We start from the raw sequence: 242,988 nt of genomic DNA, 5'->3' as shown, positions 1-242,988 counted from the left end.
ATTTCTCCTCTCCCAATCCTCTCAAATTCTTTCCCCTTCCCCTCCCACCCAAATCTACCCCCTTTCTTTCTCTTTTTAATCCTACCCGAAGTGTCAACTATAAAAAGCTACAATTGATATTTCAATAGTGAACATTTTCAATTTCCATAGCTACATTTACTTTATCTGCAATTAATCTCACATGGGACAGGAAATACTGATTGACGGGTGGAGTTATCTGTTTGCTCGGGGACAAAGTTGTTTACCTAATGACTATGAATCTGATACTTTGTTTATATGTTTGTTTTGTCATCATCCAGGATGCTGTTTACATATATGTTATGCTCCCGGATGCCCAAAGCCTGTCCGTCTCCAACCTTCCCATTCGCCTCGGGGGTAGGAAAGACTTTTTTCTGTTCAGTTACTCATTAATGCCTCTTGTACTTCCCTGTCATTAAAGAGAATATGGTGAGCAAGTCTTGACTGTAATTTATGCAGAGATCTGGCTATCCTGGAGTTTAGCCTCCCCTTAGCTTCAGTATTCGCCACAGGGTTGAGTGATTACAATGGTCCCAGATGCCAATGATTCCTTGGGAGACCCGTAACTCTCTGCAGCTGACCTGGGGTGGGGCTTCCTTTAAGCACATGTTGTCCTCCATTCTATAGGACAAGCCCATTTTAATCCTTTCAGTCTCTCTGGCACAAAGCCTGCCCAAGCATGGTGCCATCTGCAAATGGAATGCATAGCTTTCACGAACGGAGCACATGCTTTTGGGAGGGGTCAGGGTTTTGTTTAATTCTTACCATACCGGACTACAACTCCATTCCTTTCTCTCCCATTCAAGATAAGAGTATGCTGGAATATGAATGAGAAAAGATTAATGGTAAATTTGAGTGGGCTCTTAATCACATTAAAAAAAAACCAAGATAGTTCACTTGCCAATTTGGGAGTCTTATTATTAAAATATTACTTAAGAATCCACTATTGAGTTGGGAGTCACTGTGCTAACTGGCTGCCTCTGGCAAGGTTAACACAAAGTCATTGTGACTTGCTGGGTTTCCAGTAAAAACACTCTGTTTCAAACGAAGCCCCACTGGCACCACACCTACTCAGTGTCTACCTCAAACTGGACTCTGTTTGAAGGTTAGGCCTCAAAATAGGTACCTTTATTAAAGTATTGTTTTCAAGAGAGCACACAAATTAATTAATATCACTGTGATATTTTTATGCAAGTGTCGCATTACGTCTTGATCCACCTCACTGCAAGAAGAAATTTAATAAAGAAGATAGGGCAGGTCCTTATCCAACCTGACGTATCTTAAAGAGAAGAGGTGTGAACATAAAGAGATAGCAGGGTTAAAGCCTGCAGAGAAAGGACCACTGGAGACATAGATAAGGAAGTTTAACAAGCCACTGTCTGACTCTGTTTCCACCTCGATCTTAGCCTAACCCAAAAGCGTAAGAAAATTAATTTCTTCTCTTTATTTTTTTTCTTTTTTTCTTTTTTTTAATTTATTTATTTATTAAAGATTTCTGTCTCTTCCCCGCCACCGCCTCCCACCTCCCTCCCCCTCCCCCAGTTAAGTCCCCCCCCCCTCAGCCCGAAAAGCAATCAGGGGGGCTGGAGAGATGGCTCAGAGGTTAAGATCTTCCAGAGGTCCTGAGTTCAATTCCCAGCAACCACATGATGGCTCCAAACCATCTGAAAAGAGATCTGGCACCCTCCTCTGGCGTGTGGGTATGAGGCAGAAAGTTGTATACATAATAAATAAATCTTAAAAAAAAAAAAGCAATCAGGGCTCCCCGCCCCGTGGGAAGTCATGGCGGACAATGAGGACTACTGAGAACTCAAGAAAAATGGCAATGGGTTTCTGATCCTACTGCACGCGCTGGCTTTGTGGGAGCCTAGGTGGTTTGGATGCTCAACTTACTAGACCTGGATGGAGGTGGGGGTTCCTAGGATTTCTCCTCTTTAAAGCTACTCAGACTACTGATACTTTGTTATGGCAGCCCCAGCTAACTAATACAAAATTCAAAGGTCAATACAAGCTTAAGATTCGATAACATTTTTCAAGGGAAAATGTAAAGGCCCTTTTACTTATTCTCAGAGTCTGATAGCCAAGGGAAGGAGGGGAAAGCGGGCTGCATAGGATCAGAATGGTAACCTGGTGGAAGACAGGGAAAGCAGGCCTCTTCATTCCTGTCCAGCAGAGTCACCGTCCACCTGAGGGGACAGGACTCCTGGTCTTTGGTAATAAAGGTGAAGATTAGTGAGATGACCATAGCCTATGTCTTCGCTGACCTAAATGTGGCCCTGCGTATCTCCTCACTCTATATTTCAAAACTCGAATCACACCAAACCGAAGGATGCTTCTGGGTTTGGACACAGGGCCCTTAAAGAGGCAATTACGGTAGTGAGGTCTGAGGGCGGGCTTCAGTTTAATGCCTGGTAGCCTTTAAAAGATGGGGACTGAGTATAAAAACACATACAGAGGAGGAACTGTAAAAACAGAGAAGGAAGATGGCCAGCAACAAGTCAGAGGCAGAGATCTTGGCACCTTTGGCTTCCAGAACCGCGAGAAAGCAAGTGTCTGCTATCTCAATCACCTAGTTTCATTGTGAGGTTTGTTTTGTTTTACATTTCTGCCCAGGGCTGCAAAGGTCCTCTGTGCTCTGTCATTTGTTCCCAACCCCTAGACTGAGGTATTCATGGTAGTGTTGGAAAATTAAGGTTCCTTGTCTGGCTCAGACTTACCACTGTTCCTCATTGTCTTTATGGGGCGTGGATGACGGCCTAGAAGTAAGAAGTCAGACTTACCACTGCTGTTGATGGTGAATGACTGCCTAGATGGAAGAAGTGTTTTTCTTTAGAAGTACAATACACAAGGCTGGAAGAATTGCTAGCAAGTGTGACCTGTCTGGGTCCACAGTGCAAAGTAGACCATAACAAAATTAAGGCCAGCATTTGGCTGCAGACACAACAAACCAGAACTTATTTCGGGTATGGACGGAAGAGAAATGCTGCCATTTGTGGGACTGTTCAGAGGTATGACTTAGCTTGTGATGAGAGGACCCAGGAGGTAGGAATAGGGAGATGTCTTCTAGAGATATACACTGTAGAAAGGGGTGCTCTGCTTGGCCATGGGATAAACCATATGTGAGAGCTCTAAGTAACGGGGAGAAATAGTGGGTGTCTAAGAACTAGTTATGTAAAGATAGGCTGCTTGTCTGAGTAGCTACTGAGTGTCTCACAGTGGTCTCCTTAAGTCTAGGTTGGTATGGGGATTTTGATAGACACGTGGCTGGTTTCTTCCCTGAAGACCCTTGTTTGTTTGACACAGGATCTCACTGTGTAGCCTGCCTCTGTCTCGATTGTTGGGATTAAAGGTGTGCACCACCATGGCCTGCACTTCCTTGGGGATTCTAACGAGGACTGTGTACAGTCTCAGTAAGATACCTCACTCAGGACAGGAATGATGTTACTGTAGAAATGGTAAGACATAAAAAGCCATCAGAATGGTGATGACATCTGAGTGGCAACCAAAGGAGAAAACGGGTCAGAGAGGTGGCTGGTCAGGTAAAAGTGTTTTCCTTGGGAGTCTGACACTTAAGCAATTCCCAGAATCCACTCATGCGAGGAAGCCAGAGGCAGGGGCACACCTCTGCAACCAGAGCATCCCTAACAGAGAGATGAGAGATAGTGACAGAAGACCGAGCAGCTCTTGGCCCGCAGCCTGGAAGACACAGCAGGGTGGAAGCGGCAGTAGAGACCCTACCTTCACAAGGTGGAATGGAAAAACAGGCTGCTAAAGTTGTCCCGTGACCCCCACATGAGTTCTATGGCCTGTGTTTGCCTGTATTCACACACACTCTCTCTAATTGGTTAAGAGCACTTCCTGCTCTTGCAGGAGCCCTAAAGGTTGCCACTTAGAACTGTTTATAATTCTAGTTCCTGAGGATCTCACTCTGTTTTCTGGTTTTAGTGAGCATGCTCACACTTATGGCACACACACAGACACACACACACATACGGGTGGGGCATGAACATGCATACACATAATTAAATTTTTTTTAAAAAAAAAAGCTTAAATTTTAAATAAAAACAGGTATGCCCTTTCTTGGCACAATCGGGAGTTAATCACTTCCTCTGAGAACATCTTGACCAGGAATGTAAGTGGGATGAAATTCAGTCATGTGAAAGGAGACTACTAGCTCAAGAATTTCTGTTTTTATGGGCTATTATTTATTTTATTTATTTTTCTTTTGAGACAGGGTTTCTCTGTGCAGCCCTGGCTGTCCTGAAACTCACTCTGCTCACTTTGTATTCTGTAGACCAAGCTGTCTTTGAACTCAGAGATCCTCTGAGTTCTGGGATTAAAAATATGACCCACCACTACCTGGTTTTATCATTACAATTTTAAAATTGCCTGCTCAATAAAAGACAACTGCCCCCTCTTGTTAAAACAATCTCCTTCATTGCTGGTGGGAGTGCAAGCTGGTACACCCCTTTGGATATCAGTGTGGTGATTTTTCAGAAAATTACGAAACAACCTTCGTCATGACCCAGCAATAGCACTTTTGGGTATATATCCAAAGAAGGCTCAATCGTGCCGCAGGGACATGTGCTCAACTATGTTCATAGCAGCATTGTATGTCATAGCCAGAACCTGGAAACAACGTAAATTCCCATCGACCAAAGAATGATTAAGGAAAATGTGGTACATTTACACAATGGAGTAATACACAGCAGAGAATAAATAACGACATCTTGAAATTTGCAGGCAAATGGATGGAGCTAGAAAACATCATTTTGAGTGAGGTAACCCAGACCCAGAAAGACAATCACTCATAAGTGGTTTTTAAACATAAAGCAAAGAAAACTAGCCTACAAATCATAATTCCAGAGAACCTAGGCAACAGTGAGGACATTAGGAGAGACATACATAGATCTAATCTACATGGGAAGTAGAAAGTAGAAAAAGACAAGATCTCCTGAGTAAATTGGGAGCATGGGGACCTTGGGACAGGGTAGAAGAGGAGCGGAGAGGAAGGAAGGGGAGCATAGAAAATTGTAGAGTTCAATAAAAATCAATATATACACATATATGTATATATAAAACAAACTCCTTCCTCTTTGCCTGGAACGTATGGGTCTATAAACTGTGCTTTGAGTTCTGAAGGGCTCAGTCTGATGCCCCAGTGTCACCAGCATAAAGATGTTTAATTTTGGACAAAATGTTTCAAACGTTCACTTTTCAGCAAGATGTCAAGAGATTTGGACCTGGATCTGTTCTCTCCCTGTCTCCTAGGAGTTCAGGTGCATCCCTTGTTCATGCAAATAGGAGTCATGATGATAGATAGGTAAGCCTTGTTTATCGTAGGGATTGTTGCTCCCCCCACCCCAGGGTCCAACTTCCAGTCACCCTCTTGTTCTCAGGTTTCTTAGTTCACCAGCCTCCATTTCCTAACTCTCAGAAGCCAGGAATAGGATGCTGAGTGTGTGTGCGTGCGTGTGTGTATGTGTGTCAGAAGCCATTCTTAGATGATGTTCCTCAGGTGTAGTTTTTTTTTTCTTTTGTTGTTGTTGTTTTGAAGCAGGGTCCCTGTTGGCTTAGCGTGAACCTGTCTCTCGCTCCTTCTGAGAGAGATAATAGCGTGACTGACATCTCACTGTAGCTTCCCGGAAGGGAACTCAGGTCCCTATGTTTGTATAGTTAGTACTCTGCCGTCTGAGCTCTCTCCCTATCCTTTCCTTGACTTTTGTAGGAAGCGAATGCTATAAATAATAAAAGCAAATATTGCATAGCAAATATTTGTTGTTACTTGTTAAGGACATTCAAAGGACATTCAGGACGAAAGAAAATTATAGGTAGAGCTGGACAGATGGTATTTAGACGAGCTGGTAGATCAATGCTGACTTCTCAGAAAGGAAGGGGGACACGTCCTCCCACCACAGTAAAAGGGTTTCCCTGCTGTGAAAGAGCAGGGGTTCTAATTTGCTTTCTATTGCTGTGATTTAAAAAAAAAAGACCAAAAGCAACTTGAGGATAAGGTTTATTTAGTTTACACATCTGAGCACAGTCAATCATGAAGGGAAGTCAGAGCAGGAACTCAAGTCGGGAACCTGAAGTAGGGGCTGAGGCAGAGGCCACAGTGGAAGCTGCTTACCGGTTTACTCCTCATGGCTTGCTTGGCCTGCTTTCTTATACAACCCAGGATGGCCTGCCCAGGGCTGGCACCATCAATAATCAGAATGTGTCTCCACAGACTTGCCTACAGGCTAACCTAATGGGAGTGTTTTTCTCAATTTAGGTTCTTCCCAGATGGCCACAACTCACTTCAGGTTATTAAAAAGCACATTAGGTAAGGGGAAACATAGAGGCCTCGGGGCCAGAAACTCACCGGCATTATCCCCTGTCCTTTCACTAGCCTAGGGAGTGCTGGTCTTTGAGTCTGATGCCGCATCCGGTCAGAATGGGTGGATATCTGGATGGTTCTAGGTCATTCTAGCACTGGACAGTTTATGTTTAATCTAGGAGAAATCTAGGCAGTTCTTGTCTGTGATTTAGGGCAGATACAAAAAAGAACAAGTTCAGGACAAAGTCCTTCGAGATAGAGGAGGAAAAGAGCCGTAGCTCAAGATTTTTTCCAGCTCAACTTTCAGCTCTTCTCCATGTTAGATTTTTACCTCACTGACTCCTCCAATCCTGGATGCCTACCTATCCCTTTCTCGGAAACCGCCCAAATCTAACAAAAATGCAACAGCAATTAAAATACACCCCCCCCCCCCCCCCCCGCACACACACTCCAAACATAAGGAAAACAGGTCGTTCTGCGTCCTAGGTCTCGCGCCCTTTTCTGGAGCATTAACGACAAAAATTCCAGGTTGCTGCGGGGTGGAGGTTGCCCTTCTGCAAAGAAATCTTATTGCTAATGTTGCGGTCTCCCGCCACCTTTCCAAACAGAGCAAATGAACTGCGGATAAAAATGCAGCTCAGCAGAAGCTCTTCAATCACATTCCAGGGAGGCCTGCGGGGGTCGGGTGACTCAAGCTCACGGGGACGAGCCGGGAGCGCTCCCGACTTTCCTGGAACCCAAACGTCCTAGGATTCACCTTCCCCGCCACTGCCGGTCTCTCTCCCGGACCCAGATCAGCCCTCCCTTGGTTCCCGGAGCCCAGGGGGACCGCGGGGTCCACAGCCCCTCACTGGTGCCCAGGACACCGCACCTGTGTGCTCCTGGCCCCGGTCGCCTCCCGTTGCGCACGGGCGCAGCTCCCCGGGGCTCCGCTAGGGGTCTCTCTCGGGTGGCGAGCCGGGTGGGCGGGATCAGCTGACTCTCCCGGCTGCGAGCCCCGCCGCCGCGCTCCAGCTCTGTCAGTTTCCTCGGCGGCGGGAGGCGAGAGCACCTAGAGCACAGCGAGCGCGGGGGCTCTCGGAGACGGCGGCGGCGACGCGGACCCAGCCAGGGCGCGGCGGATCTCCCATTCGGACACAGAGCACACGGTGCCCCAAGCCGGATCACGATGCTGCCCAGCTTGGCACTGCTCCTGCTGGCCGCCTGGACGGTTCGGGCGCTGGAGGTGGGTGCCGCGCCTTGGGAAAGAGACGGGGGAGGCGGGCGCCGGGAGAATCTGATCCTTCTCACCCCGGAGCTTGACTCGGGAGAGGCGGGGGACAGTCACGGCTATCCCGCTCTCCGCCGCCCCCGCCTGCGGGTGCCTTGCGCATCGGCGACTCTGGCCCAGCCCTACCCGGGGACGCGCTACCCGACCGGTGGAGTGGGAGTGGGTGAGGCGCGGGGCTCCCCATATCCGCGCCAGCCCCGGTGAGGGTGAGGGGCCGAGCCCGAGCTCAGACCCTGACTCCTCCCTGCCTCGGGAGCCGGTCTCGGGGATGCGAGAGACACCCAGTTAGTGGGGGGAAGGGGACACGTGTGGAAAACTGAAAGTGCAGAGTCTCTGAATCCGGTACCCCACGAGGAAATCGCCACCCTTCCCCTTCCCTGGAGTCCTGGGGTGGAATGGGGGCAGCTCTGGACGCCGGGGTGCTCCTGGCTTTCCTTTCCTTCCCACCCCCGCCCGACTTCGCTGCGAAGCTGAGCTTTGCTCCTGGCGGCCGCGGGCGGAGGCTGTGCCTGCGCAGCGACCCTCTCCGGAGCGGCGCGGGGTCGCGCACCGCCACCGTCCTCAGGCAAACTTTGTGCATTTCCGTCTCTCCCTTTTGTGTTAAGTTGCAAGTGATGGGAGGGCTCGGAGAGCTGCGGCCACCAGGCACCGTCCTTCAGACTGGACGTCCCGGCCTCTCCGTTGCGCCTCCAGTTTCTCTTAGAGACCGAGAAGGTCCCCGGGAACAAAAGCCGCGACACCCCGCCCTCGCCGTCCAGGACGCGGTGGAGGAGCCCTGGTAGTTTGTGCGCCACCGCGGCTCCCTTCCCCGTGCTGCGCGTCTGTCCCTGAGGGCCTGGGGGTTGCTACTGGGGCCCGCGGTCTCCCACCCCCGCATCACCACCGCCTAGTGCCAATCCTGTGCGGGGCTGCAAAGTCCTCGCAGAGAGAGGGAGAAAAAGAGAGACCAGAGTGAGGCGTGTGTCTGGAAAGGGCAGTGCCGGGTGGTGGGGAGGCTGGGGCTCCCTGTGCATCAAAGGAGGCGTTTGTCTGATTAAGGTGCGGCCTCCTCAGGGCAGTTCTGGGGACTCTAGCTTAGTCACCCCGGAGGGTGCAGGATGCTGGGGAGGGTCCTCAGGGTCTTTTTTGAAAAGGGTACAGATAAAAGGCTTGAGTAGAGTGAAGATTAAGACGGAGAAGATGGCGCCTCTGCAGTGCAGCAAAGAAAAGCTGTGTGGAGGCTGCAGCCTGTGAAATCCACCCACCACTAGGTGTATAACAAGTCTTCCCCATTCATCCAACTCTCCAACATCCAGCAAAAGGGCTGTTTTTCTTTTTATCCAAAGATGCCTAGAAGTTGTTTGCGTGGCAGCTGGTTGTATTTCGCATCGTTTGTTCCCTTTTCAGCATCTGTGCATTTGCAATGTCCCTTCCCCACCAGACTCACCCTTTCCCCCACCTCATAGTAATTTTCCAAAATAGCAATTTCCGGATGAGTGCTTTCCTGTAATTCCGTGGGGACTGCCCAGGCTATCACACTAGGACGGTTTTTATTTATTTATTTATTTTTAGTCCTTAATTTGCAAGGTCATTGAACTTCCCCCCCCCCCTAATTTTTTTTTCCCCACAAGTGGCCCCAGGATCTGGAAATCACCTCAGGTTGGTTAAAACAGGTTTTTTAGGAGTCTTAAGAATTTAGTGTTCCATTTTTTTAAAGAAAATTCTGATTTCTCTGATGACCTAAAATTTTAATTGTATTATCGTTCAGTTTTTCAAATTATCTTACTATATAAAGACACAATTAAGTAATTAAAAGCATAACTGTAATTTTTGAAGCTCATGTTAAAACTTAAATATTTATTTTTCTTGAGCATTTTTTAAAACTTGTGTAAAGAGAGTCAGGATGTAGGCCAAGAAGAAGAGAATTTTTTTTTGGCTTATGCAATTGCATATCCATTTTCTGCCAACCATTTGGAGATTATCCTGTGGTTATTGTCACCTTTAAAGGGTGAATGTGAGAATCACATCAGTACCTTTTGTGAATCATTGGAAGGATAGGTAATTCACACTAATGAGGCGTGACAGGGCCTTGCGCAGCTCCGCATCCACTGAAGCCTCCGAAGGACGACTTGGCTGCCTTTTGTAAATCACAGAAAATAGATCTGCTGCAGGTGGCTCTGAAATAGAATCAAAGTGAACCAGGGCCGTGATGATGGAGCCTCCTCCTCCCGGGAACCCTCTGTCCCTGGTTTGACATCTTTTCCTGGTCACGCGATTAAGAAACTGTGACGGACACACACCCTTGTTTGCTTGCGTGTTCAGCTCTGTTCTCCTGGAAGTTTTGTTTTCTTGTGTGGAGCTGATAACTACCCACTCGCCTTGGTCGTGGTGGTTTCTTCAGTCCGGAGACCTGCTGAGTAGTGCCACGCTGAGGTGGAAGCCTGCACCCACAGCAGTGAGGCTGAGATTTTGATAGGCCTCCACCAGGAGTCAGCGGCTCCTGCTTGTCAGTGGGAAGCCATGATTACTGACTAGCTATAAACTCTTCTGTCACCCCAAGCGATAGCATCCCCCATGACACTGGCAAGACCCTTAGTACTGCAGACTGTTAGAAGACGGAACTGAAGAAATGAAGAGCTGTACACAAGATGAGACTGATTCAAAATAAACAGGGGAAAAATGGCATCAGTCGGCTCCCGATTTGAAGGAAGGGAAGTGAGCTTTGTGGTTAAGGGTCTCTCTTACTGCTAGAGGGCTTCCGTTTTAAGTTTACTGTTTCTGGCACATCAACCTTGTGCATTTATTTGATAATGAGGATTATTATCTGTAATCCTTCACACAGAAGTGAATCAAGAAGTGCTTAATAAAATAATGTACATTACTTCTGCAAAAACTGTGTTTTAAGATTTCCTTTGCATCTTTCATTAATAAATTTCTTTTATACTCTCTGTCCTTTATGTCAGGCTATGCAAAATGGACCTGCACGAATACACTTTAAATCTCAAGTTTCCAGAATGTAACGTTAATTTGACTGTTTATGCTTTGTTACTCACCTCCACTGGGTGCTGAAGTATGTAGGGCGAATAAAACATGCCCATAATTATGAAATAGGAATGTTATATGCAAAAAAAAAAAGAAAAGAAAAAGAAAGTACAAATTAAGGGGGGGGGAGTACCCAGTAAGTGGTGTACTGAGAGTGTGGTACAGGATGAATACCTATAGCTAAAAAGATTATAGGGGTGATAGAATTGGATAGTCCTGGGGCATTTCCTCATTTCCTGCTTAAGTTCCCAGCCAGGTTTGTGGCCCAGGCCTGGGGAAGGAAGGTTAAGTATTCGCGTGGCCGTATTTGTTCACATATAAACACCAGCGTGTGTGCAGGGCCTTTGTCTTATCTGTGTTCTTTGAGCTTGCTCCAGAGCCAGGCACAGATAAGGCTTTGCATAATGAAAGAAAGAACAAGTGTGGAATTCAGTTCGATTCACCGTCTTATCTGTTCATTAGGGGAAATTTTATTGTTTTATTTTTAGGCCAAATCCTGTCTCAGCTCTGACCATCTTTTATATAAACCCCAACTGTCTTTTTCTTCACGGAGCTTCCGTTCTTCTGGGGAGACGGAAAATAAACAGAAGCTGTGACAGCTATAGGTTGGACTCTGGAGCTGGGTGGAGAATCAGAAACAAGGAGGGAGGTCATGGCTAAAAGCAGACCAAGACCTCAGCACCATGCTAATCAGTCCAGTAAATGATCACAGGGCACCTCCCTCTGCAGCAACGAGGAGCAGCAAAGGACGAATCAACTTCTTAAAGAGGCTTCTATAAGAAATATGGTTTTGTTAACCATGACTTCCCAACCTTGTTTGCATGGCAGACCCATGGAGGTTTTCATGTTTTGTTTGCTTTTGGTTTTTTGTTTCTTTGTTTTTCTGTGTTTGTGCCTGTGTTGGGGTCAAATTTGGAGACTTAAGCAAGATGGACAAGTACTCTACCACTGAACTACATCCCACCCCGAGGAATCACGAATAAAACAAAACAATAAACAAGAACTCAAGAGTGTTGCCAGGGTTCTACCTGCTGCATCAAATAGAAATCCCTGAGGGAAAAAATCCATTAAGGAAAAAAAAAGGAAAGGAAAGAAAATCTCTGGGCAATTTTAAAATAGAAGCGGGGATTTGGGGACCAGTTGCAGATGGACCATTTTGAACCACGTTCAGGATTCATTAGGCTGTTCTGCAAACAAAGATGCCAAGTAATGCCATGGAGGCCAGGGTGTGCAAGAAGCAGGGAGAAGGGCAGAGGAAGCCCAGGGCATGTTTCCATCCTGTTCCTCTCTCCTCAGAGCTGTTAACATCTTGACGTTACCTACGTAGCCAAGACTACGGTCACATCCCACTCCCTGGTCTAGATGACCTTGTGGTCCAGGAGGGTGCGTGCGCCACATAGCACACACCTGCATTTGTGAGGGCCTGGCCAGCAGCCAGTGCTCTGTTTTCAGTTCCCAAACCCTAACCTGATTTAGGGCTTTGGTTTTCATTCTGTTGTTTTTCGTTTACTTGACGGTGACATCTTTTCCTTTTCATAGTGGGATCCTAGACACAAACGGTGGAATGAGGATTGATAATAAATACTGCCTTTTGCAAGCGCTCGTGAACACTGTAACCTTGTTTTGTGTCCCACTCTCACGAGTGGGCGGGAGCGGGATGGTAGGCTGGCAAGGCTAAGGGAGGGAATGAGCATGCTCCCTGAATGAGAAGCAAGTGTAAGCAATTACCTGTATTGTATTTCAGACTCTGTGGAGACGCTCCTGGAGGGGAATGTTACATGGCTCTTTCCTTAGTTTAACATGGATTGCTTTGGGAAGAGACTATTTATCATGAAAAAAAAAAAAAAACCCCAATGTTCAGTAAATTTTTTTCTTCAGATTGTTTCATCTAGTAGGTGTGACTGACAGCACCTTTGAGATCAGAATTCACCCAATGCTGGACTAGAATGTCTGCTGTAGTAACTTATTTTAAAACAGATCTTTAAAAAATTATTTGTTTGTTTAATTTGCTTATTTTGCTACTAGTTTTTGAAGAAGCGATATGTCATGGAATACAGAAGAGGTTACAGAGAACTTGGGTTCATAGACATTTAGTCCTAGCTGCAGTACTGGGCAAAGAAGATAATTTATTTAGATTTATTTTGCTTGGTTACTTTTTTATTTTTTGAGATGGGGATCTGTGCTGGCTGGTTTCTGTGGATTTGACACAAACTAGAGTTATCTGGGAAGGCTGTCCCTCCATTGAGAATTGTCTCTATCAGATTGGCCAGGAGGCAAGTCTGTGGTGGGGCACTTTCTTGATTTATGATTGATGTGGGAGGGCCCAGCCAACCACGGGTGGTGCCGCTCCTGAGCGCCAAGGTAGTCCTTGGGTGAATGCAAACTGTGGAGCGGGAGCTACTGTACAGCGCTTCTCCATAGCCTCTGTTTTGGTTCCACCTCCCGGTTCCTACTCGAGCTCCTGTTCTTGGCTGCCCTTGATGATGGGTGGTCATGTGTGTGATGTCGTAAACTCTTTCTTCTGCAAGTTGCTTTTGGTCATAGTTTTATCACAGCAACAGAATCCAAGTTAGGGTGGGTTCCACTGTGTTGCTGAAACTGACCTAGAACTCCTTGCTTCCAGTGATCCTCCTGCCTCAGCCTCCTGGGTGGCTAGACTACAGATTCGTACGACTGTGCCTCTGTGTTGCTATTCTTTGAAGAGGTGTACAATAGAGATTGAGCTAGAATTAGTGTATATCATAAAATAAGAAAGCAGAGAGTGCTTTAAAATTTTGTTTGTATTATCATTTTAAAATTGTGTGTGTGTGTATGTGTGTGGACTATGTGCACACGAGTGCAGTTACCTATGGAGACTACAGACCTTGAATCTCTCTGGGGTTACAGGTGGGTGTGAGCCAACTGAAACTCAGGTCTTATGGAAGAACAGAAATACTCTTAACCCCTGACCCATCACTCTAGGACCCCAAGAATAGAAGATTTTTTTTTTTAAAGCCTATCTCTTCTGTGGAAAGAACTGGAGTGAACATTTGGAATTGTGATGTCGGATGGATGCTAGCTAGTCGTGGTGAACCATGGAGTGTTTCCCAGATGCATAGGAAGGGTAACACTTCACATCTCTTTCTGTTGCTGCAACACAATACCTCAGGCATTGTGTTTCCTCAAAAGAGGAAAGGTTACCTTGGCTTGCAGTTTGGGAGGTTTCAGTCCATGATTGACTGACAACATACGTCTGGGCCTGTCGTGAGGCAACAGACGATGTCTGAGAATGAGTGATGGACCCAGGCTGCTCCTGTCATGCTGGTCTGCTTGGAAACAAACAGGAAAAGAGACCAGCATCCTAAGGTCCTCTCCAAGGGTATGTCTCCAGTGATCTAAACATTTCCGAGAAGTTCCCGCGCCTCTTAAATGTCCCACTACCTCATGGCAGTGGCCCTCTGAAGACTAAGCTTTTAGCCCTGGCTTTGGGCCATATTTATGATTGAAACTATAGCACATGTGGCTCCGGAGACCAAATGGGAGCCAGGTTGCTTGAGCATTCTGGGGCCTGTCTCCCTGAGATATTGGCTATGGTTAAATTGCTGTGCTTTTGTAAATGTGAGTAGTAGTTATTTATCATTGCTGAGGGTTAAATTGTTTCATGTTTAATATGCTTAAGTGGATAAATTAATGTATGTTAATATGTAGCTTGATGTACCATCATAACTAAGTATTGCTGCTTTTATTGAATGGTAGAAAATGAATATATTTTTCTCATCCATAGTTACAGGAAGCTAAAATAATCTTCGTGGTATTTTACTTATTAGAGCAATTAACTTACTTGTTGTCTAATTAAGCATAAGAGGAAGCTGGTAGTTAGTTCGCTACAAGATTCAATGAGTTTACCCAGGTGTGGCACATGCCTGTAATCCCAGCTCTGAGGAGACAGTGAGAGAATGAGAGAGAAGGACAGGTCCAAGCCAGCTTGGGCTACATGGCAAGACTGTGTCAAAAAATTAAAAAAAAAAGATTCTACAATGAAACAGCATAGGTAAAAGTTTTTTAAACGCCTGTTATAAAATATCATTTATTACATATGTGATTTTATATCTCGGTTGGATTTTTAAAAATATTAGAATAATTCATGTTATGCTAATTGAAGAATTTAAGCAGTACAGAATTGTGCTGGGTTTATAAAAATGGAAAATGCTCATTTTTAATGCTGTGTATGCTAGCATCTTTCTACGTGTTTAATATTGAGTCAGTTATGCACTGGCTTGATTATTAATGCAGTTATTAACTGGACGTCTTTGGGTGTGTGAAGAGCTGTGGACAGGCTTAGCTTAGTCTTCAGCTAAATCTTCTCTATAACAATGAATAATCAGGCTTTGTCATCAGAGCAGAAGTAGAAGATTCAAGTGCCAGCCAAAGAAAGTTGGTCCTAGCATGGACAGCTCAATCAGCCTTCATCCAAGACAGGACACGAAGACAGCCTTCCTGTCAGGAAAAGCCAACTCAAATGAGTTTATATAACTGTTACATTAGGGCTATCACGTCCTTAAAAATTAACTATAATCTGTGACTCAGAAACACACGTTGAAATATCAGCAGCTTTGCCCATGTGCTGCCAGTTCCGCTCTCTGTCAAAATTAGTCTAATGATATTTGAAACTTTTAGTACCTAAATCTGAGGGTTCTGTGGTTAGATTGTGTGTGCCAACAACAAGGAAGGAGCAAAAAGCAAAGGCCTTAGGAGTCCAGATGAGTTCTTATTGGCCAGCCATGTATTTAGTATTTGGATAGAGGTTGGTTCTAGCTGGAACTACGGAATCCACATCTACTTCTCGCCTTACTTAGAGTGGTTACAGGGAGAAAGGAGAGAAGGTCTCAGAACCTTGGGTGGAGGGTCAGTGAACACATATAAGAAATGAGTAAATGTAACACATTAGAAATGGTTTTGTAGACCGTGAATCCTGAGCTGAGTACAGCAATGGACATGGAACGGAACTTGAATCTCCTTCTTTTCAGATGGTCTGTTTTTTTCTTCTCTAGTTCAAAAGATATTTCAGATTAAAAATTTAACTCTGCAACTATGAAAAATTACTTTTTTGTAATTTCATGGTTATGAAATTGTTCTTTGTCTGGTTCTTTTACTCGGAGAATCAAATTTGTCCTGTGCTCTCAGCTTCTAGAGAGACACATACTGTCTTTATCTTCACTGGAAACAGTGAAACAGCGAGGCTTTCTAACTGATAGTGATAAATGACTCTTCAGCCTTAGAGGACACTTAGGAGAGTAAGAGATCCGTCAGAGAAAGTCATTTGTGTTAAGTGAAGAAATGTTTTATTGCTCTTGTTGCTTTGCTAGATTTCTAAGCTTTAATGACAGTCATAGATCTTAACCCCATGGAGACATTTCGCAAGACAATAAACATGTGACACTTAATCTTACCCTGGAGGTATATTTGTGTGTTTAAGATCCGCCCTTTCATCCTTTGTTACCAAAAGCTCATTTGTCCAGGTTTGCTTTGTTTGCAAGCCTACTTTTTAAAAATTAATTAAAATTAGAATTAATGTTTCATTAGTACACATTCCTAGATGACTGAAAATTATTATTAAAGACATTATTGCAATGTGCATATTCATTGTGCACAGGACTGTGCCACATGAGGACATTTCCACATTTCATACATGTGCTACATGTGATTATATTCTCCCCTCCGCTCCCTTCCCCTCTCTTCCCCTCCTGTGCCCTCCGCTCCTTCCTCCCAGTTCCCTTTTCCCTTTAGCTTCCTTGGTCCCCCCCTAGGCAGTTTCACTTCCTCTTTCGCACTTGTTTTTAACACAGCCAGAAGCTCTGGGAACTGCATAGCAGGAGAAAGCATACAAAATTCTTCTTGCTGAAACTGGCCTAATTAACAGTATGATAGTTATTTCTACTTTCCTCTATTTTCTTGCAAACAGTATAATTTCATTCCTTATGACTGAAAAAAAAAACTCCATTGTGCATGTATACTACATTTTCCTTACCCATTCCTCTGTTGGACCCTGGGTTGGTTCTGTCGCTTAGTTATTGAGACCATTTCTACAATAAACATTAATATGTCTGCATATATGTAATTGGTATTTTACAGTAACATTAGTGAAGCAGTATAAATTTATTTTTGTTTTTGTTCTCTGTGCTTGGGATTGAACCCAGGGCGTTGTGTATACTAGGTAGGTATTCTACCACTGAGCCATAGCCCTAGTCTGACAGTTCGTTTTTAAAAGACTGATGGTTACCAGGAGATGTGACCAGGCGGCATGGCACACACCTTTAATCCCAGCACTCAGGAGTCAGAGGCAGATGGATCTCTGTGAGTTCGAGGCCAGCCTGATCTACAGATCAAGTTCCCAGACAGCCAGGGCTACACAGAGAAACCTTGTTTAGAAAAACCAAATATAAAAGAAAAAGAAAGAAAGAAAAGATTGCTGGTTAAGGTTAGAACCCAGGTCTCGTCATGGCGGCTTCACAGCTGTGTGCCTCCTTGTTCCTCTTTCCCACTGGATTTCATTCTGAAGACAAAGTAGAATGGTGTTAGCGTTCAGGACTTGGTCCTTAATTCTTACCTGTCATTGGATGAAGTTTCAAAGAACAATTACTTTTGTTTTAAAAAACAAATACATTCCTTACATCGTGTAGTATAATTGATAGGCAAAGGTGATCAGGGTAGATAAACATAATTTCTCTGCAGTGTTTAAGTCATTCAATAAAGTCCTCATCTTCTTTTCTGAAATCTCAGCATTTTGGAGACTGAAACTAGTTTCCCAAATGAAAAGCCCCATTTTATAGCAGATATTCCCCAGCCTGATGTTTGGCGTGTCTAGAGCAGGTATAGTATTGCCTTTCCAGTGTATTAGCTTGAGATAAAATGTTCTCCAGACTCTCCACAGAAATGTCCAAATCTGAAGATTAATTTTTGAGAATATTTCATTCTCAGATACTTGCATATTAAATTATGTAACTCCATTGAAAATTAAAATCCAGTTTTTGTAGAGAAGCTTCTGACTAAGCTTTCCTGCCCCGTATATTAGTTACTTTTCTGTTTTTGCGATAAAATAATGGGACAAAAGCTATTTAAGGCAGAACCTTCCTCTCCCATTCTGGATATTAAACCCAGGGTCTCATGTGTGCCAGGAAAGTGTTCCCCAAACCGTTATATCCCCAGCCATGAAGGAAGGTTTTATTTGACTCATGGGTTTAGGGTACATATCCCCATGAACAGGAAGTCACGGTGGCAGGGATACGAAACCGATAGTCACGTTATATCCATAGTGAGGAAGCGGAGAGATAAATGCTGGTGCTCAGCTTTTTTCTTTTCACGCACGCTGCCATGGCAACCACGTAATGGTACCACCCACATTCAGGATGGGTCTCCCTTCGCCTTTTAAACTCTCTGGAAGCACACTCCACAGAGACACCTAGAGTCAAACTTCCTGGTGATTCTAAATCCAGTCAAGTAGACCATCCTGTTCAGAGAGCCTTGATGCACGTGGGTTTGTTGAGAAAAGAAAAATGCATTCTTTCATTGTCCAACAGGAAGCAGCAAGCGGTGTACAGGAGGCTAGAGGTTTAGTTGGGAAAGATGAGGAGGAGAACTCTACCCGGAGATGTGTTGTGGGTTAATATTCTAGGTAGATTGTTTTGAGTGTGTCTGGCAAGATCACGACCCTGAGGTAAGCTGAGGTATCTGAACTGTCCTTCATTGTAATGTGGAGGAATGACTTCGAGCTGGGGTCTGCTCTGAGGCAATTAAATATTACAAATGAAAGTGGGGACTAGGGGAATATTAATATTGATCGTGCTCATACTGCTTTCTGTAATTGATTGTTAACACCAATGCCTTACATCCAGTACTACTAAATAGCTGATACATACCTTCGAGGAGTACTGTAGAAATTCTGCAGTGCAGCGATGAAGGATTGCCTGGTGAGGTGCGTGGTAGATGGGCCAGTAGGTGAAGTGATTTCTGCTCCAGAGGGAACTGCGTTCAGATGCCTAGAATCCGTGTAAAAGCGAGGCACACGGCACGTTTGTTTCTGTTACTCCTGTGCTGGGAAGGTGGAGACGGGAGGGTCCTGGTGATGTACTTGCCAGCCAGTCCAGCAGAAACGTAAGCTCCGGGGTCAGTGAGTGACTCTTTCAAAAACCAAGGTGGGCAGGCAGTTCTGGAAGAAGTTGACCTCTACGCAAGCATCCAGACAGGTCTAGTGCAGGCTCTCACTCCACACGGCTATATGCATTCTCATAAAAAAAGAGTAGATGTATACAAGTTTGATCCTGTATAATAGAGGCAGTTTCTCTTTATGTTTTAAAGATTATGAGCATGGATACTTTTCTAAAATTTCTATAAACGTCAGTAACTTAACAATATCATTCGTTCACGGCTCTTCAAGCCATGTAGCTGGGCTCTTGCCACCGAAGAAACACCCTCACCCCTTGAATTGAGGCAAGATTTTGCTCTGTTGGTTTGGTTGGCCTCAAACTCACCAGGTGGGTTTGTATACTCCATTCTCTTGCCTTGGCCTCTTGAATCCTGAGTAAAAGGTTTCTATACCCCAATATTAAGCCTCTCCACTGACGGAGCCAATCAAACAGAGCCAAATTAAGAATTAACAAGTCCAGGTTTAATCTGAGCAAGGCATTCCCGGATGACCCCAGGGGAAGAAGAAAAACCCACAGAGAACCACGTGGTAGATTGGGGGGCCTTGTCTTAAATAACTTGTGGGCGTGGTCTCGGGCATCTCCAGGGGAGGAGCCACTGATGGTGGCCTTTCTCCGGGGTGGAGTTTGGAAATTCTAAACTGGGGTTACTTACAGGCTTGTGCCACCAATCTTACAAAGTATTCATCAGTCTTCTGCTTTATTATGATATTATCGGTTGAAAGTTCTTAGAAATGATTTTGAGTAAGGTTTAGAAAGAAAATGCTATATACTGTATACTGAAATTACATTATGTGACCATCAAAGTGAAAATTACTTTGTCAGCGTTTACTTTGGTGACATTTATTTTCTCGTGTTTGCCATTTGTCGCCTAATAACTCCTAACTCAACAAGATGATTCAACATTGTGTGGATTCTGTTACTTGTATTTTCTAAAGAAATTGTACAAATTATACTTTCCTTGGCCAGGCAGTGGTGCCACACACCTTTAATCCTAGCATTCAGAGGTAGGTTGACCTCTGGGTTCAAGGCCAGCCTGGTCTACAGAGGGAGTTTCAGGACAGCCAGGACCTCACAGAGAAACCTGTCTTTAAAAGAGAAAAAGAAAGGGGTGGGGAATCAGGAAGGGGTGGGGAATCAGAAAAGAAGTTGTACTTTCTAAAGGCTAAAAGCCATTGCTACTTAATTCAATTAAGTTGACAAGCATTGGAAATTTAATTGAGGTCATTATGATTAACCTTGTATCTTTTTCCTGATTGTTCAATATTTTTATAAAATGTTTTTTTTTAATAATTTATGTCAAGTGTTAAATCCTTTTGCACCAAAGGTTTCAGGAGATTTAAGTTTGCTAAAAGTAAACTGAACCTTTTTTTTTTTCTTGTCAGAGTCTCACTGTATAGTTCTGTTTGTCCTGAAACTCACCCTATAGAACAGGCTGGTCACAAACTCACAGAGATCTGCCTGTCTCTGCCACCTGAGTGCTAGGATTAAAGACACATGTTATAATGCCCAGCTAAATAAGAACTCTTGATGTGGAAGTGGCTTACATTTTGCTGTTAGTTGAAGAACTATGAAGGGCCCTACTTGCAAGAGTGGTATTATTCAGTGAAGGATGAGAAGAAGGAATCCCTGAGGGAAGCCAGAATAATTTGACTATGGTTCAAACAGTGGAAGAGAAGCCTGCTGGCTGAAGATGGCCCACCACTGAGTAATTTATCAGCATGGCTGTCAGAGCTGCCCAGGACCAAGATAATGAAGGATGAAGCACCCTAGAGGGTATACTGGAACTTACCTACTTTTCAGACGCTCTTCTCTTGTTTAGTACATGTTTATTAGTGCTTGGAGAATTTTATGCACGAATACAGTGGTTTTTCTTTTTGATCATAGTCACCACCCATTCCTCACCTAACTCCTCCCAGATCCATTCCCTTTTCTTCCCACCCCTACAAATGTTTTGTTGTCCCTATACTCACGGCTGTGGGGTCATCCACTAGAATGTGATCCACCTGCCAGCGGCCACACCCTTAAAGAAAACTGACTCTCCCTCTTTCAGAAGCCATGAACTGGCAATAATTCCTCAGCTTGGAGTGAGTCCCTTCCCCTCCCTATTCATACTGGAATGTTGACTGGCTTGATCATATGCAGTTCTTTCACAGACAACCACACCTGCTATCTGTTAAGGTTGCAGTAGTCTTGCCATGTTTAGAAAACAGTTTTACCCTGATCCTTCATCCTTCATGACCATTGGCTCTTAAAACCCTTACCCTCTCCCTCCCCTTCCGTAAAGGTCCATGAGCTTTGGGGTGAGAGAGTGTGATAAAGATGTTCTATTTGTGGCCAAGCACTGTATTGGGATTTTAATAAAGAATGGAGATCAGAGTCCCCCTGTTTCATCATATTTCTGTTGGAATGTTTCACTTTTGTGAGCTGGGCTTAGGCTCAACTTTTCTGCTTGTGAACTTCTGAGGGTCATGTTGTAAGGACACAGATGGGAAGAATTGTTGAATGTGTTTCTCCTGTGTGTAGGGTTCTAGTTGTATTTATTGATTTCATAAATAGCTGATGAAATGTGGAAACATCAGTATCAATCTCTTTTCTGGAGAAGAAGAGACATTTGATAAAATATTTTAAGGGTTAATTATCGTATGTTAAATTATTTATAATTTTGAAGTAACCTGGCATGTTGACTTATTACTCATTGGCTCACTTATATCAGTTTGGACACATATTACCTAGTCCCAAGTCCCTGATTCTGTTGTCAGCAAAGGAGTTCAGGTAAATGCTGGAGTTTTAATGGGATATTTGGGTTTGGAGGTCACATGTTCTATACCTGCTCCAAATTTCTTAGGGACTTTGAGCATCATTTTAGTGATGCGACATCAACAGAAAGCAATGATCTTTTTATTACTAATTTGCTACTCAATACTTTTCCTTCCTTGCTTACATTTAAAAAAAAGAAATTGTTCATCCATGGACATGTACAAGATGGCTTGTGTTTCAGCAAGAGTCCTCACTGAAATCTCTGTGGTGCTGTATATGGAGAAGTAACATTATGTACCTTATTAACCTTGTTAACTCCACAGTCTAATGGAGAAGAAAGAAGTAGCCATATTATGTCAAAGGTTGCAATAAAAGGATATATAATGTCCTCACAGAGATCCCAAGACCCTTTTGAGAGGATTTCAAGGGTAAATGGAGCAAAGTGGGGTTCCCAGAGATGAAGAACAGCAAGGGGGCAAAAATTCCAAAGGAGAAACCATGGATATGTGGATGAAGAAACAGTTGGAGATTTAGGGTTTGGGGGACCTTTGAATTTGAACTTAATTTTCTGAACAACAGTGTACTTTTAATAGTTTTAAAACAGAATTGGCTACTGAAGACTACTATTCAGCTAGGTTTAGGAGCTCTAATGAAACATCTTGTCAATATCTTCTTAAGGTTGACCAGATTATGGCACCTAGCTGCAAGGGAGTCTGGTAAATCTGTTTTATTAGCTGAGCACACTACAGACACTACATTATTATTATTATTATTATTATTATTATTATTATTGAGGCAGGCTCTCTCTATGTAGTCTTGGCTGCCCGGAAACTCACCATGTAGACCAATCTGGCCTTGAACTCATAGAAATCCTCTTGCCTCTGCCTCCTACGTGCTAGAATTAAAAGTGTGCACCACCATCCTCAGCAGGCTTTATTCTTAAGGACAGGGGAGTCAAATATTTGGCAACAGGCTAATATTCTGCAATGTGGATAAAATATAGTATTGTTAAGGGAGTACAGGATACTGAGAAGACTAATAAATGTTCTCAGCACAGATTCTCCATGAGCAGTTAGTGGGGAGTTTTGGAATTTTCTCCCACTTTCCTTATCTGCTAGGTAATCACATCCAAAACCTTTGTGGAATGATGGAAGAGGAGGTGGAGAATGTTTTTCATTTGTACATGAACTCACCCAAGAGTGGGGCTGGCTGAATGCCGAGCATGTTTAGGTTCCTGGGGGATGCTTCCAACTAATATATTGTTTAAAAAAATGTAATTTCAGTAGTTCTCAGAAGAAATGGCAATGTGTTTTCCTTTCCCTGTTGGTAAACTGTCATTCATTTCATCTAAAGACTTAGTCATTGTTAAACATTTCTTTGAGAGGAGTAGCAGTAAAATAAGCTTTGAGGGGTTTGAGAAAGGAGCACAGCATTCAGAGCCTCGGCTGAACCAGATCTGCCCATCTTGTTAAACCACTTCTCTGCCACTACAGAGTTCTTTACATCTGCTGATACTTAACCTCTCTTACCCAGAGTGGGAAGATTTATGGACGAGGAGAAAAGGGACTTGAATGTATGTCTTGCATCTGTAGAAATGGGCCACCAGTTTAACATCCATTTGAATTGCATATCTACTTTCTAACCGTCTCAATCATTTCAGCTATTTGGTTTTTGTGTATGGGAGGGTTGAGACAGGGTTTCTCTGTGTAGCCCTGACTGTTCTGGAACTCGCTCTGTAGACCAGGCTGTCTTTGAACTCAGAGATCCACCTGCCTCTGCCTCCCAAGTGCTGGAATTAAAGGTGTGCACTGCTACCACCAGGCTTCATTTCAGTTATTCAAAAAGTAGCCAGATGAAGACAGGTACCTAGAAACTGGGGATGAAGTTGTCGGGAAAACCTAGAGTTTTAAGCACACTTGACATAACCGTCAGCATCAGGGAGTGCATGGAGGGTCTGCCATAAGCATTTGGTGTGCAGGTAAAAGTTTTCTTTAGAATATCTCAATGGTTTGAAATACTGCACTTGGTTCTGTATTAAGTAAACATCTAACTTAGTTCGTTGAAAGCTTGTCTTGTATTTTTTAAGTTGTCTGGAGTTTGTGGTTCTCTTCCGTGCAGATGAAAGCTGAAGGAACCTGTGTAAAGGTCCATTTAGGGCTCTTTTTAGGGTTTGTAGTTGATGACTGAGATCTGTCCTAGAGTCATGATGTGACATTTTTATTTTATTTGTTTATTTATTTTGTTATTATTATTATACGGGTTCTCTGTTGTAGTCCTGTCTGTCCTGGAACTCAGTTTGTAGATCAGGCTGGCTTTGAACTCAGAGATCTGTCTGCCTCTGCCTCCAGAGTGCTGGGGTTAAAGTCTTAGGACACTACTGCCCAGCTTTGCCATTAATTTTAGACATAGAGATGTAAGCTTTTGATTTGTTGCCTGTGTGCAAAATAGGAAAGCAGAAGCATGACTTTCAAACAACTCTTATTACAGATAGTATGGAAATAGAAGCTCCCAGTCCACCATGAGTAGCCAGGGATGGCATTGTTCCATGCCAGCACTCCCCTGGAGTCATCTTATCTCAACAGTTCTCTGGCCTGGACCTGACTCCTAGTTTGAACTGTCCAACAAATCTATCATAGAACTATTAAATCCACTTTGAAATTTCAAATAGCCGCATAAAAATGTAAAAGAGGATAGAGGTCAGTGGTAGAGTGCATTGCGATTCTATCACGAATACAGATTAATAATAGATGATAGATAGGTAGATAATAAATAGATGATCGATAGACAATATAGATAGACAGATAGATAGCTAGAGATAGATAGATAGATAGATAGAGATAGATAGATAGAAGATAGATAGATAGATAGATAGATAGATAGATAGATAGATAGATAGATAATTTTTTCCCTGTCAGGAAATCCAAAATATTCTTTCACCATGTGGCCCATAAGTCTAATTATGAAATACCTTGCATTTTAAATATCATGTCTTTAAAGTTTTATCCATTGTACATATTTTAATTCAGATCAGTCAAGTAGTTTCCATATTGGACAGTGGAGCCTATAAGACTGACCATTCCTGCTGCCTTGCCAAAGAGCTTCATTGGAGAAGGTGGAATCCATCAACCATCCCTTAGCCCTTTCATTTTTCAGATGAAGAAGACCAGATACAGGGATGCTGCATTACTTAGAGTCACGTGACTATCTCCACCAGGAGCCCTCTTGTCGGACTTTGTTCTCTTTCATCACTCTTCCCTTTTTTAGGTCTGAAAATAGACGCTAAAAAGAAACCCCACACTAGCTCAGAATTGAGTATAATAGAGGAGTATTTATTTAGGGGTAGACTCACAGATCACAGTCCTTCACTCGAACGGGAAACAGCAACTGAATCCCACAGCTGGAAGAGAGACCACATTCATGCTTTACATTGGCATTTATAGTGTAAGAGGCCACACCCAAGTGGGCGGGTAACTTAAAGGCTACTGACTGAAGGATTTCCTACAGCATAGGTCTATATTGTTGCATTCCTTAATCCATTAGGGATGCTAGATTGTTGCTTTTGGTTAAATAGTGAGCCAGGTGTCTCAAGAACATTTGGTGTACTCAGATAAAGGCACCATTTAGTTTGGAGGAAACTGTTTTGAGCAAGGTAGGTAGAATTTTGGTTGAAATGTCAGCTGCCTACTTACAGGAAGGGAGATACGCTGTTAGCATGTGAAATTTAATATATATTTGGGTGTGTAAACACACACTGATGAATTGTATTTAACTTTGTTTTTGGAAATGTCAGGGTTAAGGTTTCATATGTATAGCATATATAAATAAATATAAATACATAAATATATATATATAATTCCTTCTGTTGGAAGGGGGGTGTGTGAATGCGTGCATGCATGCCTGTGATCGTACTCTTCTTACTCAGTTATACTTAAAGTATGATGCTTTTCCACAGTTTAAGTGCTGTGCAGTTCTGGCATGTAAAGTATTTCCAGAATGTAAGCCAATGTGGAAACTTACTGGCTTGGTATGGCAGGTCCAGGAAGGGGAGGCACAGTGTAATTCTGCGGAGTGCTCCTCCTTGCAAACTATTTGTTCTTTGGTGTGAAAACATGCTTGACGGGTGAACTTTCACAGCTGGGAGGTGCTTTTTCATCTTTCCTAAACCATTTATCAGCGTGGGTGTTGGAGATTGTGCAAGAGAGCCTTGAAGAGAGTTTACATTTATTCATGTGACTTAGTTCAGGGATCATAGAGATTTAGAGTTAGAAGCTTTTCTGTTTGTGTGTTGGGACTAATTCTCTTCCTCCATGGCCAGGATTTACCCGCAAAGGAATTTCCGACCTTTAAACATGTTTAGTTTATGTGTTTGCTTTATTTCCTGGTGCAAGTCATTAGATCTTGCCTGTGGTGATTTATGTGGCTAGACTTAGAAGTTTCACGGCTTGTAGCAATCAGACAAAAACACAGTGATATGACTGAGTCTGTAATTCTAGCCAACGGCAGGAGGTTCAGGGCAAACAGGAAAAGAAAAAGAATAGAGGGTCTTCCATTTTCTTTGGTAGTTGCACATGAATTTTAAATTCTTAAAAAAAATCTACAGTTTTAAAACAGCTTTTCGTACTGAGTGTTAGCAATTAGAACAAAAGTTTTGAACCATAAGATGTTTGTGGGAGTCATTTTGAATTATTTTTAAGTTGTATTTTGAGTTAAAAGAATACCGATCCCTTGCAGGGGGGTGGGGCACAGGCCTCTCACCTTCTTCAGAGGATGAGACAGAAGGATTGAGAGCCCTGAAGTCTGCTTCAGCTATAGAGTGGGAAGGCTAACAAGGGCAACTCGGTGACATGGGTCTCAAATCAGCAGTGAAGAGAAGGGGTCTGGGTATACAGCTGAAAGGCAGAGATTTGTCTAGCATCTGTGATACTCTATTTTGTTGGACCTTCTTTTCTGTCGCCAGACCCAGTCACGACATGGAGACATATTTAATTATGAAAGTTTGTCCTTCAGCTCAGGCTTGTCCTCAACTAGCTCTTATAATTCAAATTTCTACTCGTCCAAGTCCTGCCACGTGGCTCGGTTACCTCTGCTCTGTACCTTATGCCCGACTTTCAGAGTCTCACTGACTTTTCTCTGCCTCTCTTCTTCCCAGAATCCTCTTTGTCCCTAGAAGTCCCGCTTAACCTCTTCCTGTGTAGCTATTGGCCTTTCAGCTCTTTATTAAACCAATCACAACAACTTGTCTTCACACAGTGTGCAAATGTTACACAACAGCTCTCTGTTTAAAATCTCCAATATTAAGGGAGAATAAAAACATAACTGTAAGTTCGCTGTGGGAAAGTAAAAAGTACATAAAAGCATGTGTTCTATCCACGAATGCTTTTTTTACATCATATTTAAAAGCATTTTTGCAATTATACTATAAATTACTTCATATTTGGTTTGTCATTTTTATCATTAAATCTCAGCCGTTGTAAATTCTTTGTAATTAGAAAATTTAATGAATACATTAATTTGTTTAAAGAAACTGGAGCTATTCACTTGTGCATTTTTTGTTGTTATTGTTAATTTAATATTTGATGGAGTAGTAACGTAGGAAAGGTCTTCATGTACTAAGTACCTGGTGATACTCTGATTATTATTTATTGATCTAAATTGCTGCTGTGTTCACCCTTTAGCTATAATATAGTACTGAAGGAAAATGAGATGAGCAGACATCATAAAGACTAAGAGGAACAATAAAAAGAAAACAACCCGACCTGCCGACAGAAACAAGCAGTCCCATCCAATGGTGCTATAAGCACTTGTCTAGATAGAAGTGTAGCAAGGTTTTAGGCTTGGCAGGCAGAAATAGCTGGGAATTCACTATAGACATTAGTGAAATTGCAGTTTCAGTTTACTAGAGCCATTCAGTGGGAACATAATTGGGCTGTATGATTTCACAAATGTAAATAGAACATCCTCTTTCCCATGTCCTTGCTGCTAATGTCTCTCCTGATATTATGTGAGCAAAGAGAAAGTCATATATATTAGTTTTCAGACGCTCCCAAAGGTAAAGACTCTTTAGCCACAAAAGAGAACTATATTTTTCTTTAAATTCAACAATGATGTCAAATTCTATTTTCTTGGGCCATGGTGCAGGATCTGAAGCCCACTTAGTTAGATCCACATAAGATTTTAACCACTGTCTGCCTGCCCAGTGAACCAGTTTTAATACTGCTGTACTGTGTATTATATAGGCTTAGGAGCCAAGAGTCTTGTGTTTGTTTACTTATTTAGACCCCAGCTCCATGGTCACTTTTAAAAAGAAGGTAATAGTGAATAAATATGGGTACGCCTCGTAAGTTAATAAATCCAAATTTCCACACCATCAAAATAGCAGGAATTGTAATTTTAAGATTACTACAGTGTAACATGCGAAGTCATTTGTTGAACCCCAACTCCACGCTAAGAACTCAGATCCAGCCGTGAAAAATGAAAAGGAAGAAGCAAAATGCCTGATCTCAGAGCTTCTGCCCTATTGGGTAGATAGGAAGCCAAGCACACCGATCAATGCATTCCTGTGCCACTGGGGATCAGGTTGTGAAGAAGAAGGTTAATAGGCAAGTGAGGGACTAAAGAGACCATCAGAGGCACTGAGAGTGTGAATGCCAAGGCAGACTGGGCACTTTGCTAAGGATTGTTTTGACCTAAGGCAGCTGAGAAATAGCAGACAGTTGAAGCTTTTGTCCACTCCCTTTCTGCTTAGATGTAGACCAGTTTCCCTCTGTCATGGCCTCTGCTCTATCAGGAAGATGCTTATTACTGAGTCCATTGGACATGGCACTGACCTTAGTCTATATAGGCAAACCCTTGGTTCCCTCTACCTTTTTTCTTTCTCACAAGCAGCTGTTCTTAGCAGCCCCGTGTCTCATCACATCTTCACTATAGGTTGTTACTAAATGGTACCTAAGCTCTGTGGGGCTTTTACTTCTTTCCTGTAGAGTTCGCCCTCCCTCATGTAAAAATATAAACATTTCCATCAAATAAAATCAGTGTATCCTGCTAATTTGCCTTTTGACAGTTCAATTTCCAGAGCTACAAACTAGAATCGTAGAAGAGGGAGTGGTTCCTTCCCACCTTTCTCCTGCAGTTATTCAAGGGAGAGGGGACAGCAAATGCAGCCTCTGAGATGAAACCTTGCTGGGACAGATATCCACTAATTGTGTGTATGTAACTTTTTGTTGATGGTTGACATCGATGAAGTACTTACAAATACCAGTAGGATTCTCTGAGTTCCTGAATGCTTACATCGGAAGGATTTTTTGACAGCTGCCATAGTCAGACATTGAAAAAGGCTCTTAGTCTGTGCAACGATTCGTCCTTCCCTTTGCATTTCAAATTTAGGATAGCAAAAAAACAAAACAAAACAAAACACTGTTGAACTGTTTTGTAGGTTTTTTTTCAGATTTGAGTCTCTGGGGGAAGGAGAAATGAAAGAATTCACATTATAAACTTGGAGATCTGCCATGTCATGGTATGATCTGTTAGTTTGGAATAAATTCCTTATTGTACATGTGAAAATACTGTGTAAAGAAGCCCCTTGCCTGTGACAATAATGATAATAATTAGTAGCATATAGCACCGTCTAGAAGTCAGGTGTTCTCATAAGTAATTATGTGTGTTTCATGTAATCTCTAGCTGATGGGGAGCTTAAATTGGACATTAGCAATCTGTCCTCAGTGCCTTCTGAACCACATCTCTGTCCTTCCTGTGTGCAAAAGGCTGCTGGGTGGAACTAGCTAGTGTTTCCTGTTTGGCCAGACGTGCTGAGGAAGCCAGCCTTGGGGCGGGATGGACTGATAAGAAGGCAGGCAGGCAGCGAGTTGGCTAAACTATCAGTCAGTTCTTGGATGCTCTGGATCCTTGCTGTCACAGGAAGGAGTGCTGAGGACTGATGCCTGGCTTCGGTGTCTTTGCCTCTTCTGCCACTTCTTTCACAATCACTTAAGTCAGGTCTCAACCTCTGTGGTTGCTACCTTTTGCGATGGGGGGATAGAATGACCCTTTTACAGGGGTTTCCTAAGACAGTCAGAAAATACAGGTATTTACATTATGAAACGGAACAGTAGCAAAATTGCAGTTATGAAGGAGCAACAAAATAATTTTATAGTTGATGGTCACCACACCATTAAGAACTGTATTGAAGGGTCAAAGCATTAGGGAGGTTGAAAACCACTGTTCCAAGTCCTTCCCTTTATCTCAACCCCAACTAAGGTAGCCCTCAGTAGATATTGGGCTAATCCAGTAATCAAGTTCAAGGCTTTGGCTCACCGCTCTTGCAGCGTACTGGAAATGTAGCCTAAGAAGAATGATTTACTTTCTTAAACTTAACTTTTCATATCTACCAAGTATTTGTAGATCGTGTGGTTGGGAGAAATCCTGAATTAAGAGCAAAGATAACACAATGGAGGATGCGGAGTGCAGGGGGAAGTGGCTCTTCTTTCTATTACGGTCTCTTTGTAACATCTCTTTCCTGACCCTTCTGAACAGACCTGGCTGTCCAGGCAGCTGCTGGTTCTGTGCTCACAAATACAGAGGCTGAGGAAGAGCCCATCTGCCCAAGACTCTTTTTATGTTTCAACTACTATCACGTAGCTGGAAGGCTTCCACTTTTAAATCAGGAACCATCCAAATTCCCTTGAAAGGTGACTTACTTGTATTTGTCATTGACTTTATCTGTGGCCAAGCTGTTAGGGTTTTGAAGGAAGCCTCCTTTCCTTGCTTACTCATCTCTCTGTTCCTGATCTTCTTGACCCCTCCAAAACCCAATTAGAAAGGAATCCAAAGAATGCGGGTCAGGATGAGGACCACTTTGCTGCCCTTCCTTGGATTCTCAGCAGTTGGCCAGGCACCAGTGACAGTCTTGGTGGCTCAGCCAGCTAGAGATAGCCACAGAATTCCAGGCTGCTTGCTTTCAAAGGTCTCTCCTAACCCCTTTGAAAACAAAGGATTGTTATCACATATCAAAGCAGGCTGGGATGATTGAGAGATCTTTCTGATAGGTCTGTGGCTCCTAGTTCCTACTGAGAGGCTTGCAGAAATGGGCCCTGTTCCTGCTTCAGGTAGCATGGACTTCTGCTCCCAGGACCTGTTCTGTGAGCCTTGGCTGCATTTAAGTGCCCATACCAGTTCTAGGTCGCTCATTTATTTCTTTGCCCTAGCCCCTAAACAGCAGATACACTAGAAGACCATCATGTTCTTCTGGTGCTTTCGGGTGACTTTTATATTCATTAATTTACAGAAGCGGAGCACAGCAGCAGAGGTCTCTGTGTTTCGGGAGAGGTGTTTTGTTGGTTTTCAGGTTGTGAGTGTTAACTCTAGTTGGGTTCAGTGTTTTCCAGACACCCCAGACTGCGGGAGGGTTTTGATGTTTAGATTCTGGAGGAATAAGCTTTCTCCCCTCTCCATTGCTTTGCCCTGACCCTGCATGTGTCGGGCCTATCAAATGTTGGGCTGTCTGATCCTGTTACACCCACATCCTGTTGCTGCATCCAAGTGCTTTGAGGCTGTATTAACACAGATTAATTGAACAGTTGGCCTGTGAAAACAGATGCCCTCCACTGCTTATTTCTAATAAATTGTCAAGCCATTTAAAAGACTTCCCTTGGAGAAGGTACATCTCTCTGGGAAGCTGTAGTCCGATAAAGCAAAAGTGGAATGCTTCTGTCCCAAATTAGTGTGCTATATTTAAAGCCGGTGGCCTCAGCCTAGTCGGGACATGATCCTTCTCTGTTTAATGGGCCTGCCGTCTCTTCCTCTGAATTTTATAGTGAGGTTGGTTATATTTTCTGAATTCCAACCAGAAAGCTATGAAAAGAAACTGGCCATGATAAGATTTTAGTCTTCAACTATTTTACATTTTCCTTCCAAATGGAAATTATAACTGACTTTGAATTATGAGGTTGAGTTTGCTATTTCCTGAACCAAAAACTCAAGTTTCAGTAACATTTTGGTTATGGGGCATTGTAATGAAATAACTGTTTGCTTAAGATGAAGATATTTGCCCAGTGGCATACTGAATTAAAGCAAACTGAGAATGGCATAGATAATGTAATATGAAGCAAGGGAAGCATTCTCTCTAACTAACACAGATGTGCATAATACAGAGAATCCAGGTATTGATCCGATGCTGTTCATAGTTTGACAAAGGCAGAGCAAACACTATTTCAAAATCCAATTCAAGTAAAATTGGATTCCGTGGGACTACATTGCTTGCCCTTCCATGGCAGTGAAAAATGCGGTTGAGGTTGGAATCTAGGCTGTTACTTAAAGGAAGTGAAAGGAGCCAGACACAGAGGTGAGCACTGCATGACCTCCCACATGGATTCTGAGCACCTGAACTTGAGATGTTGGGCACTAGGCACCAGTGAATGCGGAAACTGGGAGATGTTTGTCAAAGGGTAGGAGTTTACAGTGAGGTGTGGGTAAATCTTAGAGCAGTCATGTGTAGCGTTGGCCCTATAGTTAATAGTAAGACGTAACTTCACACACATACACAGAACAATGTGTGTGGTGATAGATAAATTCATTAATTGATTGTGTTAATCACTTAAAATTTTATATATGTATATCAAAACACACACACATATATATGTATGTGTATATATTGTGCATGTTAAATAAAATAAATTTTATTTTCTGGGCATGGTAATTTGATCTCCACAAACTAAGCATTAGTAATCCCAGCGTTTGGGAGATAGAATTCAGTGTTATCCTCAGCTTCAGCACAAGCTTGAAGCTGGTCAGGGATACCTGAGGCCCTGTCTCAAAGCAAAACAACGCAACAACAAAAATGAAAGGGTGCTTATTTTCTTCTTTATCTCAACACAGAGATGCAGGCTTTCTGATTAGGTACAACTTCTCCCAGCTTAATTTGTATCTAACTAACAAATAAGAATTTGTTTGTTTGCTTGCTTATTTCTTTGTTTTAAGACTGCTCCTCTAGCTCTGACTGGCCTGGAAATCTGTCTGTGAATGTCTGTAGATTAGAGTGGCCTTCAGCTCGCAAAGGTCTCAGCTCTGCCTCTTGAATGTCAGGAATAATGGCAGGAGCCATCGTGCCAAGTTTGTGGGAATGAAAACCCAGGTTTTATGCATGTTAGGCAAGCACTCTACTGTGAGAGAAACCAAGGCAGGAATTAGACGCCGGAACTGAAGCAGAGGCCATCGAGGAGCACTGAGATACTGCTTGGCTTGATCCAAGCTTAGGTTCAGCTATCTTTCCTAGGCAGCATTCTACCGACTGGACAACATGACTTCATCTCCAGCCCCTAACGTTTAACACCTGAAAGTTACTATTATTTTTTTACTATATGGTTCTACTATGTAGCCCAGGGTAACCTACACTCGGTGTTCTCCTGCGTCAGCATCCCAAGTACTGGAATTGTAGGCCTGTGCCGTGTCTGGCAAAAATTTATTATTTCTGAGGGCATCTTCATTATGTACCTTTTTTTGTTTAAACATTAAATATTCTATTTTAAAACCTATTCCTCGAATAGATTTTAACATACATTTATAGAAACTATTCTCTGATTCATTTGCATCATGAATCAGAGGTTATAGAATGTAATATAATAAAGGTTTTTTCCTAAAGTTTTGAGGTAGGATTTGATCCAGCGTCTCATGCATTGCTCCGCATATGTCCTACCCTTAAGCTACACTTACAGACTTCTAAAGCTGTACTTGATCTTGAGTTAAGATTTTGTAATGTCTTATAACTCACTATAGCTTCCTGATCTTTAAAAAAATTTTTTTTGTCAAAATCTGGTATTTGACTCATTTGTTTCACCTATCCCTGAATTTCAGGTAGGATTTGGTTTAAGTAATTTCTAACGTGATGCTATTTAATTTTGATAGGGCAGCGTCTAATGGTATTGAAATGGCCAAGCAGAGAAGTGGATGCAGGCTTGAGCTCATGCTGCACCGTCTGTTAGGTCCTGCAGTCAGCCAGCAGGGACGTTATAGCAGAGCGCATAGAGGGGTCCATATGTACATCCCGGGATGTACGTGGAGGCGGTGCATATTCTTAAGTTCTTCCGTTCTGACTTGGGGCTGTGACATTTCACCTGTCCAAGATGGGTGGTCCTGGGTCAGGAAAAGCTTAGTGGTATTTTTCAAGCCCTTTAGAAATTAGACCTTGTCACCTAGAGACACTAAACAGTCATTGTAAATGTTTGCAGAAGTTCTGTTTGCTTATTCTATCCTTGTGACAGAGCATTTATTGTTCCCAGATTGCATATGTAGAAATACCTACATCACACATATATATCTTGCATGACCTACATCATGCATGCAACCATAAAAAGGTATCATGCCCCTTTCTAGTGTTTTCTTCAGCTCCAGAAAAGCAATTTGTTGCCTTTCTGTATTACTGAAAGCTTTATTTGTAAAACTCTTGATGAGATGACTGTTTATGTTATTTCTTTTTGCAAACCCACCTTGCACTTCATTTGTAAAATGGAATGGGGAAGTCCCTAACTTGTAGGATTACAATAAGAATATTGTGTGTATGTACTCCAGTAAGTATTTATCATTACCACTGCCGCTGTAAACCAGCATTGGTGATTGGCTCCTATCATCTTTGTTTGCCAGAATGTTCTCAATGGTTCTGTTGATGCTTACATCCATGTTCATGAGTGACAGTATGTAACTTTCTTAACTCTCTGTCTTCAGTATCAGTATTTATCCCAAAGTAAAAGAAGCCAATTGCCACCAATTCCTCAATGCAGAGCTCAAAGTAGGGTTGTAAGAAAACTAAAAGAAGACCAAGGTGCACCCTTCCTTCAGCTTTTTTGCCTTCTTTACAGTATAACTATGACCCACTAGTATGGAAAAAAATAGTAAAATATATCCTCAAACTGCTAATATTAATTATAGAACAATCAGTAATATTGGGGTTGCATTGTAGTGTGGACAAGCCCCCAAAGCTCTTATAATGGCTAATGACGTGTAATTTCTTCCAGTTTGAACAACACCTTGTCTCTCTCTTTTATAGCATTGGGTTTACATCTCATCCTGGCATCCCTGCCCTTTGTGTTTATTAGATACTACTCATGATCATGCGGTACTGGTTGCCATTCTGCCAGGCAAAATAGATTGCAGAACTTAATGGGAAGTCTGGGAATTGACAGCAGCATCCTTCTTTAAAAAAAAAAGAAACAAGCCAACAAACAGCTTATACTTTTTAATTTGTTGAGTTAGCTATCACTGACTTTCTAATTTCCTAATGGATTACTTACACGCCGCTAATTCTGATCCAGGTTCTAGAGCCCTGTTATCTGTTGGAATCTGAATTTTTCTCTTGACTCCATTTGCATTGTCAGAAGTCTAGTGTGGAAGAAACAAGATCTATGCCCTACATGGATCCAGGCCAACCATGCTTCTCCCCACATCCGGATACCAGAATTTGCACTGATTTTCTGTACCCAGTACAAAGCTCCTGAGGCTGTGGCTGCCCCATGGTTGGCTCACAGGTTTGCACAGCAAATGAGTGTAGCCTGGCATGGCCTTGCTGGACCTGCTGGAAGATGGGTAGTTCTGTCTGGCTGACAGTGAACTCGCTCACCCCAGGCTGGAAGCTCTGGCTTGGGTCAGACTCTGGTCAGTACAGCAATAGTTTGTTGATCTCAGGGAACATTCCACAGCTGCTGATGTAATTCAAAATGACTGGAGCCAACTCTTCTGGACCAGTTAGAAGGACTTGCTGGGAACAGTTAGAGGACTGGTACTTCTGTCAGCTGTGTGAATTCTGTGACATTGATGTCTTTCAGCTCCTCGGTGCTCGGGAAAACTCTGTTCTTAGATGTTACTATCACTCCTTTTTGCAAAAGCATGTGGATTATAAAACCAAAGGAGAATTTGAGGTGTGGTGGCGCACCCCCATTTACTAGCATTTGGGAAGTGGGGGCAGAAGGATCGGTAGTTAAAGACAAGTCTCAGCTGTCTCCGCTCCAGGCCAGGCTCCATGAAAGTGTCTCCAAAACCCACACAGTAATATCAACAAGAGTCGGGATGGAATTTATAAACGACTTGGCTACTATTCCATTTGGTGATCTAGTCAACGTGATTCTAACAGCACTCATGATTCCTTCTGCCTGAATGTTTTCTGTATTTTTCCCTCCTAAGCTGCGGCTCACACCAGAACCTTGTGTATGCTCCCCAAGTAGTGCTACACCAGTGAGGTCTCTCCCAGTACTGAAATTTCTTTTTAATGAGCAGTTTCTCATAAAATGGATATTGAGGTGGGTTTCTTGTTTTTGTTTTTAAATGTGATTTCAGGAGCAGATAATTTCAGGAGCAGACTGGCCATAGTATGAATGTATTAGTTTTCATAGTCTGGATGTGGGCCAAGACCCACAGTTGATTCTGATGCAAACGCGAAACCAAGGATTTCTGTTTCAAACTTACCTAAGTACTCAGAATGTGTTGACCAGATTTTAGGTGCTGGAAGAAGCCCTTTTATTCTTTGTTCTCTTGGATTTTTTTGTTTGTTTTTTTCCTCCAGTTATTTGATAAGATGCTTATAAAGCAAAGAAAACCAGCCCACAAATCACAATCCCAGAGAACTTAGACAACAATAAGGACACTAAGAGAGACATCAATAGATCTAATCTACATGGGAAGTAGAAAAAGACAAGATCTCCTGAGTACATTGGGAGCATGGGGACCTTGGGGGAGGGTTGAACAGGAGGGGAGAGGCAGGGAGGGGAGCAGATAAAAATGTAGAGCTCAATAAAAATCAATAAAAAAGGAAAAAAAGATGCTTATAATTGAGATTGAGGGATGTGCTCACGACGAAACTATTGAAGGTCAAAGGGTGAAGCCTTTATTTTTATGTCCTTTTGTTTTGGGTTCCAGTGTAGTCTCTGTTCTTCTGTGTCAACAGACTACCCCACTCTTTCCCCATCGCGCCGCAGCGTTTCCTGAAACCCCAGTAGTTCAATACTCACTGCCTTTCCTGGCTTATTAAATGTATAACAAACCTTTAAAGTCAGGGTATTAAGTTATATGGTTAAAACACAAGCCAGGAAAGATTGCCTCTGTATAAAATTACAAACACTTTGCCAAGAAAGTAGGCAATGATGTTGGGGATGGTCACCCTTTTTCCTTTTGACCAAACTGGGACCCTTCACTACAGTGTGTTTGCTTAAGTCTGCTGGCTGTGTTTACAGTTGGTGGGTCCTGAGTAATAGACAGTGGGGTATTGCAAACACTAAAAACTATGCACTTACAGAATATAGTCAGAATATAGCATTTGCCCTTTCAATCTATTGGGTTAAACATATTTTTGGAAAAAAGCCTACATGTGCACTGAACATTTTTTTTTGGGTGGGTGTCATTATCTCCTAAATAATATAGTGTAGCAACTATAACATTAAAATGGCAGTAAGTATCCTATATAGTATCAAGAGGATTTAAAGTACACAGGAAATCCTACCAGCATGCACCCCAACAACCGGCAAAGTTCTCATTGTCATTGAACTTCAGTCATTTTATTTGTTTTGTTTTGGTTTATTTGTTTGTTTTTGGTTTGGTTTTTTGAGACAGGGTTTCTCTGTAGCTTAGGAGCCTGTCCTGGTACTCAATCTGTAGACCAGTCTGTTCTCAAGTTCACAGATATCTGTCTGCCTCTGCCTCCTGAGTGCTGGGATTAAAGGTGTACACCAGTACTGAAAGACAAATATAATATGTACTCACTCACGTGGCTTTCAGACATAAAGCAAAGAAAAGCCAGCCTACAATTCATAATCTAGAGGAACTGGTTCCTGCTCCAGGACTCAATTTTTGAGGTGTAGAGAATGATTGTCTTAGTTACTTTTCTCTTTGCTGTGACCTAACAAGACACCGCTTCCAGAAGGAAAGGTTTAGTTTGGCTGGTGGTTCAGGACATAGAATCTGCCGCCATGGGGAAGGCATGGTGGCAGGAGCCTTTTGCATTGGGAGCTTGGTCACATCTGAGAGGATCAGGAAGTAGAGAGAGTAGTGCTTTTGTGGTCTTCCCCTCAGTTAATCCTCCCTGGAAGAACCCTTTAGAGAAAGCATGCCCTATTTAATGCCACAGGTACTTCTCAATACCATCAAGATGGCAGAATTCGCCAGCACGGTAGTGTTCTGTAATTACTTTATAATTCTGGTATTTTTAAAAATCCTATAGCATGTACATCTGTGCATAGTTTATATGACTTGCTATATTTCTAAAAAGATTATTTTTTTTAAATATACATACAGTTTCAAGTGCCCAGGCATGGTGGTCACCCCTGTCACCCCAGTACCTAGAAAGAAGAGGCAGGAGGATCAGGAGTTCAGCGTCATCTCTGCTGCATAGTTGGTTACAGAGCATTCTGGGGGAGTAGCCTAGAGTAGCCTAGCTACATGAAATGGTTTTAAACCCAAGCCAAATATGAAATTTCAAACATAAGCCATCCAGTGTCAACAACCTTATAGATGGTGCTGCCTTGTGGCAACGGTTTCTGTGAAGTTTTGTTCTGTTATTGGTTTGTGGATACTTCTGCCTGTAGGTTACCAAAAGGTTTCTAATTGCAGAACATTGTAATTAGACCAACAGAGACAAGAAAGAGACCAGTAGATATCAATATACATTTGTTACTACTTTAGACAATCTCTACACAGGGCATTAAACACTTATGAATTTCTCATATCCCTTAGAGCCACAGAAACACCTATCAGATAACTGCAGCTTAGGGCGTCCGAGTTTCCTGGGGAAACCGTTTGTTTATGGGACAAATATGTATTTGCTTTCATCAGAAAGATCACTGGGGTAGCCATGACTCAGATCCATTAAGTGAAGAGACAGAAATAGGATTTGCAAGTCTTTTGTGTCTCTGGGATGGCGACCAGAGAGTTTTATGTTATTACTTGGTAGGTCCTTTTTTAAAACCCCAAGTTATAAATATTGAATTTTAGAAACACACTGTCATGGCTTCAGAAAAATAGAAACGATCTGGAATTCCCAGATGAGGTGGTGGCTCCTGCAGCTCTTCCTGATTTGGTGTTGACTTTCTGCTCTTCCCGGTGTCCTGACCTCCAATGCTTGATTTAAACACGTATTTATTAGTGTCACATGTGTGAGAGCATGTCGTGGCTCGGCTGTGGTTGTCTCCTTCCACTGTGGGGTCCTGGGCAGAACTCAGGTTCAGAAGGGAATGCACATTGTCAGGTTTGTTGGTAAGTACTCTTACTTGAGTCTTCCTGGCTGTAAATTAGAATTCTTCGTAGTCAAAATATAAGGGGGTGACGTTTCATTTAATTTAAAAAGTCTATGTGTTTTTTCAAAAGCAAAATATAAGATTGGATAAAATGCCCATTATAAAATAAATTTAAAAACCCTGTTTGCTTTCTTTGAAACCTTGATTGGCTTTCCTTAAATTCTAGGACATGAAAAACAAACAAACAACAATAAAAATAAAAACCCAAGGTTTCCCAGAACACACTTTGAAAACCAGTGTTCCAAGGCCCCGAGTCTGTGCTGACTTTGGAATACCATTTTTCATAAACCCAGATCTGAAGATGAAAAGATAAACAGACTTGCCTTGGAGTTAGGGCCAAGGCTTACCCATAGCTTTACATCCAGGTTTGTGTTTTTAGAAAGCCACCGAGCCAGCCAGGCATGGTGACACATGATTTTATTCCAGATCTCTGTTGAGTTCAAGGCCAGTCTGGTCTACAAATCAAGTTCCAGAAGAGCTAAGAATGTCACTCAGAGAAAGCCTGTCTTGAAAAGTCAAAAGAAAAAGAGAAAAAGAAGGAAAGCCACCAAGTCTACCTTGGGTCCAGTGTCTTAGATTAGATAAGGAAGTAATCAGTGGTCATTATCACTTGCCTTCTGGAGAAGAGAGCAGGCATTAGATGGACTGTGGTAAATGACCAGCTATTAAAAAAAATAAAATTAGTGTAGATACTAAAGATGAATGATAGAGATCAGACGCTCACAACATCAGATTTCAACTTTTCTTAGGAGTAAAACACTTACTGAGAATGGCATGACTTGTTTAAACATAAAATCGCTTTCTCTAGAGCCTTGTGGCTTTAGAATGGAGCTTAGTGATAGCATAGTTCTTGCTCGCTTAGCTTTCTATTATATCTGTGTCTGAGACGACTGTCCTGTTCCCTTTGGACCCGCGGCAAGGCAATGCAGCATGACAGGAGCACACTGGGAGTGGAAGCTCATTGACCTCATGGCTACGATTCGGAAGAAAAGAGCAAAAGACTGGGGTCCACGTGTTTCTAGCAAAGGCACACTCCCAGTGATAGAACACCTGCAAGGGAAGTGTCACCAATGCGGAACTCTTTCTCAGGAGTAAATCCAGGTTTCCCCACCAATAGACTTCTGGCTTTATTTTAGGGCCTAGATTGTGCACTTCTGATTTGGTAAAACTGCAGAAATTCAAGGAGGAAGCAAAATGGGGTTCCTATACTTTCCAAGTCTTCCAGCCAAGACTTGCATTTACCCTCTGATGGAGGATTCACCCTCTAGACAAACAAAGATATTTACATTTTAAGAATGAAGTTACTACCATATCTGAGTATGATGAATTTTCTCTCTCTCTCTCTCTCTCTCTCTCTCTCTCTCTCTCTCTCTCTCTCTCTCTCTCTCTCACACACACACACACACACACATCTTTGTACATGGCAAAGAAAATGGCAAAATGAAAACTTGGTTTACAAAATCCAAGAAGCGTGTCATTAGATTAGGGCTGGGGATAGTATAATTAGCACAGTGACGAATTGCTTGACTACCAATGCTTTCAGTTTACCCCCAGCACTGGGGGAAGGGGGAGGAGCATAAAAGCAATTAGACTGCTTTGGCATTGTGCAAAGGGGAAAATTATGGAGCTGGAGAGATGGCTTAGCAGTTTCGATCATCAGATCACTTATTGCACAGTCATGAGGCCTAGAGTTTGGATGCCAGCATCCATTTTACAGCCCAGGCGTATGCCCCATAGCTGTGACTCCAGTTCCCTGGAGTCAGAGACAGAGAGAATCACTGAACATTCTGGCTTACCCCCTAGCAGATAAAAATGTCCCAAATTCAGGGAGGGAGCCTCTGTCAAAAGGCACAGAGTGGTAAAGGAGGACAGAAGACACACACCACACACACACTTGCACTCACACACACCACACACACACACACACCACACACACACACCACACACACCACACACACACACACCACACACCACACACACACACCACACACACACACCAAACATACACACACCACACACACATACACCACACACACACACCACACACCACACACACACACCACACACACACACCACACACACACACATACACCACACACACACACCACACACACACACCACACACCACACACACACACCACACACACACACCACACACACACATACACCACACACACACACCACACACACACACCACACACACACACCACACACCACACACACACACCACACACACACCACACACACACACCACACACCACACACACACACACACCACACACACACACCACACACACACCACACACACACACCACACACACACACCACACACACACACCACACACACACACCACACACACCACACACACCACACACACACCACACACACACCACACACACACACCACACACACTCCACACACACACCACACACACACACCACACACACCACACACACACACCACACACCACACACACACACCACACACACACACCACACACACACCAAACATACACACACCACACACATACACCACACACACACACCACACACCACACACACACACACCACACACACACCACACACACACACAACACACACACACACACCACACACACTTGCACTCACACACAAACATGCACACACATACAAAGAAAGAAATCTTCTAAAAACTTAAGAGAGAAACTGCTGTACTTGATGCTTGGGGCAGAGGAATCACACCTGCCTGTGCTTAGATTCTGCCTTTAAAAGAGGGTGAGATGGCTCAGTGAGTAAAGGGGATTTCCTCGAGACCCTATGGCTGATGATCAGAGATCAGTCCCTGGGATTGATGTATACCTGTATGGGGGAAAAAAGAGCTAATTCCTAAAAATTCTCCTCTGATCTCCACGTGTGTCTTAGCATGCTCTGAACATGTGCACATACACACATGCGCGTGAATACACGTATACACACAGAATAAGTAAACAAATAAAATGTAATCTAACATTTCCACTAAAATATTCCTTTCAATTTTGTTTGCATGTTTTGGCATGGTTCAAGCATCGCTAGTTAGGAAATGGTTTAAAATTAATTTTCGTTTGAGTGGCACTTGAATGCCTCTAAACTGTGGAGGTCTTAAGGCATGCATATATATGTCTGGCTTTTAAACATAAACTTCCTGGCAGTTTGGTGAGACTTTGAATACGAACTAGGAAGCCTCTCTCGGTAATCGTGTTGCTCAGTTTCACATTCATGATAAACTGTGATTCCGAGGTTGTCTAATCTTGGGTTTATCCTTGGCTTGCTAAGCAATTATGCACAGAGATTAATTCTAACAAGAGTTATCTCTCACTGTCTAGTTCTTGGAGTGTGAGAGCAAGACTTTAAAAACATTTGGGAGATGAGCTTTGTCGCATGTTCAAGGAGATTTGATGGAATGTTAAGATTCAATGATTTTTTAATAATATTCTCATTGAATACAGGGTGATAAATTTTTACTTTGAGTCTATGTGAATTTTTAGACATGTAGGTTTTATGAAATTGTCTTGACTCTGAGAAAAATGATTGTTATAGTTTTGGAGGAATCTTTGTAAATCTTTGGTTTAAAATGAAGCTTGAATTCTGACTTACTCACAATAGATCTGAATCATAAGCCAATATCATTACCCCTGTTCTGGAAGAAAGCCACTAAAACAAGTGGCTGTGTTCCCCTGGAGTCATGCTTAGAAACTTATTATGAAAAGCAAATTATCTTTTAAAAGAAAATATTTATGCTTTCTGTTATAATGGGGCCTGAAAGTCTGCAGAGAAAAGACCGCAACGATAGATGGGTATTGAGAACACTCTGCTTCATAAAGTCGCCCTTCCTAATATACCTGTTTGAAGCACAATGTTTCATCTCCTGCTTGAATGCTAATTTACAATCAAAGTTTTCTGAATTGCACTATTTTCCCTTCATGTACATGTATGTGATGTGTGTGTGTGTGTGTGTGTGTGTGCGCGTGCACATGCGCACTCCTGAGAACGAGTGTGTTCTCATACAGGAGTTCACATTGATGCAGGGAATCTCCCTTACCCACTCTTCCACCTTATTCTTTGAAGCAGGGCCTCTCAGTCAATCCCAGATCTTCCTGATAAGCTGTACTTTATCCAGAGTGATCTGGGGATTTCCCCATCTCTACCCACTCAGGTTGGAATTCCAGGTGGGCAGCCACGCCTCTTGGGCATTTGGGTGGGTGCTGAGTATCTGAGCTTTATTGCTCTTTTGTGGGGGCTTTTGATGTTTCATGTTCACTATTATTATTATTAATTTTTTTGCATGTTGCTGAGATGATGCCTCTTAGAATAGGTTAAAAAAATCGAAAACTGAATCATTGCCTGGGAGCTGGCAAAGACTGATCCCCAAATTGTGCAAGGTGACTTGGGGTGCGAAAATTCTTGAAGCAGTCTCAAGACAAATACCAAACCACATCTAAGCAAGGAGCAAGGGTGATGATCAGGGGAGTGGTAGTGATGATGTGGAGAAAAGCATTGCCAACCTCACAACTGTGCTAGGTGGAAAAGCTGGAAGGTGACGCACAGCTGCTCCACAGAAAGCCGTTGATCCTCACTTACCCAGAAGATGGGGCATAGGTTTTCTAAGTCCAGAGAGCAGCAAGCAGCTCTCTTCAGCTAACTGTCAGTCATGAGCAGACAAGTTTTATACCCTAAGCCCTCCTGGAGGGTCAAGTTTAGAGTGTGATTCTTTTGCCTGGCCAATTCTTCAGATTGGATGTGTTCACCCTCTAGAACTCCGACAGTTGCCTCTTAACTGCTAAACACCAATACCTCAGCAGTTCCCATGAAACAGAAAATAAAACAAGAAGTTGACGTAAATGTGTAACAAAAGCAGAGACAGGAGACACTGCTTCTCTGTCTGGTGCTTCCTCGCCTTTGAGAAATTCTTGCAGTGTGACTCCAACAGCAGAGAGGAGTCAGTGGGTTAGAGAAAGCAGGTTATTCTTCACATGCTCAAAGTCAAGATCACAAGCACATGAAATTCCAGGCCTGGGACAAGAAGGGAGATTCAGTATGTGTTATCTATGTATTACTTAGTCAGCCAGATCCTACTGGATGGGGAAAACTTTCTCTTGGTCGTCAGGATTGGGCTTTCTCTTATTCTAATGGTTAATTAGCTAATAGAGCCCCAAATCTGTGTAACAAGACTGTATCCCTAATCTGTCACTGATTAGTCTGCTCGCTTGTCCCCTGACTAATCGTACATAACGAGTAATCAGCACCCTGAGAAGCAATCTGGGTCTGGCGCTACACAAACAATTACGCCGGTGTTAGCAACAAGATTGGAGCTACTGTGGTAATAAAAATTCAAAGTATAATCCTGGTAGGTTCTCTTCTTAGGCTTCTAATAATTTGCAACTGCCAGGCTCTTAAATCTTTCCTTTGACGTTGTTTCAGCAATAATTCCAGTGAACTTTGAGTGTAGATTAGATTGAACCAGGAAGACCATACCCACCTGCTTGCTGTTCTTTATACCAGCCCACCATTGGGGTCCCTGCACAAACATTTAAGATTAGAGATAAGCACTAAAGGAGGCATCTTTTCTGAGTCACCACAGATATTTTTCTTAGAAGTGATTTTAAGACTCAGTTCAAAGAACTATATTAGCATAATTTAATGTTTTTTTTTCCTTCAAACAAAGTTGAAATAAACCTAGTGTTTATGTGCTCTTTAGGTAAGAGGACTCTGTAGTTGTAGAGCTGTGGAGAATACTGCCCAAAATTAGGCAGGAAGTATAATTGCATAGCAGGCCTGTGGTAAAGAAGCAGTGGGAAGCCTTTATGCGTGAGGAAGAACTGTTACTTAGTTTAAAAAAGACTATTTTGTGCATACAGATTATCTAATCCGTTATAATGAGACATGTGTTTGTTTGTTTGTTTTTCTTTCGAGACAAGGTTTCTCCATGTAACAGTCCTGACTCTCCTGAAACCAGGCACCCTCCAACTCACTGAGTTCCCCCTGCGTCTGCCTCCCAAGTGCTTGGGATTAAAGGTGTGAGCCGCCACTGCCTGGCAAGACCTTCTTCCCTTCCTTTATAGATTTTTGTCTTGAAAGAACATTTTGCAGAAACGCCCAAGGTAGAGATTTAAGGCTGCACTTAAATCAAAGCTCAAGCATGTGGCGTTGCTAATAATCCCCTTTTCCCTTCAAATTAAGTTTTCTTTGGTGTCCCTTAAATGTCACGTGCCAGGCATAATTTTTTAGGGTGACATACATTTCATCTTGATCAGATTCCTTTTTATCTGTCCCTGTTGGCAAGATGAATCCTTCATCACGTAGCTTGTTATATCAAAGTTTTGAGATTCCAGACCTGGCCATCATTTGATCTCATAGTCATTATCGATCATTGTTATATTGCTAATGCTTCTCTTTTAGCAGAATTATGGGATCCTTAAGATGACTCGAATTCAATGACAATTTCAACTAACTGGCTTTTCAGTTCAGAGGGCTTGTTACGATTGGGGATTTTTTTTCTATTTTGCCGTTCGTTTTGTTCCGTGGTGCTTAGTTACACACACCGTAAGAGGTGTTTTCTTATTTCCATAATGATTTCAGTACAGCTGTGTTTTTGACAAGAGTTCAGTTGTCAGTTTTCCCTTAATAGAAGGAGCCAGCATATTTGAATGTGTGGCTGAGTCCATTGCTTTTCCCTCTGATGTCTTTAAGAAAGAAAGCAGTTGATAGAATCATCGTGAGCTGTAAAACTGTTACACTCTGCTGGTAAGTAGTGGCACGCCTTGGGTAAATAGTGAAGTATTTTATTTCACAGTTCCTTCCACCGCTTTATTGATAACATAAATTTATATTGCATCAGGATAGGTGTACTCAAAGGAGGAGGGACCATGATTTCGTTTTAGTACTGAATCTCCATTTAAAGGATGATTATAGCTGTTGAAGCAGGACCCCCTCCCCCCAACTCCAGTTTTGTTGTTTTCTGTGGTGGTGAGGAGGAAGCAAGGGAGGGCTGTTAGTAAAAATAAGAATTGCTAAATCAGAACGAAGTCTCTGTGTGGGCATTTAAGTTCACAAGCTTGTGCTGTCTAGACCTTGACGACTATAGAAAAAAGAAGTTAAGTTTTAGCATACTGTTGGCCAAACAGGTAAGTCATTTCTGGATACATATCTCAATAGTGTGGAAAAGTTTAATGAAATAGGAATACCTAGAACAGATCTTCTTGAGAGTTCCCAGTTTTATAAAACTCAGAACTGTTACCAGACATGAGAGAAGACATCATGCTGGACTTGGTGGTCATACCTATAAGGCCAGCACCCAGGAGTCTGGGGCAGGAGTATCGGTAGTTCAGTGCCAACTTGGGCTGTATACCGAGACTCTGTCTTAAAAGTTAAAAAAAGATTGTTTTGGTGTGTTGCTATAGTGTGCTCCAAGACACACTTGCTGTGCCAAGCTTTTCTCTTTTTCTCTCCTTTCACCTCCCCTTCCTTCTCCTCCCTCTCTATTTGCTCTCTTCTTCTCTTCCCGCTTCTCCTCCCCTCTTCCATTCCTCTCTTCTTCTCTTTTTTTCCCAAAGGGTCTTATTGTGTAGTCCAGATTGACCTTGAATTTATCCTCTTGCTTTTCTCAGCCCTGTAGTCCAGTGCTGGGATTACAGGAATACTTGACTATGCTCAGAGTCATCCATTTTCTCTATAAAATTTCTCTTCCTTGCTTTTTCCTCTTCATTTCCTTCTTTCCCTTTGGGAAGCCTGTATCCCACTCTCCTGGGGATCACACCTAGGCCTTGTACTTACAGTCCAAGCAACTGAAGAGCAGCTCATTCCCCTCCTCCTCTCCTTCCCTCTCCTCCTCCTATTCCTCCTCCCTGTATTTTTTATTCTATTTTGTTTTGGTGGTTCTGGCGATAGAGCCCAGGACTTCACACACAATAAATAAGTGTTCCACCATTGAGTGTGGCTCTCACCCTTCATCAAAGAAGTTTCTCCTTTTAACAGAGACCATTACAGAAAACCCACAGTTGGTTAAAAAGCAGTGAGCAACCGACCACAGGGTGTCCAGCTTCAGTGGATACATCCACAACACAATCCCTACACCTAAGGCTCAGGGAACATCTTTGAGCAGTTGGTGGAAAGATTACAAGAGCCAGAGGACCAGGAAGTCTGGTGTGAGACTGTGTCTCCTAGACATAACAGAGAAACTATACCTAAATGTTAGTGGTATGGCCACCTGAACAAGGACATCCCCACTAGACTTGCTAAGGTAGAAGGGAGAGCTCTCATGGAGGTCCCACCCCTAGACAAAGAACTGCAGGCAACCGAGGGATGCTGAGAACAGGAGACGTAGTCTTCCCCAGGGATGACCCCCTTAATTCGTAATCTCTTGTCTGTCTTTTGAGAATCAGTGCCATGTAACTCCATAAAACCCTAAGAAACTCTGTGATCTTAAAACAAGGACATTTCCTTCACATGTATTTTCACAAGTTTTGGCTCAGTGTCTTCTGTGACTGTGTGAGACCCCACCTACAGCAATCTTTTCGCTCCATTCAACAACAGTGTGTATTCTGTGTTTTTGACCAGATAGAGAGGTGCTCTGTCTGGTCGTAGGAGTATCGCTTATCCGTCTTTCGCACTGTCCTGCTTTCTAGGTAGAAGTTTAGCCAGCTGGCCTTGGTATGAGGTTCGCCACATTACATGGTACCCATTAACATGGTATTATTCATCACATAGTAAGATTACATCATCTTTTTACTTAGCTGCTGCAAGACATATGTAACAGGCAAGACTGCTTTGTAAAGCGTGCGGAAGCCTGCTCTTTATAAAAGAAGCGTGTCGTTCGGGAGTCAGGCTGACCTCTTCCACGGTGTGAAAATGAGGGGTAATTTGTATTCTCTGCTATGAAATCAGAAGCAACGAGTGCTCTATATTGCGGATACAAAGCACTAATTTGTTCCTCCCTCAGGAGTGCACTTGAGCAGACGCTGGTATCCAGGGCTCTGTTTTCTCTTCTTGGTCCCCCTTGGCTCATCATCTTCACCTAGTGTCATTTTAGTACCCTTTGCAAATGTGATTTTGGAACCCCGGGATGGGTTTAAATTGTGTGCATCTCGCATCAGTCATCCTTGTTTGTAAAATGAAAGCAACTCTTTTGGAGAGGAGGGCAGAGTCTTTCCTATATAGCCCAACCCATCTCAAACTCACCAGTCCCTCTGCCCCTCAACCTTTTAAAAAATTCAGCTAGGCGGTGTTGGCACGGACCTTTCAGCACTTGGAAAGCAAGCAGAGTTCTTTGAGTTTGTGAGTTCGAGGCCAGCCTAGTCTACCAGGAGAGTTCCAGGACAGACAAGGCTATACAGAGAACCCCTGTCTCTGACAAAAGCAAAACAAAACCAAACAAAAAACCCGAAACAAACAAATGAAAGTCAAACAACACTGTACTGTTTGAGTACAGATAACCACCTACTGATAGATTTAGTAATTTGCTTGTAATGAGTTTATAATAAAAATTGCCCATGAGAGAAGTTCTTTATAAGAAACAACTTTATTTTATTATTATTTTGAGTCGTGGTATATAGCCTTGAATCCACGCCCTCCTGCCTCAGTTTCGAAATTACAGAAATGGCTGGCCCTTGTGCCCCGCCCTAAGATAAACCAAGAAAGTCTTAACAGCTTGAACTGTCGGCCGTCACCCTGTTTGGAATCGGTACGTCACTGAGAACAAGCTGTCGAGAGTGGAGCTTCGTCAGCCGTGTATCAGCCACCAGAGTTCACGTTGCCTTCAAGGGAGTGAGCTAAGAGTTTGCAGATGGTTTGAAATGCCACGCAGACTTGGTGAGTCAGCTCTGCCACATCACATTCGCAGCTCTGTGGCTGCGAGTGAGGACACATGAGCGGCAGTGTCCTCAGTAGTTTGTCTCCTAGAGACAACTTGGCAGGCAGACATCTTGCAGATAAATGAGGAAAGATTGTCTATTTCAAGTGGCATAAGACATTCCTTAAAGCAGTGTGTCATATCTGTTCCTACAGTCAGCATTTTCTTTGGAGCAGAAAATTTCTTCTCAGGCTACCCGAGTGCATGGCAGACATCTTTGGAAGCATAGCACTCGGGAGATAGCAAGCAAGCGCTGCGCATTCAGGAGAGCAATGTCTACAAATAGGTCAGGAAGTTTCTTGTGCCTCCATGCATTTCTTTTCCTTCTTCCTGTTGGATACCAGCTGGGAAAATCGGTAACTTAGGAAAATGCTTACTATTCGTTTCATATGTATTACTGAATTTTAATTTTTCATAATCTATAAGGTTAGGTTTTGATAAATATTTAGAGGGAAAGGAAGTACATCAAAAGGCTCTCTCCTCAATGATAAGCAATGCTAGATTCAGAATATGATCTTTCCTCTTTTTTAAATTTTTTTATTTTATTTTATTGAACTATACATTTTTCTCTGCTCTCCTCCCTTCTACCATCTCCCATGGTCCCCTTTCTCTCAATATTCTCAGGAGATCTTGTCATTTTCTACTTTCCATGTAGCTTAGATCTATGTATGTCTCTCTTAGGGTCCTCATTGTTGTCTAGGTTCTCTGGGATTGTGAATTGTAGGCTGATTTTCTTGGCTTTATGTTTAAAAGCCACTTATGAGTGAGTAGGTGATATTTGTCTTTAGTGAGGTGACCTTTCCTCTTGATACAAACATGCTCATACCTTCCGTGAGTGTTCTTTCATCCATTTTCTACAGCGACCCCAAACTCCAAGGCTTCTAGATATGGGCAGTGATGGTGTAGACCTGACTGAAGATGCAAGGCTGGAGAAGTTTCTGAAAACCTTTTTTTAATTCATAAATTTTCATGAGACCTTTACATTATGTAATCTATTGCATATCATTGTTATCTCAGAACAGTTAATGCATTATTCAAAAAGATTCCAGTGGCTTAAGCTTCTCTGACTTTATCTAAGGCACTTAAGAAACATTTCGCTATTAAAAAGTCTTCACTGACAGAGAGAAGATTCCAATTGGCTGTGTTGATCTTGGAATCAGGAAGGACCACAGGATGTGATCCTGCTTCTGGCTGAATTTGCTCAGAAGCAGAGAGCAGCCCATTGCGTACACTTGTGTAGGTTGGATAAAATTGCATAATATAGGCGTTTATTACTGTATCTGACTTAATGATGAACCAATGTTTACTTATCAGAGGGACCTTGTTCCTTCCTTGCCCGACCCCCAAGAGCAATGACTCCAATTTGCAACCCTGGAGCACACTTATTATTGGTATCAGAGAAGTTATTGCCAAATCCTTTCCCACCGTCAACACCACTGTAGAGCCACGAGACCTGTGGTTAGGTCTCAAACCAAGAACAGTGGCTGAGGTGCCTATTCAACAGATCAAAGCAGACCTGGCTACCAGGTTCTCCCAGCATGCCTCAGTCCCTACCTGTTACAGACTACGTCCAGCAAACCCTGCCCTGTACCCTGAACTCTCCAGCCCAGGAGCTGAGCTGCCCTTCCTCTGAGGCTCTTCCCTATGTAATTTAGCCATTTGGCTATACCCAGCCCTTTTTTTTTTTTTGGCTTCTTGGTCTTTCCTCTTCCCTCTCCCTTACCTCTCCTCCTCACATGGCCCAACTCACGGATCATGTTCACTCTGGAAGCTCCCAGGTATCTCCGGCCACGCTCTCCCTCAAATCTGCAGTAAGCATTCTCCTCCACCTTACTTAGGATCAGTTATGTTCTTTTTTCCCCCATTTATCTATAATATAATTCGATTTTAGAGAACAAGGGGCCTACTTATCCTCTTACACTCATGAGCTCTCCCCTCTTCATTTTTTTTTGGGGGGGGGCAGTAGCTTCAGGTGTATTTTTGTTCAGGTACATTGTGTGTCTTGATTTAGTACAAATTCAAGGCTGCCTACCTGCAGGCCCCGGGATATCTCTCTCAACTCCTTCCCTACTCACCTGTGCTTTTCTGCTCCCTTCCTTGGACTTAGAAAAACACCACACGTCTCCTCCTCCAGCCCCACCTCTCCTGTGGTATGACCACTGATCCACCATTGTCAAAGTTGGCTTTATTATTTCAGCACCTTCTGTTAGCAACTTGAGCCACAGGTGCTTCTTTTTACCCTTGTGTTGTAAAGAGACCTACGTGGATCTCCCCACGGTCCTCATCCATAGGTATGTTTAGTGCCTGGGAAATGCGTATATGATCCGAAGGCACCATGCTAGAACTTTCCAGAAACTTAGCATAGGACCAAGACAACTCTGGAAGTGGCAAGGCCTTGATAGCCATCAGCGCACACTGCCTGGCTTGTCTGCCAGTGTTAGTCTCCAGATCATCCTCCAAGTGTGCGTTTTGGTAACTTGCAGTGTTGGGTTACTTGTTGACATCTCTGAGGATCGCCTTGTGTTGACGGAGGCTTTTTAGCTGCAGGAACTCAAACAGAACAAAGGAGCTGACTGCACACTTTACTCATGAATTACGTCTGCCCGTAATGTTTGTACGATCTTCCGGAGTCCAGTGGGACAGTCTGATTTTAAAAATCCTACGTGAATTGCAAGCTGATGCTCCTCTCCAGGGTGCACTTCCAGAGAATCAGGAAGTGAACGGAGCCCCATGGCTCGGAAATCCCCTTGCCTTTTGAGCTGTTGCTTTTAGAATATTCTATGACAAGCCTGAGGTCAGGACTAGTTCAGCTGCAACTGACGTGTGCACGCTGGTAATGGCAGCGGATTACATGGTCTCCCCTGCTGCCACTAGAAAAATCCTAGAGATACCTAAGTTTGAATTTATTTTCTATTGTTCCATGCCTTTGTCAATACTGACCATTTTTTGCATTCTAGTTTATTACATTATTATTTTTTCACACCAGACGGTCTTTAGCTCTTGTATTTATTGTGCAAGGGAAGCAGGCATACTGTAGAGAATGAGGAAGTTTTCACAGACCGTGAAGTCATTTTTATCATGTTTATATTATGTAAACAAAAGCCTTTGCTTTGCATTTACAGCATTTAACTGGATGCTCACTGTCAGTTAAGACCATGGGCACAGCCTCTGCTTTTATTGCTATCAACTAAAAATTGCTACCATAACACGAAGTAAAAAGTCTTGTTACATTCCTCTCAGAATTACATTTTCTCCCTTGGTATTGTGGTTCTGAAAGCCTTTATTGCAAAGAGAATGACAATCTGACAGAGTTTTTTTGTAAGACTGAGGGCACTAGAAAGGGAGGGTGACAGTGCCCAACTCCAGGTTCTTTAAGGAGGGTTGTCTCCCCCGTGCTTACCAAGCAGATATCCTGAAGCAGGAGCCTTTGAGTATTCTTTATCTTGGCTTGCCCTAAGGGAGATAAGTTAGCAGAATGCTCTAGCAACAGCGAGCAGGAATGCCATTTAAAGCTATCGTGAATTTTCCCATCAACTCAGCATTCTCTCTGAATTTCTCTTGTGTTCCTGCTACACCAAAAGTCCTAGTGATAAAAATCCAGGGAGATGAGAGTTATGAGCACACAGGAAAGGTAGAGAGGTAAATGTTATGAAAGCTTGGACAGAAATAAATCAACAAAAATAATGTAAATATCCATTCTGCTTATGAAAAAGAATGCCTCATGTTCTCATCCTGAAATATTTTCCATGGCTTTGGTAAAAAATAGAAAGGTGATGTCTGGAGGCCACGGATTGTTTGATGCTGTTTGTTCAAAGACGCACAGATCCCCTCTTGTCCTGACCTAGTTGACCATTGGTCCCTTCACGCCTTTACACAGAATGTGCTTACGTGTGTTTCTCTGTGCATGCCTGAAGAGGTCACAGAGCAAAGGTCACTGTGGATCTCTGTGTCTCAGTGAGTTCGTGGAATAAATCATTGCTCTTCCTCACTGGCATGCCACACGCGTTCCAGCATATGCTGCTTTCACATAGTGGACAGTGGTCACAGCGGCATGTTTGCTGAAGGACTTTGCATGCCACTTCTCACAGGTAGTACCGGACTCTATGTTCACACAGCTCCATGTAAAGTACGAGTAGAAATACAGTCTACTTAATAAACATTGCTTCCCCGTTTGAAGGATTTCCTTCTGAGTATATATTGGGTGGAACAAATATGCAACTAAAAAAAATACTTCTTTAGCCAAATTGTGTCTTTGCTGAAGTCCAAAAGAAAGAGGATAAAAGGAGGACTGCATAATTATCAGAGCTAAAACTTCACAACATTTGATTGATATCTCCCTATAAGCTCCAATGCTTGCATTTAGAACCATATTGCCTCGACTTAGATTTTTCATTTTCATAGTATGGCTCATGCACCATTGCTGATCGTAAGTCATGTCATGCATTACATATAGGATGTTTATAGCAGTTCTTCCTTAGAAGGGTGCTCCTCGATGCCTTGGGGAGTTGAGATTTTCATGGTCCAAGGGATGGTGTGGATGAAGTAAGATCAGTGAGAGACAGGATATACTTCGATATCACGGACAAGGTTAGTTTCTGTGTTCCCTGCTTTCCAGTGGCTTCCTCTGTCTTAGTAAGCCACCTTACTTGTGATTAGTGCTTATGCAGTCAGTGAAGACATAGGGAGCAGAGCTGCAATGCAGTCCTAGCACTGCAAGGGAACAAAGGTCTTTACTTACTTTACTGGGCACAGTGTGGTCCATAGTCTTATAAAAAAGATGGCAGGGAGAAAACCTGTAGGTAAGTTTGCTGAACAAGTTTCTGCTGTTGTTCATCTTTAAGCAAAAACTAATTTATAAGTGAGGTGCGGAGGGTTAGTGGTGATATTTTGACTTTTAGTCATGACACTCGTTCCTCTGGGTTTTGTGGAGCAGAAATAGAGGTTCCTCAGCAGCAAGTGTCTTAAAATGTCAGGGTGGGGGTAAGGGTAAGGAGGAGGGTTCATATGTTTTTTTTTTCTTACAAGGTTTGACTTTTGGAGATATGCCAACTTCATCCATCCTGTATAGTTCAGTCTGTTTTGAAGTACTGAGGGATGGTTATCCATCTGTTTCAGTGACTCATATTTTCATATCAGCTACTTTCATTTTCTTTAGATCTCCTGAAAAATAAAGTGTTTGCCTCCAAGGTCCCTGTATTAGGTTTCAATCATTTTGACAAATTCCCCAAGAGAATATACTTCAAAGGAGGATAAGGTTTATTTTGGGTCTTGGATCTGGTGCTTTAGGGCTCAGTTGACACAGTCCATCATGGGGATAGGGAAGGACAGACGCTGGATGAGGTCTGGTGTTCCGATGTCTCTTTTCCCTTTCAAAGGCACACTGAATGACCTGACTTGCTAGTTCTGAAAGGTTCCCCTATTTCCTGGCAGTGGCATCAACTGGCAGCCACACCTTCCACAAGGGCGTTTTAGGAACACCCCAGACCCAAACTCTGGCAGTTACTTCCTCTCACTAATGTTTTCCTGAATGTGAATGACAAAGATTGCTGGGGGTTTTCTGAGCCTCTCTGCTGTGGATTCTCAGAGTGTTAGCTGTTTGTCTTGAACTCTCAAAATCCTAACAAATCTGCCTTAAACTATTTCAAAGAATTATTCAGCTAGCTGTGGTGGCTACACACCTTTAATTAGAGCACTCTGAAAGTAGAAGCAGCCAGATCTTTGTAGGCCTGATCTACATAGACATCTGGGGCTATGCGAAAAGACCCTGTCTCAAACAAAACAAAACAGAGTTATTCAAATGAGAACACAAGGATACAAGGGTCCTTAAATCTTTTTTTTGTTGTTGTTGTTTTGTTTTGTTTTGAGACGCGGTTTCTCTGTAGCTTTGGAGCTAGCTCTGGTAGTCCAGGTTGGCCTTGAAGTTGCAAAAATCTGCCTGTCTCTGCCTCCCGACCTTAAATCATTTTGGGAACACTTGTGCCGTTTGAAATAAGATAGCATCTTAGTTGTTTCTATGACAAGTGTGCCGTGCCATGTTAGTATCTCTTGCGACAATAATGATGTACAGTCCCAGCACACCCCAAAATTTAGCTTCTGTGTTCAGACAGTTCTGGAAAGAGTTCACTCCAACAGCATCAGATTCTCAGCAGCTGGGAGGTAGACCAAGAAGAACTGAAGTTCAAGGTCATTCTCAGCTAGTCAGGTCTGTGGGACTACTTGAAGTTGTCTCAGAAAAGCAAGGAAACAAATAAAACAGCAACAAACTCCAATCCTGGTTCCGTAGCTCAGGGGCAGAGAGCTTGTCAAGAATGCACTTGGCAATGCAGAACAAAATATGTAAAAATCCAAGGCATTTTAAAAATACATTGGTGAAAATATGAAGTACGCAGTTAGAGCAGGTTGAGGAATATCAACTATAGGCCTCCAATCTTATCTGATAGCATTATTGGGCCTTCCATAGGTGAAGAATAGGGTTTTTATTACTCAGGTTGCTAGGTCAGATATAGAAGTGAGCGAGGTCCTGCTCTTTAGCAGGGCTAAAGATAGCCTAAAGGAAATTGCCATCAGGCTATTGGATCAACAGCATTGCAAACTGAACATTGTCATTGGGCTTCATCAGTGTTATGTCTGTGCAGAGGGCTTCTCTGAGGGAATTATTCTTTATAGCAAGTATAGTTATCTGCTTAAAGAAATAAGGACTAAATAGGCATTCACTGGGTTAAAAACTGATTTTGAACCTAATTCTCTGGTTACCACACAGACACTTCTGTTTTAAAAATTACAATTTTTAATCCGTTTATATTATGCGTAAGCAGCTGGGCCACCAGCCTCTCTGAGGCCTATGTATAATGCAAGCTTTCCGGCACTGGTTGTTAATCTCCTGGGTGTTGAATAACCGACGTTTCTATTGATGGACCTCTTGATTTCCTACTGCGTGCCAACGGGGAGCATGCTTCACTAGCCTTGAGAAGAGATGGAGTTTGGGGCCAAGTTGAGAACCCCCGTGCTCAGCAACACTCGAAGAGCTCGGTTTCCACAGAGTCTTTGAAAGCCTTCTAAGAGCTATACCGTGTAATTTGAAGCTATGTCAGGAAGGAACTCCAAAGGAATGACAAGTTTCCAGGAGTGAAAAATACATACATTAATTCTTTGAAAGGATTTTTTTTTCTTTCTCTCTCTACTCACTTTTGTGACAGATCCTTTCTAGGCTGGAACTCTAGTTCAGAAACAGTTACACTGGTTCACTTTTCTGTATGGGTTTAGGTGGCAATTCTGTCCTTTCTCGCCACACATCCATACATGGGCACACCAGGGCAAAGCCCTGTTTTAATATGAGAGTCAGGCTGATCATGCCAAAGGAGCTCTTGACAGACAACAGTCAGCCCCTTTTTCTGCCTCTGGAGCTCGGGCTATGGGTGAAATCTTAGCCTTTTCCTGCTCGAGTTGGCATGAATGATTTATACAGATGCTTTCCCTTCTGTGATTCTAATTTAAATTCCAGTTTTATGTCAGCATAACGTGAGCAACTACAGATGTTCTCTGTGGACGTCACTGCCAAGGAGACCCTCCCTCCCTGGTTCTTTTCCTTTGGTTGACGAATGAAAATTTGCTCATGATTATTGATCTTTAAAGGGAGTTCACCAGCAAATTTCCTAGACTGTGATTATGGAAATAATTTCTTTACGCTTGAAAATGGAGAATGTTTTCGGTGTTGAATTTAAAAGTAACTCAAGAGTGTAGACTTTTTTGTGTTTGTGGAATGTAATTGAACTGTGCTCAGGTGATGAGCACACCACAGTTCTTCCAGGAAAACCAAGGATGGGATAGAAATAGAATCTGTCCTGTTTATTTTAAGAATCCCACCCAAAGAAAAAAGTACCAATACTTCACCAGATGAGCGTTATTCCGGCCAGAGAAACGGCTGCTCGGATGTAGAAACCAGATGGTCTTCATTAGCCAGAAAGCTTAAAAGGGCATAAATCCACAGACTCAGCCAAGCTATGGATCCGGACCCTGCCTTGCCAAGCTGGACGTTTTAGCCAGGGAAACAGAGGGCTCCTTGTTTCAGCCCCTCTTAGCTGGGACCCGGGTGAAGAATGCTGCCAGACCTGCTCTTTAAGGAATTTTCATCTTGATAATGAGGAGGAGAGAGAGAAAGTTCTTGGAGAAAAGGAACACCCCGTTTGAAGGACAGACAGAGAATGGGTTCCAGAAGCAGCCTCTGTGTTTCATTGTAAATTGTAGCGATTGTCCGTGTGGGCTTCCACTTTCACCCCTGCAGATTGGTCCACATTGAGTCTGTATGTTTATCTTTATTTCAGCAGTGCCTATTTAAGGCCAACTTGTAGCTACAGTGCTGTTAGGAGAGACCATTGCATTTCATTGCTCTCTGTGTTGTGGCTTGGGAGGAGGGGACCAACCAAACAAACAAACAAACAAAAAAACCCTTTTTTTCCCCCTGATAGCAAAGGTTTGTTTCCAGAAAGTTTGGCAGTGTAGCATCTACGCTGGTCTAGCTCAGAGTTCTGGAAATGGCCTCTTGCTTTTGAAACCATGGATTAACCCACTGTTGCAGCTGGTTGTTTTGTTCATTGGCACTGAACACAGTTTTCTCATGGGAAAGTATTTCCTGTTTCAGGATGCCAGCGCCAAGCTATACAGGCGACAAGGAGTATTTTCATATTTCACCTCCCGAAAATGCACAAATCGTGAGGGACCGCCTATGTATAGGGTTCTCATCTTTAGTGTTGTCATGCGTTTCTGAAAAAGTAACTTGATGGTTAAGAAGAAGCTGTTCTTCCTCTGGTCACGGTCCTCATTTACTAAGTTGTGTCTGTTTGTTTTCTATGCAGGGAGATAGTTTTAGAAGGGAGTAGTTATCTTCCAGTTGTCTTTGAGAGCACGAATCTGACAGTGGTTATTCTAGGATGTGAAGGCTTCCATTTCATGGATGTGCGTACTACCAGCTCTTAAGAAGGACATGGCAAGGGATTCATTAGGTTTCTTTCTAGAGGTTTTGTTGAGGAAAAACGGTTTGAGTAAACCTGTCTGGACTGGTGAGGGACAGCAAGGTATTATGTTCTGTGTGGCCCCCTTATCAGATGGTGCTGCTTTCCTCTTGGCTGGTGCTGAGGCTGTATTGCTTTTAGCAACCATCCTGTTGACAGATGCAGACGAGGATGCCCTGCGTTGTCTTGTGTTAATTAACAGGGCCAAGGATGTGTTGCTTCAAACCCGGGCTTTGTAGGTGGGCTACAGGAAGGACCGAGAGGCTTCTGGTTCAATCTGTGTGTTTGATCTAATTGTTCCAGTCATTATACCACAGCTGTTGATTTGGAAAATAATTTTCCATGACAAACGTGGTATTTTGTTTTAAGTAAACATTTATGAAAGGTAGCAAGATGTTATATAAAGCAATTTTTTTATATATATAAATAGAAAGCAGTTCCCAGAGCAGTAATTTACTGTCATTTTGGAGGAACTAGAGTTTAAATTGAACTGAGCCCTGTGCTGGCTCAACTTTACGGAAATATGGTTGAAGTGTTTTCTGCATATTTGCTTTTACAGTGAATAATTGTATCAGTTGCTTTTCTTGTTGCTGAGGCAGTAGGGCTGGCCAAAACAGCCGAAGGAATGAAGAGTTGTCTTGACTCTGCATGAGGGGACCATCCATCATGGTGAGGAAGTCCTGGCAGAAGGAGAACACGCAGTAAGGAAAAAGGGAGAGATGAATGCTGGAGTCAGTGCATTTTCTCCTTTTCATTCTGCCTGTGATCGCAGTCCAGAGGATGGTGCTGTCGTTGTTCAGGGTGGGTCTTCACTTTTTAAAACTGTGTGGGAAAGCACTCAAAGACACACCCTGAGGTACGTCTCCATAGAGATTCTAAGTCCAGTTGAGTTGATGATGAAGATTAACCACTACAATATTAAATTCCTTTGGGTAGAAAACCTGAAAAGAGCAAAAGCATCCATTTTCTATTCTGTATTATACAAGCAGATGACATTAAAATAACTCTAAAGGTAAGAGGAAGGATGACATAGAGAAGTGTGGAAGTTAGAAAAGGAAATTCAGGAACCAAGTTTAAGAAAATGAAGCAGAATTTATTAGATAGACTTAATTTTAAAAAGTAAGACCAGGTAACATGAGCAATTGTCCCATTTTTGACAAGGAATTGACACTAGATTTAGCTGCTAGGTCTGCATAATACAAGCCCTATCACCAGGTCGTCATGGATGGGGTATGATGGGAGTGCTCCTGAGGCCCAGCACCTCTCTGTTGAAATATTGGTAACTGATGGATTACAAGAGAAGGGGAGATGAGAAGATAGTCATTGTTAGTATCAGTGACTGAGCCCAACAGGCTAACATGGATCATTCCGAATCCATGGCTATACTGATACCCCTGGTTACTTAAAAATCAATGGGGAATAAAGCAAAAAGACACACATGTGGAGAAAGGACGTATGTAGTGGAAGGGGCATGGTGGAAGTGCGAGGGAGATAAGAGAGGGTGTGTCTTAGGGTTTCTATTGCTGGGAAGAGACACTGTGACCACAGCAACTCTTATAAAGAAAGGTATTCAATTGGGGCTGGCTTACAGTTCAGAGACTTAGTCCATTATCATCATGGTAGGAAGCTTGGTGGCATGCAAGCAGACATGATGCTGGCAAGGAGCCAAGAGTTCTGCAACTGATTTGGCAGGAAGAGAGAGTGACACTGGGACCTGGCTTGAGCATTTGAAATCTCAAAACTCACCCCCAGTGACACACTTCTTCCAACAAGGCCACACCTACTCCAATGAGGCTACACCTCCTAATAATGCCAGTCCCTGGTAACCAAGCATTCAAGTCTATGAGCCGATGGAACTATTCCTATTCAAGCTACCACAGGGTTGAGAGAAAACAGAACACATCACATACATGTGTAAAAGTGTCAGAGAACAAATTTAGTCAATTAAAAAATAAACAACATAAAAAAAAAACCCAACCAAACGAAAATAAAAACAAAACATAACCCAATCTGGAAACCCTTCTTCCAGGACATGCTAGGATGCTTTTATTATCTGACTGTCTGGCCCTGCTTAAGGCTTTGATCCCCGGTGTACAGCATCTGGTAGTGTTGTTCTTTTGTAATTCTGCATCTTCTGAAACGTGAAGGCCTCAAAGAGAAAAGAGAAAAAGAATGCTTAGGTGGAGGCACACGCCTTCAATCCCAGCATTCGGGCGGCAGAGACAGGTAGACTTCTGTGAGTTCAAAGTCAGACTGGTCTACAGAGCAAGTTCTAGGACAGGCTTCAGAGCTGCAGAGAAACCCTGTCTCGAAGAAAATCAAAAAACCGAAAACAAAAACAAAGAAAAAAAAAGAATATCTTAAGCTGTGGATGGAAGTGGAGAATAGGGACTCAGAAAAGAGGTGGTTGGAGAAGAACTGGGATAATTCACCATGACAGAAGTCAAAGACATACTTCTAAGACAAAAGAGTTCACCGTTGGTAAACAAGGCCAGTAGGGATGGGTGCTAAGGAAAGCCTCCTCCTCATATGTTTCTCAGATGGGAGTTATACGTAACCTTTGAGATCAGTCAGCTCAGGGATGAGAATGTAAACTGATAACAGGGGTTAGGACACTAGTGATTGGACCAGCAAGATGGGTCAGCAGGCAAAGGCACCACGACGTCTGATGGCCTGAGTTTGACTACCCACATGGTGGAAGGAGAAATCACATGCAGGTTGTTCTTTAACACATGTACCAGGGCAATGGCCCCCACACCCCTTATCCTCCCATAACATAAAATAAATTTAAAGAAGCAAGTGGAAGTGTTTAAATCAAAAGTTAAGCAGACGGATGGTGGAGGGGCTGGATCGGGCCTACTGTCTCCTTTGTAAATGCAGGTATTCGTGAGAAAAGACTCTGCCCATCCCTTTGTGTGTCGTTTAAAGCTGTTTCTGACCTATAGCAATAAGGTTGTAGAGTCACCAAAGAGGCCGGCCCATGAGCCTTATGTATTCACTGTCTGGCCCTTTCAGGAAGCTCTCTGACCCCCTGCTCTAGAGGGCAATAATGTGAAGGGAGGTGAGGAAGGGTTTTGTTTCTCATTTGCTGTATTTGGTAAAGGAGCTCAGAGGTTGCTAGTGGTGAGCTGGAGAAAGGCAGAACGCCTTAGTGTTTCTTGCTGTGTGACAGGTCACCTCAAACTTAATTGCTTAAAGCAACAAGAAGTTACCATTTCCGTTTCTGTGAGTGAGGGACTTAGGGGCACTTTCTAGGTGGTTCTGGCTCTGGGTCGGTCTCTCTTGAAGCTGCATTTCTCTTGGCTGCAGCCAGACAGTGTCATTGTGGTGTGGACTATTTCCAGGCTTGCTGGTGTGGCTCTGAAGGAGTTCTGAGCTTCCTACTGCTGCCCAACAATGAGTGAACCTTGTTCTGGATGGCACACATCACCATTTCTGGCACTCTTTGTTTGTTGCATAGACAAATTGTAACTAACGCACTGTGAGAAGGGATGGACTGCATGTGGTCATGATTACCAGGAAGTGGGGAGTAGAGGATCATGAGGACTTTCTTGGGCTCTAATGGTCACTGGAGAGAACTTGTTTACATTTTCTTTGAAGGAAGAAGGATGGCTCCTGCATTTGCATCCACTGAGGTGGCTCATCACCTAACCTGGGATAGCCAAAAGCTTGTGAGGAAATAGAGGCACAGGAGATCCCGAAATTGAGGACCAGATTCTTTTGATAAAATATTCACCAACTTTGATGAATTAAATGTTCTATAACTTCTCTTTAGTTAGGGATAAGATGCTGAGGCCCACTAAGAGTGGACAGAATAAAGCACAGTGAGGAACACAATGAGGTTTGCATTGAACACTTCATCCTTTGACCCCCCAAACCCTGCCCCTGCCCCAACCTCCACTCCATGGCTTCACCCACAGGTGTCTGGTTCTGATTCCACGTTCTTTAACTCTCTTGCCATATTATTACCCCATCTGCTTATTTCAGTAAATTGGCAAAATTCATGATTTGCTCTATAAGATCCAGGCATTGAATTTCCTTATAATCCCTCAGGAGGATAAGGACAAGAACGTTCTGTGTTGGGCATGACTCTGCATCTGGGGGAGAATGGGCCTTCCAGCTTCCTGGCGGTGGTGAGAGATGATGAGGTTCCTGTGGAAGAGTCGAGGGGTTGCAGCTGCTCTGTGGATGGTCTGACTTTGTGGCATTAGCTGCTGTTTGAAGGACCTAAACACCCGGGGCTTGAGACACAGATTCGTGTAGCCCGCTCACCATAGCCCTTCCTTCCAGGAGTTCAGCCCAGAGTCCCCTCATTTGCTGTTGTTTTGTTAAAGACACGAATCCTCTGTTGTGGGCAGACAAGACGCCTGATAAGCAAATGCTTGGTCCCTGTCACATCTGTGGATAGAAATGTCTTCAACTGAAATCTCTCCATCCAGGCAGTTTGACTTTTTTTTTTCTTTTCTTTTCTCTTTCTCTTCCCTCACTAGTTTTTGGGATTAACTCAGGAATCACCCAGGAAGGGGCTGTGGGAGTGGCTGCTGGGGGAAGTCGAGTCTATCTGGGGTGCAGCTCAGTTTCCTCATCAGGGCTCTCACTGGAGAGGAATTACATTGGTTCTTCTTTTGATTCTTTAGTTTCTAGTAATTCTTTTTCTGGATTTAGTTTTCATCTTTGGCAGACCTTTTGGATGGGGTAGGACAGATTTCAGCGCTCCAATTTTCCCATAATAAATTTTATTTTTTTTCCCCTAACTAGGCAGGATGGTACAGTTGTGTTTCTAGCAATGAAGGCTGAAGGCCCAAAAGATCAGATGATAGGAACGGTCTGAGCTCATAGTAAATTCCGTCTACTCTTCATCTAAGGAAGTTGGGGCGGGGGAGGACCGCCTGTGAACAGAAGGGCTCTAATACAGAAAGCACACTTTTCAAAGTCTTCTGAAATGGCAGATTGCCTGTAGCGGTCAAAGCCAAAGCCTGTTCCAAATTTGCTAGGGCAGATGCTCTGCTGAGCTCTGGATGAGATGTTGTTTACTTGCTTCGTGGTAGGGGCCATAGGGCATGAGCAGTCTGTCCTAGTGAGCCAAGACAGGGCTGGGACTGTAGCGCAGTTGGTAAAGTGCTTAGATGGGCTATGATTTACATCCTACTCCCAAAGCTAAGTTAAAGAAGAAAAAAAATAGCCAGGTATGAGCCCTTGTAATCCCGGTGCTGGAATGGCTGAGACAGGCAAATTCCTGGGGTTTTCTGAACGGCCAGAGCAGCCTGCTTAGCCAGGTTTCAACCAACGAGAGATCCTGTCTCAAAGACAGGTGGATGGTGCCCGAAATATAATGTCTGAGGTTGGCCTCTGTCTTGCACTCACATATGCATGCATAGGCTGGTATACACACACACACACACACATGCGCATACACACACTTGCACACATACATGCACACACACTACTGGAGGAAAGTAATAAGAGTGACAAACAAGGACTGCCCTGGGGAAACCTGGTGGGATGGTCTGTGCATTGTTACATTCCCGAATGGTTGATTCTCCAGTGTAATCTTCTAATTAAAAACTCAGGTACAAGCTGGGCATGGTGGGCGGCACATGCCTGTAATCTTAGCACTCAGGAGGCAGAGGCAGGTGGGTCTCTGAGTTTGGGGCCAGCCTGGTCTACAGAGTGAGTTACAAGACATAGAGAGACCCTGTCTCAAAACAAGCGAAAACGCCCTTGGATACAGCCATTTGCTCAGCAGTGAGGCACACTGTTAACACCTTGTTGTCAGGGCTGAGAAGGGGCACATAGTGTCATCTCCAGGCCTGGTCATCAAGGAGGAACTGACCCCATTCTGTGTGAGTAACTGCGGATTATGAGAATGTGAATTCTTCCACAGTGATTATATTTATTTTAGAAACCCGTCTTTATTATTAGGACCTTTCAAGAGATATCACACAATTTTCTGTGGGGGAAAAAAAATGAAAGGATTGTTTGAATGAACTAGGAATTATTTATTCTTTTAGGTGCCCACTGATGGCAATGCCGGGCTGCTGGCAGAACCCCAGATCGCCATGTTCTGCGGCAAACTCAACATGCACATGAATGTGCAGAACGGAAAGTGGGAGTCAGATCCATCAGGGACCAAAACATGCATCGGCACCAAGGAGGGCATCCTACAGTACTGCCAAGAGGTAAGGCCCGTACGGTAGACACTTGTTCTTGTTGGGTCACATGCATTCATTAAAAATATTAATTCTGATATTTTATATTTATGTTTTCTCCTGTAGTAAAAATCTTGGTTCCTAATGATCCACTATATAATTAATATGTTTATTTACTTTACCTACCCTACAGTTTTTACAATTAGAAATTATGCTGTTATGATCAATAAACTGGGTAAAATTTAAGTTTTCTTAGTGTAATGTGTTCTACTGTGGCTATGCAATTAGGGAAGCATTTTGATTAAAAATGCTATAAATAATTTTTTTCTGTTCAAACACTTTGATATATTTTAGTTTATTTATAACTGTTGATTTTTTTCTTTCTTTTTTGATTTATTTTTATTTTATGTTCATTGGTGTTTTGCCATGGATCCCTTGGAACTGGAGTTACAGACAGTTGTGAACTGCCATGTGGGTGCTGGGAATTGAACCAGGGTCTTCTGGAAGAGCAATCAGTGCTCTTAACCACTGAGCCATCTCTCCAGCCCCCTGTTGATATTTTCTAATTTTTCTCGCTTAATATTGTGTCTTTGAAATAAACATTCAAACTGATACTAAAAATTATACTAAAAGATCACCTCTACTTTATCTCTTGTTGATACTCTTTTTTAAAATAATAATTTTATTTCATGTATATAGATGTTTTGCCTATGTCATATTTATGCACCACATCTGAGGCTGGTACCTCAGAAGGCATCAGAATAGGCTGTCGTATTTCTTGGAACTGGAGTTACCTAAGTACAGTTGTGAATTGCTGTATGGGGACTGGCAGCAGAGACTGAGGTTTTCGTATCTGAAATGCTTGGGCTAAGAGTGTTTTGGATTTCATAGGATTTGAAATATTTGGATGTTCACAATGAGTTGCTTTGTGAATGAGCCCCAAGTGAATACAAGATTCTCACCTCTTTCCTGTGTGCATTACACACAGCCCAAAGGTTGTTAGATATGTAGTAATTGCAATGTTCCTCCATTTGTGCTGCAGATCAGATGGAAATCTTCTGAAATAAATTCAGAGCAGTTCTCAAGAACTGTGTCCGCTTTTGGAACGTTTCAGATTTCATACGTTTGGACTAGAGATGTTCAGTTCCCACTCACTTTTCCTTTTCCACTAGCTGTGTTGAAATAATCAACAGTTGTCTACCCCCTCGTCCTACTTACTGTGTGTGTGCTCTACAGCCTTAGAAGTTCTCCCTCTGTCTAGCTACCTCTCTGAACCCTTTAACTGTCTATCCCAGCTCCCAAAGTGCAAGCAACTATTATTGATGGTGGAAGTCACAAAATAATCCCACACTAGTTCAGAATTATGAATAATAATGGGTTATTTATTTAGGGGAGACTTACAGATCACTGTCCTTGATAACAGTTCTCTGTCCGAATGGGGGACAGAACAGAGTCTAGCAGCCAGAAGTGAGAGCTTTATAGCTGCATTTATAGTATAAGAGGCCACGCCCAAATGAGCTGGTATCTTAAAGTCTATTGGCTGAAGGAGCAGGAGTGTTGCAAGGAACCACTTGTTCATCCCAGCCGCCCAGAACCAAAATAATCACACAGAAACTGTATTAATTAAATCATTGCTTGGCCCATTCGCTCTAGCTTCTTATTGGCTAACTCTTACATCTCAATTTAGCCCATTTCTATTAATCTGTGCATCACCATGAGGTCGTGGCCTACCAGCAAAATTTCAGCACGTCTGTCTCTGGTGAATCCTGACGCTGCCCTTCTTTCTCCCAGCATTCAGTTCAGTCCTCCCCACCTACCTAAGCTCTGCCTTATCAACAGGCCAAGGCAGTTTCTTTATTCATTAATGGTATCACAGCACACAGAGGGGACCACCACATCAAAGGAGCTCCCACAGCATACTATTCCAATAGATTTTTAAGAAAGGCTGAGAGGCACACTCAGTTCATGTTGTAGACTTCTGTCCTTTTCTGGTGAGTGGCTGCTGGTACCTGTGAATCATCATGGACACCCAGATTTGCTCAAATAACCACATGTTATTAAACCTTTGACATTAGAGAGTTCAGTGATGCCTGGGTAGCTTTGTTTTCTGTTTTTGTCTGTGGTTTGTGCAATGCTGGGCCAGAGTCCTTCTTCCCACTCCAGACTGCCTGCTTATGGGCAGCCATGGGAGAGAAGAGACACAGGGTAGAGCACATGGGCCTTATTTTGTCTCGTTCATTTGCTTTTTCTCACCATCTTCAGTCCATTGGGTAAGAAGCAGCTCAACTGTGACGTGTTTTGAGTCATTTTTAATGAATCTGGTTTGAATTCTATAATAACGAAAAGTCTCTGAGTCTTAATTTTTGAAGAAGAGTGAAGCCTGGGTTTGAATTTCAGACAAACCTACATATAGAAAACTCCAAATACCTTGTCCCCCAGTCCATGGGATGGAGTCTCCAATCCCCAGGCTTTATCTGTGTGGTGGCACCAACTAAATGTGCAGCTGGAACACTTGAGATGTGGCCAGTCAGATGTGTGCTGCCAAGAGAAATGCCACATTTCAGAAATTTAACATTAATAGAGACCTAAAATATTTTGAAATGACTACATTGTAGGTACCTATTAAGGATGTCATAAGGATGGTACAATGAAATTAAATAGGATTAAAGATGAATTCACCCCTTTCTTTTTCTTTTTTTTTTTCATAAGATGAGAAGGAAATTTGAATGTAAACTGACAATTTGTATATAGTGCTCTTGCCTTGTCTCATGCCAGAGTGAGGGGCTGTGATCAGTTCATGATCCTGTCATCCAGGAAAGAAGAGGCAAGAAGAGTCGAGGAGTCCCAACAGATTGTCCCTCATAAATTTCCTTGGAGGTTTGACTCAGATTTCTCTGAAGCCTTTGAATCACAGCGTTCAAACCGGCTGTGGTGGCTCACTGATGTAATCCCTACACCTGTAAGGCTGAACCTTAGCTATACAGTGAGATCTTGTCTCAAAAGAACAAAGGAGGGGGATAGAGAGGTGGCTTAGCACTTTAGTGCACTTGCTGCTCTTTCAGAAGACGCGGGTTCAATTCCAGGCACCCACGTGGTGGTTCAGAACCATGGATACCTTCAGTTCCGGGAGACCCGATACCCTTCTGTTTACTGCATGAGCGGCAGGCAAACATGTGGTACACATACATATATGCAGACAAAACATACGTATGCTGTAGAATAAGTAATGTAAAAAGAATCTTTAAAAGAAACAAAATATTTTTACTAAAATATTTTAATGCATGGAGATGAGGTAAGAACCAATAATTCTGCCTTCCTCTCTGAAACACCCACCTTTGGATGCCAAGGGTGCCCTCCACATAGACTCTCTTCTTAAGAGGGCCATGACCCATGGCCTTAGTGCTCTAAAGACTGGCAGGGCAGAGGTGATGATGTCATCACCTGCAACCCCTCTTTATTTCTTGTTAACAAAGCACCCACCTCTGGGCCAAGTGTTTGTCCCTTTTACCCACTTAGTGACGCCTCTGGCAAGGAGCCTGGGGAATAGACTTAGGGGAACTGCAGCATTTAAGGGGAGAAAGAGAAAGCTATGAAGTGGCCAGAGACAGGCTAAGAACTAGCATGGTGAGACCGCGAGTATGGTCAAAACAGAGTGATTGAAATATAATAAATAAGGTCCATTTGTGCCTGTTATTGAAGGGAGAGGAGTGTAAGCTTTTAGAAGTCGTCCAGGTTCACTTGAGTCAACGTCTTAGCATGCATGTTTCACTTGCATGACCATGAATAGGAATCATGCGGCATAATTTCCATGCGACAGGAAATTGGTGCTACACTGTCTGAGTATCAGTGTCTGTGCCCATAGGACTATACAGTCACCATTCAGCATCAAGTCAGTCACAGAAATGTATTCCCCCCAAATCAAATCATCTTTCTCCCGCTACTTTAGGACCTGGACTGCGCATCTCTCTGCTTTTCCCTGTCAGAATACCTCCTTTTACTAGGCGGGCTTGCTGTCTTTCCTTCTGTTCTTCCTTATTTTTTCAGAATATTTGTCTTCACAAATATAAGAATATCACTGATAGTAGGGACAGGTCGAATTGCAGTAATTGCTGCAAGAATGGCGTGAATAAGTGGTGAAGATAAATGTGTAGCTCAAGAAAAGACCTAGGCAGAGAGCTTGAGGTGAACCAAGGCAAAGGAAAATATTTTTGCTTCTGTTTTCGTTGTTACTGTTGTTCCATTTACCTTGTTTGTTTGCTTTCTTTTTAATGAGGGCAACTTGGGCCAAAGGAAGCTGAAGCAAAATCATAGGAAGAGTTGCTCTCCATCCTAAAACTCAGGTGACTGCATAGGAGGAGGCTGAGTATTGCATTATACACAGCTGTGCGTCCCAGTACTTGGGAGGCTAAGGCAAGAGGATTACAAGTTAGAGGCCAGACTACATGGTGGGATTCTGTGTCCAAGGAGGGAGGAGGGTTTGCCAGAAGAACCAAAGGTAAAATGAGACTCCCATTAGTTGAGTCCGGAGAGTTTTGGAAACTGCAAAGAATGGTCTCTAAGAAAGGGTTAACGACGTAGTTTCTATTGCTCAGTGACAGATCCTACTGAACAGCTTATGGATGTGGAGAGGGTTTTGTCTCGCCCAGGGGAAAAGCCCTGCAGTGACGGCACTTCCAAAGCGAAGGAGGCAGGACTGAGGACCGAGACCTAGAATTTACCGAGTCCTATTTCTCCTGTTAATGCTGTTCTTTGTCCTGCATTTACTCCTTTTTCTGTGCTAAAAATGGGCACCCCTTGGGGCTTAGGAAGGTGGAAAGCTGGCAGCCATGATTCTGGGAATGACATCCCAAATTTGTTTTGCTGTTATCCATTGTAATTCTAGGGAGGAGGGGTTCTCAGTGGCTTCATGTTGACCACACAGGAACTTGGCACCTGCACCGGGGTACTTACTCATGTGGCTGTGTGGTCTGGCAGCCCACAAGGCCTGGAAGAGTGGCTGCTAACAGTAGACAGAGGAATACACAGGGCCAAGCAGAATGACCACCATGACCCTGTGTACAGAGGGTACAGACTTGGGCAGTTGTTTTGGCTGGAGTGCTGGCTGGGATCCACCCTGGGTCTTGACTTTAAGTAGCACTGGGAAGAAGGAGCGTGGGTGGAGATAATCGCTCATGACTTTTATTGGAGTTAGACATTGCCGACAAGATTCCTTGTTGGTGTTTTAGGGTCTCCCTGACATTCCCCACATTGTAGCTCCCCTGTTATTTGTAATGAATAGCTTTCATTTATAGATCTGAATTTTTGTATGTGTTGCTAGAACACATTTCTTTTGCCTTTATTCCTCCTTTAACTCCACGTTTATATTTTAAATGGCATTGATTGATTTGTTGCTTGAAATGAGAAGGCAAATAATAGTCTTAACAATTTCCTACATCCTCTGCTTACCATTTTGTTAAATTATAATATTTTTGTAAGTTATAATCTTAAGGTCTGTTCTGTTGCAATAATTCCCGTGCCATAGGTTCTTTTCAAATGGACTTGTTTACAGCCAATCTTTTCACCAACACTAATTCTTATACTTATTAGGTCATTACCATTATCATTATTTGGATTGCCTTTGCCTTAATTAGTCATTGCCAATGAGTTTGCTTAGTATTATAAAATTGGTCTTTTATTGGCATCCATCATTGACAGATTTCTTTAAGATATTATGGAAAGGCCTGGGGAGATGGCTTAAAAAGTAAATTGCTTGCAAAATTCTACCCCCAGAACTCAATGTAGAAAAGCTAAGTGTGAAGTAAAAATGGAATCCATTTTTGGAGAGACTGAGACAGGCAGCTAGTCAGCCATCTTTCTTGGAGTGTTCGAGGCTACTGAGAAACCCTATCTCAAGGGGAAAAAAATAATAGCTGTATGGCACCTGATGATCCATACCCAAAGCTGTCCTTTGGCCATCACCCACACATGGACACATGTGTATATGCAAACACACACATACACACACACGCTCACAAACCGTCCCTACTCATTACCAATAACATGGCTAAATATTTAATGGTATTTTTCTCCTAATAATGGTGAATTTATTTTATGTATGTACTGCAATCTCTGTGACTAAAGTTCAGATGTTTTAGAAGCAGTCTGCTGAGTCAGGGAGGCAGCTGTTAGCAATTTGAGCTTAGGGTAGACAGGAGGAGCTGGACTCATGACTCTGAGACCTCGTTTTGACCTTTTGCTAACCAAATCAAATTTCCTACTAAATATATTTTTGCTTTTGCTTTATAAAGATGCATTTAACCATTGAGTAGTGCTTAGCACAGTGTAGTGTTTTAATATTGATTCTTTGATGGGTGTCTAAGGTTTTCTATTGCTGGGAAGAGACACCATGACCAAGGCAACTCTTTAAAGGAAAACACCTTTTTACCTATATATTCCCTTCTGTTCCCAAGTATGGTAGTTAGCAGTTTTTCTTCTACACAGACAATGTTGAAGTACAAGGCCCTCCTTCACTTTTAGTTATGCTTTCTATTAATTCCATGTAGATTTTTCCTTTATTCCGGATCAAATATGTATTGAACACTCTTAACCAGATAAATGGTTCTGTGTTGCCATAGTTCATAGGCAAGGCCAACCTTCTTGGATAGGGTTTGGAGATGAGTTGTTCAGAAATGAGTAGCTAGCGTTGATGACATCAGGAGGGTGGAGTCCTGTGGATGGTATTGATACCCTTATAGAAAGAAAGACCAGAGAGCCAGATCTCTTGACTTGCTCATACAAAGAAGACCTGTGAAAATGCAGTGAGAAAACAGAAAAAAAATAGCCCTCAGTAGCACCCATTATAGCTTGGTCTTGTCACCTTCCAGAACTGTGTGTGACAAAATATGTTTCCAATGTTTAAGTTGCCCTGGGTGTGGTATTTTGCTGTAGCACTTCGACCAGGACCCCATTATGCTTCCTGTAGGCACAGGTACTAGAGCCCCATGGTGCTGCAGAGAGTGACATTTTGAGAGGTCATGGTTCATAAAACCTTTTATCTGGCAACCTGAAGCATGCTGGTCATCATTTCATAATGCTTATGGATGACTTTTGCTCACAGGAGACTGGAGTGGGATGGGCAGAAGCATCCTTGTCTATCCTGAGGGAGCCTCCTCCACAACAGTGGCGCCTGTGGCTCCCTTCCAAGGAGCCATTTCTTTCCACTGTTAACAGTTTTAAAGTTTTTAGACAAGAGTCTGGGGAATGTGCAGCTTTGGCCTCATTTTCTTTAGTCAATGAAGATGCAAGCACTATGATAGACCTGCAGCAGTAGAGAGGAAAATACAGTGTAACTTTCAATGCTCGGGTTAGCCACAAGAACAAATGATCATAGTAGACCTGCAGTTATCTTCTGGGACTTTTCTCTGGTCTATACTAGAAGCAAAGAGCACTGAATTTATGGAAAAACAAACAAAAAACAGAACCAACAACTTGACTGTAACCTCATAAATCACTTATAATTAGTTTAACTACGTAAGAATAGCCATTTGCCCTTATAGGCTATTGGAGAGATTTGGCTGAAGAAATGTCTAAATATCAAGCCTCAGAGAAACAAGTCTTATGTATTTTCTATTTGTGGCTCCTACACATTTCAGAGTTACATGGAATCATGTCTGTCTATGTCCTAACAGTGGAAGCGGTGTCTAGAGGAGCAAAGGGAACTGAGTGTGTGAGAATTTACGAATCAAAGTGCGTGTACAGTCAATGTGCACATTTAGAAATATAAAACCCTTAAAAATAAAAGAGATCAAACCTTGGGGGTGTTATCCCCTTGAAAAACATTAAAGCTTAAGAACAACAACAACAACAAAGAAACTTGCTAGGTTTCATTGCCCTCCTTTGTGGTGAAGTGAGATTTTTGGAAAACATTGTTTCATTTACCCCACAGGCTTCAGCGTGTGAGAAGGAAAGGAGAAAAAGGGCTTCAGTTCTTCAACTGAAGACTTTATTCTTTCCCATTCAGTCCAGGCAAACTTGGCCGTGTGACCAAAGACCAGCAAGGATAGGATTTTGTGTCAACTCTTGCCTTTCCTGGCTGACAAGGAGTGCGAATACACACAGTTCCATCAGATTGGGAAGGAAATCTAAAAAATGCAGATGGTGGGATATAGCATAGAGAGTCATGATGGGGGGTTGTGGAGACTCGGGGTCTAAATTTCAGCTTAGCGGGAGCCATGGGGTGTGTTAGGACAATACTTTCTGGTGGGATTTTTCAGTAAAATAATGTGTTCTCACTGGTAGTCTGACTGGGAAGAGAATTCAAATCACAAATGAAGGTGGGAAAATCGGTGTGGAAGGTCATTCATTCTCTGTGCTCTGTTAGAGGCCCCGTGGTACAGTACAGGAGGAACGTGATTCAGGGCAATCTGGGAACAATGTCTGTCCTGTCTTAAGAGTGTGTCCTTACTTCATAACTGGGGCAGACAGGTGGTATAAAAGCCATTTGTTGAGAGTTACATTAGAAATCATATATGGCCTCAATCTTACTCTGCCCCACTCTGGTCCCCAGCATGCAGAATTCTTGCTAGACAGGACTTTCTGGAGGTACTGTTGGCTCTGGGACCATCCACTTGGAACCAGCCTCTGGAGGCTGCTGAGGATGGGAAAAGTGTGGATGGATGCGAATGACTTTGCTTATCACCTCTACTATTAGATTATAGGCACATGGGCACGTTTTCTCATGTTCCTAAGTAAGTTCTTTTCCACTGCTAATGATTGTCTGTGATTTCTTTAACCTTGTTCCTCTAAATGAATGGTTGTTTTGTCTGTGATTAACAGACAACAAATATACCACTGAGTGCAGGAACAAAAACTTGAACTGGGTGTGGAGGTGCACATCTTTATCTCAAACATCAGGGAGGCAGAGGCAGGTGGATCTCTAGGACTTCAAGACCATCCTGGTCTACAAAGCCAGTTCCAGGACAGCCAGGGCTGTTATACAGCAAGCAAACAAACCAAAAAGCTTGATGTGTGAATTTAACACAGCTATCTCCGTTCCCTAACTTTCTATTCTAGAATTTATTATATAACCAAATATGGGCTTCCGAGGAAGGGTTATTTCTCTCTTAGTTCTTCTGTAATATAAAAAAAAATTGTTGAAAGACTAAACAGATTGCTCTTATATTTCTTGTCAATCTCACATCTTTTAGGGTTGTCCTACTTGGCTTTCTGCTGCTGTGATAAACAGCAGGGCCCAAAGCAACTTGGCAAGTAAAAGATTTATTTCAGTGTACAGTTCACACTCCATCAGTGAGAGAAACCAAGGCAGGAATTAGACGCAGGAACTGAAGCAGAGGCCATCGAGGGGCACTGATACTGCTTGGCTTATGTCCAGCTATCTTTCCTATGCAGCCCAGGCCCACCTGCCTAGGGATGATACTGCCCACAGTGCCCAGGGTCCTCCTGTATCGGCTGACAATGAAGACAATGGCCACAGACATGTCCCCTCAGCCAGTGTGATGGAGACACATTTCAGTGGAAGTTCCCTCTCCTCGAGTTCTTACCAGCTGACTATGGCAGGAGTGTACCTGTAGCTTTGGTCTTCCAGCTTTGCCAGCTCAAAACTGACCCCAAATCATAAGCACACAATCATTATAGTGTTGCTATTTAAAAGATCTAAGAATTCATATTAAGTGAAACAGTTTTTGAATAGGCAGATCATACTTTCTGTATATGAGTTATGGGTATGTGTTGTTCATGTAGTGGTCTGTTTAGATTCAAGGATTGCTTGGTACTTAGGGCTAAAAGAGATGAGGTCTATCTAAATAGTGTAAGATAAGAAATATAGCAAGAATGTGTATGTCTTTGTTTGCCTTCTGTTGCTGTGTTAAAACACTGAACGGATCCAACTATGGGAAGAAAAGATTTATTTCATGTTACATTTCCAGGTCACACTCCGTTACCGAGGGAACTCAGAGCAGGAACTCCAACAGAACCTGAAGCAGAAACCATGGAGTATCACTGCTTACTGGCCTGATCCCCTTGGCTACTGCTCAGTCACCTTTCTATACAACCCAGGACCTCCTGCCCAAGGGTTGCACCACCCACATCAACCAGCCATCAAGACGGTTCCCCAGAGGAACAAAGGGCAGTCAGATCTGGACAATCCCTCCACTAAATCTCCCTCCTCCCTCATGACTCTCGGTTGCGTCCAGTTGACAATAAGAACTAACAGAGAGAAAACCAATGTATGAACTAGGCAACGTGCGCACAGCTACCGTTTGTACACATCTATTTTTGTGTCCTGCCTTGCGTCCTTGGCGTCCCCTATTTGCTTTTCCTTTGAGCCCTTTGGAAATGCAATAGCATGTCAGCCAAGCAAAGCTCCTTCACATTTCCCAGCACCAAGTGTGACTGTGGGGCTATAACAACATGTTAATATGCAGTGTCAGAAGCAGAGTTGGGTCAGATTGTTGGGAATCGCACTCTCGCCCAGCAGCATTTTGCCTCCCGCCTCTTGTAAGGCATCCTTGTGAAAACACAGCCCCGCTCTCCTCCCCGACATTGCAGAAGTGTTTCATCAGCTGCGTGTTGCCTCTCAGCACCTCATTAAGTCGCAAGCAGAGACAACTTTTTTCAGCTCCCATTTCTCTTTCTCAACTAAATGAGATGTTCTGTTTTCTGTATCCCCTCTCATTAGCAGAATTGATGTGGGAAACAATTTAGGATGCAATTTTTCATCAGGTTTCAGCAACTTTAAAGTGTGTCACTTAAATCGAGAAACAGGAGTGTGTTCTCTTGCACACACTCTGTCTTGGCTTATGTACCGAAGTTCATGCAGCTGAAAATATACTATTAATATGCTCACTGCGTGCTTAGAAAAGACACTGGCGTTAGCTGTTAATGCCTGGTTTCCTCCTCTGTGAAGTGAGGCAATTGCTCCTGAGAACTGGGTGACGTGCTGCCCAGGAAGTGTTTGCTGCGCTGTCTGGCATTAGGAAAACCCTCTGTTATTGTATATTTTTGTTTTCTTCTTGAATATATGCTTTCAGAAGTTGAATTGGTTTATTTCACACATTATGTCATGATTAGGCCACCTCTGGATCTTTTCCTAGAAGGGTTTTGTTTTATATAAATGAGATAGCGACAGCTCCAGGGACAATATTAGTTATGTAAGTCACCAAGGGTGTGCTTGCTCCTGCTGTTTACTGACCTGTAGACAAAAATGTCCTGAAGCACCACAGATTAGATGCAGGCTTCTAGTATATATGCTTAAAGTACCACATAGTTCTAACATGAAAACAAAATAGAAATGTCCTTTAAGATATTACTGCTGTGAACAAAAACACTCTTTCGTCAGCCATATGTTGTTTGTGTGAGTCTATTTTGCCCCAAGTTTCTGTTAGAAGTATTTGCTACTACCTCTCTTTAGAAGAACAATATTGGAGGTTATTTTTCTCAGAAAGCTCATAATCCAGTAACTGTTTATAGTAGTGCTTGTAAGATATAGGCGTGTGATGCCCAAAGGGAGCCTAATGCGTATAGAATGTTTCTGTCGTGAATAGTATCAGACTTTAACCAGAAATAACGTTAAATATTTGTCAGACATTTAGTGTGCTGTCATAGTGTGTGTGTCGGAGTGGGGGGGGTGTCTCAAACTTCAACCCTTAGCTCCTGCCTTCAAGGAGCAAGCAAGCGCGCGCACACACACACACATATATTCCGTCAGGATAGATGTCCATGTGGCCAGTTGTCAGTCCCTGAGTGAGAGCAATCATCAATCATGGGATGAAGTGGTCTGATTGTGGAAACAAAAGGATTCAAGGAGGGACACTAGAGGAACCAGCAAATGAAGTTGGCTGTTCCCTTAGTTTCTCTTCAACTATAAGGACCATGAAGCTGATTTTTATTATATTTTCAAGAGAGATACTGAAAAGTGGTATTTCTTTGAATCTGAATGTACTTGCTGTACGTTTCAGAGGCTTGGAGCTCAACTGCTCTGAGTCTCTCGCTCTGCGGCAGCGTTTCTCTCTGCACCTAGTCCTGTTTTACTTCCCTGGATCAACATTATCATCTGGATGCCTAGCCTTGCCTTTGCATGTTTTGCCCTGGCTTATCCTAATGCCCGACCAAGTATCCTTGTCACCAGTGAGAGCCTGTATATATTCAGAACTCTTGAGCAAGAGAATGAAGTTATATTTTGCTTTGGTCTGGCACCAGGTAGCTAGAGACAGAGCTATTATGGAGGTAAAATGGGGATTGCTAAATGCCCTCCACCATGTGGCTGAGAATCATTGTACTTGAAACACAGTGTATTTTTACAGTGACTGACCCGTAGCTGAGGACCAGTAGGAATTGGGTATAGCTGACTTTTTAAGTAGCTGACACAGGTTTAGCTTTGGCCTTGCTTTAGGCATCTGCAAATATGGTATTTCAAAGACTTGTATTTAAACATTTACAAATTTTTCTTTTCTTTTATGTGTGTGGATGTTTTATCTGCATGATAGGTGTGTACACCACATGCATGCTATGACCCCGAGTCAGAAGAGGGCATTGGATCCCCCAGAACTCTAGGTAGATTCCAGCCACCGCGATGATACTGGGAATCAAACCTGGGTCTTCTGCAAGATACAAGTGCTCTTAACTGATGAGACATCTTTCCACCCCCCCCCCCCAAGTCCCCTATTTTAATCAAGAAAGCAGCTTCACACACAAAATACTATAGAAAAGAAAGGAGTGAGACTACAGTTTGTTCATGCCCCTTCTACTGTCATTCTGGTAGAACATCATCAGTGACAGTTGTCCCACTAACAATGCATGTTTTGCATGTAAAGTACATGCAAATTACACAAAATACTCGGAAATTAAGGACTGACCCCCAAAGTTATTCTCCAACTTCTGCACATGTGACATAGCAAGCATGAGTCAGCATTGACTTACAATTGCACGTGCACACACACACATGCACGCACACACACATGCATGCACACACTCACGAGACCCATGGCATTCTTACCTCCTTTATTAAAACTTACTGTGCCACAAGAAAATATTAAATATTGAGCTGTTCCTGTGCTCAAATATTGATGAAAAGTTAGAAACTTATTTTACAAGGTCATTTATGTATTGTAATTCTTTTAATTTTTTTTAATTTTGTTTTGTGTTTTGAGACAAGGTCTCTCTCTCTCTGTATCCCTGGTTGCCCAGAAGCTCACTAGCCTCAAACTCACAGAGACCCTCCCAAGTGCTGAGACATAAGGCATGCATCAGCATGTGCACCATTTAACTTTTAATTCTTGACTAAGACTATGATCTCATACATAATCATAAAAATGCATTATTGTCTCTGTAGACTTCTATTGGAACTACTTAAATAAGCATTCAGACTTTAGTTTTGTAGCTTTTAAAAATGTAGGTGTTTCATTTTGTGTGTGTGTGGGGGGGTTTGCTTTGTCGGGGTTTGCTCCTTTGTCATCAGATTACCTGATTTGTCGTTCAGTACTTCAAAAGAAAATCTGCTCCTTTATTTTTTTCCCCTTTAAACAAACTTCCTGGTGTTTATAACAACAAAATATTTTTCTCTTAGGCCATTGGAAATGAATAATTCTTCATCTGTGTGTAGTGACCATGTCAGGTTGACGTGACTGTGGCCATGCTATTCATTAAGGAAATAGACAGACTACACGGGTTATGCAGCAGTTCAGATTTGATGATCTCCACATCTTCCTGCATATGTACACTGCCGTCAGTAAGATGGAGGGAAGTGGAGAAGCCCAGAGAGTCACACACCTGTCCTAGATTTTGTGGATGGAATTGGAAATTAATTGTTTGGCTGATCACCATTCGAAGCTCTGGTAGTCTCAAGGGAGAGCCACGCGTTCACGGTTTTAGTTTGTCAGTTTGCAATTCTTCCTGCTTAGACACCGGGAGTTGAATAATTTACTGGTCTACTGCACCAGATATTATTCCAGGAATCTGACGATGGCTTGTGAACAGTGGAAGCAAGGAGGCCCCTTCTCTTCCCCGTCAGTTTGTAAACATAATTTGTTGGTTTAAATGGAAACGAAGGAAATGTGGTGTGACTGTCTATTATAGGGACTTACAGAAAACTGACGTCTGAGAAGCTTCGTGGTAGGGTGGCATTTATGAAGTGCCAGCTGGAATCCTTTAGAAAAATGCAGTAACTCACACTTTACTGCACAGAAAGTCACGTCCCCCAGGGCGAACTCTCATGCCATCGAGTTTATGACTCAGGAGTGCTGTTCGTATGTGGTCTAATAACCAAAGAAAGGTGGGAGAATTATATTTCTGTACACAAAGCTACTTGTCTTTCATTATACGGAATAAAGCTGTGGGGCTGTAAAATTTTTAGTGGCATTTTCAAGGAGAGCCTTGTGGGCGCCTTGAAATGCATGTACCGAAGTGTCAAAGATACTTAAGCGCAAAATAAGATGAAGCAAAGATAGCTGTGCCCTCTGAAGCTAAACTGCTGGTTGTGTTTGAAGAATCCAGTGCGGGGCTCTGACTTACAAGTGACAGTCTCTTATTTTTATTTTCTATTGTTTGCGCATGCACGTGGATGTGTGTGGGTGAACAGGCACTACCGTGTGTGTGTGTGTGTGTGTGTGTGTGTGTGTGTGTGTGTGTTCACGCACGTGCAGAAGATTGGACTCAGGCCAGCAGGTGCCTTTATCCACTGAATAATCTCATAGGTCCTGACTTATGCATTAGTGTGTGTTCTCCTCACATAACCTCCACCATTAAATTTAGTCCACATGATTACTCTCACCAATGCCTTTTAAAATGAAGTATACAGTTTTATACTGTACATATTTACATATTTACCAAAAGAAAAAGCAAAACAAGACAAACAACAAAATAGAAAGGAAGGCGGAGAGATGCTCAGGATTCCTGCCTCGTCAACACACCTCACGGTACAGCTGTGATAAGGCATGAGCCTGTGTGGGCATGCCCTTGTCACGCACACTTTGTAGCTTGTATTAGGGCTTGCTCTTGGTGTTGTTCCCTCTGAGTTTGGACAGGTGAAATGGCAGTAGTTTCTATGTGCTCTGTCTTCTTCTCCTGAGACCTGAAGCGCCACTTTCTTCTGTGTGCATATGTGAGATTGCGTGCAACTGACATTTGTCAGGTATGTGTGTACAGGGTTATATGCAAGTGGGAAGGACAATTTTGAGTTTCTGTCTGTTCTTCAAGAGTCATGCACTTTTTATTTTTGTAAGATTTATCTTATTTTATGCTTAAGAATGTCTTGTCTATTTATGTCCACCATGTATGTGTCTGGTGCACACAGAGGTCCCAAGAGGGTGTTGGATCCCATGAAACTGGAGTTAAGGATAGTGGTTAGTCACCCTGTGGGTGCTATAGTCAAACTCAGTTTCTCTGCGAGAACAGCTGCTCTAACCCTCAGCCATCTCTCCAGCCCTATCGCCTTGTGTCATGAGACAGGGTCTCTCACTGACTTGGAACTCACAAATTAGGCAAGGTCAGCTGGTCAGGGAGTCCCCAACTCCCCAATTACAACTGCTCCCACAACCTAGGTTCTGAGGATTCACTCAGGTCCTCACGCTGTGTTGCAAGGGCCTTACCCGAACACTAACCTCTCTGCTGCCCTGCCGAGTTGCCTTTTAAGAACTGTCATGTGATGGAAATCATAACAGTATGTATTGGGGGGCACTAAATAATATTTTCTTGTCTAGAATGTAGTTTTTAGATTATTTATCCATTTTCACCATTTCTCAAAGTTTTTTGTTTTGTTTTTGTTCTTGTTTTTTTTAAATACATATTAAAGTAAGGTGATCAAGATATAAGTAATATTGTTTTATACTATTTTTCAATTGTTTTTTTTAAGATTTATTTATTATATATACAGTGTTCTGCCTGCATGTGTGCCTACAGGCCAGAAGAGGGCACCAGATCTCATTACAGATGGTTGTGAGCCACTATGTGGTTGCTGGGAATTGAACTCCAGGCCCTCATGGAAGAACAGTTGGTACTCTTAACTGCTGAGCCTGCTCTCCAGCCCCCTTTTAATTGTGTTTTTCAAGGCAGGATTTCTCTGTAAAACAGCACTGGCTGTCCTAGAATTTGCTCTATATACCTCAAATTTTGTAGTCTCAGACTCAGAGATCCACCTGCCTTTGCCTCCCCAGTACTGGGATTAAAGGTGTATGCCTCCACATCCCAGATGTTTTATAGTATTTTGAGAGGATAATAATCAATGAAAAAAAAACACAACGAACAAGATGTCAGCATTTTAAAATAAAGTCAAGGTCACTCTGATAATCATAAACAGAATACTCCGTATCCATAACACACAGGTGGACATGATCCTCTTGCCGAGGAACCTGGTTCTCACCAGTTCTCAGCATTGTACCCATCAACCGGGGCTGTGTCCTCCTTCATTTCCACTTCCAAGATGCTCATCCCGGTACACCCATAACTCACTTCACCTATGAACTCCTGTGCTTTCAGCCAGCCTAGACCACCATTCTCCTGAGTTGGAGTTGTCCCTGCGCCCACTAATCCCACGGCACACAGCCTCAGTCTTGGGAGTCTTCTGCTCCTGGCTTTCTGTCATCCACTATAACAATTCTTTCGTACGTTATAAGTGATTTTGAGGACTCAGTAATTCCTCCAGTACTCCAGTTTCTCACACCCATGATTCTCATTCCCTCCGTGACCTTGACTTCCTTTCTAATCATCTACTCCCTCTGATGGCCATATTTATATTCTTTGCAATTACTGGTAATTGAGAGTCTTCATTTTAATTCTCACACTCTCCCAAGGACTGCTTCTTCCTGGCTCAGTTTCTCTGATATGTCTACAGCAAACTCTTTAGCTCATTTCTGGATTCCAATTCCATTGTCTTACAATCTTTTGTCTGTGTCTAATTCCCTTCACGTCCTCACCTTCGCCTCTACATTCACAGCCTCCAGTTGGTGCCATCTGCTTCTTTAATGCCTTTAGTCAGCTACGTCTATTGTTATTTATCTTGCAAATCTGCTCACTTTAGAGGCACATTTTATGTTACTATTTTCTTTCAAATCTCCACTCATTATTATTACATAGAAGTGGTCTGATATTTTGCAAATACATTTTAGTTGATTGAGTTTGACATTTCATTCCAAGTGCTCAGCGAACGGCGTGATTTACGAAGAACAGCCATCAGCGAGCAAGATAAGTAGTTTGTGACTGAAGAAGGCGCATTCTTGAGTGCCATACTTCAAATGGCCCTCTTGAAGGCTTTCTTAGTAAAATATTTTTATGTAAACTACTTTAAGAACAGAAGCTGATGTTTGTATGGAAACTGACTACCTTCCGTGCTCTGGGTATAAAATACTTGACAGGTAGAGTGGGTTGAAATTCAGTTAAGATGATATCCTCAAGTGTATCAATAGCTGTTTTCCTTTAAAACGCTACAAGCCATGGTCTTCAATAATCTGTTTATCTTGCATAGAGAATGACCTCATGCTTCCAAGAGTCTCCACTCCTCCATGTTTCTACTTTGTCTCCTTTGGACACATGGGCAGTTTAAATACAAAGCACTAGGCACTGCCAGTCAGCCCTTTTTTCCTTACACTGATGCTCTTGTTTGGCTAGAGCCGAGCAGAGCAACTTGGCTCTCAGGGGATAACGGGACCTTTTAATGGCAGTAGAGGTCCAGCAGGCCCGTGCGCTTACCAGGCTTTGCTGCGAGTAATGGTTTCCCCTTCTCTTGTGCTCCGTAGGTCTACCCTGAACTGCAGATCACAAACGTGGTGGAAGCCAACCAGCCAGTGACCATCCAGAACTGGTGCAAGCGAGGCCGCAAGCAGTGCAAGACCCACACCCACATCGTGATTCCCTACCGCTGCTTAGGTGAGCCAGCCAGCCGTTCCCACAACTGGTGTTGATAGGTGATATTCTATATGGTCATGTGCATATATGATGCCTTTAGCATGCTGTCACCAACGTATCTGTGCATTTCACATCTGTAGATTCATCCGAACATGGGCGGAAAATAACTGAGAAACACATGCTGAACAATACTGTATCTATATTTACGTATCATTTATATTGCATGCGATATTATAAGTAAGGAGAGGTTTATTTGTTGCTTTATTATTTATTGTGGTGCTTGAGAATAAATGTAGGACTTTATATAGGCTATAGGCGAGGCACGCATTATACCACATTGTATCACAAACCTGGGAGAGGTAGTTTGAAGTATAAAAGAGGTTGTATGTAGGTTATGGGTAAATACTGTGTCATTTCCTATGAGACTCGGAGTTTTATTGTCCACAACGCCCACATCTACTGAGTGAGAAACATCTGGTGGTGGAGTCATAGAGTCTCACAAGCTGTTCTGTTCCCATTTTTGCTGTCCAGTTTCACCAGTGGCAGGCCTGGTGTATTTCTTCCCAGGATTTGACAGAAGAAAGAAAGTGAAGTTCCCCCTCTCACTAATTCCTCAGAAAGCCCTTTCCTCGAGCACCCTTTGTTTCTGAAGTTGCAAATGGTCATGAAATGTGTTTGATTGTTTTGTTGTCTACTTACTCGTATCAAACTGGAGGGAACGGCGTGGTCACAAAGGAAGGCTCATAATCTTGCACTAACTCCAAATTTTACTTTCATTTTTGTCTTGTCAAAAAGAGCCATCCTTGTCTTTTGGGAGTGCTGCCTTAAGTTCATTTTCTATCTTATGCCTCTTCTTAGCTGCCATTTTATGGGAACAAGCCTGGTAGTGGTAGCCCTATTTGATTTGACAAATTCCATAAACGTTTCCCATTGTTATTAATTAGTAAGAAGGCTGTAAATAAGGATGTAGAAAGTATAGACAAATATTGATAACTTTTTATAAAGCCTAAAAGGAATCTCTGATAGATATAAGGCAGTGGGTTTGAGCCCAGACACTTTAGCAACAAGGGCTCCAGACCAAACTTTGCAGATAAAGCTCACTAGAGATTCTAGAGACATGCACAGATAGCATTTGTTGAGCAGTGGATCCCACAAGAGCATCCTGCAGGCTGGTGGGATGACTGTGTGGGTAGGAGAGATGCTCTTCTAAGTTCAGTTCCTAGTACCCAAGTCAGGTCAGGGAAGCACAGTGCTTGTTAAGCTCTAGCCTTGCAGCCTTCAAGGGCCCTTTCACTCATAGTCACATCCTCCCCCCATATATATAGGGTGTGTGTGTGTGTGTGTGTGTGTGTGTGTGTGTGTGTGTATGAACATGCTGATTTCTATTTATTTGTGCATGTAGTTTGAGAAACCAACAGAAAACACGGGAGTGGGGCATTAGAATGAAGATCTCACCTGCATTTCAGATCCAGTGAATAAATAAGGAGGGCAGCGTTGACCATATTCTTAGCCTAATAATGGTCTGTGCATTTTCTTCCTCTTCCTTCTTCTTTTAATGCCTTCTAAGGCCCTAAGCTCTTTACTGTATGGTTAATAAATAGAGAATTAATACGAGAATATAAAGTGAATAAGGTTCAGATACTAATCTGAACTAAATCCAGACCTCATGCTGTAGAGCTTCCACAAGAAGCCCGATTTTATACCATGAACACACAGGGACCACATTGATAAAACTTGTTATATCGCTTAGGGGAACAGTCTCACTAATTTGCCTCTGACACTGGTTTCACCTAGCAAACACCAGTTAGTAATGATGGTGTCCTGTCCTCAGCTCTTACCCCTAACTGTTCTAGAACCATTTCACTTGGTGAGAGTTATAGAGATGGACAGGACAGACAGGGGAAAAGGAAAATGGCGAAGTGACTCTCAGTCGTGCGAGAGACCCTGTGAAAAACTGAGGAAGATTGAATTCCCTTTTGCCTCTGTGACCAGATTTCTCTTTTATCTTTTGAATAGAGTCTGAACTCCTTTGATGTTGAAGTACATAATTCAGGGAGGCAGGCCGCTTGGGACATGCTCAGGAAATTTCCCAGGTCTGGCTCAGCATCTGATATGGAATGAACACTCTGACACTAACCGTTTCTGACTGCTAATAGACTAGATAATCATTAGATATTCCCAGCAGGCATCTGGCTTGTTTGAATCTTTTATTGTGTTTCTCATCTTATAAGTCCCCGGCCTTTTCCCACTGGACCTGAAATAGACTGTTAGTTGACAGGCAAAGCACACCTGTTTCTTGCTTTGCCAGTAAGTTTAGATTAGAATTAAGAGATATGACATCGTCTATTTCTTGGGCAGTCGCAAATTTTCTAGATGTCTCAAATGTAAGTGCTACAGAAGGCATAAAAATATTGCTAATGTGTGTATGCATGGTATGTCTTCAATTTGGAGAAAAAGAATTAAAGACAGTACATGACTCCTGTACATATTGTTTGCATGAATATTGTAAATGGTAACTTTTTTAACCTTCATTTCTCCAAGTCTTTCCTTCCTTTTCCCCTGACTTCTTGACTTCCCCTTCATCTCTCTGTCATATCCTTAGTAACTGCATAGGGCAGCCACTGGAATTGTTATTCTGTGAGGTCCTCCTACACATGGGAGAATGTCAGTCACCAGAGAGGTTAGATGTTTTGATATAAGTCACACAGCTGCAGTGTATTAAGATCAGGACCAGAGCCCACCATTTCTTCATTCATCATCAGTATTCTTTGTGATTTATTTAAAAAAAAAGTATTAGAATAACTATCCACTTGCTATATAAATTCAAATCATGTAAGAAAGGTTGTGAGTTTGAAACAATAAATGTTAAAATTCTACAATAGTATTGTGTTGATAAAGGCAGCAACGCTGACCTTTGGTACTGTATAAATTGGAGCGGTAAAGTCTTCTGATAATGAAAGAGGTAATCAGTGGCTTTTTTTTCTTTAAAATTTGCTCCTGAAACAAAGAATTATTGTTTAATCTCAATCTAAGAACTCTCTGAAACCTCTAACTGTATCCAAATATATACTTTAGACAAAGGAGAGATTTACTAAAGTTTATTCCCACAAAGATGTGACCTAGAAGCAAGAGTAAGATTGTCTTATGCATTGCTGTGTTGAAATTCAAAACATTCAAAACAAATCTTGAGAAGAATGCCTGTCATTCCTGGCATGCAGCCTCCTGACCTCTGTCTCCTATGAAGGACCCAGCAGGGCACTAGCTGAGTTCTCCCTGCACCCTGTGTTTGCCTTGGAGACTTGCTCTGCAGTATCTTCTATTGCTTATGGGATGGGGAAGTGCATTATGTTGCCTTTGGCACTTTTCTCCCATGGCATGGATGGCTACCCTTGGGAGCGTGCTGGCCTTCTCATTTCACTTTTTGTTTGTGATACTTCTAGAACCAGAGTATAGGATCTGACTTGATCGTGCAAACATCTTATCATGTACCATTTGGAGCTGAAAGCCGTCATCTCAGCACTCAGGGAGGTGGTGGGTTTCCTGTCAAACCCTTTCCATGTGAATGACTTCTCTCTTCGTGGTATGGTGGATCCACATTGAAGCTGGCTAGCAGTGGCACAATATGTTGTCTAAGATAAACCACTGTTGATTCCACAGAGTCAGAACATCGTTCATAGTGTAATCTAGAAGAGAAATTAGAAGTTGGGGAGCTAGAATGTGACCTGCCAGTATGCCTCTGTTGCTAAGAGATACCCCAAATGTGTAGGTAGTCATGACCTTGCTCAGAATGAGAAGTTAAGAGGTTTTAGTCTCTAAATTTTGAACTTTATAGCTTTAACATTTTAGGACAAATCTGCCTTGCTTTCTAGGAGTCTGCTTCTTTGAATGACTCTATAGCCTTCTTGGTCTTTTTTAGGTTAAGAAATATGTATTTGGTTACCTGACAGATAACGGTCCTGTAGCTCTTCTGTTGAACTTACGCTGAATAAATTTTGTTGTTGTTGTTTTTTAAGCACATCAGCCAATGGTAAAATATTTAAGAACATTAAATACATGTCACCAAAGTGTGAAAGTAGGCAAGAGGATGGAAGGACATTTGTTTTAGACCTTGTGGATCCTGTAAATGCCCAGAAATCCAAACGTGGGAATCTAGAGACTTCACATATTTCAGTTTTAATAAATACGATGAGTTAGGTCTGCATGCCCTCCTGAGAGATCTACAGAGTACTCATTCACACACAACCTTTTACCTGTTTTAAAGCTAAGATTTCTAACAAGACTACTGAAATTGAATTAGCAAAGATATTATACTTGATATTAGACTGATAAATACTGTTGGCTAGGGTAGAGGGCTGGTATTTTAGGCTTTTAAAATAATTATCCAAAAATAGTATTAAGAATACAAGAAATGACAAGATGATAACAGTGAGTCTAAAACCCAATTAAAAGGCGTTTTAATAACAGTATCAGTGGGCACTGTGGTCAAGCATGGTGGTGCATGTCTTTAACCCCAGAACTCAGGAAGGAGAGGCAGGCAGATTTCTGTGAGGTCTATGTCAATCTCGCCTAAATGATTAGTTCCAGGACAGCTAGGGCTACAAAGTGAGACACTGTCTTGGAGGGAGGAAAAATAAAGAATGCTGTGACAGGTTCAAATATAGGTGCTGGGCACAGAAAGCTCTCGATACTTTTCTGCAGATTTTGGCATGGCGGCCACCCAGTGGCTCATTAAGGGATCTGTTGGTTTTTTTTTTACACACCCCTTGGTGAATTTCAGCTCTTCCTGGAGATGTGTCCCAAGGGAGCCCCTTCTCCCTGGCCCTTCTTCACTCTTCCTGTCAGTGAGCCTTCAGCTTTGGCTTTGATCACTAACGGAGAAAAAGTCCCAGAGCAGCAGCTGTGCAGCATCCTGGAGAGCAGCAAGTGCAGATTGCAGGAGAGAGGGACGGCCCAGACACGGGACGCTTGAGGGAGGGATGACCCTGACTACCTGCTGCAGAGTCCCCACCTGGCCTAGTGCGCTTGTGGGATCCTCTCACAGTTATAGTACGGGAGAAAGCATAGAAAATGAAGCAAATTTTAAAGTATAGGCTTGCATTAGTTTTAGCAGAAGAAGCACAAAACATTGAAAAGAAAACCAACAAAAGTTATTTTATGAAATACCAGATATCAGTGTGCACCAGTTTTGTCTACTGTGTTGTTGGTTAGGTTGCTATCAGCTGACAAGGAGAAGGCTCTTGGTGTAGCTCAGTGCATGGTTGTTTGGCCCCATTGTTTTGGGCCTTGTGGTGAGGTAACACATCATGATGGGATTACACTCACCTCATGGCCAGAAATAAAAACAATAATGGAAGAGGAGGAAGTTGGAGCCTGGTGTCACAGCTCTCTCTGAGGGCAAACCCACCAATAACCTCCCCTCTCCTCCAGCCTCCCTCTCTCAAGAACTCTACCACCTCTTTAGTTCTTGTCTCTTTGGGGAGACCGCGAAGACGTGAGCGTCACTGTCTGTTTTGGTGCTGGTACCATCCAAGGCTGTGCTGGTAGTGATGTCGGGGAGTAGGCAAGGCATTAAGACTAAGTGTGGTATCATCTCTCACAGCGGGGAGACCTAAGGTGGAGAGAGAGTTCACAAAAGGAGGCATGTATCCAAGTCACCATCACTTCTTCCTTTGCACGCCTACCGATCCCTTTTCTCACCCAGCCTGCCTCTGCATGTATGTCTTCTTCCTCTGGGCGCTCAGTGGGTTTCCTAGGGTTGCTCACAAGAGCATGGATAAGGGCTTGATTGCAGGAGCCTTACCAGTGGCCACGTCTCACCTTCCGATTTTAATAGCAAACAACTAAGAGGTAGCTATGTGTCAGGAACGTATTACATCAGTGAGTCTGAGAGTCTGCTTAGGGAAAAGAATAATTGTAGAGCTATATTAGGAATAAACACTTCATGGTGCAGAAGATTAACAATGCTTTCTTGCGATGCTTTTGCATTTGGAGATAATTGGTTTCTGTGTGAAATGTAAGCTCTGTGGTGATTGGGTCTTTTGTTCGTTCACTGAAAAACCCCCCAGAGCTTAGAATATGTCATAGCGCTTAGTTCCCACTTGTCAGGATGTGTTGAAAGAATGAATTGAAGACTTAAGTGAATGCTGGGGAAGGTAGAAAGGGAACAGGAGTCTCCTGAAAGGCAAAAGACATGGAGCCGGGGTTTCTCCTGCCAAACACTTCCTAAGGTGACAGCAGGCGCCATTTGCCTTATGTCATCTGTGCCAATCAACATGGAGAGCGTATTTGGTATTAGCGTGATTGCAGTCAGCATGCTAGGAAGTCCCCTATGTTGTGCCAGCTGAATGACTGGAGCTAGCTCACCCTTGTTTTCATAAAGACCTTTGCCCTTCTGACTGTGTGATTTCCTTTATTAGCAATATCTAGGCTTCTCATGTTTTCTTTGTTCTTCGGAGAACCCCCGGCCCTCACTTCAGTGTCCTGATTCTATGTATCTCTTGAGCATCCATTCTTGCTCTCTTTATCACAGTTCTGCCTCCCCATGTGGTGGTTCCGTGATCCCCCACACAGTCAGGCATCATCAGAGTCCGTCTCCTCAGCCCCAGTTATCTGTGGACATCTCTGAGCACATTTCTGTCCTTGTTCTGCCCAGGGCCGTCAAATTCTGTTGGCTGTGGCCTGCTTCCCATGTCCTTGTCTTGCTGTTCCTTTTGTGCATTCTTTCTTTCCCTGTTTTCCATCTCAGGCTCGTGTTTTTTGTCCACTTCAGAAATCCTAAATACTGATGTGTTTTGCCAGCACCTCTTCCTGGCTGTTCTTTGTAGACAGCACACAAGCTCCCCAGGGAATTCCATCCATGCAGTGCATTCCCTAAAGCTGTCCTGAGTTATTATGTCCAAGGCCTAGTTTCTTGGGGGAAAACTCTCAGATTCTGTGTGACCCCTGGAGTACTGGTTCATAGGTTAATTTGAAATTTCAGTAAAGGTATATATTAATACATGGTGGGTAGCAGATAATATAACTCAGGATCGACTACTTGCCTGCCATGAATGAGGTCCAGGGTTCAAGCTCTGGCATTTTCAAACAAAATAGCACCAATATGATGAATTTGATATTCTTAGATTAAACATCGTGTTTAAAGCAGTATGCTATCTTTATCAGTTAATTTATTGCTGAATGCTAGTTGGAATGATTAAAATCTGTCACAGGCAAAAGAGTAGAGTTATTATCAGCCTCCTGAAGAATTTATATGTATGATGAGTGTGTGAGTGTGTGTGTGTGTGTGTGTGTGTGTGTGTGTGTGAGAGAGAGAGAGAGAGAGAGAGAGAGAGAGAGAGAGAGAGAGAGAGAGAGATTTGTGTATGTACATGCCCCAACCTTGGTTCCTTTCCTTTATCAAAGTCTCCTGGACTCTCGGTTCCTTGCATAAGAACTAATTAGATCTCTGTAAACTAGGAGTCCTGTTGTCAATAGCAAGCTTGCATGTGCTGATTTTTAAGTGGTGCCGTGCAGTTAAGCATATTTCTAAATTTTGAATCCTAAAAAGCATTTTGGATAATTCAATTTAAATATAAGATTTGTTGCCAAGTATCTCTTTAAAATATAGGTGTGGTCCCTATTTTAGAATTACATTATTCTGTAAGGAGAACTTAGGGTTATACTAAAACTAATAACTAGGGACCAGCAGTGTGCTTCAGTGGATAGAGGTGCCTTGCACACACAGCCTGGGAAAGCTAAGCTCAATGCCCAGATCCTGGAGAGAAAACATTTAAGAGTCCTAGCTGGGAAGAAGAGAGTTAAGTCATCTGCATGCACAGTGCCAGAAGGCTGCCTACTGTAGGAATGCCAACTAGAATTGCCTAATGAGTCAAGAATTATAAATGCTTAAAATTCAGGAAAACACACATATGACCTATTATTTATTGTTGTAGTTGAATGTTCTGGTGACATGGGACTTGTTATCAAAGATACCCTTTGTACTCACTTGGCTTTTCAGACATCAGATCTGCTTTCCCAAAGAGATGGGCTCCTGTGTAATGCTTGTACCGTACAAGTTTCCAGGGACCTATGTACATAGACATCCCCCTGCCCTAGAAACTGAGGAGCTCTGGCTAGGAGAGAGCTAATTAGTTAGAATATTACTCCGGGATGAAGATGTGTAGTCTGTCATGTGACATGAGTCAGGTCAAGAGGAGGAAGTGACCTTTGGCTTCGATTTCCTTCCTGGTGAGTGACCTTAAGGACCATTTCATGTAACTTATGGTGCTTTACGCTTAGGTCACGGAGCTCTTAGAGTAGGCTAACAGGAATGTTGTTGGAAGGTCCGCCTCGCTCACACTTTTCTTAGATGCTGCTAGCTATTCGTAGTTTCCCTCAACATTTTTCCAAAACCACAACATTTTGGAATAAAAAAAACAACTCAAATCCTAAGGACAACTTTCTTGGAATGTGAGTTTTAACTACTGTTATCATTTTAAAGGAAAGTCAGAAATCATACTATTTGAAGGGGTACCCCCTTTAGTTGTAAGTCTTAATTATATAGTGTCCTCCTTTCTAAATGTTTACCATAAAACGAGAAATTTCAAATCTTCAAACTCCCTGCCTGTGTCTTCCTACTTTGAGAAACGATTTAAGGACATTTAAAGGCTTGGTGTCTGCTTACCCAGAATGCTCTTCAAATTATCTGCTCCCTGGAGAGGTAAACCAAAGTTAGTCTTTTCGTGTGACTTCCATTTGTTGACCTGGAAGACTGGGGTAATGAAATGGACTTTGGCACTGTTCCGCTGCTTTCTGGTTGAGTACCCAGCCTGGAAAGGAAGGCGTGGCTGACCATGTCCAAAGGGGAGCACGGATGGAGTGGGCCGCATGCGCGCACCTTCACGTGATGCCTCGCTTCTGCTGATGCTGATGAGAGTTCTAAACTGCCGCATCCATCAGTGTGTCGCAGCTGGTTATGATGCATATTTAAATGATTTTGCATATTCAAATCATTTTGCATCCAAACAACTGTATTCATTCTCTGCCTGGTGAGTAAAAACTGAGTGACACTTGAGCTCCCTCTGAAAGGAACAGACATTTTCATTATCAAATTCAGTCAAGCGGAAAGCGGCAAAAGGAGCAGGAGTCTATTTCTGTCTTTGATTGAACTTGTGGTGATAAAAGATTATTAGGTTGAAGAAGGGCCTCATTTCGTGTTGCTAGGTGACACAACATTTCAGCCCACTAGGAAATAGTCTTTCTTAGTCAGGTGTTGAGTTCAAAGCCAACCAGAAGTCTCAAATGATCCATATCCCTTTAACTCATTACAGATAATTATCCATATCCCTTTATTTCACTATAGATACCTCTGGGGCCTTTGAAGAGAGCGAAGTTCTAGTTATATATTAATATTCTATATCCTCTTTATTCTTAAAAGTCATTATTTATCACTTGATAAAGCTTCCCTTCTGGCTTTATGTTCTATTAGCAGAGATTCCCCATCCTGCTTAGATTATAATTGCATCAGCAGGTGTAGACATATAACTCACTTATCATCATAAAACACCGCATTAGGGAAGTGGATCGGAATCCTCCATGGGGATTTGCTGCTAAAGCATAGTTAGGGATCTACCTTTTGAAGCCTTAATATAATTATTTCTTGCCCAGCCTTCCTTTGTAGAAGTCCAGAAATTCAATTATTTGAGCTCTGATGATAAACTCCAGAGAATTGATTTACAATAATGAACCTAAGCCTTGTTTACAAATCTGAGTGGCATTTCAAAGACCAGACTGTCACAGTAGCAAAAAGAGGTTTCCATTTATCTGGGGGTGTATCCCCTTTGAAAGGATAAAGGGTAATTTCTAAAAGATATTTTTCTAAAGAACTTGATACACCATGATAGCCTGCTGTATTTTTAATCCTATTAGTGACTGTGTTGCACGTCCTTAGGTATGTTGCTGGTGTGACAGCGAGTCCTGATTCTCTTTTCTGCACTTCAGCGGGGCTCTAAAAGCTGTCTGCAGTGTTCCGGTGCCCAGTTAAATGCTGTGTCAGCTTCAAGTGGTGTGGCCTCATTTCTTCGTAGTTCTTTTGTTAAGTACTGTGACTTTCTTTCTTTCATTTCTGTAAGATATTGATCCAATGAGAAATGGGTCATTGTTCTTTGTGTACAGTCATGAGATTTGAAAAGTTGGTTGGACAACCAGGTTCTAAAGTACGTTTCAGAAGAGCAATGACCTCCATGTAGACGGGCGGGTCTAGCAGTGACTAGAACTGCCCAGTGAAAGGTCAGCCTTGGAAGAGTAAGTAGGGAAGGTTGTTGAATCCTTAAGAATGGCCAATATACCTGAGTGACAATGGAAGAGAAACACAGAACAGAAGACAGCCTTTCGGTAATTAGAACTATTAAAAGATGGGGAAGTGGGAGAGAAAGAAAAAGCCTAAGGTAGAAAATAGAAAACCAGCGCTCGCTGCACAGAGGAGGCAGGTGGAGAAGACAGAAAATAAGGAAGACAATGGTGGGGTAGTAGTCAGGGATTTGTTGTTGACCTTGAAAGAACCGCTGTTGATTGCAGCCTGCAGGCTCTGGGCCAGGTGGAAAGGGATGGGAAGAGTGAGGCAGGGACTGCAGAGTGGTGGGCCAGAGCCCAGCAGCAGCTCCCTGCTCCAAGTGCCTCTTTCAGTCTTGATTATAGCCTGCCTCACACAGGGGTTTCCGAATATGGCATATGGAAGAGCATGCTGTGCGCACTTACTTCCTGGTGTGCTTTAAGGATTTGCTAATGACTCGTGGTTGTCTTGCCTCCCTGTACCTCAGTCTGGTTGGCCTTCTGTGAGTCATTACATGGTTTTTGTTGTTGTTTTTGTTTTTTCTTTTTAAAGAACCACATATAACTCTAATTAACTACATCTTTAAAAAATCTATGTGGTTTTGAAATTTTTTTAATGAGGTAGAGAAAAGGAAAGTGTTGGAGGAAGAAAGCAAACAGGGAAGATGTTTGTGTTTGCAAGAAACAGCATGATTTAGCAGGGTGTCCCTGCAGTGTCTGCTTTGCAGCTCCTAGGAGACGAGACCGAATTTAACCAAGGAGGCTGAGGCCTGAAGGAAGCTGTTATTTGGTTCCCACATCTGAATTAGTCACATATCCATACATACAAAGTATAGCAGCAGAACTGTCGAAAATGCAGTGGGGAAGGAGGGCCGTTTGCTGACAAATACGGCTTAGGTAGTAACAAAAGGAATCCTGGAGGTGGGCCTCTCAGTGCCTAAAATGTACAGTATGCTCACATCCTGAGTAAAACGGAGCAGTGCGTGTATTCTCATCCGCTAGCCCGAGCCTTGGGCTTTTCATGTTCTCTCATAACCTCTGCCTGTCCTCATTTAACTCACTGGACATTGGGAGAAATTCCTAGTCTCTAAAACGTGATGCAAAGTCTGCTGTGCTTACTGCTGGCCACCACACATGGTTACACAGCATGAAGACATAGCTAGTCCAGAGAGCTCTGCAGGTGTAAAGGGACACCATGTGTGGAAGAGTGGAGTGATGGGAAAATACAGCATGCTTTGAGAATTGCCTTTGCAATGATTACACACTGAAAAGCCAATATAGGCTGTACCAGGGTAAATAAAGTATGTTACTAAAGTCAGTTTAATGTCTATACATCCTTACATATGTATGTGTATATTTTACAGAAACTATATATTGCTCTTTTAAATGTGGCTGAGACCACACATGTGGCCTACTTTATATTTCTGTTGGACCAGGATGCATAGACTCTCGATGCGTCACTGCCAGCACTATGCCTCGTTTCCCGTATCCTCTATGGACACAGCTCCAGGGCAGCTTGGCATTCATTGGGGCTCAGGAATATTCACTATTCCCTTAAAATTGCGTCAGATTATGCTAAGTTTCGATTTTTATTCTCATTCCTCTTTGGACTCCTCTGACCAGTAAGCATTTTTATAGTGTCGTTGTCATTATAGATTGAGCATTCTTATCATAAAATCTGAATTACAAATGCTTCATAATTGGAAAGTTCTTAAACGCCCCTGTTTTGTAATAAAAAGAAAATCCTACTCTGTGAAAAATTGTTTCATGCAAAAAATTATGAAAGGTTTTGTGGAAGGGTCAGCATGGTGTCATCTATAAACCCAGATCTTTGGAGGTCGATATAGGAGGGGTAAGCATTCAAGGACAGCTGGGGGCTATATAGCAAGATACTGAAAAAAAGGTAGTATGAAATTACTGGTAGACCATGTGTATAATATATATATATATATGTGAAATATAAATTTATTTTATATTTGAGTCTCATTCACAAGATTATATCGTAAATTTGAATAAATTCCAAAATCCAAAATTGAAACAAAACATTTTTGAGAAGAAAAACAGAGTTTTTATATAGAACTCACCAGATCCCTCTGGTTGTCTACAAATCTAAAAACTTCTTTTTTAAGATCTATTTTATTTTTAATTATGTGGATATGTGCATGTGTGATAGAGATACCCATGGAGTTTAACAGAACGCACCGGATAACCTGGAGCAGAAGTTATAGATGGTTGCGAGCCACTCAGCCTAGGTATTCAGAACCTACACTTGATCCTCTGCAAGAATAATGTGTTCTCTTAACCACCGACTCATAGCTCCAGCCCCTTGAACTTTTGGAATTCAAAAATTTAAAATGAGGTGCTGGCAAGACGGCTCAGTAGGTAAAAACACTTGCTGTGCTAGCCTGAGGACCCTCGGTGGGGAAGACAACCAACGCCTCAAAGCCGCCCTTTGACCTTACACATGCTCCTCAACACACAAAGATTTGATATAGCAGAGGTGCATGCTTCATTTTTAAACAAAAGTTGATATTATTACACCTAACGAAAGACCCATGATTGACAAAATCAAGAATGTGTCTAACGGTTAATGCTGTCCAAATAATAATGATGAAGATGATGAAGATGATGATGATGATGATGATGATGATGATAAAAAGGCTGCAGAAAATACCACACATCAGTAGCTTAAGTTACTCAACTTTCTTGGTAAGGAAACTCGGTACTGGGAAATAATCTTTTGGCTGAAAGTTTGGATCCATCATTGAGCCTCATCAGGCACGGGAGTCCTCATTTTTGAAAGGGAATTGAATTCTGGGACCAATCAACTTAACTTCCTAAGACGAAGTTAAATTTGGACAGCAAAGATTATCTTTTATTGTTCACAATATGGATTTTTTTTAAAATTCTTGGAATCTTTTAAAAGACTCTAAATAGTGCATGCTACATACATACAAATTACTTTGCTAAGAAAACTAGCCAAGTTCTATACGTTAGGTGTCAGAAGAATGTATTGTAGCATCTACTCTTTCCAGCTGTAGTAATTCCATACATGCTTTTTGAAGGTCTATAACATTAATGAGGGTGCAAATGACTTTGAACTTTTTTCATATTTGACTTTTTTTAGTTTTGATGCGATATTATTAACTGAAATTCACTGTGTTTACATTTGACTTGCTCTTGTCCAGTGTTCCTTTTCTGTCCTAGGATCCCATCCAGGAAAGCATTTCTCACTGATATAGCAGATCCCTTAGCACCCTCTTCGCTGTCAGTCTCTCGACAACGTTGATAGTTTGGCCAACTGTAATATGGAGGATGTCATTACTCTGGAAGTTTCTCTTGCCTAGATGGAAGAGCACAGAAATAAAGAATCTTATACATCATAAAAGAGCACATGTTACTTCCTGGTACATCACTTCTGATGTAGCCACTTGGCTGAGATAGTGAATCCGGATTCACCCACAGGATTGTCCCGTTCCCCCTTTGAGGAGAGTGCCCTATTAAAGAAAGTCATTACACACAGCCTGTGATTATGATTGAGAACTGGCACTACTTTTCCTCCAATAGACTTTATATGTGTAAATTATCTGCAGTTCTTCTGCATAGGAGATTGTTTTTTCCCGTTGTTTTATCAGTTAGGCTTATGAATGTACCTATTATGTGTTGATATGTAATTCTGTCCTACAGTGTGTGTATGTATGTGTATCTCACATATAAGTCTTATATTATGTATGTATGCTCAAATCCTTCCAAATTTAGCTGATGGGAGTTGGCTCCCGTACTCATTTGATATACTCTACCTTTAAAAGCTTTGTGATTATGACAAGATGCTGCTTATGTTTTTGCCCAGCTCTTAGAATCAACCATTTCCTCAGAGTCCTATTTCTTTTTATAAGAGAATAATATAAAAATCCAGTATCTAGCTTTTATGTACTCATTGCTATGGACATGTCTGCTTCAGTCTCAGTAGAGTAAAGAAATCCACTCGGCCCTCTTCGTGCTTGTATTATGTACTCTTGTAGATATTTCTGGAGCTCTCTGTATTTCTGTTAGCTGCCGTAGGAGCTCACTCTGATGATCCAAATCTACTCTGCTACCAAGTGGGCCATGTTCTACCCCCTGCTCTTGTCTGTAAACTCTCATCCTGCTGTGAGATTCTGGCTTCCATCTTCCTTTGTCTCCGTCACTCACTTCAGAAGGCTCTGATAACAGTATCAGGATTGCTTACCTATGTGGACCATTTTAAAAACCACAAAACTCTTAGCCAATTTTGTATGTTAAATTTTTTAAATGTCTTTTTTATTATTTCGAAACCAGTATTGTTAATAGAGAGGTACAGTTATTCTCCTTCTTTTGAACACTCATCCCACCGTTTATTTATGTGTTCACAGGTGAGTGTATGTTTGCATGTGGTGTGCTTGTGAGGCTCAACTCTATCCACTTGACTAGGTTTGAAAGATGTAAATGAAACTTTCAGTGTTCACTTCTTTTGTGTTTAGCCTATCTTGAACCCTCCGCTTAGTTTGTGCCATCTGCAAGGAGTTCTCTAAAGAAACCCATCTGCCAGCTATTATTGTCATAGTTGCAGTGACATGTTGCTTGACAGCATTGCAGAGCTGTGTAATTTACTCACGTGTTCTTCTTGAGAACCCAGAAGTGACCCCCAGTATGAAACAAAACTCCGACACGTGCAAAGTGGGTGGAGAAGCATTTTGACCACTTGTGAACGTGTCCTAGCCATCCAAATGCCTCCCAGAACATTTGTTTCCCAGCCTGTTGTCAGCATGCAAATGTTATAGGCTGTCGGTACATCTAAAGTGGTAAAACAGCAAAAGTTTTCCAAGTAAATATGAGTAAACATCTCTTGGGTCTGTAGTTATCGTTTTGATATACACACACACACATATGTAGTAGCGTAAGGTAAAGAGTACCTGAGTCTGGGTTGGTTCTTTGTTTATTTGGAGGACAAATGAACAACATCCGGTGCTCCTCATCATTTTCAGCGTGAAGCATCTTCTAGTTTCCCCATCAGGATTAGACTTTGTTTCTACCAGATTCTGTAAATTTGACCTTCAATCTCCCATGGCCATACCCTGAGACATGGTTACTTCTCACATAGATAACTGCAACAACCCCAGCCTGGTCCTCTGCTTCCCAACCTTGACCTTTGAAACAAATAGTCGTGAAAACCATCCCAGGCTTCTTCCTGTGTTTCTCAAGAGTGCCGATCAGTTCTGTACTTGAAAGCCTTGTGGTCTGCCCTCACCCACCCGTGATCTCTCGCGATATATTCCTCTCTGAGAATTCTCCCCCTCTTGCTTTTGTCTGAGTCCCAACAGCATGCATTTGCTATAGTCTTCCGTACCCCTTGCTCTGTGGCTGGAATGTTTTCTGTCTGACTTACGATGTTTTCTTTTTTCTTCTCTCACTTTCTCCAACCTATGCTCGTGTCCTGTTTATTCTCACAACCTGGTAACATTCTACATCTTGTCCCAAAGATTAGTCTGTATTCTCAGAGAAGTGTGAAGAACTTGCCGTGATGAGCTAAGTCTGGAGTGCACTGAAGCATCTTGGGTGGGGAGAGGTGTTTGAAGATACCTGGACTTCTCATTAGGACCACTGTGAGACTTGGGGTTCCTTGCTCTTGTCTGGGACTCTGATTCTGTTGCCTGGTACTGCTATTTATCATAGCATAAGTGATATTCAAGTGTGCAGCAGCATCTGTGAGGCTGCTGCAGGATAGTGGTAATATGATAAATGTGAGTTCCCTTGCCCACAGTTGGTGCATGAGTCTCAGTAAGCGGTAAGGAGCCTGTTGCTGTTTTTATCACAACAGCTACTACTAATACGAGAGGCATGGTTAGGCCATGGTTACTGGGGGAAGGGCACTAGTAATTCATGAAGCATCTTTGCTCTGGATAGTCGGTTGAATGCTTCAGGAAAATTAGATCATTGCTTTCTCCCAGCTCTGCTGTTTCCCGCACGTGTGACCTGGTTGGTTGCAGGTTTTCTCTTGCCTCCTTTTCCCAGAAAACTAAAAATGTGACTGTTGTAGCTGCCTCATTTGCAAGGCTCTGAAGCCAGTGGGAGAAGCTGCGCTTGACATCCTGAGGGATGTTCCGGAATGTCACTCAGACTTACTGAGACTCTCGCCTCACCTCGCTGGTGAGATGGGCTCATACACATGAGAGAGGGGCTTTCTTGTTTTCAGTTACCCTACCGCCAGTCCCCCAACTCCACCCCCTTTAAGATAATCTCCAGCCTTTGAGAGAAGGACAGAGGCTACATGTCTTGCAGAAATCCATTGACTTTCAGACCTTCTTGGGTTTTTTTCATTCCTGTGATTCTGGCCCCTTAGCCTACTCTTCAGAATTCATACAAGTTTGTTTGCATGCAGGCATGTTTGTCTGTGTGTCCGTGCACATGTACATATGTAGAGATCAGGGGACAACCTTGGCTGTCATTTCTCAGATGCTCGCCACCTTTCCTTCTGGAATAGGGCTTCTCATGGTTGGAGTTCTCTAAGCAGGCTAGGTTTGCTGGCCAGCAAGCCCCAAGGGTCTCTATGCCCCTCCCCCAGCACTGAGATTACAACTACATGCTACAATACCCAGCTCTTTTTTCAAAATGGATCCTGGAGGTCAAACTCATAAACTCGTACTTGAAAGCCAAACACTCTACCAACTGAGGTATCATTCCAGTCAAAATTTTTTGTTTTGTTTTTTTTTTTCTAGTCTGAGATCTTTGTGCCCCAGAGAATCGATTTATGACAGCTTTCCCTCTGAAATCAGTTTCTTCAAAAAATCATTCTGACCCTCAAAAATGGCCTCAGTTTTAAGAACTTTTACTCTGTCGTCTCACACGGTTTCTCCTCTTGTTTTTCCCTGTGGAGTGAGCTGGTGGGGTCTTCCCAGGTTTCCGGTAATGGCTGATTGTATTCGTGGTGCTGTCTCATTCCTGGAATCACGTGTTTTTGTAAAGGCACAGCGTAATAGCTGGACATGCATTCCTGCTTTTGAACCTCACAGGACTGGAGAGTCTGCTTCTCACCCATTTAACATCCCGTCCCACCTTTTCCTTCCTCAAAAAATTGTACATTCTTCTGTGTCAGGGCGCCTTTGTGCTTAGTTGAAATACTTTCAGATTCCCTTACTGCTTAATTTAGCCGGCTAATAGTGAAGAAAAACAAACAAACATGGGCTCTGTTGGTGGGGGTCTGTCTGGAGGAAGGGTCTTTCTCCCTAGTAACGTCTCCCTAGTAACGTCTCCCTAGTAACATCGGGAAGCTTCATGACAGGAAACCTCCGCTCCTTGGCCCATTCAGGAACATGGGCATGAGGTCATAGTTCCATGAATCATCTGTCTCGTGACCACGGAACATGAGAACGTTGTCTAACAGTGGCAGTCCAGAAAGGTTGAACCTCGTGGTGTCATCCAGTCCCTCTCTGTCCAAGCCGCTGTCCAACATGTTCCAGTCAAGGGGGACTGCACGCCCAGCCAGTTTATTTGGCCTCCTAGATAATTTTAGCCTCATTTTTTGTTTTTATTGCCAGATTAGCCATAGTGCAGATCATAATATTTAAGTATTTCACAGACACAGAATAAATCATTTTTTTAAAAAATAAAAGCCAAGGGAAATTAGCCAGATAAACCACTGTGACCAGAGTTTAAATGAGTCAAAACGTCTCTCGGAGAATGAAGAAAAGGGACACCTGAATTTTCAGCTCAGTTCTACGGCCTGTTGGCTCTGTGAATGAGCCACTTGACTGGACTTCTTCCCACCAATCTGCAAAATGAGGTAATTTAGGCTAGACATTTGTTCTCACAGACCACCAAAGAGCCAGCGGGCAGAAGCTGCAGGGTCCCTATTGAATTCGGCATCTTTGCTTACTTGCCAAGACTTCAGCCAAGCAGCCAAGTCCACATTTTATTTACTTACAAAAAAAAAAAAAAACCTCTCTCCACTGAAATTTCCATGTGTGTTTGAAATATGAAATTTTAATTTTTTTCCACATAAAAAGTTTGTGTGGCTACCGATAAACATGGCCAGTGTATACTGAAGAACTTTCCATTTAGAGTAAATGGTGTGTAGCTTCCTAGAAAATACGAGCACAACCTCTCATGTTTCTTCCTTTCTTTTGAGCATTGTACTCCTTCCTATTAAGAAATATTTGCTGTTGAAGGATAAATCCACATAAGCAGGGTTATTATTATATATGGACGACCCAGGTTATGTTTATAGATTAAAAATCAATAGGCTTTAATTTTTCATATAGCTCTAAGTTCACATCAAAACAGATTCTGTCCTAGCATAGATTTCTTTTTAATTAATTCCTAATAAGGTTGCATAAAGACTTCAGTCTTCTCAATTCTTTCTTAAACTCTTAAGTTTTTATGATTTATTTTCGTTTTTAATTATGTGTGTATGTATGTCCCAGTGTGAATACCTACCTGCACATGAATGCAGATAGCCACAGAGGTGAGAGATGTTAGATCACACTGGGGCTGGAATTGCAGCATGGGCCCTAGGACCCGAACTCAACATCATTGTATCCTCTTTGCCACGCCATCTCTCCAGTCTCCCTCAAACTTTGGGAGAGATTTTTCTAATTTCACCTTTTCACCTTTCTGATGAGGAGCATCCTAATATGCTTTTCCAACCCTCAGAGGAAGATAAGAAGTGCTGCCCATGGCTAAATTTCATTTTAATGATAGGGCAAAATGAGCTTTCCCTTTTGCCCTTTGTCCTGATGAGGGCTTCTTAAGTAACTAATATTATTCCTTTGCTAAAGCAATTTCCTTTAGCTATAGGCAATATCTGCAGCTTATAGTCATCTTTGCAATATGAAGTAAAATATTTGCAAATTAAAGATTCTGGTATCCTTTAAAAATAGAAAGAACAGTTGTTGGAATATAATTAATGCAGCGACTGCCCTGTGGACAGGCACTGCATGTTACTGAGGTAAGGATCCTTCAGTGACGAGTTCAGCATTGTAATCTAGCCCTGGACAGGTGCAAACAGATTAGTTTGACTTGGTTGCCTGGCACCAGTGTTTCATTTAGGCCATGATCCAGAGCATCCTGTATTTGTTTTTTGATCCTCTCACAAATGGATTCGATTTTAGTAATCTTAGGCTGACCATCGTTCCAATAATTACTTATGAAACAGAAAAACGTGACTTGTGAACAGCGGTAAATACGACTGACCCATGCTAACTAAGGAGAATGGGCCGGTAGTCACTTCTGGCCTTCTGTAGCCTTGTCTTGAAAGGCCTCAATCATTAGGGGTTCTTCCTCGCATACAGGATTAGTTACTTGACCTTAGATGCCCTGAGTAGTTAATTCACCCTGGGAAGGTGTGCTCATTTAAGAAAAGACTGTCCTTATTTGAATTCTCTTACTCTTCAGAGTTGATTTATTACTGTTGTTATTTGTTTTATTTTTATATCACTCTACATAAATGAGTGCATCGCTGTCTCTTTCCTTATAGTTTGTATCTGTTTAACTCTGGAACTAAAAGGCAACCTCCTGAGGTGCTCATTGCCTTGGGCAGGTTACTTGGCAGAGGTTTCTCACATAGAAAGTGGGTTTATAGGAGATGACATCATAGCTCTGTGGAGTGAGATGCATGACTGATGCAGTTGCCTTTTTTCTTTTTTCTTTTTTCTGGCAGGAAGTTTTGAAGTCCCCTTACCATTCACCCATTCATCCATCCATCCTCCCACCCACCACCCACCTGCCCATCCATCCACCCATCTGCCCATCCATCCATTTTTCCACCCACCCACCCACCCACCCATCCATCCACTCACCCACCCATCAGTCCATCCATCCATCCATCCATTCACCCATCCATCCATCCACCCATCCATCCATCCTCCCACCCACCTGCCCATCCATCCACCCATCTGCCCATCCATCCATCCTTCCACCCACCCACCCATCCATCCACTCACCCACCCACCCATCCATCCATCCATCCATCCATCCACTCAACCATCCATCCATCCATCCATCCATCCATCCATCCATCCATCCATCCATCCATCCATCCAGTATGAGCATGTTTGCCAGAACTGCATCAGGGATAGGGATGTAATAATAGGTGATGCTCAATGTTACTCATCAACTTGACAGAATCTAGAATCACCTGTGAGACTGGCCTCTGAGCATACCTGTGTTTGATTATCTTGAACATGTTAACTGGGCTGGAACAACTCATCCACTGTGGTAGGCACCATTTCCTGGCCAGGATTCTGGACTGCCTAAGTGGAAAGGGGGAGCTGAGAAGCAGGTTGTGTTCATCATCTTTGCTTCCTGATTGTGAATATAAAAGAACAGAAGTTTCAGGCTCCTACTGCCTTTATTTCCCCACCATGATGGGCTGCACCCTTGAACCATGAGCTGGAATAAGCCCTTTCTCCCTTAGGTTGTTTGTCAGAGTATTTTATTACATCAGAAGAACTCAGATAATAAATTAGATACTGTCTATACTTTGGGAAATTTCTCTTCATTCTGCAATGGCATACTTTGCTCGCCTATCTGGATTCATCTTTAATGTTATTTCTACCTGAACACCCAGTTTGGTTCTTTCACTATGATGGCCCAGTGCTTGCTTCATTTTAGTACAGAATTTAACTTCTTCAGCAGACATTCATTATCGATTGTGTGCTAATTTTAATTTTATTCTTAAGTGTGAGGATACCACAGTGAATACAATCAAGAGAAATTAGTTTCTCGGCTTATGTGTTATTTCCCACTGTCTGTCTTTCACCCTCACGAGTACAGGAGTGTATGAGGGACATTATGTAACACTTCTAGATCTGCAGTGCCAGTCAGGTCCAGGAACATTTCACCTGAAATAGAAAGTTCAAAGGAAACAGATTCCAGGATTTAAATGACTTGATTTGTCCCATGTGTTTTATATAAGCACATATTTCATACCCGTGTATGTACACATTGCTTGGGGCTTAACATTTAAAAGTGCTATTGTCTCTAATAGTTGGAAAGCAGTTGAGAGTTTTCAGAATACAGGAATAGATAAATACTGTTGAAATTGAAATTTTCCGTTGTTGTATTTTCCTCCTTGCTGACAGTGAATGTCTGTGATTAGTTATGCACCTTTTATATGAAGGAAGAGACTGAGATTAATTAAAGGAGATGGCACTGGGAATAAGTAGGGGATTTGTAGCCATCAAATTCTTATGCTTATGGACAGCAAGGTCCTGGTGGCAAAGAAGTTGGTTGTTGACTCGCCATTCTAAATGTCTTGAGGTCTGGTTGGGGGCATTTTAGGCACTGAACATGGGGTAAGTCTATGACCTCTGTCTGTCCTTTGTGGCTCTGTGCTGAGATGCACACAGAGTGACACGGAGTGGCTCTTCTCTCTTTCAGTTGGTGAGTTTGTGAGCGACGCTCTTCTGGTTCCCGACAAGTGCAAGTTCCTACACCAGGAGCGGATGGACGTTTGTGAGACCCATCTACACTGGCACACCGTCGCCAAAGAGGTACTCGCCCGTGACTGCCTTCCTATAGAGAGATCTTGGGTGCATACAAACACCTCTTAGGAGCTGTTCAAGGCAGTGAGTTCTCTATAGCAGCCACATTCAAGTGTTTTGAAAATCGAGTTTACTCTCTAGAGTAGTTTTGTTTGTAAGGCCACAAAAAAGGAACTCCAGAGAGCTGCTGTGTCCCTTGTCCCTGCACATAGTTGGCCCCTCTGTCCTCAAACAGTTCTAGTGATCAAAACAAGTGCCAGTTAGTTATGTTTGGGCCACATCTTACAAATGAACATAAAACTGTCATCTTCAGTAGGTATAATTTTAAGATGGACATCGTTTTCCATTTATTTTCTGTTGTTTTGTTGTTTTTCCATGTGGTTTCTATAATTTAGTTAGCTATTTGTGACTTCTGTGGTAGAACAAAGAAGCCGCATGTCCAACACCACATCAAAGTTCACATTTTAAAGTAATATCCTCCAGGTTTGTCTCCACCAAGCTACCTCGCCACCTTCCTCTCCACAGTGGATGACTCTGTGGCAACATGCTTAGCCCATTGCTAACCCCTGCTTTTGGCTAAATCGATGAAAGATTAAAGACAATAGAAAGCAGTGGCACCTTATGGAATTATCACCCTCAAAACTGCACTTCCTTTTAATATAATTATAATGTTTTTTTCCCCTCAGTGGTTGTGTCAGGATGGTGGCGTGAGTGTTCTAGAACTAGGGTCTCAGGAGTTCACCACTAGGGTCAGTTTTGCATCCCTGTTTCTTCCTAGGAAGGCTGGACATTTTATCCCAGATATGGTGGCTCTAGGGGGTGCCACCACTGATCCAGAGGAGTCAGAGACCAGCAGTGTGCTAGCTACCCTACACTTAACAGGGCAGGCTCCAACCCCACAAGCCTTCTTTTCTTTTTCTCTACCAGGGATTGAATCCAATGTCTTGTCCATGCTGAGCTATAATCCCTCTTTGAGCTGTCTCCCAGGCCTTGTTTCTACTTTCTATTTTGTCATACAAAGTAGAGTCTTGCTAAGTGACTCAGTTTGTCCTCTAACTCACCCTATAGTTCAACAAAGCTTTGAACTTGCCATAGCTTTCCAAGTAGCCAGAATTACAGGTCTGTACCACCAGGTCTGGCTCCCCAGAAAATTATTTGGTCCAGGATGTCAAATCTGTTGAGCTTCAAGAATGAAAGAAACAATAAAAAGATTTTACATTATTTTTGCTTTTCATAAAATAGTGTGCTCTGATTCACCATAAAACAAACTTTCTTTGCATAAAAATGATTTTGAAAGTTGAAGAGCCAGCTGAGCTTAAAGCAGACCACTTAATTTGATATCCAGCTTCCCAATTAATAAGCCCCTTTGCATTTTTTCCTGAGTTTTCAAAGGAAAAATGCTTTGTTACTAATAAACAACAGACTGTTGACTCCTGTGAGGTTAAAATACATTTATAATATTTTACACTTTCTGTAAGCATGTTAAATTATTAATCTTTTCTCTGTCACTGGGAGAGAGTTTCTCAGTTTTCTCTTAGCGTAGATTTGTGCAAAATTAACAGATCCCAGAGAATCAAAAAGATACCGAGGAGGAAATCCCTCGGTGTTGTGAGTTCTGATGTCTTCGTGGCTGTGGAGGACACTCGCTTCCCTTGTGGGACTTTGGGAAATGAGCCAAGAAACAGATTATCCAGACTAAGGTGGAGCTGAGTGGAAGCAATCTGCATCTGGGGTGGAGGTGGGAATGGGTAGGAGATGGAGAAGACACCTTCAGCTCCGGAGAAGTCATCCTAGCCCAAGGCCCTGCTGTGTTCCTATGTCAGCCTTCTGGATCAGTTCTCTTCAACCTTTATTTTGTAAACATCAAAATCATTTTAAAAGATTCTTAGGTATATTTATTTTATGTACATGAGTGTTTTATATGCATCAGGTATGTGCCTGGTGCCCAGAGGCCACAGAGTCAGTAGAGGCTATTAGATCTCTTGTGCCTGGAGGTAAGGATGGTTGGGAACCATCGTATGGGTTCTGGGGATCGAACAGGGCTCCACTGCAAGAGCAACAAGCCTAACCACTAAGCCACCTCTTCAGCCCAAATATCAAGAATGACAATATAAAGATAGAGCACCAAGCAGCGCATGCTGAAGACCGGGTTGGAAATGACTTCAGACAGCAGGTCGCCCTTGCCTTGTGAAACCGGTTCTGAATATGTCTGACATGATTGTCCCGGCTGGGGCTGTGGTGTGCACATCTCTGGACCCTCACTGTCTCCTCCTCCCCTTTGTTAGACGTGCAGCGAGAAGAGCACCAACTTGCATGACTATGGCATGCTGCTGCCCTGCGGCATCGACAAGTTCCGAGGCGTGGAGTTTGTGTGCTGCCCGTTGGCCGAGGAAAGCGACAACGTCGACTCCGCTGACGCAGAAGAAGACGACTCTGACGTCTGGTGGGGTGGAGCAGACACTGACTACACAGATGGCGGGTAAGGTGGCTTTTGTCTGGCTGACAGAGAGGCTGAACCAGCTCCTGTTACAGTCTTTGGATACTGTGAATGATCTTTCTGTTTCATGCTGAAAAGATCCCTTCTCACATCTGCTGTATTTGCATCTAACCCTGAAGTGATGCAGTGATTATTGCACCATATTTGATGTTAGTGTTATTGATGAGTTATCATGAAGTAATTTAACTGCTATATATTACTGTCAAGAGTACTGATCAAACCCCACTAACAGCCACTTGCTGGGAGTTCTACCAGGAAGTTCGTAGGTAGGATATCAGAGCTATGATTTTTGGGCTCTCAGTTGGAAATACTTTTAAGCACTCCTCCAGGGCTTTTGTCAGTCATGTATATGTGATGTTTCTAACATTTTACTAATATGAAAGAACTCACATACACCAAGAACCCTGTCTTTTCTATTAGTAAGATGAGGCTTCATTTATTGCCAGTTGCCCGAGCTTGTCAGGACTTTTATGTCTGTTACAGTCCCTTGTGTTCTTTCTTTTCACTTACCTCCATCCATCTATCTATTTCTGAGACAGGGTAGCAACGACATTGAGAGCTGTGTAACTCTGACTGGCCTAGACTTGCTATGTAGAATAAGTTGGCCTAGAACTCACAGAGATCTGCCTCCTGAGAGTTGAAATGAAAGGCTTTCACTACTACACCTGGCACTGAAAAAATTACATTTGATTTATATTTTCATAGAGCCAAGGAAACTGAAAATAGATTTTTAAGATACTTCTTAGTGATAAGAGTTCAAACATTACGTATAAGTGTTGAACAAATTCTAATTGGTATTACTAATAAAAACCCAGAGTCAGATACAGAGATTAACGCTAAAGATCAGAGAAGCAGAGTGGCCAGCCACTAGAGAGTTCTTTTTACTGTACTAATGCTCAGACCAAAGGGGAGATCCTGTTTACAGACTGCATCTCCCAACTACATCTGTCTTTACCTCAGACTGCACTGAGCTTCTATCTCCTTCTGCCTTATTTTCCTCTCTCTGCCCAGCCATATCACTCTGTCTCCACCTCCCTACTGCCGGGATTAAAGGCGTATGATCCCAAGTGCTGGCATCACCTTTGTGTGAACTCTGTTTCTCTTTTAGACACAGTCATCTTGTATAGCCCAGGGTGACCTTGAACTAACAGAGACCCATCTACTTCCATACCCCTAATCCTGGGATTAAAGGTGTGTGCCACCACTCCCCTGCCTCCTTAACTCTGCACTCTGATCTTCAGCCAAGCTTTATTTGTTAAAACGTAAACAAAATATCACTATGTATAAGCTTTCTGTTTCCTAGGCAAGAAGTCTTAGGGAAGCAGAATTTGCTTCTAAGATATTTTGCCATTGAGAGTTAGGGGTTCTCCATGATAGATGCTCCCTCCCCCCCCCCCCCCCCCCGTGCCTCTGTTCCATGTGTCACAGTGGAACGGGCATGGGTTCACCTTAGTTATCTCTTTTTCTAGAAATGAGGTGGCCTAGTTCTCATTCGTGAGCCCATTCCTGTCCTTTGTGAGCCACATCTAGATTTGAAAGTTTCAGAGGCTTTGGGAACAAATCCTGTCCCTAGGTCTCTGGCCACAGAGTACCAATACAGTCAGCATTCAAAAAGGAAACTGACTGTGGACTGAGAAAACATGTAGCGTGGCATTGAAACCTGGAAACTTCCATCACTGGGGTTAAAAGGTCTAAGATACTAGATATGTATTTGTAAAAATGTTGATGATCTGGTATTGATGTCACAGGGCTCGCTCTCTCTCTCTCTCTCTCTCTCTCTCCCTCCCTCCCTCCCTCTCTCGCTCCCTCCCTCCCTCCCTCCCTCCCTCTCTCTCTCTCTCTCTCCCCCCCCCCCATGTTTGTGTGTGTGTGTTTGTATAAGTACAGTCTAGAGGTCAATATTGGACGTATTCCTCAAATATCCTCCACCTTATTTTTTTAGGCTTGGATACTGGGGAACCAAACTCGGGCTCTCATGAGTGTGTGGCAAGCGCTTCACCCCAGCCCCAAGGGGTACTTTTAAATTTTAAAATGATTATTTTTACTTTCTTGAGAGCTACCAGCCTTTGCCAAGCTTCTTCCCTGTGTAAGACATTTCTATGTATTTTGTAAATCCTCTTTTTTATTGGATCTGGTTTTCCACGAGCCTTGATCTTTTCATCCCACACCTTTTCTGACACCGTGGCAGCCATGCCTGGTGATACTGTAGGAAGCCGCTGAATCTTGCTGCTGGAAATTAATCCAGCCAGATGGCTTTGTGTCCTGACCCAAGTCTCTTGTTTATTCGTGACGTTCACTGAGTAACTGTACCTTCTTGATATCCATCTCTGGTTCTGTGACTCCTTTCTATTCTCACAGCAAACACCAAACTATGAGATGTTTGTTTTTCTCCTTCGAATGTGCTGTTTGAATCCTATGCTAGACTCCTGGAAAAGGTATACAGTATGTTATCCAGACCAGAGAGAGCACTCAGACCTCAGTCATGACTTGAAGGGAACAGGCACACTGGGTCACATGGTCACCCTGTCATCACCGTCCACTTGAAATGCTAGCTGTCTCCTCCCAAGTCATCATTATTTGTGTTCTCTTTCAGGTCCCCACCTCCCTCATCCCTTAGAAACAATGCATCTTTAGTGTTTCCAACTATTACTGTGATCTTACATCTAAAATACTCACCAGCAGCAAGTTGCAATCCATTGTCCTCCCTCCCTCCCTCTCTACCTCCCTCCCTCTCTTGCTCCCTCCCTCCCTCTCTTGCTCCCTCCCTCCCTCCCTCCCTTCCTTCCCCCCACTCTGGTCTTCCTAATCAGAACAGATTGAGCAGATAACCATTTATATATACTCCATACATCCTAGTCTTACTGATACCTTCACATTTTCTAAGCATACTTTGGTCAGTCCTCAAGACCAGGGAAGACTATAATTCTTCTTGTAATTGCTTCTCAGTTTCCCAAGCTATCAAGTCATGTAACTGTAGTCATTTCCATTTCTTATTCATGCTGTAACATCAGCTGAGACCTTCATGTTTCTAGCAGATGTACCTAATTCTCCCAATTTGGGGCCAGGTCATCTTCCACATGACAGTTCATCCAAGCCAACCCCACCCACCGTGGTCCCTAACGTCACCTTTTTTCCTTCCTGTACTGTTGACACTTTCATAGCGAACCACTGCGGATTTCTAAAACAAGGTACCTGGTTTTGGTTGACACTCAGTATGTGTTAATTAAGCAGATGAGTAAGTCTCCACTGCTGCCTAAATATCTCTTGTTCCTTCTCCTAGCCTTGTCCTTGTCTCTGCCCTTTTAATTGTATTCTGCCTAGATTCCTAATCCCGGCCTCCTTCCTTCTCTTGACCTTTTAGTCTCGGTGACTCTGCTTCCTTTACCGATAAACCTGCTATTTCTTGAACCGTGATTCTTGATTTAGTTCCTCCTTTCAACCCTAGTATATTGGGAACAGAGCAATAACTAGCAATTTGGTACTGCACCATCCTTCTGGACTGGCCAGTTGTTTTTCCATTTTGTGTTATTGGGTCTTTGTTATCATAATTGGAGAGAGTTCATGAATGATGATAATTCTTTGATGCCCAAATAAGAAAACGTTTAACACATATGATAATATAGATTAAGATCCATCATGTGTTGTGGATGTCTGAAATGTTCCAGTGGGCTTGTATGATCGCTACAAAATGAAACTAGTTTTTCTCAATTTTATTTTTCTCCAAGAAAGAGTAAAAGTCTGAGGTGCTATTTCTTCTTACAGTTAGTTAGAACTGCTCAAAAAGAAACTCAGAAGCTAAAATGTCCCCAGTGATAGGACTCCAAGTGTTAACAACCCGCCCTACTTCCTGGGAGCCTGTATTTATGTGACTTGGCATCCAGAAACACCTGGCATAATTTTGTACACATTAGATACTCAGCAAATATTTGAGTAGAAGTGGACTGGCCTTGACATCAAATACATACACGGTTGTAGTCATAATAGTCAAAGGTCAGTCTATATACTCAAACTAATTGGTTAAAAAACCAAACGGAGGAGCATCATTTTAGATAGGCAATAATTACAAGAAATTGCATCAGAAATCTCTAAAGCAAGAAATGGTATTGGAAGAATTCTGAAACCAAAGGCAACTAAATGGTTTCTCAGTGACCTTTAATGTGGTGCCTACACAAATATCTTATTACTTCAGAAAGTGAGATAAAATTGTAGTTACAAATGAAAAAAAAAACTACTCTTCTAGGCCCTTGGATAAAAGTCAATCTGTGTTTGTTTTGTGTTATGTTTTTGGCAGTACCAACCATTGTACCTAAGGCCTTATACTTGGCAAAGAACACTTTACCACTGAAATACAGCGTTTGCCCTTTTTGCTGTTACGTGTTTCTAATTTCCTTTTGAGACAGAGTCTCCCTTTGTAGTTTGGGTAAGCCTTCAGCTTTCTGTCCTCTTGCATCAGCTTCCGGGTCACCTAGGATTATAGGGATGTGCCACCACACTGGCCCCTAATGTCCGTTCTCAGACTTTTTCATTTGAATCAGTCAGTCCTTTTTGCCTCTAATTGGCAAGTTGAAGCTCTTTAAGAAAAGAAGGAAGAGAAGTAGGAGGAGAAGAAAGAAAGAAAGGAAGACAGGAAGACGAAAGAAAGAAAGAAAGAAAGAAAGAAAGAAAGAAAGAAAGGAAAAGAAAAGAAAGGAAAGAAAGAAAAAAGGCTGAGGCAAATATCTCATATTCATGAGACTACCAGGTGTTAGCAAGCTTTCTGTCTGTGATTTAAGAAACGAATAGACAGCTAAGAGCAGTAACTCCCCACAAGAAATGATTCCCCCCAAGGGGCCTTTGGAAATACTGACAGTCATTTTTCATTGTCACAGATGATGAGAGTGAGTTAGGAATGTCACTTTCATCAGGGTGGGCTAGAGATGAGGATGCTGCCAAACATCGCACGGTCTATAAGACAGCCCTATGATAACGTGGACTGTGCTGGTGTTACAGAATCCCAGTTGTGCGGCTGGAGAGATGCTCAAAGGCTGAGAGCACTGGTTGCTCTTGCAGAGGACCTAGGTTTAGTACCCAGCACCCACATGCTGGCAAACAACCATCTGTCACTCCAGTTTCAGGGGATCTCCCACCCTCTTCTTGCCTCCATGAGCGCTACATGCACCTGCTGCACAGACATACATGCAAGCAAAACACCTGTATACATAAAATAAAGATATATAGCTCTAAATTTTAAGGAAGCAGTCTAGTGATAAGGCGAGTAGGCCTGCTTTTCGTCCCACCCAGCTCCCGCATGGCTAGCTTAGCTCCGGGAAATAATAACACAGGAACTGTATTCATTTAAACACTGTCTGGCCCATTATATCTAGCCTCTTCTTGGCTAACTCTCACATCTTAATTAACCCATTTCTAATAATCTGTATATCACCACATGACTGTGGCTTACCGGGATGAGTCTAACCTCGTCCGTCTCGGAGAGGAGAGCCATGGCGTCTGCCTCATTGCCTTCAACCGAGCATCCTGTTCTGTCTACTCTGCCTACCTAATTTTCTGCCCTATCAAAAAGCCAAGACAGTTTCTTTATTTAACCAATGAAATCAACACAAAACAGAAGACCCTCCTACATCAAAACAGTTTTGCCAAGAGACATGGTTCATGCCTACAGTGCCAGCACTTGGGAGGCAAAGACAGAATCAGTTTCATTATGGCCCCTGTATAACAAGAACCTCTCAGAGGATTAACAACCACATAGTTTTATAGAAAGTATAGTTCAAAAATACATGGTTTGGAGTTTTTCAAAAATTTCTATCCAATCAAGCAGGAAATGTCATGACTTCTATCTTCAGTAAGGATACTGAAACATTCCCAGCCTTATCTGACACCCAGCTATCCTAAGAATTTATGTCTTCTTCTGTTGTCTGAGTTTTCTGTCCTGCCTGGTTCCCACAGCCATTAAGTCCCAAATAAATCACACAGAGGTCTATATTAGTTATAAACTGATTGGCCCATTAGCTCAAGTTTCTTATTAACTCTTATAACTTATATTAGCCCATTATTCTTGTCTATGCTAGCCACGTGGCTCGGTACCTTATTCAGCAAGGCAGTCACATCTTGCTTCTTCTGTGGCTGGGTAACGATTGCAGACTAGGACTTCCTTCTTCCCAGAATTCTTCTGTTCGACCTGCCTCTACTTCCTGTCTGGTTGTCCTGCCTATACTTCCTGCCTGACTACTGGCCAATCATCGTTTATTTAAAATATATTGACAGAATACAGACCATTGTCTCACACCATTTTTTAGGTTACCACTTTCTGTCTTTAAAATTAGATGAGAAAGGAACTCAGGACCACGAGGGGTGCACCCACACACTGAGAGAATGGGGATGTTCTATCGGGAACTCACCAAGGCCAGCTGGCCTGGGTCTGAAAAAGCATGGGATAAATCCGGACTGGCTGAACATAGAGGACAATGAGGAATACTGAGAACTCAAGAACAATCGCAGAGGGTTTTTGATCCTACTGCACGTACTGGCTTTGGGGGAGCCTAGGCAGTTTGGATGCTCACCTTAGGAGACCTGGATAGAGGTGGGCGGTCCTTGGGCTTCCCACAGGTCAGGGAACCCTGATTGCTCTTCGAGCAGATTAGGGAGGGTGACTTGATCAGGGGAGGGGGAGGGAAATGGGAGGCGGTTGCGGGGAGGAGGCAGAAATCCTTAATAAAAAATAAAAAAAATAAAATAAAATAAAATAAAATAAAATTAGATGAGAGAGAAAGAGAGATGGATAAGTTTTATTTGGCCATATATCTTCTCCCTTGTATCAATGGAGTTAAAATTCTTAAAATAATCTTGTTCGATTTCTGCCTGGCATTTTAAGAAAATGCTACTGCACGCTCAAGGGAGAAGAAAACACTAGTGATGTTAGATGGACACCAAGGAAATCACACAAAAGATAAATTAAAGCCTTAAATCTCTGTCAGTGGATGAGTCAAGAAAAAATGGACTTGAAGAAACAGCACGTGGCTTTGAGAAGCAACTGTCACAGGGCTGGCTTGGCAGCTTTGGGCGCTGCTGGGCTGTCTGGCTCTTGTTGAATAAAGGAACTAATTTGAAAATGATGAATAGGAGAATAGCCGAGACTTGTGCTTCTCCCTTGAGGACACTGGCTGCCACTACCAAGGTCTTATTAGAAATGCTGAGTTTCTGTATTTATTAGACTTGGACCGCATAGACATCAAGAAGAAAAACAAATTGCTTTAATAGCTCTAAGCAGATTACAGCCGTGAGGCCAAGCCAGTGGGGTTTGTTTTGGTTTCTGAGCAGGTGATGGCAGAAAAGAGCGCCTTTGCTGGCCATGACTTGGCTGCTGCTATCTGAGGTGACTCTGGCAGGGGACAGGGCTTACTGAGCCCTGGCTCTCACTGCCCAGTAATAGGAAATCATCAAATGACACCCACCACACAGCTGTAAGTGTTATTTGAAGGACTCGGTTGCTCATGGATGGAGATTTTTAAGACAGTGAGCCATGCTCAGATAATCAGGCAAGAGTAAGAGTATACAGATCCTTATTATTTTGGCTGGATTCAAGGTACTAGTACCTATAAGTACTAATCTCTCTCTTTCTCTTCTCTCTCTCTCTCTCTCTCTCTCTCTCTCTCTCTCTCTCTCTCTCTCTCTGTCTGTCTGTCTTTCAAGACATCATTTCTTTGTGTAGACTCGGCTGTCTGTAGATCAGGCTCCTCAAACTCACAAATCCTCCTGCCTCTGCTTCCTGAGTACTGGCACAAAAGGTGCTCATCTCTACTGCCCAACATTCTAATTTCTTGTTGAAATTGGCATCAAGTTTCAATAATGTCCTCTTTAGTCTAAAACCCCTTGTTCATATGGAATTTATCACTGTATCATGTAAAAGTCATTTTTAAAATTTGATTTACATATTAAATTGTCATGTCCAAAGATGTTTGTCCTCACAGAACTATGTGGCATGAGCTAGTGCCGATAACCTTCCATAAGAAACTCAGCAAAGTGTAAACCCGTGTTTTTCTGTAGAAGGAAGTCAGTCATTAAGAAAATAACCTAGGTAGGTTTGAAACCATACCCTATCTCTCACCATGTTTATGAGGTAACATTTCCTGTGGACCAGGATTTAAATGTGAAATTAAAGACGATGAATTTGCCCTGCTAGCTGAAGCCAGGACTTATGTAAGTTCAAGTAGCTGAGGACAGAGAACTCCAGTTAGCAAGCAAGACTCTGAGACAGGGACCCACAAGTAGTCCAATTGTAGAGAATAGGAGACTGGAGTGTGCAGCCCTCAATGACCTCTGTGTCACAGGCACAGGGATCATCACAGAAAGTGTAAGAGCTCAAGGTTGCAAACGGCTATTACCAAAAAAAAAAAAAAATTTAAAGGGGGTTCAGTTTAGTTTTGTTTGATATGATAGCTGCACCCATGAGCCCATACCAGCTATGATGAGAAGCACAAGACCTGCGTAAGACCAAGCCAGTCAAAACTCTAATGTGGCCAGTGAAGAGGCTCAGGAAACCTCACCCCTAGTTGAGGAGCTATTGGCAGTCGATGGCTTCATGGGCAGGATGTGTCAGGTCTCTTCAGGGGTGTTGTCTAGGGTAGGCTGTCTATGAAGCAGTGGTTGGTTCTGTGCCTAGGCACATACCAGCAGCCCCACACCAATAGACTGCCTGGTTAAACTATAAATAATGAGTACATGAAATCGGGACGTAGCTGTGGAGCTGGGGAGACATGAGAGGAGGTGAAGGGGTGAGATGGGATGAATGTCACCAAACAGTGTTGTAAACATGGATGAAATTCTCAAAGGTTAAATTAAAAAATACATTTCAAAAACCACACTTGAACCCTGGCTTGTCCAGTTGAGCCTGTTTACTCTGACGTGGGAAATGTTAGAAAATATGCATCACGGTGTTTGCTTTTTGCTCTCCTGACTAGGGAAGGAACCTATATATAATGTTCAGGCTGGATGTAGAAGAGCGGCAAAGCACTGTGGGGCTGGGAATGTCCTAGTCTGAGCTATCAACCAACCCCACCTCACGCTGTCACATACAAAAGCACTCCTTAGGGCTCGGTGCCAGTGTTCCATCTCTGCTAGATAATTATGGTTATTATAGCATGTTTTCTTTTCAGTTGAATATTATATAATACAGCTATTATAACTGATAGGGATCGATAAAGACATCTTGGGCCTTTTTTTATTAGATGGGATTGAGAACATTTTAAAGTAGCTGTTGGAAGTAAGCAAGTAATGGTATCCTTGGTTATATGCCTGTTTTATGTTTTAAATATGCAAGAATTATTTTAAATATGCAAAAAATGTAGAATATATGATTCCTCATGACTGGAAATTAATCTGTTAGTGTGTAGTTGACATTGATTCTCTTGGATATTTTAAATAGAGACTTAATGGCTGTTGAAACTTTCAATTGCCACATTTCAAAACCTTTCGTTTTAGATCTCAGTTATGCCTTTCAGAAATACAGAAGAATTATAAGTAAGAGAAGATTAAGCTTTTAATCTTCTGCCCCCTGGAATATGCTGTTCATTTGCTTCCCATTGTATAACTTTTGATATGCTAAGCAGCCTCCAGCAGGATTTTATAGCTACAGTTATCAGAAAAACTGGAGCCAAGGAGTTGTACAAATAGTGGTAGTGAAGTGCTTTGGCTTTATAAAAATGTGTCTACAAGGTATTCCAGGACAGCGGCATCTCACTGACATGGCATTTCTAGGTACTTAGCCCCCCCCCCCCCCCCCCAGACTCCAGCCTCATGTAAAGCCCATGCAGATGCTGGAACTCCCTTAGCAACACGGAACTTAGAGCTTGTGTAACAGGGTAGCCTAACTTCCTTCTCAACAGTATCTTTTCTAAGCAATGCCATGGGAAATTGACTCTATGAGCATCTCAAATACACATTCATGACATCTGTGGGCTTCGATTTGACCCTTAAATTGAATGTTTTTGCTCTGTCATCAGCATGAGTGACAGGTATTTCTCAGACTCTTTATTTTTCTATTAAGAACCAGTACCTGCACAGACAGGCCTGGACATGTGTGGGCTCAGGAACGCAAACATTCGTAGCAGCTTCTCATCACAAACCACCTGAAGCTTGAAAGACAGTTGAAATCCTCTGTTTCTTAGAAATCCCTTTCCATGTGTGACTTGCCTAACCTTATTTTTTCCGGCCTGCTTTTCTTGTGCACTCTTTACTCAAGACTTTGGGGTCTTTCTGTTTATTGATTTATAACTATGACCACCACTGTTTGTTTTCAATTGTCCATTGAGTTTCTGTTCCCTGGTCACCTTTTTTAGATTACTGTAAATTTTCTTTTCTTTTCTATCTCTTTCATAACTTTGAATATCAGTTAAGTCCAATCGTTCAAGACTTACCTCTCCAGCCCAGGCTACCTGATTATTTTATACATCAGTGAACTCTAATGTGTACAGGTGCTGGTCTTGGCTGCTCCTACTTCCCACTAAGGTAACTTCTTGAAGTTACATTTTGGGGTCTCTGCAATGTTCCTTCTGCAAATTCTGCCACGTTTACCTTCACCTACTCTGTCCATCCTTTCCAATACAATCTGAGTACCTTAAAAATAAAGTACCTTAGAAAAATAAACACAACTGTAGTACCCTTCTATAATGTCCTCTGCCATTAGCTTTCTCCTATACATTCATCCTATACATCCACCACACAAACTTGAAGCTTATATCCTCTATGGAACAGCAGCAGTGTAGAGCATACGTGTACGTAAGCCTGGCGTAGAACTCTCCAAGGTGCGCTGGTAGCTTTCCAGCATACTAAGAAACTGACATTCAGGGAGAATACATTGAAGCCTTGCTTGGAGTGATGAAGGTGACGATGAGGGATACCAGTCATAGGGCTTCATAGAACCTATGATTTGTGTGTGTGTGTGTGTGTGTGTGTGTGTGTGTGTGTGTGTGTGTGTGTTGTGTGTATGCAGGTGCATGCATATGCATGTGAAAGCTGGAGAAAAATCTCTGCTGTCTGTAGTAATAAGGGGCAGCGGCGGGGCTACGTCCCCAAAACCCCAGCCGCCTGCCCGGCTAGCTTATGCCCGAAATAATTACACAGACACTGTATTCATTTAAACACTGCTTTGGCCCATTTCTATCTAGCCTCTTCTAGGCTAATTCTCACATATTAATTTAGCCCATTTCTAATCATCTGTATAACACCGGTCTTACCGGGAAGATTCTAGTTCAGAGCTTCATCGCGTGTGTCTGCCCAGGAGCCTGGAGCATGGCGTCTCTCTCTGAAGGTGTCTGCTCTGGAGAGAAGAGCTGTCGAGTCTGACCTCACTTCCTCTTCCTCCCGGCATTCTGTTCTGTCTACTCCTCCCACCTATCTTCTAACCAATGAAATGGGCCCAGGCAGTTCCTTTATTGCTTAGCCAATGAAATCAACAGATTGATATATGACACTCCCACATCAGCTGTCGTTGCTCAAGTGCTCTCTACCTTGTTTTTTATCTTCCACTGGCTTAGAGCTCTCCAATAAGCTAAGCTGCACAGTCAGTGAGCCCCAGAGATCCTCTTTTTTTTCTTTTTTGTTTTTATTGAGCTATGTCTTTTTCTCCGTTCCCTTCCCTTCCTCCCTGCTCCGCTTGTGCCCTCTCCCATGATCCTCATTTTCTCGGCTTACTCAGGAGATCTTGGTTTTTTCCTACTTGCCATGTAGATTAGACCCATGTGTGTCTCTCTTAGGATCCTCTTTGTCGTCCAGGTTCCCAGAGATCCACTTATCCCAGCCTTCCCACTCTGGGATTACAAGTCTGGACCACCATTCTCAGTATATATGCGTGAGTGCATGCATGCATACTTACGTACATACATACATACATACAAACAAACATACATAAAAAAGAGCTCTCTAGGGGCTTGGCTGCTTTGCTTTTCTGATCTTCACATTGAACCCCAATATCTGTGTTTGGGATTTTATTATTCATGCTACACATGTATGTATATTATGAGGGGGAGGGAGGAGAGAAGGCGGTTTTGGGGGTTAAGTTCAGGTTCTTATGTTTGTAGGGCAGCCCCTTCACTGACTGCTGTGCCCCAGCACACTGGTCTCTGTTCTTTCCACGTTTTCACATTGACCAGCTCCTTCACCCGGTTATCACCCCAGGCTTCTCCACACCCTACTGACTCAGTGTCACGGGAGCCAGTTTAGAAAGCTCTTGCAGCCTGGAAGAGACACATCTCTCTGCCTATAATACCCTTCCCCTCACCCAGGAGCATGGATAGTTTATTTCTGTCTTGGATATCAGCTCCTTTTCTTTCCCTACAAAAATGAAACCAATCAACCCCTTTAGAGGAAGCCATTTTGACTATTTCAGTCTTGGCATCCTGTCTTCTGTGTCCTGACACTGACCTCGTGTTTTGGCGTTTGATTTGCTCCTTGTATCTTTCTTCTCCAATGGAATATTCACTGTGAGGAGGGGGAGCTTGCTCTCCTTGTCCCTTTGGGGACCTCATATCTGGCTGAGTTCTAACAAATAGTATCCGCCCATATTCTTATGTTCTCCATTACCTATGGTGTTGGCTTCCATGAGCCAAAAACATTAGCTAGAACTTTCTAAAAATAAGCTTCGTAGACTCTTCAGCTGCATGCTGTTTTGAGTAGCACGGTGACATTTTGTGCCATCTGCTCCTTTCCGCTCAGGACACGGTCCACACTGTGTGTGTTACCTGCCTGTTAGTAGCCGTCTCAGCTAGCGCATTGAAAGCTCTGATATTAGAGTGACTTTTAAGTATTTTGCTTAATAATAGTTGTAAAGGATAGACCTCGTGCTGACAGCTTTGTTTTGTTTTGTTTGGGTCAAGAGAAGCCATAAAACATCAGCTCACATCATCACAAAACGTACTGTAGAGTAGCATACTGAGAGCAAGGGACCAGATTCAGTCACTTTTATTATAAGGCACTCTTCTAATTGCTTTATTGTAGTTATTGTTAATTTCTTGCTATGTCTGATTTATAGAAGTAAGCTTTACAATAGGCATGTATGAAGGGGGTTACCATCTCACAATCCGTATGGAGTTCAGCACTGTCTACAGTCTCAGGACATCTCCTCACACACAGTACTGTTTAAAATCGTGTTCCCAATTAAACTCTTGAGTAAAATCTAGATAACAACATCTCGGAATTTCTCTCCTACATCTCTCATTGGCGCCAGTCTTGAAATACACTTGTGGGGTGATCAGGGAAGGAAGCAAGATCTGTAGGGATTGGACTTTGGAAAGCTAGTTAGTGTTTCTGCTCTAGGTGATAATGTAAGTGGGCCCTGTTAACAATACACAAAGTGAATGGCCATCTGGTCCATTATCTGTGGTGTTTCAGGAATTGTAACATTCTGCCTTTTTTTTATTTTTATTATTTTTTGGCACAGTGCTGTTTATTTAAGGGTCATAAGAAGGTGATTTCTTATAGACTGTGGTCCAAATTTCTGGCCCATTATTCCTAGCTGTCTGTTGGATTTCTTCCAACAGTATCTCTCAGCCTCTCAAACCCATCATGATCAAAGTTGAGCCCGTTAACTTCTGCTTCTTACCACCCGTTCTTCCTGCTACATCCTGTTGCCATTAGTAACCATCTCTACCCCATGTCTCCATCTTGAAGCATCAGATTCGTCTTCCCACTATCCCCCTCCATCCAGATGGCCACCAGTTCTGTTATTTTCTGGAACCTCTCAGCCTCCTTGGCTGTGCTTCCCCAGAGCTTTCTCGACATGGCACGTGACACTCAGTCACCTGCGTGGCCTCCACGCTTCTGCCAGCTCATGTGTGTTGATGTATGACCAGCCTTCCACACTTTCCCTTTTGTTTGTTAGGAGCTGCATCCTTGTGGATTCACATCCAGAGTCTTCAGCCTTTAAAATAGAGTTCTCCCTAGGACAGCCATTGCCTGCCTTCTGCTCTCTGATGATGCTCGTTCCTGCTCTCCATCATACGGAGCTATTGGCAGTTTCTGCAGGCCCTGCATCTGTTAACCTTTGTCTGCTGTGCCCTTTGCCGTGTGTTCCCCATCCTTGTAGCCTCCCCTTCATTCACTGCTTCCCGGTTTATTATGAGACTGCACTTCCGTCTTCGTTGCTCAGACCTTGTCTGTCTCATGTACACACACACACACACACACACACACACACACAGACACACACACACACACACAATTAACACAACATTTATGACAATGTTTTATACACGCTTTCTTGTCTATCTATGTATAACTATGACTCTGTTGATCAGGAGTTGCAAACCTGCTAAATATAGTACCCTCCTCATGCTGTATTAGATTTTCTTTCTGTATCGATAAACCTTAAGGCAAACATTACATATGTGAAACACAAATGATACCTTTATTTGTACTATTTTCAAGATCTAATAGCATTAAAAGTAAAAATAATTGTGTCCTCAATAAACTTAAGCTGTAGCCTCAATAGTAAAAGGTATAGTGCTTAGCTCTTCCTGCTCAGTTTCTGTTTAGGGCATCCCTGAAAGTCATTAGCATTATCATTTAATTGCAAAGAGGCACAGACTGAGAACCAATAGGTATGCCCAGATCTATAATTTTGCAAGTCTGTGCATATAAATTAACAACGTTTGATTTATGCATTACACAGTAAGGATGAACAATAACTGATGATAAATTAGAACCATTATGTCAAGTTGCAACAATAAAAGCTATACAAAATGTATAAATTATTTCTCTCAGGAACTTTGCATTAAATATTTTAAGGCCATGGCTGACCAAGAGTAACTGAAGCCATGTCTAATCGGGGGTTTCTGGGTAATCGGTGTCATATTCCTTTGTGAAAGAACAAAGCATTCATGAAAGCAGCTGTTGTCAGAGATTGAGCCTAAACCTCAATACGTGGCCACACTGAACACGTCGCCCTTGACTCTCTACATTTGCTGGATTGTTTAAGGAGTGCTGGTGTCCAGTGTTCTGACTCAGTTTTTCAGACACTTCTTGAGAAGATGCTTGTCAGGGGAAGAAACTGGGTTTGTTGGCAAAGGAAAAGCAATTGCAATAGAAAAGCGATTTTCACATCTAGAACACGCTCTCCTCAGTTTTCTGTCGACCCAAGGCTTTCATGTTACAGTCGTAATGGACTCATTCATTTTATCCTTAGTATATATACAATTTGAAATACTCCTTTACTCACTGCAAGCCCTCGGAGCCGAAACGCAGTGGAGTGTGTGGTTGGTAAACCCTGCAGAGCCCTGCCGTCGCATTTCCCCTTACTTTTCTGGGGATGAGCCAAGCAGACACATCTGTTCGTCCCTGAGAAGCTGGCTGGAGAGCGTAGGTGTGACAGATACTACAGGTGTTTACACTTTACTGTAAAAGGGGGCGCAGGTCCCTATGGTCACTGCCCCTGTAAAACGATGTGGTTTTCATAGAAGCAGGCAGCTTTCCTTTCTCCTTCCCAAGCTCCTCCCAAAGAGAAAGAGATTTCACTCATTTCCTGCATTAAGACAATCCTGGAAGGTTAAGTAACCATTTAGCTCACCATCACCTGCAGCTTTATATTTTTTCTCCTGTATGTAGACAGTGGTAGCGGGAACTGGGCACATTTTCTGAAATGCCTGTTTCATAGTGTCTTCTCCAGCTGTCTATATTCAAAACTTGTCTCATGACTGGGACCAAATACCTATCACCTTCTGGGAACCAAGCATTCAAATGCATGAGTTTATGGGGCACACTTCACACTCAGACCGCAGCACCACTTTGAAAAGTCCAAACGCTCACCCCCAGTGCTTACCCCAGTGTGTTCCAGATAGCTTTCCTGATTCCGTTTTCCCCTTTACACTCAGCGTCTTGTAATGAGACAGTATGCCGTCTTTTCTTTGGCTCCTTAGTCTTTCTTTGTCCATAGGATGTATGTACCAGCAGAGCAGAGAAATTCTCTGGTTTGTTTCTTGCAGTCTCCCCAGAGAGTGGAGGATACCCTGACACCCAGTATGAACTCCGTTGACCCAACTGGTAGAGATCACGTGTTCCCTACCCTCCAAGGCCTATCCACAGTCACTTTTCCTGACCAATACCGGGGTCTTTAGGAATTTGCTCACTCAGGGTTTTCTGGCACAGCCTCTAATGAACTAGCATTTTGTTTTCTCACATCAAGAATTTAAAATGAGTCTAGGACTTTTTATCACCTCAGGTGCGTCTCCTTATCCCACATGGCTCATAAAGCTGTCCAGACAATACATTTTTTTAATATATGGCTTGTCTTGCTTCCAAGATAGTCTCGGAAAAAAAGTACTTTAGCCTTTTAACTGTAATATTCATCCAGATTTAGAAGCCTTGCCAAAATATCATTCTACCATGATTTTTATGATAGTGAACTGTTTTAAAGAAAAGTTCAGTCAAGAGCATACTAAATATGTCAGAACATCTCTAAACCCACTTCTCTACGGAACCCTCTGACACCATCTCACCCGCAAAATGAATAGAGAATTTTCAGTACCATCAGGTACCAAGTTTATGAATTTGTCTGACTCCTCAAACCATCTTTTATGGTTTATTTTTCTATAATACATCCTACCGAAAATCACTTTTTTTTCCCAAAATTACTTTATTATTTTGTGGTGCTATTTTTGCCTGCATGTATGCCTGTGCATCACACTCATGCTAGGTGGTGACAGAGGCCAGAGGAGAGTGCTGGATCCCAAGAACTGGAGTTATACATGGTTGTGAGCGTGGGTGCTAGGAATTAAATATGGCCCTCTTGACGAATAGCAATGCTCTTAAATGCTGAGACATCTCTCCTGTCCCGCCAAAGTTATTTCAACTCGCAGGTCTCAGAGCATTTATTTTTTAATATCATGGTACAAGCTACTGAAGAATCTGAGCCTATTTTTCTGTAGGCTTTGGTTTGCCTTCTAATGCTCTAGATATGTTAGTTAAATTGTTTCTGTATTGTAGACAGTCATCTTACCTTGGGTACTGAGATAGCTGAGGAAAGACACAGTTCTACACCAATGCTGCTAATGGAATCCTACCCACCTCCATCCCATGAGTAAGAATCTGTGATGGGAAACTAAACCATCGTTTGAGCAACTTAAACAAATCTACGAACTTGGTATCTGATGGTGACCAAACACCTCTCATGTAGTCAGATCTCATTCTTCTGGGTGTCCTCGCTATTCATAATCATCACCATGATAGTGATTTGACATGCTCACAGATCCTAGCGTCATTGTCTGTCCCTTTGGCTATCAGCCCATGGGCTTCCCTCACTTTTGAGAGATGTAGCTGCCGCTAGCACCCCATTCAGTATCCAGCCTTTCAACTTTCACTCTTGTTCTACTCCACCTAGCCTCCAGAGACATGATTAAGAAAGAGAGGATGTGGGATAAAGTGAACACTCCGCCATTGCTGGCGGGTGGGAGTGCAAACTGGTCCAGCCACTTTGGATATCAGTATGGCAATTTCTCAGAAAATTAATAAACAACCTACTTCAAGACCCAGCAATACCACGTTGGGGTGTATAAGCCAAAGGATGCTCAACCGTACCACAAAGACTTGTGCTCAACTACGTTCATAGTAGCATTATTTGTAATAGCCAGAGCCTGAAAACAACCTAAATGCCCCTTGACCAAAGAATGGATAAAGAAGATGTGGTACATTCACACAATGGAGTACTACACAGCAGAAAAAAATGATGATGTCTTGAAATTTGAGGGCAAATGGATGGATCTAGAAAACAGCATATTGAGTGAGGTAACCCAGACCAAGAAAGGCAAATATAATATGTACTCACTCATAAGTGACTTTTAGACATAAAGTAAAGAAAAACCAGCCTACAATTCACAATCCCAGAGAATTCAGATAACAAAGAGGCACCGACAAGCAAGCCCAACACAAGCAAGCAGAACGATTCACTCAGATTTCTATTTTTTTTCCTTTTCTTTTTTTCTTTGCCTATTCTCTCTCGACCTGTTAGTTAATTTAAATGCAGGTGTGTCAATCTTACTGATTTTTTTCAAAGAACCAGTTCTTTGCTTCGTTCAGTATTTTTTTCTGTTTTATTTTCTCTTTATTGTTTATATTGAGCTATATATTTTTCTCCACTCCCCTCCCTTCTTTCCCACTCCTCTCCCACTCTCTCCCATGATCCCCACGCTCTCAATTTACTCAGGAGATCTTGTCTTTTTCTACTTCCCATGTAGATTAAATCCATGTATGTCTCTCTTAGGGTCCTACGGTGCTCTCTTCACTCACTGCTCCTCATCTGGCTCTTGGTTTCTTTCCTGAACCTGCAAGACTTCACTTTTGCGTGCCTGCCTTAACCGTCCCTACCCAACTTGCTCCTTCCTTTCTGTCCTCCACTCAGTATGCAGTAATCTCTTCACCATGCATAGCCATTTCGTCAGCAATGTTATTTGCCTTTTACCAAGGAGAAAATACTATGCAGGCACATAAGAAAACAAGACAGTGCAAAGCCCTGCTTTCTTGGAAAAAGCCATGGTTTCTATCTTCCCTTTCTGTTAAACCTCAGTGTCCCTGTGAGCGTTTGTCGTGATCATACTTATTTGCGTATTATTTCTGATTGCATAATTAATGCATATCCCAGTCTGAACCCTACTGCTCAGAGGCCTCTGGTTTGTACAAGTCACTTTCTCCTTGGAATCTCTGAAGCTTATGTGATGCGGGTCCCCATTAGTACCGACTGGCTCACCCAGAATACCAGAGTAGGCATCACTAAGTATGCAGTGACGACGACAACGCAATCCAATTTCCATCCAAGCTTGGGGCCAGCGGCTCACACTTAATTGCCTGAGTCATGCAGCTTTGGTGTCTCGGTCTTGATATTTGTCATCTTCTTAAAGTGGAAGCCCTGAAGTCGGGCCTCCAGCTGGGTTTGTGGACCTTCCCCAACAAGGAATACTTTAGCTGCAAATGTCAAATGTCTTTGGAATCGGTGTAGGGATGAATAGTTTGGAGTCTTTCCGCTGAGCTGTGCTTGCCCAGCGGTGCACCTTTATTAATCTAATGCTGTCAATGCATAGCTGGTCTTCCCGGGTGTGAACAGAAAGTAAGAAGTAAAAGGCACACTAGCAAGGACACTTGGGTTACCCTTTCATCTGGATGTGGCTTCTCCATGAAGTTGAAGCGTGTGCCCTTGCTTCTGGCTGTTGAGAAGTGTGAATGCCGCAAGGCCTTCAAGCGGCCTGGGATGTAGCAATGTGGACTAATGTGCTATTTGGTTTATCCTCTCTTGTCAAGGGAGGAGAAGAGTTAGAATGACCTGGGGTACTTTACACAGTATCTGCTACAGCAGTTTTTATGCCTTTCTCCTGAGAGCATTCACCAGATTTTAAGAAAACTTCTATCTGAAAAATTGATGTTCCTTGCTCGTTACTGTGTGTTACCAAAGCAGCTAGGTACACTAGTTTCCCATATCTACAGGAGGTACAGCCCAAAGAGTTTTATCATCACACAGACCTCACATAATAACTACTAATCTCTGTATATACAGTGTTTATTGCTGTCCTTACATACCTGTGATTAAAGTGGACTGTCTATGCATGTGCAGAAAGGGATAATTAGCAGTCATAAAATGGGATTATAGAAGTAGTATACTAAGAATTACTTAAAGTTTATGATTTTTTTTCTGGAATTTTTATTTAAAAGTTTAGATTATATTTGTTCTGGTAGCTCATAAGTGAAGCCATGGTATTGTAGAGTAAAATAGGAAACACAGTCTATTTCTACAGCATCAAAAGAAGCTTTTTCTGTTCACAGATCTGAATTAATGAAGTAATCAGTGTAGAGAACGATTTGTTTGGCTCATTCGGGCTAGCTAGGTGAGGCCATGACAAAAAAAGCTATAGACTGGAATGAGGTGGAAACCATAACCCTGTTTTTTGCTTCTTTTTCTTTTAAGTATATTTATCATGCTGGCTGCTTGGGATAGGGTATATGTTTGCAAATCTGAAGGCTCTGAAGATTGCAGTTTTGCTACTAATGTTTCTTACCCCAGACCAACCCACAAGTATTTACACTAAGAAAAGTGGCTGTTTCTTTAGGAGAATCCACTTGCAGCCTTTTGCACACTCTGAACAGGGGTGTGCACAAAGGACACACAACACAGTTCGACAGCTTGCTGAATTTAAAAAACTGAACACGACCATGTAGCTAGCCCCCAAACCGGAACACCCACATTTGCCAGCCTGTCCTCTCCTGAACACCCAACTGTGCAGTTCCTGCTCTTATGTTTGCCTGCTTTCATTGTTTATATAAATGAACAGGACATGGTGCTTCATATCAGTAATCCCAGCACTTGGGAGACTGAGACAGAAGGATCGTGCTGAGAGCAAGAGCAGTTCAGGCTACAGACTGAAACCTTCTCTCAAACAATATAAACAATAAGTACAGAAATAGACTCAGTGTGACCTTTTGTGTTTAGCATCTAATGGCCTTTTGGAATGGGGGTGCTCCTGGCGTTGTCTTCCTTGGCCTGTCCCATGTTGAATATTTCCTGGGGACCACAGAAAGCAAGCTTCCTTTCTTCCATATTTCTTCACATTCTCTGAAAGTAGCAGTGATGATCTCAGATGCTGCTTTCTTTTTTAATAAACTGACTTACCCATTTAGGGAAGTATCTATCCAGAGGAAAAGAAAGCATTTGTTTATCTTGGCTTGTTTTCTTTTGTTACTGTTGCGAAGTTTATTTGTTTGTTGCTTTTTTTCTCTTTACTCCTGACCTGGATGCTGGGAAACTCCCAGAGATCTTTGCACTTTTATCTCCCCCAACTCCATCCCCACACACATCAGCATGCATAGGTCTAAGCCCTGTCTTTTCAGTCTTGCTCCCCTGGCCTTCTGATCTGTCCCAGCATTCTCACTGCTATAGTAGGGGTTTGACAGTAGATCACATTGTCATAACTATGGAGAACACCATATCTCTCTGCCATTTCCTTTCCCTAGCTCCTGTGATAGGAAGTAAAGACAAAAACCATGAGACAATAAATAAAACGTGTACAAGTCTTTCATTCATTTACCTTTTATAAGATACTTTAGAGTAGCGCTGGGTTCACAGCAGAATTGGGCAGGATGTACCAAGACATTCAATTACCCTTTACTTCAGGTCTCCAAACCCCCATCAGTATGTCCCAGCAAAGCACATGCTCACCGTGATGTGTGGCCCCCATTATTCTCTCGTGCAGAATAACTTCACAGAGAAAACAAGCCTCTCTCCTGCGGGAGCCTCAGCCCTGCAACCGCTGATCCTTTTGCTGTCTCTGTCCTTTTGTCATGTATGGAATGTCAAAAGCCCATTTCAGAGAATGCAAACGGTAAAATACTTCTCATGACTTTCCTAAGAAGGCAAGGAAGCAGGAATGGGAGCTGGCATGCGAATCATGCTGCATAAGGAGACTGACTCACAAGCATCACACACAATTGTGATCAAGTTCAGCGCTGTCGGATGCCGAGAGTCACCTTTGTGATAGCGTTTATCCTCCACCAGAGTACATTCTTGAGTGCTGGGAACATTGCATCATCACCGACTTATTTCCTCCTTGTCATGTCCTTTTCACCTTCTCACTGCATTCAGATACCCTTAGGATGGCCATGAGTCTTAGTTTCCTTCATCCTTAGTGTTTAAAATCCAGAAAAGACATCTGCTATATGTAAGTTGATGGCCTACATAGCTGGGGAACATGTTGTCAATATTCTACCATCTTAGTGACTGATCGTCTTTCTGTGCGTGTTTCTTGCCTGGTTTGCAACAAAATCGCTCAGCTTCACGTTTGCACAGACTTCCCCCTCCTCTTGTTTTCTGTTGCTATGCTCGGCTTTACAAAGTGCCCTTGCCTTTCTTACATCACAGAACGACTGCCTGGCATTTCTGCTGGTGGCAGGAAAGCATTTGACCGCCTTTTGAGTGCTTTCCTGATAGTCTAAAAGCTACAATTAGAAGTTGTAAGAATGGCATGTTTGGGATTCTTGGAGAAGATGCAGCATCGTTAGAACACAGTTGTGTGTTTCTGCTTTAAATAGTGTCCAAATAGATAATTGAATTCATGGACATCTAAATTTAATTCCAGAAATCAAAGCTATGGTAATAAGAACTGGACCTGAGCTCTCTTAGGGCAAGTAATTTAATTTCTCAGCCGGTTGAACTATTATGCATCTGAGTTCTTTGTTATTATGACAGTAAATTGCACAGACAGATGCAGGGACGGGTGATGGGCATGTAATTCCTTCTTTCTCCCAGCTAGATGCACACCAGAATGCAGATCATTTGAAACCGCTCTCCCTACAGCTGAGGCTTCTGCTTGGAGCTTTAAAAGCAGCATTTAAGTACTAATGCAGGGTGCAAAGACACTTTAGGGAGTCCAGGGTCAGGTTTTCTTCACCCTACCTGACAGCCCAGGACTGACCAGATCCTAAACCATACACTTGAACACTGTTAAAACAGTTGTGGGGCAAGCTGATGGGTATTTCATGGTTTGACGAGAATCCTGGCCTGCTTTTAACTTTTCTCGCTGCCTTCACGTTTGAATTACTACTGACGGTGGAGAACCAAAGAAAACTGACTGATTTGGTTGCATAAAGAGGATCCAGACACAGTGAGCTATCTGATGTGCAGGAAGGAGCCGAGCACCCTGGCTCCCTAGGAGAACAACCTTGAGATTAAATGAAAGGATGTGCCCCAGATAAAATCTAGGCCAGCTTTAGGTTTAATTTTGAAATGTGGTCTCAAGTAGTAGATATGTTTACAGAAATTTTTATGCAAGCCATCAAGGTATCAGTTAATTCTCTGCATTTATATCTAAGCAGATGGAGGCTTATGCCATCTGATTATCCGTGCCAGTGTCTTATCTTTGTTTTCTCACCTATTTCTTCATGGGCTTAATGAAAATTTGATAATCCATGGTAATGTTCTGCCCTGTCAACATGTTATGCATTAACACTTGACTAAGTTATTCTGCTTGACTATTTCCTCTTCATGTTTTAGCAAAATGCTTCTGAATATATTGTCCTTTCATTATATCCCCCAGAGTTAGGGGAAATTGTCCCCTTGAGAAGCCACACATATTTTTATAGAACTTTTTTAAAGTTCTGCATCCTGTGCCTTTACCTAAGGGCCTCACATGCATCATTCATTATGCAACCTATACAGGAAAATCCCTGGATCGTAGAGGAATTCATAGTATTCCCTCCATGCTATGGTCTTCACTTTGCATCCCCTTTCCTTTTCAGCAAAATGTTTCTGTGCTATGCTGTCAGACACTGAATTTGAAAGTCTTCCAACTTTCTGGAAGCATCCTAAACCACACATGGACCATCCCAGTCTCCAGTTCAGATGGAATCTGATGGTCTATGACACGGGAGCCTCACTCCCCTAGCCTTTAACCACTGAGCCATCACTGCAACCCTAACACTGTCATTACGCTTCATCGTGGCACAGCTAATACAATCTTCCAGATTCCCATTGCTTTTCCCATCTACAAGCTCCTTCTTGCTGGCCAGAATCAACCTCAGGGTGATAATCCCCATGCGCTGTTTGTCACTGGGGGCATTTCCATGGGTGTGACCGCTCTTCCTCCCATCTGTGTGGCGCTCTCATTTGACAAAACTGTGCCCAAGAGTCTCAGTCACAGACATTTATCTTATGTTGACTTTGTGATCTGATCCAGTGTATCTCTCTCTCCTTCCCCACCAGGCAGTACAGGATAGGCTTCTCCTTGCCTTTATCTTGCTCTTTAGCCAGGCTTACACTGGCAGCAAGATGCTTTCCACAAGGATTCCTCAACAGCCTTTTAAATTGTGTCCTAGACACGTCGTTTAGCAATTCTGCCTTGCTGCTTACTACCTACCATTTGTGCATCTCTATATAGATGTCTGCATCCGTATCCTCTCTCCACGAGCTACATGACTTTGTCTTTCCCATGATGTCATAGAGCTAGAGTCATGGTCATCCTCTTTTTGTAGCCATTAAACTAAGAAGACCTCTGTGCACCTGTGAACGTTTTGTATACCTCAGCGAGATTCCTACTTAACCTGCTTTCAACCTTCTCTCTCAATCTCTCTCTCTCTCTCTCTCTCTCTCTCTCTCTCTCTCTCTCTCTCTCTCTCTCTCTCTCTCTCTCTCTCTGTCTCTCTCTCTCTCTCTCTCTCTCTCTCTCTCTCTCTCTCTCTCTGTGTGTGTGTGGGGGGTTCCAATTCTGTGCTCCCTCACAAATGACCAAAGTTCCTTGATTTTTCTTTGCTTTCCTAAACGTCATTTGGCTGAGTATTCCACGGCTATTTTTATTTGTTCTTCCAGTGAAGATAAAGTGGTAGAAGTAGCAGAGGAGGAGGAAGTGGCTGACGTTGAGGAAGAAGAAGCTGATGATGATGAGGATGTGGAGGATGGGGATGAGGTGGAGGAGGAGGCTGAGGAGCCCTACGAAGAGGCCACAGAGAGAACCACCAGCATCGCCACCACTACCACCACTACCACCGAGTCCGTGGAAGAGGTCGTCCGAGGTAATCCTCTATTAGATTTTTACTTTTAAATGCCCTGGGATAAAAGAAAGCAAACTGGGAGAAAACTGATTTCCATCAACACAACACCCTTCCCTTTTCTACCCCCTGCCCTCATTTCCCTCCCTGGAGTCACAAGGCTTCTTGTACTTGTTTTTTTATTGGTGTTGGTTTGGTTTTTTTTGGTCTAACAATTAGTTCAGCAATCAGTTTAAATGAACACAAATTTTGTTTGCACAGTGTCTCCTATGCCTTCTGTGTGCTGTTTAAGGAATCTTTTAGGCTGTTTTATAAGAGCCCACTTAGCCAGAAGTCAATAAAATTGACAAGTACTGAGTCCTCCCCTGGTGGTGGGTGTTCAATGTTCAGCCTTGCTGTGCCTCTTTGACCCCTGAGATTCGACTAGAGTTTGGGTCATGCACTGTGCTGGGCTTATAGACAATTTCAATAAATTTTGTGTGAATGCCTTTCATTAGATTTTACTAAATCTAATTTTTAATATGATTTGATAAGAGTCAGTTTATTTCATGCTGTGAAATTCAACAACCATCCAACAACCAAATGTTATGCCAACTAATGTGTTTTGGGGTTGAGATGTTTAATAACTGTGCATTGAGGTCCCTCCACACACACAGTAAAAGCTGCCTCTAGAACTAGATTTAATGAATATGGGTTGACTTAATTTCAGTATAATGCAAATGATATTAACTTTCATCCATAAATTCCCTAACAATGTAAGATTTCCTTTCTGTTGGTTAAAAAGTATGATTATAGCTCATTAGAATTTAATATGGGACACTGTCCAACTCAAGTCCACTGTTAATTATTATTGCTAGTTGCTTGCTCCTTTTTCTGCATTTTTAAGAATGCTATTGAGGTCTGATTTATATATCATAAGATGAACTAATTTTTAATATGTAACTCAGTGACTTTAATAAATTTACTCAATTATTTAGTGTCATCATAGTCTAGCCTAAGGACATTTCAGCAGCCCCACGAGATATCTCCTGCCCACTCAAAGAGCTGGTTCTCACTTATAGCCCCAAGCAGCAGCTACTCTACTTTGGTCTCCATGGAGTTTCTCTTTTCTGAATATTCCTTTCTTCTTTTTTTTTAAATTGCTTTTATTGCGCTGTACATTTTTCTCGGCTCTCCTCCCTTCCTGAGTATTTAATGTCAGCAAGGTTGTATGTGTATAGCATTATAACTGACTTGTGTCACTTAACAGTGTTTTGGGAGTTTGTGTTTTTAACTTGGAGCTGTTGTTAAGTGATGATTCTGCATTGAACACTGTGCCTCCAAGGATCTAATGACAGCATTCAGTGTTGTATGGGACAGGAACAAGCAGGTCCAGGTACATGGCACAACTTGATCATTCCCTACCTAGGGCAGCTTCCTATTTATTTTAGCTTGTGAGAGAATGTGCAGGTAGAGCTACCCTTGATCAGAATGAACTGCTCTTTCTATGCCCAAGACTTCTTTTCCCACAAAATTTTTCAAATGTCTCTTGTGACCAAGACTGACAGATATGGCCTGATGAATTTCATAGCCCCAATTTTTTCAGCAAGGGAAAGGTAGTTTTTGTTTGTTTGTTTGTTTGTTTGGTTGGTTGGTTGGTTGGTTGGTTTGGTCTGGGCCCCTCCACTTAGGGTTCTTTTCTTGACTGCACACTGCAGTGGCTGTTAATGCTGCCCTGGGACTGAGGTATTAGAGGCAGAGAGTGCTCGTTTGCACCTGCTCCTTTTGTAGGTCTGACAGGAACAGGTGATGAGCACACACAGGCTCACGATGGTCATGAGTGCTAAGATTCAGGAGGAAATCAGAGTCAAGGAAACACAAAATCATCTAATCTATGAGAAATATCAACATTCAGATTGCTTCAGGCATCAGAACGAGCTTCCAGATTGACCAGCGAAGGTTCTTAAAGCAGATGGCATTTAGACTAGGGCCAGAAGGGTGGGTATGCGGAATGTCTCCTGGTAAATTTTGATATAGGGCATGTAACAGTCAGTAGAAAATATCAAAACCGAAATGATGCTTTGGTGGAAGGTGAAGGGCATGTTTGGGAGACAGAACTAGTAGACATCCTGTATAAGAGAATTTGAGAAATTTGGATTGGGACCAAAATGTACATGCATTCAATGACAGATTGGCAAGTAAGGGTGCTGAGAGTAACGGGATTTGGTGAGATTGTGCTGCTGTGAATCACAGGGAAACAAGGACTGGTGAGTTCAGGCTCCTATTCTAACCAAGATGAACTATCTTGTGATAATGTGATTTTATTACCTTCAGAGTCATGTCATTTTCCAGTTTTTCTTTGTCATTTTAAGTGATGTTTCATGTAATATGCAATTTCAGGTATTCAGACAGAACATACAAAGACATGCACACCATGGAATTTTTTATCCAGAAAGTCAAAGGCAATTAAGACTTCACAAAGAAATCTCTAGTTTAGATGTTTATAGAACAAATCCAAAGCAAACACTAGCTTTAAAGAGAGGCAGGGACTGGGGAATGGCAGGCGTAGAAGGTAGAGCACTTGCTGCAAAGCTAGGAGGACCTGAGTTCAGATCCTCAGAGGCATATAAAAGTCAGGCATGATTTCAGGAGCTGCAACCCAGAGCTGTGGAGGACAGAGACAAGAGGATTGCTGGGGTTGTTGGGAGATGTTCAGCGAAAGAGCCTGTGTCAAGAAAATAAGGCAGAAAGGGTTAAAGCAGGACATCTAACATTCTACCCTGGGCATACAAACGTGCGCGCGCACACACACACACACCATCCTATAAATTGGTTTTTTATGTGAATTTGTTTATTCTATGTACGATTTACCAAAGATGTAAGTTGAGGCAAATCTTTCTGGGATAGGGGCTTAAAGGAAACAGGCCATGGTGTAGTTTTATCTGTTAATGATGTAGATGTGTTTGGTGGCATAGGGTATCCGCTAATGATGTAGAATTTTTGAATGTGAGACCAAAGGGGACAAACTGTCCATGTACAATCCTAGTATAGAAAGTGACTCTGATTCTTTCCCTACTGGGAACTGCAGCAATAGCACAGCTGACAACACACTTTGTCAAACTCTTCCTACAAAGCCTGCTTCTGTAGCCTGAAAATAAACACTACAGTGGAAAGATTAGTATGGCAATCTCATTTTCAGTGTTAATGTTTCGGCCTTGGAAGGAAACAAATGTGATTTACAGCCATCTCTAGAGAGAAAATCGTGTCATCATCCGCAGCCTCTAACGGCCAACGTGAGTCCTTGCTGTGTTTCCTAAGGGCTAGGTAGGGGTTTGCATTCCCCATCAGCACTTGAGAGGAATAAACAGAGGGCAGAAAATAGAAGCTATTTGTATACGCTCATAAAATTTTCAACCCCATTGTCTCTTCTGCATGACTGATTTCAGAGAGAAGGAATTCTTCAGAGGTGAGCAAGTTACTACAGAGTCCATCCGGCTTTGAAGCTTTGCTAATTAAGAAAATGTTGGATATTAATCTAATGGATCAAGTTGTTACCAGTTAAGTAAAGGAATAGTCTGCTTAGATACTTCTTAGTTTTCAGCTCATAAGCCCAAGATGTCAGGACTTTCGTCACCTCTGAAATGTGGGTTTTGTGGTAACTGCCATAACCTTCGATTTAACCTACCCAATTTTGCCTGTCCAGAGAAACTTTATAGTTTACCTTATGTGTATTTATCTAGCTAATATTCTTTGTGCCTCTGCTGCCAGCTGCAGTCTTTGCCCTGTAGAAAGCACAGCAGGGCTAGCACAGACCTGCTTCCGCCTGCTGGCAGGCAGTGCCGGAGCCAGGTTGGAGTTCTTCATTGCAGATATAAGTTTTCTGGTTCACCATTGCTTTTGCCTTTTAAGGCTTGAATCCTGCCCTTAAAGCCTTATAGCCATGGTGTGCAGCAGAAGAGTTACATCCCTGCTCCAGGTCAAGACAATTAAAGTCTTAGGAAAAATTTTAAAAATATGTAAATCATATAACCAGGATGTGATGAAGCCAGAATTTGGGCCTCATGAGGTAGGCTATTTTTGTTTGATTGAGTCCAAGTGATATTTTTACTTTTCTTTCTAAATGAATGGTATTCTATTTAAGTTGCAACCTTCATAAATGCTTGTTGTTTTGGTTTTTTTTTTTGCTATGGAAATGGATGCATCTTTTATTTCCACTCCAAACATTTCTGAAATTTTTTTATCTTTAAATGATAACAATGACCAGAGATCAGCTAATAACAGATGATTAAGAATACTATATCCGAGGGACCACAAATAATGTTACCTATTTTTTAAGCAGAGGTTTTTCTGAGAGACACTCAGCCCCATTTATTTAAATATTGTCTCTGGCTGCGTTTATGCTATAAAATCAAAGACTAGGAGTTGGATAGTTGCAAAGGAGATTATATTGTCTGGAAAGACCAAGACATGTAATGTCTGGCCTTTTCAGAAACTGTTTCTTAGCCTCTGATATTGTCCATTAAAACAATTCTCTAAGGCTTTTATTTTCCAGATACTACTTACTACTATCAAGCTGATTTAGCGCTCTGTGTGTGTGTGTGTGTGTGTGTTGTGTATATGTGTACACACGTGCTAATACATATTTGTGAAGATGTATATGTAGGTCCACATTCATACTCTCACACACACAGATATCAATAGAAGCTATGAAGCAACTCAAGTGTTGTTCCTCAGGTCCCTAACATCTTTCTTTTTGCTGCCTTTTGGTGGGAGGCAGGATCTTTCGCTGGCCTTGAACTCATCAACCAGAGTAGACTAAATGGCCAATACATCCCAGGGACCCACCTGTCTGTCTCCCCAAGGTTGGGATTGTGAATAGTACCACCTTGCCTGCCTTTTTTAAAATATAAGTATTGAACTCAGGTCATGTTTACATAGCAAACCATTTATAGAGTGAGCAATCACCGCAGCCCCAACTATAGTGTTTACAGGAGACATTTATCATTTTATGGCCTTGGGCCAGTTGAGTAACCTGCTTTTTACCTGTCTGATGTAAATACCAAAGCTACCTTGCACATTCACTCTGAGAATGACCTTACGTGATCTATACTAAGTGCTTAACATAGTACCTTAGGAGGACTCCCTCTTTGTTGTCTAAGTACGGTTGCTCAGATTTGAGTCCTACCTAGCCCTACAGCCTGTGAACTGCAAACCCAACATGAAGCAAGTAGTCTTTAATTCTCAGTGTGTCTCTCCATAAAGTTGGGGTTAATAATACCTGTCTAATATTTAGCTACTTGTAAGACGTGAGTGAGGAAATCCCTGAGAAGCACTGAGCACAGTTGTTATAGACAGTAGTAGGTCCTCAGCTTTGAGTCTGGTCACTGTGGTTGCAGTCCTGATTCCAACCCCCTAATCTATTTGGAACATTAGACAGCTAATGTTTACTGCCAGTTAGAAGTGTTAAAGGTAAACCAACAGATTGACGTTTTGATTACGGCGTGATACATCTATGAGCTGTTGGTTCAACAGAGCTGGTGTTTATAGACTGCATTCTGTTACCATTAAAATACGCATGAACTCGGTTTCTTGCTTAAAATAGTTTCTTTGTGTGAATACATTCCACATATCAAAACATTTGCAATTAAATTTTATATCTTTCAGAAAACTGAACAAGATGGTACTGAATGTTACCACATTTCAAGATAAGAATTTTTATTCCTTTCAGACATTTTATGCCTCATGGAAGGAAAGAAAATTCTTTAGTAAGGGGACAGAGAGAGACACAGATACAGGTGACGTTTTAAACACTTGTGTTTGTGAAACCAAAACCTGCCATCTGAGCACTGGCTAATTTACATTAGCTGACTGACCTCATGAACAGTTTCTGATCTTCTGATAGCATTCACTAAGGAGCACCATTGATTGACTAAATACATCCCCCAATACTGATGAGGCACCTCTACAGCAACACATATTCAGAGGGACATCTCACAGCAATCCTGGGTACAACATTGCTCACTAGGGGCACAGGGATATGAGCAACGGTAGCTCGGGTCCTTCCATCCAGACCTGCAGTGTTTAAGAGTGAATCTGTTCACCCTGTGTGGAAAAGGACATCGGCAGCCTGGAGGAAAGGAAATGCCTGGGAATTTTCACCCAAGGCCCAGTGAAGACGTGGTTATAAAGAGAGAGGAACTGACCATCTGATAGACGTTGCATCTAACAAGCATGTTTGTTAGCTTGTCTCTCCCATCTCCACTGTTACCTCTCTGTAAAAGCATGGCATGAGGAAGCCTGGAACTCACTAGTGGAATTCTTACTTTGCTCATGTTCATGTTCACAGCAAGCCAAGTTTACTGTTTCCCCAGAGTCTGTAAAAACCTAATATGACAGACAACGCTCTGAGGTGTGCTTGGGAATAGGAAAAAAGGACAGCAATGCCTCCTTTGGGAGCAAGGCACGGGCTTTTACATCTCTGCTTCAACTAAGGCAAAGAGAACGCACTCACTCACATATGGAGGCCAAAGTGCAGCATCCCTTTAATGTCGGGAGAACTAGCATCAGCACTGACCATATACGTGACAGATGGCAGCATGTTATATTGTGCTCTGTTACATAGCAGTCATTGATTCTGACACACTCCGTACATGCTTTGTTGTGTGATGTATATAAGTGTTCCGTGTAGCTTAACTGTCCTAATCGGGAAACCCCACTGCAGCAATGAAGGTTCTTTAAAAGGTTGTGAAGTGGAGGCTTACGGAGACAGAGAAATAGTATATACATATGTACTGGTTTGTTTTTAATAAGAACTTCGTTGGCATCTAATTTTCTATCTTCGAAGTTCGTAATTCACAAAGTTTAGTAAATTCACAAAGATGAAAATGTTGTGCATTCAGGATCAAAAACACTGATGACAGTTTATGCTAGAGAGGATGTGGGGTAAGGGAAGCACTCCTCCATTGCTGGTGGGAGTGCAAACTTGTATAGATGCTTTGGACATCAGTATGGGGATTTCTTAGAAAATTAGGCAGCAATCTACCCCAATACCACTTTGGGGTATATACCCAAAGGATGCTCAATCGTTCCACAGGACATGTGCTCAACTGTGTTCGTAGCAACATTATTTGTCATAGCCAGAACCTGGAAATAACTTAAATTTCCCTTGGCCAAAGAATAGATAAGGAAAATGTGGTACATTTGTACAATGGAGTTTTACTCAACGATAAAAAGTAATGACATCTTGAAATCTGTAGGCAAATGGATGGAGCTAGAAAACAACATATTGAGTGAGGCAACCCAGACCCAGAAAGACAAATATAATATGTACTCACTCATAAGTGGCTTTTAGACATAGAGCAAAGAAAAACGAGCCTAAAAATCAAAACGCCGGAGAACCTAGACAACAAATGGGTCCTAAGAGAGACATACATGGATCTAATCTTCATGGGAAGCAGAAAATGACAAGATGTCCTGAGATTGGGAGCATGGGGGTCACAGGAGAGGGGAGGGAGAAAAATATATAGCTCAATAAAAACAATTTTTTAAAAAAGAAAATGTTGTGCCTTAAACACAATTATAAATCTACTTAACATCTGGTAATTTTTTAAAAATCAGTTTGTTAAGATACAGTGCAACAAATTTGAAAGCAGTTAACAAAACTATGTATATATTTCTCCTTTTCACTTCATTAATAAGTGCAAGAGTATATTGGCTCAGGTAACAAAGCTATGTTGTTTAATGGAAATATTTAGTTCCCTTAATAACAACTGTCCAGAACTCCAAAAATACAGGGTAGATTGCAGACTAAATGCCTGCTTCCGTTGGCCTTGAACCGCCTTGCCCCTCTGAAGGTTCTTCTGTGCCTGTTAGGCACCAGCATAGCTTGTCTGTCCTGTTGTGATTCTCTTAGGAGATGAGATGAGTGAGAATTCCAGAAGGGATGAAGTTGAGTAAGTCTCTGTTTCACATGTTCACAAGTTCCCAGGCTTTCCAGACAGCAACCTGCATGTTAGAAAATTTCAGACTTGTGATGTAAAATGAGTAAGGAAATTGGTCTCGGGCAGAGGAGACATGACAGGTAGAATGTGATAATCTTGTAATGGTAAAACTGTAACCTCATAAGAACCTGTTGGTTTTCTTCTACTACTGTGTCTTATTGAATAACTTTTGAGATGGAATGGGAAAAAGGAACGTTTTGAGTTCCTTTAAAATATTTTGTTTACTTTTATGTACATGTATGTTACCTGCATGCATGTCTATACACCACATGGGTGGAGGACAGAAAGGATGGATGGAACTGGAGTGTAGACAGTTGTGAGCAGCCATGCCGGTGCTGGGAACCAAACCTGGGTCCTCCTTCTTTCTGCAAGAGCAGCAAGTGCCTTTCACTGCTGAGCCATCTCTCCAGCCCCTTACTTTGAGGTCTTGATGTTTCATGATGTCAAGCCAAGGGAGGTCTCACTGGCCATTTTTCATGCTTCCTTTCTTTCTGGAAATTTCCTAACCTTCGCTACCCAGGATGTCAAAGATATTGGTGGCTGCTTCACAATAGCCTTGATGGCCTAAGTGACTCATCTGCCACACAAAACTCGCTGTTTGGTTCAGGGGACTCTTTGCTCTGGAGGACGGTTCTGTGCATCATAGGATGTCTAGCAGCGCCTCTGGCTTCTTCCCGTGTGATGCTTAGGACTCTCCCCCCTCACCAACACTGTGCACATGCACAAGAACATGAGAGTGTGCATGTGTGCATGCATGTACACACACAGTAATTAGTTGATTTCTAAAAGTTTAATTACGTGATTACTAAAATGAGCCGTTCTCCATCTCATCCGGATGTCATCTCTTAGTTCAGTGTTTTGCACATGGTAGGTTGCCAGTGAACATATTTTATAGCATAAAAATAAGCAAGAGACATCATAAATATGACTAAGTCACTCTTTAATAGTAAGATAAAATAAATATTAGATAAGATGTATAATTCAGTCCAGTAACATAATGAGGGACAGGAAACTATAAGAAGCATTAACTTAAAATATGGCATACACTCTGAGCATGGTGTGTGTGTGTGTGTGTACTTGGGGAGGGGGGGTTGTGGGTATGGGTGTGTGCTGAAACAGAGCCTCATTGTTTGGCCTTAAACTTGATCTCTCCGTGTCTCAGTTCCATGTGCTAGAATTACTGGCCTGTCCCATGCCTGCTACTGATACATGCTACCACGTAGACTGTGAAGTGTGGAGGAAACTCTTCGTGGTTTCAGTGTTTCCTCTTCCACAAGAATCCATTGCCCTTAATATACTGTGGTAAAAAGCCAGCCTTGCTTATCGTCTAGACTTTAACTGGGAATGATTCTGTTCTCAGCTTGAGCCTGCGGGTTCTCTTCTGTTGGAGCCCTTGGCAAGAAGCCAGCTACTGTGGAGAGGTGGCCATGCCCTGTCTTCCTCAGACAGTGTCCTATTTCCAGACCCCAACTCACTGGAAACATTCTTTTGTTCTCAAGGGCATTGGTGCCATCTAGAATTTCTTCCCAGAAAAGTGCTGGGGGGGGGGGTATGTTCTACATTTAGTTTAGTTATTATTTGATTTTTATTGGTTTTCATCATTATTTTCAAAATAAAAATAAAAACTTTGATGAGTTATGGGAAGATGGTCCCTAGAATTCACATTTTGGAGAAGCGACATTTTCATAGATTTAAATATAAGAGAATTGTTTTCTCAATATTTGCTTTAAGGCAGAAGTGTTGACTATTTTGATGTTGCTTAAAAACAACTGATTGCTTAGAGTGGGATATGTTGATAATTAGTTAAAATAGTTTGTCCATATTTCTATATTTTCTTAATTCTAAAAATCTAATGTATGTTGTAGTAATAGGGGCGGCGGGGCTGCGTCCCCAAACACCCCAGCCGCCTGCCCTGCCCGGCTAGCTTTACCCGAAAAAATTACACGGAAACTGTATTCTTTTAAACACTGCTTTGGCCCATTCCTATCTAGCCTCTTCTAGGCTAATTCTCACATATTAATTTAGCCCATTTCTAATCATCTGTGTAGCGCCCCTAGGTGCGCTTACCGGGAAGATTTTAGCCTAAGTCCATCCTGGGTCAGAGCTTCATAGCGTGCGTCTTCCCTGGAGCAGGTAGCATGGCGTCTCTCTGAAGGCGTCTGCTCTGGAGAGGAGAGCTGCGGAGTCTGACCTCACTTTCTCTTCCTCCCAGCATTCTGTTCTGTTTACTCCACGGCGGCTGGGGTGTTTGGGGACGCAGCCCCGCCGCCCCTATTACTACAGTATGTTTTATCTTTCATTTTCACATATGTGAATTTCTTTTAATAAACCAACCTTTTTAAAATTTGTACCAAATCCTCCACTCTGATGCTTTTAGGATGTGACAGTACATTGTATCATTAATATAACACATGCAGATACATTTAAATAAATTAGCTGGGCATGGTGGCTCATACCTGTAATCTTGGTATTTGGGAGGCTGAGACAGGAGGATCATGGGGTTTCATGCCGACCTAAGCTATATGGTGAGACCCTGCCTCTCAGAACACAGGCAAGAAAACCACACCCTCCCACATTCACCTCATGGCCGCATGGTGCTTATCAAACCTTGCTGCTCACCTGAGTCGCCTCTGGCTGTCCTGGAACCTACCCATCTGGGGAGGGGCATGGCTGGTCATGGATCTTGCACTGAAGAAGCCCTGGCACCATTTTCTGCCTGCTGTGCTTTGAGGATTTTGGTACGGAGGCCATAAATAAGAGACTAACGGGGAGGATTTCCTTGTCTACTGACTTTCCATTTGTGCTCTGTTTTTTGGTTTGTTTTTTTTGTTTGTTTGTTTGTTTGTTTTTTCTCTGTGTGGCACAGTCAATCCTTACTAGACTGTGAAAGGTGATTATTACAGGATTGGGGAATTTGGGGAATCCTAACCAGTGCAGCTTGACATACCAGTGATGGGATATTTTTACAAAGGAAATAACCAAATGATATGATTTAGTTTTTTACAGACAATTTTTTAGCAAGTCCCTCATTCAAATTCTCCACAACACAAAGCATACCTCATTCTTACCTTGTTCTAACTTTGAGTTTGTTGATACCGTGCTGCACGTCAAGCAGGAAACAGAAACCAAGGTTGCGGAAACACCATAGTGAGAGCCTTGCTCTCAGTGCTTCCTCACAGAGCCAGCTCAGGAGCGCTGTCTAGAGGTCATTTTCCATGTCCTTCTCCTTCAGGTGACGCTTTATAAGAAACCTTCCCGCACAGGAAGGTGTGGAGTGGGGTCAGGTATAATTACAATGACAGAAAGCTGAGCATTTAAGTACAAAGCAGAACCAATTGAGGATACCTGCTACATTGGTTCTCAACCTGTGGGTCGTGACTGCTCTGGGGATCCAGCAACCCTTTCATAGGCCCAATGCCCTCAGAAAACACGGAGATTTAAATTACTGATAATTTAATTCATAACAGTAGCAAAATTACAGTTACAAAGAGCAACGAAAACAGTCTTAATTGTTGGGTGTCACCACAGCATGAGGAACTGTGTTGAAGGATGGCCACATTAGGAAGGTTGAGAGCCACTGCCCTAGAGACTTCTGTCACAGATCAGCACCCATCTTCCTCCTGAGTCTGTGGCTTCAGTAAGGTTCACAGCTGCCTTGTTGATATTTCCCCCTGTATTTGGAGCATGAGACTTGGCATAAAGCTTCAGCTCCAGCTTACTGTCCTAATTTGCATGATTATATTTAGTACAATATGATTACTAGATAATAAATATTTGATCATTTATTTCCTAATAGAGTAATCATCTTGTTTTTATGACTACTTGTTAAAACAGCACATGATGAATGAAATTTCTCTTAGAAGTATGTGATTTTAGCGTTGGAAAAGAATGTTGTTGTGTTTTGTTTTGTTTTTGTTTCTCTATTCTTCCTGCTGCTTGTAGCTTAGCACTTGCTGTATAGACTAGACTACCCTTCAGTTTATCAATATCTTCCTGCATCTGTCTTCCAGAAACTGTGATTGACAGATGTGCACCACCATACTGGATCATGGCTGTTTTAAATGTCACTAAAGCTAGCCTTTTCCATTATTGATGGATTGAATGTAGATCGCAAAATGAAATTTATGTGTAATATTGAAGGTCAACACACTTAGTGCTGCTGATTTCAATGTCTTTGCCTTTCTTTTCATTGTATTTCCCTGTGAAGTGAGACAGGTAGTTAGAGAAGTAGAAACATGGACGACGGTGCTAAGCATGGTGACACAGATCTGTAATCTCAGCCCTCAACAGGAAGAAGACAGGCCCACAACAGGGCTACCAGGGCTACTAGGGAGAGCCTGCCTCTTGACAGGAATTTGTCGAGATTGCTGGGGGAGACAAAGCGAAAGATAGAAAACCCATCCTGAAAATACTTACTCTAACTAAAAATGATGTTAAAGACCTAGAAGCAGAGAACACTGATGACCGCTCTTCCCAACTCCCACATGTGGGCATGCCATCCAGAAGCTGCGGTCACTTACTTGATGAGCATCTCCTCCAACTAATTTTCCTTTTATTATGTAGAGTCCCAGTCTGATTTGGGGATGCTAGAGCCAAATGATGGGGGTTGTGTCATGAAGATGCCAGCTAGTTTTTGTCCTCTGCCAAAATTCCATACAGAAACCATTTCAGACAGACTTGGGGGCTGTGGGCTTTCAGAGCACCGAATGGGGCCTCTCACATGATGTGACGCTGATTGGATGCTTCTGGAATCAGGTGCATCCTTGTGAAACTGTAGGAAGATCAGCATCACTTTAGATGCTTGTTTAGATGCTTGTATTTCCCCCACCCCACCCCCAATAGAGTCATGTCTGAGGTTCTCTAGAGGCTTGCCTGCTCTTTAGAGGGCTTTGTCCTTAGTTGATTACAGTGTGATGATTGACACAGGAGGTCTGGATGTGGGCGGGGCGTCTTCTGGGTTACAATGTCCAGATGCATAGTATCTCCAACAACCAACTGAGCAGGACATAGAGTAATAGTAATTGAAGGTAGGTAAAGTAAGGATTTAAAAGCTAGTCTCCATGAGGTAGGAGTGGACTCAAGGGCATACTCGCCTCCAGGTCTCTGGGAGTTTTTTTTAATAGAAACAAAAAGCAGAGTTTCCCTTTGGCTGCTATAGATGATTTGTTTTGTTTTCTGTTTGTTTGAAGAACATTGTGTAATCTTGGAGTGTTCCAGGGTAATCCAAGGATGGCCTTTTTTGGTAGCTGGGACCCAGAGATTATCTTCTTAGGACTCACTGGCTTCCTCATGCTGACCGTTTCTAACCTAGAGGCTATGGGTTTTACACTTCTTTATCTTTTAGAACGGTATTTTCTCTTTGGGCAAGTTAGTAAACGCAAGTATAAACAAGATATATGTATATGAATGGTCAGCTAGCAAGACTGGGGAGCAACCCCCAAAAGAAATGGGGCTATTGTTCTACTTCTAGCAAAAGCAGATAATATGAAATGTCTATAGAGTTCTAGCTTCTAATCGTGATCAGCTTTTAAAATGCACCAGAATGGATTACTGTATTTTAAGTCAATGGGGATTATGGAACTGATTTGGGGGACGGTGGCAAGACAGGTAAGGTGTGTTTTAATGTAACAATGTGTGGTATATGTTGATATGTTTGAATATGTTTGCTGTGTTACTGTTTAGAACATTACTGGCTAAGGATAATATAAAAATACACAAAGAAAAATTTTCTTAGAATTACCATGATTGACTGACTGTCATTCACTGTCGCAAATGTTACTTAATGTTTTCACCTTTAATCAGTGGGCAGACTGGAAACATTAAAAATAGTTGTAATTAATTATACATGAGTCTAGATGAGCATTTACTGAGGAAACCAGTCAGAAGCTGGTGAGAACGTAAGCTTTGCCATCACAGCCCAAACAATCCTTTCACCTCAAAGTTGACTCGAAGTGATTTTTTTCAACAATTTTTTTATGTGCAGATACCTTTTATCTTTAAATCCAAGAAAAAGATCCTTTCACTTCTAGCCAAAACAATCCTCTAGCTGCTATTACATCCTACACATTAAGCCATCCGAGAATATCTTGTTTTGTGTGAGAGGTGACTCTGAAGAGTCTGGGTAGGTGATTAAATTCCTCAGTGAAGATTTAGTAGGTGCTGCCAACAACTACCCCAGGTTACCACTGGGCAGGTCAGTGCTTCACATGAGTAAGTATATACGTGAACAGCCAGAAGGTGCCGTTTCATGCTAAATGTGGTTCCCCACATCTCCTCTGATTAGAGGTGTGCTCTGAACAAGCCGAGACCGGGCCATGCCGTGCAATGATCTCCCGCTGGTACTTTGATGTCACTGAAGGGAAGTGCGCCCCGTTCTTTTACGGCGGATGTGGCGGCAACAGGAACAACTTTGACACGGAGGAGTACTGCATGGCGGTGTGTGGCAGCGTCTGTAAGTGGACCCTTCCTCCAGCCTGGCCACCTTGCGTCTTTCTCGCCACTGGCTCTGCTCTGTGTACCAGATTGATTTCCCCCCTTTTTCTTGGGAATGGGCCTGTCGCTACCACTAACCACATTCCTGTCAACTTCTCTAATGACCGGAAGTCTCCACGTATGTTCAGTCACGAGCGCATCTCTCCATCTATTTCTAATAAAGCATGGCCTTGGATGTATTCTTTTATAGTTGTGGCAGATTATTCTTGCAACCCATGGGGACGTCCGACCGCTTCTCTTTCCAAAAGGGCTAGAGTGGCTTTTGTCTTCCTCAGTCCTTCCTGCAAATTCATACTGTCTGTCTATCTACCTATGTGTTCATGTTTCTGCATGTGCACATGTGCGAATTGTCTCTCACTGGAAGCTGGCTTATGAAGCTTCGACTGCCTTAACAAGATTGCCATTGTGAATTCCTTTGTTATTTCATGGCTTGTTTTGTTTTGGTTTTTTATTTTGTTAAAGAAATTTGACTGAATTGAACTCATATTTGACTGAATTGAACTCATGCAGTCTTAGGTGCTGTCTTAGGGTTTTATTGCTGTGAAGAAACACTTATAAAGGAAAACATTTAATTGGGACTGGCTTATAGTTCAAAGGTTCAGGCCATCGTCATCCTAGCACAAAGCATGGTGGCATGTAGGCAGACATGGTGCTGGAGAGTAGCTAAGAGCTCTACATTCGGAGACAGCATGAAGAGGCTGACTTGAGCCTCTGAAACCTCAAAGCCCACCCCCTCGTGACACACTTCCTCCAACAAAGCCACACCTTCTAATAGTGCCAATCCCTATGGGTCTGTGGGGGACATTTTCATTCAAACTGACACAGACTCCCATGTTGTTCCCAGAACACATATATTTGTCAACTTTTTTTTTTTTTTAATCTCTCCCCACCACCTTAGAAATAGGTAGAAAAGGGCTAAGGGTATGGATCAGTTAGTAAAAGTGCATGTCGTTCAGGTATGGAGGACCTGAATTCAAGTCCCCAGAATGCACTTAACCCAAATACATAACCTGTGCCTCCATAATGTGAGTATTCCTAAAGAGAGATGGGAGGCAGAAACAGGAGAATCACCTGAATCCTAGGACCGGCTAGCCTGGGCTACACAGTTGAAATGGACTGTCTGAAACTAGGTGGAAAGTGTTTGCTGGCCCTGAGTGTGACCTCCGGCTGCCACATGGGATCCAGGGCATGCAGGCCCACACACGAATGCACATGTGCATACAAAAGGATAATGCTAGCCGCTTTCAATGGCATGAGGCTGAGGGAAGCAAGCTGCAGGTCTCTCTGGAGCATCTACCTTTCTTTACTGTGGGGAACAAGTATATGGAGTCATGATGATGTCAGTGCAAGATAAAATACTTCCCCAGAGGGCTGGTCCTTAAGAAGTCATGTGTCAGACACATGGCATATCTGCTTTTGTTAATAACTTTTAGGTAAAGTCCTCATTGATATTCTTGGCCACAAGTTAGAAATATTAATTATTAATCAGAAATATTAGTTTTTCAATGTTCTTAGTAATTGTGCCTTTCTCTTTTGAGAGATTCTTGCGTTCTATTCCTAAATTTATAGGGAAGTGATCCCTGCATAGGAATACCTGGGAAACTTCTTAACAATTTTCCAACCAGATCATAAAATCAAGCAAAACAACCAAAGGTGTCCTCCACTAAGACCTTAAACCATGAAGTAGCTGATCAGGTTGGGACCTGGAGAGTGCTTGTTGGTCTCCTAGGAGATGAGGCCATTTCAGTCCTCTGTGGAAACAAGTGTACTGATTGGATGAGCGCAGATACCCCTAGCTCAAGATGCCCACCCTCATTTTCACCTAGAGGTTAACTGGGCTACATAATATGGAATACAATGAGGGATTCTGTGGCCTGGAGCCTTTGGAATAAAGGGCCTTTGTTGCTATGGTCTAAATTAGATGCTAGGTAAGGATTTCCTGGCAAATTTCTCAAGTTTTTCCCCTTTCCCTAGGGTTGCTTTAATTTCTGGAATACCATAACTTGGCAATGAGGAAGTTTGATTTACATTATTAGCAGAGATGAATGCACCTCAAGATTTGTACACATTTTCTTGCCCATCCTAATGGAAACTTCCCTTTATGCCCTTTCCATTTGATCACTCTGAGCAGGGAGGAAAACATTACATATCTTCACCAGGGTTGGTGGGGGATCCATACACTTTACTCAACAATGTATAAAACCTCAATGCTGCCAATAGGGTTTTTATTACAGAGGGACAGTAGTTCTGACGTAATTATTACAGAACTGGACTACAAAGTATCAAGAAAGCAAAGACAGAGCTGGGAATGCACTTACCTAGCAGGTACCAGATTATGGTGGCACAAGTCTGTGCATCCTCAGGATGCAGAGGCAGGAAAGTCTCTAGGTTTGCTGGGCAGCCAGTCTAGCTAGCCAGTGACCTGCTTGTTCATTGAAAACCTTTGTCTCAAACAATGGTGAACAATGATCGAGGAAGATACCTCTGGTCTCCATACCTGTGCATGCGTACGCTAGCACTCATGTATGCGTACACACAGACGTTACAAACACATACACTACACACATGAATAAAAAGTCATAAAGGAGGAAAGAGAACAAAGGGGTTGAAGGCCAGTCATGTGGGCAGATAGTCATGCATGGAGAATGAAGCTTCATCACATAGCCTAGCCAGGTTTCTTGTAAACAGGTGAAGTTGGAGGAGCCCCTGTGAGGAAGGTGTTGAAGGGCATTGAGGATTCCTGGTGGCAAGGAGGGAGAAGAGAGTCAAAAGTCCTCCAGAAGATTTTCTGATGTCCTAACAGTGGCAGAACGTGCCACGGTTGCAGTACTAACCTTTCCTGGGGACAAATCGCATCTGTGTGTGTTCTTTGGTTCCCTGCTTAGGTCTTATTTTTTGGTTGAATGATTTTTCCCCCATTTCTTAAATTTAGTTCTTGATGCATCATATGAGTGTGTTTGTGCCTCATTCCCGTGTTTCTGTTTTTGTTTTTAGTTATGTTCTCTTGTTTTCTCCTTAGCAACCCAAAGTTTACTCAAGACTACCCGTGAACAGCTTCCCCAAGATCCTGTTAAACGTATGTTGCTGTTGACTTGGGGGAGGGACAAGGGAAGGAGTGTGTTGCATGGCTGGCTGTGACCTTCACTCTCACCACCTCTTTGCATGGACTTTGTGATTCTCGACCAGGTGCCCTTTAATGGACACTATCTCTTCCCGTTGCCTTGCTCGTCGTTTCACCAGTTTTACCAGGCAACTTCAGATGTCGGGACAAGAATATTGACTTAAACTACTTATATTTCTGATCAAATTCTTTTCTGATTTGTGTAGTTCCATGAAATATCACCCACATAGTGTTTCTTGATTTGACAGAACTTTTATTTCCTGAAAGCTGCCAACATGTCATAATTTAATGACATCAGATGTATTAATAGAGGTACTCTCTCCCTAAAAATATAGTATTGTGTATCAAAGACAAGTTTGTGTGCACCACAGTTTTGTGTGTGAAATGACAACAATTAGAAAGCACGAGGTCAGTCACCTAGATTTCAGGATTACCCTTCTTCTCTCCCAGAAGGCACATTGGCTGGGATGAGGTGCTCCACTTGAGGCTTTGTGGATAGGAAAGAGAAAGGGGGTTTCCTATAAAATAGCATTGCATTAACCAAAGGCTCCTCATCTTCACAGTATTTGTTTTTCTGGCTGCCAAATCAGTCTAATTTCATTTTAAAATGTGTTATCAAACACATCAATGTTCATTTTTAAAATTCAGGCTATAAAATAGATTCACCCTCTCTGGGGATGAACTATATTGTCGATACTTACTGAAGCCTGAAGAGGAGACCCAATTTCAGTTATATATTTTATAACTAAAACTCATACTACACTGCCGTTTTTCAGTATGGCCTCCTTAAGAAAGTCCAGCCAATTCAAATGATGGGGTAGCACTGGAAGGATGTGTTTGATTGACAGAGTAAACCTGTGTCCTGCTATTGTGAACTCTTTTCCTCTGAAACGTTAATTTGTGTGTGTGTTACATTGTTCCCAGCACTTTCCAAGATCACAGATCTTTCTCTGGCACGCTTGTGCACATTTGCCTCGCCCCTTTTTGTGCATATGGACAAAAATGAGGCCCAAAGCACTTCATGAGTGGTCTGGAGGCTTCAGACACAGGACGACCGTGTTTGAAACCTAAATGACTCCCTGGCTGTGCTCCACACCAAATGGCTCAGCATTTGGTTCTCATGTTTTTCTAGGATAGACAGTTTCTGATGTTCAGAAGGCACATTTTAAAAAATATAGGAAACAGAGGAAAGCTGAAAAATAGTAACACCCTCCCCAGCCATGCCAGGCATGTGAGTAGCAGGCATTTCTATTCCTCATCCTTTTTAAAAAATGGCGGTGATGGATTCTCATCAATTTCATTTCCTTTCAGTATGTAAAAGATTGTCAGTCTTCATTTTTCTTAATTGATAAACCTTATCTGAGAATTTATTTTCATGAACTATCCATAACATTTTCCTGACAGATCTTAGAAGTCTCACTTTCTTCTTCAACTTACAGTGTGGTTCAGACCCTGACATCCTTCCTTCCTGGGAGGATGAAGTGATTTTGTCAGCTATATTTCTTGTCTCCCTACAGAGACTATTCAGTCACAGCGAGTGAAGGGTTTTGCAGTGCTAGTACCAACATATGGGAGAAAGCATATAATTTCTAGTTATTTATAGCCATGTGGCTATGCTGCCTTATTTATAGCAAAGCCACACATTTGAATTGAAGAGTCATGGTCACCTGGAGGTCAAATGCAGATGGCAGACTCAATTTAGAAGAGAGATGAACAGAGCAGGAACAGCACGGTTTACACTTTGCTCCATCCCCCGTTTAGAGTTAATTGAACGCCATCACTTTGCTCTGAGGTGGTTGGTTTTTACAGATGCTCCATCTGAAATGTGTCTGGTAGAAAAATAAATGCTAAGTGGGCTAGAAAAAGCTCTTCCATTGAATGTTTTAAGACTACGTGTATAGAGAACTGTGCACTGGGGCCCCATCATGAATCATTTCCTGACAAGACTTATTACTTGAATCAGGCAATTGCTAGACTTTGAGTTTTTGCCATAAAAAAACAACTTTAAAACGCATCACGATTTTCAGGACACTTATTGTTTGCTGTTGCAACCGAAGAGCTGTCGTTTACTCATAAACATGGCTTCATATCTCTTTGAAAAGCCTTTCCATGTGAGGGAAAGCACCTCCTGCACTTTAGCTGTTTCTGAGGTCAGTTCTCCGTCTATTTGACTTGGTACACAGGCCTCACCTCCAGTGCCTACAATGCAGTGTTTGTAAAACAGTAAAATTTTATGTAAACATTTGACCAGCTGATGTTTCAAATATGGAAGATCATTGCCTGTCCACCCACTGCCCCATCAGACTGAATTTTCAAAGGCAAGCAGAAACTCCGTGATAGACACAAAGATCACACCACGTTTCAGCCAGCTGATTGACCCATAGGGTGGCCTAGTTCTGGTTACTTTATGTTGTAAACTTTGGCACTGAGGTTTCTTTGCCTCAATATGCTTGTCATTTGGGTCCAGAAAATTCATTGTGATAGTCCATTCAGTACACAAGGGTGTTTAATGAACCAGTTAGATGACCTTTCTAGTTCCCAAATGCTGTAGAGATAGTCTACATCGGTACAGACTATGGAGTTAGATGTCTCAATGCTTTTCCTAGTATAACGTAAGCTACTGTGGATGAAGAAGATAAGCCAGCGGGCACCATTATTCATGGCTCACCTCCATCCCCTTCCCCTCTTTGTTTCATCATGGTTTCCTGAACCCCATCCTCAGAGCAGCGTGTTTAGAGAAGCTCAGGAGCCTTGCTGCTCTGTTTACCTGTGTGTTAGCATTGTGTTCATGGACTTAGGTCCATGATTACACTTACCGGGGTAGGTCTGGCCCCCATATACAGTTAAAGGGGAGGAAAGGATGACTTTATAGTCTTGCTTGTTGTATCAGGAGGTTATGCTTTGCATACACTGAGTGGCTTGGCGCATGCATGAGTGGGGAGTACCAATGTAACCTCAGTTGTTGTCTTTTGAACTATTATTTTTAATTATTCTCTTCCTGGTCTTCAAGCTGTGAAATAGTAGGCATCAACTTTTGTTAGTACATTGTGCAATGCTAGTTACCAAACTATGTTGGCTTTTTCAGCTGTCAAACTATATTAAATATAATTATTGACCTAGGTATGTTTGTTTCACTCCTTTAATCCCAGAGCTCAAGTGGAAGAAGCAGGTGGATCTCTGCAAGTTCGAAGCCAGGCTAGCGTATCCTTCCAGGCCAACCAAAGTTACACACAAAACAAAACAAATAGTAGTTATTCTTATTTAAAGATCTAGTCCTGGCCGGGCGGTGGTGGCGCACGCCTTTAATCCCAGCACTCAATGGTAAGGTCTCTGCATGTGATGCAAGCATGCACACCTGAGTTTGTAACCCCAGCATCTATATGCAGAGTCAGGGGCTGCAACCCAGGTATCCATAACCCCAGCCCTGGAGTGGAAAGTGGGGCCAGGTGGATTCCGGAGTGGAGTCAGTCTAACCAATTAATTTGCTCCCAATGTAGGGAGAGACCATCATTAAAAATAAATAGAGGGGTTGGAGAGATGGCTCAGTGGTTAGGAGCACTGGCTGCTCTTCCAGAGGACCCGGGTTCAATTCCTAGCACCCACACAACAGCTTATAACTATCTGTAACTTCGGTTCTAGGGGATCTGATGCCCTCGTGCAAACATACCTGCAGGCACAACACCAATGTACATAGAATGAAAATAAATAAATTTTAAAAATAAATAGACGAGGGAACGACTGAGGAAAACACCCTACATTGGCCTCCTGCCTTTGCTTGCTCGTGCACACATGCAAAATTACAACAAAATGAAAAGTGGCCATCAGGCACACATCCTCTTTAATACCAGGGTGTGCTGGCACTATGGCTAAGCCTTTTGAGAGCCTCTAGTAGGTTAATCTAAACAGTCCACAGTTCAGTCGTTTATTAGGGGGGTGAGGGATGTGGCAGAATTAAAGCCCAGCATAAAGAATATACGTGAGTTGGGAAAGATTGCTCTGGAAGTCTGGGGTAAAATGAAATTGGCTTTATCTTTAAGGCTGCCAGAGAAGTTAAGGTCACATCTTCATTTCCCTCCTATGAGAATGAAAAGTGACATTCTGAACTCGTTTGTAAAGTATTGAGCACTTAAAACTGGCCATGTCTTTATGAACCCACTGGTAATAAAGTTGAGGAAGCTTCCAGCAAACTAACAAGAAACAATACCTTTACGATTAAGCCACTCTGGCTTCCAGTTGCCGTTTCTTTTGTTTTAGTTATTTTTGTCTGTGTATTGTTTGCATTCGGCCTTAAGATAGCTTTTAAATGTGTGGAATATAGGTATTAACAAAAATAATGCCGACATTCGTGTTTCTACATCCATTTCATTTAGATGATAAAAACCCCATGTCAGTACAAGTACACAGACATAAAAGAGAAATGTAGCTTGGCTGTCGAGGAGGACGCAGCATAGATTACGTTTTTATTACCTTATGTCCAAGCAGTAGGTTGATAGTGTTCTCCAGCAACCGTGATAGAGCTGGCTGTAAAACACGCGTGACAGCAGGGCTCATGGGCCAGAGCGCCTTTTGTTCCTCTCTAAAATCTGCTGTTCTGGTGAGAGATCACAAACTCTTATTTTCCTGTTATGAATGGCCTGTCTACCTGACACTTGGTAGGAATGATCAGTGTTTAGGTTTTGAATGCACTAAGAGTTTTTAGCAACTTCAAAATTAGAGAAATAAGGGAAACTTTAAAAAAAAAATGGTTTAACTTGAGATGGCAGTTTGAAAGCCCTGTCACGTTGAGATTAAATTTTCTCATAAATTTCTTCTCTGCAGGTTTATATTTCACTCATGCATAAATTACCCGCACTGCCGTGTCCCATAACTTGTAGCCATTTCGAGCGCCAGCATTACCAGCTCTAAATCAAACAGCATTTTCAGTGAGAAGGCAGTGAGGTACATAAGTCTTTGCTGTGATCTTCACTTGCCAGTGGTGTGCAGATCGGTTGCTTTCCGCCCTGGGGGTGGGGGAATCACCAGATTTTGTCTGAGCCTGTGTCAGTGTATCAGCTAGCTGGTGTTTATAGACTTCTGTTTAGGGATCACTCTGTCTGTGTTGTAGTGTAGGTGGTCAAGGTCGTTAGAGTTTAGAGGTACAAGAACTCCATCATAATTGAAACTTTGTGGCATGCCAGGTTGGTGAGATGGCTCAGCAACTAAAGGTACTTGCTGCCAAACCTGACCACCTGGGTTCCTTCCCCAGCACCCATATTGATGGAAGGAGAAACCTGACCACATGGGTTCCTTCCCCAGCACCCATATTGATGGAAGGAGAAACCTGACCACATGGGTTAAACCTGACCACATGGGTTCCTTCCCCAGCACCCATATTGATGGAAGGAGAAATCTGACCACATGGGTTTCTTCCCCAGCCCCCATATTGATGGAAGGAGAAACCTGACCACATGGGTTCCTTCCCCAGCCCCCATATTGATGGAACAAGAAACCTGACTCCAACAAGTTGTCTACTGACTGCCACATGTACCATGACACACAACAAACACAAAATAAAATAAGTAAACATAAAAGTAAAAATTTTTTTATAAATGGTGTCACCCTGGACAATGGGAAGTCAACTGGATACAAAAACTGTAGAGACAAGTTTTTACAATATCTTTAAATGTCACTGTGAAAATAAACTGGAGTCCAGTCATCCCTTAGTCCCCATGGTTTCCTCATCCATGTATTCAACCAACCACAAATCAAACAAAAAGCCTCTGTACTGAGCGTATGTAAACTTTTCTTGTTACTGTTCCTCCAACAATATGGCAGCCTCTCCCTTTAATGTTTGCATTGTCTTCCGTGGTACAAACAGTCAGGGAAAGGACGGTGTGTACGTTACATACTCAGAGTCATCCGAATAAGCACAAGGGATGCTGGCCTCCTGGCCTTCCTCCACGCACATACCCAGGGACAGCTAGAAGATGGACTGATTACCAAGCTGGAGCAACAAGGGAAACCAGTATTGGTATGGTTTGACTTGATGCTTCGTCTCCTTGAGCCCTCTGAGCTGCAGGGTGACCTCAGCCACATCCGGGAAACCTCAGTGAGTTTCCCTTTGTTTTAAAGTAACTTCCTCAAGGGGCAGCAAGTATGGGAACTGGCAACGTGTTCTCAAGGAGCTGTGTGTTTTTTAAGGGACTGTCCACCAAGATTAATTAGGAAACCAGAAGCAAGCCTGTTCCCCACCACCCAGAAAACAGACTTCTGGTGGATCTTAAGAAGGCCTAAGAATATACAGTAGGGCCTGCAACCTGCACTGGTGTGTCGGAATTAAAGTGAAATGGCCCTTCACACATGTGAGGAAACTTGCTCCCGTAACACTCAGCTTCCTAGGGTTTAGATTTAAGAAACAGATTCACCCATGTTCCTTCTTGTATGTGGCAAGCAGGGGAGTGGGACTCTAGAAGACGTATGTGTGTGTCTCTGTGTTTGTGGATTAAATGCCCATACATGTGTGAGTGTGCATATGCATGCACCTTAGGATACCAAAGGTAGACAATGAGTGTCCAGCTTTATAATTCTCCACTTTATTTCCTTGAGACAGGATCTTTCTTAGAACCTAGAATGAGGCTATCAGCCAGCAAGCCTCCGTCATGATCCTGCCTCCCCTCTCCACATTCCTGGGATTACGTATACACAGCCTTGGCTGGCTTTTTACATGGGTTCTGTGGCTCAGACTTACATTTGTCCAGTAAGCTCTCTTACCCATTGAGCCCTGTCCTCAGCTCCTATGATATTTTCAAAAACATATCATATATTCCTCCTAACCCCCAAACTCTATTGCTCCTCACTGTGGCCTCATGGCCCTCTATTTTGTCCCCATCGCTTTCACCCCAACCTTTTCACCCTCCTGTGGCCTCATCATTTGCTCATCCTGGAATGTGCCAGATAGTCTTACTTCTTAGGACCTCGCCGTTAGTTTCTGCATCACCTTGTCATGTTCTTCTGCAGCTAATCGTGAAGTGTCAGAATGTCACTTTCATAACGGTGACTCTGCCTGGACGCCTGCTTAATTGGCTCTAGCCTCCCTGCTTGCACTTTTCCTCCTGCCCCCCTTTAACCCTGTTTTCTTTTTCCCCTCCATAATACAAGTTATATATTACTAACTGTGCGTGCGTGCGTGCGTGCGTGCTTGCGTGTATGTGGGGGGGGCGGGGTGAACGCGTCTTTCGCTAGGATGTTATCCACCAGCCACTACTCTTTCCCCGCAGGATTTGCATGTGGTAGGAGCTGAGACACTCTTGGGAAGGAGAGTAAAGGGAAGTAGAGAAGCACATGTGTGGCGGTGCAGCTGCCACCGCAATGTGTCAGATGGCTCTGGCTTCGCAGATACAATAGCTTCTGATTGCTTATACGATAAGGCCAACGTGGTGGAAGAAAGGTTTACTTTGTCTCGCTGTTGCTGTTTCCGTCCGTGGTCACATGACTTGGTTTCAGGGCCGGAATGGCAGGAAGCAGGTAGTAGAACATAACCACTCATTCCGTGGTAGTGGGAGAGAGGGCTGGGTAAGAGGGCACAAAATAAGACCTTTATAGGTATCCCCTGAGGGATTTGTTCCATCTCCCAATAGCACAACCGGACACCAATCTGTGAATACATGAATCTTTGGGGTGGGGGGCATTCCTGATCCAATTCCATGTTTGATGACAGCAAGCAGTGGTAGATAGATAATTGATACATAGATAGATAGATGATAGATAGATTGATGATAGATAGATAGATAGATAGATAGATAGATAGATAGATAGATAGATACAGACAGACAGACAGACAGATAGATATAGATCATGCATATATTCATCCCTATATACATATCACTGAACATGCAGGGTGCCCCTAAATATTTGTAACTAGCATGTTCTAGTAATATACTGTGAATTAGTAATGCTTTTCTGTTGTTTTGTTTCTGTTTACTGCTGTGGTTTTTAAGTAGGAAGGTCACTTAAAAAAGTAAAAAATCTGTGCGAGGATACCGGCTATGAGTGGCATTGCTAATGATTGGGGCTATAAGAGTCAGACCTGGAGCTGTGTGTACCTGGAGCTTGAGTCTGATTATGGGTCTTCTGCAGGAGGGTGACCGTACCCGCCTCCCCAGCTTGCTTACAGAAAGGCCAGAGAGGGCACCTCAGAGTAGGAACCTCAGGTGTGTTCCAGTTGTGTTCCTTTGACCCCTGTTTTATGATCTTTTTCTTTTGGAGATCATTTACCAGAGTCCAGGGATAAACAGCTGTTCAGTAGGAAATAGTTCAACATACTCAAAACAAACCATATTTCTGCCTAAGTCATGTTCATTAAAAAGATCCAACAACTAAGTTCCTCTCCAGTGACTTGGTTGTATGGATAAATTAGCTTGTTATTACTCAAAAAATAGTCTAACCCCCTTTTTTGGCCCGCCTAATCCTTCATATTCTGATATGATAATTCATATTCTGATTAGGATGTTGAATTTATCCTCTACACAGTAGGATATTTTATACTCCTGCCATATCAAATGAAAATGCATATATATGCCCAGCACCGTAAATGGTAATTAAAAGATGATGACTATTTCACCACACTGGAAATCTAAGCTCAGATCATAGCTTCTAGGAAAACTCAAAGATTTTTTTTTTGTTTTGTTTTTTAGCAAAACAAAAAAACCTAGTGTAAGGGTGCTCTGGCAGCTAAAGTAGAGGCTGAGGCAGGAGTACCCGTTTGAGGCTAGCCTAGGCTAAGACAAGACCCTGTGTGTGTAAAAAAGACAAACAAATAATTAAACATTCAAATAAAAATAAACCCTCCCAAATCAGTTGTCCCTCCACTTTTGGAGCAGCTACAGTGACCCATTCTGAGTGGCTAGAGTACAGTTTCTGTTGCCTGTGCCCTGGGACATACAGAAACTGGTGTGGGGGCCGCTCCTGTCGCCATGAACGGACACTGCCCATCACCTGCAGTGTCTAGCCGCTGACCTGCAAGGGGTTTGTCACAGTACAGTAGCTGGTCCTGCAAGCATAATGCCTTTCATTTCTAGGGGCTTAGGGAAACAGAATCTGAGGTCAAGGTGCTTCCGTGTCACAGAACAGTGACAGTGGAAGACTAGCATCACTTTAAATATCAGTATTTACTGTCATTGTCACCTTTGCTCAATAGTCTTCTGGTTTGCCCGTCATTTCGTTCACCTATACCAATTGAGATGAAGGGTTAGTATAAATGACTCTAAATTTGAATCTAATACTGAAGAAACTGCTCTTAAATTCCACTAGTAGGTTGTAACTGGGACTCCTCACGATATTTCCTTGAAGAGAAATGGGATTCCTTACGTGTTTTCTCCAGGGAAATGGTGTGTGTGTGTGTGTGTGTGTGTGTGTGTGTGTGTGTGTGTGTCCACGCGCACGAATACATTCTAGTAACCCAGCAGGAACTGACTCCGAGGACTGATGTCTGTGGTGTTTTGGAGACTGATGAGTACATGGCTGACTCATGGGTAAGGCGGTGACTCAGCAAAACCTTGGGCATCAGTGTGTTCCCAGTCTAAGGGCCAAAGACCGGTGGCCCTGGTCAAACAGGCAAGAATCCAAAAGCACGAATACCTTCCTCATTTGTCATTTTCTTATGTTGAGGCTCTTGGTGGAGTGCAGTCAACATTTCTTAGCCCTCAGATTCAAACATTAATCTTGTACAGAAGCACCCTTACCCACGCGCGTGCGCATACACACACACACCAAAATGATGGTTGGCTTGCGCACCCTGTAGCTCATTCAAATTGGCACATAAAATTAACTAGCATAGAGATAATCTTGATGAAACCGAAGAAATGGTGACAAAGTGATATGTTGATTTGCTTGTACCCATAAGAAGTATATTTGAAATAGCCTTGATACTGTTAAACATACCTCACCTGCTTATTTCTTAGGGCTTACAAGCCTCCGTTTCCATTTAGGTCAGTTGGAGTATGCTTTTCTAGGGGGAGCTTCTCTTTGTACTCATAACAGATGACTGTCTGCATCGGTGTGTTCCCGCTGTATAAAATATAAGGCAGTTTCCCTAGTTGCCTCAGCCTGATGCATTTTATTTACTGGCTTTATGTTAACTTATCCTTTTCACTCTGCCAGTAAGAAGGGGATTAGATCCATGGAAGCAGATTTTGAGAAGGTGGATACGAAACACGTGTATATGGTTTGCATGAGGTTGTGCAGAGCAAATTCATTTGTCTTTGATATCTTTTCTTTTCCAGGCAGTGTTTAAAATTACAAATTGTTTTTCAGTCATTCAGGTTAAGAACCCACATATTTTACTCATTTCAATGTTTCATGTGGGCTCTGCCTAAGTTTAATTTTTTTAGAGAAATGTGTGTTGCTTTTCCTGTAGATGATAATGCATAGTCCTGTGTTCTAATTTCTTTCAGTGAATTAGAAATAAATGCATCTGATTTTTCCCAGGGTTAAAAAGATTTCTATCAAACCTGACAGGAGGCAGGAAAGGGACTGGCATGCATGAACAGTCATGCGGTGTGTGATTGGCACTTCAGTGTAGGATGCAAGGCATGTCACCACAAGATGAAAATCCTGGAATTCAGAGTGCTAAAGTTACTTGCCCCGGGTGCCATCTGGGGTGAAAACATTGTCTTAGGTTCACATCTAGCTGGGCCTAATTTCGGAGTCCCGAGTGGCCCGTCCCTCGTTCTCCCCATTAGGCAAGCGTTACCCTTGTCACTAGATGGGCACAGCTCTGTAAGGCTCCAGGAGCAAGCCTTTGCCTCTTCCGTTGTGCTCGAATGCCAGCCCTAGACAGATATCTCAGCTGCTTTTATTTTTTTAAAGAATAATGATTAACCAATGACCAAAGCAGAGGGAAAGGAAGCAGAACGCATGTTTCTCTTCTTTGGCAAAATGACGTCTGGTTTCCGCGGCCATGGTCAAAGCTTTTATTTTAATACCAGCCATGCACCATGATTCTAGCTTCAGACCTAGCTGTGACTTCGCATTCACGTTCTGTTGGAGATATTACATCCCTGGCCTGTTACTCCAAGAACTTGATGAGAAGTATCAAAAGAATATTTAGAACGGTGGTTGATATTTTCAAATAAACATTTATTTGAGGATGGTGATGTCATTTCATGTTTAGGGAGAAGACATAGTCTTCTTTAAACTCGTTCTGTTCTCTGCCTTTTTTAACACTCTTAGTCAATTCTTGCCAGTCACTACTCTTTGTGAGTTAGAGCATTTTTCTATACGTCACTCTTAGGTTTTGTGAGTATCCCTGTTGCCATATAACATCGCAGTGGATGCTACAATTCAGACACTACTCAGTGGTATGAATTCAAAATAGAAATTACTGTCTTTTTGACAAACGGTGTAATGAATTATAGATTCTCGCAAACGTGTGAAGGCTGAATGTCCTTGTGTGGTTTCTCAGCTGCACTTACCGATGTTTACATTGCTTTCGTGGTTTGTCAAATACTCTCTCGTGAAGGGTGGCTTTATAATTAAGCTGTCTGAAACACAAAGTAAGAATTCCCATTTCCCTGAGATGCCTTCATTTTACAACAGCCTTATTTTCAGATTCCACTGGTTTCTGCAGGAATTGCAATGCATGATACGGATGATACCGTCATTTACTTTAACATAGCCAAGCAAAGCAGCATGAGGATTTGATAAAAACATGGTCATGTTAGGTGACGCTGGCTCTAGGAGTTCCTGGCTGGTAAAGGCATTTTTAACGCTCTAGTTTTAAAATGTGCCTTTTCTCAAGGCACTGAAGAGGCGAAACACACTCTAGCCGTGGTGAAGGGTCTCTGGGGCTTCTGTAAGCAGCATCCGCATCCTCGGCACACTCTTTTCCAGAATCTCTGTCCCAGGAAATGCCTGGCTCTCTGTAGAGATTGGGCATTCTGCTTCTTTTCTCATCCCGCCCTCTCTTCTTCTCCTTTCCAGTTCCGACAACAGCAGCCAGCACCCCTGATGCCGTGGACAAGTACCTGGAAACACCTGGCGATGAGAATGAACATGCCCATTTCCAGAAAGCCAAGGAGCGGCTGGAAGCTAAGCACCGGGAGAGGATGTCCCAGGTAGAGTGGATTCTCTTCTGTGGCTTGGTAATCCAGGAAAATCTAGCCTGGCCTCTGCCTCTGCCTCAGTCTATCTTTAGACATAAAGTTTAATTTAAGTGTTTCCTATGAGGACACAGACTGTAGGACTTTGGTCTCCCGCAATAGCATCTAGTAAAGGCGAGTACAGAAGGGTTCTGCAGCACAGATTAAACTGTGTCTCTGCTAAAGAAACGCACTCTGTGGAGATGCTGAGGGGGTGACTGTTGATTGCCACACCGTGGGAAACTTCATTTTCTGTTTGTATCCCTTAATAGGCTATCTAACTTAAGTGTGCATGGAAAGATTTATTTAAAGGATAGAGAGGCGGGGACTCTGGAGGCAGCTCCGCCAATAAACTGCTATAATTGCTGTTACCCCACTAAACATGAGAATCTGAATTTGGTTCGCAGAACCCACAGGTAAAAAGCCACACCTGATGCAGAGACAGGCAGATCCCTGTGGCTTACGAGCCAGCCAATCTAGTCTGCTTGGAGAGTTCAGGCCAGTGAGAAAGATGTGTTTCTGGAGGAAGAACTACAAGTGTAAGCTATGCCTGCTCCCTTGGGCTAAATCCCAGCCACCTTACCTGGCTTTTATGTTCCAGCCACTGTCCCTGTGCTCTCATCGCCTGCCCAGGGCACCGGACCTCTAGGGAAACTTCCTGAGCCCACCGACCTCAGTCTACTCCTCCTTCCCCTCAGATGCCCCCTAAGGCTTTGCTCAGTCCTCCCTCCCACCAGTCCCGCCTGAGACTGGCCCTAGCTCTATCACAGTGTTCCTGGGTGTCACTAACCACTGTCTTGTCCTTGGAGTTCATCTCCTGATCTGTCTGTTGGTGTCAGTATCCCTGAGTAACAAGAAGATCCTTATTTTAAACAGAACTAAGGCTGTATCTCAGAAAGCAGGACACAATTCTATATTTTTAAAGACTAACTATATATAGTACTTGTCCCTGTTCTGGAGTTAGAACATCAAGAGAAAGGGTCTCACAACCACACTAGACCACAATGCTTTGGACCGTGAACTATGATTTAAAGTCGAACAGCTGCCCATGAGGAAAACCTGAATGTGTGTTGAATTAGAAAGCCAGCTGAATGGAGCAGCCAATTGAAATCAGTCTTTCTGAAAACTGGAATTTCCACATTTTTCATTAGAAAGGTCATTTAAGAAGCTGTGGGAAGACTGAGAAGGATTTACTATAAATCCCTCCCATAACTCAAAATTGATCTCATTTTCTGAAGAGTTCGGAGGCTTCCCTGTGACCTGTGGAAACGACAGTGCTGGGCTCATGAACTGCCCAGAAGTCTACAGATCGTATAATAAACACTGAGAGCCCGCCATGATGTGTCCAGCGCCTGCCACTGCACCCTGACCCCAGCCTTGCATCTGCCTCCCATTCACCCACTGGCCTGGCTGCTCCTCTCACCTGGGACTCACTTGGCTTTAGATCGTAGCTTATTTCAGAAATGCCCTCCTGCTCATCAGCCTGTCCACAAGTTCACACATTCCTCTGCCTCCCATAATCTTTGAATGTGGGAACAAAGTTGCTCTTACCTTTCATTTAAACCTAAATATTTGTATAATAGTTTATTCATTGATGATTTTTATATCTATATTCTATATTTCTACTAATCTCTAATTCCTTTTAATCCATGTGAATTTATATGATCTATACCAACCTTTATTTCATTCTCAAACCCACCAATTTCTTTTGTAAAATAATTTTTAAGGCCCATGGAAATTTTTCTTCACTGTATGTGAGGTATTTTTATGAAGTTAAGAAAACTAGTTTCAAGTACTCTGTTAGCTTCTGACATGGTGTGTTGCAGAAATGAGAACCTAGCGAGCATAGCCACTGAATCCAAGACTTAGTTCATCTATTTCCGGGAGATTTTCTCCATCTTCTCATCCCTGATCTGAGATTACTTAGCTCTTTTCATCCTAGAGCAGAGAATGCTTCTCGTAGATTCCAGGATTACAGGTTAGTAAGGCTGAGCTGACATTTATCTTCATAATCTGTGCTGCTGAATTCTGGGGACTTTTTGACTTTGAACTTGTTTGCCTCTTAAATCTCTACTCAGTAATAGTCATTCTCTGTGCATGACGTAGCCAGGACTCTGGAGAGCCGTAAATCCTGATGGAATTGATACCGCTCTGCGCACAATGAAAAAGCTGTCGTTCAGGGATACACAGGGCAGCCCCGAAGTTCAGATCTAGAACATGTCAAGTGCTCGAATGTGGGCCTTTCTAGCTTGATTTTTGTCGTAGTTCTAAAATTAATTTTCCATGTTAGCATACAGAATAATGGATTCCATCTATTTCTATTAGCGACCAGGGTATTTTCATGGCTGTTCATGAGGATGATAAGCTAGCCATCTGAAGAACTTGGTCGCCGTGTCACTAGCAACACACACACAAAACTTGAAGTGCTTTTACTACTGTATTAGTTACTTGTTATGGAAATACCCTACAAAAACATCTTCAGACAGAAAGAGTTGCTTGGGCTTAGAGTTCCAGGGTATGGTCCTCGGTGATGCCATAATCATGGCTGGCACCAGGACACTGAGGCAGAGGATCGCCTTGCATCTAAGGTCAGAACAGAGTGCACGTGGCTGCTCGGCTTGTTTCCCCTTTTCCCTCAGTCCAGAATCCCCAGCAGTGGCAAGTAGGGTGAGTCTCCCCACATCCACGAACCTCATCTAACCTAGAAAACACCCCCACTCTCCTTCCTAGAGACTTGTTTCCATGGTGATTCAAAATCCTGTCAAGTTGGCAAGCAAGATTCTTCATCACCGCTATTTACATACTTAGTCGTTTTAGTATGTGTGCAGAATTAAGTCCTTTGAGATGAAAATTCACCTGATGCTGTTTTGTTTTTTTTTTTAATATACTCGATGGCATCTTAGGAACAGCTACTGGTACTAACACTTAGCTCTCCTGTTAGATATATGTCCAGCTCCATTATGGCACATTGAGCCAGTAGACTACTTGGTCTATCTTCATTCCTTATCCATTTATTATTTTCATGGTTTTCTTTAACTTGTATATAAAGTGAGGCTGGCCTTTACTAATCACGTGGCCTGTTATAGGGAACCAATTAAATCAGATTGACCTTGATAATATTAATTCAGTAATATTATCTATTGTCAGTGGGCCCCAGTGAGTGGTGTAAGGGTATCTTCCATCACAGTGTGTCAGCAAGTGGTCCTGTAGTGATGATATAGGTTATGTAATTATGGGAGTGGAAGATATTGTTAAATTATTCTGAAAAATCAATGTTTGGGTTCATTTCTATAGTAATACATATTTTCGATACATTAGCTAGGTGAATGGTAATTATTTCATGGCTCTGCAACTCCAAGCAGGAAGTTCAGGTTCTGAGTGTCCAAGTGAGATGGTAACAATGCATACATAATCAGGGAATCTGTTTTCACACCCCATTAAGACATTGGGTTTCTATCTCAAACCAATTCTGAGATTTCTTGCCTGAGGAATTCTAGATAGAGCGCCACCTCCCAGGGAACATTCTTCACACAGGAAATTGAACCTTTTTCCTCCTGGGCTTATCTCATCTATAAAGCAAGGATAGTCTCTTCAATGTCTCCTTCGTCCACCACTTTATTAACTAATAGAAACACCCAAGTACCTAGGACAGTTTGTTTGTACTTTTTCTTTGTATCTTGTTCTTTAAAAAAAAACTAATTTTAAAAAACCAATGCAGATGCTGATTGGATGTGATTTTATAAGCCTTGTTTTTTTTGCAATTTTGAAGGTGTCAAGCTTTCTCTGACTTTAGATATATACAGAGTCCTCAGGTACCCACCCGGTAAGACACTGAGGTTTTGCTTGCTTCGTCTTCCTTCATTAAGTTCACCTCACACTTCAACTCATTTCACAGACAGAACAGAAGCAAAGGGAAAGGCAGCCACAGGTGATGAGAAGTTAACCCTCATTTTCATTATAGACGCTATTGTGATTGCTGAACGTCAAGACAGAGAACAAGGAACTGTGCCATGACACATCTCACTGGCCTGGTTACGCGGTGGTGTTAGCTTTTGACACATTCGGGAGATTATAATGCAAGCTTTCTTAGAATTTCTGGGTAAATTTGGAGTAATCTTTTCTGCTTGTGACTTTGGTAACTGAACTCCACTCTTCTTTTCTGCAAAGGGTGGATCTTAGGATTTCACACAGCAGAAGTCTTCCTTCTCTTCCTGTATCATTTCTCCTTTGGTGGCTTTGTATTCCTAGTTCACACATATGCCAACCCCACATACACCATTTGAAATGTTTTGACTTAGTTCTGTAAAAGCTTAAAACCAATGTGTTCAGTTTATTGATGGGAGTTCTCATTCAGATAGCATAATCCTTTTAATTGGTGTTTTCTCACGTCGAGTGAAATGACTTTCAGCCATTTCTCAAGGAAAATGAGAAGGTGAGCCAACCTTGTTCAAGAGGATGCAATAGGCATTGACATTAATAGTTACCATACTGCCAGCATAAATTATTTATACTCCTGTAGGACAAATATTATTCCTATAGAATAGCCATGTGGTGTGCTTTTAATGGAAAGCATACTGTAATATAATCCACCCAGTTAAGTCTGTTTTGAAAGAAGAGCTGAGGATTTTCAGTTGAACTCTTTTGTTCTCTTTGTAGGTCATGAGAGAGTGGGAGGAAGCAGAACGTCAAGCGAAGAACTTGCCCAAGGCTGACAAGAAGGCTGTTATCCAGGTAGCACCCAGCCCCATCGTCACACCAGACAGATACTCACTCATTGACGGCCCCCAGGCTTCCAGCATCTGCTGGAAGCCCCTGTGTTCATATTTGCATGAACTTGGATCCTTCTCACTCCTTGACATCATAATAAATTACTTCCTGACATTTGCTTCCAACTATTTCAAATCAGAATTAATCACCCCAAATTTCTATTGTTGCTCGCAATCTTCTTTCCATTATTGATACATCTTTGCATTGCCAGAGTTCTCAACTCCTCCATTCCCTTAGAAAACTTAAGTGAGATTAGAAATTTAGGACTGACACTGTCTCCAAATTACCTTATGTAAAGAGAGAGACTATCATTGCATTAATAATTACAATAAGAAGCAAATGTGTTGTGTGTGTGTTCCATGTCAGCATTTCCAGGAGAAAGTGGAATCTCTGGAACAGGAAGCAGCCAACGAGAGACAGCAGCTGGTGGAGACACACATGGCCAGAGTGGAGGCCATGCTCAACGACCGCCGCCGCCTGGCCCTGGAGAATTACATCACGGCTCTGCAGGCAGTGCCTCCAAGGGTAGGTCTCGTTGAGATCTCACTTCAGGGCAGAGCGTCAGTGGTGGTACTTGGCTCTGCAGGCAGTGCCTACAAGGGTAGGTCTCGTTGAGATCTCACTTCAGGGCATAGCGTCAGTGGTGGTACTTGGCTCTGCAGGCAGTGCCTACAAGGGTAGGTCTCGTTGAGATCTCACTTCAGGGCATAGCATTAGTGGTGGTACATTGCTCTGCAGGCAGTGCCTCCAAGGGTAGGTCTCGTTGAGATCTCACTTCAGGGCAAAGCATCACTGGTGGTACTTGGCTCTGCAGGCAGTGCCTACAAGGGTAGGTCTTGTTGAGATCTCACTTCAGGGCATAGCATCAATGGTGGTGCTCAGACATTGGGGACTGGAAGCCACATGAGAAAAGGGAGGAGAAATGCCCTGAACATACCTGATTTATAGGTGTGACTTAGATACATTATGTCTTAAAGGCATAGGGTCACGGACTAAAGTCTGCTCTCCCTCTCTTATTAACCCTTTTAGCTAGGACCTTTATACAGTTTTTCCATGCTGCATTATTATTTTTCTTTAAGCCATCATTTTTATCTTTTTATATAAAAAGAATTAACACTGTTGCCTAATCTAGTCATGACTTCTCAGTCTTATTCTCTGCTCGTATTTATCACGTATTATTTTCTTCTGTCCAAAGCACTTTTATGTTTTCAAGTGCATGTAGGATGAAGTTTGAATTCTTTAGGTTAGAATGTGTGTAAACTAGTGATAGCTCCCTTATATTTCTTTATCTTTGAAAATACCTTATTTTTTACCATTGGTTTTGAAAGGTATTTTGGTTGGGTATAGAATTCTTAGTCCAGGTGATATTCTGTTATTACTTTAATGATGACATTTGTTATTTCCAACAGAGAATGTGTACATATTTACAAATAGTCTTTTGTTTTGATCTGGCTATGTTGAAGAGTTTATCTTTATCACAGTAGCTACTTTAACAATGTAAAATGATGGAATTCCATATATTCTTAAGTCTTTTCTGGCCATTTTGTCATCTTATACCTAAGATAATGTCTGAATTTTCCTGCATAATTTTATGCCTGATCACTTTTTATTATCTATCATAAACTTTATTTTGTTAGGCATAGTTAAATGATAAATATATTCAGACTTTGACCTGAAAGCAGTTTGACCCTTTTGTGTTCCACTACTTTTAGATTTAGGTAGAGGAGATCAGTTTTCTTCATGTAGCTTGCTATTCCCTTTTTCCATCAGGATCCCTCTGAGTAGTCTACCATGAATGCTGAATTCAAATTGGACTGCCAAGAACAAGTAATTCCTGTCTCAGTAGGATGCCAGGCACTGTTACCTCCAATCCTAGCCTCAGTTTCTTACACCAGCGTGCACCAATGAGTGCTAAACTACAGGCAGGAGGACAACCCTTTTAGATTCCTTGTGGACCACTTGGTCCTGGAAAGTCTCTGCTGAATCCTCCCTCCTTGGAGTCCTCTGTCCAGATCCTACCTCATTCAGTCTGGAAACTCAAGGACCTCGGGTGCTGACAATTACAGCACCTCACCTTACGTGTCTCCTCTTTCTCTGTGGTCCATGCTCCTCGCCCTGCAGAAATTGCTGATCTTATTTAGTCCATCCATCCTCTTCTCTGGAAGAAGAGTGAAGTCTTGATCCTCTTGATAGATCTTGACTAGAAGAGGGTATCTGTTTGCATTATGTAACTAAATCAAAATTCTACCCTCTGCTGCTGATTTCCTCGCCACTCTGATCTTTCTTTCAAGGGTGAGGAGTTCCTGGCATTCCTCCGGGTACCAAGATGGCACTGACTCTGTTGTACTGATGACATCACTGTCATCTTGGGGGATGGAGTGGCTGGTTCCGGGTGACACCGCTAGTGGCAGACAGGGAGAGCTATGAGTCAGTCGCCCACTGCAATGTCTTCCCTCTGGACCGTACTTCCTGTCTGAACAAAGAACCTTTGAAAACACAACATCCATATTAGCATTTCATTTTCTGTCAACAGTCTTTGTCTTTCTAAGGCAGTACTTAGAAATGCTGGTTATCTCTCTCTGCAGATGACAAGGTTTGGGGTTATTCTTTCTTTAGAGAACATGCTTCGGAGAGGAGAGTTATGGGGACCATTTACCAATGTAGTGGGTTGTGAGACAGGAGAGACACTGTGAAATGATCCAGCCAGAAGTCCAGTCTCTGCAGTAAGATCTTTGTCCGGGGAGATTAGAGATAAATATAAGATGAGGGCTGAATGGAATCTTGTCAGAATCTTTAGTTGGGTCTCAGCATCCGAAAAGGCAACAACAGACAGGGAGTCTTCCAGAGCTGCATCAGCGGGATCATTTTAGATAGCTCATAGTAGTGCTTACTACAGACCTGTTGATTGAGCCATGCATACTGTGTATTTGACAGCAGTATTTTAAAGTGAATTTGTTTCACTGTCAGAAAAAAAAATCAGATTGCTATTGGTCACTTTGAGAATGCCTGTTAAATTGTTATCCCTGAAATGCACAATCCTCCCCTTTCAAATAAGATAAGACTATGTCGTCCACAAGCCTGTGCCGTGGGCCAGTGGGTCCTCAGTGACTGACTCTGTCCGAGTGTTGTTTAAATCCTTAAGCCTGACTCGGCATTGCACTTATCTCCAAACCTCAGACGCCGTTAGAAAGTTTGAGACTCTTCTTGATTGCTTCTGTGCATTTCTCTTATAAGATGTAAAGCAAGAGTTTCCATCAAGTCTTGAAGTTAGATCTACGAAGAACAGGTTTTGGAGAAGTTGTTCACACCAGTCCCAAAGCCAGAAAACGTTAAGTTTTTAGATATGTGATTTAAATATAGCATTGACTATTGAACACATTGGTAAAAGTAGAGGGTTTTGTTCTATTTTAAAATCGTTATATTCTTAACCCCAGTCTTATTCTTAATAGTTCTCAAGCTTCATAGACAGATCTTCTCAAGACCAGTGGGAAATATGTGACCGTGGGCACAAATGCACCCTATTTTAATTAATTAAAACAAAATGAAGAGTTAGGCTGGAAAGCTTGGAACATCTCAGTGTCTTTGAAAATGTAATCGTTTCCATGCCCCCCCCCGACGTGGAGCCCCACCTCACCCTGTCACCTCCTTCCTTGTTCGTGGAGCCCCACCTCACCCCGTCACTTCCTTCCTTGTCTTCCCAGGCAGCTAGCTGTCCACACAACTGTACGGCTGTGGTGCTCTGTGGCTTTTTGTGTGCCAATGTTTGTTTTTCTTTCATCTTTAAAATGAAAAACTTACTATGAAACTGCAAGTGTTTAGGTATTTAAGAAAAATGTATAGCACACAATTGAAAAGGGGAGTGATTTTTCACCAAAGTATGCCTTAGAGAGCAGGGGGCTGGTAAGAACCCCTCAGAATATACATGTGCGTTCATGCACACACACATACACACACACACACACACACACACACACACACAGAGAGAGAGAGAGAGAGAGAGAGAGAGAGAGAGAGAGAGAGATTCAAACCATTTCCAATGCTCATTTGATTAAATTTAACATTAATTCTGATTTAGAACTCCTCATTATGAGTGAGTCTAAGAAATCTTGTTTTGTTATATAAACATTTTTAATTTTAAAAAAATGAGCTCCCACTTGTTTCGAAACATAGTCTAGGTGTTGGAAATGGAGGAGATACAATTGAAGTAGCATCGATGCATTTGGCCTTGAATTGTTGGTTCCTTGAAGCAAGAATGCAGGATCCCAAATGTGAATGTGCAAAATTAAAGCAGATTGTTATAAGTCACCATGAAGAAAGTCAAGAGCGTGTCACAGTTGGCATTTGTCGGATGCTCAGACCGCTTGGCAAACCTTTCCAAGGGCCTGTGTTGCTTTAAAACATCTTTTGTTTACTAATTAATCCTCAGCTCCGTGGGTTCTGTTTTCTGGGCTGTGTTACTAAGCCTGTTTATCCTGAGAGCTTCGGTCTGTTTGGTTTCACTAAACAAGACTTGAAGATGCAGATGTCCAGATCAGTCCTGGCCCCTCCCTGCTCTGTCTCCAGCACACTAACATTTAGATGAAGGCATGAATCATGGAACTGGGTGCAAGTGCTAAGTTTCAGTCCAAACTGACTGTATTTGACAAAGGTCACTGGTTTGTATGAGAGGATGGCACACAGCCCATTTTCTACATGTTCTGGTGGTACTTAATCCCCAAGACAGCCATTTAATCTGTAACCAGGAACAAGTTATTTAATAAAGGAATTCGTCCTCCCCAGTTTGAAAATTAGAGTTAATTTTTCAACTCCTCTTTCAGTTAATATTTTTCTACCTTTTTTTTGTCCATAATTCAAAACCAGAAGGACTTATTGAAAGTTCAGGCAAGACTGTGGATGTCTTCCTTCCAGAGGGCACTGACAGTCAGATGGAACATGTAGACTTTGGTGACTATCCCAGTTGGGAAGATCTGCTTCTTAATTAAAGAGGAACCAATGGACAGCGACTTTCTGGAAAGCAACCCCATGAACATGTGTAATACTGCTACCCTAGTAGTGTGTACTAGTCAGAAAGCCTTATTATCCAAACTCTTCCTGTAGAACGCATCTTTATTATCTGAACTGAAAACCGCCAAATGGAGTAGGCCATGGGAATGAATCTTTTACCATTTTCTCAAATTTGTGTTTGACCTAGCATAGTGATTTTCTAAAGAAAATATCAGATACATTTTTTATTGGGCTTTAAAATTTTCACTCAACACTAGACCTACAGACCAAAAAAAAAAGATTATTTTTTTAAAGATTGCAATGTAAGTTTCTCCCTGCTGGTTTTGATTTATTTTGTTGGTTTCTGTTTGCGTTTAGTTTTGCTGGTTTTGTTCTTATTGTTCTGCCTACCCTACCCCCAAGATTTCATTGAGAATATGTTTATAATGTTGATGGCAAGACAGAGAAGCAAACTCAGCTGGGACCCAGCACAAGGAAGTGTGCCTTTAAGCCTTTAAGCCAGGACGCAAATGTTCTATACAGTTTATATCGTATGGTTAGCATTTCTTGAAATCTGAGATAAAAAAAAAAGACTTCAAAAAAAAAAACTCTGGCTTTGTAAAAACAGGAGAAAATTACTTTTTCCTGGTGAGACAAAGTTTAAGGTTTCAAAAACCACCAGGGTGCACTTTAATGCCTCAGGAGAGGGTTTTCTGAGAAAGTCCTTCATGCCTTGGAAGGGTTAGACTCCCTGTGTCCTGAGTCGTTAGCTTTGGACTTGGCTGGATTGTATCCAAGCCTTTCCATCGCTCTTGCTACTCTTACTCCCTTCAGAAAATGATTTAAAGCACAAGTGTCTATTAGAGGAAGAAGCCAGATTTCCCAATCAAGCGTGAAGCTGTAGAACAAGACAATAGGGCTGACTGGTCATGTAATGTGCTTCCCATGTAAGGAAGTGAATAAAGGGCCATGTATGTAGACATGAGTGGCACGGAGAAGAAGCCTGTTCGCTGTTAGTGATGTATATCTTCCATTCCAAGTCCCAAATTGAGAAACGATATAAAAGAACATTGGAAATGTGATATAGCTGGGAGGTGGGGAGCTTTATTATATTACCTTAGACAGAGAAGGGTCATGATTTCCTTCCATTTTGTGGTCATCAGTGTGATATCGACAGGTTATAAAGACAATGGATCTTTTGGGATTAGTGGAATGAGCCTGTGGAGAGAAGCTTGGATACAGCTGGACTCTATTAAGTATTTTCCGGGGCGACTACCCACTTAAAACACCTTCCTAAATGACTGGGAAATACTGGGTAAATACATCTGGTGGGTTTAGAATTTCACTGTGGTCTGTGAAAGGCAGGAGGCTGGTCTTCTCATCCGAGGGAGATGCTCACTTTCATGAGGAAGGCACAAAGGGTCATCCACACACTGGACCTTCATCTGAAATTATACTTGGCTCCTCTGAGTCACTCACCGATTTAATTAGCAGTCATTTATTGGCAGCCACACTGTACCAGGAACTGTGGTAGGGGGCAGGAATGTGCCATACCTTTGTTCCCGTTTCAAAAGGTATGTGTCCTATTTTGTACATCATGTAGGTAGATGTCGTCTTTTCAGAGATTAATCCTTAAACGCTGCTTTAAAAGGCAGTGTGATTCCGAGGTGAAGGTAGGGTGAAAGGGCCGCATCAGCTGCAAACAGGGTAAAGACCGTCCCAGAAACAACAGTGACAATAGAAAGGCCTGGATGTAATGACTTCCCGTGAGGCAGATCTGTTTTCTTTACTCTTATTTATGAGGTTTACACCCCACCCACTGCCAGTGTAGCCAAATTGCAACGTTAATACACATTAAGACTGTCTTTACTGAAATAAGACTTTGTCGGTAAAATATCTATATAGCCAGTTAGAGAAAATTGCAAGACTTTTGGTGCTTGACATTATAAGGAGAAACAAGAAAAATATTAAAATATTTATTATCAACATATTTATAATGAGGAACTTATTTTTGCTTGTTCTATGAGAAATTCAATTTTGAATATGAGTAATGTGATCAGGCTAACATTTATGAATAATAATTACTTTAAGAGAATTTGCTTCTATGCTCTGTATAGCTACAGTAAAGATAACAAGCATTTTTTTTTAGCATTCTTGCATGAACGTTTCTTCTTTTTAATTAAAATTTAAGAAATTCATCTTTGTCCTGGCATAATCGAATAAAGCTCCCTAAACAATGATGATGGCTTGTTATTCTAAGATCAGTTATTGAGTTCTAGAAATAACTAATGCCTGCCTTGGAGAATTGTGGCTGAAAATCATAGAGATGGTCATCCATTTCATTTTTTTAAAGGAAATACACATGAATCCTATGCCAAAGCAGAGGTCTTTCTTCACACACAAATGAAAATATAATAATATGAGGAGAATGTTGCTTATTTTTCTTCCTTGTCTGAACACCGTCATCTGTGAGGCCCGGATACACACCACTTGAGGTGGTTTGTCTGTCTGTTCTCCAGCACAGGAACTAACCTAACTTTTCCAGTTTCTAAGCCTGATTCTGAAATTACAAGGTCAGAGCAGCCAAGCCGAGCCCTGCAGTTTGTTTATTAGGTGGGGGCATCCTACAATCTTCAATGTCCCGAGCATTGCTTACGAGAGTCTCCAGGCTCACAGGGTGATGAAGTCAGAGCTCATTCTGGGCCCTTGGGGCTCCGGGAGCACACAGGGACAGGGCTGCGGATCCTCGCCGCCTGGTGTACTTCTGCTCAGCATCAGGCTCTGGGCTTCTCAGGGGCAGTTAGGAATACCGTTCCGAGGCACACAAAGGAATAGTGGTACGAAGTGAGATAAGCGCTGGAAAGCATGTGGACACATTCAGTCTTTAATTATCAGACTTAATACAAGATAAGGATGAGTTCAGAAGGAAAGCCCACGAATATCACAAAAGCCTAACTGGTAACTAATACCTTGAATCACTTTTCAGTAATCTCCTAATGAGATTGACGGAGGACATCCCTATCTTGCTGTTTCTCCCTCCTGCTTCAGACCTTTAGCGAAGTGGAGCCTCCTGCCATGAGCCTAGGACCATAAATGAGATTCACTTATCTAAATCCGAATCTTCTCACTTATTATAAAGAACTGTAGTCAGTGTGCGCTAAAAACTCAGCACTGTTATCTCCCCTAGCCCTGGTTTCATTTTCCCTTGATTTTCGCTGCTTGCGTCCACCACTGTCTAAGAAATGTTAAATAGAAGATTTCAGGTATAAACCGTAACCTGTCCCTGAGTGTAAAGAACTAGAAATTCAGATGAGAACCCCCACAACACCATTTTTCACCATTCAGTTACGTCTTTGTCAAAACTATCTGTGTTTGAGAGAAATCTAGCATGTTAGAGTCTAGGACAGGCCCACCTAGTGGCCAGGATAATACTCTGGAGGCAGACAGCTCATCCCCAAACACTGAGCGGCCATGCCACATGGGCCATTGTGTACCCGACGTCACTTCAGCCCACCTCAGCCTTCCTTGTGCTTCTTTTGTGAGGCAAAGAGAAAAACTCACTGTGCCCTTGCCTGGGATGAAGATTTGATGAGGTCCCACACATGTGAAAAGCATGTCACTCCCCGTAGCTAAGCAGGAAGCTCATTCAGTTAAAATGTGCTGCTAACTGAGCATGTTAACCACGTCCTGACGGGAAATCAACAGCTGCTGAAGGGTTGGTTAGGGGAAAGACTGTGGGGCTCAGGAGCTGGAGGTGAGAACCAAGCTCGTTGGTATCTTGAATCCTCTTTGATAGGCCAAGTATTAAGTTAGTCAACTAACAAAACTGTTTCTCTCCCTCTTCCTCCTTATCCCCCGCCTCAAAGGCATTGCCTTCTGAATTGCAAAGAAGTAAAAACTAAGTCTTGATTGTTTGTTAATGAATGTTAGCAATAATAAATAGTAAGGTGAACATAAGCCATTCATGCTGAAAGTGGAAGACAGGAATGTATGGGTGCTAGCTATAAGAAACCACCTTCCCCCGATTCTTTAAAAGATTCTTTAGCTTAATCCAGAAGACCAACGCTAGGCTGGAGTGTCTGTACAGTTGCTTTTTGGTGAAAGTTCTCTCAAAAATGCCTTAGAGAATCATTTTTAGGTGGTTAGCCCCTAAAGGTAGATGAATTTAAAAAAAAAAGAAAGAAAGAAAAGATGAAAGTAAAATCCTTGCATTAGGAGTTAAAATGTTTTTCTCTTATTTGAACTCACAAAAGTTGGGGGGAGTGAATTTTCTTCAAAATAATTCTTTTCTAGAGACAGAAATGGGATAGACATTAAGTACTTTAAGCCATCCATCAGACAGGTGCATTGTGGGTAAACAGAGCTAGCTAGTATGAACTTTCTGTCTCCAACCTCGAAAGTGTGTGTAACTTAGCAAGAAGGTTCCATGACGCCCTGGTTGTGCAATCCTGTAGATAAAACAGCTCTAAGGGTGAACCATAGTCAACCTTTAATTTCTTCCTTGAAGGATTTGTTTTAGTTAGAATAAATCTCTGCCTTTTGAATATATGCTTTATAGGTTTAGCTTATCAGTCATCTGTCTTGGTGTTTCTGAACTATGAAAGCACATCTTCTGGTCCATCAATTCAGCTGCATGCTGTCGTACAAACGAGACTTATGATGATATGCTTCTCAGACCGGTGTTTAGAGGCATCGGTCTTTCTTCTGATTGTGGTGAAACAGATTTCTTCTCAGAATACGTACATAAGCCAAGCAGATGAGGGCAGTTTGTTTTGACTGTGTGTGTGATTTCGTCTGTGTTCGGGAGCATGGGAGCATGGCCTCTGGCGGGCGTGCTGCAAGTGCAGAGGACCCGTTCTGGGTGAGGCTCCGTGGATGGAAGCTCCTGGTGGACAGGAAGAGTGGGACCTAAGCTTGGCCCTTTGTATACACGTGGAAGAGGGGGATCTAGCATAAATAATGGAGTGCACAGAATGCAGCAACTGAGATTGGCACGGCACTTTGTGGTAGCACAGAGAGAGGACACCAAACTCCTTGCAGAATTGCCAGGAGAGTGCCTGAATATATAACTAAATATATAGTAAAAGCACTGTAACCCACCCTCATACATAACACGTATACACTCACGTGTGCACACATATACTTATTACATACGTACATGCCACAGAGAGTTTTTGGTAATAATTCTGAACTGCCCAACTGTTTTTCAAGGTGTCCAAGATATAATCTTTAATAACTCTGATTGTCCAAACATCCCCAGGTCCATTCCTGACTTGAACTTTATAGCTCTGGGATGTTTAGTTTGGCCTTAATGAAGGATGTACGCCTTGCAGATCATCGTCTGAAGTCACAGGGAAGGATACCAATAGCAGTAGAACTGCTGGACAAAAGAAACTTAAATCCTTTATTTAAAAAAAAAAGTTTTCATGTAAAATTGGAATAAAATGAAGTAGAACTGATTAGAATAAAAAAAAAAACCTGAAGCACTTAAGAAGAAACTTAATTGTTGCTGAGAATATTATAATCTGATGGCTTTAAAAGAACTTAATTAAATTTCAAAGTAAAATAACTACAGCTTAATGATTGCCTTTGTTCAGGGGAAAGATAATGTTCCGTGGAGCTTATCATTTTCCTCGCCATACAGTTGAGTAGTAAATTGCACATTATTTTCCTATTTTGATTACTGTACCATGGTATGTTACTAATCAAGGGATTATTTGTGAAGCGTAACTTCTAGAGTTGGAGCTGTGCACGCCCATGGAAATGTAGCTGTCATGAACGCCCTGTGACTATTTTATCAGAAGATTGAAGGAGTTTACTGAAACCTGGGAAATTCAAAGTTTATTCCCCTTTTACAGCAGGAAGTACTTATTTGGAAAGAAAGTGCTGAATTAGGACATGTCAGAAATGCTGAGAGTGGCAAATACTTTATAAAAAGGAAGAGTGGTCTGAGCAATTACCTGTTAATGACGAGGAGGGAGAATTAGCCGCAAGCCGGCTTGCAGTGTTTGCACATCATGGGACCCTTGGCCTGAATGCCAATGCAAGGGGTGATGTCTCAAACAAACGTGAAACTCATTTTCTTACGGTTTTCCCCACAGCCTCATCATGTGTTCAACATGCTGAAGAAGTATGTCCGTGCGGAGCAGAAAGACAGACAGCACACCCTTAAGCATTTCGAGCACGTGCGCATGGTGGACCCCAAGAAGGCTGCGCAGATCCGGTCTCAGGTAAGCTCCGAGCGTGGAGCCTCTTGCGACTGGCACAGTCCAGAGGTGCGGTTTCTTCAGTTGATGGAAAGATGTTTACCTGTCTCCAGAGCACCTGTGGTGGGGCGGCAAGAGTTCGTGTCTGGACCTCCAGAAGCTAATCTTCACCGGGCTTAGTGGCATACAGTTATGTGGAGGCAGAAGGACTGGCAGTTCAAGACCCGCTGGGCTACATGGGAGGATGCTGGGGAGCTTGCCTTTCTTCCTGAGAACTCAGTTTAGTGCCCGGCCCCCATATCTCACCACCACCTCTAACTCCAGGTCCAGGGATCTGACACCATCATCTGGCCTTCCACTCACTGGTCCCTGCACATATAGCTGAGTGCACACAAAAACGCATACATATTATACATAAGTAAAAAGAAAGCAAATTCTTTTTAAAGGGAAGCGTGTTTTAGTAATGTGTGCCTTGACATTTTCCAAGTTTCCCCCAATAACGTGGAATTTAAAAATCTGAAGTGTCAAATTTTAAAACTAGTGCTTGATCTTTTAAAGTTAACTGCCAGGGCTGGGAAGCGACTCAGTTGATGGAGTGCTTGCTGCCAAGTACTGGGACCAACCGAGTTTGGATGCCACTGGTACGGCTGCTCACCAGTCACACAAGCGCTCAGAAAGCTTAGAGGAGGATCCCTGGAACAAGCTGGTTAGCCAGAATGGTCATATTAGGGAACTTTGGGTGCAACTGAGAGACCCTGCTTCTGTGAACAGGGGCATAGCAGTAGAGGAAGGTCTCAATGTCACCCTGAGGCCTCCGTACACACACATGCACACCCACATACACGTGTTCAGTTAAACACATGCAAATATTCATAAATGTACAAAAATAGATAAAATAGGGAATAAAGCCATCAACATGGAGAAAGGATCACTCAATAAACTGAAAACGTGACAGTCACCTGATCTAAATGCTGCCAGATGGTGATAAACGCCGCTGTTACTGCAGTGTTTAGGTTTAATACTGTCTCGTGAGGCTTTCTAATGCTTTCTGCTTTCTCCTTCCCAGAGGTTAAAAACTGGGATCTACCTCCAGAAACCTAAGATTTTAAATTTTCTTGACTGGAATTAAAATTAAAAAAACATTCACATTCTGCACAAAATATCCAATTAAACTGAAATAATCCTATATATGTATTAGAAAATTTGCAAAGACATTTATGTAGTAAATAGGGTATTTGGGAAGCATCGGTATTAGGAATCTGATGACAGACGTGGTCTTTGAAATAGACTGTTGCAAGCATGCAGGCTACCAGTAAGTTTAAAGATAAATGAGAGAATAAAAAGATAGAGACAAGAAAAAGAGTGTCCCTTCTGCTCAGTGCTCCCCCATGCTGGTCAGTGCTATTGGGGTGTGTGGGGCGGTATCTTATTTGTCACTGTTTTCTTAGCAAAGATTCTTCACTTAGAGTTGTCATCTTCTAACAGGTTATGACACACCTGCGTGTGATCTACGAACGCATGAACCAGTCCCTGTCCCTGCTCTACAATGTCCCTGCAGTGGCTGAGGAGATTCAGGATGAAGTTGGTAAGCGAACTGTCTTTTTTTCTGCATCGTCACCCATGCCCATATGCTGACAAGTTGTGTATTTCGTGGGCTAGTGCTGGGGGGCATTGCACATGGGGACCAGTGGATGGCATCCGGTGTTCTGCTCTCTCACGCTCAGCTTCATTCCCTGGAGATGGTCCCCTACTGGACCAAGAGCTTGAATGGTGACCAGCCAGCCGCAGTGATTCTCCTGCCTCTGCCCCTTCCAGTGCTAGGATTACAGGTGCACGTGCTTTTTATATGAATGTTGAGGATTTAGGCTCAGGTCCTCTTGCCCCAGATCGCCTATCATGGTGAAGCTCGCCTTTGCTGTCGCTTCAGATCTTAACTTTCAAGGCCCAGGAAACTGAAAAACTGCTGTACAGGAAATCTTGTAGCAGTGAACCACTTACTGAGTCACATGTCAACCAAATAGATTCTAATTTATCCCATCTTGTACGTAGACCCTTACTTCACTTACTTTTTAATTACGAAAGGTAGAGCATTTTAGTCTATTATGTGTAGTGAGAACTCACATTATCCATTTTTTTGCAACCTATTAGATTTCTCTTTATTTATTTATTTGTTTATTGAGCTCTACATTTTTCTCTATTCCCCTCCCTGCCTCTTCCCTCCCCTCCAACCCCTTCCTATGGTCTACATGCTCCTAATTTACTCAGGAGATCTTGTCTTTTTCTACTTCCCATGTAGATTAGATCCATGTATGTGTCTCTTAGGGTCCTCTTTGTTGTCTAGGTTTTCTGGGATTGTGATTTGTAGGCTGGTTTTCTTTGCTTTATGTTTGAAAACCACTTATGAGTGAGTACATGTGATGTTTGTCTCTCTGGTTCTCAGTTACTTCACTCAATATGTTTTCTAGCTACATCCATTTGCCTGCAGATTTCAAGATGTTGTTATTTTTTTCTGCTGTGTAGTACTCCATTGTGTAAATGTACCACATTTTCCTTATCCATTCTTTGGTCGAGAGGCATTTAGATTGTTCCCAGATTCTGGTTATGACAAACAATGCTGCTATGAATATAGTTGAGCACATGTCCTTGTGGCACAATTGAGCATCCTTTGGATATATACCAAAAAGTGGTTTTGCTGGGTCTTGGGGAAGGTTGTTTCCTAATTTTCTGAAAAATCACCATACTGACATCCAAAGGGGCTGTACCAGCTTGCACTCCTACCAGCAATGCAAGAGTGTTCCCTTTACCCCACAACCTCTCCAGCATAAGTTGTCATCAGTGTTTTTGATCTTGGCCATTCTTACAGGTGCAAGATGGAATCTGAGAGTTGTTTTGATTTGCATTTCTCTGATGACTAAGGACTCAACCTATTAGATTTCTTGCACCTGCACTTTTCTTTTATGTTTGGAAGACAGAAATCAGTAATGAGTCTTCTATCTAAGAAGCCAAGAACTGGGCACGCTAATGCATGCCTGTAACTGTGGCACTAGGGAGGCTGAAACAGAAGAATTACTTCAAGTTCAAGTTTGTGTTGCATAGTGAATTCAAGGCCAGTCTAGCATATACAGTAGAACTTATCTCAAGAAATAGATTAATGTGTTAAAAGTGGTTAAAAGCACTGGCTTCTTTTCCAGAGGTCCTGAGTTCAATTCCCAGTAACCACATAGTGGTTCAAATTAATCTGTAATGAGAGCTGGTGCCCTCCTCTGGCAGAACACTGTATACATAATAAACAAATAAATCTTTTTTAAAAAAATGAAGAAAATCCTCTAAAAGAGACAAAATTCCAAAACATGACTCAGGATGTTATTGAATTGAAGTTAACATTTCTAGATGTGTGTATTAAATAAGTATACTTTGTGGTTATTTTAAGCCTCTTGTCCTGTGTGACTTACATTAACGGAACACTAGTAATATCAAACTGTAGAGCTATAAACCATTATACAGGACTAGGAAGGTGATGACCTACTACACATAAACCTACTAAATTCTGATTTCTAATGTGTTCTTATTAAAACTTTTGATTAAGCAATACACTGCTCTAAACATCAGCCACAGGTGAGTCAGATAATGAGTGTGTCAGATCTCTAACTGTTGCGAAATGCCCAAGAACGAGTAACCCAGTAAACCTAAAATCTCAGTGGCAGAGAGATAGATAATTAGAATCACACTTTTTTTCTTTCAATAAGGAAAGATACACTGCCATATGGAGACAGGTCAGGAACATATTATTTAAAAAACAGAACAGGGGAGTTGGGTTAGTGGGTAAAGTACTTGCTACATGTGTAGAAAAACAAACCTGAATTTAGATCCCTAGTGTTTAAAAAACAAAGCAGATATGGTGACTGAAGTGTGCCTGTAACCACAGCAATAGAGACAGAAACAGGTCGATTCCAGAGGCTTGCTGGCAGGTAATAGAGCCCCGTCTCAAATCATAAGGAGGAACACACACACACACTCCTTGCATTCTAAATATACTGGACACCATGTGCAGAAAATCTTACTTAAGATCTTTCATTTGGAATTCTGGATGCTTCCGTTTTAAATTAGCTGATTACCATAGGAAAAAAACACTTGCTATAATGAACAGAAGTAGTTCATTGCAGGCCTTCGTGCCCTCTAAGCTCCTGACACAGAAGCTCAAGGTCAGAGTTCTCCAAGAAGAATAGTTTTCCTTGGTTGTCCTTTGTAGGCTTCTGTAGTCTGTCTTCATTTGAAAGACAGATGAATGATCAACAAAGGCTTCGCTAGGCTAGGATGCAGAGGAACCCTAGATTGGCCCTGTGTGGTATCTACAGAATCCCTTCTGTACTAGGATGCAGAGGAACCCTAGATTGGCCCTGTGTGGTATCTACAGAATCCCTTCTGTACTAGGATGCAGAGGAACCCTAGATTGGCCCTGTGTGGTATCTACAGAATCCCTTCTGTACTAGGATGCAGAGGAACCCTAGATTGTCCCTGTGTGGTATCTACAGAATCCCCTATGTACTAGTAGTCGCTTTACTGTTGCTCCTATTTAAAGTGTTTCCCCAAAAAGTGAATTGTTGTCGTTCAGCGTGAAGAAGAGCATCATAGACCTCTTCCACCCTGCGCTTTACTCCTCTGGTCAATGGATTTCATTCACCTACCTTTTCCCTAAATAATAATAAAAAAACTTTAGATATGGATTGGTTCAGTACAGATAAGGAGACAGCTAAACTCAGAGCCATCGGCAGAATGATGAGATGGGAAAGTACCTACAAATGCCTTTTGCATAAAAGTTGGTGCCTTTGGTTGAGTACCTTGACTAGGATACAGTTAATGCTCTCCGTGGTTTGAAGAGAAGTGCAGCATTTCACTGTATAGTGCTGGTGGGTGTTTTGGGGGTAAAATGTTTTAGACTGAGGAACTGCCAGTATCTGTTTCTTTAGTGACACAGGTGTATCCCTTAATCAACAAATTATGCTTCTAACTTTAATCTCTATTATGGGCCAAAGTGAGAGGAAAGGGGGCTATACTACATAGAAGCTATGTTGTGTGGGTGCTGGTGGGAACTGGAACCAAGTTTGTAAGAATGAATGAATAAACAAACCAGCAAGCCCTTTTGACTAGAGCCCAGGAAGCATGTTGCCAGAGAATTCTGGCCCTGATCATATTACTCCATTGTGTTTCCCAGAGGCAGCCCATCTGTTTATGCTACAGTGAACTCTAGTAAATCCCAAATCCGTAGTTCTAGCAACTAGGCATGTGTAGACCTCCATCACCCAGCATCATGGGCCTTAGAGACTCTAGAGCAGTGGTTCTCAGCCTTCCTAATGCTGTGATCCTTTAATACAGTTCCTCATGTTGTGAACCCCCTGTTTTAGTTAGGGTTTCTATTGTTATGAAGAGACACCATGACCACAGCAACTCTTATAAAGGAGCATTTAATTGGGGAGGGGGCTTACAGCTTTAGAGGTTTAAACCATTATCATCATGGCGGGATGTAGTGGCATTCAGGCCGACATAGTGCCGGAGAAGGAGCTGAAAGTGGGAAAGAAGCTACCTCTTGGTCCTGCAGGCACCAGGAAGTGGTCTGAGACACTGGGCATGACTTGAGCATATATGAGCCTTCAAACCTATCCTCCATGTGGCACACTTCCTTCAACAAATTCACACCTATTGATAGCGCCACTCCCTCTGGGCTTATGGGGGCCAATTACATTCAAACTACCACACCCCATCCATAAAATTATTTCGTTGCTACTTCACAATTGTAATTTTGCTACTGTTAGGAATTTTAATATACATATCTGATATGCAGGATATCTGATATGTAACCCCCAAAGGAGTCATGGCGCACAGGTTGAGAACTACTTCTCTAGACTCTAGAGTCTAGAACTTGTACACACAATTGAACTCATTGGGACCTAAGTCTGGGTCCATACATCTGACCTTGACCTTCCATGGTCTCATTGTGCTCCCGACTGGACATCTGAGCCTTTGTCTCGCATTGGACCCTCTCACCCAAATTCTCCCTCTTCTCGATGGCCTGAGTAGCACATAGTCTTTTTTTTCTTGAAAACTCACATCCCTGGGGATCCATCAGAAGCCTCGCTACCTCTGTAAACTCTTGCTTATTAGCATAGGAGAGGGAAGCAGGAAGCAATGGAATGGTGGACTAGTTCATGTCTGCCTGTGCTATCAGTGGTCTTGAAATGTTGGACCAGCACATAGTTCAAGGAAGAAGTCAGGGCCCACAGTCACTACCCATCTTTTCACAGAGACAGACCCCCAGGCATTAGGCTTGTCCCCTCTTCGCAAGGCGTATGAGCTATTGGCAAATGTGAAGAATTCTGTGACAGTATCACCAGCCTATAATGGAAGAAACTGACCCTAGAGATGGCACTTAGGGTAGTGAAGGGATAAAAATAGAACTGAAGTCAGGGTCTGCCTGACTCCCACATCTATGTTCTCTGTGCCAGCCATTCTGACTCACATTGTGTTTTCTTCTATTTAACCTTAGTATCTACACGTTGATTTTCAAACTGGGAGGCCATAATCTAGTTTGTGTTAAATCGCTTGTTTCTACCTCACCAATGCCAGATCCTATGAGCTCTTCTGCCTGCCTTTCTTCCATGGTCTTTGACTCAGGAGCTAGCGAAGAGCCTGGTGTAATCAGAAGAATGAAGCAAATCCTCACGCTTCAAGGTGGATGCCCCTTGCATTATGAGAGGGTTTCTTCATGATCCTAAACCCTGCACACTAAGCAACTATTGCACAAAGTAACTCCTTACTTCTACTGCCACAGTGCTCTCTAAAGCTGTTGTGGTTGATCAAGCCAAGAGAATGGTGTCATTGGCAGCGGTAGCAAAGTAGTGAATATACCAGACTTCCCAGAACCCCTCTCAACGTTATATAAAGTGGTTCTTTTTTGCAACCTTGACACTGTGTCATATGTTCATCTCTAGTTTGCATACTAGATGGTGGTTTGTTGGTTAATCATGGGTCTCATTTGACTATCCCAAGAAATTTCCAAACTGCTGCTAGTTCTTTTATAAAAGGCTGATCTTTTATTACCTTGTGGGTTTTAATTCAGCTTAAATTAGTATTCACAAATTCCAGAGCACACGTATTATTTAACATTCTCCTTCAAAAAGTGTTTTGCATGCAAATTATGAACCTTTCTTGTTAGAAAGGATATGAGACATGTTTAAAGAGGCGAACCACTCCCTGTTTTCCTCTGAATATTGTTTGGAATTCGTTTTTTCGCTTGGTGATGGTTGAGTCATTGTTTTAAAAGAACATGGCCATTCAGAGTTCATGTCTGTGTCAATCATCCCCATTTCACCTTCAGAGGGGCAGGATCCCTTTGCCCTCCCTCTGCTCTTTTTTTTTTGTGCACATAAATACTGTCTTTTTTTTAATTTATTTATTTATTAAAGATTTCTGTCTCTTCCCCGCCACCGCCTCCCATTTCCCTCCCTCTGCTCTTGAGCTCAACCTTGACTTTGCCAACTTGCCAATTTTAGCCAAGTAGATGTCTTGTCCCTTGTCATTTCCTGTAAGTCCATGCTACATTAGTTCTGTTCTACTCTTTGTGTTGGTGTTGAGGGATTTTTTAATTTTCCTTCGAGGTTCTTCAGATTGCAGCTACCTCAAGGCTATAGTAGCATTCAGTTCAGAGATGTCTGTTTCACACAATGCAGCAATGGCCAATTTATGAATTAGAGAGAAGAGAAGGCAGGAGAGGGGAAGGCAGCTCGAATTGTTTCATAGATTTTTTTTTCTTTTAGCATTCAAAATTAATAAAACGTGAACTACTCTATAAAGCCGGAAAGATCTGTGGTGAGCAAACCCATGATTTGGGGTTGGTATTTAAAAAAATGTGCCAAGGAAACAAGAAATACACTTTAATAAAAGGATGGTTATTTTTGTCACAACATTGTTTTTTATTAGAATTTTACTGTGGCCTCTTAATAAAAATAAAAATGTCCAGTCTCCAGGAAAAAAAATATAGTATGTTTATTTTGGAGACAGTGCTTCTATTGTCTCTGGCTAGTAAACATGTTGATGTGGGGGCTGATTAACAAATCCAGACAGGGCTTAAAGTGGAATACTTACAGCTCTTCTCAGTCTACCAAGATAGACTAGTTAGTGCTGGGAGTAACTGTCAGTCAAGAGAAAGCACTGGTGAGAGACGGATGCCGGAGGATGTAGAGTTCAAGGCCATCTTGGGCTGCCTAGCTAGGTAAACTGGATTGGGTTGTGGGGGCTGGCAGAGACAGAGAATGAAGAAAATTGTTAGTAAATAAGAAAGCGTGCTATTAACTTATTCTATTCTTACTTAACTTTTCACAAAAAGTGACTGCTATGTGCATGAAGACTTTACAGCTGGTTTAGGCACTTGGAACCATGTGTTCATATCATAGACAGATATGAGGACCTTTGTAGCCTGATTAATAAAAACCCAGAGACAGAAAATGGGTTCAGCCAGAAGGTCAGAAAAGCAAAACAGTCACTGCCTCAATGTAGTGATATCTTATTTGTATTTTAATAAATGGAGCTTGCCTTTAGTTCAGTTTGCAATGCATTGCTGTTATCCTTTCCCCTATTTTTAGTGTGTGTGAATGTGTGTGGGCACATAGCAGGGTACACATGTGTGAATGTATGTGGCGGCCAGCAGCTGACACAGGGCAACTTCTCTATACTGATGCCCATTCCCCTAGTGCTGGGATTGCAGGTGGGCTGCCAGATCCACACAGTTCACACTTGGCCCCAGACTCCTGTTACAATGTTTCTAATAAGGATTAACTAAGCGATCGGTGTGCGCTGTGAGATGGTTCTACCCTAGACCCCCTGGAGAAGGTCACTATTTAGAAGTAGCCGAATTCATCCTCCCATCTTTTGCTCCATATCTCAGTAAAATTCCAAAGACTCTGTGACCTTTTTGTTAAGCTAGCTACACTACATCTCTAGTTTCTGTTTTTCATACCCTCCCTTACTTCTTTGTGGTGGGGAGCATCTCAGCCAGGTGGAGGAACGCCAGAGGCAGCCTCTCCCACGCCAAGCTGCTGATTCTTACCATGATGCAGGGAGATATTTTCTCAACTCACCAACTCTTACGTGTGGCACTATAATTTGAAACAAAATCAAAAAAAGAAATTCTAACAAAGAATGAGTGGGGTGTGAAATCAGACCACAGTGGTGGTAGCATGATGGTTTCCTGGCAGGGGACACTGCGACAGATGTGTCCTGGGTTTTTTTTTCTAGTCTTGGGAACAACCAGTGATTTTGGACTGTAACAAGGGCTGGTTTTTCTGTTTGTCACAAGCAGCAGCCTTCAAGGTTCTTTTTTTTTTTACTTTTAAGGAAAAAAGTCATAGTGATGTTTGCCACCCAGAATATGGAAATGAAGCCAAATTGAGATTAATTTTGAAGTTTGCTTCTAAGAGGATTAGCTGGGAATGAAACGAATTTGTTTGCATGTGAGTCAGAGTTGGGAAGGAATGTTAATTTGCCTTTCACTGTTCTGCTCAGAAGCAAATTTTGCAATATAGTCACTGAGTAAGCCTCATTATTCTTTGTTAATAGCTCTTATGCCGTGTCTTCTGCAGACACAGGTGGGAAATCTTAAACAGGGAGGATGGGTCAACAGGGCTGGGAAGCGGCTCAACCATCAAGAGAGCACACTGATTGAAACAGGAGGCTCATGAGTTCGTAGCCAACTCTGACTGTACTGGGAAGTCCTATCTCAAAAAAAAAGGAATTTAAAAACAATAAACAAACAAATAAACAAAAAAACATATCCACAATGTCTTTTGGGGAATGAACTAGGTTGTCAATGGTAAAGTCTGGTTCATTTCAACCACTGTTGATAGATGACGCATTGACTCAGACAAAGAATTTAATATTGGGCCGGGCGATGGTGGCGCACGCCTTTAATCCCAGCACTCGGGAGGCAGAGGCAGGCAGATCTCTGTGAGTTCGAGACCAGCCTGGTCTACAGAGCTAGTTCCAGGACAGGCTCCAAAACCACAGAGAAACCCTGTCTCGAAAAACCAAAAAAAAAAAAAAAAAGAACCATTTATTGTCTGTCACTCTTGGAAGATGTTACTGACTTGTGCTTGCTCATTAAGTATTAGCTACACCTTGTGCTTGAAGTAGCACTGACCTCTACAGAATTACCTTACCTTTGCCTTTCTTTATGGCTTGTGTGATAAAAACACAGGTAGCAAAGACACAGGGATCAGAAATCAAGACCTTGGCTGTACAGTCAGGTTAGGAGAGAGCATGAAATGCTGTCTTAAAACTTGCATCTCAGTGTATGCTGCTGTCATTTGGCCAATGTGAGTAACAAGATCCAAGAGTTAATGAAGGACATATAGCATCGCTAAATTATTAACTAATACCTAAAAGATGCAGGGCACCATCTTTCTTTCTCAAATAGCTTAGAATAGTTTACAATTTGCTCAGAGAGACTTCAGATCAGCAGCTAAGAGAAGGCTTTGTTCTCGTTAAGGCAATTGATGAATACTAATCTGATAGCTCTAGGTGGTCTAATTTGATAGCCATTCCTTACTCCTAATGTCACCTAGTGAAGATTACTAGAGCAAGAGGGCACCTTGCTTTTCAGCTGCTCGAGCCATATCATTTTATAGGTACCACCAAGGCCATGCATTATAGCTGGTTGATAGCCTGTAGAGTGGTCCGTTTCATTGCTTTGGATCCAAAGGTGCTTACTTAGTGCTAATGCCAAATTCAAAGCTGCATTTGGGGAAAGTATGGGTATCTTCAGCATCTTTTCATCGAGAGTTTTATGAGATAGAGAAAGGTCCTTTTAGCAGCCCCCTTGCACACTTGCATCTATGTTAAGGTTGTAAAGCAGGGTACATTTTGTAGAACTTGGGGGTCACGCCATCATTCTCCACTTGCTCAGAGCTCATATGCCAAAGTAGGACAAACCTCCCTTCCTCCATGTGATCGTTCCTATAGAGTTTTCTATATAAGAAAATCCAGCCTTTCTGTGGCTCATGATATCATAATTGTCAATGATGACTTCACCATTTAGTCACAAGGGAGCAGCTATTCAGGCTTATGCTCCAGAAATGTTTATGGCCAAAGTCTCCTGGCAGACAGCATGTAAGTGCTGTATTGTTGCTGGGCCCTTAAATCAGACCCATGAAGTGGTCTCTCCTGCCAGCAGAGGAGATTGCTTCTTGATTGTGGAAGCATGATCTATTTGTTTCCACTCAAATATACTAAGAAAGGAACAAATAATTTAATGAAAGTTTCTGTGTGGTTTTTTTCTGTTTGTATTATTGCTGTTATCTTCATTTTGATAACAAACTTTAAGTCTTGCTTAATCCTCAAAATAATCCGACACAAGCAAAGTGTATAGCTTTTCCTTTAATTTATTATAGTATTCATTTATATGTTTTTGAAACAGGCCTGTATATGCCAGGCTTTTCTCAGATTCACAGTCCTCCTGCCTCAGCCTCTCAAGTGCTGTGAAGCACTGTAGTAATCTTCCTCTAGTCTCCTTGGTGAGTCAGATATTGCAGACAAGCTGACATCCTAACCTCAGCCCTTAATATATTCATTGATTTATATTCTCCATATGGCTACAGTGCCCACTTCAATTTTTACTTCTTGAGGTTGAGCATGCATATATATATACTCACAAAAATACGCCATGCCCAAGAGATGATTAATAGAAACAGTTCTCATCAGGTGACCTTAGACCAGCAGCAGCAGCATCACTTGCAAGTAGTTAGGGATGTGCATTCCTTAGCCTCATTCCCAGCCTGATAAATTAACAATGTGGGGGTGCATCAGCTCTTATCACTGTGGCTAAATACCTAACATAAATAAACTTAAAATGCCAGCTTTGTTTTATGATATACCTCTACTTCAGAGGTCTGAGTCCATAGTCTCTTGGCCATGTTGCTTTGGGCTTGTGGCAACTATATTATGACTGAAGGACCTTCTTACTTTGCTGTGGCAAGGAGGAGAAAACAAAGACAGGAAGAAGAAAAAGAAAGAGCAAGAATCACCTACTCAAAGACAAATCCCCAAAGACTCAACTTCCTCCATTTAGGTCCTATCTTTTAGAGGTTCTGCCACCACTCAGTGGTACCTTGGGGTGTAGACCAGGCCCTTAATGCATGGATCTTGGTAGGAAATGTAAGATCTAGAAGTAATGAGGTCCAGTCTAGAGTGATGGTTCTCAGTCTAATCTATAGTAATGGCCAAAGGTGTACACATAGTAATGGGCCTAAGGTATAGACAACTTGTCCTCATAAAAAGGTGCCTTTATTATTGTTAGATCTATTTTAGGACTGGTGGGCAGGAGAAATGGCTCAATAAGTAAATCACGTGCTGCATGAACATGAGGACCCAAGTTTGGATCCCGCTGTATAAATGCTGGACCTAGTCAGCATCATTTATAATCCCTGTACTCCCAGAGGAAAACGGGAGCCCCTCAGTAACAAAAGACTGCATGCACACAGAGTAAACAACAGAAAGGAGAGCCAAACAGGTTGGAAGGCAGAGACTGGAAACTGACCACTGAGGTTGTCGTTTGACCTCCGCCTCCACGCTATGGCACACACGTCTGTATTCACGTACATGTACAGGCATCATACATGTCTTTTTAAGCAATGTTATGTGTAAAACTGTAGAACTATAAAGGGCCAAAGATGTTCAAAGTTACTCTGTCTCAGACTCCTCTACCCCGATATTCTTAAGATTTTAGAAAAACTGTGGTGGATGGTGTTGGCTCTAAGTGCTTACGTTCAGGAAACATGGGTGGGAGCAGTTGACTTGGTTAGCCTAAATGGTCTGAGTATGAGGTGGTGGGCTTTCTTCCTCCAGGTCTTGCACATGCTTGTATGAGCATTTAGCTCTTGGTTTGTAAGTAATTCTGTCAAAAGGAAGAGGCATTTCCTAATATGCTACCATTGTCTTCCTCTCTGACTTATTAGAGTAGGTGATGTCTGTCAAAATGGGTTCTACATATTATTGGACTTTCTCTTTATTTCATTATACAGTGCTACTTGGGGGTATCTTTTCTCCAAAATACTTGGGATGGGGAACATTTCAGATTTCAGAATTTTTTTCAAATGATGGGCATGATGATACAAACTCCAGCTCTCTGCTCTAAAGATGACGGCCAGTTAGAGTTTGTTCAAAATGCTTTTCAAGGTGCTGGTCAAAGGACGGCCTCAGTTGTCAGTCTCCAATTTCTGCCTTCCAACCAGTTTGAGACAGGGTCTCCTTTTTTTGCTTATGCTTGAGTTTCCAGTTCTTTATGTCTGCCTCCCATCTGGCTGTAGTAAAGGAGTGTAATAAAGACTTAGGCTTCATGTAAATTTTAGATTTCCTTCGATGTAGTCTCGCGGCAATCCCCTGCAGTATCCGTGTTCTGAGGATGGCTGAGAGCAGCATTAGCGCCAATATTTCCTACTGAGAACCAACCTGCGCCATTTCCAGACTGCTGTGGGCACGTCTGTGATCCTGGGCAAATCGGGGGAAAGCTGTCTCAAGAAAAATAGTAGGCGAAACCAAGGGAAATATTGTGTAATCCAGTAGTCAAGGCTGCCGGAATGCATTTAGAGCACATTGGCCCACTGCGTCTCTCCTTCCCTTTGGCATGGAGCCAGTGGCATGCTCATGAGTGTTTTGTTTTGGTTTTCCCCACCTTAAGTAGAAGCCTTCATACCTAAAGTATAAAGTACTTCCTTCAGGTGCAGGAAGGAAAACTTAAGCCACGACTATCTGCGGATTGCTGAAATCACTTTCTTTATGGAACAGAAAATGGCCTGGTTATCCTGTCCTTTGATAAACTTGGCATTTCCCTCTAAGTCAAAGATTGTATGAAAATCTGAGAGAAGTTTGGCGGTCTGTTCTCTTTGATGTGGAAAGAGAAAAGCTGGCTTCCTTCCCCACGTTCAGCAAGGGTCGGCATCCACCCCGCTGCTAACAGCCCTTCAAGAGAACTTGAAAGTGTTGCGGAGCCCTCGCAGTTTGCAGATTAAGGATCCAGGGTGATTAAGTGGCTTGCTCAAATCAGAGACGAAAAGTGGTCAGGGGTCAAGGGCTTCTTCATATCTTGCCAAAGTTCTTCAGAAATCAAAGTGAGTATTTAAATACCTGGGGTGTGAATAAATGAGATGCTTTTTCCTTTAGAGGAAAAATAGCCACGCAGAATTGGAAGCCCTCTGTAAACATCTAAGTGTTCAAATATGGCTGTGTTTCCAGAACTTGACACTAGTTGAAGCAAGTGCCATAAACTGGCAGGTTCCTGGTTACTAGTCAATACCATTTCTGCAAGTCTGTTCCTCACCCCATAGACAGCAAACAGTATCTGTATTTTTCAGGATCTTAGTTCAGTTGCTATAAATACTTGGAACCAAAAGTCTCATTTAGAAGCCACTTAGGAAGAAAAGTCACTCTCTGGGAATTGCTGGAGGTCATTGTGTCTCAACATATGCTTGGGACCAAGTCAAGTGTAATTTGGAGGCATTCTTGTTTAAAATACAGGAACTTGAACTCTACCTCACACTCACAGAAATCCACGTATTTTCTACCACAAGTGACTCTTTAAAAAAATTCAAGATTTCTAGAACTCATATTTATATGTGCTAGTAAGAAAACAAGTTTTTGTGGAAAATTGGGGCTAATATTTGTGTATATACTTTGATATAAAAATTAAAAGGCCATATTAATTTATCCTGATTTGTTAACCATGTGAATTTCTGCCAGCCTTCCAAGTCTTTGGGTTACAGTGCTCTGACGTCCAAGATTTTCTGTCTTTGTGCTGAGGAGAACATGATGCATGTCATTAGAATCCATACCTCGGGTTTGGAGCTGCAATCCTTCCCTGGGTACCAGCGTGCAGCACTGAGTGGCAGCTTTTAGCCCTTGTCTTCATCAGGGTTACTATTGATGTGCTAAAGCACCATGACCAAGGCAACTTGAGGGGGAAAGTGTTTATCTGGATTATACTTCCACATCACTGTTCATCACTGAAGGAAGTCAGAACAGGAACTCAAAAAGGGCCAGAACCTGGAGGCAGGAGCTGATGCAGAGCCCATGGAGGAGTGCTGCTTACTGGCTTGCCCCTCATGGCTTGCTCAACCTGCTATCTTATAGAACCACCTGCCCAGGGATGGCCCCACCCACAATGGGCTTGGCCTTCCCCCATCAATCACTAATTCAGAAAATGCCCTACAAGCTTGTATATGGCCTGATCTTATGGCAGTATTTTCTTAATTGAGGTTGCCTCCTCTCAGATAAAACTATACTGCAGTTCTTCACATGGTCAACGGGGTGATCAACAACAGTTCACACTGCCCTCTCTTGAGCTTTGCTGCTCTGTGGACTAGGTGTAGCAAGTGCGTGTTTGACAAGGGATGTTTTCAAAAGGATCATCAGTCTCTATTCCTATCATCATGTATCTCCAAGAGGCTTTTGCATAAAATATTACAGGGAACTGTTTGAGTACAGCTTTGTAAGGTAACACACTATTGATGCTGTGTTTAATTTATTCAAATAATTGGCACAAACAGCTTTTCTCCTTGTTTTGGTTGTGTGTTCACGTATGTGCAGGTATATGTGTGCAGGCCAGAACACAACATCAAGTTTGTGCCCTAGGCTCTTCCCTCCTTCTGTTTGAGGAAAGGTCTCTTACTGGTCTGGAACTCAGCAAGTAGACTAGACTGACTGACCAGGGTGCCCTAGGGATCCTCTTGTCTCCATTCTGAGATGATAAACATGACACCACCCACAGCTGTCTCTCTCTCCCTCTCTCACCCTCTGTGTGTGTTGGGGGGAGTGGCTATAGAACTCAGTGTGTGTGTGTGTGTGTGTGTGTGTGTGTGTGTGTGTGTGTGTGTGTGTGTGTGTGTTCTGGCCACAGAACTCAGGCCCTTACCTATTGAGCGCTCCTCCAGCTCTAACTGCTTATTAACTATAATTACTGCTCTCTGAGGAGAATAAACAAACAGTACAAACTTGGAGCAGGCTTCACGCTAAGACCTTTTTCCTTAGTTGCTGCTTTCCTAGCTCTTCAGAAATTAGTCTCTTTAGAAGGTCATTTTCCTTTCTTGCTCCTGATTCTTCGCTTTCTATCACTGATTCCGCCTTAGAAAACATCTACATAGGCGACCTTCAAATCCAAAATGATACTAATTTAATGAGAGCCAAAAGAGAAAATTCGTGGTATACTCAGAGTTGCCAGATGCAGATGCATCTTGGACAACTGACTGACAGCCTTGTGTCAGCTGATGGACAACAAAAGAATAATAATAAAAGCGTGCAGGCTGCCAGCACTCGATGTCACTTCCCAAGAGGCAGCACACTGCGTTAAGCAGTCGCATGTGTATGTTCCAGAAAACAAAGGAGAGCCCTGCAAACCCCTGTCATTAAGTGTTTCCTAACGTGGCACAGACTAGAAATTAAATACCAGCTCTTCTTTCATCCCAAAGACAGGGAGTACCTGATTGGATGTGTCCCAGATCAGTGGAGAAGCTACCATTAGGAGTTTCCCTTCACCCATGGAAAAAAACATGGCAGGGTGAGTGGAGCCCTTGGAAATGGGGCAGGAAAAAAAAAAGACCATTTCCTTGCTTTCTCCATGAGGGGTCTGTACAATAACTCAGGCACATGCCTATAATCTCAGTAGTTCCCAAGTTCAAAGCCAACCCAAGAACAGAAGGAGTTCCAGAGCGGCGTAGGCTATGTATTAAGACTGTCTCAAAGGAAATGAAACAGAAACAAAAATTCTCAAAGCCTTTTTCTTGCATATCAGAGTGAGCAGATTTAATTTAATCTTATCCTTTAACTGTCATCTCTTCACGAACACAAAGAAAGGAAATGGAATCCCTTAGAAAAGTCATTTAGATCTCTGCTTTTTCTTTTGCCTCAATATGGCTAGATAGATGCATTAGTGACCCGGGCTACTGTTAGAGTCCCAGTGTGTGTGTGTGTGTGTGTGTGTGTGTCTGTGTGTGTCTGTGTGTGTCTGTGTGTGTGTGTGTGTTTGCCTCCTCTGAGCCTCGGGTGTAAACTAAATCACACAACACACACACACACACACACACACACACTAAAAAAAGGGAAGAAAAACAGAAAAAAAAAAACACTTCTCACCTCTTCAGAGATAATTTATTTCAAAGCCAAATACACCTACCAATGGAGTGGAACACAGACTTAGGTTACTTCAAATTCCATCTTCCAACATTGGAGCAGTGTTGTGAAGTAACTAAACGAAACCACAAATCAAGACACTTTTTAAATCTTTGTAAATGCATCGATAGAAACATCAGTTGGGTGAGTGAAGGAAAGCAAAGAAAGCCCAACTATAGACCGCAGATGCTATCTGATGACATTCTTTGCTTTTTGATTGGTTGGGAACTAAGTCTCTGCTCATACATTCCAAGGGATTTACCTAATGGTCAAAACTGCATTGGGTCAGGCCTAGAGGAAGGCAGTAACTGGCTGATTCGGTGACTAAAGAGAACCCAAGATAATTGACTCTGGACTTTCCACCTTCCAGACTTTTCCTGGTCTCTGCGGCTTTTGTCAGCTGCTCGGCCTTGCCGAAGGTTCAGTGGAACTTCTTTTCAGAATCTCATACACACACATACACACACACACACACAGTCTTTTCAGAATCCCCATAATCAGTATATGTCTCGGGTGGGACCTTTGGGAGGCAATTAGGATTAGATGGGTGCTCTATGTAGCTAAGAAGGTCTTCATATAGAAGTTTGCCTGCCTCACCGTTGGAGCCTCTGCTCTCTGATGACCCAGCAGGAGGTCCCTTGCCACATCCACCTTCAGGAGTGTGGATCAAAGGACCACTTCTCTTTTTTTAATATTAGAAAGACAACAAGAATTTGTTTCATCTTGTTGTTGATGTTGTACACCAAGAAAGTAGTAGACAGTAGCTAAAGAAGCCCCTTTTTATTAATTACTCATTCTCTGATATTCCATTATGAGATCAGCAGCCTCAAGCTTGGGTTGGTCGCACACAGTTATAATGCCAGCCACTCAGGCTATTGAAGCAGGAAGATCCTGGGTTCTGGGCAAACCTGGGCTACATCATGAGATGCTGTCTCAAGAAAACATTATAGTTCAAATAACTTAAAAATAAAAGTTAACGTTCTCGTAGATTTGGAGCTTGGAAGTTCAAGATCATGGTTCTAACAGGCTGCCTTTTAGGAAGGCCTCCTTGGTTTCTGCATGGTACCTTTTTGTTTCATGTTGTGAGCCAGGACCCAGAAAGTCCAGGGAATTCCCACAGAGAGTTCCAGGTGTGCTGGGAACAAAGATCCGGCCCAGGGACACAGGGGTAGTGATAGAAATAGACATGGTTTGTTAAGAAAAAGAAAGCCATTTTCAGGATGTGACAGGGCTGGGGAGCTGGGCACAGGTGGCAGCAGCTCAAAACTCTCAGCGTCCTTCTGGAGCCTGTTTGGGTCGTATATGTAGCTCCCACTTTCTCCCAGATTAGAGAATCTGTGTGTACGGCCACCCTGCAGGGGGAGGTCGTCCTCCTTCCATGGGTTGCTTTCCTATGCTGACCTCGATGTTTCTTCCCAGAACATTTCTTTCTCTGAAAAAGGAATCTCTCTAGTATCTCCCCAGCATCTCATAAGGACAACTGTCCTTCTGGGTCAGCATCCCAGTCACCCTTGTGACAACATTTCACATCAGTTCCCACCTTCAAATGCCCTTTCTCAGGACGTTTGCCTTAAGGACTAGGGTTTAAATGTATTTCACGGGGATCCAGCACTCAGCCCATAGCACCTGGCTAAGTCAGTCTTTTGGGCAGATCTAATGTGCTGCCTCTCCGTGACTCTTCCGCGTTTGCCCACTTACTGCACATGTGTCTTTATTCTAAAACTACTCACAGAAGCCACAAAACACATTAGCACTTTTTAATCTTTTGATGTTTTGAGCTGAAATAGAATTACGTCACCGCGCCCCATTTCTGCTCTCCAGCCCCTCTTCGCTTCCCTTCCTCAATCCTTTTCTACACTTCCCCAGTCTCAAGTTGGTAGTCTCTTTTTCAAATCCAGAACAAATATTGTGGCCCTCATTTCCCACGTACGGAGCCAGAGTGCTAACAATGCAGACGCTGCTACACACTCACTCCAGGCAGCGTTCTCTTCCAGTCATCGTAGAAAAACAGCAGCATCACTTTTAGACTGTTTGAAACCATGGATTTGTTCAAGGCAAGCCCTAAACGGAAACTGACAGGCTAAATTGTATGGATCCCTCCAGCTGTCCTGACTTCTCTACGCAGAGCAGCAGGGCATGAGTGCCTTTCTCTCTCCTGGCCTCTCTGCAGTGCTGGCGTCATCGCTCGGAATTTAGTAAAATCTGAAACTCGCCTGGTATTTGCCACATGTCTGGTGCCAGGCACAGCTCAGCTTCTCTGGCTTCCTAGGGAGGAAGTGATGTAACCTCTGTGTTTACAGGGCACTTGAACGAGGCCACTCCACATCCTGGCTGAATTGAAGGGCTGACGCGGGCATCTGAAGTTCTTAGGGTCTTATCAGGATAAGAGGCGTGGGTCAGGAAAGGGAACGGGTGTTCTCTTCAGAAGGCCGGGGAAAGAACAGAGCTGAAAAGAAGAGGTTTTCCCTTAAGTCTTCCTGACATTTGGAGGGAAGACAGCTGCTCCCATTTAGCCAGATTAGACTCTCAGATCCCTCGCTCTACATCCCCAGACTTGAGGGAAACTCAGTCTAAAGTCACCTTCTCCTCCAGTGTCACTATAGCCAGGATGATTGTGCCTCAGCAGAGTCACCAGTTAACATAAACCAGAGTCACCAGTTAACATAAACCAGAGTCACCAGTTAACATGAACCAGAGTAACCAGTTAACATAAACCAGAGTCACCAGTTAACATAAACCAGAGTAACCAGTTAACATAAACCAGAGTCACCAGTTAACATAAACCAGAGTAACCAGTTAACATAAACCAGAGTCACCAGTTAACATAAACCAGAGTAACCAGTTAACATAAACCAGAGTAACCAGTTAACATAAACCAGAGTAACCAGTTAACATGAACCAGAGTAACCAGTTAACATAAACCAGAGTCACCAGTTAACATAAACCAGAGTAACCAGTTAACATAAACCAGAGTAACCAGTTAACATAAACCAGAGTCACCAGTTAACATAAACCAGAGTAACCAGTTAACATAAACCAGAGTCACCAGTTAACATAAACCAGAGTAACCAGTTAACATAAACCAGATGGCAGAAAACTACGAGAACCGTATTCTGTCACCATTCTGAATGCCAGAAGTCCCAAAGAAAAATGCTGTCAGGCCACACCCCTCTGAAGCCTGCAGGACGCAATCTGTTCTAATGTTTTCTCTTGCTTCTGGAGCTGCCCTAGATACTTGCCTGTCTTTTGGGGTGTAGAGATGGCCCCGAGTGCCCACCTCACACTTCCTCTCTCATCTCTGTTGCCGTGTCTTTGCTAGTATGACAACAGACAGGGAGACGTTCTACTCCACAGGTTGGCATCACCTTAAATCTATTACATCTGCAAAGACCCTATTACCAAATAAGGTCACAGTCTCAGACACAGTGTGTATGTGAGGTGGGGACGGGGGCTGTCACCTAGCAGCAGGCCACCTGTTTGCCTACCCTCAACTTCTAAGACTCTGAAGACACTGTCCCAAATACTACCACGTTTGAATCAAGCACTACATGTCCTGAATCTTTGCTCTCTGCATGAAAAGAAAAATTAATTTCCGTATTCAATGGGTACCAAATTCTGAAAGGTTCTAAGTGCTACACGTTCACATGAGGCTGATAAAGGAGTGGATCTGTAAATGGTGGCTGGGTTAATTAGCCAGGGTTAATTAATGTTTACCGCACTGGAAAGATGAAAAGATGTGTATAAATACACAGTAATGTGCATCATTTTTCAATTTATCGTTGAAGTTTACAGTGCGCACAGACAAGGACTACATAAAGCACATGCAATTTTCAGAGGGATACTGGTGTGCTCTGGTAATTATGAGGTGCGAACTTCTGAGTGAATTAATTACATGTTCCTGAAGATGATCACACTTTAATGGTGTTTATTTAGAGGCAGGCTCTTGGTTCAAGTTGAACTATTTTGGGAGCTAGGTGAGGTGAGGAGAGGCTAACTGTGTGGGCATGAAAACAGCATTTTAAGGTAACCTTTTCAAAAATAAATAAATAAGTTTCTAGAATTGCGTATTTTCAGCAGAGCCCAAAGAATCTTAGGTGGTCTTGTACTAGAGCTGGGAAGTATAGAAATTAGAAGCAGTTTGGAGAGATTGGATATAATCTCCCAAGAACTGAGCAGAATCTCTCAGTGTTGGGAGTTAGGGGCGGATTCCAGAACATCCCATGCCAGGAATGCCTGAACCCATGGATGTTCAAGTTCCTCATATAGATTAACAGTTGTTTGTATTTGCATAGAAGCTATGGGTGCATCTTCTTGTGTACCATAAGTCACTTCTGTACTGCTCATAATACCTAACCCAGTGCAAATGCTCTCTCAATGGTCATTTCCCTAACATGTTTTGCAAACAACAGGTAAAATCCCTGTTTTTGTTCAATGAAGTGTTTTTGATCTAAGGACTGGAGAGTTGACTTTAGTGGGGAAAGTGCTTGCTACGGAAGCATGAGGATGTGAGTTCTGCCCCCCAGCTCCATGTAAGAAGCTGTAATGACAGCACTCATCTATAATCCCAGCCCAGGGAGGGTGGAGACGGGGCCATGGTGCTCCAGGTCAACAGAGACCAAAAACCATGGAGAGGTGACTGAGAAGGAAGATATTCTTAGCACTGGGGGGGGGGGGGGATTCTTTCCTATGAGCTTTGAGTTCTGTGAGTGCACAGAGATTGAGTTAGTTATTTCTAACACTGATCTGTGTAGTAGGAGGCCACTTGCTCGTTTCCTGGCCACCCAGATTCCCAAAATAACAACACAGAAACTGTATTAATTAAATCACTGCTTGGCCTACTAGCTCTAACTTCTTATTGGCTAGGTTTTATATTTCAATTTAACCCGTTTCCATTATTTTATATTTTATCACAAGGCTTGTGGCCTACCAGCAAGGTTCCAGCATATCTGTCTATGGCGGCTCCACCTTCCTTCTCCCAGCATTCAGTTTAGTTTTCCCTGCCTACCTCTGCTCTGCCCTGCTCTGCTATAGACTCAAAGCAGTTTCTTTATTCACCAGTGGCATTCACAGCATACAGAGGAGAATCCCACATCAGGTCTGGAAGATGATGAGATTGTTTGCCAGGTAAATAACTAAATTCCTTAATTAATTAAAGGATGAGTGGATGAGCTCGCCAATTAAGGTTAAGTAGAGATTCCTTGTTCTGGAATACAAGCCTGAGTCCTTTCCACAGCTCACTTCTGTGCCCCACAAATGCCTTACAGAAGACAGACATATGCCATCCCCTGTCAGACCTTTAATGCTTAGTACATGCCATTTCCAGGCTTGGTTCTCTGTCTTACTTCTCTGCTTCCTGTGATAAGATACCCTGACCCAGAGCAGCTTAAGGGAGAATGGGTTTGTCTTGGCTTGCAGTTCAAGGACCCAGTCCGTCAAGTCAAGGCGGTCAAGACACCTTGAGGCAGCGGTCATGTGACATATACAGTAAGGAAGCAGCTGCTGCTGAGTGCTCGGGTTAGGGCAGTGACTTCCTGGCAGTGGAGGGCTAAGCCCAGAGAATGATGCTCTCCACAGTTAGGGTAGGTATGCTTACCTCCATTAACCTGCCCCTCAGAGACAAGCCTAGAAGCCAGCCTAATCTAAACAATCCCTCTCCAGTGTGCCTGGAGGCTGGTCTCCTAGGTGATTCCAGGTCTCCCTGCAGTCTCCCTGGGCACTCTTAAGGGAAACTGGGAGTGAGTTACTGCGGGGAGAGAGAGGGCTATTGCCATAGCTGGGATTGCTCGCTGGAAAGCAAGATTGTGTTGAAGACAAGCGGGCCAGTGTACAGAAGAATAGAAAGGATGTGTTTAGGGTTCTTAAAATATGCATAAATTACCACTTCAAATGAGCTGTCATGCATACAGAGATGTTTTGTGTGTGGAGAAAGCAGTCCATCCTCCATTGTGATGGTGTGTGTATTTGGGCACATTTTCCACACTGGCCGCCTAATTGTCAGCCTATCTCTGCATCTCTCTCCATGAAATTGTCTTTGGGTGCTGAAATCTTCCTTTCTATCACAGGCTCACCAGTTTTACTGAGTCAGTCTTTTCATCCTCCTGACTATAGCAGTCTGTCAGTCACTTGTCAACTGAAATTCATTCTCCTGAGCTCTCTTCCCAGCATAGCCTCGTGATTCCTATTCTGTTCATATACTGTGTTCTTATGCAGGTCAGGCAGAGTTCTCTTTCAGGTTTGAGGCAGAACCTCCGTGAGATGGGGCCACTGGGTAGCTACGTTTGTGTAAGGCACACAAGGACACAGCTGTGAGGGACAGTCATCCTGGAGAGCATAGTGAGAGCGCCTGGTGAAGATCTGTCTGTAGCTGCACGGCTACAACAGCAGTGCTGGGACCACTGCAGCATGGTCTCCCTTCTCCTTCAGCGTCTTGTGTGCCTGAGGATGCACACTGCAGCTGAGTCATTCCTGGGCTGTGGATATGACTCACTCATCTCAAAGAAATCCTCATGGAGAGACGGTCAAGGGCCTGGTGTTCTCTGGAAGTAAAGAGGCTGACTTTTCTTCCTAGCCACTTGTCTCAGAGCTCAGGTGGAGAGGAGAGAACCCCAGGGACTGATGCCCAGAACACCCTCCAGCAGCAGAGAAGGAAGCAGGAGACTCTGGGCGCAGTAGTCCGACAGACTGACTCTGGAACCTACAAGGAGAGTGAGAACTGTCATTTGAGTTTTTCTCGTACCGTAGTCTACTTTCCTGTCCCCACTGAAAATTCATTTTTCACAATAATAGGTGATGCTGCTGTAAATAAATCTTTATTTTACGATGATACCAAGTATGCCAGAGAGCGCTGAGATAAGCTGGAAATTAAGTGCTGCTTCCTCATGAGTCCATCTTTGTGTGTCCTGGAGCCTAATAAACCGGTGCTGCAGGTAATGCCTCAGTAACCTCAAAATTACATCCTCTTCAGCCACAGCCATAAAAATTAAATAAGATCATGAGAATGGAGGAATAGCTAAAAGAATCTGCTTGTAAGGATGAGAACATTTAAAATGTAAGGCATGGCTAATTGCGCTCATTCCTTTCTCCTTTATTATTTGCACCAAATAAAATGTTGCTGTTCTGCTTCCTTCCTGCACAACTCTGGCAGAGCCACAGTGAAGTCGTAGTCTCTGAAAATACGCCTTTGTCACAGAGGTCGCGCTTCTGCAATGGCCTTGAGAGAATTGCACAGAATAATTACACTGAAGTACCTTCAGCTTAGCCATACGGTACCACATCCCTCGAATACTTAAGGCAGCTGGTGTTTCCCCTAGCATGTGAAGAAACAGCCATTTCTTGACTGTTGTATAAAAGAATTGTCCTATGATAGTTACTATGTGAAAATCACATATGTTGGGGCTTGTTTGTAGAAACTGCATACATCTGTTGGTGTTAAGAGCCAAACCACACTGTTTCACAAGAAACCGACAAGAGGAAGACACATACCTATGAGTTAATGCCTTCCTACACAGCCCAGGTTGGCCTTGAACTCCTGATCCTTGGGAGCTTCCACCTCCCAAGTACTGGACTCACAGGTGTGTGTATGTGGCCACACCTGGGGAAATATTTTTTAAGTAAGTTAAAAATATTATGGCCCCTTAGAGCTAGAGTCTTTTCTATCGCTCATTTTTAAAGCCCGTACATTCGTGTATTATATATAAGAGTTAGAACTTCAGCCCACAAACTTTCTTTCAAGACCATGACTAGAGTATGTAAATTCTGCAGTCAGCTCCTCAGGTTGCCAACATTCCAGGAGGATTGGGACCCCCTAAAGTGGTTGGAAATAAGATCAGGACCTTGGCACAAGTTCCTTCAATAAATGTGGAAAAGGAAGCTTTTTAATCCCCTTTCCAAGACCAAGGAGCCTGGCTGTGTTTTCATCTTGATTTCTGTCTAATGGAACTGAGCTGTTTGATGTAGGAGTTTGAAAGCCACAAGAAAACTTACCTTCAAGGGAAAGGCGCTTCTTCTGAAACTTCAGTCTAGACTAGACGATGGGATTTCAGGAAAATGTCACTTGCCATAAGGAATAGTTTAAAGAGTGATGTACATACAGCCTTGTGTGACTCCTCTCTAGGCACAGTTCCCTGTTGTAAGTGGACCCAACATGCCATGTTAATTCTCTGTGGCCAAGAAACTTCTAAACAAAAACAAACCTCAATTTAGACATGAGTACTATCACCTGGCATTGCCGCTCTACCTCAAGAATCTAGACAATAATAATTACATCTATCTCTTTCCAAATAACATGGAAATTTTCATGGACTGATGAGAAGATCACTTTAGGAACTGAGTTCCTAAAGGTTGCTAATATAATATTAGTTCTGTCCCTTGACATCTATCCACCAATCTCTATATCTAGTGATTTATTATTTGTGTTGAGACATAATCTCACTCCATCCCTAATGCTGGCTTGGAACTCACTATATAACCAGATTGGCGTCGAACTTAAGATCCTCCAACTTTAGCCTTCCCAAGAGCTAGTATTACAGGCATGTGCTAACATGCCTCACGTGTTCATTTTAAACCTTCTCGAACTGGATGTTTGTGCATTCTTTTCTTAATGGGGGTTGCTATGGTTACCCAATGAGCCAATGAGTGGTCATAAAGGCCACAGACATAAACAGGGTCAAGAGGATAGTGTCTTTTCTTTTTAAGGTGTTATGGCAGGGCTCAAGTGTCACGGCATCAGAGCGTCACAATCGCATGCAGTAATCACAGAAAGACACCCCAAGGCATCACCCCTATCAGCTGTTGCTCCACGGAGCCAAGCTAAGCCAAGCCAGGCTGGTCTGCAAAGTGTCCTCAGTGCAGGAATAGTCCTCCTTTCTGGGAGGAGCCAGTGGTGAAGTGTGGCCTGGTGCCTTATTCTGTGTGCGTTCTTATTCTGAGACTGCACAACACAACCTGCTTCCCCCAAACTTCCCTGGACTGCCCCTTCCTGCTCAATAAACCATTAGGCAAAGAAAGAAGTCGTGGCTGGTCTTAGTTTTCCTGGGGCATCCTGGTGCAGAAACGTGGCCGTGAATGTCAGTTTAAAGGCAGCTGAGTGTTGGGTTTGCAGAGAAAGACTCTCTGAGATGTTCTGGAGTGCAGGACTTTCGGCCGGAGTGCTTCTTACCCGTGCTTTGCTTTCACATTCTGTTTTGCAGACTGCTCTGTCTTTTGTGAAGTAGTAATGCTTGTATATGGTGGGGCTCTGGCCCTCTCAGACAACATCACAAATGACAGCACCACAAATTGCCATCACTTGGGAGTCCTCTCAATGTGCAGAATTTCTTTCATATATCTGGGGGGGGCGGTGAGGAAGTAGGTATCTCTTCCCCTTTGAGATAAAATCTTGCTTTGTAACTCAGGAGATCCTCAAACTTGCTGTATACCCCAAATAAACCTTATACTTGGAACTCTATCTCAGCGTTTCAAGATCTGAGATATAAGCATGGGTTGCAACACATGCCACAGTTTCCAACAAGATCCCCGAAGGACACCTGAGGAGCTTGAGTTTACATGACAGGACTGTCACCGAAGCACCTGGAATCTTGTGGATAAAGAATGGGGCTTTAAGGAATTTCGGAGGCTACAAGACATTAATGACAGCATCACAGTAACAGGCTGAGCCAAGAGCCAGATATACCCAAGCTCTGGTTGGAAAATTAAATCTGGTCCCATAGTTCTGGTGTGGGCAAGATGCCTAGAACGGATGATAGCTGATTTATAGAGGAGCCTCTTGATGAGGAGAAATTACAGCCCTTTCACAGAGACTTCCAGTGCACCTGGAAGCAGAGGGCGGGGCCCAGTGTGGTGTGCGGAGCAGCAGGCAGATGGATAAGTACCTATTTACATGGTAAAAACTGGTTTTAGAAAAATCCCCTTCCACAAAGTTAAAAAGAAATTTCTATTTTGATAGACGTTGGAGGTTAGTGGGTTTTATTTTTTTTCCACTAGGATTCAAAGACTCAAAATAGAAAGGTTATAGTATCAGTAAAGGTTCAGTCCTGAAGAAAAGTTGTTCAGTGGTCGCCAAGCTAGGCCTTTAGTGGCCTTGTTTGTCAGGGCTAAAGGCTAAGATAGCCTCCTCATCTATGAAAAAAAAAACCAGTCCTCCCAAGTGTGTCCAATGTAAAGAAGGCAGCAATCAGCAATTAATTTTCAGTAATTGTGAAGCTTGTAGAGAGAGAGCCAGTTGACTCAATGTCTATGAATTTTATTTTCTGAACCTACAAGGTAGCCCTTAAATGTTTGTAAGATATGTTGCTAATAGGTCATTTAATAGTTACAAGGAGACTATGAGGCAGATTATGTAGAGTTCATGTAGTCCCTCCTCCCGCAGAACTTTTATTCATGAGGCAGTTTCCCTAAAAATGAGTAATCACGGCCATCTTTTGCATCTACAAAACCAAGCTTTAAGGTTTTAGGTCATTTGAAGATGAAATCACTGTGAGTCTCGAATCTTTTGATGCTGCTCTCTTTGAAATACCTTGAATGTTTTCCACAGTAGCTAGTGGTGTTATTCCTGCCCCGCCCCCTACTCCTCTCCCCTGCTCTGTCCCCCTTTCCTGTTTACTGTAAGTTTGCCTACATGTATCATTGAAGTATTTTTGAAAGAGAAAGGTTATGGGATTTAGTATGTTTGTGTTTGAATTTATCTCCATTGCTTAAACTGTAAGTGAAATACTGACAATCACTGGGCTCAATTACATATTCATGCTTTAACTTGCAAAACTCAAGTGTCTGGGCATCAGAGTAGATACTTCACTGCAGAAGTAACTGATGTAATTTTGGGCAATAACAAGTAGCTCTCCAGAAGAATGGGAAAAGGAGTCTTGGGAAAATGAATATGGCCTCTTACCTTGATACAGTCATTAGCAAGCTTAGACATCAAAGCTTCGGCGATCCTCAATGCAGGCCATCAAAGCATTGTAATAAAATAGTAAATTAATTCTGATAAAAGGATAATCCGTAGAAGTAGAAGATGGCTTCTGGTGGTTTAGCCTCACCACAGAGTCAAAGCTCAAAATGGTCCCTGCCCTGTTGGTCACAGGCACAATTGCCCAGTGCCAGTGCATTTGCCAATGGTAAAGTCCGGAGCCCTTAATCACGGAGCGGTCTGGCTGTCTTGAACATTCTATGATCACAAAGTAGAGCCCTACAGTGGTAATGATAATTCTATTGAATTTATCCAGCCCCATGCTCTCGAGACTGTACTGAGTTCCTTGTTCCAAATGACATAGCCAGAAGTGGTTATTTCTAAATATCCTGTGTTACATAAAGATAATAATAAGGATTTCCGCTACTTTATGCACAAAGGCTAAGTGCTTTTTTTTTCTCAATTAAAAACGTCACTTTCCTTGAATATTTCAACTTTTCACAGGAGTTTCCTAATGGGTTTTTTCTTGTTCTTTTGTTTTGAGGGGATTTAGCTTTGTATGTGTGTGTGTCTCAATGTTTTGCCTGATGTATGTATTCACACCACGTGTGCCTGGTATCTGAAGTTCAGAAGAAGGTATCAGATCCCTGGAATTGGAGGTGTGGATGGTTATGAATAATATGGGTGCTGGGAATCGAATTCAGGTCCTGTGCAAAACAGCCAGTGCTCTTAACCACCACCCTATCCCTATCACATGAAGTTTGTGAAAGCCAGGGGTGTTCACAGCAGTGTTGCGCCATGCCTTGTGCCCATTTGGAAAAAATATCTTGCAGTCGGCTCAAAAGATTAATGAGAAAAGGTTATTGCATTTCTCTCTGCCTTAAATTCCTAGGACCCTGTGTGCACACACGTATCCAAATGGAACACTTCCCTGTTGTGAGTCCCTGTGCTGCTTTTTCACTGCCAGGAGCAAGGTGGAGTCTCTTCTCTTTCCAGCTGCTTTGGTCTTGGGGACAGTGCCCATGCTTTAGAGCTAATGTGGTTGTGAGTCAGCCTTATCCGATGGAAGGCGTTCTTGCTTATGCTTGATTTACTCTGCAAACAAACACTGCATCTTTGATAACCCACACTGTTGAATACTACAGCTGAAGAGGTGTAATATAGACAGGAAGAAGTTGTAAACCACATAAAGATATGCAGGGGGCAGGAACACTAAAGGACTCCAGCATCTTGGATTGATTCAGTACAAATGAGGACCCACTGACTTTGGGGGAAATCAGTATCTGGAAAAGGTCTAGGGAAGACCGTCAAATGACGTTGAGTGAGGAGAACAGCAGTCAGTTTCTGCTGCTTTAACAATACCTGAACTGGATGTGGTGGTCCATGCCTGAAGTCTCCAAATTTGGGAGGTGGGGCATTGTGAGTTCAAGGTAATATCCTCATCTACGTAGAGTTTGAAACCATCCTGGACTACACGAGACGCTTGTCTTAAACTAAAACAATGACAACAATAAAAACCAACAATTAGTATCTGTGCCTGGGTCGTTTATAAAAAATAAAAATTTATTTCTCGTGGTCCTAAACACAAGACTGAGAAGATTCTGGAAGGTTCAGGGTCTAGTAGAACTATTCAAAAGTGGAGACTTGGGCTGTGCCCTCCAGAGAGAACAAGCCCTCCATTCATAGCAGTGAGTTCCTTCACTTCCCCACCCCCAGAGCCCCATGTACTGTTACTTCAGTGGGGATAAGCTCCAATACATGAATTCTGCAGTAAGTCTTCAGCTACAGTTACCAAGGCAAAAGTGTTATTCTTTTTGCCAGCAGCAGATCATAACAAAAAAGTAATTGGGGAGGCCACAGAAAAGGGGGTAAATAAAGGAATTCAGAATTGGAATTCAAATGTCATCAAGAGTATTAAGTTTGAGTCACGGATGAGAGTTTGAGACTTTGTGTGCACTAAATGTGGAATGGGAGGCAGGAGGGAAAAGAGGAGAACCAAGTTCATGGACCTGGGGGTGAGGGAGGAGGGGCAAGGTAATATACCCTCCAAATTCTTGGAATATGTAGAATGAGAGGAAAAAGTCAGACATGAAGAGATAGCATTTCAGTTCTGTCTACACGTAGGAGATGCTTATGCTTTTAAGCATAGATGGTGTTTTCACAGGGGAAAGTAGTAGAAAGATATATAAGAAGAAAATCTTAAGGACACGGGGGTTTCTCTTTCTCTCTCTCCCTCCCTCCCTTCCTCCCTCCCTCCCTCGCCCCTTTCCTTGAAAGGCAAAATTATTCAGAGACATGGAGAAACAGCAAGTCACTGAAAAAGTTCCAGGTTCAGGAAATGAGTGATGGCAAATGCCTAGAGATGGGGAGCAGCCAAGAGCTCCCTCCTAGCTGGCGATGCCCTCTTAGAACAGGCATGTAGGCACCGATAATTATTCCAGACTATCTTGGCTTCAGGGTGATAAGTCAAAGCATAAGATTTATAGAAAAGAAATGCCCATTTAATTTATTAAATCAGACTTTGGCTACATTATTGGCTATTACCTGTGACTTGGTAAGATATGAAAAAGTCTAGAGCAAATCTAATGAGGGCTTTTTATCTGTGTGGGAAAGGTCATCGCGAGCATCAAATATTGAATTTTAGATCAGTGCCACACTGAGTAGGTATATATTATAACTCAAATTAGACTTCAAAAGGACTAATTTGCTTGGGATTCTATCATTTAAAATAATCTCTTGTAATAAAACTGACTTTACAGGAAGATATTAATCACATACTTTAATGCTGTCCCTTCAAATTGTTTTAATGGGTACATTTGAACAGAATTTTAATTTTTCCAGTAAATTGACTTTTTGTCAACTTAAAAAAGAATTTAAAGGATGATAGTAAAATGTAACAAGTCAAATTTAAGTCCAGATTTTTCTTCATCACTAGTATTTAGCAGTGATTGGCATGAAATATATCATTCAGTAAATTCTAGACCCAGGTATGACTGAGTAATGGCATACTTAAGTTAACCAAATATCAATGACATATGTGATCTAGAGGCCTCTATTTTTTTCTAATTATAAAGAAAGGATCAGGAGATCTTTTGTAAGATAAAAGGAGAATCACAAATCTTCCGTTTCAGGGAGTGTCTTTTGTTGTTGGTTTGTTTGGGTTTTTTGTTTTTTGTTTTTGTAGTAGCTACTCTCAATACAAAGTTCTTTTCTATTTTTCTTTTTCCCCCAATAAACTTTATATAAACGGTGAAAGGTGTAATGGGAGGACTCAGACTTTGGATAAGTCAACGATATTCTATAAGGATGATTCCCCCCGCCCCCGCCGCGCACGCTCAGGTTTTAAGGTGGGGGCATTGCCAATGGAATTCCTTAGAAGATACACACTCCAGACAAGAAGGGCAGGAGCTTTCAGCTCAGGCCACATGCATGATGCTCAGAGGCAGAGATGGGAGATTCGCCCAGAGAATTAGCAAGGCTCCCTATCCGCAGGCCTATACTTGAAGGACAACATGCGTGTTTTTATTCCTACTGCTTTTGGGGAAGGCAGGTATTTTCAAAGCAAAAGCTAATGCCTGAATTGAGCAGGCTGCTCATCTATAATGCTTCCCCCACCCCTCCACTTCACATAAGATGGGGATAAAGGATATTCTTGCTTCAGGGACTGTACCTTGCCCAGCTTCTGTGCTTCATGTTAGTTCTCCATGATATGGATTCCTTCATGATCATTGGATCTGTGGGGTGTCTATGAAAAGGAAGGGGCCGTTAGCTGTCAAGATCTTCACCTCTGGAGGAGTGAAACAGAACAGGATAACCATCCACTGCCATTCTCCATGGAGTCAAACCCACCTGGACAGTTGCTAGCTGTAACTGACATGTTAGGTGGTGCCAAATGACAACCTGTCACACATACACAGAGCATATAGTCAGTAGGGATCGCTGCTGGAGCTGCGGCCCCTGTGACCATACATTAACCAAGGACACAACTGGTTTTGTTTAGATGAGCTGCTTCAGAAAGAGCAGAACTACTCCGATGATGTCTTGGCCAACATGATCAGCGAACCCAGAATCAGTTACGGAAACGATGCTCTCATGCCGTCTTTGACCGAAACAAAAACCACTGTGGAGCTTCTTCCTGTGAATGGGGAGTTCAGCCTGGATGACCTCCAGCCATGGCACCCTTTCGGGGTGGACTCCGTGCCAGCCAATACAGAAAATGAAGGTAAGAGTCCCTTCCTGGAGCCAAAAGCCTTCTGGTATGTGCCCGTGTGCTTTTTATTGGAATGACAGCAATCAAGACAGACATTTGCCATCTGCATACACACATGTGGGCCCACAACTATACACCCACCTGCACACATACATGCACACACATACACAAAAAGTAATAACTACACTAAGTTGTTACTTGTATCTATTAAAATAATATATCTATTACATAAAGATTATTTTGCATTATTAATTTTTAATACTGCAAAGTAATGAAGCTGGTATTTGATAGCACAGATAGTCCTATTTTTATCTCCCCTTTCTCTTTGTAGATTTACATACATAGTGACACACATCTACCAGCTACCCATGATCACCCTGTGCAACATAGGGAAACCGCATCACAAGATAAAATTACTTAAAAAAACACATAGGATATGCCACATATCACTGTGTGTGAGAGAGAGGCAGAGAGACAGCGTTGGACTCCCAGAAATCCAACTGCCTCTGCCTCCCATGTGCTGGAATTTGAGAATTTTTAAATTCTCAAGAAAGATTTTTAAAAATTGCTCTCACCGAGAAGTATTTTACTGCTTCCATGAAACCATGACCTCTGATTGTGGCTATCAGAATGCTCACCAGGAGCTCCTGTGGCAGAGGCAGAATGAACAGGTGATCAAATGAAGGGCACACACTGCGACCATCAGAGAGCTTTGGCAGGGCCTGTATACTGAAACAGACACTGAGAAAAGCTCCCTTGGCTACTGATTTTTGCATGAAGGTTCAGATTACACTAAATGCAGAAATAGACAACCAGGAAGCTTGCTTCGGAATCAAACGGTTTCTTGCTAAGCAATTTCAATGCAAGGCAACTGTCAAAATTATGGAACCTATGCTAAATGTTTCTTCGTACCAAAGTTCAAGGAGTTAAGTTTTCCTCAAAGAATTCGCACACCTAGGTGATGTGGCTTTTCCACAGGAACTTCGGCAAAAATACCTGTTTCGGAAACAGCATCTCGTAGTTTGCCATTTTTCCATATTCAGTACTAATTGCATGCACACAAACACCTTGATTTCTTGAAACTAAGAATGTTTTCCAAGAAGGCAGCAGGATTTTACGTGTGACTTTCCTCAGTGTAAAAACACTGAGCAAGTTAGTTGGGGTTTTGTTTGTTTGGATTTTGGTTCATTTCTTTGATTTTTGGTTTGGGGTTTTTGTTTGTTTTTGAGACAGGATCTCTGTATGTAACTCTGGCTGCCTTGGAACTCACTATGTAGACCAGGCTGGCCTGAGCTCATAGAGATCTGCCTGCCTCTGCCACAGGAGCTCCTGGTGAGCAAGCAGTTTTAAAAGACAGGCTGTAGAATTCCTTGTGTATTTTTTTCACAGTATAACAACCCAATTCGTTTCTTTAACATCAAAAATATAACCATATATGGAGCTTATAACCATAATCAGACTAGATACTGTCACATACGACAACAATTTTATTTATCGTGTATAAGTAATTGACTTTCCCATTTCTTAACATTATCCTAACAAAACAAGAAAATAGGTTATTTGACTTTCGAAGACCTGGGTAACTTCCATATACATGGTGTTATATAAGTAGGTACACTTAGGGCCTTAAAAGTCATTGTCACCCGTGTATAAACTCTGATGAGGTGTATGTGTGTATGAAAATGTACAGTCTTGTTTTATAAGGTCACTGCACACTAGATTGTCTCTTTCCTTAATGGTGATAGCACACACTGTGACCTGAGCCTTAGGAAATAATGTGCACGGGTAGACATGTCATACATGTACACCTGTACACACGCACACACAGAGGGGGAGAGAGAGATACTCTAGAGTATTGCCAAGATGTCATGCAAGGCCTTATTTAGGTGCATCTAGATGAATAGCCAGCACTCAGTGCTATATTGCCTAGGTTTCATCTAAAGCAGGCATTCTTGTTAAAGATCTGCTATTGGGGCTGGGGAGATATCTTAGTCAGGGAACAGTTTTGCCTTATGAGCATGAGGACCCTAGACATGATGGCTCTGAGAAGATTTAGAGAAGTTGATCCCTGAGGAATAGTGGCAGGTCAGCCTAGCCTGCTTGGTAAGGTCTTGGCCAATAGGGGATCCTGTCATAAAATTCAAAGTGTATGGCTTCTGAGGAGTCACACCTAGGGTTCATCTCTGGCCTCCACACGTGTGCAAGCGTGTGGATGTGTGTGCACATTCACAGACACACATGCACAAACCTACTAATAGTTATCAGCAGGATCTCATACTCCAGAAACAGGAGAGGTTGGGAATGTAGTTAACAATGCAAGGGCTCATCCACCACATGTAAGGCAATCTATTCCGTCAGCAGCAGCACCAGCTTAACATAATGTCCCAGGAGACAACAGTCCTTATGTCCTCCGAGTCTTGAAGTGTGAGTCCCAATACCTCACTTGAGCAGATATTTTCAAAAGTCTTTCCAACAGTTAATGCATTCTTGGTTTATTGGGTTTTGTTTGATAGTCTGAGGGGTGAACCCAGGATTCGTGCAGACTAAGTATGTGTCCACCTTAACTCCCAGCCCACAACGGTTCATCTTCAAATAAAACGAACCTGCAAGGTCTTCCTGGGAAAACAGTGTTGCAAATAACACATAGAAATAACACGATCTTTGCTCTGCTTACCCAGTGACACCGTTCAGAGCTGCAGGAGCTGGGGTGGGATGGCTCAGTGGGTGGCAACACTTGCTCTGCAAACATGAGGTCCTAGGTTTGAATCTCCAGCACTCATAAAAATCCAATCATGGCAGCATCTATGTATCACTCCAGCACTGGGGACATACTCAAGTGGATCCCCAGAGGTCACTAGCCTACATGAAACTGAAAGCTTCAGTCTCAGCAAGAGGCCGTGTCTCAAGGCAATAAAGCAGAAGGTGCTAGAGGAAGATGAGCTAAGTCCTGCTCTGGCTTCTGATGGACAAGCACAGGTGCCCACCCTTAATCACTCATAATGTGCACATACCATACACATAAGAAACTGCAGAAATGCTGTATTCATAAAGAAAACTGGAGTGGATTCTGGATTCACGTTATCGTAAACCCCTTACATCCAGTGGGAACTTAGAAAACCATGTAGATTGTGGGCTGTTGTGATGGCCCTATGTACAGCATTCAGTATTCTGGATCCTCTCCCACCAAATGGCAATAGTGCCTCTCTTTCCTTAGGCTAGGGTCCAAACACACTCCCTTGGGGTGGTAGCCAGGACTTACCCCATATTCCTAATGACCAGGTTTGAGATTCCTCTGCAGCTCTGCTGTGTGACGGGGCTCACATTTCTGAGCCTCTCTACCTATTTTCCAGTCTGAGATCATTTGCATCTTCATTCCTTGCTTAAAGGTAGTAGGCGAGCATTGAGTGGGGTAACATGGAAACGCTCTTAGAAAAGTGCCTAGAACACACTAAAGAAATGACTTTTGATGGGATCGGGATCTTGTTAGGAAGACTTTGTCATTCTTTGCCCTGACGGCTCATCATGAACCTAAGCACGACGTCCTTCAAAATAATAAATACATAAGGGAGTATATACTATAATAGTTCCTGCTGCTCCCTTCCCTCAGACATGTGTCCCCTGTTCTCCCCGCCTCTCTTTCGCATGGCACACCCTGAGCTACTAAAAATACCTACAGTTCTCAAAGGGTTTCCTCGCATTGTCCTTGATGCCCTTATCGTCATTGCTTCAGATGCTTACCAGAAAAGCGTGTTTGTCTCAACAAAAATAGTCAAGATCAGTAGATGCCTGGCCGTTTAGTTATTTTACCCGGAGCAAAGAAGGAGCTGAGGGGGTGGATGAGTATGAGGAAGCAGTGTTTTCAGGACACAGCAGGGCAGCTAGGTGCACAGATGAGCTCAGCAGTTGAAAGGGTGTGTAAGAACCTGCACAGAATCTGGCCAGACTAAATCCCTTCATGGAGCGAGGTGTCCCACCCCTGAGGACATTGGCAGCTGATGCCTGAGAAGACACAGACAATCGGTTCTCATCAAAGATGTGGCCCGAGGTTCAGTAGCTGTCTCTCCATCAGTATGTATGTTAGTGGTGCTGAGTGAAATCCATGGGTGGGAAAAAATAAAGAACACTTGAAATTGGGAGGGACTAGTGGAAGAGGGATGGAGGAGGAATAGAAGTTGATCAAAGCACTCTGTATGAACAAAATTCTCAAATCACTAAAAATAAATAAGTAGACAGCAAACAATTTTCATATCATAAAAGATATCCTAAAACTAACAGAATTATGTTCTTACCCAGGTTGAATGAATAGCACTTAGAGTAATGTCTTTTAGGTTTTTATAGACACTAATAAATTTTCGTCATTGCCACAGTAATTGATTATGATGAGACCACCGTCTCTGCATCCTGCCTTTATGCCACAGACACAGTCATTTCCCTGAGTCAAAGGCACATTTTCTAAGGTGTGGCTGTCAGAGTGAGTGTAGGGTCACACCAGCAACTGCTGCGCCATTAAGCCCTCTCCTCAAGACAGTTAGAAATAGAAAAGTAGTCCCCCTCAGCTAACTCCATTTTACAGGGGTCGTAAAATCACAGTACACATTCGTGATGGGAAATGAGCTATAGAGAAACTGTAAATGTCACTGTTGAAATAACCAGACATTCAATAAACGTTGTCTTATAGCATGAAAACTTTCCAAGTAGATTTTTACAGCTATTGGTCCTTACTGCAATAGAAAGACGGATATTACAATTTTCATTTTTCCATAAGAGGAAGCAGCCTTTCGTGACTGTTTACCCAGTCACCCGCTTTGTCGGTGCGGGGCCTGGATTTCATCACTCCCCTCCCCCTTCTTTCTGTCCCCCACCTCACCAGTCTCTGCATGGGCAAAGTCAGAACCACTTCCGCCTCTTGATGTATACGAGTCTCTTAATGAGCTCAGGGATATGATTTGCTCATATTATGAAGACAACTCACTGTCCGTCTGTTCCCTGCCACTATTCTTGCCAACGTGGGCCATTCCGGATGGATTTGGGTTTGTGGTCTCCACTGGTTGCTTGGCCTGTGAGCCTCTGGAAGCTGAGCAGTTGAAACCGCTGCTCCCAAGGCCTCATGAACCTCCCCTTGGCTTCCCTCCACTCCTGTGCTCACATTTCTCTCTTTTTCACACTTGCCAATCCTGACCCAGGGCACTTCCTCCTCCCTTGAATTCTTCTGCCCTTTAGCCACTGTTAATCCTAGAGACTTGACTGCCCTCTCCCTTCCTTGTTTCTTCAAAGACCAGAGTCAGCTCAGGGAAGTGTTTTCTAACAATGAACAGCACCCAGGGAATGCCAGCTGGTGCAGAACCCTGGTCAGGGAATTGCTGTACCTCCGCCGTTGTTTTCTTTGGCTCAGTCCCAGGATGCGTACAAAGGAATAATTGTGACTCTCAGCCAATATGAAAGGAATGGTCTCATTTCACACACTCAGCTGAATGTCATCTGCGCAGAAGAAACCTGCCCTTTCTAAAGAGAGACAGTGAGAGCCCGTGGGTTACCTCTCCTAACCTCAGCCTAAGAAGGAATTTGCCTCGCTAAATGGCACATTGCGTGGTGAGGCGTTGTTCTCCTGGTAAAGTCGTATTTGCATTTCCTCTGGCCATCAAATAATCCTTTTGTAGTTAATTAACTGGGAAAAAGAAGGTAAGATTGGACAGTTGTAGAAGGAGATATCTTTAATGTTTACTGCTGGGCTGGGTAGAATCTATTTTCTTTCTAATCAAAAGCCAGGAAACTATCTCTAACCTAGCGCAGAGGAAATTCCACCCTCCCCAGCCTTCTTCTGTGCTGCTGGTGCACGTCCTGGGGAGTGCTTTTATGAACAAACAGAGGAAGCGCATTGGCACGCTGGCAGCGCTAAGCCTTTTGAAGTGGTACCCCTCCCATCCTTCATACGCGGAATTGACCCCTGAAGGTTCTTTTTCCAGCTGCTCCTTCACACCTTGGTTACTGCACGCGCTTTTGCCCTGCTCTGTGTTCAGAAGCCACGACTTTAACCATCTTGATTTGTCTTGTTTGCTCTCTGTCTCTCGCTTCCGGCACCAGTCGAACCTGTCGATGCCCGCCCCGCTGCCGACCGAGGACTGACCACCCGACCAGGTACCTGCCTCTCCGCTCAGCACCTCAGCAAATGTGCCTCTCGGGGTTGCCCGTGTTGCAGAATGCAATTTAAAACAACTATCGACACCGCACTTGATTTCAAATTCTTTGCTTCTGCTAAAGCTTCACTTCACAAGTTCCCACGTGATCTACTTTTTATGCTTCTGAGCTTTCCTTTCGAAACTCAAAGCAAGTCTTTTCAAATATGGTGTTCTCTCTCTTGATTTCTTTCTTTTTAATAAATGGGGATATGATTTTAATAAATGTCTTCCAAGATGGAGGCCCAGGGAGGTGTAGCTTCCAGTGGTGAATTAGGTCTTGCTACAGGCATCCCCTCTCTTTCTTGGTTAGTATTCATGGGGGTCCTTGAGTGGGCTCAGACTTGTTGGTTACTAAAACAAACACATTTCCTAAAAATGCCATAATTGGTATTTCTCCAGATCCAGGAATACTTTTTGTCCTTTGTGGATTATATATACTTACTCTCAGCCAGTGCCTAAAATAGCACAACAGATGTATACGCATAATTTTGCATAGGAGCCCATTGTTTTTTATATTACAAATTTCTTCACTATCAAAATAGACACTTCTTTTTACACAGTCTCCCGAGATGAAAAAGAAATGTGTTGTGACCCACTGTTATATGTTTAGCCTCTGGCTAAGCTTGGTTTTAGGAATAATGTCACACCACGAGAGATGTAGAACATGCGTGTATCTAGTCCATGTACAGCCTCACCCCATGATAGTGGTCAACAAAGAGAATCAGAAAGGAGAACGCTGGTGAATTGAAAGATCTGTATATTCTAGACTGTTTTTTCCAAATAGTGCGTACCTTCCCATATTTACTTTTGGTTTACCCCTACATACCATTAAATAGTCAAATACATTGTTAACCTTTCTTGAGAACATCAGTAAAGGGAGGTCAGTCTTTGTTTCCTGGTTCAGATATATCCATAGCAAGATCAGAAATGGCTCTGCCCCTCTTCTTGCCAATAAAGTCTCTAGCCTTGGCTTGGCCAGCCATAGTCATAGGTAGACTTTGAGAGTCCTTCTCATGGCATCATCATGACCCGTACTGTGATTCATCCTGGGAGTCACACACTGACAGCTGAGCTCACTGATCTGATGAACCTCTGGTCTGAGTGCTGTTAAAGGCACCTTGAATTACAGCTAGCTGTCCACTGTTTGGGCTCTCCTGACATCCTCCTTAGTGCTAGTGTCAGTGAGTTAATTTCCAGGGAGCCAGCAGTTGGCATTCCCATTCCGCTCTGCCAGCTGGTGAAGCCCAAGGCCGGGGCCAGAACAATTTTTGCCACAACTAAAACTAGCTTAAGCTGGTCTTATCCCCAAGGCTTTTTTAAATGGCACTACTCATTTTATTTTTAAATGATAACGTATTTTTCATCTATAAACATAAAATGTAATATTGAGACTGATTTTACCAAATTCCTATATTGTATAAGGATATATTTGTTATTGTCAAAATAATCGGGCACCCACTCACGCCACCAGCCAATTAATTTTTCACTTTATTTACTTTAATCTAAGTTGTAAAAGACACTTTCATACCCTGGCAGGCAAAGGTAATCTGTTTTGAGAGAAGAGCTAATGACATCCTACAGGCCAGGGAAAGCTAAAGTCGTCCCTGCTGCAGTAGCAGTATTAGTCCAAAAGAGATCAATGTAGTAAATTCTGTGGCAACTCAGAAGGAGTAAATGATAAGGTCCCTACTCCCGGGAGCCTGAAATAATGGAAAAACACACTTTGCATATTTAGGAAGATGGGATGACAGAAGACAGGGAGAGATACATGAGGACACACAAAGATGTTTGTGATGAGAGCAGCAAGGACCACATGAGGGTGTGTTACCAGTGAACTCCCTGGAAAGGAGCTTTCCAGAAAGGGGGGTGTAAGATTTAAAACACGTGGGGTAAAAAGGGGGAAAATCCTTCAGAAGATAGCCACCAAAGAGAAAGAATGTATTCACTGGACATGAGGAAGAATCTGCTAAGCCATGTTTATGAACATGGTACTGGCTTGAAAGGTCTGAGGAGCTATGCAGGCTGTACTTTGTGCTCGTAATGAGTCTGCCAAGTATTTAGATCCCTTGTAATCCATTCTTATGATGCCTACATTGCATTAATAACTCCATATGTTGTCTACACTGGATTAATACCTCCCTATGTTATTTATATTGGGTTACTATCTCCCTGTGTTGCTGATATGTTTTGATAATGCTATAGCCACACTTTATGAAACCACCACACATTTGACTCTACTGTACCAAGTTGCTTCTTTCCAGACTTAGATACCCTTCCCAGAATTACCCTGTGCCTTTGCTTTTGAACAATCATTCTTGTCGCTCCAAAACAAAGCAAAGCTGTGAGTTTTTGGCTTACTGCTCCCCACCCTCACCCCTCTTTGTTACATCATCATGACGAAGAGGCTGGTTTCTTTCCTTTCACATCTGAAAAGCCAGCATGTTGTAACTTTTAGAATATAGTGTTACCCACAAGTCACAACAATAGTGACGCTGATTTCTGGACATAGTGACTATCACAGCTACTTAACTCCTTCTGGAATGTTTCCAGGGAAAGCAGACTCTGAAAGAGATAAGAAAACACATTAGCGGGCTCTTCACTTGATTTATTAAGCTACCCTTCCATTACACCCTATCTCCAACCTTCTCCAGGCCTAACAATCCAGTTTTATGACCCTCAAGAGATATTTTCCTATTGATTTATTTCTTCATTCTATCATTTTGTTAATCTCCTTGTAATGGCACTCCTAAGTGTGTAGAACGTCTTCCAAATTATATATGTGCTAAACATGTAATGGTACTCCTAAGTGTGTAGAACGTCTTCTGAAATCTATACATGCGAAACAGAAATAAAACATCTTTTCTCTTTAACTTCTAAAACATATTTACATTTTAGTTTTAAGCCTCAAATTATTATTTGAATCATGGCATACTGTAATAGTTGGTCCAAGAATTGTACGTACATCCATGTGTAGAGAAGGAAGAATTAAGAAGCATTTTATACATTGTACGCTCCTGCTTAGAGGAGGCAATTCCATGTGGTGTGTAAAACTTGAGAGCTAGGATGCTTAGGTCAACGGATTTTGTGACTGGCACTGTTTGCTGTGCATAGACATGTGAACATAATTTATCTGTAATTAGAACAAAACTCCACAGTAACCATTTTGTTCTCCCAGGTCATTAATGGTTTTTCAAAGCTTTGCATTGGTTTTTTTTTTCCCTCTGAGGTAATGACAGCCCATAGAAAATGCACACATAATGAACCATAGGCCACTAAAACCAAGTCAACATTTCTCAGGTACAAATTTAACCCAACGTCCCAGCCAGCACCGAGTTTCCTTCCTTCCTTCCCTCCCCTTTAGAATTACAGCATGTGTTTGGCCGTGGGAGTATTGTTTTCAACTTTCTTTAGACATTTTGCTTTATAGGCAGTGGTTAATGGTTTAAGTCTAGGATGTCATTTTTCTTGAAGAAGTTCCTTAATCTATTTTTCTAAATGTTCTGCCCTAGAAAGAAAATTTTGGCAGTCTTTGTCTCGTTGTGTTGCTAATTGATTATCCAACATACTCTGTGTTTCATGTAGGTTCTGGGCTGACAAATATCAAAACGGAAGAAATCTCTGAAGTGAAGATGGATGCAGAGTTCGGACACGATTCAGGATTTGAAGTTCGTCATCAAAAACTGGTATGCAAAATGATTTCCCTCTCTCCACAACTATGTGTCTGCCTAAGTGGCATGGGAACACTTGGCTCATCCTCTGCCAAACCTGGGAGGGAAAACTAAAACCAAAATGTTTGCCTAGATCATCACAAAGTTCTGAAGAGAAGTAAATGGAGCTCTGTGTGCCGTTCTTTCTGACCAGAAGCAGTTGAGTCCAGCGGGCAGTTAAAAGTGCCACGGACTTCAGTGCCTCAGCCACGTCAGCCGATATCCGTGCACTACACTTTCTAGGCAAATAGGTTTCCCAGGCTGAACACATCTAATCCAAATATCCAAAAATGAACGCTCTAGAACTTACTTCCCGACCCTTGGTAGGATACCACAAACAAGAAACTTGACACCGTGAGCTTTTGAAAAGTAGTCGCTAAAACTCTATTTAGGCTAGATGTAAACTATGCGTAGCACACATAAATGAATTTTGTTTAGCTTTGGTTCTGATCTCCAGATCAGATCATCTCCTTACATAAATACAGAAATTACAGAATCCAGATTTCTGAAACCCTTCTGGTCATAACTATTCCCCATCTATCATAGTTTTATTTGAAGAATCAGAGTCGCAAACACACAATCAGTACGTGTGTCTTTGGACTTTTTTTTACGCTGTTTGCTTAACTTCCCATCTGCAAGTAGAGCTTTTCAGTCATCTGTCCAACCCATCCATTCCTCCCACCTCCCAGGACTTCATTTGTCTCAGAAGGGGAAGGAGTGGGGACCCTGTTAGGGTGGGTGGAGGCAGGAGGTGTCCCTGACTCTTCATCTTCCCATTAGTGCCATCATCAAAAACCTTGGGCAAAGAAGATAGATAGTGGTTTCTTTTAAGACAATGGCATTTTTCTTCCTAATGTTAGAACTGGGATGCATAGAAAAGCAAGTGTCTTCTTCATAGGCACACAGGAATTATATAATTTCCCTGCACTCCAAGTGCCCCAAGTCCCAGATTGTTAGAGTTCCTCTCCTGTTATCAGTTATCATAATAAAGGGCTAATGTAAAGAAGAAAATTCTTTCATGCATTCGGTGATGAAGCAAAATATGGCAATAAAATGTTTGCAGAATGATGCTTGATATGTACTCCAGCGCTGCTGTTCCTGGAGTAAGTGTGCCTGCAGTCTGATGCCTTTCCAGTGGTTATAAATAAAGTGTATTGATCCTAGTATGAAATTCCGAAAGAAAAAGCCTTTATTGTTTGGCTTCTCATCTCTGAATTATTGTAGCAAATCCAAAGCTGGCTTGGGATTCAGATTTGCATTAATTTTTTTTCCAGAAGAAAACTACGCTTTAGCCATCCATAGCGTAGTTTTCCCTGGCAAGTTTATTGCTGTGTCGGGTATTGTGAAATCAGGGGCGCTCCTGATGTGGCTGGAGCTGGAAGGTTTAAAAACAAAACTGGGGGAACTGCTGAAGGACTGGGCGCTGGAGCAGAGAGCTGAAGATGAATGCAGAGTCGCGCTTTCCTGAGCCGATGTCATGGACGCCCTTCTGAGTAATTACATGAACTCCTTGTAATGCGACAGTGACTAATGGCAGCGGCAGCAATTAGGGGCATCAGCTCCCTCTACTGTGCTAGCTGATAAGATAATGCGCTGTAATTAGTGCAGTGAATATTACAGAATTACAGTATTTCCTTAAAGACATAGGGATATGTCCAGACTCACATTTATTCCTGATTATTTCACTGTAGTATCATTAGCTAATTAATGATTTCCTTTAATAAATATGTTGAGCTAGCATATTTGGCTAGCAAGGGGACTAATTATGAACCACTTCTAATTTTGTTGCAGATGCACCGTGAGTAACATCCTCTTAGAAATTTTTTATCTGCTCTCATTTACTTCATCTTTGCAGATTGCCACCGTGATAGATTTAGCGGTGAAAATCGGTCATTCGCCTGTCTTGAAGCCGCGGTGAAAGGATTATTTAGGGAGCTGTTTTCACTGACTTACATAATGAGTGTGGTGTATGGTTAGGAATAGTCCTCCCCCCTCCCCATCGCTTTTTTTATCTACCATAAGATCATCTCTTATATAACAAGATGATTAAAGTGAGGTCTGTATCTGTTATTCCACCTAAGTAGACAAAGCTGAAAAAATAATGGTTTGCTTTTGTAAGGAGCATAGAGAATACATACATACACACACATATATATATATACATATATATATATGAGGATTTATCACAGTGAATAAATTTCTTCTTTGTGATAGTGTCAGAATTCTTCTTGTGTTTAATATAAATGACCAGAGTAAAGCAGTCAATTTCGGTTTCTAGAGACAACATAATACAGTATGGGCTGTTTGTAACTCTGAGATCCTCTTTGCCTATTGCTTCTCTTTGGAAACATTGCACATTGAAAGCACAGAGTCCATTTCATGGCTAACTGAATGTGACTGAGTTATTGCACTATGAAGTAGGCAGCTGGGCTGTCCTTGTCCTTCTGATCACCTCCTGTGTTTCGGGGTATTTATATAGAGAACATACAGGTTTGAAAACTAGCTAAGGGCAGGAAAGTGCTCACCTGTGTCCAGAACTATGGTGGGCACCTCTGTGGTTTTTACCAGACGCTCAGCTGTCAAAGAATTTCAGATCCCTGCAGACGTCTGTTTTGAGACGTGCAGGAGAAATTGACTTCTCAGAACCTGGGAAGCGATGCTTTGCTCATTGGTAGGGACCCGCTGCTTCACGGCAGAGGGTCTGCTGAAACTTTACTCCTTCCCGTTTCCCCTCCACTTACAGTTCTTTTCCTTGGCTTGTTTTCAAGGTGTTCTTTGCAGAAGATGTGGGTTCAAACAAAGGTGCCATCATTGGACTCATGGTGGGCGGCGTTGTCATAGCAACAGTGATTGTCATCACCTTGGTGATGCTGAAGAAGAAACAGTACACATCCATCCATCATGGCGTGGTGGAGGTAGGTAGACCTGAAGGGTTGTTGGCAAGGATGAGTCAAAGGAAGGACGTACAGGCAAGGAAGCATCCTGAACACTGGCCTAGGCACCACCTGAGAGAAAAACAGTATTCCTCCATGGTGCTCAGGTTCCAGCTATGTCTTACTGTGGTTTTCATCCATTCCAGGTTACTATGAATTTAATGAACACTCACTAACAGTTTATGTTGTTACTTTAACTTATAATTTATAATGAAATTGACCAAAACAAGAGTAATTATAATGCTCAACTTTAAGGAGAAAAAAGTACGTTTTTCCTTAAATAACAAAAACAATATCAAAAGTCAGAAAGGGTAATTAAGAAGGGTAGGTGTTTACTTTTTGACAAAAATATTAAAAACTAGATGTTCATTCCTGGTTTTTGTTTGTTTTGCTTGGGCCCTTAAGTAATCTGGTCTTTGAGTAGAACCAGCTTATTACAAATAACCTTGTTAATTAACCATTACTAATGTTTAGCAATGACTCTTACTATTGCTGTGAAACACTGAGATAGGAAAGATGTATACCGAGGCCCCCACAATGTATGTGCTAGACAGATAGTCTTTCTACCTACAGGCCAGCCAAGGAGGGATGTTTAGTACAGAAGTCGATTTATGTCATCAAAACGTGCAGGGTTCAAATGCAGCTACTTCCACTCCCGATGTGGGGAAGAAAGAGCAAAAGGCAGGACACATTCACAAACGAGATCTTTCTATGAATTTAAGGAACACTTGTGGTGATAGAGAACTCTTAAGGCCTCACTGTGTGTGTAACTTTTAGATAGTTAATAGTGTAGGTGTTCTAGAACTGAAAGAGCTCTGGCCAAACCCATGTCATTTTGTAGATGAGAGAAAACTAAATCTAATAAAAAGATTGGCACTGCACCGAACTTAGTATGGCCCAGGCTCCCCCATACAATGGGTGTCGCTTTCTATCGGAGGCCCGTGTTAAGCATCTCAGTAAACCCAGAGAAAGTGCCCCAAGCCATCCTTTATCATCCGAGGGTAGGGATCATTTAGTAAACTCCAGTGAAGGAGAGCCAGAATTCTCACTTTCATCAGATTTTAGCATCTCCTCAGCTTGTTCCTGGGGAAGCTCATGGGATTGTTGTAGGTTTTAATTTCTTGGTTTTGCTGATGTGGACAGACTAAAGACCAGTGTCTTGGGTGAGACCCAGGAAACTGTGGTCTTTTGACCTGAATATTTTACAAACTAGAGTATAAATGCATGTTTTTCAAGACAAGCGGTAACCCTGGGTCTGGAGGCATACTCAGGCAGTAGAGTGTTTGCCTCACAAGCGTAAGGACCTGAGAGTGAATCTATAATACCCCCTCCATAAAAGACACAGCAGTGAATGCGTATGATGCCAGCACTGGGGGAAGAGAGAAAGGTGAACCTGAGAGGTTGCTGGAATCGTCAAGCTCCAGGTTCAGGGAGAGGCCCTGTGTCAAAAAACAAAGTGGAGAGCATTGAGGAAGACACCTGACCTCAACCTTTGGCCTTTGCACATGTATGTACACAGAACGTGTACACACACACATGCTCAGATAGCCAAATTTGGGATTTTGCTCTTTCTATAGTAAACCTAAGTTTGTCCTTCAAACACTGACAAACATTATTTCTGATACATCTTTCTCCTGTTTCTAGAAATCTGTTTTTATTTTAACTTCAGTCCCCTATTGGCATATGTGAATGATTCAAAAACTCCTATGAATTTCATTAATAGAATTCTGTTTAGATGGTCTTAAATTGGTGACTCTGTCCAGGGTGGGACTTCCTGTCTGAAACATGTCTGTCAAATGCCCATCTTGATGCCGCAGCTAGAGCCTCTCTCCACTTGCTATGGCTGCCATAGAGAGTACCACAGACTGAGTGGATTACACAACAAAAGTGCCTTTTTCTGCCAGTGATAGAACTTACAAGTCTGTGATCTCAGGGTCGGCAGCATTGGTTTCATCAGATGCCTCCATCCTTGCTTTCTAAATATCTGTCCTAAATATCTGTCTTGCTAAGGTCCTCACATGGTTTCCCACAGCTCTTACTGTGTCCTGATCCCGTCCTCTAAGGTACCAGTCATAACTGGGCTACAGTCCACCCTCACGGCTTTGTAGTTGCTGCTTTCAGCTTTGGCATCCTATCTTCTAATGCAGCTACAATCTGAAGACTTTGATAAGGACACAATGATGCCCAGGAAAGCTGCACAAAAAAAGCGATGCTTCCACCAGAACTCTGTTCCTGCTGATAGATGAAAATCCCCCACAGGCTTCAGCGCTAACACATAGTACTAATGCTGCTTCCTTTGAGTTGCTTTCTGAGCAGGCCTTGAGTTGCAGAAATGATACCTCTCCCCACCAGGAAAACCAAGTCTCTAAGCACCCTTCCTGCAGCCTGGGCCAAGTGTTTCTTTTTGTCAGTTAGCAATAGATGGCTCTTCAGAATGACATAGGAAAGAGGTTGACATGCTGATCAGATTCTAAGGAACCGGAAATCATTCTCTGAGCTGGGGCATCCCAGGGGAAGATTGCTGTTCAGTGTGTCCAAATGGTGTCTTCTTGGATACGTAGAAATGGCCTGAATTTTCTCTTGATTCCCTCTAGAGTCTTTTTGTCCTAGAGAAGGATGCTGAGGAGAGTCTGAAAACTCCCTTTCCCTTTTAGAGCCTATGTTTTTGTCCAGCTCTGGTTTTGCGTCTGCATTTGGCCAGAGGGTTGAAATAGAACTTGCTTGTTCTGTTGCCCCTATCCGTTGCCCTTGGGGAGGTGTCATTTAGCTGAAATGGTAGGAACAGGCCACCAAGAGTTGCTGTTCAGCCTGGGATACCAGTAGTGAGACACACTGCCTGGGTTTCACACTCAAGGCCCCTTTGCTAGTGCCTAGAGTGTGCACTGCATGTTTGTGATCCTCCCCTGCCTAACTTACGGGCGCTGTTCACACTCAGTAACCGTGTGTACACAGCCAGGGGTCGAGCCAACTGCAGAGCAAAATTATTTTGGGAAAACAATGCATCTAAATGTGAATAGCTCATTCACTAAATAATCACTGCAGCAACTATTTGCATTTAGATAGTATTTGGAATTATAAGTCATAGTCATCTGGGGGCACTTAAAGAATACAGGAGAATGTGTGTAGGTTATATGCAAATGCCAGGCTTTATTAGGTAAGGAACTTCATCCTTCATCTTTGGCTTTGGAGCCAACCTCCTGTGTATGTAAGCAACCCTCTATGTGGAAATAGCTTTATTCCTAGCGCTGGTTAATTTCCTTCGCGGATGAGTAGACCTGCCTCAGTAAGAACAAAACAGAGTAATGAGTGGATCCAGTGTCCTGATAACTCGAGACATCACCATTGTATTTCACACCACCAGGGCATGATGGGAGCATGTGCTTCCAAAGCAGCTCTGTTCTTTTAATGAGAGACTCCCCTGGGTCACAGAGGTAACAAGCCCAGGAAAATCATGGCGGGAGAGCGGACATGCAAACAAGCCTAGTGCCTTTTATTGACACAGTAGATAGTCATCAGAAATGAGCAGTTGGTTTTAGTTTATTACAAAGTAGGAAATAAATATTGACTTAATGATTTGCTTAGCGTGACGCCGGAGATTCATTCTACCAGGTATGTCTCCTGATGTGGTAACTGGCACTAGTCATGACGTCATGGCCCTTGAGTGTAATGCTTCCTAAACAGGCCTGAGATTCAGTCTGCTACTGGTGGCAGAACATCCTCATGCCACCCCCGTTACCCATCTCTGCACTGAGGTTCATTGTCAGCGATGTTGGAAATGTACGTATGGACCATCGATCTTCAGTACCCCCAGAGAGAAATTTCAGCTCAAATAACATGAAGCCACACTGTCTCTTTATTGTAGAATGTAAAGAAACTCTGCCGGTCCCGGCTCCGAGGAAGACACTGCACCTCCCTGCTCCCATACCCCCAGTCATTTCCTCAATGACCCAAATAAGAAAAGTTGTTTATTTAACTTTTCACGGAATCATGCCAAATGACCTTTCTCCTGAGGATTGTGTTGTCAAACTGGTGACATCATAGAAGCGTGACCTTGGAGGTCCTTTCTTCCTGGGAACATGGGTGCAAGGGCAGCCACCAACCTGGGGAGTCAGATCACTCAGAGAGACTTGGGGTTAAATGAGAAGCAAACTTCTGGTTTACAGATGGCTTCCAGGCAGCAGCAAGAGGAGGAACTGGAAGGGCAAAAGAAAACATCCAAGGTGATTTTAAAGAACTAAGCAAGGAGGTCCTGAGCCCACCTGCAGAAATACTATGACTGTAACTAAGCTACCTAGATAGGGACGGAACCATAATTACAAAAATGAACACGCTCAGGATTGGACAGAAAGTCAGCACGGGAAGGCGTGGAAAGAGTAGGAAAGTGGCCTGGCAAGAGCGGAAGAGTCCTCAGCCAGGCGGCGGCGTTGGCGCACACCTCCCAGGACTCAGGAGGCAGAGGCAAGCGGATCTCTGTGAGTTCAAGGCCAGCCTGGGCTACAAAGCAAGTTCTGAGACAGCCAGAGCTGTTACACAGAGAAACCCTGTCTCGAAAAACAGACAAGCAAAAATAATAAAAATAGTCTAAGTGTCCTCTTGGGGAATGTCGGGGGGGGGAGGGATTTAGGTCCAGTGATGCAGTGCTTGCCTGGCATGCACTGGGTTCAGTCTTCAGCACGTTGATTCTGCTTCTTCAAGGTGTTTGTGCTGGATAGGCTCAGCTTTACAGCGTCATCATCGCCAGTGACCATTGAAGCCACGTGCTGTCCAAACGACAGAATCCTATACCTAAAGCCAGGCTCACTGCTGATCAGTCCCTCTCTTGTTTAGTCCAGACATCCAGGGAGAGAATGTTCATTAGTGTGATGCCCATATTTTCTTCTCCAACAAGGAGATATTCCTTCCCTGAAAGAGGAGATTCCTTCCCCCGTCTCATGCTGTGGTATCGTTCCTTCTAGAACTCTACCACCAACTCCAGCTGCCTCAGCTCAGTGTTGATTGACGGAAACAGTATTAGGATGTCCACGCCATATCTGGTGATAAAGGGATTGGCACGGTGCCTGTGGTAGCTTTGCCAGTGAGGAAGGGATTAAGGACCCTTGCTATGAGGAAGGTTCACCCCTGCTCTGTTTAGCTGGAGATTTCCCTGCAGACATGACTATTCGCTTCCAGCATTCAAGAGGACTGGGGATTAAAAGATACCATTTAGACTCCTCTCCTCGGGTGCCGTTTGTAAGAGCAATTCCTTCGGACGCTCAGAGCACTGTAAACACTGAGAGCCAAGCTGCCCCATAGCAGGAATCCTGAACACTTCTGCTTCCCAACAGCAAGGGGCATCAAGGATTAATACATAAAACAAACCAAGAAAAAAGAGGGAATTGAGATGCCAGGCCTGAGCCCTGGGTCTCTGGCGGGGTTCCCTTGAGCATTTGCTCTGGAGTTTGAAGAGAGGAAACTAAATAACTGTATTAAACGGGCAGGTGTTCCGCAGTTCTTGGAAAATGCAAATTACTGTCGACAGGCAGTGTGAGGGCTGCAGCTCCTCCTCGAGGTATATATTCTAACACCCAGCTGTTGTGTGCGTTTCTCTGTACTGAGAAACAGCAGCTTCGTGCTTAATCTCCAAAGGAAGATTTATTTTTAATTCCCTTATTAGGAATCTCAATTATGGGGTAATACAAAGGGTGGGGGGATGCCCAAATTAAAATGACACATGATGGCAGACAGGCTGGTCCCTACCAGGCAGACTTCAAGAGTGACTGAATGCCCCACTTTGGGAGTTAATCTGTAGGGAGAAGACATTTGAACTAGCAAGCCTGTGGCCAATTACACAATTGCCAATTAAATCAAGGTGACCTCATTTGTTGACAACAGTGCAGACCGCAGGAAACTGGAAGAGATGGGAGAACACACTTGTGTGTTAGTCCCCAAGGGCAGTGATGCTAGGCATCCATTTGAGCAGTGTTGTCTTTGAGTGCTGGCTCTAAGGTAGCAGCACCTGTTCTAGGAGGAAACACCCAGATCCCTGGAATAACCTAGGGACAAGGGTGCAGGCTGCTCTCACGGGAGGGAAGAAGGGAGCAGCTCCCATCTGAAAAGAAGTCGGGGACAATAAGCAGAAGGAGCTGCCTGTGCAGGAGAGCTTGGAAGTTCCTATTCCCACTGCTTATGTGTCATGAAGTCTGTCTCATGCCCAGGCTAAAAGAAGTCACTGGTTCTGTGAGATGGGATCTCATAGTGGCTATGAAGGATTTAATGTCTATGAGGCTCTCCATCTGAGATGTATCTTAGGTGGGGCTAGTCATGACCTATCTATGTAGGTCCATCCATAGTCATGAGTTGGAGTACGGCCACTAGTTAGTTCCCGGACGCTTAGCCCCAAAATAATCACATAGAAACTGTATTAATTAAAACACTGCTTGTCCCATTAGCTCTAGCTTCTTATTGGCTACCTCTTACATATTAATTTAACCCATCTCCATTAATCTGTGTATCTCCACGTGGCTGTGGCTTACTGGCTAAAATTCCAGCATCTATCTCTGGTGGGGCTACATGGCTTCTCTCTGACTCCACCCTCTTTCTCCTTGCCTACCTCTATTCTTTTGCCCTGTCAGGCCAAGGCAGCTTCTTTATTCACCTATGGTATTCACAGCATACAGAGGGGAATCCCACATCAGTCACGACCCATCTATGTAGGTCCATCCACACACACCTGGTAGCTCAGCATTGACACCACGTGCTCTCTGACTTTGTTTCCCCTGCAGTGAGACACACTGGCAGTATCGGAGAAAAAAACACTGGGTAAATTGCCAGATGTCACTTGGCAATGCTCAGCAATGAGAAATGGGATCCACCTGAGGTTGCAAGGTCAATTCAGTCTTGGACAGAATAAGAAAGATCCCTTTGAAATACGGCCCCTAGAAGATGCCTTAACTTTTCTGGGTAAAACATGCTTTATTCTGTGTGCATCTGAACAAATTCTCTTCATTGCCCAGTGGCTTCACAGAGGCTGGGCTCCTTTTAATTCAGCAGACTTAAGCAAGCACCTCCCCTTCTCCTCACGGGGAGAAGCAGTGCAGTATGGAAACAAGAACAGCCATTAGCTACCATAAAAAGATAAAGTGCCCTGCACGGTCTGCAGAGACTGTCAGCCTGCGTGGCTCTGAGAGACAATGGCTGAGGGAAAGCATGTTTATAATGCTGACCTATCTTACAGATGAACCCCAAGGTAATAACTAACAGAATCCCTGTGATGGTTTAGCTGGCTGTAGTTCCTACGCATCTTAGGATTCAGGGGTGTGGGGAGTATGTGTGTGTGTCTGTGTGTGTCCATGCGTGCAGCTCTGGCCCTAAATCTGACCTCCAGCATTGCAAATTATATACGTGTAAGTATGTTAACAAGACATATATAAAATATGTGTGTTATATATAATATGTAAGTCAGCATTTCTCTACATGGATTTCCTTTTTCATGTCAGGTGATACCCCCTTTTATGCATATGTTATCACTTTAATTAGTAGGTTCTCAGAACTCTCTAACATTTCTACAGATATAAACTCATATTGAAAGTCAGAAGATACTCGGAACCACAGAGAGCTGAGTATTCTATTCTGCACGGAACTAAGTGCCACAACCAGTGCCCTCCGTGTGATACTGCTTCTAGCTCACCAGCCCTTGTCTTCAGTGTTCGCTATTTGTTTCAGCCAGGGGTCCCTGCGCAAACTCGCGTCAAGCTTATCAGCACCACCTAGCGGCTAGATGCAGCATCGGCATAAGCCTTTGACTCGGCCATATGGGGTCAGAAGTTGAGGGAGAACGAGGGTATTGCCGCGCTCCCTTAAAGTGTTGGTGTATTGTAAACTCGAGTCTCGTACTTGCTTTCTAGGTTGACGCCGCGGTGACCCCGGAGGAGCGCCACCTCTCCAAAATGCAGCAGAATGGATACGAGAATCCAACCTACAAGTTCTTTGAGCAGATGCAGAACTAGACCACCGCCACAGCAGCAGCCTCTGAACTTGGACAGCAAAACCATTGCTTCACTACCCATCGGTGTTCATTTATAAAATAACGTGGGAAGAAACAAGCCCTTCTGTTTTCTTTACTCATCATTGCCTTTTGACAGCCGTGCTGTAGCACGAGTAGATGCCTGAACTTGAATTAATATACAAATCAGTAATGTATTCTCTTTCTCTCTTTACATTCTGGTCTCTACACTACATTATTAATGGGTTTTGTGTACTGTAAAAAAAAATTAGCTGTATCAAACTAGTGCATGAATAGATTCTCTCCTGATTATTTATCAGACACATAGCCCCTTAGCCCGTTGTATATTATTCTTGTGGTTTGTGACCCAATTAACTCCTACTTGAAATACGCTTTAAAAATCGATGGGGGATGCTTTGTGTGAGCGTGGGCGTTTAGCTGCTTCTCTTGTCTAAGCATTCTTTTCCTGGTCACTATGCATTTTAAACATTTTTAAGTATTCCAAATGATTTTAGAAAATTTTTTTTTCCATGATTGCATTTTACTGTACAGATTGCTGCTTCTGCTCTCTTTGTGGCATAGGATGCGAGGATCCACATTGATTTCTTTGTGCCTGTTTCATGTGCACACATTAGGCATTGAGAATTTGAACTTTTTTTTTGTCCATGTATCTTTGGATCTTTGATAAAAAATAAAAAAAAATCCCTGTTCATCGTAAGCACTTTTACGGGTTGGGGGGAGGGAGTCTTCTGCTGGTCTCAAATTACCAAGAATTCTCCAAAACTAATTTTCTGCAGGATGATTGTACAGAACCATTGCTTATGCCATGATAGCTTTCTACACTGTATTACATAAATAAATTAAAGAAAATAACTCCAGGCAAGACTCTCTTTTTTTATATATAACGGTGATTGTGGACATTGAGTAGTGAAAGTACCGTGGGGTGTGAGAGAACGAGGCTGGCTCCATTGTATTTCCAGTCTGAAACACTTCAACAGTGCTACGAGACAGTGCACACCAAGAAGAGAAGGAGGAAGTAGAGAGGCCACCGAGACAGCGCCTCTAAGCATTCTACAATTTGTTTAAAATGGTGTTTTCATGAAACTAAATATGTTGTCAGAGGGGCACCATCGTACCGGTGTGGTTCTGTGGCCTTAATACAGGAAAGAGGGCTTGTTTTATTCCTTGACTTTCTTGACATGGTACCCCACTGTATTAGTCATCTTCTGTTGCTGGGACAAAAGCTACTAATGGGAGAAAGGGTTTATTGTGGGTCCAGGAGAAAAGAGTCCATCCTGACTGGGGGAGCATAGTGGCAGCAGCCTGAGGAAGAGATGTCTTCACCCCAGAGTGACAAAAGCAGGCAATAAGAGACAAAGACAGAGGTAGAGCAGGAGAAAGAAGGGGAAGGGAGCAAAGGAGGGGTAAGGGTTTTGTCTCAGAGGGACAAAGAACTGCCTCTGGATAGAGAGGAGACAGGAATAGCCCATAGGAAAATGGCAGTTTACAGAGGTAAAAGGGCAAACCCGTGTTAGGATGAGGTGTTTAATTTTGAATGGATAGATTAATTAGGGCAGTCACAGGTGGCTTTTGGTTGCTAGTCTTCAATACTTTGGTAATATTGAAGTAGTGAGCCTCAGGAGGCTGTAACTAAATAAGAGGGTAGAACTTGGTGGCTAGCTCCCTCATCTAGGAGTCTGGAGAGATGCTCAGCAGTTAAGATCACTGACTACTCTTCCAGGAGACCCAGGTTCTATTCCCAGCACATGAATGGAAGCTCACAAAGGACAGTAGTGTCTTCTTTTGGCCTCCCTAAGCAATGTGTGCATTGGTACACACATGTAGTCAAAACACTCATACACATAAAATAAGACTAAATTTAAAAGAAATATTTATTTTATAAACATATTGACAAAGACTGTCAGGCTTTCCAACATAGCTATATTATTATTTTTCCTTTTCCTTTCTTGAATTCTTTTGACTCAATATCTTTTCAATCTGTTTCTCAAATGTTTGTAATTCTATGTAGGCTTTGAGATTGAGTGTGTGTGCGTGCGTGAGAGAGAGAGAGAGAGAAAGAGAGAGAGAGACTGATTTTCCTCTATCCCATTTTAGAACAAAAGATACTCCCTTGAGAGTTAAAATTCTATGTTCTGCATAAACATACCCCCATTTAATAAGCCATAAAAGTTTAGATGCTGGACTCTCCTGAAGTTTCTGACTCGCCTATCTCCTCTCCACGCTGAGTTAATAAATAATCCCATGAGAAGTATTCTTTCTCATTCATATATGTAAAGCAATAGTTAAACCTAGACCATTCCTCTGAGTTAGGAGCCTAGGTTCTTGGTTTTGCTTTACTTGCTTGCATCACTACTCTAAGGATGCCTATAAACTATGGAACACATAGCTTGGGGAAGGAAAAAGGGCCCTCCGTCCAGCCACTACTCAGAGATGAGTACCGCAAACGGTTCAGTGTGTGCTGCTTTAATTCATTCAGATTACTCGAACAGCATGCATGAGCTGGGTTGTTTACAAACAGCAGAAATATTTCCCAAAGCTGGAGAGTCAAAGAGCTGGAATGTTCAGTGCCTGGTGATGGCCTAATTTCTAGTCGTGTACTCGTATGTTGGAAGTTAGCATCCCTCTCGGGCTTCAGTCATTTGACAGTAGTCCCATTCATGAGAACTCCACACTTAGGACCTAACCAGTTCCCACAGACTGCCTCTAGATACCATCAACCTAAGGATCAGAGTAGCATGGGACTTAGGGAAGGACATGTGCATTCAAATGACAGCATTTCCTTTCTACTAGTTTTAAGCTGTGTGTATTCACATCACTTGCCACTATTTCATATTTTGGGTCCACATCACTTGCTCTAACATGTGTTCATGTTCACAACAACAACTGAAAGTTTTCATAAACATATTTAATAACTTTGTGTGACTATTTATTTTCTTTTGGGAAAATTTTGTTACAAATATTACTTGAAACAGTATCTTTGAAAGCAAATCATTGCTTTCTTGGTGTTTAGTGACAGATTTAGTATCTACTTCAAGAATGTTGCATCATAGGTTGGGTAGACAGCTCAATGGTTAAGAGCACTCACTGCTCTTGCAGAGAACCTGTGTTCAGTTCCCAACACCCACGTGAGTGCTCACAACCATCTGTAACTCTAGTTAAAAGGGATATGATGTTTCCTTCTGCTACCTGTGAATACTAGGCATGCACACGGTTCACATACACACATGGAGACAAACACTGATACATATAAAATGAAAATATATATACTTTCAAAAAGAAAAAAAGAATGCTGAGTCTTGAGGCAGGTTCAAGCTCCACTGGGTCTCAGTTTTCTCATTTGTGAAATAAGATAATAATAGGATCTTCTAGAGTAGTTGTAAAGATTAATTTTATTTATTTACAGTGTTTAGGATGATAGTGTCAAAGAGAAATACAACAAAAAATGAAATAAAAGGGTATCTTATGTAGAATTCCAAATTGGTTTCCAAAATAAAGAAGTCCCTTTCTCATTAGTGGTAAATAAGAGTATCTCTGCAGTGCCTCTAGAACTAAGAGGAACTTGAGTAACATGTGGGTCACCAAGAGCAAATGATAAAAAGACTAATTTTTGACGATTTTGATACGTTCTGAGTCAGTTCTCTTCCCTTGCCTCCTCCTTCCCCGCAAACATTTTAAGGGTCCTACAGTGGTAGGAAAATTGAGTACAAATCATTTATGGAATAGCAGCGCTTTCATTATTTCATCGACTATACTTGCAGCTCATATCAGAAAATGGAGCCCCACAGTGGTGATTAAAGAAACAAATGCTACTCTCCAGCAGCTAACCCTTTCTGGGGCCAACCAGCACCTCATTTCAAACATTACTTTACTTGACAAGGCTTTACAGTAATTTCAAGAATAAACGACTCTCGTTGCTAATAAGTTTCCTTGAGCAATCAAGTTTTCCTTGTTTGTACAAGCACTGCCTTCCCGCGAACTGAGTTCTTTCTAAGCAGAACTCTGTTTCTCTAAGCTAGGAAGCTTTCTTAGTGCTCACAAACTCCAAACTCCTTCCTTTAGTTGGAGAGATGGCCACTCCTGCCTCCATATTTTTCGTGCATTGAAAACAATTAGTGAGGACCACTATGTGCCCTCAGAGAAGGTCTTAGACTAGGAATGCGTCCATCTAGAAGAGGAGCAGCATGTGGGCCTACTCTTGACACCTTGCAAATTAAGTCTCTGTCTAATCACCAACACTCTAAACAGTAGCTGAAGCAATTGTGTTTTTCTTTTGACTCAAAGCAGATTGGGCAGAGCTCTATAGGAATGATTGTGTCTCTTCTACAAGACACTAACAGAGCAAGTTTATTTTAGTTAATTCCCCCATGGTAATTTCCAAATACCTGACAAAAGCAATGTAAGAAAACATTTGTCTGTGGTTCAAGAGTCTAGTTGCCTGAGTGTGAAGCCGCTGGTCATGCTGCGTCTGCAGTGAGGAAGAAGAGAGAGATAAATGCTGGGTTCAGCTCACTTCTTTATGTTCAGACTGCAACCTCTGAATGGTACCTCCCATGGTTAGGTTAACTCTTCCCATCCCAATTAACTCAGTCTAGAAACAGGGAGTTTGCCCTTAGCTCATGCATGTTGTCATGTGGCTTGAGCCCTCTCCTAGCATGCTGGCTCAGCTCCAAAGGCAAACATGCTGAAGAGATACAGAAACTACATCCTTGTATGCTCTTGACTTGGAAATTCCTCAACATCACTTCTCTCCTGCCCATTTGGTATGAAAGATAGTATGAAAGACCTGCCTGTGGATCAAAGGGAAGAGACACAGGCTCTGGCTCTGGATAAGAAAGATGACAAAGAACCTTAAAATATATAACAAAAAAGACCACATTAAGACTATCCACATAGCCTGTTAACCCACACGTCACTTGAGCAGTCAAGCATACCTAACCTGCAATGAAGGAGTGCCTTGATTCCCTCGAACAGGACAATTGCTGTCTACGTCCTCCAGTCTGGACCCATTTCCTGAGCTCCAGATTCCCAACTGCCTGCTGCCATCTCCATTTGAATATTTCTGAGACATCACAGCCAACAACAGACTCCAGATGTCTTGTTCTCCCTCCTTTCTCCCTCCATAATCAACAACTCAATTCTTCCAGACGCTGAAGACAGAAACAAAACTGCTGCCCATTATCCATTCGTCTTATGCCCTGTCTCCTTGATAAAATGTCAATCATTGTGATGGTTTTGCCTGTCCATGCTTCTTAAAATTAAACTGCTTGCAACCAAAGCATTTCTTTCCCTCTGTTTTTTTTTGGGGGGGGTCCGCTCTTTGGGTCACATCTATTTCTCTCTCCTATATTGCCCTCTCTTTTTCCAAGGCCTTTTCTTTCACTATACAACCCCATGAATGTAGGGTTTTTATTTGTTTTCTTCTAGGATGTATCCCGAGTACTCAGGATGGCTTTCAGCATGAAGGTGGCTAAGTGTATGTTTGAGGAATATATGAATGATTCTAAGTTGGTGCACTTTAAAAATCAGCACAAAGAAGTGATCAGAAGGTGAAAAAAAATGAGAAAGAGAATTACCTCGATTACATACAAATGTAGATAGAAACTAGAAAGAAAAGTAACATAACCATGTATTGTGTCTTGCTTTCTCAAGATCTATTCATGGAACAAAGAGTTTTAAGTGCTCTGATCTGCTAAGTGCACCTATAAAACAATGTCTATGTCCATTTCCTATGTGGGTCTGAAGGAGGTGGGTTGGGAGGGCCTGGCAGACAACAGAGACTGCCAAAGAAGCTTGTGCAGGAAAAGCAAAGCTCCTAAACTGCCTGTTTTAACTACAGGCAGCTCCCATTTCACAGCAAGCCACAGAGTCCTAACAATGAGAAAAGGAAAGAAACCGTTTGATGAAAATTATACCTATTACTGAAGGATTTTACTTCAGCTTAGAAATTATGATAAATGCTTTGGTGAATTACACAGGACCCTGAAACATAGCTACTTAATGGGAAAGAGAAAAATGACAAGCTCGAAGAAACACATACATCTCAGAAGCATTTATGCTAAGGCAAATACGGTATCGAATGTGCAATAAGCTTTAGGAACTGAGGAAATAAAGCTATCTATAAGGAAACGGACCTAGAGATATGAGTTTCTGTAGAGACCTTGCCAATTTCAGTGCAGATTTATGATCTCATGTCACATTGGCTATTGGCACACTTAAAGATTCTCTGTGTGTGGAAGGCACATTCGTCTTCAAGCAGGAAGACAATTCAGAAATATTTGAGTCTCCAGAAAGTTCCTAGTACTGTCTTCCATAGTGTCCCTTGACAGAGGCCAATGCAGATGCAGGACCTGGGAATGGGGTCTCCAAAAATGCTTCTAACTAAATATTTTGTGTCTTTACCTCTAAGAGAAGAGATATACATTATTCTTGACTTTGTGGCCAAGCAATGAGTGAATTAAGATGTGGTCTTCAAGTCCTCGAGTTACCAAAGCCTCACCTAGTTCTCTAATGTCAAGCAGTGCTAAAGATGAAGAGTTAGCACAGCTCCTTCAGGACAGCCCTGTATTTTCCTGGGAAGCAAAGGCCCAGTGCTGGGGGTTGACTCATCTCCAGCTCACAGTGAATTTGAGCAAGTCTCCCCTGGGTCCTTTGCCCTTCTCTCTGCCAGTTCTCATTGATCCCATTCTTTCTTCCTGGGGACCTCTATATTAAAGGTGACACAAACATCCTTACAGCTACCATGTCTCAGTTGCTGCTTCCCAGCCCTACCCTTTTTATTTCAGAAGACTTTTTCATTAGGTTGTGGAGCTTTTCCAACAGCTTCTAAGGAGATGGGAGAAGAAAAAAAGTATCATTTGGTTCTCCCTGCAGACATCATGTGGAACAAGGTATGTGCTCCTTTTCATAGTGGTGAATATTGCAATGTCAAGACAGAATCCATCATAACTACTTAGCCAATGCATAAGGTACTCTTTTCAAGTTGTGCAAAAGAAAACCAACTTCAAGGTATTACTATGGTAAAATAAGAAACTCATCTCACAAAAGAACATACAGACTGGGAGCTAAATACTTGTCCTATAGTATCATTGCGCTATCGAGTTCCCTATTCCACCCTTAATACAGTCAACTACATAAACATTATTCCATTTGGCTAAGAGAGAGAGAGTTTATGTTTCTATCTTTACTGTCATGAATAAATTGCTGAAGATGCCAGAGGTCAGCTTGAGTCCAAGAATGCTGATTTACTAGAGGAAACAATAAGACTAATAATAAATCAACAGATTCTAATGGTGAGTCCAAAAAAAAAAAAAACACCTCACGAACAAAGTAAAGAAAGAAAAATACAAATTTAATGGTTGTGAGTGTCTCCTTTCCTGAGCAGGTTAAATGAAGGATGTCGTTGTTCGGTTAAAGTAAAGCAACACCGTGGGCCTTAGCCACAGTAAACAGGGCACCCTAGTGGTCTTACCCTGCTGAGATGTGCTTTCATCCAGAAGGTCAAAGACCAGAAGAAGTCCTGCTCAGCAGCCACGTGCCAAGAGGTGCAGAAGTTTAGCTGCAGACTTCCACTGCCCCTCTGGGATGGATGCTCTTTTCAGGGACACATTTCTCAGTTGCTCAAAGGGAAACTAGTAGGAGATTTTTCTCTTTTTTTCTTTTTCTTCCCCCACCCCCTTATCCTAGAGAGTAGAAAGAATTCTAAATTCTGCAGCCTGGAAACTGGGTGAAAGAGAAATAGAAAGAAAGAGAAAAAGGATTAGGGAGTAACAGGAGCCATATGTTTCCTTCCTTCCTTTTTTCCTTCCTTCCTTTCTTTCTTCCTTTTTTTAAGGTCAATAGCTACACCAAAAGGAACCCTCGATTGAAGTACAAGGCAGTTCAGTGGAGACCAACATTTTCATTACAGCTGTATCTTGCTAACGTAATTTTAATGCTATCCCTATGCAGCCTGACCAGCTCATTTCTTATTGCTTATGCAAATGTTTTTGTGGTTAGTGGATTAGTTGCATTTTAAAGCCCAGAGGCAAAATGATGGAAATATTTAAGTGACAGTAATGGATGAAAGGCACCCTGCTGCTCGCAGTTGCCAACACAAAATTACACGACTGTTTTCTTTTTTTAATGTCTATTACTTTTGCTGGTTTAACCATTTCTACAATCCCAGTGCTCCATTACACAGTGTCTTTTGCCAAACAATCCATGGCCTCCTGAGCAATATTTTTCCTTATACCATCTTCTAGAATTCCCTAGCAGGACAAAGAAGCCTGACAAACTCATATAAATATTTAACTTTTATAGATAACTGTGGATTTTTTAAAAAAAAATAAAATATTGACATTAATAAGAATAATTCTTGACTAAAGTAAAGATGAGACATTTGAGGAAAAGGGTGAGTATTCTGGACATGTAGACTAGCCAAGACTTGAAGAATATTCACTGTTGGGTAGAAAGACTAGCTCTTACCCACACCCAGGATCATATTTCCTCTCATTGAAATAAGGGGAAATTGGCATGTATGAATGGTCTGGTTAGTTAGATCTTGTCTTCTCTACCGCAGTGGAGTCTTAGGAACCACCCAAAGGCTCAGACAGTCCAAGAACTAATGACGTAAGTATCTGTTCTCAACCATCAGTGTGGAGTCATTGTAGATTAAACTCGGTGATCCAGAAACTCACGCTGCTCATGCCAACCACAGGCCAAGGAGCCAGGAATCTCTAGCCAATTGAGGGCAATGAGGCTCCATGTATACTTGAACAACAGTGAAAACAGAAAGCAATGGAGCAGACTGCCTTGAACCACAGTCTCTCTCCACGTATGTTTGAGCAACCCTGAAAACAGGAGCAACAGAACAGGCTGCCATACACTCTTTCTTTCTGCTTATTGATGAGAGGGTGGTAAAGATCTTACAGACATCGGCAAAGTTCCTTGTAAATAGAGTTTCCTAAATAACTGTTTGTAAATAACTGTTCCATTTATGTTTCTCCTTCCAACAAATCTCAATAAAAGAGAAGAGGCCACATAAAACTTGAAGTGGATTTTCCTTGTACTTCCCAAAGAACATACCAAGGTGGATTTCCTTCATTATCATGATAAGCAAGACGCCGCACTGCTAGAGTTCAAATTAGGGGTTCTTGATAATATATGATAACATTCACAAAATCAGAGAGTGAACTGTACATAGATAAGTAGCCACGAACTGGTAATAGATCTTCCAAATGAAGCCCTTTGTTTTATTAACTTTTGTAAGCTTTTATTTTCTTCTTTGTCTTCAGTTTGAATAATCAATATATCTAAGTATTCCACAAATCATGAGAACAAGTTAAGGATACCATAAAATAAATATTCAACTGAATGTAATAGTTCAATATCACACACATGTATATAGATAGATAGATAGATAGATAGATAGATAGATAGATAGATAGATAGATGAAGGATAGCATTAGCTCAGATGCAAACTCCCTATTAAGTATAACACGGTGCTTTATAACTCCATATTTTAAGTACATATTGTAAGTATAATATCATAAGTATATATCACAATATGTACTAACATGAAATTAAGATTTGGGCTATTCATATGAGACCCTGGCAATGAGACTCTGAGAGAACTAAATCAGACAATGACAACTGTGTCACAGAGAAGTGATGTTCAGTGCTATTAGGAAAGAGGGCGGAAATCAAAATGTAGGGTAGATCTTGTAAAATGTAGATCTTGTCAGGATCAAGAACTCAATCCTACCCTCTCTGAAATGGAGAAGGAGCCAACATGCAAAGAGGTATGAAAGAAAGCAATATGAGAATACCACCAGTCAGGCCACATTATTCTAAATTTGAAGCAGTATGGTATTTCTGGGTTTGTTAATTGTGCAGTGGTTATGTAAGAAGTATGATGGTTATGTATGGAAAGCTGGGTGAAGGCTATATGGAGTACTCCATTCTATTTTTGTACTTTTTTGTAAGTTTAAAATTACTTGAAAATAGAGCTTAAAATACAGTACTACACATTACGAGGCTTTTGAATGCCCCCTGATCTTGCGATGGTTTGTTCCTTCATTTGGAAAATATTTTACTATTTTAAGCATTGGAGAAAAGCTGGTGAACAAGACAGGCGAAGGTTGCCCTGCTGATTGCACTCCAGAGCCATGGAAGCATCAGCTGCCACTCAGAAAGACCATCAGAAATAGGTTTGGATATCTTTCAGTGTATTAATCACTTGCAAATATGCTCAAGCTTTTGTGCCTTGTCTCTTTTGAAGAAACCATGAGAAATTTATAAATGTATGCATACAATATCTGGTTGCCATGCAACCTCTGAGATTTGAAACCTTGAATCCCCTGGGTCTAGAAGTCCTGGGTCTAGAACTCATAGGTTTATTCATACCGGGTGCAGAAAGATAAAAAGTGAAGTTAAGTCGGATAACACCACATTATTACAAGACATGAAATGCTGAGGCTCACGTATAATTAAATAATAAAGTAAATCACTGACTTTTCTTTGTATTCTTAGCTGCTGGGCATATTTTATTGATTTTTCAGTGTCCTCAAATAATAAGCATTAAATCCCCACTTTAATACATAGAGCCATAATTTTTGACAAAAAGTAACTATAAATTGTACCAATACCACACTGGCTTCAGACAAAAATGCACCATTAAGTTTTTTATTTGTTTGTTTGTTTGTTTATGTTTGGTTGGGGTTTTTTAGCTTTCAGGAAAGCCATGTTTAGAGAAAGTATATTTAGGATTATTGAATATGTCTCTTTTAACTGAAGTAATTAGGCCAGGGGATGTTTAGAGGCAAGAACAGTTAAGGAACACACTTCCTTGTGGAGTTGTTTTGCTCTGAAATTAAGCACCCAGATTTCCATAATCCAGAAAAAAAAGAATATTTTCCATTTTAAGTCATCTACACTGTAAAATGATGTAAAGAAAAATGTATGGCCTCTCCATAGACTGTGAATTAATCCTTTGTCATATTTTCTAGGTGAGACCCCAAGTATTAACCTGGGAAGCAGTAAAGGGAGGAGAAGGTAGAAGAGAGGGTGAAGCTCGTAAAGTGTTAAACTGTAGGTGTGTACCAAAGAGTTCCACAATACCCAGAATGCAGTATAACAAAGGTTTAGTTAGCTGGGGCTAAACTCACAGTAAGGGTAGCGATCCGCAGCCCTCTGCACGCACTGGGAACTGGTACCGAATCCAGCAGGAAACAAAAGGCTGCACACGTGCTTTTCATCTGTGCTGGGACCACGCCCAGAGTGGGCCGGTATCTAAAAACCTATTGGCTGAAGGAATTACCACAACATCGAATTTTTAAGCTAGTTTGAAAATCACCTTTCAGCATGGCAAAGAGCAATAGAAAAACCGCAATAATTCTGTCAGATCCCATACAAAACATCATGGGCAAAAGGCCTAACCACTTCACCCTCCATTTCTCAGTGAACCGTCTAGCAGAAAACTCAACTGCTTCATAGCTCGAATTTCAAAGGTCTTACAAAAAGTTGGCTAAGTACTTCAATGATTCCAAATACTACGTGGCCTATGTTGGTCTGAAACACAAAGGAAGTAAAGAAGAATCGAGGGAAAAGAAAAGTTAGAAAGAAGGCACATAGAGAGAGAAATCCACCCTGGTTTGTGGCTGCTAAAAATTATAGGTTTTTCCCCTACTGTAGAAAAAAGGAATCGAATGATTTGACTTAACATTATAAATCTCAGCTGGAATTCCTAATACTTACATAAAATTGTCTTTTAAATTTATGATTTTAGATTGGTGAGTTATACTATAGCTCAGCTGGTGAAGTGTTTGTAAGGACAAGTGCCTGAGTTTCATCCCCAGAACTAAAGGAAAATAAATCAGAAGAGGTGGAGCACACATGCCATCCCAGTGCTGGGTACGCAGATTTCTGGAGCTACCTGGCTCTAGAGCAGCGGTTCTCAGCCTTCCCAACACTGGTTAAGCAGATCTCTGGAGCTGCCTGGCTCTAGAGCAGCGGTTCAGATCTCTGGAGCTGCCTGGCTCTAGAGCAGTGGTTCTCAGCCTTCCCAACACTGGGTAAGCAGATCTCTGGAGCTGCCTGACTCTAGAGCAGCGGTTCAGATCTCTGGAGCTGCCTGGCTCTAGAGCAGTGGTTCTCAGCCTTCCCAACACTGGGTAAGCAGATCTCTGGAGCTGCCTGACTCTAGAGCAGCGGTTCAGATCTCTGGAGCTGCCTGGCTCTAGAGCAGTGGTTCTCAGCCTTCCCAACACTGGGTAAGCAGATCTCTGGAGCTCTCTGGCTCTAGAGCAGTGGTTCTCAGCCTTCCCAACATGAGGTAAGCGGATCTCTGGAGCTGCCTGGCTCTAGAGCAGCGGTTCCCAACCTTCCCAACACTGGGTAAGCAGATCTCTGGAGCTGCCTGGCTCTAGAGCAGCGGTTCTCAACCTTCCCAACACTGCAACCCTTTAATACAGGTCCTCATGCTGTGATGGCTCTCAATCGTAAAATTATTTTTGTTGCTACTTCATAACCTTAATTTTGCTACTGTTATGAATTGTGATATAAATATCTTATATGCAGGATATCAGATACGAGATCCCTGCAAAAGGGTTATTTACCACCCCAAAGGGATCACGACCCTCAGGTTGAGAATTACCTATTCTAAAGCTAATCTAGCCTAAGTGAGCTCTAAACAATCCCAAAAGACAAGACAAACAGTAGGCTCTGATGTCCACACACATGCTCACACTTGTGGGCATGCAAGTACACCTGTACGTATATGAATATGAACACACACAAAAATAAAACTTGGGGGGTAGGAGGTAGAGGAGAGGGGATGGGGTGGGAACATGAGATGTCAGATGGCCGACTGGGGGTGAGAAAGAGAGGAAGAGCAATGAAAGCGACATCTTGATAGAGGAGGCCATGACGGGGTTAGAGAGAAACCTGGTGCCAGGGAAAGTCCCAAGAAACCACAAGGAAGACTCCAGCTAAGACCCCTAACAATAATAGTGGAGAGGGTGCCTGAACTGTCCTCCTGTAATCAGATTGGTGACTACCGTAATTGTCATTATAAAATCTTCACCCAATAACTGATGGAAGCAGATGCAGCGATCCACAGCCAAGCACTGCACTGAGCTCAAGGAATCCAACTGACGGGAGGAAGGAGGTACTATATAGGCAATGGAAGTCCAGATCATGATGGGAAACCCACAGAGACAACTGACCCAAACTCCTGGGAGCTCACAGGCTATAGACCGACTACTAGGGATCCTACATGGGACTGATCTAGGCCCTCTGCATGTGGATGACAGTTATGTAGCGTGGTCCATTTATGGGTCTCCTAGCAGTGGAATCAAAATCTGTTTTTGGCACATGAGTTGGCTTTTTGGAACCTATTTCCTGTGGTGGGATATCTCTCTCAGTCTTGATGAAGGGTGGGGGAAGAGTTTGGCCCTGCGTCAACTTGATATACCAAGTCCCTTGGGAGGCCTTACGCTTTCTGAGGAGTGGATAAGGGTGGCTAGGAGGAAGGTGCTGGGAAATAGAAGGGAAGGACGGAAGGGACACTGTGGTTGGTATGTACAATAAATTTTTAAAAATTAATAAAAGACAAAATTTTGATCATTACAATCAAAATCAAGTCTTTCATACCAGAACCCTCCCTGCTATTCACCTCTGACAATTTTTAGAGTATTTGATTCTTGTTTTTGTAGACCCATTTTT

At 42.5% G+C, this 242,988-nt stretch overlaps 1 protein-coding gene across 6 annotated transcripts; it reads left to right on the top strand.

Moving 5' to 3' along the window:
• Positions 1–7,043: 7,043 nt before the first annotated feature.
• Positions 7,044–230,144, top strand: App (amyloid beta precursor protein). 6 transcript variants are annotated; one of them, XM_075959223.1, is made up of 18 exons: positions 7,346–7,562; positions 63,714–63,881; positions 81,575–81,704; positions 103,386–103,498; positions 105,775–105,968; positions 130,309–130,511; positions 144,750–144,917; positions 147,978–148,034; positions 160,038–160,171; positions 164,852–164,926; positions 165,329–165,487; positions 176,047–176,175; positions 177,637–177,736; positions 208,260–208,481; positions 214,551–214,604; positions 218,228–218,328; positions 221,121–221,267; positions 229,169–230,144. In XM_075959223.1, the coding sequence occupies exons 1-18, from the start codon at positions 7,506–7,508 to the stop codon at positions 229,268–229,270; spliced, it is 2,313 nt and encodes a 770-aa protein (XP_075815338.1). In that variant the 5' UTR covers positions 7,346–7,505; the 3' UTR covers positions 229,271–230,144. The 6 variants fall into 6 exon arrangements, with proteins under 6 accessions (XP_075815329.1, XP_075815338.1, XP_075815321.1 ...); XM_075959206.1 differs by lacking the exon at positions 147,978–148,034 and having other exon boundaries at positions 7,356–7,562; XM_075959196.1 differs by lacking the exon at positions 214,551–214,604 and having other exon boundaries at positions 7,362–7,562.
• The last annotated feature ends 12,844 nt before the right edge of the window (positions 230,145–242,988 follow it).

This window comes from Microtus pennsylvanicus, chromosome 1 (genome assembly GCF_037038515.1).
Source record: "Microtus pennsylvanicus isolate mMicPen1 chromosome 1, mMicPen1.hap1, whole genome shotgun sequence".
Taxonomy (NCBI): domain Eukaryota; kingdom Metazoa; phylum Chordata; class Mammalia; order Rodentia; family Cricetidae; genus Microtus; species Microtus pennsylvanicus.
The sequence above is the reverse complement of the archived record's forward strand: the minus strand, read 5'-3'. Positions and strand labels throughout refer to the sequence as shown.

What these genes read in the sequence shown, in the direction of transcription:
- App (XM_075959223.1), top strand. Translation starts at nt 7,506, where the DNA reads ATGCTGCCCAGCTTGGCACTGCTCCTGCTGGCCGCCTGGACGGTTCGG. An exon ending in TGCAGGCAGTGCCTCCAAGG is followed by an intron (nt 165,488 to 176,046) that starts GTAGGTCTCGTT and finishes TTTTCCCCACAG; the next exon opens with CCTCATCATGTGTTCAACAT. An exon ending in AGGACTGACCACCCGACCAG is followed by an intron (nt 214,605 to 218,227) that starts GTACCTGCCTCT and finishes TGTTTCATGTAG; the next exon opens with GTTCTGGGCTGACAAATATC.